General features: G+C 45.4%; 1 protein-coding gene across 2 annotated transcripts; it reads left to right on the top strand.

The window, feature by feature from the left end:
* Nucleotides 1-30,165: 30,165 nt before the first annotated feature.
* Nucleotides 30,166-195,799, top strand: hnf1a (HNF1 homeobox a). 2 transcript variants are annotated; one of them, XM_080208440.1, is made up of 10 exons: nucleotides 30,166-30,511; nucleotides 62,201-62,400; nucleotides 69,806-70,061; nucleotides 94,350-94,585; nucleotides 115,482-115,639; nucleotides 139,196-139,397; nucleotides 147,027-147,218; nucleotides 167,680-167,798; nucleotides 180,326-180,458; nucleotides 195,028-195,799. In XM_080208440.1, the coding sequence occupies exons 1-10, from the start codon at nucleotides 30,174-30,176 to the stop codon at nucleotides 195,153-195,155; spliced, it is 1,962 nt and encodes a 653-aa protein (XP_080064566.1). In that variant the 5' UTR covers nucleotides 30,166-30,173; the 3' UTR covers nucleotides 195,156-195,799. The 2 variants fall into 2 exon arrangements, with proteins under 2 accessions (XP_080064566.1, XP_080064568.1); XM_080208442.1 differs by lacking the exon at nucleotides 195,028-195,799 and adding an exon at nucleotides 181,392-181,550.
* The last annotated feature ends 25,154 nt before the right edge of the window (nucleotides 195,800-220,953 follow it).

The following is a 220,953-nucleotide window of genomic DNA, read 5'->3' as shown; positions in this document are numbered from 1 at the left end:
GGCAGCTCGGGATGGGCAATGAATGCTGACCTAGCCAGCGATACCCACGACCTTTGGATGAATTGAAGAAAAGCTCAGAATAAATCCCACAGTTCATCTCCTTCTGAGTAAGTATTAAAATAGACAATGATTGATTAAGATGTATTCACATTTGAACCTGTTTACAATGTTTAATTATCAAAACCATTGCAAATCACTTCTGGTGACACTAATTAGTTTTCTAAATCTAATTCAGGTATTACACTCCAGTATAACACAGTGCCACTCGACAACCCTGCTCCGCAAAACATTCTTACACTGGTGTATAATCACTTCCTTGGTCCATCCGTCATATGTGTTTCAGTGGAAGAGAAGTTTGGAAATATTTACGAGCTGAGAGGTCATTCAATGTTAATGGAAACTAAGGACTCAATGTCAGTAGCATTTGCTGCTACCACGCTCTATTAGTGCCACGTCCAAGACACTCATTAACACTACAGCAACTGCATCCCCTTGTTTCATCTCATCTCCCTTTCAGTGAATGGTGCTGGTGGAGATGGTGAGGGGAGAGTGATATTAATGTGACACTGGAGGGATCTTGTGATGGCGCAAGTAATGCAGTTAGTGAAACAGTGGCATGATGCTGTCACATCAATAAAATTTACAATCCTTTTTCTGAAACTGCCACCTTGCTCTCTCTCTCTCTCTCTGAGTCATCAGAAACTATAAAACCAAGTTGCTTACCAACTCCGTTGTATCTCGAGGCAACTCAATGAGGCTCATAACAAACTGAATGATTTATTGACTGAGAAGGACTAGGATGGCACAGTGGTTAGCACTGCTGCCTTACAGCGCCAGGGACCCAGTTTCAATTCTCAACTCGGGTCACTGTCTGTGTGGAGCCTGCAAGTTTTCCCCATGTCTGCATGGGTTTCCTCCAAGTGTTCCAAGATTTCCTTCCACATTTCAAAGATGTGCGGGTTAGGCGGATTGGCCGTGCTAAATTGCCATTTAATGTCAGGGGGACTAGCCAGGGTAAATGAATGGGGTTATGGGGATGGGCCTAGGTGGATTGTGGTCAGTGCAGGCTCAATGGGCTGAATGGCCTCCTTCTGCACCGTAGGATTCTAAATACATGGGGTTAACATAAGAACTCAGAGCAGGAGTAAGCCATCTGGCCCCTCGAGTCTGCTCCACCATTCAATAAGATCATGGCTGAGCTTTTTGTGGACTCAGCTCTACTTACCCGCCCACTCACCATAACCCTTAATTCCTTAACTGTTCAAAAATTTATCTATCCTTGCCTTAAAAACATGCAGTGAAAAAGCCTCAACTGCTTCACTGGGCAGGGAATGCCACAGATTTGCAACCCTTTGTGTGAAGAAGTTCCTCCTCAACTCAGTCCTAGGTCTGCTTCCCTTTATTTTGAGCCCACGCCCCCTAGATTTAGTATCACGTGCCAGTGGAAACAACTTCCCCGCTTCTATCTTATTTATTCCTTTCATATACTTATATGTTTCTATAAAATCTCCTCTTATTCTTCTGAATTACAATGAGTATAGTCCCAGTCTACTCAGGCTCTCGTCATAAGCCAACTCTCTCAACTCCGAAATCAACCTCGTGAGTCTCCTCTGCACTCCCTCCAGTGCCAGTGTATCCTTTCTCAAGTAAGAAGGCCAAAACTGTACACAGTGCTCCAGGTGTGGCCTCACCAACACTTTATACGGCTGCAACCCGCTGTTTTTAAACTCCATCCCTTTAGCAATGAAGGACAAAATTCCATTTGCCTTCTTAATTACCTGCTGCACCTGTAAACCAACTCCTTGAGATTCTTGCACAAGGACACCCAGGTCCCTCTGCACAGCAGCATGCTGCAATTTTTTTTATCATTTAAATAATCCACTTTGCTATTATCCCTACCAAAATGGATGACCTCACATTTACCAACATTGTACTCCATCTGCCAGAGCCTTGCCCACTCACTTAGATTATCTATATCCCTTTACAGACTTTCGGCATCCTCTGCACACTTTACTCTTCCACCCATCTTAGTATCATATGTGAATTTTGACACACTACATTTGGTCCCCAACTTCAAATCATCTACGTAAATCGTAAACAATTGTGGTCCCAACACCGATCCCTGAGGCACACCACTAGTCACTGACCCCAAGGTTATGGGGATAGGGTCTGGATGGGATTGTTGTGGGTACAGGTTCGATGGGCTGAATGGCCTCCAGTACTGTAGTGATTTTATGATGTACAGAGAAGGGTTTACCAGCACAACTGTACAGACCTACTCCCATCAGCGTCCTGACCGCTGAAACCTTCCAGCCCCAGGAATGTATGCACTCGCTCCTGATTCGCCCAGGTTCACATGCTCCATTGGTTCTGGCTCAGTCACATGACCTCTGAAGGATCACCCCCCCTCCTTAAAGGGGCCACATTACCACAAACTCAAACTGTCTTTTTTGTCAGCTTTTTGATTTGGAATTCTAGAGAGAACGTTATCCTTTATTACCAAACTATTTCTTTCTCAGTGGTAGCTGGTGGGGAAGGTGATGGTCTAGTGGTATTATCAGAGTCTATAAATCCAGAAACTCAGCCAATGTTCTGGGGATCAGGGTTCAAATCTCGTCATGGCAGATGGTGGAATTTGAATTCAATTTAAAAAAATCTGGAATTAAGAATCTACTTGTCGAATGTCGGAAAAATCCATCTGGTTCACTCATGTCCTTTAGGGAAGGAAATCTGCTGTCATTACCTGGCCTACTTGTGACTCCAGTGCCACAGCAATGTGGTTGACTCTCAACTATCCTCCAAGGGCAACTAGGGGATGGGCAATAACCAGCAATGCCCATGTCCCACAAATAAATTTAGAGAAAGCTGTAATTCTCATGTGCCGATGTACAAGGTGCGGATCCAAATAGGCCTACATTTTTTAGCTCCTTTCACCCTCCCAAAGCGTTTTACTGCCCATGAAATACTTCTGAAGTGCAGTTACTGTTGCAATGTTGGAAATGCAGCAGCCCGACCTGCACCCAGCCAGCTCCCCCAAACAGGAAGGTGATCATGATCAGACAATGTGATTTAGATTGAGGAATGAAGATTGTCTGGGATACTGGGAATACCTTCCCTGCTCTCCTTCACACAGTGACATGTGATCTTTTACGCTTGCTTGAGGAAGCAGACTGGACCCTGGTCTCATCTAAAAACCAGCCCCAGTCACAATGGAGCATTCCCATTGTACTGCACTGGAGCGTCAGTATTTATTTCTTTTACTTATTAAAGTCACAAGTAGGCTTACATTAACATTGCAATAAAGTTACTGTGAAAATCCCCCAGCCGCCACACTCTGGTACCTGTTCGGGTACACTGAGGCAGAATTTAGCACGGCCAGTGCACCTAACCAGTTGGACTGTGGGAGGAAACCAGACCATCTGGAGGAAACCCTTGCAGTCATGGGGAGAATGTGCAGACTCCACACAGACAGTGACCCAAGCTGGGAATCGAACCCAGGTCCCTTGCATTGTGAGGCAGCAGTGCTAACCACAGTGCCACCGTGTGCTCACATGCTGGAGTGTGACTTGAACATACAGCATCCCAGTACTGAGGCAACCATGCTGCCAAGTGAGTCAGAGCTGTCGCTAAAATCGCTTATAAATCAATTCACATCACCGATTGACTGCGTAAACATCTTCAGAGGTATCTGGGTAGTGTTTTGGTCTGAAATTAGTAGAGAAGGAAGGAGCCGATTGCAGATCTAATTTAGATGGTTGTGTGTTTAAGACTAAACCACTGAATAACTTGATTCACTGGGAAACTGCTAGGTGGCAGCTGGCTTCAGTATTGACTGAGGCCCCTGGCCTTATCAGCAGGAAAGTCACTGAGCAGGTGAGAAAGTGGGAGGCAGGAGGAGATTAATAACCTCAGTGCGCCACTTGATGCTCCCTTTAGAGACTCATGGAGTCATAGAATCCCTACAAATGCAGAAGGAGGCCATTTGGCCCTTTGAATCTGCACCATCACAATCCTATCCCACGCTGTATCCTTGCAACCCCATGTATTTACCCTGCTAGTCCCCCTGGCACTAAGGGGCATGGCCAATCCACCTAACCTGCACATCTTTGGTCACTTTTCCATTGGTTCTGGTGTGACTCAGCTTTATGGTCTCTCCCTTCGTCGCCAGTGGATTGAAGTGACTCCCTTCCCAGATACAACAGGCTAGGTTTTAACCCTGTGCAAACGGTTGGGTTAAAATCAGGCCCAAAGGATCTGCCTTTAAAATGCCAATGGATCTGTCCCTGGAATTGGGTCCACACTGCAGGCAGCCAGGAATCTATACCTGACATTCTTTGCAGCCTACAGCTGGGAGGCCTGGTACTTTGGCCCCAAGAAGTGAAACAAAAAATTCTAGTGACAGCTTTCGTAGTTACCTGACTCCTTTCAGAAGAATGAGGGAGGGGTTCTTACAGAAACATATCAGATTTTGAAGGGAATAGATAAGATAGACGCAGGGAAATTGTTTCCACTGGCGGGTGAAACTGGAACTAGGGGGCATAGACTCAAAACAATATTGAGCAGATTTAGGACTGAGTTGAGGAGGAACTTGTTCACACAAAGGGTTGTGAATCTGTGGAATTCCCTGCCCAGTGAAGCAGTTGAGGCTTTTTCACTGAATGTTTTTAAGGCAAGGATAGGTAAATTTTTTGAACAGTGAAGGAATTAAGTGTTATGGTGAGCGGGCAGGTAAGTGGAGCTGAGTCCACAAAAAGATCAACCATGATCTTATTGAATGGCAGAGAAGGCTTGAAGGGCCAGATGGCCTACGCCTGCTCCTAGTTCTTTTGTTCTTAGCATTCTAATCTTATTTTATCTGTTCTATTTCATATAAGCTCTTTAATAAGTTTGCTCTCTTTTTAGCTTTTGCCGAGTGTTTCAACCTCTCCAATCTTGCCTCCTCTCTCATCCAGTTTACAACTGGGATCACGTTCTTCAATCACAGGAAGTGGCCAGAATTGAATGGAATACTCCAAGTGTGAGCTGACCAATAAAGAAAGGAAGAAATTGCATTCACGTAGCGCTTTCCACCACCTCAGAACGTCTGGCATCCTTTACATCCAATGAAATACAAAGATATTATGGCAATATTGAAAATAATGGATCTAAGACTACTGATGCATTCCTTTCTGGATCTCCTCATGTTAATTCTAATTTGTTCAGTATATTCTCAAATTGCAGCTTTTTTTCCTCTTTACAATTATCATTGTTAAATTTTAATTTGACATTTGTTCTTCGAGTGCAGCACTGGCTCAGAAGCACCCGGGGTTATCTGTTTTCACTGCAGTGACATCTGCAAATTTCACCAGCTTAAAATCGCTTTTAACATCGGAGTCATTTAGGCAGCAGCGTCAACCTATCTACATAGGCTGGTCGCGAGGACCAAGCATGGATACTGGAATATGTATGCAAAGAACAAAGCAAGGATCAGGCCCTTCGGCCCTCCAAGTCTGTGCTGACTCGTACCTACAATATATATTTTACGACCGGAAATAATCCATTTAAGACATAACTACGCTTTTAAAAAAATCACAAAAGGATTGGATGACGTAAATTTTGATAAGCACATTTGAAATGAGTAATGGTGGCACAAGTGGAGGGTTTGAAGGAAGAACATAAGAAATAGGAGCAGGAGTAGGCCATCTAGCCCTTCGAGCCTGCCCCACCATTCAATAAGATCATGGCTGATCTGTCATGGCTCAGTTCCACATGCCCGCCCTCTCCCCATGACCCTTAATCCCCTCTCTTATCAAAAACCCATCAACCCGCGTCTTAAAAATATTTAGCAAGGCAGCCTCCACCACTTCAACGGGCAGAGAATTCCAGAGATTCACCACCCTTTGAGTGAAGAAGTTCCTCCTCAACTCCGTTCTAAACCGCCCCCCCTTTATCTTGAGGCTGTGCCCCCTAGTCCTACTGTATAACTTCTCACAAACTACGCGGATGGTATCTGCAACTCAGCATTGGTTTGTGGTGGGGTATAGTTCTGTCTCTGGAATTGTGTGAGGAGTCACATGAACCCCCTCACTGCGAGAATAACCAGCTTCATCATCATGTAACAATTATTAATGCCTATTTATTAAATTAAAGACAAATACAAACAAATAGGACATTAACGCTCTCAGACAATTACATATATGAGTTACTAAACACATACACAGTTCACATGCAAATTGCCCCTTGTTCCAAAATATACATCTGCAATCGCTGAACTCTTTCGGACCTTCCTGTTCCAAACAACATCCAAATAAATAAATTCAGGAGTCAAATTGAGCTTATAGTTACCACACAATACAAGGTGGATGATAGATCGAGGAAATGTCTTTTCCTGGCCCAGAGAAGATACTTAAATTGCTTTTATGAAGGGTTTCTGCACTATCTCAGCTCTAAGACTGCTGAGATGTTAAAATGGTCTCTCAGCTGTGAGCTGTTACAATGTCTGCCTGCTTCTACAGGTGCTGGCAACTAGACCCTGGCTCCTGTTTGGTTCTCCCCTCTATTTGGGCTGTCTGCATCTCTCGCATTCAGTGACCCCCTTAGCATTTGTATATTTCCACTGATCTCTTAAGTCATCTAGGTAAGTTGTTTCCTGATGATATAAAGTTCAAAAGTTTTAAAATTATTAGTGTCACAAGTGGACTTATGTTAACACTGCAATTAAGTTACTGTGAAAATCCTCTAGTCGCCATACTCTGGCACCTGTCCAGGTACACTGAGGGAGAATTTAGCATGGCCAGTGCACCTAACCAGCTCATCTTTTGGACTGTGGGAGGAAATCCATGCAGACATGAGGAGGACATGCAAACTCTGCACTGACAGTGACCTGAGCTGGGAATTGAACTCGGGACCCTGTCACTGTGAGGCAGCAGTGCTAACCACTGTATCACCTCACCTTATCTATCTACACCTGATTCTATCTGGATGCCTGCTAACCCTGTTACTGGGGAAAGTCACATCTCCTCAAAAACAAAAAGCATGAATTTCTTCTGTTTTCACATTCATTTGGCACTTAGAATTTTTTTGTACAATCGTCCCCATGGTCTGTTGGCTGAGAATGAACAAGGATATTGAAGTCTTTGTCAAGTGGGAGGCATGTCAAGTACATTTGCCAAATCAGCGCAAAGCACCATTGATTCTACATGAAGCTCTTACCCATCCTTGGTTCAAAATCGCATCCGACCCATTCACATCCATGGCATTGACTTTATCATCATCATCAATTACTTTACCAAGTACCCCATTATTCAACAATTGCATAATATGCCAACTGTCATAAATTCAGGGTCTGTGAGTGACGTAGGCCACACTACTCCTTCTCCTCATTCTCCTAGGCCGAACAGCCTCGCTAATCAAATGATTTGCATGGTGAAATCTCTAATTCTTAAATAAGAACACAACAGAAGAACTGGAAGCAGAAGTAAGCCATCTAGTCCCTCGAGCCTGCTCCACCTTTCAATAAGATCATGGCTGATCTTTTTGTGGACTCAGCTCCACTGACCCGCCCTCTCAGCATAACCCTTAATTCCTGTATTGTTCAAAAATTTATCTATCCCTGCCTTAAAAACATTCAATGAGGTAGCCTCAACTGCTTCACTGGGCAGGGAATTCCACAGATTCACAACCTTTTGTGTGAAGAAGTTCCTCCTCAGCTCAGTCCTAAATCTGCCTCCCCTTATTTTGAGTCTATGTCCCTAGTTCTAGTTTTGCCCGACAGTGGAAACAACTTCCCTGCTTCTATCTTAGTTACTCTTTTCATAATCTTATATGTTTATATAAGATCTCCCCTCATTCTTTTGAATTCCAATGAGTACAGCCTCAGTCTACTCAGTTTTTCCTTATAAGCCAACCCTCTCAACTCCAGAATCAACCTAGTGAATCTCCTCCGCACCCTCTCCAGTGCCAGTATATCCTTTCTCAAGTAAGGAGACCAAAACTGTACACAGTGCTCCAGGTGTGGCCTCTCCAGTACCTTACACAGTTGCAACATAACCTCGCTGTTTTTAAACTCCATCCCGCTAGCAATGAAGGACAAAATTCCATTTGCCTGCTTAATTACCTGCTGCACCTGCAAACCAACTCCTTGTGATTCTTGCACAAGGACACCCAGGTCCCTCTGCACAACAGCACGATGTAATTTTTTACCATTTAAATAATAGTCCATTTTGCTGTTATTCCTACCAAAATGGATGACCTCATATTTACCAATATTGTACTCCCTCTGCCAGACCTTCGCCCACTCATTTAGATTATCTATATCCCTTTGCAGACTTGCAGCATCCTCTGCACAACTTTGTTCTTCCACCAATCACAGTGTCATCTGCAAATTTTGACACACTACACTTGGTCAGCAACTCCAAATCATTTATGTAAATCATAAACAATTACGGTCCCTGAGGCACACCACTAGTCACTGACTGCCAACCAGAAAAACACCCATTTACCCCTACTCTTTGCTTTCTGTTAATTAACCAATCCTCTATCCATGCTAATACATCACCCATAACACTGTGCACCTTCATCTTATGTAGCAGTCTTTGGTGTGGCACCTTGTCAAGTGCCTTCTGGAAATCCAGATACATCACATCCACAGGTTCCCCATTATCACTGCACAAGTAATGTTCTCAAAGAATTCCACCAAATTAGTTGCACATGACCTGCCCTTCATGAGCCCATGCTGCGTCTTACCAATGGGACAGTTTATACACAGATGCCTCGCTATTTCTTCCTTGATGATAGATTCAAGCATTTTCCCTGCTACAGAAGTTAAGCTAACTAGACTATAGTTACCTGCCTTTTGTCTATCTCCTTTTTTAAACAGTGGCGTCACATTTGCTGTTTTCCAATCTGTGGGAAACACCCCAGAGTCCAGTGAATTTTGGTAAATTACCACTAGTGCATTTGCTATTCCCCCACCATCTCTTTTAGTACTCTGGGATGCATTCCATCAGGACCAGGAGACTTGACTACCTTTAGCCCCATTAACTTGCCTAACACTACCTCTTTCGTGATGATAGTTTCTAGGTTCTCACCTGCCACAGCCTTCCTGTCACCAATTTTTGGCAAGTTATTTGTGTCTTCCATTGTGAAGACGGATGCAAAATACCTGTTCAATGCCTCAGTCACTTTCTCATTTCCAGTTATTACATCCCCCCTTCTTGTCCTCTAAAGGACCAATGTTTACTTCCGCTGCTCTTTTTTGTTTCATATATTTGTAGAAACTTTTGCTATCTGTTTTTATATTCTGAGCTAGTTCACTCTCATAATCCATCTTACCTTTCTTTATAGCTTTCTTTGTGGCATAAACGTAGGCAGACAAAACAAGAGCTTCACTTTGCTGTGTTACACCAGAAGGTGACACTAATAAGTACAACTATTCCATCACTGGCAGAGTTCATGTTTAGCAGACTGGTGTTCACCAATTTACCTACTCTTAGCAATTCGACTCTCTCAGAAACTAGGGAGCAACTTTTAAAACTACAATGGAAGATGGCCAAAGTGTGTGATAAAGAAGTGGTTCAGGATTGAATGAGGTCTGACCGATTCTATGGACTGTTACTAGTGCAAGGCCATGGAGGCAGTTGAACGCAAGGATAAGAATTTTAAAATGAATATATTCTTTGACCAGGAGCCAGTGTAGGTCAATGAGCACAGGGATGATATATGAAAAGAATTTGGTTCAAGTTAAGACAGGGCCAGAGTTGTGGATGACCTCAAATTTACAAAGGGTAGAATGTGGGCCCCCAGCCAGGAGAGCGTTGGAACAGTCGAGTCCAGACTTAACAAAGGCATGAATGGGGCATTGAGCTACAGGTGAGACTGGGTTATTGTAAGCGGGCTGGAGTGCCAGCGAGAGCCCCGATTACCAAAGGCAACCACATCAGGTGCCTCTTAACAGCCAGTGACCGGGCCTTCCGTGGGACCAAGGACCCAGGGGAGGTGGGAGAGGGAGAGTCTCACCTGGCAATCTGCTCCTGGCCAATCAGAAGCCATGATGTGGAGATGCCGGCGTTGGACTGGGATAGCAGATTAGCTGAAAAGACTCACATTCTAATCAGTATTCTGTAAACTGAGTGTGTGCCTTCCTATGCCTTGTTTGTGATCAGAACTCTCCACTCACCTGATGGAGGAGCAGCGCCCCAAAAGCTAGTGGCGTTTACTTACAAATAAAACTGTTGGACTTTAACCTGGTGTTGCGAGACTTCTTACTGTAATTGGAAGCCAGCCAGCAACTCTATTGAATGGCAGTGCCACTGGGAGACAGTGGCTGTTGCTGGTATGACACCCACCTGAGGCCAAGCATTATCACTGGACACCAGGCTGCAGGTAAGTGATGGGAGTGGGGTGGAGGGTGGGGTAAGGTTAGGTGGGCTGGGGTAGTGGTGGGGGGGGGAGTGGGGTAAGGTGGGGTGGAGGGGGGTGGTGGGTGGGGGGGTGGGTGGGGGGGTAAGGTGGGGTGGGGTGGGGTGGGTGGGGTAAGGTGGGGTGGAGGGGGGTGGTGGGTTGGGGGGGTAAGGTGGGGTGGAGGGGGTTGGTGGGTTGGGGGGGTAAGGTGGGGTGGGGTGATGGGTTGGGGGGGTGAGGTGGGGTGATGGGTGGGGGGGTAAGGTGGGGTGGAGTGGAGTGGTGGGTGGGGGGGGTAAGGGTGTGGTGTGCTGGTCTGGGGATTGTGAGTGTGGGACTGGCAGTGAGGGTGCGGGCTGGCTCTCAGCGAGCTCCCTATTTTCTGTGTCGGGTCCCTCAAAGGGATTGAGTGCCTTTGAATGTGGAACATCCCCTTGGAGCCCACACAGCAGCTCTGTTTGTCAGCCTCTCCCAGTGGTGTGCTCCTGCCCGCCACTGGGTTAATACCACCCATGAGCATCAGCTGGCAGCAGGGTGAAAGGACGTCCATGCACCTGCCCTTCAGAGACTTCATCAGAGTAGGGGCAGGAAGATGGCCACCTAATACCCTGATTAAATACATTCCCTCCACCCTTGCACCACCAAACTCACAAAGAAGTCTCACAACACCAGCTTAAAGTCCAACAGGTTTATTTTTAGCAAATGCCGCCAACTTTCGGAACACGCTCCACCAAACTCACCACAGGGGAGAGTAGTAAATTTGGTCCAGTGTTTTTGCACAGTCCGTGTTTAGATTACGAATCTCAATGTTTCTAATTGCTTTAACGTACTGCAAAAAGCTTAATAAAAATCTCTAATGGATTAGTGCAGAATGTAGCCCCGGAGAGGTGACTCAGCTTTCAATCTGATCAAGGTGATTGATGGTGTTTTCGTTTTTCTTACCTTCTGGGCAAACGTGACTTTTTTTACAATGAGTTACAATGTTTTCTTTTTGCAATAAAAAGAGCTCAGAAGTCTATAAATACGTGTTATTACCCGTCACTGGGCAAAGAATCTCCTTGCTTACAAATATGGAGTGAAGACAGGTCAATGATGCGTAACGTAAAAGGTCCCATTGCCAAAGCCACACAGAACGCCCAAACATACTTCAACCTCACACAACCCCATCTCGGAGTGGTCCCTCTCACCCATTGTAAAAATTGGTGTGATTCATCTCTGTCTGTGGCTGGGTGGCCAACATCGAGGAGGGTTTGGTGCTGAGGGAGTCTTATAGAAGGGAAAGCAACAAGTACTGAAATAAAGCAGGGAAGAAATCGACCCTGGCAATCCTCCTGTCCCTGCGCACCGTTCAGTAACTGGTATGGATGAGTTGTTTGCTAGCAGCCCACTCGCTTATCACGTGATGGTTGTGGGGCAGTTGGGAGAATCTAAACAGTGAAGGTGACAATGAGTTAAGTGTTGAGAAGGAGGGAAGTTTTAGCATTCATTGAGCTGTCAATTTTGCAAGGCTAACAGAGAACAAGGATCAGTACAGCACAGGAACAGTCCTTTGGCCCACCAAATCGATGCCGGACATGTCTTATCCTGACTAACCACCTCCATCCCTTTATACCCCGCCTGTGCATGTGTCTATCCAGACGTTAAATGTCACTAACATGTCTGCCTCAACCACCTCATTTGGCAGTGCCCTCACCACCCTGTTTAAAAAACTTCCCGCACATCTCGACCGAACCTTTCACCTCTTACCTTGAACTTGTGCCCCCTTGTAATTGGCGGAGCAGTGCAAGCTGTGGTGATCACTGTGGCTCCAAAAACTCATGCCATCTCCCTTCTTCAACACAGATTATTGGATAATTTACACCTTAAACATAAACCCACCATTATTTATCAGGCATATTGTAAGGCAATATCTCTAAAACCTAACAGACATGTCATTAGAATCTAAAAGTTCAACAAGTGGAGCAAGTGGATAATCACATTATCTAGAGATCAGAGCAATTATCTAACACAGACTATCCATGTTTTTAGAACTTAAGTTCAAATGTATCTAATAACGACTGATAAAGACCTTTCCATCTTTGCAAGTTGTGTGCCGCCAACATGGAACAGAAACCCAACACTATCATTATTGCCATTTCTTATTTTTAAATTGGACTTTTCTGCTGAACAAAGGCAATTAAGATGGTTGACCCTCTCTGTGGAAGTCACCCCAGCAGTCTCCATAGTAAAAGAATTGTCCTCTCAGTCACAACTCATTATACCTGGTGAGCTGCTAACAGACAACCTGGGACTGATCAGAGCAATTTCAACAGAGCTCCAAGAGGCCATTTGTATTTGATAAGCCAACCTAATTGGCAGGGTCAATGGGCCTACTGAGACAATGGCTTCCCAAACACATTAGGGGCGGCAATGGCCGAGTGATATTATCGCCAGACTATTAATCCAGAAACTCAGCTCGTGTTGCAGGTTCGAATCGCCATCACAGCAGATGGTGGAATTTGAATTCAATAAAAACTACCTGGAATTAACAATCTACTGATGACCATGAATTCATCGTCGATTGTCGGAAAAACCCATCTGGTTCACTAATGTCCTTTAGGGGAGGGAATCTGCCGTCCTAATCTGGTCTGGCCTCCAGAGACACAGCAATGTGATGGACTCTCAGCTGCCTTCTGAAATGCCCTAGCAAGCCACTCAGTTGTAACAATCACTACCACCTTCTCAAGGGCAACTAGGGATGGGCAATAAATGCTGGCCAGCCAGTGATGACCATGTCCCACAGATGAATAATAAAAAAAAGAACCTCAACATAAACCTCAACTCATAGTGGCTGAGACATTACCAGTCCTGAAAACAAAGCAAATTCCAGACTTTGGATAAATACTCCTTTCTGACACCATTGTGACAAAGGAAGATCCAAGCATTTTGATACTACCTTTCTGAGCTGCACATCCAGTTTGCTGTTCTACATTCTGACTGGGGAGCCACAAAGAAACTGGCTCTGTCCCTCCAGGAACACCGGCCCCCATCCGACCTGAACTTGCTGGGAAATGTACCATCACCTACTGAACCGACTCAGTATTCCCACTTCATATTGGAAAATTAGTCTTACAACACTGGCCTCTAGCCAGCCCAACTCGAAATGCTCACATGAAAGGATTCCTCATTGGACTCTGACCTTGGGGCTCACATTAACCAATATTGGGCGAGATTCTCCGGCCACTCAGCTGGGTGTTTCCCATTGGTGGAAGATAGCTCGTTTTTGGTTAGCGGCGAGATTCTCTGGTCCCGCCACTGTCACTGGAAATTCTCACTGCTGTCACCTCACGCCAGTGGGAATTCTGCAGCCAGCTCCCTGGATGACCTCAAGTTCCCCCACCCCTCCCCCTGCTGGCGAGAATCACATTCTGGCACTGAGTGTCATCAGATTGTGATTGGCATCTCGCCCAAATAAGCCAGCACGATCCTCCCACATTTTCTCGCCTGGTTGGCACTTAGAACCTTTCTCTTAACGTTGTGTCCTCAGTGTCGTTTCAGGCGAGAAAGCCGATGCTCTTTGTGCCAGCATGTCCAACGCAAATCTGACTGCGATCTTCCCACGCAGTCATTCTGGGAGGTGGGGGTGGTGGGGGGGTGAGTTTTGTATCCTTTCTGAGGGTCAGGGTCTACCACACTGGCAGGCTCAGCTCCACAGAGACTAGGGTGCATTGTAAAAGGGAGCTCCGATCTCAGAGTGAAATTGAAGATCTCCCTCCCTCCCACCATGGACTCCAGGGTCGCCCCCCCCCCCCACCCCTCCCCCACCAACTATTGATGCCATGTCTGCAACAAGTTCCTGCTGCGTCCAAAGGCTGGGAAACCTCTCACTGGACAGGAAGCAGATTATGCCGGGGCACGGGAGCTGAGCGACATCAGTGGGGGCCGGTTAGCGGGCTGTCTGCTGGGCACCATGGCCCCCGCGCACCTCCGTCTCCACGATTTCTGAAGTCATCATCCTCATGTCGATTTCCGACATTGAGCTGATTTCCGTATTTAAATTTAAATCTCATTAGCAGGCCCGGGGTTAAAGTCTCCGGGCTAGCATCCAGGTGGGGTGGGGCAGGTGGACAGGGCTGCTGGGTGGGGGGGGGGGGGGGGGGGGGGGCGGGGAGAGGGGGGGAAGGTTTGGGACTGCCAGGAGGTGGGGGTTGGTTGGGACTGGTATGTGTGGGGGGGGGGAGGGGGGGCGTGTCAGGACTGCCAGCGGAAGCGGTGAGGGGGGTTGTTGGGCCTCTCCTGGAGAGGTGTGGGGAAGCAGCGATCAGGGGATGGGAGGGATCAGAGGAGCAGCGATGCGGGGTCACGGGGCTGGCCAGCGATCGGGAGGCCAGCAATGCAGAGCCATGGCACACACACCGATCTTCTCTCTGACGGATCAGCGCATGTGCAATAGCTCGCTCAGCCTTATGCTGGGGGCCTCTCGGCCGGGAATTTGTCCCGTCCACAGATTTTCAGAGCGAATCACGCTGAGGCACTCTGCAGTGCTCAGAGTGTGGGTGATCATGAGGGACGTGGGCATTCTGTTCCCCTTAGTTGAAGGGTCAGTCACATAGATTCAAGGTGAGGGGCAGGAGGTTTAGGAGGGATGTGAGGATAAATTTTTTTACCCAGAGGGTGGTGAGGGTCTGGAATGCGCTGCCTGGGAGGGTGGTGGAGACAGGTTGTCTCACGTCCTTTAAAAAGAACCTGAATGAACACTTGGCACGCCATAAGGCTATGGGCCAAGAGCGGGTAAATGGGATTAGGTAGGAGTTCAGGTCTTTCACAAGTGCTGGTGCAGACTCGATGGGCCAAAGGGCCTCTTCTACACTGGATAATTCAATGATCCTGTTTGTGGTTGAACATTGAGGGTTAACGGGTCAATGAGGTTCTGATAAACGGCCCATATTACTGTGCACGATTGTCAAAAAGCTCCTGTCCCAGATATTTACCATTTGCAAAACACTTTTCAAAGTGCGGTGAGTGTTTCTGTGAAGCACTCACAATTCTCCATGGGCCTTCTCTCCTTTCACAAGCATCAATTTGCAGGGAAGTCGCACACTGCTTTTTATGCAGAAGCACTGCCTGGTTTTAATTGTCCGCTCTTTAAATTTTGGAATGAAAGGCTTGCGCAATATCAGTTGCTGTTACAGGCCATCATTCCCGAACATTTTCACCCCAGCTTCAGGCTAATAAGTTGGATTATTCTAAATTGTTATTTCTAAAAAAAAACATAACAAAGCCAGAATCATCGTGAAAGCAAATTGCTGCAGATGCTGGAATCTGAAACCAAAAGAGAAAATGCTGGAAAATTTCAGCTTTGATAAAGGGTCATCGGGACTCGAAACATTGACTCTTTTCTCTCCTTACAGATGCTGCCAGATCTGCTGAGATTTCCCAGCAGTTTCTCTTCTGGTAATCGTGTTAACTGATTCCCGACTATTTTTCCCAAATCTTTCCTGATTATGATCAGCTTTTTTTAATGAGGCAATTAAAAATGCTTTCAACGTATGGGTTACTTTATAAAGGTTTTTTGTGGACATTGGTTTACACTGGGCATGATCAGCTCTCCCAATGATTATCCTGGGTTACGATGCTTACAGGAGGCATCAGGTGAACCCTGATTCCTTCATTACCTCATGGTCGAGAGAGTCAATAGTGCCACACTCTTCCTCTGGGCACTCAATAGGACCTTAGGACCTAGGCACCATATACCAAAATGTGGATGTGTTGTTCCTGGAAATTCAAAATAATGATGTTTTCAGTCTCGCAGGCCATTCCTGCCGGCAGCGCACCCCCGCTCGCGAGTTTCCCACCAGTGTGGGGTGACACCAATGGGAGTTCCTATTGTCAGTGGCGAGAGCAGAGAATCCCACTGTTCAGCAAACAACGCACCAGAGAATCTCGCCCATAGAATCCCTACAGAGCAGAAAGAGGCCACTCAAACCTATCGAGCTATCACCGACTCTCACTGACAGAGCACTTTTTCCAGGCCGTTTCCCCCACCCTATCCCCGTAACCCCAGACATTTAGCACGGCCAATGTACTTAACCTGCACATCTTTGTAGTGTGGGAGGAAACCGGAGCACCTGGAGGAAACCCACGCAGACACAGGGAGAACGCGCAGACTCCACACACTCAGTCACCGAAGGCCAGAATTGAACCTGGGTCCCTGACGCTGTGAGGCAGCGGTGCTAACCACATGTCACCCTAATGCTGAGCTTCATTGAATGTATTTCTCAGACCACACCATGTGCTGGGAACTATATGTATTGTTGTTTCCATTACCTGACTGTGCATTGGTGAGGAATGTGGCATTCTGGGCACTTGTGTGTACGAACGCATGTTCCTACAGTTCCTAAATCATATTAGAATAATATGACACAACTTTCGGCATCCTGGGCCTACTCCTGAATTAGGCCGAGGCCCCTTTGAAACTGCCTAGTGTAAAATTGTGTTGCACCGAATGCCAGATAAACTGCATTCAGGAATACCTGGCTGCCACCCTCAGTAAGTTCCTGACTTGAACATGGAGTTGGGGATGTCTGCACATGTTGCTCTTGTTGAGTCAGTTTGGTTATTGCGGTAGATGGAGGTGTGTGGGAGGTTTGGGTATCTGCACTGAAGGGATTTGGAAAGAAGTTGGTGAGAAATCTAGTCAGTGTTTTTTTTCTTGATTGATTCCTGGAAAATGAATAATAATGTTTTCCTGCTTTATTGCGGCAGATGGATAATTAAACTTGTTTGCGTCACAGAGCAGAGCTATGTAAATACATCTCCGTACAGGCTCACAAAGGGCAAAGAGAGACTGGACAGAAAATATGTCCCATTATTTCTGGATGTGGGTTTTTGCAGCGAGGCCAAAAATATAAAACTTAACAAAACCTAAAACAATTCTGCCACTTTCATTTTCTAAATATCTCAGTAACAGTAAACAGGTTTTGCTTAATGTTGAAATTTTATTCAAAGGATGTTTCCTTTCTGCCATCTTGTTCTGTCACTGCTTAATCCCCTGTTCTTGCTACTGAAACAAGATCCCTTTCTGATCTTTCCAAAGACTTCCCAAAGTTTTGTTCCCTTATTATGTGACTCCCTTTTAATGACCCCCAAGTCCTTCCAAGCTGCACCCAAAAGTAAGTTTAATGTTCCTCCCAAACACCCAAATCCATGTCTGGATCTGTGATTCATTAAGCAAATGGGTTGACTCAGGAAATTTGACCCAGTGGCAGAGGTAGCAGGAACGTGGCTTGGCCTCAGGGTCCAGGAATGACAGAGGACGAAGCATGGCACTGTTCCACCATCACCAACCAAGTGCCATTCTAATGGGACGTGCAGTGGGGAAGTCCGAATGTGATGAATGGCCGCTAAGAGCTGTGACCAAAGAGCCTACATGGAGGCAGTCAGCAGAGTGAGTGCAGCCTCACATTTATTGGGAGGAGGCCAGAAAGAAACATATTGATGCCAGGAAGGCTGTCGTGGTAACCTCTACTGAAGATAGGGAGGTGGATTTGAGACCAGGAGGAGATCAGCCATGATCTGATTGAATGGCGGAGCATGCTGGAAGGACTGAATTACCTACTCCTGCTCCTAATTCCTACTCACATTCAGCTTAACTTTCCAACGTTGGCTGACAAGCAGCTTTGCAGTAATAAACATCACTCTGGCAAAAGCTAACAAATAGGGGAATCAAAGCACACAAAAGGAGACTAATTAGCCCATTGTGCTAATCATAGAATCCCTTCAGTACAGAAAGAGGCCATTCGGCCCATCAAGTCTGCACCGACCACAATCCCACCCAGGCCCTACCCCCATATCCCTTCATATTTACCTGCCAATCCCTCTAACCTACACATCGCAGGACACTAAGGGGCAATTTTAGCATGGCCAATCAACCGAACCCACACATCTTTGGACTGTGGGAGGAAACCAGAGCACCAAGAGGAAACCCATGCAAACATGAGGAGAATGTGCAAGCTCCACACAGACAGTGACCCTAGCCAGGAATTGAACCCAGGTCCCTGGAGCTGTGGAGAAGCAGTGCTATCCAGTGTGCTACCGTGCTGCCCACTAGTGCTTTGAAAGATCTATCCAATTAGTCCCACATCCATCTCTTTTCCCATTCCCCTGCAGATGACTTCTTTTCAAATGTATGTTCGATTCCCTTTGGGAATTTACCACCGAATCTGCTTCTATAACCTTTTCAGCTCGTTCCAACAGCTCTCTACCGCAACAGTAACAATTGAAAAATTCTCCACATCTTGTCCCTAGTTCTTTTGCAGATCATTTTATATCTGGTTACCAACCCTGCTGTCATCGGAAATGGTTTCTCCCTATCTACTCTGTTGAAAGGTGTTCTCAAAACATTGATTCTCAGAGGCAAGGTTTCATGGGTTTGGGGAAGTGCTGTCAAGGCGAGTTTGATGTGTTGCTGCAATGTATCAGGTAGGAGACCAAGCTGCAGCCACAGCATCCCATCAATGCATCGGGGAGGTTACCAACTTAATCTCGTAACCTGCTTTATCCTGAATTGTAACGACGTTCATAAAGTGCTGTTGCAGAGGTACTGGAGGTACATCACCTTGCTCTCTGGCATGTCAGCCAAAGGACTTCAGTTGGTGAATCCGGGGAGTGGGATCTCACTGACCTACAAAGGTGACATGACAGTTCCTATCAGTAGCTAATGCCCAATTGTTTTGTTTTCCCAAGCCGTGCAGGTTTTCCCTGTAGAACACACACTGAAGGGACTTCACACTTTTACCCTCTTGTCTGGATTCACCAAAATGGTTCACCAACATTACTGATGATGTGTATGAATCATAACCACCAAATCATCAGGAAAGGCCGACACTCCATGAATGGATGAGAGTATTGGTAGAGCATGATTCATATACACAATACTTAATCTGATAGTTTACCCTGTATCATCATATTATAGCCCTTCCCCAAGGTCCCCAAAGATTAAAGTTTATTTATTAGTGTCACAAGTAGGCCACCATTAACACTGCAATGAAGTTACTGTGAAAATTCCCTAGTCGCAACACTCTGGCACCTGTTCAGATACACTGAGGGAGAATTTAGCATGGCCAATGCACCTAACCAGCACTTCTTTAGGACTGTGGGAAGAAACTTGAGCACCCGGAGGAAACCCACATGGACACAGGGAGAATGTGCAGGAGGGTATCTAAGAAAGGTTGCTTGGGAAGTAAGACTGTCCATTGCGCCCTGAATGCTTAGAGCAGTGAGAGATCCCCGCAGAACACCTAAGCAGAGGTATCCTGGTCTGAAAGCCTCCTTTTGTGCACTTTGATTCCTCCATGTGTTCACTTTTGCCAGAGTGATGTGTCCTATTATATTATTGCAAAGCTGCCTTGTCAGCTGACATTGGAAAGTTAAGCAGAATGTGAGTAGGAATGTAGGAGCATAGGAATTAGGAGCAGGAGAAGGCAAATTCAGCCCTTTGAGCCTGCTCCGCCATTCATTCAAATCACGGCTGATCGCTCCCTGGTCTCAAATCCACCTCCCCACCTTTAGTAGAGGCTACATGCTGCTGTCAGGTTCTTGGTGTTTAGAATGATTGGCGTCCTTAAACTTGGGGTCAAATGCTGGGATTGATGCTGCAGTATGTAACCTGAGCACATTGTCTAAAACCACTGTCTGCAATTGCATGTTGCACTGTAAAGGGACAGTGTTACACAGCAGGCTGGGGATAGGCTGAGCACAGTGGGAAACATTTCCTGATCCGTGTCGTGCGTACTCTGCCTACTCCCCCATCTAACACGGTGAGTGAAACGCCTGACTGCTACATCACAAAGGTGCAGATTCAACTTCACACATGGAGCTTATTTACAGAAACTCCACCAGTGAGACAGCGTGCACTGAAAGGACGGGATTTATTAATACGTTCTGGAGATGCCGATCACAGCTTCTTTAGCAGTTGGCAGAACAGTGCAGTCAATTAATATGTATGGATTCATCTGCTGATTTCTAGTAGCAAATGCACTGCATATATAAATGATGGAACGCTAAAAAGTAAATTGCACTCGACAGCACTGTTTCCAAAATTCCTAATGCGGTCAACATACCATTGCCCAGAAACTGAACTGGATTGGCCATATAAATGCTGTGTCTACAAGAGCAGGTCAGAGGCTTGGAATTCTGTGGCTCACCTGATTCCTCAAAGCCTGTCTACCAGAGTGTGATGGATTACTCTCCACATACCTGGATGAGGGTAGTTCCAACAATTCTAAAGAGGCTTGATACCATCCAGGACAAAGCAGCCCACTTGATTGTTTCTGGATGGGGTGCCATTCACTCCCTCCACTACAGACATAACGGTAACAATGTGTACCATCTACAAGATGCACTGTAGGAACTCACTAAAGTTCCTTGGACAACACCTTCCAAATCCACGACCACTACCCAGCTGAAGGACAAGGGCAGCAAATACCTGGGAACACTTGGAAGTCCCCCTCCAAGCCACTCACCATTGGAAATATATCACCGTTCCTTCACTGTCGCTGGGTCAAATCCTGGAATTCCCCCCTTAATGGGATAGTGGATTCACCTGCACCACATGGGCTACAAGAATGCAACTCACTACCATCTTCTTAAGGGCAATCAGAGATGGCAGCAAATGATGACCAAGCCAACAACACCCACTCCCCATGAATGAATAAAGAAATGCCCACCAATGGCAGTGGAAACTGCGTCTGCTGGTAGTCTACTGATTATAAAAATAAATGGAGGAGAAAATCATCATGCCTCATTTAGACAGAACCATAAGTGCATCAGTTTCACTGGGATGTTAACACTGGCATTAGAGAAATGACATTTAAAAAGTTTGCCATCTGTTTCATAATAATGGCGGATATGAAAAGTAGCCTTGTGCCAAAGTGGATCGAGATTACTTCTCTGTCTAACTGGCAATGGCTGGTTTCCCTAGCTCAATGATTTTATACTGCAGCAACAGAATGTGAAATCTGAACATAACTCAGGCACTGTCTGCATTTTCTTCTCTTTAAGCTATTTTTATAGGATGGCATAAAGTTTGCTTTGAAACCAAGGTTAAGGTGTTCCTTTCATTTGCTCATTTGGAAAGAAAGAGCAGATACTAACATGAGAAGAACCGTTATTAACAGAAGGGAAGAAATTGGAGTTGAAGAGATGGAGCTTCTGTACTTAACAAAGTGGCAATGAATGCCAAGAGGTAAAAATGGCCACCTCTTTATATATGAGGACTGATATAGAGACTAATAAAAGACCACAAAGTGTGTGGAACTGTTTATTAACAGGTCTGTTCTCTAGCACGGTCAACATAAGACTGGCTAGGCAGGAAGGTGATGGCCTAGTGATATTATCGCTAGACTATTAATCCAGAAACTCAGCTAATGTTCTGAGAAGCTGGATTCAAATCCCACCACGGCAGATGGTGAAATTTGAATTCAGTAATAAAAAAAATCTGGAATTAAGAATGTACTGATGACCATGAAACTATTGCCGATTGCCAGAAAAATCCACCTGGTTCACGAACGTCCCTTTAGGGAAGGAAATCTGCCGTCCTTACCTGGTCTGGCCTACATGTGACTCCAGAGCCACAGCAACGTGGTTGACTCTCAACTGCCTTCCGAAATGGTTTAGTAAGTTACTCTGTTCAAGGGCGAATAGGAATGGGCAATAAATGCTGGCCAACCAGTGATGCACAGGGCACCCACAGAGACAGGTTCCTCCCAGAATGTAGGCCCCCCTGACTGATGTTTCTCACAGCCAGTCAGGTACAGATATACATTGCAAACCCACCCACATGTGAAAAGTCAATCACTATTCTCAGCCGAGCACAGGTACGAGGGCGGCATTTATCTGATCTACTGTAGTTCTCGGTTCTCCGCTGGTGCTGCGGAGACATGCACCTGGGAACTATGTTATCCATGCGGCACCTGGCCAAGGACCTGGGCATTGTGTATGGAATTGGGGGAGCCCCAGCCTGTGGTGCCAGGTGGGGGTGCAGCTGCAATTGGTGCCCAGCATGTGGGAATACAAACCTGACAGAGCACGAATGGGAGTGACTGCCACCTGGGCGGGGCTGGCAGTGAAGGTGTGCAACTGTAAAGCCCAACCCCAGGGGGGCAAGAACCATTATTTCAGGCATTTAACCCCCTCCTTCACCTCCACCTCCACATCAGTTCCCCTTTCTGTCACGGGGCATGATGTTGGCGGGGTGGGGGGGGGGTGTTTCATTGTTAATCCATCTCTGCTTCATCCTAATGTTATCTGCATATCTTAGTTGAAAAGAGGCGACTATGCCTGTGGCCACTGTCACCATGAATCAAAGGTGTAGAGAGTTAATCGAGTCACTGGTAAACTTACCTTCCCCATAAAGTGAGTATTTTGTCAAAGGGAAGTCCCGCAGAAAGGTCCCACTGGCAATGTTGAAATATTTTTTATACGTGGACAGGAATTCTTCTCATCACAGTGCGGTGAAACAGAAACTAGCTAAACTGCAGCAGATGCTGTGACAGCTGTACCTCGGCGCCAACAGTGAGAATGAGTGCTGAGCTGACTTAACATTTCCAGAGGGTGCAGGCCTCAAGCAGATATCTGTCGAGGGAGACAAGGAGAGTAATGGAGAGAATTGTGGCAGGGAAAATGGTCCCAGCCTATTCAGTCCCTCCTTATAATCCAAACCTTCTAGTCCTGATAACATTCTTGCAAATCTTTTTTGTCCCCTTTCCAGTTTAATAATATCCTTCCTATAGCAGGGCAACCAGAATTGTACACAGTGCTCCAAATGTGGCCTTACCGATGTCTTGTAAAGTTGTAACATAACATCCCAACTCCTGTACTCAACACTCCAATCAATGAAGGCAATTGTGCCAAAAGCCTTCTTCACCACCCCGTCTACCTGTGACACCGTTTTCAAGGAAATATGTAACTGCACCCCTAGGTCTTTCTGTTTGACAACACTCCCCAGGGCCTTCCATTAACCATGTAAGGCCTGCCCTGGTTTGTCTTATAAAAATGTAACACTTTGTATTTATCTGCAATTCCTCGGCTCACTGGTCCAATTGATCAAGATCCCCTTGTAGTCTTAGATGACCTTCTTCACTGTCCACTACACAATCAATCTTGGTGTCATCCGCAAACTTACTAACCATGATTCCTATATTCTTATTCAAACCGTTTATATAAATGACAAACAACAGTGGACCCAGCACCAATCCCTGTGGCATGCCACTGGTCACAGGCCCCAGTCTGAAACACAACCCTCTACAACCACCGTCTGATTCCTACTGGCAAGTCAATTTTCTCTTTTTATTATTGTCACAAGTAGGCTTACGTTAACGCTGCAATGAAGTTACTGAAAACCCCCTAGTCGCCACACTCCAGCGCCTGTTTTGGTACACTGAGGAAGAATTTAGCATGGTCAATGTAACAAACCAGCATATCTTTTGGACTATGGGAGGAAACCGGAGCATCTAGAGGAAACCCACGCAGACACAAGAACGTGCAGACAGTAACTCACATGATAGATGATGGAGGCATAGAACCCTACAGAGAAGAAAGGGGCCGTTCAGCCCATTGAATCTGCATGGACCACAATCCCACCCAGGCCCTATTCCCATAACCCCATGTATTTACCCTAGCTAGTCTCCCAACACTAAGGGGCCATTTAGCATGGCCAATTCACCTGACCCACACATCTTTGGATTGTGGGAGGAAACCTACACAGACACGGGGAGAATGTGTAAACTCCACACAGACAGTGGTCCAAGCCAGGAATCGAACCCAGGTCCCTGGAGCTGTGAGGCAGCAGTGCTAACTACTGTGCCACTTTGAAATGGGGTGGGTGGATTATATGGTTGTTCTCGCAGTACTGGCTGTCAATTTGTTTATAAAGCTTTAATTTAATTTATTTAATTTAAGCTTGATTTACATTATTAGCGACCTCCATTGTCACTGCTCTGTGGCCTCAGCTAGAGTGGGAATCGAACCTGTGCCTTTGGCTTCGCTCTGCATCACAAACCAGCCGTCCAGCTATTGGAGCCAGTCAGACCCCCTTCATTATCAATGTATCAGCAAGTACATGCTGTGACAATTATATTATTAAGCTAATTGCCTTATGAAAGATAGGTAATGGCTACTCATTGAATCTCCAGAATTGTATATACGTACACTGTTGGAACAGTTGCTGTGGGGAAATTCTATGGAGTTTGTATCTCTACTGGGTTGGAGGCAGAATAAGCTTGCGGAAGGTAAAGACAAACTGCTGTATTATTCCTCCATCATTTACTAACATTCATTTTTAATTGTGGGCCACCAGGCCTCTATGGATATTGATAACTGGGGGACATCTGGTCCTGTCTATCACCGGTTATTTATTTGAGATATAAGTTTCATTCAGAGACACTTCCTTTTCTTACAATTTCATGAAGTTTGACTCTTGAGTTTGTTAACTCTTAGTTCACAGTAATTCATTGAATGCAAAACACCAGTTAACATCAGTTAATGGTCGGGCGATGGGGAGAGTTACAGAATAAAGAGATCTAGAGATACTTGTTCATTGCTCCTTGAAAGTGGAGTCACAGGTGGACAGGGTGATGAAGAAGGCATTCAGCATGTTTGGTTTCATTGGTCAGAACATTGACTACAGGAGCTGGGATGTCTTGTTGAAGTTGTACAAAACATTGATAAGGCCACACTTGGAATACTGTGTGCAATTCTGGTCATCCCATTATGAAAGGATATTATTAAACTAGAAAGAGCGTAGAAAAGATTTACTAGAATGCTACTGGGATTTGATGGATTGAATTATAAGGAGAGGCTGGATACACTGGGACACTTTTCCTCTGGAGCATTGGAGGCTGAGGGATGACCTTATAGAGATCTATAAAATAATGAGGGGCACAAATCAGCTAGATAATCAATATCTTTTCCCAAAGGTCTTAAACTAGAGGGCATAGGTTTAAGGTGAGAGGGGAGAGATACAAAAGTGTCCAGAGGGGCAATTTTTCACACAGAGGGTGGTGAGTGTCTGGAACAAACTGCCAGAGGTAGTAGCAGAGGTGGGTACAATTTTGTCTTTTAAAAAGCATTTAGATAGTTACATGGGCACAATGGGTATAGAGGGATATGGGCTTAATGCGGGCAATTGGGATTAGCTTAGGGGCTTTAAAAAAAGGGGCAAAATGGACAAGTTGGGCCGAAGGACCTGTTTCCATGCTGTAAACCCCTATGACTATATGACTGTAATACCACATCAAAGAGTGAGTAACTCCATGTGATGGCCTTTGCCAACACTTCTTTGTGATAATTTGGGCACTTTGCAATCTACTTGAGTGCATTTTCAACCTGCACCGACTCTTTTCCAACTTGTAGTCACTCTGACAGTGGCACTGATGATAATTGAATAAAAATAGAGTGGGGATATATCTTGACTTTGTGCCGCTGTGTGGAGTCGGTCAATAGCCCATATTACATATCTATCAATTTCTATTTCCATTGACTTCAATCTTTAAACTGTGGAACGTACTTTGACTGATTTATGCTATTGTTATAATTCAGGTCCGAAGCTCCAAATTGTTTTATGAAGCCCGTCTGAATCGTAAGTTCTGCACTTTGAAAAACAATGAAACTGAAACAGTTTATAGCTGCAGAGAACATGAATTAAAAAAAATTCTTAAAGCTACACTAACATCACACTACAGCATCAGGTTGGGATCCACCCAACATCTGGTATCATATAAACTAGGGTACATTTAACTGAAGGTCAAAAAAGAAATTAATTTATTTCAGATCAGTGGGCAGAAATTAAAATATGAAAGTTCCTTTCTCATGGATCACATTAGGTTTAAATACTTGTACCATGTATAAATTTATTAACATAATGGGGAGCCTAAATTTACTTCACTTTCCCATTTCTCACTCTTACTGCTTCAGAGTAAAATAATGAGCTAGCAAGAGCAATGACTGCATTTATAACGCATCTTTAAAACAGTTAAACACTCAAGGTGCTTCTTGGGAGTGTTATCAAGTCACATGTTGATACGAATTTTCCTGCTCTGCCTGCTGGTGGGATCGTCCAGTCCTGCTGAGAGTCAGTGGACTTGTGGCCAAGCCACTTCCTGATATGACGGGGCCAGAAAACTCCAGCCTAAGCCAAAGAAAGAGAGACATTAAGCAAGTTGATCAATGAATTGGCTATAAGGCTTGGTTTGAAGCAGCATGGAGAGGTGGAGCAGATGAGGGAAGGCATGTCGGAGCCTGGGGCCTAGACAGCAGGAAGCACCATTGGCTGCCAGTGGAATTGGGCGTTGATTTGATATTACCACATAGAATCCCTACAGTGCAGAAGGAGGCCATTTGGCCCATTGAGTCTGCACTGGCCACAATCCCACCCAGGCCCTTTTCATGCAACCCCACATATTTATCATGTTAATCCCCTGACACAAGGGTCAATTTAGCATGGCCAATCAACCTAACCTGCACATCTTTGGACATCTTTGTGGGAGGAAACCGGGGCACCCAGAGAAAACCATACAGGCACAGAGAGAATGTGCAAACTCCACATCAACAGTGACCTAACGCTGGAATTGAACCTCGGTCCCTGGTGCTGTGAGGCAGCAGTGCTAACTACTGTGCCATTGTGTGGCCCTGTATTGGAATACAGTGAAAAGTATTGTTTCTTGCCCGCTATACAGACAAAGCATACTGATCACAGAGTACATAGGGGAAAAGGAAAGGAGAGGGTGCAGAATATGGTGTTGCAGTTACAGATAGGGTGAAGAGAAAGATCAATTTAATATATGATAGATCCATTCAAAGGTCTGATGGCAGCAAGGAAAAAGCTGTTCTTGATTTGGTTGGTACATGTTTTCGGATTTTTGTATCTTTTCCTGATGGAAGAAGGTGGAAGAGAGTAGGTCTGGTGTGCATGGGGTCCTTGATTATGCTGGCTGCTTTTCCGAGGCACTGGGAAATGTGGCTGGGGTCAATGGATGGGAGGCTGGTTTGCATGATGGGCTGTGTTGTGTTGCCTAAGACAGATTTGGAAAGTTACAGAGTGTTGCAGGACAGGAGATGGTGCGCCTTTCAAAGAGGCACAGTTATTAAAGTATTAGTACACTAATTTGTACACTAATGTGTAGTGGCATACTGATGATTTACAGCACCAATGTGGTATATGTCATTTTTAAAAGTGTTCTTTGAATGAAGGCAGGCGACTTCATCACAAATGTTGAAATCCTTTCAGATGCAGCAAACATTTCTTCTGACCAGAATGACAGATATAGAAGGATCGCATGTAGAGTAGGCTGCCTCATTCATGAGGGGCCTCTGCCTTTCAGCAAAGTGATGATAATGTTGTTGTTTGTACCAGAGGACAAAGCGACACTCTCTTTCTCACTATCTGGGCCTTTGTACAGCTGCAGTCAGTGTTGATATTGAGAGAGACACATCCCCTAATTGATTTTGCCCTGGGTTATTCCCCCCTCTCCTCTTACCTCCTCACCAGTCACTATTTTGCACACTTCCAAATCATTGCAGTGTGGAAACTTCCACAGTATTTAGAGCTTTACAACAAAGAAAGAGGCCCTTCAGCCCATCATATCTCCTCCAGCCACCAGACAGCTATCTATTCGAAACACATTTTCCAGGACTTGCTCCATGGCGTTTCAAGTGTTCATCAAAATACTTCTTAAATGTTGTGAGAGTCCCCGCCTCCACCTCCCTTTCAGGCAGTGAGATTCCAGTCTGCGCCCCCCCCCCCCCCGGTTACTGACCATCTACTCAGGGGAAAAGTTTTGTCCTATCTATGTCCTTCGTAATTCTATATGCTTCAATCAAGTCCCCCCTCAGCCTTCTCTGCTCCAAGGAAAACCACCCCAGTCTAACTGTTTATTTATTCATTAGTGCACAAGTGGGCTTACATTAACACTGCAATGAAGTTACTGTGAAAATCCCCTAGTCGCCACACTCCAAAGCCTGTTCGCGTACACTGAGGGAGAATTTAGACCGGCCAATGCACTTACCCAACACGTCTTTCTGACTGTGGGAGGAAACTGGAGCACCCAGAGGAAACCCATGCAGACACAAGGATACTGGGTAAACTCCACACAGACAGTGACCCATGCCGGGAATCGAACACGGGTCCCTGGCTCTGTGAGGCAGCAGTGCTAACCCACCGTGCTACCGGCTTCTCTTCGTAGCTGAAACATTCCAGCCCAGGCAACATCCTTGTCAATTTCCTCTGCACCCTCTCTCTAGTGGAATCACATCCTTCTCATCATGTGGTGGCCAGAACTGAACAAAGTACTGTGGCCTAACAAGCGTTTTGTACAGCTCCATCGTGACCCCTTCCCCCGCTCTTATACTCAATGTCTCAGCTAATAAAGACAAGAATCCCATATGCCTTCTTAACCACCTTATCTACTTGTCCTGCTGCCTTCAGGGATCTTTGCACAGGCACCCCAAGATCCCTCTGGTCCTGTGCTTTCTAGCATCCTACTGTTCATTATGTATTCCCTTGCCTTCCTTGTTGGGTCTGTAGTGGTTAGAGTTTAGAAGGATGAGGGGGGATCTTATAGAGATGTATAAGATAATGAAGGGGATGGATGGGGTAGTGGTAGAGAGATTCTTCCCGCTCAGAAAGGATAGCAGGACTAGAGGGCACAGCCTCAAGATAAGGGGGGGCAGTTTAGATCGGAGTTGAGGAGGAACTTCTTCACTCAAAGGGTGGTGAATCTCTGGAATTCTCTGCCCGTTGAAGTGGTGGAGGCTACCTCGCTGAATATATTTAAGTCACGGGTAGATAGGTTTTTGATAGATAAGGGAATTAAGGGTTATGGGGAGAAAGCGGGAAAGTGGAACTGATCCACTTCAGATCAGCCATGATCTTATTGAATGGTGGGGCAGGCTCGAGGGGCTAGATGGCCTACTCCTGCTCCTATTTCTTACGTTCTTATGTTAGTACTCCCAAAATGAACCGCCTCACACTGTTCATTGACTGTACACCCTGGGGTTGTGAAAGGAGCACACACGAGTCTACCTCTGGGCTGTCCCTCAAATGAACGTTTGACTCCAGTTTTGGTGCATTACAAGATTGCCAAGAAAACGAGTAACCCCGCTTTCAATGGAAAGTAGGCCGGAAAACACCTCTCTGACCATTGTACCCAGTTTGTAACTCAAACCGGTCTGTAGCTAAAGAGAGCAGCTGACTGGGTCTGATAGCTGAATCAATATTGAACATGAGTTGAAAATAAATATTTAAACAGAGGTGGGGGGGGGAAACAATGAGAAAAATTGGTTTTGAAAAAAAAAATTGCTTTCATTATTTCGTGCATTTCAGAAACAAAAAGAAGGGTTGTTGTTTTTATAGAGCTGTGGCGGTGCAGTTTTAGTGTGTAACATATTCCCTGCACTTTGTGCAACATTAAAATGGGGTCCAAAGTTCAGTGGCTGGAAGAGCGGATGGATAAACCGTGAACCCTGGAAAATGTGCCTAGTTAGAATGTAAATAGATGAACCGGGGCTAGGGTTTATCAAGCAGGCCACTTTCTACTGCAGAAAGTAATGGTTTTTGCCGATTTACTTGCACTTTGGCAGAGAGAGAGCACTTCAGCTCCTTGGATGATGTGGGGAGAGTTCAGGACGAGGGGGGAAATGAATTGGAGTTGAAAGGAAATCTGGGGGTGGAGGGGGGGGGAAAGTTTACAACTTTTTTTTGGGGGGGAGGGTTGTTTGGAGTGGGGTGCAAGGAAGGAAGGAAGGGGGGGAGGGTGGAAATGGAGATGGTGAGCAAGTTGACAGCACTGCAGCAGGAGTTGATGAATGCCTTGGTGGACTCTGGGCTCAGCAAGGAGACCCTGATTGAAGCTCTGCAGGAGCTGGAGCCCCGTCAACCTGTCAAGACGGAGGAGGCCGAGGGGTCGGCGGTGCTCACTCCGCTGCCCAGCGATGGCTCCAAGGCCTTGGCGAACGGCCAGCAGCAGCAGGACAAGCTGTCCGGGGACGAGAGCTCAGAGGACGGCGACTACGACACTCCGGCTATCCTGAAGGAATTGGTCAACCTCAGTCCAGAGGAAGCCGCCCAGCAAAGGGCAATCGTGGAACAACTTCTCCAGTAAGGACACCCCCCCCAGTACCCTCCCTCTCCCTCTTGCCCCTAAGCACCACTATCGCTGTCCCCATCCAAAGCTGCCCATCCTGTGCGCCAGTGTGGTTTGCCTGGCTGGATCAGGCGTGCCACAGCTAGTTACTAATTATCCAATTGATTGTTATTTCTCTTCTTCTTTTGCAAAATATAAACTAAAATAGTGTAGCCGTCCTTTTTGGAAACATTTGATCATTAACTACTGATTATACAAGGCGGCCGGAAGCGTGTGACCGATATGGGATATGCCTCTGCCCAGATTAAAGTTATTTCGTTGCTTTGTTATTAATTAATTCCCCCTTGTGTATAAATTCGATGGTAATGAGGCTCCATAATCCCGTTTGTACACAACAATTTGGCACCCTGTATTGAAACTACCTGCATTTATAAACATCTGGGGCAGAAAAAATTAAATGTTCCTTTTCTCAATCCCTCAAATCCCATCGAATTCATATTAATGTGTATGTTTCTTTCATTTTTCTAACCAAATGTTGTTCAAATTAAATCGATTGGGACGTCTCTCTGTCGATCAGAGGAATTGTTACACTTTCCTGGGTAAATAGTCAAACAAGTTAAAATATTGCACAAGGAGTTCGTTAACTATTTCCCAATCAGGATTTTTCTTTTCAAAAGTAACCAGTCTGAGATTGAGTGTAGCTTGCTGTGTGCACTAACGAATTATTTTTTTGGGGAGGGGGGTGGGGGGTGTTGGTTTTCAGCCAAAAAAAATTGCACAAAGAGTTCGTAAACTATTTCCCAATTAGGATTTTTCTTGTAAAAGTAACCAGTCTGAGATTGAGTGTAGCTTGCTGTGTGCATTAACGAATTGTTTTTGTTGAGGGAGGGAGGGAGTTAGTTTCCAGCCCACTTTAAGGGAAAAGGAGTTCGTTTCTAAACGAGCAATCGAATATTTTAATTTGATGGTGACATTATGTTGTGGTTGTGCAAAATTTTGACCGCCCGCAAAGTGAGCTGTAAGCTCTTGAAAAAGCTGAGTTCATTCGGGCAGCTAAGGTATGGGTTGTTTGATTTGGATGGAGGGATGGTGTTAAGGTGAATTTTGGAGTCTTTAAGTAAGTGAGGAGAGCAGAGAACTTATGGAGCCAGCGACAAGGTGGAATGTGCAAACTGGGTGGGTCATAGTGTTTGCTCAGACTTTTACAGTCAGATATAACTTATCAACGCGGCTCCGGAGGTTGATGCCTAATCCAATTGGGGTTAAACTGAATGGTAGCACAGACCCTCCCCTTGACTAAACCAGAGTCCAGGAAGCACAAGGTGGAATTTGTAGCCCAGAGGGGAGGGGAGGGGAGGAGAGGAGAGGGGGTGGAAATAGAAACTGTTGGGAGGAAAAAAAAGCGTTTGTTTGTTCCAAATGCGATTTGGACTTTGGTCCAGTTGGAAGTTTGATCTGTCAGTCAACATCAACAGATCAATAAAAAAGTAGTTCGGGATTAGCACAGGCGAACGAGCACGTATTCATTTGAGGGGGGGTGGGGAGAGTGTGTAACAGGTTGTACGAAATGTTAAATCAAAAATCACCGGACTTTCCATGACCATTTCTGTGTTGTTGGTGTTTAACACAAGTGTTTGTTGCTGGGGGTGATATCACCAGCCGCTGCTGATCTTACCTGTAAACGGGAGATTAATGTGTTGCGTTTTGAGTAGTGGGAACTCCTAGCCTCGCACTCCCCCTTTTTCCATTTCATTCATTTCCCAGTTCAGCTGCAGCAGTGGCCGCACTGAACAGATTCCCATTTCAACTGGACCCCACTGTGGACCAGGGAACGTGTAATTGTTCATCCAAATACGGTTGTGCCATCGCCCCATGATTACAACACAAAAGGAGACCATTCGGCCCGCCCTCTTTGTACTGGCTCACTGCAAGGGCCATACAGCACAGAAACAGGCCTTTTGGCCCTTCTTGTCTGTGCCGAACCATTTTTTCTGCCTAGTCCCACTGACCTGGACCATATCCCTCCACACCCCTCTCATCCATGAACCTGTCCAAGTTTTTCTTAAATGTTAAAAGTGAGCCCGCATTCACCACTTCACCTGGCAGCTCATTCCACACTCCCACTACTCTGTGTGAAGAAGCCCCCCAATACTCCCTTTAAACTTTTCCCCCTTCACCCTTAACCCATGTCCTCTAGTTTTTTTTCTCCCCTAGTGTCAGTGGAAAAAGCCTGCTTGCATTCAGTCTATGTATACCCATCAAAATCTTATACACCTCTATCAAATCCCCCCTAGTTCTTCTACGCTCCAGGGAATAAAGTCCTAACCTATTCAACCTTTCTCTGTAACTCAGTTTCTCAAGTCCCAGCAACATCCTTGTAAACCTTCTCTGCACTCTTTCAACCTTATTTATATCCTTTGTGTAATTAGGTGACCAAAACTGCACACAATACTCTAAATTCGGCCTCACCAATGTCTTATACAACCTCACCATACCATTCCAACTCTTACACTCAATTTTTTGATTTATAAAGGCCAATGTTTCAAAAGCACTCTTTACAACTCTATCTACCTGTGACGCCACTTTTAGGGAATTATGTACCTGTACTCCCAGATCCCTCTTCTACTACACTTTTCAGTGTCTTACCATTTACCTTGTATGTTCTACCTTGGTTTGTCCTTCCGAAGTGCAATACCTCACACTTGTCTGCATTAAACTCCATCTGCCATTTTTCAGCCCATTTTTCTAGCTGGTCCAAATCCCTCTGCAAGCTTTGAAAACCTTCCTCACTGTTCACTACACCTCCAATCTTTGTATCATCAGCAAATTTACTGATCCAATTTACCACATTATCATCCAGATCATTGATATAGATGACAAACAACAATGGACCCAACACTGATCCCTGCGGCACTCCACTAGTCACAGGCCTCCACTCAGAGAAGCAATCTTCCACAACAACACTCTGGCTTCTTCCACTGAGCCAATGTCTAGTCCAATTTACTACCTCTCCATGTATACCTAGCGACTGAACCTTCCTAACTAACCTCCCATGCGGGACCTTAACAAAGGCCTTACTGAAGTCCATGTAGACAACATCCACTGCCTTCCCTTCATCCACTTTCCTGGCAAACGCCTCAAAAAACTCTAATAGATAGGTTAAACATGACCTACCACGCATAAACCCATGTTGACTCTCCCTAATAAGTCTCTGTCCATACAAATATTTGTAGATCCTATCTCTTAGTACTCCTTCCAATAATTTACCTACTACTGACGTCAAACTTAATGGCCTATAATTTACCGGATTACTTTTACAACCTTTTTAAAACAACAAAACAACATGAGCTATCCTCCAATCATCCGGCACCTCACCCGTGGATACTGACATTTTAAATATATCTGCCAGGGCCCCTGCAATTTCAACACTAGTCTCCTTCAAGGTCCGAGGGAATACCCTGTCCGGTTCTGGGGATTTATCTACTCTGATTTGCCTCGACAGCAAGCACCTCCCCTTTAATCTGTATAGATTTCATGACTTCCCTACTTGTTTGCCTTATTTCTGTAGACTCCATGCCAATTTCCTTAATAAATACAGATGCAAAAAACCCATTTAATATCCCCCCCATTTCTTTTGGTTCCATACAAAGCTGACCACTTCAAGAGGACCAATTTTATTCCTTACTATCCTTTTGCTCTTAATATACCTGTAGAAGCTTTTAGGATTATCCTTCACCTTGACTGCCAAAGCAACCTCGTCTTCTTTTAGCCCTCCTGATTTCCTTCTTAAGTAGCTTCTTGAACTTTTTATACTCCTCAAGCATCTTATTTGTTCCCTGTTGTCTATACATGTCATACATCTCTCTCTTTATCAGAATTGCTATTTCCTTCGAGAACCTTATTCTTATTCTTATTCACTTTGCCTTTAATCCTGACAGGAGCATACAAACACTGCACTCTCAAAATTTCTCCTTTGAAGGCCTCCTTCTTGCCAATCACATTGTTGCCAGAGAACAGCCTGTCCCAATCCACGCTTTTTTAGATCCTTTCTCATTTCTTCAAATTTGGCCTTTTCCAGTTTAGAACCTCAACCTGAAGACCAGATCTATCTTTATCCATGATTAAGTTGAAACTAGTGGCGTTATGACCACTGGAACCAAAGTATTCCCCTACACACATTTCCGTCACTTGCCCTAACTCATTTCCTAATAGGAGGTCTGAAATTGCATCCTCTCTAGTTGGTACCTCTATATATTGATTTAGAAAATTTTCTTGAACACATTTTACAAACTCCACCCCGACTAGATCTTTAACAGTATGGGAGTCCCAATCTATATGTGGAAAATTAAAATCCCCTACTATCACAACTTTATGCTATCTCTCTGCAGATTTGCTCCTCCAATTCTCGCTGACTATCGGGTGCTCTATAGTACAACCCCATTAGTGTGGTCATACCTTTCCTGTTTCTCAGCTCCACCCATAAGGCCTTGGTAGACAAGCTCTCTAATCTGTCCTGCCTGAGCACTACTGCAACATTTTCCCTGACCAGCAATGCCACCCCCCCTTCTTCCCTCTGCTTCTATCACGTCTGAAACATTGGAATCCTGGAACATTGAGCTGCTAGTCCTGCCCCTGCTGTAGCCAAGTTTCACTAATGGCTATAACGTCATAATTCCATGTGTCGATCCACGCTGCAAATCGTCTGCCTTCCCCACAATACTCCTAGCATTGAAATAGACACATGTCAGAAGATAATAACCACCACACACAACCCTTCTATTTGTGATTTTGCATGAACTAATAACATCATTTATTTTCACCTCCGCTCCACTATCTGCTCTGGCACTCTGGTTCCCATCCTCCTGCAAATCTAGTTTAAACCCTCCCCAATAACACTAGCAAACCTCCCTGCAAGTATATTGGTCCCCTTGTAGTTTAGGTGTAACCCGTCTCACTTGTACAGGCCCCACCTGCCCCAGAAGAGGTCCCAGTGATCTAGAAATCTGAAACCCTGCCCCCTATACCAGTTCCTCAGCCACATGTTCATCTGCCTGAGCATCCTACTCTTACCCTCACTGGCATGTGGCACAGGTAGCAATCCTGAGATTGAGGCATCTGTGCCTTTCCCCACAGCCCTGCAAATGATTCCAAAACAGAAAATGCTGGAAAATCTCAGAAGATCTGGCAACATCCGTAAGGAGAGAAGAGAGTTGATGTTTCAAGTCCAGGTGACCCTTTGTCAAAGCTGCAGGACCTGCTGAGATTTTCCAGCATTTTCTCTTTTGGTTTCAGACCCCAGCATCAAGAGCCTCATATTGAATCTGGAATGATAACAACCCACCTCCCTCAGAACAAATAAAGGAAAAGGAAATCATAAGTTTTGAATAACTGGTCGAACACACCATTATCAACTTCAAGAGGAGGCAATGGTGTAGTGTGGTATTGTCAGTAGGTTAGTAATCCAGAGTAATGCTCTGTAATGGGCAGCACGATGGCACAGTGGTTACCACCACTGCCTCAATTCCGGCCTTGTATTCATAACATAGATTTGAATCCCTACGCTGCAGAAGGAGGCCATTCAGCCCATCAATGCCTGATAAACTGTGTGATGGAAAGAAAATTGGTACCTAAGACCATAAGATGCAGAATTAGGCCATTCAGCCCATTGAATCTCCTCTGCCATTCAATCATGGCTGATGGGTTTCTCAACTCATTATTCTGCCTTTTCCCCTTGACCTCTTTACCAATCAAGAACCAACCTATCTCCGTCTTAAATACACTCAGTGACTCGGCCTCCACAGCCTTCTGTGGTACTGAATTCCATAGATTCATCACCCTCTGAAGAAATTTCTCCTCAACTCTGTTTTAAAGGAGGCTATACCCTCGGATCCTGGTCTCTCCTATGAATAGAAATGTCTTCCCCACGTCCACTCTATCCAGGCCTTTCATTATTCTGTAAGGTTCAATGCGATTTCCCCCCCTCATCCGTCTAAACTCCATCGAGTAAAGACTCGGAGTCTTCAAAAGCTCCTCATACATCTTTTCATTCCTGGGATCATTCTTGTGAACCTCCTCTGGACCCTCTCCAAGGCCTTCCTCAGACATAGGACCCTAAATTGCTTACGATATTCTAAATATTGTCTCACCAGAGCCTTTTAAAGCCTCGCGTACATCCCTGCTTTTGTATTCAAGTCGTCATAAACTAAAGGCTAACACTGCATTTGTTTTCCTAACTACCAAGTCAACCCACAAGTTAATCTTAAGAGAATCCTGAACATTGACTCCCAAGTCTTGGTTACCATCACTATACATAACTCCAGACTATAAGATGTAAAAGTGCAGGTTGCCATAGGATCTCCTAGAGTGGACAGCCAGTGTGGATAGGGTTTGATCTCCATTTTGGCTGGGGTGGATTTGGGATAGGCTTCCATGCCCAACCTGTTGTGGACGTGCTGTGAGTTGGACCTGCCTTTGAGCAGATAACTGAAGAAGAACGTTCCCTGTATAAGGGGATGACCAGCATCTCCCACTCAACGTCACTTTCTTGTTTCTGTATGCCCGTGACCCATGGGTACAACCCACCATTCGCCATTTTTATGTTATTTCTATCTTTTGTCTATAATTCCAAGGCGAATGTTTTTATATTCCCCGTGAGCAGTTCGAGGCAGGACACCTTAGGACGGATAAGGCCTCACCTCGGAACGTATCCAGGTACTAGAATGATAGCTGGACTCCATGGGAAGCGATTGCATTTCCCAGAATGTAGAAGGTCAAGGGATGAACTGGTCATAGTTTTCGGGATATTAAGGGGAGCCAATGGGCTGATAGAGAGAAACCGTTTCAGCTTGTTGGAGAGTTGAAGACAAGGAGCACAGTCTAAAACTGAGAGCAAGACTTCCAGGGGTGAAATTAGGAAACATTTTCCAGGGGTGGAAAGAGATCAAAGGTCTAAATGGTCTACTTGAGTGATCTGAATCTTATCATTTAGGAATGTTCCTTTCACTTTTATACCTTCTGAAATGTACTATTTCGTTGTTCATCCCATTTGTCTGCCTGTCAGTTCCCTCATCTGTTTTAGATTTTCCTTCAAATCCTCTGTTTCCTTCCATGTTTTGCCATGACCCTTCTTCACACAAAGGGTTGTGAATCTGTGGAATTCCCTGCCCAGTAAAGCAGTTGAGGCTACCTCACTGAATGTTTTTAAGGCAAGGGTAGATAGATTTTTGAACAGTAAAGGAGTTAAGGGTGATGATGAGCAGGCGGGTAAGCGGAGCTGAGTCCACAAAAAGATGAGCAATGATTTTATTGAATGGTTCAAGCCAGATGGCCTACTCCTGCTCCTAGTTCTTATGTTCTTAATTTGATGTTGTCAGAAAACAACAAGGGAACCTTCCCCTCTTCCTGGATCTCATTGATTTTTTTGGCTTACAGCAAATGTAAAAAAGAATGAGTGAAGTAGAGTGCATGTTGTTAATTGAACCCAGCCAATCTTCTGTCAATTGGAATAGGTGATAAATATGGGGACTTCCTTATGGGCATGAGCTTCCTGATTTACTTATTCATTCGTAGAATGTGGGTGAAATCATATACCCCTACAGTGCAGAAAGAGGCCCTTCGGGTCTGCACCGAACACAATCCCACCCAGGCCCTACTCCCATATCCCTACATATTATACCCACTGATCCCTCTAACCTACACATCCCTGGACACTAAGGGGCAATTTCTTAGCACGGTCAATCAACCTAACCCGCACATCTTTGGACTGTGGGAGGAAACCAGAGTACACGGAAGAAACCCACGCCGACACGAGGAGAACGTGCAAACTCCACACAGACAGTGACCCGAGCCAGGAATTGAACCCAGGACTCTGGAGCTGTGAAGCAGCAGTGCTAACCACTGTGCTACCGTGCCGCCCACAGGCTTGTCCCTGAGAAGGGAGTGGTGAGCTGCCTTCTTAAAATGCTGCAGTCCACATGCTGTGAATTGACTCACAATGCTGTTAGGGAGGGAATTCCGGGATGGTGAGTGGCTTGAAGGGGAGTTTGCAGGTTGTGGTGTTCCAAAGTATCTGCTGCCCTTGTCCATGGAAGTGATCATGGAAGGTACTACCTAAGGATCCTTTATGAATTTCTGTGGTGCATCTTGTAGATAGTACACACTGCTGCTTCTGAGCATCTGTGGTGGAGGGAGTGGATATTTGTGGGTGTGGTGCCAATCAACCAAGTCCTGGATGGTGTCAAGCTTCTTGAAGGTATTTGGAGCTGCAATCATCCAGGCAAATGGGGAGCATTCTAGCACACTCCTGACTTGTGCTTGTAGATGGTGAATTGCCTTTGGGGATTCGGGAGGTGGGTTACTCGCTGCAGTATTCCTAGCCTCTGACCTGCTGTTGTAGCCACTGTGTATATATGGTGAGTCCAGTTGAGTTTCTGGTCAATGGTAACCCTAAGGATGTTGCAATAGATAGCTCACCTCTTGAGAGCAGGTTAGTGGCCAGCAGCCCCTGTCCCATCTCCAGGCAGGTTGGAGGTGGATTTCAGAGTTTACATCTCACTGTGATCCCAATGTATCTGTTCGTTACCCATGTTGCAGTAAGTGGCTAGTTTACCATGTATGCGTTCGTCCACCTTTCATCTCAGCAGGACTAATGACAGCCGTTTCAATCTAAATCATTACTCAGTAGGAGCTAAGGCTCGAACTGTTATCCAACATTTTGCATCTTATATTCAAGGTTAATGTCCATTTCCATGAATAAACCATGTGGTCTAAAGCCTGTATCTGTAGATGGCGTAACACAATGCCGGTTCATAAGTTATCTGACTTGGCTCGGTAGTATAATTCTTGCCTTTCAATCAGAAGATTGTTGGGTTAAATTTCAGTGCAGGGATTTAAGCACACAGTTTGTGCCAGTGCTCCAGGGTAATACAGAGGGAGTTCTGCACTGCCAGAGGTGCCAGTTGATGTTAAACCAACAGTGGTGGCATGGTGGCACAATGGTTAGCACTGCTGCCTCACAGCGCCAGAGACCCAAGTTCGAATTCCAGCTTGGGTCACTGTGCAGAGTTTGCACATTCTCCCCATGTCTGTGTGGGTTTCTTCTGGGTGCTCCAATTTCCTCCCACAGTCTGAAAGACGTGCTGGTTAGGTGCATTGGCCATGCTAAATTTTCCCTCAGTGTACCCGAACAGGCGCGGGAGTGTGGCGACTGGGGGATTTTCACAGTAACTCCATTGCAGTGTTAATGTAAGCCTACTTGTGACACTAATAAATAAACTTAAAAAAAAGGCCCTGACTGCTCTTATAGGTAGAAGATCACACAGCGCTGCCTTCAGGAGAACGAGGAGTTCTCCCTGTATTCTGGTCAATATTTACCCCTTAATGAATGTCACTGAAACAGATTATCTGGTCATTATTTAATTGCTATCTGTGGGCCAGGCTAGGACTTTATTCCTTGGAACATAGGAGAATGAGGAGTGACCTTATTAAGGTACATAAAGTCATGAGGGGCAGAGATAGGATGAACACCCATTGCCTTTTTTCCCAGGGAAGGGGGATTGAAAACTAAAGGGCTTAGGCTTAAGGTGAGAGGGAAAGATTTAAAAGAGACCTGAGGGGCAACTTCTTCACGCAGAGAGTGGTGTGTAAATGAAATGAACTTCCAGAGAAAGTGGTTGAGGCAGGTTCAATAGCAACATTTAAAAAGCATTCGGATAAGTACACGGGATGGGAAAGGAGTAGAGGGATATGGGCCAATCGTGGGCACCATGGTCGGCATGGACTGGTTGGGCCGAAGGGCCTGTTTCCGTGCTGTATTGCTCTGTGACTCTCTGACTACACTGCGGGTAATTCTACAGATTGCCAAAGTGGAACACACTTGGAGAAGTACCTTGTTGTCTCCACATGCCCTACGGTCATTCTATATACATGCAAGTTCTTCTTTAACCTTGAATTATGGTATATAGTTAGTGGAATTAAATGAATTTCCTACTTCCATTTACTATTTGTTGGTTTTATTTGTTGGCTAATATAGTTATAAAAACTACAGTGCAGAGGAAAAGTGTAAGAGCATAATAATTGGAAAAAAAATTTGTAATTAGTCCATGAGGAGTTAATTAGCCCGCGAGAAGAAAGTAAGTAAGTGATGTGGAAGTCAGCACATTGTTAGGACTCAAATCTCCCATTAGAACTGGAAATAGTGGAGTCATTCCTTCCATTAATTGAATCCAGAGACATCTGCACCCGGAGATGGCATAATTATCATTGAAGTTACCTTTAAATGTTTCATCTGGACTCACGCTGTGATTGTACAATTGAATTTATTTCTCAAGCAAAGGTCTTGAATTCTGATTAATTCCTAGATGAATAACCATGGTTGGCTGCTGCAGGAGATAACTGATTTTCTGACCTTAGTTTTGAAATGTGGTCAAGAAAAAGCAGCTTCTAATTTGAACTCTAATTATCTCAAAACGGCACGGCGTAGAATACAGATATATCATCATTGTGTCATAACCTGCGCAGGCCGATGATTCCACCAGCAACCATGTCAACAAATTGCTATGCACTGAATAATGGTGTATGCCAGAGGACAGACATTTCCGCTTACTCTAATGTGCGTTGTGAGGGGGGGAGGGGCAATAAAATTGACTGGGTGGGATTTCCCCCAGGAACTTGCCCGCCCAAATCTAGGTGCAATTTCTTGCATGGGTGGGCAGGTTCCTGAAAAGGAAACCTGCCCTTTTACTTATTAAGGCCCTTAGGCAGCCACTTAAAAGACTTTTCTCATCCGGTCTCAATTTTTAGTCTGATGGGAGTGGCTACAATTGGGCTGAGAAAGTGATGATAAGACATTTCCCCACCTTGGGTGGCAAGGAGGGGGGCACCTCACTCTGAAGACCCCCTCAGAGTTGGGACGCCATTCTCCCTGGGATGTCGAAGCTCCGGTACCCATTCTCCAGCTGACCTGCCCCCCCCAACCGATGTTGTGGTCATACCTTCTGACCCCTAAGGTATTCCCCACCCTTCTGTCTCCAGGACCACTGGGATTTATCTTTCCAATGGTCCTAGGACTGGTGCCCAGCACAGTGCTGCAGTACCGCTTCTGGCCAGTGCAGCGCTGTACCTGGTTGGGTCGGCGAGGCCAATCTGATTAGCCGACAGCTCTCCTAGGCAGGGTTTCCTTCTAATGGTGGGATGGCCGTCCTGCCCAACTCCCAATCAATACTCAAGTGAATGTTAAATGGTAGTGGGAGCCTCAAAGTAGAGGGCAACACATTAGGCGCTGATACTTGGGATGGTGAGCGCCAATCGCTTGTCCTCCTTAAGATCCTGCCCATAGAATTATGGAATCTTTGCAATGTTGAAGGAAGCCATTCAGCCCATCGAGTGTGTGTTGGCTTACAAAGAGCATTCCATGGAGTGTACAATGTTTCAAAACGTAATCTAGCATTATTTTAGATAAGGAAGAATATTTTAGCCAACTCGCTGCATACCCTTATAATGCTAATATAGTTATACAGCTGCTGATCAGCATCAAACTCATGGCTGTATTATGGGCCAGAATTTTATGCTGCTCCACCATTACCCGATGGGCTCTGGGTGGGTTCGTGGGAAGCCTACCCATACCTCTATTAAGACCCTTTAGTGATCACTTAAGGGCCTTTTCCCACCCAGCTTCAACTTTTAGGCATGCTGGTTACAGCACGGTGCCAGATTGTAAAAATTAGCAATCTCAATCCCTGGGAGGAAGTTGTGGGGGGGGATGTGTGGAGTGGAGTGGAGTGGAGGGGGAGGGCTCAGTCTGAAGGCCTGTTTAGATTTGGGGCACTCTTCCTTCAGGGAACTGAGAGCTTTGGCTCTTCTTCCCACCACCCCCCCCCCGCCCTCCGGCCCCCGGCATGCCTTACCCTCACACCTGCAGGACCCCTGGTACTTACCTGAAGTGTGCATCATTGCAGTAACTCTTTTGGCCACTGCAGCGCTGTGCATGGAGAGCTGTTGTCCAAGGCAAGACTGCCATCCAAGAGTGGACAGAAGTCTTGCTTGTTGCCAATCAATGCTCAATTGAACATAAAATATTCTTGTTAGAGTTGGTAGGGATGGGTCCTGAAAATTCAGGCTGAGGTGATTTGATCTATTATTGTCACATGTATTGGGATACAGTGAAAAGTATTGTTTCTTGCATGCTAGACAGACAAAGTGTACTGTTCGTAGAGTTGGAAAGAAGAGAGTGCAGAATGTAGTGTTACTGTCATAGCTAGTGTGTAGAGAAAGATCAACTTAATGTGAGATAGGTCCATTCAAAGGTTTGATGGCAGCAGAGAAGAAGCTGTTCTTGAGTCAGTTAGTAAATGGTCTCAGACTTTTGCATCTTTTTCCTGATGGTAGAAGGTGGAAGAGAGAATGTCTGGGGTGCGTAGGGTCCTTGATTATGCTGGCTGCTTTTCTGAGGCAACAGGAAATGTAGAAAGCGTCAATGAACGGGAGGTTGGTTTGAATGATGGACTGGGCGACATTCACAATCCTTTGTAGTTTCTTGTGGTCTTGGTCAGAACAGGAGCAATGCCAAACTGTGATAAATCCGGAAAGGATGCTTTCTACTGTGCATCTGTAAAAGCTGGTGAAATTTGCAGCGGACGTGCCGAATTTCTTTAGCCACCTGAGAAAGTTGGTGGGTTTTCTTAACTATAGCGTCAGCGTGGAGGAACCAGGACAGGTTGTCGATGATCTGAGCACCTAAAAACTTGAAGCTTTTGACCATTTCCATTTCAACCCTATTGATGCATGTCCTCCACCATCCTTACCAAAGCTGTGTTATCTCCCATCTCTTTATAAGACTCTCAGTTGTGACAATCTCTGTCATTCCCTTCCTTCTTCATAAGGCCTCTTGCTATAAATATCTGGTCCACCTTGCACATTTGTCATATATAACATCGGGGTCCCTGCAGTGGGGCATAATTTCCAGCAGTTAGTTGGAAATTTATACTCTTGTCAGAGACTACAAGACCCAAGGATAACACACCGAATACTTTGGTCCAAAACTGAAGATGAAAAGACACTGAAGTTGACAATGTTTTCTACACGTCCTGCAGCACTGCTCTGCCATGGAGCCCTAGGTCCTGAGTAGCACGGCCTTATGTCACTAATATTATGGGATGTTAGAGACCTATGAATGGCTGCAGAGAAGACAACATCCAACGTTGTGCTGCAAAGGTTCAACTGATTTAGTTTATTTAATGCAGTCAAACTCTTAAGTTGGTCCCTTGATTGAATTGACTTCCTTTAAGAGGGGCCAGTAAAGAGTTATTTGGAACTTTGTGGATTTTGAATAATGGGCTGTTCAAATTTTAAAAAGGAACTGTCACTCACGAACAAACTGAATCCATCAGATTACAGATTATTTACATTGGATTTATTTCCTGTCTGGCCTGTAATCAATCACATTTGCAACACTCACTAAAATAAGCTTGGTACAAGGACATGAACAGCAGTTGGTTTGTTAAACAGCTTGCGTACTAGGATTATATTTCACATTTAATCTTTATAAAGTTTAAGTTTATTTATTAGTGTCACACGTAGGCTTACATTAACACTGCAATGAAGTTACTGTGAAAATCCCCTAGCTGCCACACTCTGGCCCCTGTTCGGGTACATAAATGGATGTGAACGAAGCCCAATCCATCACTCAAACCAGCCTCCCATCCATTGACTGTGTCTACACTTCCCGCTGCCTCGGCAAAGCAGCCAGCATAACTAAGGGCCCCACACACACTGCACATTCTCTCTTCCACCTTCTTCTGTTGGGAGAAAGATACAAAAGTCTGAGATCATGTACCAACCATCTCAAGAACAACTTCTTCCCTGCTGCCATCAGACTTTTGAATGGACTTATCTTGCATTAAGTTGATCTTTCTCTACACTCTAGCTATGACTGTAACACTACATTCTCTACTGTCTCTTTTCCCTCGCTATGAGTGGTATGCTTTGTCTGCATAGCGCACAAGGAACACTACTTTTCACTGTCTCCCCAATACATGTGACAATAATAAATCAAATCAAATCAAAATCAAACTGAGGGGGAATTTAGCATGGTCAGTGCATATACCCAGCATGTCTTTTGGACTGCAGGAAGAAATCACCCAGAGAAAACCCATGCAGACACGGGGAGAATGTGCAAACTCCACATAGACAAGCCGGGAATCAAGTCCGGATTCCTGGCACTGGCTTTTTCTCTATGAGGGTCACAGAATGAACACTTGCTGAGCTCCCAGTGATAACTCAAAATGTGACAATGCATTTCTAAAAGTGTGTTGCTTTGGCCATCTGTGGGAGGACTTGGAGCTTAGAGTGAAGCCTACGTAAAATACTTTGCAAGCCAAAGTTGCAAGTTGATGGTCCACGTTGGCACGCCTATTTGGGTGGGTAGCGGGGAGTTTGCATTTCAAGGCAAGTTTCTTTCCACCTGGCTTGTTCTGTAGGGTGGAGTTGGGGGGGAGGGACGGGCTGTGGTGGCGTGTGTCAGAGGTTGGTTTGCAATGCGATAGAGCAATTAGCCTTGAGAGTATTAAGGATTATTTATAACCACAGCAAATTGCTCATTCTCTGTTTATATAAAAGATTGTAGTGATGAAACCAGTGGTAAAGTAGGAATTGGGTGAGTGAGCGAGTTTTGGGTGTGATTTCCTGCCCCAGCCCCCATGAGAATTTAGTAACCGCTGAGTTCCAAATGTTTAAAGTTTTAAACTTATATAACAATCTAACAGGGTTAGACAGGGTAGATTCAGAAAGAATGTTCCCAGCGGTGGGGGAGTCCAAAACTAGGGGTCATAGTTTGAGGATAAAGGATAAATCTTTTAGGACTGAAGTAGGGAGAAATTTCTTCACCCAGAGGATGGTGAATGTGTGGAATTCACTACCACAGAAAGTAGTTGAGGCCAAAACTTTGTCTGAATTCAAGAAGAAAATAGATATAGCTCTTGGGGCTGAAGGGACCAAGGGATGTTGGAGGAAGGGGGAATCAGGATATTGAATTCAATGATTAGCCATGGTGAAGCAGGCTCGAAGGGCCGAATGGTCTACTCCTGCTTCTAGTTTCTATGTTTCTAAAGTTTTTAAAAGTTTATTTATGAAACACAAGTAGGCGTACATTAACACTGCAATGAAATTATTGTGAAAATCCCCAAGTTGCCACATTCTGGCACCTATTCAGGTACACTGAGGGGGAGAATTTAACATGGCCAATGCACCTAAATGGCAGGGGTAACCAGCTAATGTAGGTGCCTCGAATGTGCCTTAGGCCTGATTTCCAGAACTGTCTTTCCTTTCTCTTGTACTCAACGTTGACCTGGTAGGGTCAGTTCTGCTCTCCTTCTGCAGCAATACTGTGGGCCACTGCCATCCAAGGCTTGCCCGCCATCCAAGGCTTGCCCACCATCCATTTGTCCCCCTAGCGCACCCACCTTTCCCTCTCCAACACTCGTCCGGCTTTATACCCTCTGTCCAAAGTGGTAAGTACACTTCACCACGTTGTATTCCACTTGCCATGTTTTTGCCCACTAACCCAAGCCATCAATATCTCTCTCCAGTCTTTTTGTATCCCACTTATTTTCCCAAGTAACCTTGTATCATCAGCAAACTTCGATACTTTATCCTGAATCCCCTCAAAGCAGACATGAATATAGATTGAAAACTGAGGCCCAGCCATTGGTCCTTGCAGTGCCCTGCTCGTTATAACCCATTAACCTGCCAGAATAAGGTCAAGGTTTGGAGGGTGGTTAGGGAGGGCAGTGGGCTATGAGGGCTAGTAATCCAGGCAGTGGATTAGTGAGGGGGCACAAGACCACACTGGGGGGAGGGGGAGCATGATTGTGGTCTGAGCCCTGTAAATAAGGCTTTGACCGGCAAGGACAGAGGCCTGTAAGGAAACCATGGAGCAGTGAGAGTGTGGGGGCATTAACTGAGGGTGGGGGTCAGTAACTGAGTGTGGGGAGCAGTGAGAGTGTGGGGACAGTAACTGAGGGTAGGGGGGCAGTGAGAGTGTGGGGGCAGTAACTGAGGGTGGGGGGGGGGCAGTGAGAGTGTGGGGACAGTAACTGAGGGTGGGGGGGCAGTGAGAGTGTGGGGGCAGTAACTGAGGGTGGGGGGGCAGTGATAGTGTAGGGACAGTAACTGAGGGTGTGGGGGGCAGTGATAGTGTAGGGACAGTAACTGAGGGTGGGGGGGCAGTGAGAGCGTGGGGACAGTAACTGAGGGTGGGGGGGCAGTGATAGTGTAGGGACAGTAACTGAGGGTGGGGGGGCAGTGAGAGTGTGGGGACAGTAACTGAGGGTGAGGCAGTGATAGTGTAGGGACAGTAACTGAGGGTGGGGGGGCAGTGAGAGCGTGGGGACAGTAACTGAGGGTGGGGGGGCAGTGATAGTGTAGGGACAGTAACTGAGGGTGGGGGGGCAGTGATAGTGTAGGGACAGTAACTGAGGGTGGGGGGGCAGTGAGAGTGTGGGGACAGTAACTGAGGGTGGGGGGGCAGTGAGAGTGTGGGGACAGTAACTGAGGGTGAGGCAGTGATAGTGTAGGGACAGTAACTGAGGGTGGGGGGGCAGTGATAGCGTAGGGACAGTAACTGAGGGTGGGGGGGCAGTGATAGTGTAGGGACAGTAACTGAGGGTGGGGGGGCAGTGATAGTGTAGGGACAGTAACTGAGGGTGGGGGGGCAGTGAGAGTGTGGGGACAGTAACTGAGGGTGGGGGGGCAGTGAGAGTGTGGGGACAGTAACTGAGGGTGAGGCAGTGATAGTGTAGGGACAGTAACTGAGGGTGGGGGGGCAGTGATAGCGTAGGGACAGTAACTGAGGGTGGGGGGGCAGTGAGAGCGTGGGGACAGTAACTGAGGGTGGGGGGGCAGTGATAGTGTAGGGACAGTAACTGAGGGTGGGGGGGCAGTGATAGTGTAGGGACAGTAACTGAGGGTGGGGGGGCAGTGATAGTGTAGGGACAGTAACTGAGGGTGGGGGGGCAGTGAGAGCGTGGGGGCAGTAACTGAGGGTGGGGGGGCAGTGAGAGCGTGGGGACAGTAACTGAGGGTGGGGGGGCAGTGAGAGCGTAGGGACAGTAACTGAGGGTGGGGGGGCAGTGAGAGCGTAGGGACAGTAACTGAGGGTGGGGGGGCAGTGAGAGCGTGGGGACAGTAACTGAGGGTGGGGGGGCAGTGAGAGCGTGGGGACAGTAACTGAGGGTGGGGGGGCAGTGAGAGCGTAGGGACAGTAACTGAGGGTGAGGGGCAGTGAGAGTGTGGGGACAGTAACTGAGGGTGGGGGGGCAGTGATAGCGTAGGGACAGTAACTGAGGGTGGGGGGGCAGTGATAGCGTAGGGACAGTAACTGAGGGTGGGGGGGCAGTGATAGCGTAGGGACAGTAACTGAGGGTGGGGGGGCAGTGAGAGTGTGGGGACAGTAACTGAGGGTGGGGGGGCAGTGAGAGTGTGGGGACAGTAACTGAGGGTGAGGCAGTGATAGTGTAGGGACAGTAACTGAGGGTGGGGGGGCAGTGATAGCGTAGGGACAGTAACTGAGGGTGGGGGGGCAGTGAGAGCGTGGGGACAGTAACTGAGGGTGGGGGGGCAGTGATAGTGTAGGGACAGTAACTGAGGGTGGGGGGGCAGTGATAGTGTAGGGACAGTAACTGAGGGTGGGGGGGCAGTGATAGTGTAGGGACAGTAACTGAGGGTGGGGGGGCAGTGAGAGCGTGGGGGCAGTAACTGAGGGTGGGGGGGCAGTGAGAGCGTGGGGACAGTAACTGAGGGTGGGGGGGCAGTGAGAGCGTAGGGACAGTAACTGAGGGTGGGGGGGCAGTGAGAGCGTAGGGACAGTAACTGAGGGTGAGGGGCAGTGAGAGCGTGGGGACAGTAACTGAGGGTGGGGGGGCAGTGATAGTGTAGGGACAGTAACTGAGGGTGGGGGGGCAGTGAGAGCGTGGGGACAGTAACTGAGGGTGGGGGGGCAGTGAGAGCGTGGGGACAGTAACTGAGGGTGGGGGGGCAGTGAGAGCGTAGGGACAGTAACTGAGGGTGAGGGGCAGTGAGAGTGTGGGGACAGTAACTGAGGGTGGGGGGGCAGTGATAGTGTAGGGACAGTAACTGAGGGTGAGGCAGTGAGAGCGTAGGGACAGTAACTGAGGGTGAGGCAGTGATAGCGTAGGGACAGTAACTGAGGGTGGGGGGCAGTGAGAGCGTGGGGACAGTAACTGAGGGTGAGGCAGTGATAGCGTGGGGACAGTAACTGAGGGTGGGGGGCAGTGATAGTGTAGGGACAGTAACTGAGGGTGGGGGGCAGTGAACATCTGGTTGCTGGGTAGGAGGGTGGCCAGGGCCATCTGTCACTTACCCCGGCACTGGTAAAATGCAGGCGGCAGCAGTAAGGCAATGGATATGCCAACATTCCTACCCTGGTCCCACTTTGCTTCCCCTCCCAGCATTCTCCCTGGCATCCCGTGTGGCTCTCAGTTCAATCACTGGATGGAATTCCCCAACCTTGTCTGCAGCTGGGATTTTCCAGTCCCGCTGCTGTGAATGAAGTTTTGGCTGAGCGCCAAACCCTCCGTTCTCGCTGGCAGCGGCGGTGGTGTACAGCGTGGGAGAATTCTGGCCCCTGTCTCTGCTATAATCCTGCCCTTCGATCATTAGGGATGTAAAACACTGAGGGAATTCACAGAAGTGGTGCTTGGTGGGTGGCAAAGATTTACAAGTAAACAGCAGTGACTGAAAGATCCTTTGTTAAAGGAAGGAATCATTGGTTGTGACAGGTCCTTTACATCATGAACCCTCTGACCATTGCCAGAAAAACACTGTTGATAAACACTTGCTGTCCTCCACATAATGGATGCTGCAAAGGGAGTTGAACCCGATTCTGTAACACCTCTTCAGTGAGAATGTCAAAGTGCGTTCTCCAGCCATTGAACTGGAGCTGAAGCTTTTAAGCCTCCCGTTCAATCTGTTGTAGTTAAGCAAATGCTTTGTAAACACAGTCTATACTCACCAGATAAACAAACTGAAACACAGGGCTGGATTGTCACTGTACAACATTGGGAAGGAATATGAAATCCACCCCCCCCCCCCACCCCGCCTTGAGGCATTGCTGGGTCAGGCTCTGGGAAATGAAATGAGACAAGAGGATTCGGGATTAGTCAAAGAACATTGAAGGGACAGTGATGAGGTTAGTTCTGGAGCAGAACATTCAAGGCAGCACAGCAGTTAGAACACAAGAAATAGGAGCAGGAGTAGGCCATCCAGCCCCTCGAGCCTGTCCCACCATTCAGTAAGATCATGGCTGATCTGAAGTGGATCAGTTCCACTTTCCCGCCTGCTCCCCATAACCCTTAATTCCCTTATTGATCAGAAATCTATCTGCCCGTGATTTAAACATATTCAACGAGGTAGCCTCTACCACTTCAGTGGGCAGAGAATTCCATTGTTGCCTCACTGCCAGGGACCTGGGTTCAATTCCAGGCTCAGGTCACTGCCTGTGTGGAGTTTGTACATTCTCCCTGTGTCTGCGTGAGTTTCCTCCGGGTGCCCTGGTTTCCTCCTACACTCCAAAGATCTGAGGGTTCGGTGGATTGACCATACTAAATTGCCTCTTAGTGTCAGGAGGATTAGCTAGGATAAATACGTCAGGTTACGGGGATAGGGCCTGGGTGGGATTGTTACCAGAGGAAGCTCGATGAACTGTAGGGATTCTATAATTCTATGGTGCAACCCAGAATAAAGGTAGGGTCGGGGTAGGGTCAGTTGCAGCGGGGTGAGAATGGATTTGACCCAAATAACTTGTATTCAAAGCATCTGTAAGGAGACAAAAGAGCTGATGTTTCAGATCCAGCTGAGCCTTTGTCAAGGGTCACCTGGACTCAAAACATCAGCTCTTTTCTCTCCTTACAGACTTGCTGAGATTTTCTCTTTTGGTTTCAGGTTCCAGCATCCGCAGTAATTTGCTTTGATCCATTTTAACTTGTAATCAAAGATTGGCAGGCAAAGCATTAACTGAACTATGGGGAGTCTTTTAAAAAGGAGATGGTGAGGACTAGGGAATGGAAAAATGCAACAACTCCTGAGCAGTCAGTTTAACCTCAGGAGTGGGAAGCTTTGAGAAATAGTAATCCAGGACAAAATTAACAGTCATGTGGGTAAGTGTGCATAAATTCTGGAGAGCCAAGACAGATTGGTTAAAGGCCAATCATGCTTACCTAACTTGATTGAGTTTTTTGAGGCAGGAACAGATAGGGTTAATGAGGGTAATACAGTTAATGTGGTTATGCAGACTTCCGCAAGATATTTGATCAGAAGCTTGCTAGTAAAGTTGAAGCCCAGGGAATAAAAAGCACGGCGTCAATACGGTTACAAGGTTGGCTAAGTGACAGGAAAGAGTGATGGTGAATGTTTGTTTTCAGACTGAAGGAAGATATACTGTGGGATTCCGCAGGTATGGTCCTGAGCCCTCTGCTTTTCTTGGACTTGGACTTGGGTTTATAGGGCACAGTTTCAACGTTTGTGGATGAAATATAGTGAACAGTGAGGAGGAAAGTGATAGACTACAAGAAGACACAGACATCTTGGTAGAATGGGTGGACATGTGGCAAATATCATTTAATGCAGAGGATTGATATATTGTGGTTGAAAGAACATGGTGAGGCAGTAGAAGGCAATATGTCAAGATATACAAAATTTTAAAAGGGATTGATAAAGTAAAAATAGACCAAGTCTTTCCTCTTAGGGGGCAATCTCGACCAAGAGGTCACAGGTATAAGTTGAGAGGCAGTAGATTGAAACCGAGATGAGAAGGAACCACATCTCGCAGTGGGAACTTGCTGCCCCATAGCGCAGTGGAGTCTGAATCATTGAATTGTTTTAAGAAGGAGATAGATATATTTCTGATTTTAAAAAGGGATAAAGGGATGTGGGGAGGTGGAGTTGAAACTAGAGAGAGATCAGCCATGATCTGATTGAATAGTGGAGTAGGCTCGAGGGGGTAAATTTGTCCACTTCTGCTCCTAATGTTCCTAACATAAAGTCAAGGACACCATTCTAAAAGTGATGCAGGAATAGAAGGACTTGGGCACACACAGCCGAGAAAGCTGAGAAAATGGCTAATATGGCATACAGAATCTTTGGGTTTTATAAATCTGGGCATACAGTACAAAAGTAAGGAAGTTATGTTGAATCTTTACAAAACACTGGTTCAGCCTCAACTGGAGTATTGAGTGGGATTTTCCATCCTGCCCATGGTGTCTTTGTGGCGGTGAATCTTCCAGTCCCACCACCGTCAACGGGGTTTTCCATTGTGTGCTCCCTCCACCACTGGGGAACCCGTGGGAGGGGTTGCCATCAGTGGGACTGAAATATCCTGGGAATGGCGAGAAAATTCCAGCCCACGTGTCCAATTTTGACCACTGCATTTTTAGGAAGTATGTGAAGGCGTTAGAGAAAGCGTAAGGAAAATTCATGAGAATGTTTTGTGGGACAAGGGCTTGAGTTGTGTGGACAGACTGGAGAAGCTGGGGTTGTTCTCAGAGAAGATGGGAGGAGATTTGATAGAATCTGGACAGAATTTATCGGGACAAGCTGTTCCCATTGGTAGAAAGGGTGAGAATTGGAGGACAGTGACTTAAGGTGAATAAGACCATAAGATATAAGAGAAGAATGAGGCCATTCGGCCCATTGAATCTACTCCGCCATTCAATCATGATTGATATCATCCTCATCCCCATTCTCCTTAACCCTTAACCTCCTTATTGATCAAGAACCACAATGCCAGATTAAAGCCCGACAGGTTTATTTGGAATTACCTGATGAAGGAGCAGCGCTCCGAAAGCTCGTGATTCCAAATAAACCTGTTGGACTTTAACCTGGTGTTGTGAGGCTTGTTACTGTGCCCACCCCAGTCCAATGTTGGCATCTCCACATCATGATCAAGAACTTATCTATCTCTGTCTGAAAGGCAGTCAATGACTTGGCCCCTGTAGCCTTCTGTGGCAAAGAGTTCCACAGATTCCCCACCCTTTGGATACAAAGATTCGACAATAACATGAAGGAAAGCTTTTTTTTTCCACAATGTGTGTTTTGAATTTGGAATGCACTGCCTGAAACTGTGGTGGAGGCAGATTCAGTTTCAGTTTCAACCTACCAGCGAAAGAGAACGAGCTGAAAATTAGCTGAAATGGAACAAGTTACAGAGTTGTGGGGATAAGCGAGGGTGTGACACCAGGTGAGTAACTCTAGTAGGGAACTGGCACAGACGCGACAGGCAAAATAGTTTCCTTCTGTGTTCGAACCAATCACTTTGATTCTAATTGATCATTAACTCCTTTTTTTACCGCAGAAAAAAATTAAAGTTTATTTATTAGTCACCAGTAAGACTTGCATTAACACTGCAATGAAGTTACTGTGAAATTTGCCTAGTTGCCACATTCCGGCACCTGTTCAGGTCAATGCACCTAATCAGTATGTCTTTAAGACTGTGGGAGGAAACTGGAGCACCTGGAGGAAACCCGCACAGACATGGGGAGAATGCGCTAGCTCCACACAAACAGTGGCCCAAGCCGGGAATCGAACCTAGGTCTCTGGCACAGTGAGGCGACAGCGCTAACCAGTGTGCAACCGTGCTGCATGTGGAGGCAGAAGGCTCTGGAGGCCAGGTCATTGAGTGTCTTTAAGACAGAGATATATAGATCCTTGATTAATAAGGGGATCAGGGGTTATGGGGAAAAGGCAAGAGAATGGGGATGAGAAAAATATCAGCCATGATTGAATGGCAGAGCAGACTCAATGGGTCGAGTGGCCTAATTCTCATGGTCTTATTCAATACCACTCAAGGAATTTTGTGCTTTTTCTGGGATTCTTAAAATGCAGTGTCGACTACAGTCAATTAGTCTGACCTTGTCCTAGGCAGTAGAACCAGAGAGAATGACCTGTAAATCCAAAACTTAATCTGCAGGAACATTGGTTCCAATACTTACAGAAAGCTAGACATGGAGTGGAGGGTGGAGGCACATTCATCGTAAAACTTGGAAGTATGGGTTTTCTGGCTGGATTGAAAGGTTGGCTGGATGCCAAGAGTGATGGCCAGGCTGAAGTTATAGAGGTGAGAGGAGGCAGGTAAGGAGCGGTTATGGGCCACTGGGGTATCGATTGGATGTGGCAGGTGGTGTCTTGGAAAGATCAGTAGTCCAACTGCAGCTGCAGATATTCCCCCTCTAGATCTATTGTAATATCTCCCAGCTATGAGAGACAACATGTATCATACAGTTAATTAAATAAAGAGGCTGTCAGGGCAAAGAGAATATTCTTGTAATTTTTGTGCCTGCACGCCCTCAATTGAACAATTAAAGTATTCATTTTGCATAAAGTTGACTGCTTAATATTTATAAACCTGGGGCACTATCTTGTCATTTGACACGGGACAATCAGTTAGAGCCTCCAAGGAAGTATCAATATTCCTCAAAGCCCAGCTAACAAGGTGAGGAGAGATGAATGGAGTTAAGTGAAGCAACTGGTTAAAATGCTTCACCTTTGGAAAGTATTTTCCCCAGGGAGATCAGATGGAGAACCTCACTCAGTGACACTGTTAACAGCTGCAAGTAAATCAAATTCTAGTAGCCTAATCTTAGTTAGGATCGGATACTCGCCCAGAGAGGGAAAGGGTGGCACAGTGAGCGCTGCTGCCACATAATGCCAGGGACCCAGATTGAATTCTGGCCTTGGGTGACTGTCTGTGTTCCTCCCGTGTCTGCGTGGGTTTCTTCCGAATGCTCCAGTTTCTTCCCACACTCCAAAGATGTGCGGGTTAGGTGGATTGGCCATGCTTAATGCCTTAGTGTTCAAAGGTGTGTAGTTTAAGGGGATTAGGAGGTAAATGGGCAGAGTTGGGGGGATAAGATGGGGGGGTGAAGATGCTCTGTCAGAGAGTCGGTGGAGACTCAATGGGCTGAATGGTCTCCTTCTGTACTGTAGGGATTCTACGATTCTATGAACTTTGAAGCTGCAACCTCCTCTATTCCCTTAATCCTGGGCTCCTACTTCTGACTTTTGATTGATCCCACATCCCCTGCAAATGACGCAATGGTTATCCCAACATTGAACATTGCAATCTCCCATTTGAATAAGTTTAAGTATCATTATCAGGTCTTAATGCTTGATAGATTCCCCCGTGTCAAATGGTTCTTTCACATCAGCGTGAAGGTACACTTGTGTGAATTGTGACAGATCCCCAAGAACGTAGAAGGAGGCCATTCAGCCGTCGGCACTGATCACAATCCCAGGTCCTATCCCTAAAACCCCATGCATAGACCCTAGCTAGTCCCCGCTGATACTAAGGGGCAATTTAGCATGGCCAATCTGTCTAACCTGCACATCTTTGTAGTGTGGGAAGAAACCGGAGCATCTGGTGGAAGCCCACACAGACGTGGAGAGAACGTGCAGATTCCACACACAGTGACCCAAGCCAGGTTCCTGGCGCTGTGAGGCAGCAGTGCTAACCACTGTGCTGCCTTTGTGTCACCATATCAAGAGGATCATGCTTGGACAATACCCTGTCACTGCCTAGGCATTGCCTACTTGCACTGCCTTGGCACTGTCCCTTCCACTCCAGGCAGTGCCAGAGGGGCAGTGCCAAGGGGGTGTTCTGTTTTTTGGGGGGGGAGGGGTGTTGTGTGAGTGGGGGAGGCACTGTTTCCAAGGGGGTGGCACTTTGTTGGGGGAATGATGTGGGGGTGGGGGAGTTCTGTGGCAGGGGGGTTTTTATGGCGGGGGAGTGGTGTGAGTTCCACAGTGGGGGGGTTGTTTCACCTGGTTGTTGCTGCCGTTTCGGAGTGAAATCCACCCCTTAACTTTTTTTGTCCATCAATTAAAAAATATGGTGGGAAACTCTGCCAATATTGTTAACAGGCTACCCTCTACTTTCCCTGCCCGGGCTGACATTGCTTTAAAAAAAAGGCAAAATTCCACCCAATGGCTACTTCACATCCCCCTCTTCCCAGGAATCAATTTGGAGAATCTTCACTGCACCCCATTTTTTAAAAAATTCATTTAAGGGCATTCCCTAGTTGCCCGAGGGCGGTTGAAAGCATATCTAAAGCAAATATAATTTTCCTTTGGTAAGGAGGCCAAAACTGCACTGCAGGTTTGTCTAACCAAAGTCCTTATTCTTGTATTCCAACTCTCTTGCAATAAAAGTCAACATATGATTTTCCTTCCTTACCATTTACTCTACAGGTACCTTCATATTAACTATATTACTTGTACAATGACCCATAAATCCCTTAAACATCAAGATGAGTAGTTTCTCACCATTTTAAATTATTTTGTTTTTCTATTTTTATTTCCAATGCGATAACCTTGTATAATATTCCATCTACTGCCTTTTTGCCCACATATTTAACCTACAAATATCCCCTCCCAGACAATATGTATCTTCGTTACTTTCCCACCTTGATTCCTCGCTATTTCTGATACATTCTTTGTATCTTCTACTGGCAAAGGCAGACACAAATATTTGCTTCAAATCTTTGCCATTTCCTTATTCCCATTATAATTTCACCAGTCTCTGAGAGACCTAAGATTACTTTTGCTACACTTTTTCCCTTTTATATGAGAGGTCACACAGCACCAGGTTATAGTCCAACAGGCTTATTTGAAATCACAAGTTTTCGGAGCGTTGCTCCTTTGTCAGGTGAAGTGGAGAGAGGCACACAGGCATAGAATATGCTAGAATATTCCTTTTATATATTTGTAGAAACACTCCCAATTTGTTTTTATAGTTCTGGTAATTTACTTTCATGCCCCATTTTCTCCCACTTTGTCAACTTTTTTTTTGCTCCCCTTTTGCTGGTTTAGAAAAAACTCCCCCAAACCTTGTGTTTACCACTTTTCTTGGCAATGTGATAAGATTTTTCCTTTTAATCTAATGCTAAATTTAGCCTCTTCAGTTAGCCATGAGTCAGTCTCTTTTCCAATAGTTATTATTTCCCAATGGAATATGGATTTATTGGACATTTTGAAATATTACTTTAAATGCTCACTATTGCTCATTTGCCATTGTACACTTTAATCTAATTGTCCAATTTAGTTTAGCTAATTTGCTCCTCCTGTCTACGTAATTGGCTTTATTTGAGTTCAACACTCTTGTTTCAGAATTTCACAATGAGTTTGAGTGTAAGACAGGTCATATTGTGATCACTCTTTCCAAAATGATCCCTGACTATGACATTACTAATTAAACCCGCCACAAAACAGAATTAAGATAATCTCTTCTCTGCTTGGTTGCCAAATGCAACATTCTAGGAAACTGTCTCAAAATGGTGAGAAATTGTCTTGAATGTATCTCATGAATTCACCCTCTATTATTTTTGTCATTTGGACGGTCTCTACGGATGACAGCAAAACCCAGACAGAATTTGATCAAAAATACCCAATAAGAACAAGATTATTTCTGCAGCAAAATGCAATTGGTGGAGATTAGTTACATAACATAAATGAAATGTGTGAAGTTATTTACAGCAATGTGACCTTTAGGTGCGATTGATAGGGGAATTACTCATCCCTGTTATGACCAGGATGTGTAGTGCACTATATGCTGCTGCTAATAAATGCTTATCTTCCTCACCATGCCCACATCCTGAGGATGACTACAAAAGAAAGTCTTCAATATGTAGTTATACTTAAGTTGAAATGTTGAATTGAGTAACTTGCCATATCTGAAAGGTTATTGCCAGCATTTGAAAATTGTGACTTCTTGCCTTGCCATACCATCAAAGAGGGAGAGATGGCCACCTCAGTGGGTTAGTGCTCTGTTGTGGTAACCCGTTGGTTGGGAGAACTTGGTTGATGGTCAGTTTCACCTGTTGTCAGTTTCTGAACTGTCAGTGACCTCACATAAAATCTTGAACTGACCAAAAGTCATATTATGACCTTGTGAACATATGGTTGCTCTTTAGATCAGAGAGTCAGCTGGAGTGGAAAAGTTTTTCAAAGTTTATATATGAGTGTCACAAGTAGGCTTCCATTAACACTGTAATGAAGTTACTGTGATAATCCCCTAGTCGGCACACTCCTGGCGCCTGTTCGGGTGCACAGGGAGAATCTAGCATGGCCAATGCACCTAACCAACATGTCTTTCGGATTGTGGGAGGAAACTGGAGCACCCTGAGGAAAACCCATGCAGACATGGGAAGAACATGCAGATTTCGCACAAACAGTGACCCAAGCCAGGAATTGAACCCAAGTCCCTGGCACTATGAGGTCGCAGTGCTAACCACTGTGCCATCCTAAGAGTTGAGCAGTATTGCTGTGAGAACGTAGAACCATGTTAACAGTGGTCCGGCCTTGATTTGTGCTGCATTTTCCTTCTGATGTACAGTCAGTGCTGGCTGTAGCAGGAGTTCAGTGTGTTTCACTCTGTAACATTGCAGTTTACATTCATGCAGTGAAAATGTAACAGACATCACTTGATTTTCACTGTTCCTGCTGTCTGTGCAACTTTCCATTTCATCCAAGTGTTTATAATTGGGCTCCAGAGTTTGAAGAAAACTGGCAGTTGAAAGGGATTCCCTAATGTTTGTTCAATTTATGCCTCAATTTTAAACAAGTGAAGCCTTTGTGGTCTGCGTTGTAACAAATCTGTAATTTTTATGTTGAATTGGTCCCATCACAGCCGGCTTATTTTCTAGTTACTTTTTCCCTTAGCTTTCCAATTACTATTGAGTCAATCCAGAAGGAACAAATTGCACCATGGAGATGGAAGGAGAGTGAGAGAGGAGGCCAGATATATCAGAGAATAATGAAAAGAAGCATAAACAGAACCATAGAATCCTGACAGTGCAGAAGGAGGCCATTCAGCCCATTGAGTCAGGACTGACACTCCAAAAGAGCAGTTACTCATGCCCACCCCTCTGTCTTATCCCCTGAACCTCACACAAATTTCCTCCTCTGCCGAGTGCCAGTCTGCAACTTGTTTTCATGCTTCCAGACAGAGTTGTCCTTTATTCTGCCATTAGTACTTACTCTGGATCAATGCTTTGTTTCTTTACTACCACCATTACCTCGCCCTTTGCCTTTTGTTCCAGGACATTGTTAACATTTAATCTCCCCCAACCTTTAACCAATTCTTGGTTTTTCCTTTTCTTCTACCTGGCCCTCCCCCACCCTTCACCAGCGTCAAAGCCATCACGTTTCTCCCTAATAGGTGATGTTAAGATGGCTTTTTAAAGAATGATACAATCCCTACAGTGCAAAAGAAGGCCATTCGACCCATCAAATCTGCACCGACTCTCCAACAGAACATCATTGTAAGCCTGTAACCCGACATCTTTATCTTTACCCCCTCTAATTCCCCTAACATATACATCTTGGGACACTAAGGAGCAATTTATCATGGCCAATCAACCTAATCCGCACATCTTTGGAGTGTGGGAGGAAACCGGAGCACCCGCAGGAAACCCACGCAAACACGGGGAGAACATGCAATCCCCACACACAGACAGTGACCCACAGCTGGAATTGAACCCGGGTCTCTGGAGCTGTGAGGCAGCAGTGCTAACCACTGTGCCACCGTGGTACCCCAAAGGCTGCAGACTGTAGGAGGAAGGGGAAGCTTTGGGAGACCAGACACTCCATGAAGTTCGAGTCCCTAAAAAAGACAAGCGTTAAGAGCTATAGAGCTTTACAAAATGGAAACAGGCCCTTTGGCCCAACTTGTCCATGCTGCTCCTTTTTTTATAAACAACGAAGCTCACCCCAATTGCCTGCATTTGGCCCATATCCCTCTTACCCATGTAACTGTCTAAACACTTTTTAAAGGGCAAAATTGTACCCACCTCTACTACTACCTCTGACGGCTTGTTCCAGACACTCAGCTACTCTGTCCATCTGTGACTCCACTTTCAAGGAGCTATGAACTTATACCCCTGGACCTCTTTGTTCTTGGAGCTGATACGGTCAGCCTTAATTGGGCGGCACGGTAGCACGGTGGTTAGCACTGCTGCTTCATAGCTCCGGGGACCTGGTTTCGATTCCCGGCTCAGTCACTGTCTGTGTGGAGTTTGCACATTCTCCTCGTTTCTGTGTGGGTTTCCTCCGGGTGCTCCGGTTTCCTCCCATTGTCCAAAGATGTGCGGGTTAGGTTGATTGGCCGTGCTAAAATTGCCCCTTAGTGTACTAGGATGCATAGGTTAGAGGGATTAGCGGGTAAAATATGTAGGGATATGGGGGTAGGGCCTGGGTGGGATTGTGGTCGGTGCAGACTCGATGGGCCGAAGGGCCTCTTTCTGCTCTGTAGGGTTCTATGACTAATTTCAACACAGATGGTGTGGGGAGAAGGATCACACTGCGTAGCTCCAGATTCGAGCAGGAACGAAAATATTCTCAGGAGGAGCTGAGGTTGACGCGAAAAGAAAAGTCGAAGGGGCAGAGGTGAGAGCAGGTGTTTAACGATGACAGGATTTTTCCCTTCATTACATACACTCACCATTAATCATTCAGTTATTCAAGGGTGTGGGAGCGTAAACTATTCACAGGCATCTGCTTTAAACTTCACTTTGTGCTGTTTTTGGGTGTGCCTGAGGGTGACTAAATCTCCCTTCTGCACCTGCAAATCAGGCATTGGTATAAACGGATTGATATTGAAGGAAATAATCCTGTCACTTTTTATACATCATTGGGCTAATCACATTTGCATTTACATTGCACCAGTCATGACTTCAGGATATCTCAAAGAGCCTCACAGCCTATGAAATTCTTTCACGATGTATTTGTGTGAAGGGGAGTTCAGAAGAGCTGGCACAGTGGTTAGCACTGCTTCCTCACAGCTCCAGGGACCTGGCTTCAGTTCTGGCCTTGGGTAACTATCTAGACTGAAGAGATGAGGGATTGGATTATGAAAGGCAGCTTTGTAAATTGGGCATGTTCTCGCTGGCAAACATTGCTGATATATTTACTGTTTTTAGGATTTTTGAGGGACTGCATAGCATAGGCCATGTCAAACTATTTGACCTTGTCCAGAGCACAGGGAACTGGAGGTCACAGCCTGGGTTTGATGGGGGAAGTACAGAATGAACCAGCAGGAAGGTAGGGTTGAAATTTGTGTTCCTGCCACACTCAGAGTTCAGACTTGGTAGTGGATGGAAAATATGGAAGAGTGGGATGTCTTTATAACCCAACCACTGTGTTGGGTTTCCTGGCCAGTCTGTTAGACCGGGTAGGATAATGACTCTTATGAATTAATTCCAACCCCAGTCTTTAAAGGGGCACTTTAGACATGGAATTTGATGACTCTTGGTGTTGGGAGCAGAACTTGAGGAAATAAGAGAATGGAATACATACATTCAAGGGATGTACTTGCTTTAATTGTTGCTTCCCTGGATATGATGCCAGCAGTTATAAGGGCCATCAGGGAGATACTGTTCCCGACTGACGGGAAGAAGGAGCCTGTCAGTGAAACCAAGGCGGTGGGTCTGGAAGCTGCATCAGTCCTTGATATGTCACATGTTCAGAGATGATCCTTCTCTCTGGGCTGTAGGTGTACTCGGTATACTTACCCTCTGGTACCGCTTAACATTTATTAACACTACATCTATCTTGCACCCCAAGCCACTCACTATACTGTTTTGGAAATATATCACCGTTCCTTCACTGTCACTGGGCCATAGTCCTGGAACTTCCTCCCTAAAGGACCATGGGGGCCATGTGGACTGCAGCGATTCAAAAAGACAGCTCACCACTACCTTCTCAAGGGCAACTAGGGATGGGCAATAAATACTTGCCCAGGCAGTGACACCCATGTTCTGTAAATGAATTCAAAAACAGGTTACAGAGTAGGTATGCTGCTCCTATAGCCATCTGTAAGTGAGATGACCAGATTACTTGGCTTGATGGAGAATCATAGCTGAAACCAGTTCCAGCATTTCCACAGATCAAGACCAATTGTAGAATGCCATTTCAGCACAGACCAGTGATTGAGTTCAAGACCTTCTTCGGTCCCCTTGGACAGTGAGAGAATGTGTGGGACTGTGTGCATGTACATCTATGGGGTGGGTGAGCGTGTGCGCACGCCTGTGGGGTGGGTGAGTGTGCGTGCGCATGCATACATGTGAATGTGCATGTGGGGTGTGTTTGTATATATGTATTGTTTGTGCACATATCTGTGCACGTGTGTGTACACATGTGTATAACATTTGGGGGAAACTGGAAAGAGCCCCTATTCCCAACTGCCTGTATATTCATGGTCTACTTTCACAGATATCCCCTTGAATGAGATAAAGGAAATTGATCAGTACCTATGAACAATGCTGCAATGTGAGGGAAATGAGGAGAGAGGAAGGCAAGGAAACAAGGACGTTAAGTTTCTTTTTATTCATTCATGCAATATGGGTGTCATGGCTGAGCCAGTATTTATTGCCCGTCCCTAGTTGCCCTTGAGAAGATGATGGTAAGCTGCCTTCTTGAAGCGCTGCAGTCCATGCGGTGTAGATACACGCACAATACTGTTAGGGAGGGAATTCCAGGATTTTGATCCAGTGACGGTAAAGGAATGGCTGATATATTTCCAAGTCGGGATGGTGAGTGACTTGGAGGGGAACATGCCAGTGATGGTGGTCCCATGTGCTTGCTGACCTTGCTAATAACGCTAATCAATTCCAGAATTGTAACTGTGTTCTTTGCCTTCACTACAGGGAGGACCCATGGAGGGCAGCGAAGATGATAAAGTGCTACATGCAGCAGCACAATATCCCACAGCGAGAAGTAGTGGACACAACTGGCTTAAACCAGTCTCATCTGTCGCAACATCTGAATAAGGGGACGCCAATGAAAAACCAGAAACGTGCTGCCCTCTACACCTGGTATGTCCGGAAACAGAGGGAGATTGTCCAGCGTAAGTTTCATTCCTGCTAACACCTTACCTGATGCTCAAGGCACTGTCGTGAATTTTGCATTAAAACAATTCAGAATTCTTGATCGTTTACTTTCAGAAGTAATTTATTTCAGTTTTCATCACTCTGACAATTATTGAGCTCTGTGGGGATTTTGTTTTGCCTAACTTTCTTTTTTAAAATAAGAATTCCTATCCCTTGCAATGTTGTGCATTAGTGATTGATGTGAGAGGTAATGATCTTCTCCTAGGCGTCTGTAAACACTGCTCCCAAACTCTCTGTCAAGGAGGGAGCAACTCTCTGACACTCTTTTTGCCTCCCTTTGAAAGGCAGGTTTCTAGATGTTCAGATCACCAGAGTCCTGATCCCTCCACACTGACGCTATAGTTAAAGCACACCAACCCTTCTTTCTAAGGAGGCAGTGGAAATTTGACACATCTGCTATTACTCTCACCAGCTTTTACAGATGCACCATAGAAAGCATCCTTTCTGAATGTAACGCAACTTGGTATGCCTTCTGCTCTGTCCAAGAAACTATAAAGGGTTGTGAATATAGCCCAGTACATCACCCAACCCCATCCATTGGCTCCTTCCACACTTCCTGCTGCCTCAGGAAAGCAGCCAGCATAACCAAGGACCCCACACGCCTGGACATATTCTCTTCCACCTTCTTCCATTGGGAAAAAGATATCTAAGTCTGAGAACGCATATCACCTGACTCAGAGCAACTTCTTCCCTGCTGCCATCAGACTTTTGAATAAACCTACCATATATTAAGCTGATCGTTCTCTACATACTAACTATGACTGTAACACTACATTCTGCACTCTCTCCTTTCCTTCTCCCCTATGTACTCTTTGTATGGTATGCTTTGTTTGTATAGCACGCAAGAAACAATGTAGTCATAGTAATACAGTTGTAGTATGTTACATGTACCCTGTTCCTGATGCTTGGGTTGTACTTCAGTCATCATTAGCGAGCCCCCCCAACCCCAATCACTGTTACCATGGCAATGTTATCCCATGGCCAAATTCCAGAGAGGCCGCAAGTGACAGCAGATTTCAAATGTTATTCAGAGTAGTTGGACACAGACACACTCCTGATTCTCACTATTGGGTAAAGCATTTGACCCGCATACATTGACCAGTTACAACTGGCTACCTGGTCAAAGGGAATCCCAAAGATATTCTATTTCTTTGGGCAGGAAGAATTTGAGTGTTTTTCCAGACTCCACAAAGCTAGCCTGGGACACCCCATTTCCAGCCAAACTCCGCTCCCCCCAACTCCACAACTGAAGAGGTCCACAGTGAGAGGGGTTGGTGGGGGAATGGGTAATCCACCTCATTATAAGATGTGACTATAGAGAGCAGGGGATGACTAAAATTGGATCCTCAGTAAGCTGATTGAGGTACCTTACAGCAGCACTGTTTAAAAGTGTGTGCAGATCCCTCCAGGATGGCAACATGGAGACACAGTTGTTAGCACTGCTGCCTCTCAGCGCCAGGGACTCAGGTTCAATTCTGGCCTCGGGTCACTGTCTGTGTGGGGTTTACGTGTTCTCTTCGTGCCTGTGTGGGTTTCCTCTGGGTGTTCTGGTTTCTTCCCACACTCCAAAGATGTGCAGGTTAGGTTGATTGGCCATGCTAAATTTCCCCTTAGCGTCAGAGGGACTAGCTAGGAAAAATGCATGGGGTGGGGGGGGGATAGGGCCTGGGTGGGATTGTGGTCGATGCAGACTCAATGGGCTGAATGGCCTCCATTTGCACTGTAGGATTCTATGATTTTATGATGTTAAGCCCCTGCATTTGGAATTTTTGCTCTTTATCGGGTGTCCTACATCTGTCACACATTTCGGCCATGATGGATTCCTTTCCTGGAGAGATGCTGATGAGTCTTGTCAATTCTCAATCTGGTTATAACAATGCCAGGGACTGAAGCTAATGCATCCCAATCAGTAAAATGCAAATTAATCTCTCACTATAGTTTGTCAAGGTTCCTAACGGCGATGAAATATAATCTAAGGTACCCCAGGATCCACTCCTTACTCGTCAGACTTGTTTAGATTGGGACTGACTTCATTAGAGGAAAATTAAACCTGCCAGAAATGAGTTATAGCTACAGCAACATCCACAGAGTTGCACCTGTGGGGCCTGGAGCCAGACCTATAGCAACAGAGAATGATTGAGAGCAGACTTCCTCATGTAAACAGAACTCAGAGATCGTGGCATGTTGCAGAAATATTGTGAGTTTAATACTTAAACAGAAATGATTGCTTTAATGAAACTGCATTTGCAGTAAAATTGATTGAATGTAACTGACTGTAATGATCTCGAATACAATAAACCTCCACTTCTAGTGAGCTCAAGTACAATGAAGATCTAACAGAGAAGAGAATAATGTGTTCCGTTTCATTTACTGTGCATGTTCGCGGATAGTAACTGGCCCCACAACTGGGGAAAATCAATAATAGAAATACAACAGTAAAGATCAAATAGTTTATTGTCGGAAAGCTGACATTATATAGTATTGAATTTGTTCTCAGGTTCCTGTTACGTGGGGTGTGTGTGTGTGTATGTGTGTGTGTGTGTGTATTTGTCCACATCCTCTATCTCTAGATAATCAGAAAGATTTTAGCCTTTAGCTAGTTGCAACTGTCTGCTCTGTGTCAAAGCCCGTATTCAGATCTTGAGTAAGATCGATTTGGCACACCATAGAATATACAGCAACAGAAACAAACCATCAGCCCAATTAGTCCGTACCGGTGTTAATGATAAACACCAAACCTTTCCTCACTCTTTTCCTTCTCACTGTATCAACATATCCATCTATCTCGCTTTCTCTGAGACCCACCCATGTTACTTCCTCAACTCCGTATTGTTGTAATTCCCACATTATAACCATTCTCAGGGTGAAGAAACATCTTTTTATCGGATTTATTAATCCAATTAAAATACATCTTGTATTTGTGACCCCTCCGTTTTGGACTCACCTAGAAAGGAAACATCTCTCTGCCTGTCTTATCGACCTCTTCATCGTTTTAAAGACCTCTCTTGGTGCACCCCTCAGAGAGAAGAGCCCCAGTTGGTTCAATCTTGATAAATGGATGGGATTTTCTTCGGGAGGGTTGGTGCAGACTCGATGGGCTGGATAGCTTCTTTCTGCACTCTAGGGATTCAGTGCTTCTTTGCTGCAATGTATGCTGAATTCTAAAAAAAACCCAAATATTGTACATTTAGCAAAATAATTCACCTACAGAGAAATGTGCATATTTATATTAAACAGTTCTGGGCATGGATTAATAATAAGAACATAAGAACATAAGAACATAAGAAATAGGAGCAGGAGTAGGCCATCTAGCCCTTCGAGCCTGCCCCGCCATTCAATAAGATCATGGCTGATCTGTCGTGGCTCAGTTCCACTTTCCCGCCCTCTCCCCATAACCCTTAATCCCCTCTCTTATCAAAAACCCATCAACCCGCTTTTTAAAAATATTTAGCGAGGCAGCCTCCACCACTTCAACAGGCAGAGAATTCCAGAGATTCACCACCCTTTGAGTGAAGAAGTTCCTCCTCAACTCCGTTCTAAACCGCCTCCCCTTTATCTTGAGGCTGTGCCCCCTAGTCCTACTGTCTTTTTTGAGCGGGAAGAGTCTCTCCACCTCTATCCTATCCATCCCATTCATCATCTTATACGTCTCAATGAGATCTCCCCTCATTCTTCTAAACTCTAACGAGTACAAGCCTAGTTTATTCAGCCTCTCCTCATAGCTCAACCCCCTCAACTCCGGTATCAGCCTAGTAAACCTCCTCTGCACTCCCTCCAGGGCCAAAATATCCTTGCGCAGGTGCGGCGCCCAAAACTGCACACAGTACTCCAGCTGCGGCCTCACCAATGCCCTATACAGCTGCAGCAAGACCTCCCTACTTTTATATTCAATCCCCCTCGCTATGAAGGCCAGCATCCCATTCGCCTTCCTGACCACCTGCTGCACCTGCAAGCTGGGTTTTTGCGACTCATGCACAAGGACCCCGAGGTCCCTCTGCACCGTCGCCTGCTGCAGTTTTTCGCCACGTAAGTAATAGTCCTTCCTACCATTCTTCCTACCAAAGTGGACCACCTCACACTTGCCAACATTAAATTCCATTTGCCATTTCCTGGCCCATTCGCCCAGCCTATCTAGATCCTTCTGCAGACTCTCCACACCCTCCGCACAATTTGCCTTTCCCCCAATCTTGGTGTCATCAGCAAATTTCGACACCCTGCACTCGGTTCCCTCCTCCAGATCATCTATATAAATGGTAAATAGCTGAGGCCCCAGCACCGACCCCTGGGGCACCCCACTAGTCACCAACCGCCAATCCGAATAGCACCCATTGACCCCCACTCTCTGCCTCCTATTTGACAACCAATCCTCTATCCACGCTAACACCCTACCCCCAACTCCATGTCCCCTGACCTTCTGCAATAACCTCTTGTGAGGTACCTTGTCAAACGCCTTCTGAAAATCCAGAAAGACCACATCCACCGGCTCTCCTCTATCCACTGCCCTAGACACATCCTCATAGAACTCCAGTAAATTTGTCAGACACGACTTCCCTTTAATGAAACCGTGTTGCGTCTGCCCTATCAAGCAATTCCCTTCAAGATGCCTCGCAATTTCCTCCTTAATGACGGATTCCAACATTTTACCTACCACAGACGTTAAACTAACCGGCCTATAATTCCCCGCCTTTTGCACTGTTTATTCCCAGGGAATCTTGCTCTATATATCAATACTCCCACTTGATGTTAATAATGCACAGTTTAACCCCAAGGAAGTTTGTTCTGCGTCTTCACTTGATGTTTGCCTCTACTTTCTGAAATCCTTTAAGTATACCTTTGAAATGGATCAGCTGTCCTGGAGCCATCATACCCTTTCGCTTGATACATGGAATTAATTTACAGTCAGGCTCGTATTTGGAAGCGGGGAATGTAGCTCCTGTTCACTGTCCGAATGAACCCAAACTAGCACGTTTCAGTCCCATTGTTGGCCCCTCCTCTTGTGTCCAGTGCTCAACCCCTGCTCTGGGAGAAATACCGGGACCAACATAAACTATAGTGAAGCACAGCGCACTTCTGACAAACAACCATATTAATCAGCAATGTAAACAAGGAAAACACTGGATAAACTCAGCAGGTCTGGCAGCATCTGTGGAGAGAGAAGCAGAGTTAACTATCTGAGTCTGTGTGATTCTTCTTTAGAGTTAAAGACGAGAGATGCTGATGAGTTTCATCAATTCTCAGTCAGGTTATAACAATTCAAAAGACTGAAATTAAGTTTATTTATTATTGTCATAAGTAGGCTAATATTAGCACTGTAATGAAGTTACTGTGAAAATCCCCTAGTCGCCACACTCCAGCACCTGTTCAGGTACACTGAGGAAGAATTTAGCATGGCCAATGCACCTAACCAGCACGTCTTTCAGACTGCGGGAGGAAACCGGAGCATCCAGAAACACGGGGAGAACGTGCAAACTCCGCACAGTGACCCAAGCTGGGAATTGAACCCGGATCCCTGACATTGTGAGGCCACATTGCTAACCACTGTGCCGCCCCAAAGCTAACGCATCACGTAACTCTGCTTCTCTCACCACCGATACCACCAGACCTGCCGAATTTCTCCAGCGCTTTCTGTTTTTATTTAAGATTTCCAGCACCCGTGGTATTTTGGTTTATTACTCACTGATATGTTTCTCAGAGTGGAATATGCTGAAAAATCCGACCATGTTAATCTTACCAACGTTCCAATCCATTTTCCAGGCATGTTTGTGGATGGTGGCTGATCCACAGTTAGTGGACACCGATAATAGAAATACAAGATCAAATGATTTATTGCCTAAAAGCTGGCATTTTAGTGTTTAATTTGTTCTTGGGTAACCATTACACGTGTGTGTGTGTGTGTGTGTGTGTGTATGGGTGTGGGGGAGTGTTGGTGTGTGGGGGCGGAGGGGAGTGTGTCCACATTCTCTCTCCTCTAGATTTTCAGAAAGACATTAGCCTTTAGCGAGTCACAGCCGTCTGTCTGTTGTATGTTCAAGCTCATTTTTGGGTTTTGAGCAAGATCGATTTTGGTGTCTTTTGATGCAGCTTACAGCCCAGATTTACACAATTGATTTATAATTGGTGCCTTCAGCTGTTGATGCATTGTGTAATTCGCAAGAGTAACTCCTAGAACTGAAACCTGGGCTAGATCTTCATCACAAGAGGGGGAAGGGTGGGGCAGTGTTGGGGTGGACGGTGGGGGTTGAATTTGAGGGTTCCCTTGAAACAGTCAGGTACCATCTGTGTGGTATCTGGCAGCCTTAACATCTGGAGACTCTATGGAGAGATAAACTCAATATTGCTCATTCCATATTGTACAAATACTCAATAAAATGGACACCGGACTCTCGCAGGCATAAGGCGCTTAAGGCAGGTGGAATTGGCCTGTGCTTGACAGCACCAAATGGGGATATAGAAAATCAACGTCCCCGTTATACCAGGCCCGTGTTCTTACTCATTGACGTCTAACATGCTGCTATTCCTTTACAAGTCAGTTCCATGCTTCTGAGACAGGCCAATTGCACTCACAGAACATTGTCTGTTAAAACATAGCCACAGTGTAAAATACTATTCAATGGCTCTGAAAGGGCAGCACAGTAGTTAGCACTGCTGCCTCACAGTGCTAGAGACCCAGGTTCGATTCTGACCTCGGGCAACTGTCTGTGTGGAGTTTGCACATTTTCCCTGTGTCTGCGTGGGTTTCTTCCGGGTGCTTTGGTTTCCTCCCATGGTGCAAAGAAGTGTGGGTTAGGTTGACTGGCCTTGCTAAATTGCCCCTTAGTGTCAGGGGGATTAGCAAGGAAAATGGGTGGGGATAGGGCCTGGGTAGGATTGTAGTCGGTGCAGACCCGATGGGCTGAATGGCCTCTTTCTGCACTGTAGGGGTTCTACAGCTTTTGCTTTTAAACAACTGTACGTGGACGAATTGCAGTGTGGCGTTGCACGGTGCTAAATTCTGCAACATCCGTGTTCATTTCCATGAAAACCACACTGTATACAGCAAGTTCTTCAGACTGATAAACCTCTCAGAAGAATAACCGTGTTGGAGGGAAAGGTGGAGACAGTTACAAATTGTATTTCTGTCATGTAGTGAATTCTGTGAAGTTGGCAGACTGGACAAAACAAGTAGAAATTGGATCTAACCTGACTGCAGGTTGTGTTTTTTTTGTGACGGGATTATTATTGTATTTTGGGCAACATGGAAATTCCTGAAAGCGAAAGCAAGGATGGTCACAATATGCTGCCTATTAATGTTCTTGTTTTTTTTAGCCTTTGATCGTGCAAGTTCCTTTCTTTTTTAAATTAGTCTCCTCTTTCTCATTCCAGAGTTCAGCCAACCGACACAGAAGATGGGACAACATGTGGTGGAAAATAGGCAGCAGCTGTTTCTCTTTGGAGAGTTCAGCAGTTCAGCCCAGGGAGTTCCTGGGGATGAACCCATTGAAGAACCAGCCAACAAGAAGATGAGGAGAAACAGATTCAAGTGGGGGCCTGCGTCGCAGCAAATTCTATTTCAGGCTTATGAGAGACAGAAGAACCCAAGCAAGGAAGAGCGAGAAGCATTGGTGGAAGAGTGCAACAGGTAGGTTGAGCGAGAATGGATACCCATGCTGAGTATGGGATGGAGTAATGCAGACTTGAAAGTTCCCAGGTTTGGAAACTAGTCTGCGTGGCATGGTGGCACAGTGCCAGGGACCTGGGTTTGATTCCGGCTTGGGCCACTGTTTATGTCGAGTCTGCACATTCTCTCCGCGTCTGCATGAGTTTCCTCTGGATGCTCCAGTTTCCTCCCACATTCTGAAAGACGTGCTGGTTAGGTGCACTGGCCATGCTAACTTCTCCCTCAGTGTACCCGAACAGGCGCCGGATGTGGCGACCAGGGGATTTTCACAGTAACTTCGTTGCAGTGTCAATGTAAACCTACTTGTGACACTAACGAAAATAAATTTCAGCCCAGCTGGTGGTAGAGATGTTACAATTGGCCTTAAATTGATCTTAACACTGCTGAATTAATCAGGCTAATAAGACTGTGGTTCACTTCCTGGCCTCCTGGCTATGATCAAGCATCAGATTGAGCCCAAGATCAGGTGTAATGTTGTTTCTTGTCAGCTTGGATTCTATATGTCTCTCTTGTGGGGACCATGAATCAGATTCAGTTTGAATTGGAACTAGTTTTTGGAGCAAGCAAGGAGATGGACGAAGGGTTTGCCCAGTCCACCCTGTATGTCAGCTTTGTAACTTTAAGAAGTAATTTAAAACATGAGGCAAATGGGCTCAGCTTTCCCATCTGACATCACCATGATGATAGTCACAATCTTAATTCAAATATGCAGAATGGCAACTGGGACAAGCTGTAAAAGGCTGCCAGTTTGTGCGTAACTGAACCCAAGTGTGAGCTAGTCCCACTGGAAGAGATGAAGAGAGGGGTTTAGCGATCACGTAGAAGCAAAACAACAGGAGCAACCACACAGTCCATTGGGTGGCACAGTGGGTTAGCACTGCTGCCTCACAGCACCAGGGACCTGGGTTCAATTCCCGGCTTGGGTCGCTGTCTGTGTGGAGTTTGTATGTTCTCCCTGTGTCTGCGTGGGTTTCCTCCGGGTGCTCTGGTTTCTTCCCACAGTCCAAAAGATGTGCTGGTTAGGTGCGTGGGCCATGCTAAATTCCCCCACAGTGTACCCAAACAGGCAGTGGTGTGTGGCAACTAGGAGATTTTCACAGTAACTTTATTGCAGTGTTAACGTAAGCCTACTTGTGACGTAATAAATAAAATTTACTTTACTATTTTTTAGTCACAGTAATTTGCCTCTAATCCCACTTCACCCTTTTTTTCTTACTCTTCAATATTTTTCCTTCGTAACAACATTTTAATCTTCCTTTTAACTGACTCTGCATCAATAGGCTTCCAGGACAGAGCATTTATTTTCTCACAATCCTGTCTGTCACTTTTATTCCCCTGCAGTTCTTTTTGGATCAGCTTGGACTACACTTTAATGACCTTCCTTATTGTAGATTGTAGGTCTGACAGCATCAGCTCTGATGAAGGGTCATCCAGACTCGAGGCGTTTATTCAATTCTCTCTCCACAGATGCTGTCAGACCTGCTGAAATTTTCCAGCATGTATTTCTTTACCAAAATGCAGTAAGTGAGATAGTTACACCAGTGCTTCCCAAACACGGGTGGCACAGTGGGTAGCACTGCTGCCTCACAGCGCCAGGAATCTGGGTTCATTTCCCCACTTGGATCACTGTGTGTTTGGAGTTTGCACGTGTCTGCATGGATTTCCTCCCACACTCCAAAGATGTGCGGGTCAGATGGATTGACCTAACGAAATTGTCCTTTAGTGTCAGGGGAATAGTTAGGCTAAATGCGTGGGGTTGTGGGAATGGGACCTGGGTGGGTTTGTGATCGGTGCAGGCCCAATGGGCCAAATGGCCTCCTTCTGCACTGTATGATTCTATGATTTTCTCACTGTGAGCTTATTTTAAAGCTTGGACAAAGGTGCAATGGCAGAATGAGAGCAGGAAGGGGTTGGGGAGAGTTACTGAGTGGGGTTGGTGGGGAATTACCGAGTGCAGCCTATGGTTCTGTGCACAGTTGTTCTGGAGGTTCTGATGGAGCCTTGGAACTGCGCGGGCACATAATGGCATCTAGTCACCGATCCCAGGAGCATCTGCTGGAGTCTGCTCCGCTCAACAGTTGCTGTTGCTGTCTCCACCACTCAGAGTTTGTGAAAAAATGGGTTCTGCAATATGAATTGATTCATTACGTAGTAAAAAGCAGCGAGTGGAGGATAGTCATGTACTGTAATGCAAACTGATTTCATCTCCAGCAAATAGCAGTGGATTAAAGATAATTACATAATGTAACTTGAAATAGAATCCCTATAGTGCAGAAGGAGGCCATTCAGCCCATTGAGTCTGCACTGGTAACAATCCCACCAAGATCTTATTCCCATAACCCTACATATTTACCCTGCTAATCCCCCTGACACTAAGGTTGAAATTTTACTGGCCCACCCATCAGGGGAATTGGAGCAGGCGAGGGACAGATCATGGGAAGGTCCGTTGACTGTGGGCAGGATTTTTATAGTTTTGGGACAAGCAAGGCTGTAAAATCCCACCTCAAGGGTGAATTTATCATGACCAATCAACCTAACCCATACATCTTTGGAGCATGGGAGGAAACCGGAGCACCCGGAGGAAACTTGCACAGGGAGAACGTGCAAACTCCACACAGATGATAACCCGAGGCTGCAATCGAACCCAGGCCTCTGGCGCTTTGAGGCAGTGGTGCTAACGACCGTGCTGCCCAATTCACTTGCTTGCAAAACGCAGTGAATGGATGGTTGTTAACACCATACAGATTTGGTGTGTAAATCAATCCTAATCACTTGGAGCATTGCGGGCGTGATTCTCCTGGGCACAACTATCCAATCATCTCCATCTGGTCTGGATTCGTGTAACCAAGGGCATTCCAGCATTACTGTGATGCTCAGGATGGTACCTGTGTGACCTGAGCATGACCCCTTTGGTTGCACAGCTTTTTACTTCCTTCCCCGTGTGGAATTTGAGGTCTGAACAAGCATCGAAGTGTATCAGCACCGCGTCCTCATTTTGCACAGATCATTAGAATTATTTCATAAACAGTGGTTGCATTGGTAAACCACATCTTTGTTTTGCTCAGCAAATCTCACGTGCATTCAACAGCACCAGAGCATTTTTTGTTCATATTTTCTAACTGGTTATACTGCAATCCTGTTCAGCTTCAATTTTTTTTCCAAACGTGTGTAACATCTTGCTTTCAGCATGAAGCCTTCAAAATATTCCTTAGTCATTGCCAACAGAAGGAAGGGAGTATCTTTTTGACAACGTGTCCTACCATTGTGTCTGATGGGTAGAACGGGGGCACAGTGGTTAGCACTGCTGCCTCACAACATCAGGGACCTGGGTTTAATTTCCGGCTTGGGTCACTGTGTGGAGTTTGCACATGCTCCCTGTGTCTGCGTGGGTTTCCTCCGCGTGCTTTGGTTTCTTGCCACAGTCCAAAGATTATGAAAGAATCATAGAATCCCTACAGTGCAGAAGGAGGCCATTTGGCCCATTGAGTCTGCACCAACAACAACAATCCCACCCCACATCCCAACCACACAAATTTACCCTGACAAACCCCTAACCTATGCATCCCAGGACACCATGGGCAATTTAGCATGGCCAGTCAACCTAACCTGCACATCTTTGGCGTGAGGTATGCAGCTTAGATGGATTGGCCATGATAAATTGTCCCTTAGTGTCAGGGGGATTAGCAGGATAAATAAGTGGGGTTACGGGGATAGGGTCTGGGTGGGATTGTTGTCCCAGCATGTGTAGATTAGGGGCATTAGCAGGGTAGATGCGTGGGGATCAAGGGTTAGGGTCTCGGTGGGATGTTCTCTTGGAGAGTCAGTGCGGGCTCGATGGGCTGAATGGTCTGCTTCTGCACCGCAGGGATTCTATGAATATATTCTGTGATTCAAAACATGGACTGCCAGTGAGATCTGATCTTTCTAACACAAGTGAAGCTGATCACATGAACCCAGCAATGTTATCCTAATAAGCTACTGGTTTGAGTAAGAGCAAAAGGCTGTGAAACTGCGTTGCTGGGGAAGGGGAGGAAGAGGCAGAACAAGCACAAATTTAGTGACAAGCTACTTAGTCTCTGAATAGTTGCTTCCAGTATCAGAGAGGGGATGGGTTGAAGGAATGCAGTTTGATTCATTTGCATTTATTTATTTCTGTCTTCCCCTCAGGATGGGAGTGGGCGATACATAAGCTTGAGAAATCTATTTTTCTTTGATCTGTGTTGTATCAGTTGGACCGAGTTGGCAGCTGAACATTCAAATTAGCTTCACCGTCCGTTGCTTCAGGCAGGGGAATGCAGTTAAACCCGTGGGAATACGAGTCGACCATTCAGCCCTTGTGCCCACTCTGGTGGCACAGTGGTTAGCGCTGCTGCCTCACAGGGACCCGGGTTTGATTCCCAGCTTGGGGTCACTGTGGAGTTTGCACATTCTCCCTGAGTCTGCGTGGGTTTCCTCCGGGTGCTTTGATTTCCTCCCACAGTCTGAAAGACGTGCTGGTTAGGTGCATTGCCCATGCTAAATTCTCCCCTGGAGGGTGGCGACTAGAGGATTTTCATAGTGACTTCACTGCAGTCTTAATGTAAACCAACTTGTGACACTAATAAATAAACTTAAACTTAAAACAAAAAAACAGATTCAGAGTTTCCCAGTGTGGGTTTTGTGTGGCAGACAGTCGGGTCAAATGAGCCTCTCAAACGCCCATCCCTGGCTAGGCCCAGGAGGTTAATGAGGAGGTCCTCTGCTCATCCCTCTCCGCATTGGGTGACCAAACAAGAGGAGTGTGAGGCTGAATGCCTAATATGGAAACTTATTAAACTGAAATAACATTTTGGTGGGAGCTGGTGCCCACCAGCCCCTGTGGTGCCCACAAAGCAAAGAAAAGTCACAAGCATATCAATGGTCACCGTGTGCTCTCTGTCCAAGGGTATTGTGAGCAAGTTTGGACTTTGTTTCTATGGAAGGTTGTGTTGGCCTTGGAGAGGGTCCAAAAGTGATTCCTGAGAATAATCCCAGGAATGAAAAACTTGACAGAGGAGTGTTTGAGGACTCTGGATCTGTATTTGATGGAGTTTAGAAGGATGGGGGGAGGGGGGGGTGGAGGAGGGAAGTGGTAGTTCTCATTGAAACTTACAGAATATTGAAAGGCCTGGATCTTGTAGGAAGGGGAAGATGTTTCCATTTGGAGGAGAGATGAGGATCTGAGGGCATAGTCTCAGATTAAAGAGACGACCTTTACTGAAATGAGGAGGAATTTCTTTAGCCAGAACGTGGTCAATCTGTGGAATGTATTGTCACAGAAGGCTGTGGAGGCCAGCTCATTGAGTGTATTTGAGATAAAGATAGATAAGTTCTTGATTGGTAAAGGGGTCAAAGGTTATTGGGAAAAGACGGGAGAATGGGTTTGAGAAACTTATGAATGGTGGGGCAGAGTCGATGGGCCGAAAGGCTTAATTCTGCTCCTATATCTTATGGTCTTAATCTTTCGTGCAATCAATTTGTGCAAGATTTCTTTGCCAACCCTGGGGAGAATTTTATGGAGGTGATGGGGGTGCTGGCCTGAGGCTGGAAAGCTGCTGAGAGCCCCATATTGCCACCTCTGGGGAAGGCATGCCACGTTAAGGGCCTATCGGACAATTAACAGGCTGTGGATGTGCCTTCCCGAGGGTCAAAGGCCCGGGAGGAGGTGAGGGGATGGGGAGCAACCCAACAAGAGATGCCGGCCAATCCGAGGCCTGTGTGATAAAACTGGAGGCCTGGAATTATAGAGTAAACCCAGACTGGAGATAAGTGACGGCCAGGAGGGGATTCGGGGATACCGCCGACGGAATCTCAGTGGGGCTGAGGGTGTCAGGGGGTTCACTTTCAGCTGACCTACCCCCTTCCCGATGCCAGGCCCCTCAATCAGGCACTTTGAACAAGGGAACATCTTCCCCTCTTGACCCTGCACATGTTTGCTTGCGTGGTCTCACGCGGCAACAGGCTGGTCTGCCGCTGGTTTAATACCTAATCGGGCATTGATTGTCCACTTGGCAATGGAGGGCTGCCAATGGGCCTTCCTGCCACGGACTTTGAGTGGGGTTGGGAAGTTGGCGAGATCCCATCTGGCACCATTCTGCCAATTTGAATGGGCCTCCAAGCTCAGGCAGGGAGGGAGAGCACTAAATTCCACCCTGAGTGAGGTTCACTTCTCCCCCTGCCTTTGATTCCCTTCCTGCAGCTCCCTCTGCCTCTTCAGCTAACTTGCTGAAGTTCACACCAGAACCTCAATTCCTTAAACCCACTGGCACCGAACAGATTCAGACACTTGGTAATTTTTGCCCAGACTGACCTATTTTGGTGGATTTATATGAAGCACCGTGTCTGACCTGATGTGATATGATTTTCCGCTGCACTAAAGCGAACGGACGTGATAAGGGACGCTGAGTGAATTGACGATTTCCTGCAAACCGCATTTGTAGTCACCATGATTTCTGAGCCATCAGTCTATCAAATAGCACAGCAGGATGAGAATAACATGGAATGCTCGGTGAAAACCAGGTCAAGCATATTTCAAAGTGTATTTTGATAAGGCTAGGATTCCTTTCAGCAATTCTCTCTTAACCTTTTGTGCACTGTTTCTCAATGCCCTGCAGTTTTCAATATTATTGTGATAAATATTTCTGGGCTAAAGATTAAGTTTGGGCATAATTATAAAATGGATGGTCAGCCGCCCAATATATCTCCCCTGGTGTTTTATAGAATCATAGAAGCCCAACAGCACAGATGAAGGCCCATTGAGTCTGCACTGACGCAGCATCTTACCCCAGACCCTACCCCACTAGCCCCAGATATTTTCAGGGTGGCACAGTGGTTGGCAGTGCTGCCTCACAGCGCAAGGACCGGGGTTCGATTCCCGGCTAGGGTCAATATCTATGTGGAGTTTGCACATTCTCCCAGTGTCTGTGTGGGTTTCCTCCGGGTGCTCCGGTTTTCTTCCACAGCCCAAAGATGTGCTGGTTAGGTGCATTGGCTGTGCTAAATTCTCCCTCAGAGTACCAGAACAGATGCTGGACTGGTTTTCACAGTAATTTAATTGCAGTGTTAATGTTAGTCTACTTGTGACACCAATAAAAAACTTAACCTACGCATTTTGGGACACTAAGGGATAATTTAGCATGGCCAATCCACCTAGCCTGCACGTTGTTGGACATCTTTTATTTCCACTGTGACCAATGGGGAACATGTCAAACGGGCTGCCACCTCACAATTGCGCAGTTGTCAAGATCTGTCCCTTTGTTGTTGCAGTATTTTACCCGGAGGTTCCTAGGATTTTGAAAAAACAAGAGTTTGCTGTAAAAATGACATTGTGTGAACAGCATACACTGCACATTCACATGCAAATCATCCAGCAATCTGTGATGAGGAAGAGATACAATGTCAATTGCAAAATGCCGCAAGTTGCATTACTTTACCAATAGCTTCATGAAGAAAGGTACCTCCCCGGAATCTCTTTGTGATTTTGATTATGTTACTGCATTGGCAATTTGTCATGCATGGAAAAATTAACTGCTGACTCATTCCCATCTGTTTGCAGTGTCACACCAAGTTAAAGTCACCCCCTTTAATGTCTAGAGGAGGGGAGACCTGAGTAAGGGAGAGACGAGCTTACGGAATCTGTAATAGATGGAGGGGGGACTTGATGTGGCTTGAATCAACAAAGTTAACGTTGCCAAATAAAGAGTAATATATACAACAAGATCAGACCCAATTACAATGCGGCCTCTCTACTCACCTCCCTGGCTTCAACTGTAAGTCCCTTTACAAGCAGGGTCAGGGTATGTGCCCTCCTGCTGATTAGCTTAGCTTCCCGCCTGGACGATCCACAGAGTCCTCTCCGATCTCATAGCCCTCGGGAATTTGCTTAAAAGAGCTACGCCAGTGCAGAACCTTTATAAACAGTTGTTGCATTTGTGGTCTAATTTCAAGAGGACTTTCAATGTGGGCGATGCTGTCCTGGCTTATAAAGGGCATAGGATGGGATATTCCAGCCTCACTTGCCGCAAGACTAGAAAATCCCACCTGTGGCCAGTGGACCTTTTGCCTGGTCTTGCCCCGCCTGCTGCTATTCCCATGGTGGGCGGGAAGGGAGATTTCCACCCAGGATGTTGTTTCCTCATCGTCTTCAGGACCATTCATCATTTAGATGGCTCTGCAGCCAATGAAAACACTTGAGCTGTTCAGATTTGCTCCGGAGAAGAGTTGAGTTATTCAGTGATTTTTCCCTCCTGTATTTCAGTTTTGATGACGATACAGTAATCCTGCTGATAAATTGAATACTCATTTGTCTGGAAACTTGCAAATAAAAACTCCAAAGCGCACCAGATTTTGAGGGACAGTGATGGGATTAATAGAAGCAGCTGGCTCAGGTGACCAAGAGAAAGAACTCTCCGTGTCGCAGCTTTTGGAGATGATTTACAAACTATCCAGGGAATGGGCAGCACGGTGGTTAACACTGCCGCCTCATAACGCCAGGGACCCGGGTTCGATTCTGGCCTCGGGTCACTGTTTGTGCACAGTCTGCATGTTCTCCCCGTGTCTACGTGGGTTTCCTCCTGGTGCTCCCACACTCCAAAGATGTGCAGGTTAGATGAATTGGATATGCTAAATTGACCCTAGTATCAGGGGGATTAGCAGGGAAAATGTGTAGGGTTATGGGAATAGGGCATGGGTGGGATGCGGTCGGTACAGACTCGATGGGCCGAACGGCCTCCTTCTGCACTGCAAGGATTCTATGAATGGGGAGGAATGCTGGCCAGGGTTCCTGATTCCCGACTTTTGGAAAGGACACATCAGGTTGCAGCTCAGCTGTGATGTCTCTCTCACACTCTTGCTAACACCTGTCGCTCTGAGCCTTGCGTAAGGAAAGCTGCTTTGCTGAGGTGAGTGGCCACACAGCAATCATGATCTTGGGTTTGGACAGAGCTCAGCACAACATTGAGGGCCGAAGGGCCTGTACTGTGTTCTATGAGAAGCACAAAGAGTGAGTGAAATATGGAATTCTCTCCTCTGAAAGGCTGTCGAGGCTGAGGGAGTAAACTGAAACATTTCAGAGGGGTGTTTGATAGATTTGTGTTGCGAAAGGGTGGACAGAATTCGGATACACATCGGCCATGATCCGATTGAACTGCCTGAGGGGCTCGATGGCCTTCTTATGTCAAGTGTGCCCAGAGGCAGAGGAAAGAAAGGACTCAAACCCTGTTATAACAACAGACGACTACATGTGGAGTTCTTCAGAGTGCTACTTTAGTAGAGGCATTTATTTGAAGATACTGATTAAAATGGCAGACAAGGGAATCTCGTACAAGTCTGCTTCCGCGTCAGTTGATATTGCCAGTGTTGAGAGAATGTGGATAATGTTTTGCCACCCTGGGTGGCTTTTCCTACCTCCCTAAAAGAGGCACATCTGGAGATTGGACTTGACAGCAATGGAAAAATGTGATCTGATCCTGATCAGAGCAGATGGCAGTCTGTTTCCTCAGTGCACTTGCACGTTCCCATATGTCGAAAGTGAGCACACTATCAACCAGGCTCACCCTGTGTCTCGATCCAACCCAACGTGGGGTTTTCTATCTACTGGGTGGCCGTTGTGAAAGGCAATGGGATCAGGTTCCAAAGCATCATGCAGAGAAGCTGACCATTGTTGATGTGCAAAGTGACAAGCATGCTTCACTCTGGAACATCATTCATCATTTTTATTAGCTCAATATTGTTGCAGATACTTAAAACTCCCTCTGCTTGGACCCTCACACTCCTGTAATTGAGAGATAATGAAGAATGAAATGAAAGACAGATTATGTGACAAAATATTCAACAGCTTGTATTTATGTAGGTAGTTGTTTGAAAGTGGGAAAATGTCCCAAGGTGCTTCCTGTGTGTATTTCAGATACTGAATCATAGGAGGAGGTACAGGAGGTGTGAGGAAAAGCTTTTGTCAAATAGACAGGCTTTGGAGAGTCTTAAAGGAAGGGAGGGAGACGCTAAGAATTCCGGAAAGTTGTAGCCACGGTTGCAGGATGGTGTAGGAGCTTGGGCGGCACGGTGGCACAGTGGTTAGCACTGCTACCTCACAGCGCCGGGAACCTGGGTTCAGTTCCAGCCTTTGGTCACTGTCTGTGCGGAATCTGCATGCTCTCCCCATGTCTGTGTGGGTTTCCTCCGGGTGCTCCTATTTCCTCACACAATCGTGCTGGTTAGGTGCAATGGCCGTGCTAAATTCTCCCTCAATGTACCCGAACAGACGCTGGAGTGTGGAGACTAGGGGGTTTTCACCGTTACTTCATTGCAGTGTTAATATAAGCCTACTTGTGACACTGATAATTAAGCTTCAAAAGAATGGGAGTGGGGAATGCTTCGGAGGCTGGAGTTGGAGGAGCACAGGCTGCGAGATTCAGCTCTGTGTCGCTGGCTTCAGGAGACAAGTGACAAAAAAATGGCAGGGGTTCCTATCCTTACTAGCTAGCGGTGTGGTTTGCACCATTTGCCTTGTTTTGAAAGGCAGTGGCACGGGCACCCTGCGGAGTGGGCAGATTGTGATATCAGTCAGCTTCTAACCGTGGTTTGATGCATAACATGTCATTTTCACCCTCACTGCTCCTGTTAATACCCTGTCTAAAACATGCACAGAATAGACTGAACCACTGCCTCCCCAGCACTGCTTAAAGGCATGAGGTGCCTTTAATAATCTCATTGCCATTGCAGTGATAGTGTTGTTGGAGGAGATGTTGTTTTAGAAGCCAGTGGCACTGCATCTTTGGAACGATTGCTATGGATTTGAAGGGTCTCCGAGAACACCACTTCGCAGAATCCTATGACGAGTCTGCAGTGACACATGAAAGGTCCTGACCTGCTCACCTAATCCCACTTGCCAGCACTTTGCCCATGGCGTTGAATGTTACAGTGTGCCAAGTACTCATCCAGGTACTTTTTAAAGGATGTGGAGCATCCCGCCTCCACCACCCTCCCAGGCAGCACTTTCCAGACCGTCACCACCCTCTGGGTTAAAAAGTTTTTCCTCAAATCCCCCCTAAACCTCTCACCCGTCACACTTAACTTGTGTTCTCTTGTGACTGACCCTTCAACTAAGGGGCATGGACCCTATCCATGTTCCCTTCCCTGTTCCAGAGAAAACAACCCAAGACTATCCAATCTCTTTAGATGCTCCATCCCAGGCAGCATCTCCTCTGTACCCCTTCATGTGCCATCACATCCTTCCAATAATGTGGCAACCAGAACTATACTTGTTGTCTGTCATGAGGACTGTACAAGGGGTGAGGTGAGGGTCACTGCTCTTGACATCAAGACAGCATTTAACAAAGAGTCCTTGCAAACTGGAATCAATGGGAATCAGGGGAAAATCTGGTTGGAGTCATACCTGGCACAAAGGAAGGTGGTTGTGGTTGTTCGAGGTCAATCATCTCAGATCCAGGACATCCCGAGGGCAGTGTCCGAGGCCTGGCCACCTTCAGCTTCATCATCAATGATGATCCCTCCAAGGTCAAGGATGGGGAAATTCACTGACGATTGCACAATATTCAGCAACATTCACAACTCCTCAGATACTGAAGCATTTGTGTCCATATACAGCAAGACCTGGACAATATCCATGCTTGGGCTCATAAGTGGTAAGTTACCACAAAGTGCCAGGCAATATCCATCTCAAACAAGAGAGAATCTAATCACAGCCCCTTGACAGTCAATAGCATAACCATTGCTGAATCCCTCAATATCCACACCCAGGGCTACCATTGATCAGAAGCTAAACTGGACCAGCCATATAAATCACAAAATGATTTATGCTTGCCATTGTGCAAGTGGCCAAGTCTGAATATTGTCCAGGTCTTGCTGCACTTGGACATAGTTCTGCTTCAGTATCTGTGGAGTTATGTGTGGTGTGAGCATTGTGCAATCATCAATGAATATCCCCACTTCTGACTGGGGGGAAGATTATTAAAGTAGCAGTGGACGATGGTTGGTCCTGAGGAACCCCGAGAGACGTCCTACAGCTGAGATGATTGGCCTCCCAGAACCATCTTCCTTTGTGCTGGGTGTGATTCCAACCAGTGGAGAGTTTTCCTCCCCCCCGATTCCAAATGACTTTAATTTTCCAAGGTTCCCTGCTGCCACACTCTGTCAAATGTTGCCTTGATATCACATTCTCCCTTGATCTTGGGAATTCAGCTCTTCAGTCCATGTATGGAAGAGACTGCAATGGAGTTGAGTTGAGTGCCTGGCCCTGATGGAACCCAAACTGAGCATGTATGAACAAAGTATTGCTGACTAAGTGTTGCTCGATAGCACTGTTTATGATACCTTGTGCTGTTGCACCGATGGGTGAGAGTAGACTAATGGTCAGGCACTTGACCAGATAGCCAGGAGCTACTGCCTGAGGAGCAAAGCCTGGAGGAAGAGCAGATCTCAGGAAGAAGCACCCATCAACTGATCTGATGCTCACAGCCACCAGCTCAGACACTGATACTTGGGGCGGCACGGTGGCACTGTGGTTAGCACTGCTGCCTCACAGCACCAGGGACCTGGGTCTGATTCCCAGCTTGAGTCACTGTGTGGAGTCTGCATGTTCTCTCCATGTCTGCGTGGGTTTCCTCCGGGTGCTCCGGTTTCCTTCCACAGTCCGAAAGGCATGCTGGTTAGGTGCATTGGCCATGCTAAATTCTCCCTCAGTGTACCGGCGAGTGACGACTAAGGGATTTTCACAGTAACTCCATCGCAGTGTTAATGTAAGCCTACTTGTGACACTAATAAATAAACTTTACTGCGCAGAGACTGAGGTCTTGATTTTTCTGAACAGGACGTGTTGGGACAATTTTCAGCATTTTCCTGTTATTCGGTGGATCCGACCTGTGCTGTATAGGAATCTACGACATACAGTTTTATTTATTAGTCACAAGGAGGCTTCTGTTACACTGCAATGAATTTACCGTTAAAATTCCCTTTCATCTACCAGTTGCTGCAATATAGCTGGGTCTGTAAGTCTTCTATTGAAATTAGTCACCACTTCCACAATGGGAAGTATAGGCTCCAAGCTCTGTACAAAGGTCTGAGCCGTGTTAGAGCATGTGTACCTTGACAGTGACGGCAGGCTTTTTAGGAGAGCTGTGAATCAGCCAAGAATTTTGTTGCATGTTCCCATCACTTTTTTCCAGTATGCCACCCCATCGGTGTCCATACATACCTGCAACTGTACCCTCTGGGAGCTGGCTAACTCACCATTCCTTCCCCCGACTTCCCTGAAGCCCACTCCTACCTGGTGACTCACCACATGCAGATCCTGCCTCTATACCACCCTGGGAGGTTTGCGCAGTACCAGTATCTGAGCTGGGGTTTTTTTCCTTTCATTTGTGAGACATGGGGGCGGCGCGGAGGCACTTTGGGGGACACAATGGTTAGCACTGCTGCTTCACAGCGCCAGGGACCTGGGTTCGATTCTGGCCTCGGGTCACCTTCTGTGTGGACTCTGCACGTTCTCCCCGTGTCTGCGTGGTTTTCCTCCGGGGGGGTGCTGCGGTTTCCTCCCACAGTCCAAAGATGTGAGGGTTAGGTGGATTGGCCATGTTAAATTGTCCGTTAGTGTCAGGGGGATTATCAGGGTATATATATGGGATTACAGGGATAGGGTCTGGGTGGGATCGTTGTTAGTGCAGGCTTGATGGGCTGAATGGTCTCCTTCTGTACTATCAGGATTCTATGAGCATTGCTGGCTGGCCAGCATTTATTGCCCATCCTTAGTTGCCCTTGAGAAGGCGGTGGTGAGCTACCTTCTTAAATCGCTGCAGTCCGTGTGCTGTGGGTTGACCCACAATGCCGTTAGGGAGGGAATTCCAGGATTTTGACCCAACGACTGAGAAGGAATGGCGACATATTTCCAAGTCAGGACGGTGAGTGGCTTGGAGGGAAACGTGCAGGTGATGGTGATCCCATGTATCTGAGCTAGTGACTGTGATTGTCAGATCAGTTGGTGGGTGCTTCTTCCTCCTGACGTCTGCCCTTCCTCAAAGCTTTTATCCTGAAGCAGCAGCTTCTGGACATCTGGAAGCATCAGGGACAAGGGGGTGGTTGGGGGTGAGTGAAGGAAGAGATGGGTAGAAAGCAAAGAGATGCATGGACGCACGATCTGCTGCTTGGTGAGAGTTAAGTGCGTATTCAGAAGGTGCATAAGGCAGAAGCATCCTGGATGTCTTCAACATTTGGTAAAGCCACAGTGATGTCTCCTCCAAGGGACTGTGGACATGCAACTGTGCATACCCCTGGCCTGTTCTTTGCTGCCTCCACCGTGTTCTGCAATAGAGCCGGAAAACTATGAGTGAACATGTTGTAATGTCTTTGGATGAAGTGTCTGTTGCTGAAAATCTGCAAGTATGTGGAATCTCTGAGATAAAGGTGTGAGGTTTGCAGCCACGGCAGGTATGTGAGTACGAGGTGGAGCACATGAATGTTAGGCATGAGTTTTAACTACTGGAAATTGTTGATGGGTGAGTGACGAGAGTGGGGTGTGTTAGAATCATAGAACCCTACAGTGCAGAAAGAGGCCCTTCGGCCCATCAAGTCTGCACTGAACACAATCCCGCCCAGGCCCTACCCCCATATCCCTACGTATTATACCCACTAATCCCTCTAACCTATCCATCCCAGGACACTAAGGGGCAATTTCTTGGCATGGCCAATCAACCTAACCTGCACATCTTTGGACTGTGGGAGGAAACCGGAGTACCTGGAGGAAACCCATGCAGACACGAGGAGAATGTGCAAACTCCACACAGACGGTAATCCGAGCCAGGAATCAAACCCAGGACCCTGGAGCTGTGAAGCGGAAGTGCGAACCACTGTGCTACCATGCTGCCGCACTGTTGAGCAGTGTGTGAGGCTAGTAGGTGGGAGATGACATTTGAGGAAGCATTCACTGACCTTGGCAACTTGAGTGAGGTTCATTGAACTTTTTCCAGCACTGTGCCCATGTTTTTGGGGCTAGACTTTTGTCATTGTCCTCTGTGACTGACTCCAACCACCTTTATAGGGTATGTTTGCAGGATCTCCTTATGGAAAGATGAACTCTTTCCTCCTTTCCACCTCATGCTCTAAGGCCCCCAGTGCTGCAGTTGAGAACCTGAGAAGCCTGTCTCTGGCCTGCTACTATATTACTCCACCAGTTCCTGCTCCAAAAGTCTTTCTGAACCGCTTGAAGCATCTACAGCGGACAAAATACACCTTTAAGAGGTCCATGTTTCTTTTAAGGAGTACAGACTAACTTTTAATTCCTGCTAGCTTCACACAAACCTGGGTCCCCTGCTGAGCTAACTGCCACTCAGCATCGTATTAACACTGGCCCAGATGCCCCAGAGGAGGAGATGAACTTGAAACACAAAGTTTACATGTTGCCTGTATCAGTTCCATTGAGTGTGGGGTAATTATGCAGTGTAACCCTTGGGCTGGCTATCGGACTTTATTGAACCCTTTCTCCATAGTGTTCTGGGGAGGGTGGTGGGGGGGGTGGGGGGTGCAGGGCGAGGGGAGTTGGGTAAGGCCGTGGAAGGATTTGAAAACAAGAATGTGACTTTTGAAGTGTGGGTGTTGGTGCATCGGAAACCATGCAAGCACAGGGCTGTGTTTACCTCAGAGATGTCACTGGGCCAGCCTGCCTGAAACAACACTTGACTGAAAAGGGAACCTTAATTATAGCTCCTTTGCTGACTCACCAGGTAAATACAATGCCCTATTTTTAACCTATCAGATTAGGAAGGAAACTGATGTAATCTCTACCCAGTGCCGAGTTGACTAATTACCTCCGTCACTGAAGTTGGGTAAATATAATGTTTTTGTTTCATGTTATTCTCTTTGTGAATGATACATTCACAAACTAGGGGAGTGATCTCAATGAAATGTGGTACACAGATCGGGCCCAGCCTAAGGAAGAACTCAGTAGACTTTGGTGAAGTTATAGATCCAAATCCTAGACGATCTGTTAACGTTCATAGAATCGTAGAATTCCTTCAGTGCAGAGGGCCCATTGAGTCTGCATCGATCACAATCCTACCCAGGCCCCATCCACGTAATTTTTATTGATTTTTATTTATGAAAATAAAAGATGTAATTGCTTTACCAACAGTTTCCATCTCTTGGAGGAGGCTTCAGGCCCATCCACATCCAACAACCTGCACCGAAAACACTGCACATACTTTGACAGGTGTAACAAATCCTGCCACAGCAACTGAGATAACCCATAAATCATCAACAACGTTCTAAATCAAGCTATTTATTCCTATCCCACCCAGTGCCTAGCACTGCTGCCTCACAACGCCAGGGACCCAGGTTCAACTCCAGCCTCATATTTACCTTACTAATCCCCCTGACACTAGGGTTAATTTAGCATGGTCAATCAACCTAACCCGCCCATCTTTGGGTTGTGGGAGGAAACCGGAGCACCCAGAGGAAACCCACACAGACACGGGGAGAATGTGCAAACTCCACACAGACCGAGGCCGGATTTGAACCCAAGTCCCTGGCACTATGAGGCAGTAGTGCTAACCACTGTGCCACCATGTGGGATAGGAATAAATAGCTTTATTTGGAATATTTTTGATTGATTTATGGATGATCTCAGTTGCTGTGGCAGGACACCTGTCAAAGTGTGCACAGAGTTTTTGGTGCAGGTTGTTGGATATACTTTGGCCTGAAGTATCCTCCATCAGCTGGAAGCTGTTGGTAAAATGATTTCTTTTTTTTCTGAAGTTAGGCCATCAAGCAGACAAGGAAACAACTCAAGGAAGAGTGATGTAATTGTAATAAGATTGTGTTAACACTGCGTGGTGGAGGAATGCATTCTCACCACTTGTTTAGGCATCCGTAGCATTGGAATCAATTGCCATTGACTCGAACAACCTCAGACCCAGGAAGTGAGGAGATAGATCAGCCAACAGTTCCTAATTACCATTTGGTTCTCCTGTTGGAAATCTTTCTCTCTTCTTAGGCAGCCCCGTGTCAGGGCCAAGGCTGGTTTAATTCCACTGTGGTTCAATGGTTTCTGAGATAACTGACAAACCCACTACTGGGCGAATGGGCCAGGAAATGGCAAATGGAATTTAATGTTGGCAAGTGTGAGGTGGTCCACTTTGGTAGGAAGAATGGTAGGAAGGACTATTACTTACGGGGCGAAAAACTGCAGCAGGCGACGGTGCAGAGGGACCTCGGGGTCCTTGTGCATGAGTCGCAAAAACCCAGCCTGCAGGTGCAGCAGGTGGTCAGGAAGGCGAATGGGATGCTGGCCTTCATAGCGAGGGGGATTGAATATAAAAGTAGGGAGGTCTTGCTGCAGCTGTATAGGGCATTGGTGAGGCCGCAGCTGGAGTACTGTGTGCAGTTTTGGGCGCCGCACCTGCGCAAGGATATTTTGGCCTTGGAGGGAGTGCAGAGGAGGTTTACTAGGCTGATACCGGAGTTGAGGGGGTTGAGCTATGAGGAGAGGCTGAATAAACTAGGCTTGTACTCGTTAGAGTTTAGAAGAATGAGGGGAGATCTCATTGAGACGTATAAGATGATGAATGGGATGGATAGGATAGAGGTGGAAAGACTCTTCCCGCTCAAAAAAGACAGTAGGACTAGGGGGCACAGCCTCAAGATAAAGGGGGGGCGGTTCAGAACGGAGTTGAGGAGGAACTTCTTCACTCAAAGGGTGGTGAATCTCTGGAATTCTCTGCCCGTTGAAGTGGTGGAGGCTGCCTCGCTAAATATTTTTAAGAAGCGGGTTGATGGGTTTTTGATAAGAGAGGGGATTAAGGGTTATGGGGAGAGGGCGGGAAAGTGGAACTGAGCCACGACAGATCAGCCATGATCTTATTGAATGGCGGGGCAGGCTCGAAGGGCCAGATGGCCTACTCCTGCTCCTATTTCTTATGTTCTTATGTTCTTATGATGTGCAGACCCTGCCACACAAAACAGTAAGACTTAGAAGCAGAAATAGGCCATTCAGCCCATCGAGTCTACTCCGCTATTCAATGACATCATAACTGATCTGATGAGATAATCGTCAACTCCACTTCCCTGCCTTTTCCCCATAATCCTGGATTCCCTTACTGATTAACAATCCGTTAATCTCAGCCTTGAACATACTTAATGACCCAGCCTCTCCAGCTCTCTGCGGTAAAGAATTCCACAGATTCGCTACAATCATAGAATCATACAGTGCAGAAAGAGGCCCTTCGGCCCATCGAGTCGGCACCGAATGCAATCCCATCCAGTCCCTACTCCGATATCCCTACATGTTATACCCACTAATCCGTCCAACCTACGCATCCCTGAACACTAAGGGCAATTTCTTAGCACGGCCAATCAATCTAACCCACATATCTTTGGACTGTGGGAGGAAACCGGAGTACCTGGAGGAAATCCACGTAGACACGAGGAGAATGTGCAAACTCCACACAGACAGTGACCCAAGCCAGGAACTGAACCCAGGACCGTGGAGCTGTGAAGCAGCAGTGCTAACCACTGCGCCACTGTGCTACCCTCTGAAAGAAAAAAATTCTTCCTCACCCCTGTCTTAAATGGGCAACCCCTTACTCTGAGATTATGCCATCTGGTCCTGGACTCTCGCACAAGGGAAAACAACCTCTCAGCATCTACCCTGAGAATCCTATATATCTCAATAAGGTCATCTCTCATACTTCTAAACCCTAAGGAGTGCAGACCCGACCTACTTAACATCTCCTCATCAGAAAATCCCTCCAGACCTGGGATCAACCTAGTGAACCTTCTTTCAACCTCCAATGCCAGTATATCCTTCCTTAGATAAGGTGACCACATACGGGGCAGGTGGTGTTTGAAGGGTCAGGGAGATGTCAGGAATCTCACGAATGCCTTGGCTTCACCTCTGCTTGTTTCCCGACAAGGATTCTTGCATGTATGATCAATGCTTCTCGGGATAAACCTGCTTTGTTTCAGTCAGCCACAAGCCATCAGAAAACATCAGACTGAGTGAGTCTGAGTGGCTGGCTCAACCGCAGTGATACCAGAAGAGCAAGTAGACCCTGGCAACAGTGGATCCAGTGATACAGAGAAGCAGAGGGAGGTTGCAGGTTCAGCAAATAGTGAATACAATGGGGCAGTGGGCAGCCTGGATGTCTGCTGAGTGATTGCATTGTATGACATTCCATAAGACCACAAGATATAGGAGCAGAATTAGGCCATTTGGCCCATTGAGTCTGCTCCACCATTCTATTGTGGCTGAGAAATTTCTCAAACCCATTCTTCAGCCTTTTTCCCGTAACCTTTGCTCCCCTTACCAATCAAGAAGCTATCTATCTCTGTCAGGTGCAGTCCATTCTTTGGTGCACGGTGAGAGACAAACACATGACAGAGCACAAGAATGATAGTTACACCGTGCAGTTAGAAGAGGACAGAGAATTGCCTCTTGCTGCACAGCTTGCTGTTACATGTAATCAGAATCTGAGACAGCTACCTCCTGAGAGAGACACAAAGTGAGGTCAGGTACAATGTACATTTGGGAGAGTAACACTACAAGCTCTGTCAAGCCTCTTTAATGTTTGCACATGTCATCTGTCACCCAGACTGGACTTGTTTTGTGCGTACACAATTCTCCAGTCACAAAAACAAGGTGGATGTTTTCCTTCAAGTTTCATCACGTGACCTCCCGTCTTCAACCGCCCCACCCAGTCGAACAGCCTCTTATCCCATTTTCAATGTATCCACATCAAATAAAAGGAAGTGAATGAAGTGTACGATTATATTTAATGCCCCGATTGATTTTAATTCCTGGGCAGTGCCCAGATTCATTCTTAATTCTTGGGGACTTCCAGGCAATGCTGAAGGGCTGGTAACTCTAGTGACAATTTGCATATAGAATCACTAGAGTGTAGAAGGAGGCCATTCAGCCCTTCGACACTGCACTGGCCACAAACCCACCCAGGCCCTAACTCTGTAATCCCTAATTACTTTTTCTAATTCCCCTGACACTGAGGGCTGGATTTTACGGCCTCGCTTGTCTCAACCATAAAATCCTGCCCAAAGTCAATAGACCTTTCCATTGTCACCCACTCCGATTCCCATGGGGCAGTGGAATTCCACCCTTAGGGGCAGTTTAGCACGGCAAATCTATCTAACCCTTTAGACTGTGGGAGGAAACCAGAGCACCCGGAGGAAACCCACACTGACACAAGGAGAACATGCAAACTCCATACCGACAGTAACCCAAGACGGGAATTGAACCCGGATCCCTGGGGCTGAGGCATGTGCCCTGGCCAGTGAAAAGTGAAATATTGTTTCCTTAGCTGTGGTAATCTGCCAGATTTTTTAGCATGTCTGGATAATGCAGATCACCTCAGCTACTTGTTCTATTTCAGTCAGGCCATTGAGGTTGGCCTATTGGAATATGAACTCCCTGATTAAGGAACCAATTGACATGTCAATCAGGGAACCTTTTCCTTATACTTAACTGCGTGTGTCAGTTCCTCTGGCACTCCAGAAGACAGACTGTTGACTGATAGCACCCTGTGTCCTGCTGTTGGAATTATAAATAATGGGATTTTGGTGAAGGGGCTTCTGCTTCCAAAGACGTATTACAATTTCATGTCTACACACCACCTTCTGTCTTCATAATGCATCAGGATAATTCTGCATTGAGTTTGATGTACTGAAGAGGAATGGAACAATTGAATTGAGCTATTAATGGTAATTGCTAAGCTTAACTAGATCCTTGTTGCCGTTCAAAAGTAATAAATTGTTTGTGATTTCTACATTAATCTATGATGTGAGCAATCTTTCTTACAAAGTTATTGCTCTTTTTCCTAATCCTCAGAAGCTATGGCCTCACTAATCCTCTGCAAACAAAGGTTAATTTCAAAGGGATTTTTCAGTTGATGTACATGTTAATCAACCTCACAGAATGTTGAGGGCTGATTTTAAGTTCCATCTGTGTTGAAAAAGAGGCAGAAGTGGATTGTTGGCTTGTTGTATTCCATCGTGGGAAGGAAAATCAGATGGCTGATTTGTTATTGCTTAGCTTCTGCCAACCCAACAAGTTCAGATGAGATCTTCTGTGTCAGGGTCGAGTGTCGATGGCTTCGCTGTTACCTCTGAGGTTCCTCTTTGCCACTCCTGTTTCTCATTTCTATGCTGCCCCTTGGTGACATAATTTGGTGATACGGTGCCAGGTTCCACATCTCCCACGGACGGCACGGTAGCACAGTGGTTAGCAGCGCTGCTTCACAGCTCCAGGGACCTGGGGTTCGATTCCTGGCTCAGGTCACTGTCTGTGTGGAGTTTGCACATTCTCCCTGTGTCTGCGTGGGTTTCCTCCAGGTGCTCCGGTTTCCTCCAAAGATGTACAGGTTAGGTTGATTGGCCAAGCTAAAACATTGCCCTTAGTGTCCTGAGATACGTAGGTTAGAGGGATTAGTGGGTAAATATGTAGGGATATGGGGGTAGGGCCTAGGTGATATTGTGGTCGGTGCAGACTTGACGGGCCGAATGGCTTCTTTCTGTACTGTAGGGTTTCTTTGATTTCTATGTCCATTGATGCCCCACCTCAGCATCACTGCTTCTGACTCCTTCAATGCCCCTGATTTGTCAAACTACCTGTTGGTTACTGAGATGTAATGAGGGGAAATTTGCTTCAATTAAATATCAAAGCCAGTGAGCAGGATTTTCCATCGCTCTGCGTCATGTGTTTTGTGGCAGTGGAGGCAGCCCGCAATTGGCCAGCGGTAGGACTTTCCAGTCCCGCTGCTGGGGTTTCCTGCGCTCGCGCCCTCCGCTGCAGGGGAAGCCATGGTTGGCGGCTTGGCGTCAGTGGGACTGGACAATCCCACGGGCGGGCAGGGCAAGAAAATGGTAAACTCCATTCCCCAGAGACTAACTTCAGCCATGAACCCCTGCCCTCCCCAGATTGTAGGTTGAAATAGATCGGATAAAACCTTGGCACCTTTATTGATCCCGATCTGAGCTTTAAACCTTATTCTCTCCGTCACCCAGACTGCCTACTTCTATCTTTGTTATCTGATCCATTTCACCTCCTCCACTTTTGAAACCCACAGCCAACCATTGCCACCTCCAGGCCCCAATGCTGTCTTGATACATCTCTTATCTGAAGTTATCCAAAACACATCAGTTTACATCCTAACTCTGAGAAACACGTTTGCCCATCACCCCACTGTGTTTGCCGAACTACATTCTGGGACCCAGTCGGGAATCACCTCAATTTTAAAATTCTCAAACTTGTTTTCAAATCTTTCTGCGGCCTCAGTCTTCCCTATTTCAGGAGTCTCCTTCAGCCACACAGCCGTCCATACTTCTCCAATTCCGTGCATCCTTGATTTGAGTTGCTCCATCATTGACGTCCGTGCCATCATCTCTCTGGGTCTTGACCGCCAGAAATCTCCCCTGAGCCCCTCTGTCCCGCTACCTCTCTCTCTCCTCATTTAAGACATTCCTCAGAACCTACCTCTTTAATCAAACAGTTTGAAAGGGCCTTGGGAAATTTTGTTATGTTAAAAGAGCAAAGATGTGCGAGTTAGGTTGACTGGCCATGCCACATTGACCCTAGTTTCAGGGGATTAGCAGGGTAAATATATGGGGTTACGGGAACAGAGCCTAGGTGGAGTTGTTGTCAGTGCAGGCTCGATGGGCCAAATGGCCTCCTCCTGTACTGGAGGACTCTATGAAAACAAAGGTGCCATATAAATGCAAGTTTGTTTTTGTTGTCTGTGCCACTGAGAGCTATCATTGGAAAGATTAATTGTTACAACAGTTGACTGAACTAGGCCAGAATGTGTTTTAATTTATGTTTTGAGAAAATATTAGAGCTTTAAAAGCACATATTTGGTGATGAACATACAAATCAGGAGCAGAAGTAGGCCATTTGGCCCCTTGGGGCTACTCTGCCATTCAATAAAATCTCGGCTGATCTGATTGTGGTTTCAGCTCCACGTTCCATTTACCCTGATAACCTTTGACGCCCTTGTTAGTCGAGAATCTGTCTACCGCAGTCTCTAAGTTTATTTATTAGTGTCACAAGTAGGCTTACATTAACACTGCAATGGAGTTACTGTGAAAATCCCCTGGTCGCCACACTCCAGTGCCTGTTTGGATACACCGAGGGCAAATTTAGCATGGCCACTGCACCTAATCAGCGCGTCTTTCAGACTGTGGGAGGAAACCAGAGCACCCCGAGGAAACCCACACAGATGTGGGGAGAACATGCAAACTCTGCAGACAGGCGTCTAAGTCTGGAATCGAACCCGGGTGTCTGGCGCTGTGAGGCAGCAGTGCTGACTACTTGCCGCCATGCTGCTGTCTTTAAAATATTCAATGATCCTGGTTCCACTGCTGTCTGGGGAAGAGAGTTCCGAAGATTCACAATCACCTGAGAGGTAAATTTTCTCCTCACTTCTGTCTTAAGTGGGAGACCCCTTATTTTTAAAAGGTGTCCCCTGTTGAAAGAGTCCCTCACAAGGGGAAACATCCTCTCAGTATCCACCTGGTCAAATCTTCTCAGGATCTCCTGTCTATCTTCTAAACACCAATGAATACAGGCCCAACCTGTCCATCATTTCCTCAGAAGATAACCTCCCATTCCCAGGTATCAGGGCAGCATGGAGGCACGGTGGTTCGATTCCCCGCTTGGGCCACTGTCTGTGCGGACTCAGCATGTTCTCCCCATGTCCGTGTGGGTTTCCTCCGGGTGCTCTGATTTCCTCCCACAGTCTGAAAATCAATGCTGGTTAGGTGCATTGATGATGGTAAATTGCCTCTTCATGTCAAAAGATGCATAGGTTAGGTGGATTAGTTATGGTAAATGTGGAGAGTTAGGGGGATAGGGTGGAGGGGAGGGCCTGGGTCGGATGCTGTTTCAGAGAGTTGGTGCAGACTTGATGGACCAAATAGCCTCTTTTTGCACTGTAGGGATTCTATCAGTCGAGTGAACCTTCTCTGAACTGCTTCTAATGCAATTATATCCTTTGCTATTTAGTTCTTAGCCTTGCAAAAGGAATGAAAGTTTATGATGATAAGGACTAACAAAAACTTCTTTGACCCAAAGCAGAAATGTTTCTTTCAATGTGTATTCACAGTATGAATTTGGGAGAGCGGTAAAGAATCTATCTCATGTAAATCTTCTGGAAGTTTCCAGACAAACTGATATTAAATGGGCTCCTGCTCTTTCATGTGTATTCTCCATCTTTATTGCAGAGCAGAGTGTATACAGCGAGGGGTTTCCCCATCACAGGCCCATGGGCTGGGCTCGAACCTGGTTACCGAGGTGCGGGTGTACAACTGGTTTGCCAATCGAAGGAAGGAGGAGGCTTTTCGGCACAAGCTAGCGATGGATGCATACAGCACTCAACAGCCCCACACAGTAACGCCCGTGACACCCCACAATAACTCGCCCATGCAGCCAAGTGCCCTGTCACCCAGTAAATTACACGGTAAGGTTCAACCTGTTCACTTTTTTTGACTTGACAGTGTTTAAGGTACCCAATGTGGGATATTCAATCCAAATAAGATAGGGCACGCTGGACCTCAGACTGAGTTGACTATAAAGAATCAAAGGCTATGGGCAACCTCTTGAAACTTGGATACCATGTTGTCCTGTGCACTTTTACAGATACCACTTTTCCACAGACTGGAATTCTCTGGCCGTTTACGCTCCAGCGAGAATGGATAATTTGGTGCTCAGCTAAATCTCTGTTCGCTATACAGCAGGACTGGAGAATCCCAGCTGTGGACGCAGCCAAAGAATCCCAGCCTGTAGTCTCGCAGGAGAATTGCATTAAACGCATTCAGGTTATCCATCACTAGTGTTCCATTAACTGTGCGTTGAAGCATTCTGAAGGAGTACAATCCACATGATCCTTTGAAACTGTTTGAAACTAGTCTCGAGCATAAGCCTTCACATGCAGCTCTCAGTTGATCCATCTCGCAGCCAAAATTCCCCCATGCGCTATTTTCAAGGCTTGCTTCTGAATTCTTGTAAGATAACTTTACCACTAATTAACCAGTTTAAATCAAGTGGATTTAAAACTGGACAATAACTTCATTAAAAGCAGTGCACACAGGAGTTTCATTGGCAATATGTTAGTCAACGTGTTAATCATCCCCATTGATATAATACAGGGACATGTTCTCCTTTATGTGTCCTGAAGTTGATGACTATCCCCTTCGTTTTGTTGACATTGAGGGAGAGATTATTGTCACCGCGCCAGTTCACCAGATTCTCTATCTCCTTCCTGTACTCTGTCTCATCATTGCTTGCAAACTGACCCACTATGGTGGTGTCGTCAGCAAACTTGAAAATCGAATTGGGGGGGAGTTTGGCCACACAGTCAGAGGTGTATAAGGAGTATAATAAGGGGCTGAGAACACAGCCTCAGACTTTTGTATCTTTTTCCCGACGGAAGAAGGTGGAAGATCCGATTCAAGAATAGCTTCTTCCCTGCTGCCATCAGACTTTTGAATGGACATACCTTGCACTAAATTGATCTCTCTCTACACTCTTGCTGTGACTGTAACACTATATTTTGCACTCTCTATGAATAATATGCTTTGTTTGTATAGCATGCAAGAAACAATGGGCCTGATTCTGCCATCCTGACACGCGTGTCTTTTGGTGCGTTGCATCACCATGAATCTCTGTAAAGCCTCCTCACAGCAGCATACAGTAACTAGACCCCCCAGGGCCCTAGACTGATCTGCTGGTAATCTTGGAGGAAGCTTGCTGTTCACAACTATGATATACATTCCCACTGGTGAACTTACGTGCCCTGGCATCAATCAACCAGGTCCTAGCCATGGGTCAAATAGTATCCACTGCCTTGTGGGCCTGGCTCAGGAGACTCACAGGCACTGCAGTGGGGTCTGACGGTGGCTGGTGATCCCGTTGAGCAGGGACCTTCTGGAGTACGCTCTAGATGTAGGGGTGGCCCACCCATCATCTGGATTCAGCCAATAAATTCGAGAGGGAGTTGCAGATACTGTGCCAAGAAATGCTACCCTGGTTACCCCGACTATTTAGAAAGTGGAGCAGCAGGGTGGCACAGTGGTTAGCAATGCTGCCTCACAGCACCAGGGACCTGGGTTCGATTCCTGGCTTGGGTCACTGTCTGTGTGGGGTCTGCACGTTCTCCCCAAGTCTGCATGGGTATCCTCCGGGTGCTCTTGTTCCCTCCCACTATCTGAAAGACGTGCTGGTTAGGTGCATTGGCCATGCTAAATTCTCCCTTAGTGTACCCGAACAGGCACCAGAGTGTGGCAACTAGGGGATTTTCACAGTCACTTCATTGCAGTTTTAATGTGAGCCTACTTGTGACACTGATAAATAAACTTTAAAAAAATAGGTGTGCAGTCTTCTAGCACCTTTCATGAATTCTATACATCTCAAAGTGCTTTACAGTTAAATAAGGACTCTTGAAGCACATTCTGTCTTGTAACGTATGTTCACAGGAAGGTCTGACAAACAGCATTGAGATCATGGCCAGGTTATTGATATTTGTCAGTGATGCTGGGCTGAGGGATGAATATTGTTCAGGACTCTGGCATCAATTCTTCTACTCTTCTACAAAATAGCACTGTAGGATTTACCTGACATGGCAGACACGGTTTTGGTACAACAACCATCCCCACCCCCCTCCCCTCAAAATGACCTCCAGAAGGCAGAACAAAGAGATATTGTGACCTTAACGGGACACATTCAAGCTGTAATTCAGCAGCAGAATAATGGATCATGCCTTAGGTTGCATATTGTTCCAATTACTATTGAACAAATGTGCGTGAACAGCCCACGAGATGGGTTAGTGGTGACAAAATGCAACAGATTCATCTTCTGTGTCCCTTTTAAAGTTTATTTATTCATGTCACAAGTAGGCTTACGTTAATGCTGCAATGAAGTTACTGTGAAAATCCCCTAGTCACCACACTCCGGTGCCTGCTCAGGTGCACTGAGGGAGAATTTAGCACAGCCAATGCACCTAACCAGCACGTCTTCTGGACTGTGGGAGGAAACTGGAGGAATCCCACGCAGACACGGGGAGAATGTGCAGACTGCACAGACAGTGACCCAAACTGGAATTGAACCCAGGTCCGTGGCACTGTGAGGCAGCAGTGCTAACCACTGTGCCACCGTGCCGCCCAAGCTCCTACACCTTCCTGCAACCGTGGCTACAACTTTCCGGAATTCTCAGCGTCTCCCTCCCTTCTGTTAAGACTCTCCAAAGTTGGTCTATTTGACAAAGCTTTTCCTCACACCTCCTGTACCTCCTCCTTTGATTCAGTATCTGAAATACACACAGGAAGCACCTTGGGACATTTTCCCACTTTCAAACAACTACCTACATAAATACAAGCTGTTGAATATTTTGTCACATAATCTGTCTTTCATTTCATTCTTCATTATCTCTCAATTACAGGAGTGTGAGGGTCCAAGCAGAGGGAGTTTTAAGTATCTGCAACAATATTGAGCTAATAAAAATGATGAATGATGTTCCAGAGTGAAGCATGCTTGTCACTTTGCACATCAACAATGGTCAGCTTCTCTGCATGATGCTTTGGAACCTGATCCCATTGCCTTTCACAACGGCCACCCAGTAGATAGAAAACCCCACGCTGGGTTGGATCGAGGCACAGGGTGAGCCTGGTTGATAGTGTGCTCACTTTCGACATCCTGTCTGAAGAGCTATCAGACCGAAAACATTGGCTGTGATCGTACTCTATATTCTGCACTTTCTCCTTTCCTTCTCTATGAATAATATGCTTCCTTTGTATAGCACACAAGAAACAATTGGCCGGATTCTACCATCCCGGCACGCACGTCTTTTGGTGCGCTCCATCACCATGACTCGCTGTAATGCCTCCTCACAGCAGCATACAGTAACTAGACCCCCCCCCCCCCAGGGCTGTAGGCTGATCCACTGGTAATCTCGGAGGTACCTGCTTAAAGGGATCACCAGCCACCCTCAGACCCCACTGAAATTCTTTGGCCGTTCCGGCCAGTGGGATCTTCCCTGACAGTGGAGGGTGTGAACAGTGGTGGTGGGTGAGGAATGGGTGGGAAATCCTGCCCATTGTTTGTGACAGAGGAGAAGCAAAGCAAACCCTTTTGGAGCAGGTTCAGGCCTCAAGCTTGCGACTTGGCAACTCGTACCTACTTCCTGCTGTCAGCAACTCCTATTGCTTCACAGGGCCTGTCATCTGTTACCAGCACTCCAGCGTTGACAGGCTGCTGTGCTCTGATTTGACAACCAATTAATAATAATAATGCTTTGAAAGTCTTTTATCAATTACTTAACAGCGCTGCCTAATGAACACTAAAGGCTCGAAGTAGGTCAGTAGATGATGGATGGACAACATGTTAACGATCATAATGTTCAAAGTTTTGGCTGCAATATGTGCTAGATCAGTTCTACACCTCATTTATTATCAGCCTGCATTTTTCCATCCTCTTCCTGGCAGGTAAGAGTGAGATGTTTGGCAGGGAGCTGTCTCCACTGGCTCGCTGACTCTGCAGGCCTTCCCGCAGGGAAAGGAGCAGAGTTGGAAGATTCAATGTTAATACATCATCCGGTATCTCTCATCATTATTGCTTTGTACTGCCCGCCTTCTGGGCAATGTTGAAATATGGATGAAATGGGGGTAGCTCTTGTCTTCCACTGGGGAGTGACAGAAGATAGATAGATGATCCAATGTAGCCCCTTTTACACCACTGATCAACATCAAAATTCCCTGGGGCCAGAATTTAACGTTGCTCAGGAGAATGCGCCCGTTCTGGAAACATGCAGAAATGTTAGGCGCGTGTCCCAACCTCATCGGCTATATAAAACCTTAGTTAGGCTGCATTTGGAGTATTGTGTGCCGTTCCGGTTGCCACACTAGTTTCAGTTTATTCATTAGCATCACAAGTAGGCTTTACATGAACACTGCAATGAAGTTACTGTGAAAATCCCCTAGCCGCCACACTCCAGTGCCTGTTTGGGCCAGTAGGATGTGGAAGCTTTGCAGAGAGTGCAAAGGAGGTTCACCAGGATGTTGCCTGGTCTCGAGGGTGTTGGCTATGAGGAGAGGTTGAATAATCTATGATTGTTTAGATGGAGGCTGAAGGGAGACTTGACAGAGGCCCACAAAATTATGAGAAACATAGGGTGGATAGTCAGAGGCTTTTTCCCAGGGTAGAAAGGTCAATTACTAGAGGGCACAGGTTCAAGGTGAGAGGGGGAAAATTTAAGGAAGGTGTGCGGGGAAAGTTTTTCACACAGCGAGTACCTGGAATGCGCTGCCAGAGGATGTGACGGAAGCAGGCACATTAATGACATTTAAAAAGCATGGGTACACAAATAGGGAGGGAAGAAAGGGGTACAGACAGAGTAAGGGCAAAAGGTTTTTGTTTAGTTAGGGCATCATGATCAGCACGGAATTGGAGGGCCGAAGGGCCTGTTTGTTCTTTGTGTTTTGGTTGGTGGAGGTATGTGAGAGTTGGAAACATGCCTGCCAAGAATCAAGTAGGCAACTCAACCAACTAAGGGGCGAGTTGATGGTAGTTTTACCTGGCCTGTCTGGTTTTACAGCAGGTCCGCTGATTGGCCAAGCAGGCTTTAAATTTTAGCTTCAACCACAATCCAGGACGGAATGAATTGTCTGAGCTGAGATAACATTAAAAAGGGGTCTGGGGTACGAGGTCAGTGTTTGAATGTGCTGCCTAGATGCTCTTTGCACAGTTTTTCCATCGCTATTTAGTTTTCACATGCCTGCAGGACCCGGAGACGGCTCCAGAGCAGCGCCCCCCCCCCCCGAGGGGGCACATTGGAAACGCCAGCCTGCACCCTCCCAATTCCCAGTGCTGCCCTCTTACCGCTCTCCCCGGCAGCGCTCAGCCTTTCGCAGCACGTGCTTCACACCGGATGGTCAAAAGTTGGCCAGCCAGCGTGGAATTGCGCACCAGGGCAGTTTACAGCCGGCACCGTGTTTCATGCCCATTTCCAAACCTGCTGAGTGTGCACGTACTACAGAGAAAAACCCAGGCTCTGGTTTCGATCTTTGCTAAGACAGTCGAGGATGACTCGGAATTTATAACATGGGTTTGTAGACTGGCCCTACGCTGCCCATTGAATGATCTCTGATCTGATAAACTCCTAACTTTTAAATTGGCCCCTTGCTGGGTTAAGAGGAGCAAAAACTTGGTCTTTTGTGGCTAAGTGGCCGAGAGCTGCATTTTGGGAGATCAACAGAGGCTTTGTGAATCGGAGAATGAGGAACAGGTTGATGTAAGAAGGAAGCAAATGGCAGTGGGAAGGAACAGGAGCGGGAAAGATACTGGAAGTTCTGTGTTCTGGTAAGGGCTGGACTGGCACAAGTGGCAGGCCAGGAGGTGGGGTAGTTTGGAAATTAGCCTGCGGCCTTGTGGGGACAGCTGTCTGAAGCAGTGCCACAGCTGATGAAATTTCCCAGCAGTAAGACAGGATCTACATTGGCAGGCTGCTGGACAGAGGCTGACAGTCTACTGAAATCACTAAAGGCTGTGTTGAGGGCAATTTTCCTAGCCTGCTAATGTTTAGCAGATAATAACCCCCCCGCCCAGCCGATCCACACCCCATGTGGGGTGGGGGGGATCATTGCCAGCTTTAAGGAGGGGCTGACTGTGGAACCATCAAGGCTGGAGACTTCATTCTCCAGAGAGGGGGCCACGGGCAAGGAAACCACCCCCCTCCCTCCAACCTGCCATGTCCACAATGTACCACCAGGAGTGGGTTTGATTCCTTGCTTGGGTCACTGTGCAAACTCCACACAGACATTCTCCCTGTGTCTGCGTGGGTTTCCTCCAGGTGCTTTGGTTTCCTCCCACAGTCTGAAAGACGTGCTGGTTAGGCGCATTGGCCATGCTAAATTCACCGTCAGTGTACCAGAGTACCAGATTGTGACGATTAGGGGATTTTCACAGTAATTTCATTGCAGTGTTAATGTAAGCCTACTTGTGACACTAATTTACTTTCATACACAATGAATTAGTCAAACCTGGAGTTACTATTGTCATGTGGGTAAGTATGGAAGCCATTTTGTACACATTAAGGTCCCACAGACAGCAGCTGGACTGGATAAGCAGCTGGATCTGTTTGGATGTTGTTTGAGGGAGGAATGTTGGCTGGGGCACCTCCCTGTTCTTTGTTGAATCGTGTCCAGAGATTTGGAATGCTACCTCAGCCACTAAATATGCAATAGAGTGTCAGTTTAGTCATGAACTCAAGCTTCTAATTCAGAGGTGAGACATACAGTCAACAATAACTGAGCTCCCAGGGGAAGGTGGTATCAAGTCTCCCCTCAACCTCTGTCTTTCCAACAATCCTAGTTTATTCAACCTCTCCTCAATTCCACTCCTAGGGGAGCTGCTGGCGCAGTGGTATTGTCACTGTTCTCGTAATCCAGGATAATGCTCTGGAGACCTGGGTTCAAATCCCACCATGGCACATGGTGAAATTTGAGTTCAATAAATATTTGGAATTAAAAGTCTAATGATGACCATGGAATCATTGTCATAATAAACCCACCTGGTTCATGCATGGTCCTTTAGGGAAAGAAATCTGCTCTGCCTACCTGATCTGGCCTACATGTGACTCCCTGCCCAGTATGCCTCTCAGTTCAAGAGGACTTAGTAATGGGCAATAAGTGACACCCAGCCAGGTACACTCACATCCCCTGGACAAATAAGAAACAAAAGTGAAGCTACTACAGAGTTATAATTAATGTGAGTTTTGAATGTTACACAAAAGAAAATCAGTTTCCTTATTTTCCAACTTTCTTCCAATCTCCCATTATGCAACTCTTCAACAAGTGTTTCTCACAGGCATTTAAAAATATTTGACTTTTCATTGGGCTGGGGGGGTCCTACAGCCGACCAGAGTGAACCAGTGAAGATTAGAGCTGGAATATTTGTCTGTCATGTCTGTGTTTCTCCATTTTCTCCCTACAGTGCAAAAGGAGGCCATTTGGCCCATTGAGACTGCACCGACAACAACCTCACCCAGTCCCTGTAACCCCACGTATTTACCCGGCTCATTCTCCTGACATTAAGGGGCAATTTAGCACAGCCAATCCACTTAACCAGCACATCTTTGGATTGTGGGAGGCAACTGGAGATCTGGAGGAAACCCACGCACACAGGGAGAATGTGCAAATTCCACACAGACAGTAACCCACGGCCGGAATTAAACCCGGGTCCTTGGTGCTGTGAAGCAGCAGTGTTAACCACTATGCCATTCAAAAAATGCATTTTACAGCCAGCATTTATTGCCCATCCTTTACTGCCCTCCATTTCACAGGGCATTTGAGAGTCAGCCACATTGCTGTGGCTCTGGAGTCACATGTAGGCCAGACCAGGCAAGGATGGCACATTTCCTTCTCTAAAGCAACATTAGTGGTTTTTCTGACAATCAACAATTTTTATTGAATTTATTTCACCATCTGCCATGGCAGGATTTGAACCTGGATCTTCAGATCTTGCTCTGGATTGCTAGTCTAGTGACAATACCATTACACCACTGCCTGTAGCAGATAATATTTAATAATCCATTAGGTTCATAAGCCCCTGTCCTCCTCTCCAACAATGTGCCGTACTCTTCCCTTGTGTTCAATTGACTGTGTAATTTTTGTAAGCCTTCATTAAACGGAAGGTGGATTTTTTTGCCACTTCCTGTCTTTAATACACAGCATCTGTCCATTCGGTTTTGCCTCCTGTTTATTAACTCCTTGTAATAATCCTATGTCCTGGTCTTGCACACCAGCTAGAGCTCTTAGCATTGTGTAGAATAAGCCTGATTACACATCAATCCTAATGTTTTGTCGGTAGATCTCTGTAGATCTTGTATGCAGCTATTTGTGATTAATCATACATCCAATATTTGCATAATGCAATGTGCAGTTTTCACATGTAAAAACAGCCCTGCTATCAGCCGCTCGGATAGGTCACATTCTAACCTGAGAGAGCAGTAAATACTTCCAAAAGGGACAGCTACTCAGTCAAAGAGTTGGCAAAATTCCACTCTCCGAACGGCTGGAAGAAAGAGGAGAACGGCATAAAATGACTTGCTCATTTGGAGAGGTGGTGTGGACACGATGGGCCAAATGGCCTCCTTCAGCGCTGTAACAATTGTATTGTGTGAAATCCTGGCTTATTTATGTGACCTGTACTTTGGTAACTCAATCCCACGTACTTCAATAACTAAGATGTGGAGATGGTGGCGTTGGACTGGGGTGGGCACAGTAAGAAGTCTGACAACACCAATCTCTTGCTGGGAGTGCATCGCTGAAAACATTGATTGAGATGGACTCTGCTATCCCCCTGTCAGGAATCAACAGGTTTATTTGGTAGCACAAGCTTTCGGAGCGCTGCTCCTTCATCACCTGGAAGCTCATACCAGCAGATAAACCTGTTGGACTTTAATCCGGTGTTGTGAGACTTCTTCCAATAACTAATGTATTCTTTCAGTACTCTGTATACAACAGATAGCCTTTTTTGCTAGACATTTTGAAACCTCTCTTCTATCTAATGAGGCACAATAGGGAAATCAATTCCATCCAAGTCAAAACAAACACCAATTTGCTCTCAATTCAGTTCTGAATCTCCAGTTACCCTCTGCCAAGTCGGCCCCATTCCAAATTGCTGTGATAAATTGTAACCTCCTGAAGATGCTGAGAACTCTCCATTTTGATTCTGGTCCTTTCACAATGAAAAAGGGTGGCACAGTGGTTAGCACTGCTGCCCCACAGCGCCAGGGACCCAGGTTCGATTCCCGCCCTCGGGTCCCTGTCTGTGTGGAGTTAGCTCATTCTCCCCACATCTGCGTGGGTTTCCTCCCACAGTCCAAAGATATGCGGGTGAAGTTGATTGACAATGTTCCTTAGTGTTAGGGGGATTAGCAGGGTAAATACATGGGGTTGTGGGCATAGGGCCTGGGTGAGATTGTTGTCGGTGCAGGCTTGATGGGCAGAATGGCCTCCTTCTGCACTGTACGGATCCTATAATTTCATTTGATGCGACTGGCCTTTGAAACTCTCTTTGGAGCCCATTTGTAGTTTGCTTGAACTCATTCTTTTCTCCAGTTATCTTGCCTCCTCTTTTGAAAGCATTTCCTGGCTCATACCTGGGTCACCCTCCCGATACCTTGTAGCATGGGTCATGGACTGTGATTCCTGACAGGGGATAGCAGAGTCCAGCACGATCGTGTGTTGTCCACAGTGATGCACTCCCAGTAAGAGGTTGCTGGATTCTCATTGTGGAGTGGCAACTTTAAATGGCTTTCCTGTTCCTAGCCTAGAGGTACTGAGGCCAATTGTAGAATCCCAGCTGCTTTGCGCACTGAGTTCAGCTGACAGCACAGGCTGAGAATTGAATTAATTATGGCTTGGAAAGTCCTGAAACCACATGTTGCGCTAAAATTTATACCATTTCCAAGTAAGATGATGCTGTCATTTCCTGAGAATCTGATTAGCATACACCACAGAACCCGCTATGAGTGATGTCTAAGAAAAGTGCTAAATTGATGCCATATTCTGCCTTGAAGTATCTCTCTATGGATGAAAGTTAAAGTCTCAAAGCCATTAAGCCATAACTTAAGTGTTAAGGCTCAGGCCAGAAACTCATAGGATCCCATAGAGTGCAGAAGGAGGCCATTCAGCCCATCGAGTCTGCACCAACAATGATCCCACCCAGGCCCTATCCCCATAACCCCACTTATTTATCCTAATAATCCCCCTGACACTAAGGGGCAATTTAGCACGGCCAGTCCACCTAGCCTGCATGCCTTTGGACTGTGGGAAGAAACCGGAGCACCCGGAGGAAACTAATGCAGACACAGGGAGAACATGCAAACTCTGCACAGACAGTGTCCCAAGCTGGGAATCAAACCTAGATCCCTGGCACTGTGAGGCAGCAGTGCTAACCACTGTGCCACCACGCCTTCAAGGTATTTTATGCAGTTAGCCTAGACCTCAGTTTTTACATTTGGTTTTTGCATTAGAGTGAGCATAAAGTGTTTCACTCCAGGTATGAATGAAATGACCCACTGGGAAGCTTTTATCAAGAAAAGTTAGAATATAACAAAAAGAATTAGAAAAACTTTTACCAATTAAAGCAGTTGGACTTGACAAAGTATAATCCTTAATAGCTAGCTATCTCTGTTGCTCCAATTTAAAGGAATACGCGATAGACATAAATCCATCTGTAGAACCAGTTAGCTCAGAAGCCAAAGGTGCTCACATGATGCTAGATTTCCAGCTTTTTGACATTTCTGGACAGAGATCCAGAGAGCAGTTTTTCAGAGAGAGATCCACTCTCGTACAGAATCTTCAAGAAAGAAACTTACCTCGTGTAGATTCCAGTCTCCCACTTCAGAGAGGGGAAAAGAGAGACACTGCTCCCCCTCGACTCAAAAAGCAGCGTCTAAGCTTGAATATCTTGTATAAGCCCAGCTTCCCCGCCATACAGGGCTAAAGGGACCAAGGGATTTGAGGGGGAAGGGGGGGATCGGATATTGAGTTCGATAATCAGCCATGATCAAAATAAATGGTGGAGTAGATTCGAAGGGCCGAACAGCCTACTCCTGCTTTTAGTTTCTATGTTTCTATGACGATACTTGCCAATCATCCCAAACAAGCCCCACTCTGCAAAGTCCCAGGAAAAAGCAGCAAAACAGCAATAGTTCAGACATAAAACCAACACTCTAGCAGTTAGAAACAGTTATGCTGTTGCAGCAACAATACAGGATTCCGGTAAACAAAATGGCTGCAATAAAATGGAAGGGACTGCTACAAATATCCTGTACAGAACCATGACTATAATATATTTCTTAAAGGCACAGCATGGTCACATAAGAATCTTAGCCATAAAAGCCTAGGAATGAGTTAGTATTGCAACCTTTTAAAATGGGAGCCTAGCTGTCCAACATAGCAGTTTTTTAAAATTGATTTAAGGGATGGGGGCTGGCTTGGTCAGCATTCTTTGCCCATCTCTAATTGCCCTTGAGAGGCTGCTGCTGAGTGCCCTGCTTGGACTGTTGCAGTGGTAATAATGGCATTTCTGGAGATCTCGAGATTGAGTTTATATTCTCCCAAATGCCATCAGTGAAAGCTGAAAGTATTTAACACATATCTTCCCAGCGTGTCACAGTTCCAGACAAGCCACAGTCTGCACTATGGAGAACACCTCCAGCTCTACACAACTGGAATACACGGAGAATATAATCTTTGGGAAAGTTATCAACAATAATTATGATCATAGAATCTATAGTTTAGGAGGAGACCATTCGGCCCATTGAGCCTGTGCCTACAACAATCCCACGAGGATTGGACACGAGGAGAATGTGCAAACTCTACACAGACAGTGACCCAAGCCAAGAATGGAACCTGGGTCCTTGGCGCTGTGAGACAGCAGTGTTAGCACTGTGCCACCATGCCACCCACAATACTTCAAAACAAAGCCCCCAAAGCTTTCACAGGAAGTGTTGATTGCTGGCTAGACCAGCATTTATTGTTCATCCCTAATTGCCTTTGAGAAGTTGGTGATGAGCTGCCTTCTTGAACTGCTGCAGTCCATGTGGTTTGGTATATCCACCATGCTGTTAGGGAGGGAGATCCAGGATTTTGACCCAGTGACGATGAAGGAATGACGATATATCTTCAGGTCATGAAGTTGTGGTCCTTGAAATCTAGCATTCCCGATTTACCATGCCCCAGCATTGGCAGCTCTATGTTCAACTAAAAGGTGGCAATTAGGGATGGACAAAGAATGTTGGCTTAGCCAGTGAAGCCCACATCCCCTGCATAAATAATGCCTAACTCCTAAGATATGGAATTCCTTCCTAAACGACTGCACCCACTCTGCTGCAGTATATCCTTGACCAAGCTTTGGGTCACCTGTGCTAATCTCTCCTTCTTTGGCTCTGTGCTGAATGTTTGCTGATAACACATACGTAAAGAACCCTAGGATATTACATTAAAGGTGCTATGTAAATGCAAGGTTTTTGTTGTTTGACAACTAGAATCCCTACAGTGCAGAAGGAGGCCATTTGGCCCATTGAGGCTGCACCAGCAACAATCCCACCCAGGCCCCATCCCCATGACTCCATGTTATTTACCCTGCTAGTTCCCCTGACACTAAGGGTCAATTTAGCATGGCCAAACAACTTAATCTGCACAAGCTTTGGCCTGTGGGAGGAAACCGGGGCACCTGGAAGAAACCCACACAGACATGGGGAGAACGTGCAAACTCCACATGGAAACTTACCCGAGGCCGGAATCGAACCTGGGTCCCTGGTGCTGTGAGGCACAGTGCTAACTACTGTGCCACCGTGCTGGTCTATCTACTTGTCGATAAATAGACAATTCTAGTAAATAAACTTCTACCAAATGTTTGATACCAAAGGAAAGAAACCTCCAATGATAATTTGGACATGTCTGTCTGGAGATTGGCGCTGAGGTGTAATGAAAGCTCTTGAGTAAGAATATCCACTATAAATAGGTTCTATATGTCCCTTCATTCATTTGTGGTTTCTTTGCTGTCAAAAACATTTAAATCATTGAAACCCTACTGTCCAGAATGAGGCCATTTGGCCCATCGAGTCTTTACTGACCGCAATCCCACCCAGGCCCTACCGCCATATTCCCACACATTTACCCACTAATCCCTCTAACTTACGCATCTCAGGATACTAAGGGACAATTTTAGCATGGCCAATCAACCTAACCCGCACAATTTTGGACTGTGGGAGGAAACCGGAGCACCTGGAGGAAACCCCCATAGGCATGAGGAAAATGTGCAAACTCCACACAGACAGTGACCCAAGTTGGGAATCGAACCCAGGACCCTGGAGCTGTGAAGCAGCAGTGCTAACCACTGTGCTACTGTGCCTCCCCTTTTGAAAATAATTCTTGAGTTCCACTTTCGCTCAGCTGAGTGAGCCAGTGAGTATTGGAGGCAACAAGAGCAGGAAAGTTCCGGTTTGGATTTCTGGTTGGTAATTAGTTAACTGATCTCCATACAGAATCATGAAATACTATGGGTGCTGGCAGATGGAAATTGTTGGAAGTACTCAGCAGGTCAGGCAGCATCTGTGGAGATGAAAATAAACTTAATACTTCCAGTTGATAGCCTTTCATTAGAATTGAAAATGTGTGAAATCAAATACAGATTCAGAGAAAGGGTGAGAATGGAAGCTGAGAACAAAATGGAAAGTCCGATATGCTGGAAAGTGGGAGAGACGAAGCAACAATAAAGGGATGATGGTACAAGACACATAAGGCAAGGGACGATAATGAGACAAGGAGAGAAACAAAAGATGGGCTTAGATGAGGTACAAAATGGAAATCATTACCATTATCTGTCATCTCAAAACCAGGGCAATAGTCATGATCAGAAATTGTTGGCCTTAATGTTAAGTTCAGGAGGCTTCAAGTTGAAGAATGAGTTTACATTGACCTTTACGAGAACAGTATAGGAGGCTGAGGACAGAGAGGTTAGAGTGGAGCAGCGGATTAAAATAGCAAGTGCTCAGGGTCATGTTTATAGACTGACACAATCCCACCCAGGCCCCAACCCCGTAACTCCATGTATTTACCCTGCTACGTGTTCCTCAAAGTGATGCCCCGATCTGCATTTGCTTTCCCCTGTGTAATGGCTCTAACTCTAACCCAAGTTTAGGTGAATGGTCATCAGCCTGAAATGATAGCTGACCTCAATAACTGGATCTGTCTCTTCCTGTCATGGGAGGGAGGTGAATCACCCTGATTGCTGGCCGCTGGCCGTTACAGGAGGTGTATGTGTCTGAATCCCTCCCCCCCCCACCCCCCCCAACACACACACACACACACACACACACACACACACACACACACACACACACAGTGTTAAAAAGGGCAGATGGTGCTGGGAGCAATGGGACGGGGAGGGGGTGAGGTTGTACTCCCCATGTCAGGGTACTGACAGAATCAGGTATAACGCTAGTTCCTTTCTGCTCTTGCGTTTCCTGCTTGATGGGTTAGCTTCAGATTATTCCATTACAGTCTAGACTTGCAGATAAGCAATGATCATCTGGACCACATTTCAGGACAGGGGATTTGACTCATCTTTCATTAAGGAGTCAAATCCTTTAGGAGAAGAGGAGGAGGACAGTGGGTGGATTCCTGGCAGAGAAAGGGAGAAACACTGCCAACCTGTCAATTGTAATTTAATTCCTGATAAAGTGATCCAGAAACACACCCATTCTGCATTCAGTGCCCTCAGTGTACAGCCTCTAATGTTTTCCTCTTCTGATGAACACAGAAAAGCTGACACTCGAGTGAAGTACTCTCCCGTTAATGGCGATTGGTTCCGTGAGTGGCAGTTAGCCCCTCAAGTTACATCAAGTCCACAGCTGGGATTTTCCAACAGGATCTGCCACAGTGGGATGCCAATCAAAAGCCCATTGAGTTTCGGCATGACTGGACGATCCCAGTGGTGGGCAGGACTGGAAAATTCTGCCATAGAGCCCAGAAATATCCCACTCAGCTTAACCAACCTACACAAGTGTCTATGCTTCACGTGAGCCCCTGTCACCTTTCTTAATCTCACCCTCTCAGCATATCCATCTGTTCTTTCTCTCTCATCAATTATCTAACTTCCCCCTTGCATGCTTCAACCACTCCTTCAGTACTTGTCTAATTCATAATACTCTTTTGGGTTAACTGCCTGAATTTCCTATTGGAATTATTAGTGGTTGTTTTATATCGATAACCTTCCGTTTGGACCTCATCATAAAGCGGAGGTTTTTTTTACCTCTGTGTCAGCACCAAAGCCACTCTGTATTTTTCTGACCAGACAGCCAGTTTAGGTTGGTTCATCTGGATGGTGGCAGCTTAAGAAAATGTAGGAAGGGAAATCATGGAAAGATCAGTGCCTGGCAGAAATGGGAAGCAGGAAGGATGTTACCTGGAAGCACAGGTTAAAGGACAAAGTAAAGAGAATTGCAAAATTAACATAGTACATAAAACTTACATTAAATTGGAAAGTGAGTGATCAGTAGCTTCTGTTCCACCCAAGACGTTGGCTCCATTTTTTCTCCACAGATGTTGTCAGACCAGCTGAGATTTTCCAGCATCTTGGTTCTGTTCCCTGTATTGTTGAAGCAGTCCAGCTTTTACACAATGCATGGAAATACCAACATTTACATTGCACAGTAGAACATTGGCATTGCTCAGAAGCTCTGCATTCTGGGGACTTTGCTAAAATGTCAGCCAGATAATTGAAAGGCTACCAGTGCACCTTTCATAATTCCTATAGCCCCTTTCAGAGATCTACACCAATGCTGAGTCATTATAACAACCTTGCCCCGTTAGGGGCGGCGCAGTGGTTAGCACTGTTGCCTCACAACGTCATAGACCCGGGTTCGATTGCAGCCTTGGCTCACTGTCTGTGTGGTGTTTGCACTTTCTCCCAGAGCCTGCGTGGGTTTCGTCTGGGTGCTTCAGTTTCCTCCCACAGTCCAAAAATGTGCAGGTTGGGTGGATTAGGTGACATTAAGGGGCTGTGCTAAATTGCCCCTTAATGTCAGGATGATTGTCAGGGTAAATATGTGGGGTTACGGGGATAGGACCTGGGTAGGATTGTTGTTGGTGCAGGCTCAATGGGCCAAATGGCCTCCTCCTGCACTGTAGGGATTTTAATCACCATTGTTGATTTTTGTTGCACTGTTGTGCTTTCCTTCCTGGAATTGGCTTGTTGACAGTGTGACAAATTCCACATTGCGTTGCTGACTTTCTTGAACTGAGCCGCTTTGTAAATTTATTTCGTATTTTAGTAAAATGCACTCTCAGTCGAAACTGCGGAATGGTTCGGAATGTGAATCCAGGTACAAGTGCTGATTAATTAGCTTCAGCACTTCCTTCTCATTGTTAAAGTCTGTTGTGCAGCGATACCAAACTCAAAGGCCCATCCTTATTGTTCACCTCGCTAAAGACTGCTCCTCTTTACTGACTCAACCTGTGTGAGGAGATAAGAATGTATTCATCATGCGGGCCACTGCTGAGCAGTTAATCAGGAATCCGAGAGTTGCAGTGTTGCACACTGGCCTCTCATCTCGGGTACTGGCTCAGGATGAAAGTTCTTCTGTCTGCCAGCTCTAGGAATCATGTATGAAACATACTCGTCAATCTGAATCCAGTTGCTGACAATATAAAATTGGACTGTCATTTGGAGGGACCTAAGGATGGTTGCTATGGATATACATACTTTATACAACCATAGAAAATAGGAACAGGAGTAGGCCAGTCAGTTCACTGAGCCTGCGCAATCTGATCACTTACACTCCCTCTAAATACATCTTGATGCCTTTAGTGTCTAGAAATTTATTTATTTTCTTTTTAAATACCTGGCCTCCACAGTCTTCTGTGGTAGCGCGTTCCACCATCCACTGAGTAAAGAAGTTTTCTCCTCATCTCCGTCCTCAGTGACCTGCTCCATATCCTGATACTGTGACCCCCTTGTTTTAGACCTCTCCCCCCACCCCACCATCAGCCCTGTATCCCGTCTGTTCAGCTTCAGTTCCCAAGGTTGATTGCTGCTCCGTAATAAACAACTCATTTCAGCGACAGAAGCTGATTGAGAAATAAAGAAAATCTTCTCAGAGTTCCCGCTCCTGGGAGGAAGAATGTGTAACAGTCTTGCCAAGGCCGGTCTTCCGTCACCAACACCCTTTATCTGCGGTGTGCATGAGCTACCGCTTCTGTGGCTACAGTGTACAGGTCAAGCCCCATAGTCCTTTGACTGCCAGCCTGGATGGAGCCAACTTGTTTTAAACACCCCTGCCATTGCCCCTTCTCTATAGGACAAGCCTCCACTTACTTAATAGAAGAGCTTGTACTCTAAGGGGTGCGCAGGGAGATCTATTGATGATTTAGGAGTGGGCACCCTGCCCAGCTTATGTTTTTTCCCTCTGTGGTCCTAAGCTATGGAGCTTCAGTAGGCAAGCTGGAACCTTGCTGGCACCAACACAACATCCGATTTAACTCCCATTTTGTAATTCTGCTGGATAAACCCTTGTACTTAATTCTGAATCACAGTCAATTATTTCTCAGCTTCCTTCAGTGTGTACAAAGCAATCCTTCCAATCCCATCAAGCCTTTAGCAGTGAGTACGTCATTAACGCACTGATGCTTGAGCTCATAATAAGACAAAGTGATGTTTTAATTTCTTTGATTTGATTTATTATTATCAAATGTATTAGAATACAGTGAAAAGTATTGTTTCTTTACAGATAAGGCATACCATTCATAGTGAAGGAAATGAGAGAGTGCAGAATGTAGTGTTACAGTCATTGTTAGGGTGTAAAGAAAGATCAAAACTTTATGTGAGGTAGTTTCATTCAATAGTCTGATGGCAGCAGGGAAGAAGCTGTTCTTGAGTCGGTTGGTATGTGTCCTCAGATTTTTGTATCTTTTGCCCGAAGGAAGAAGATGGGAGAGAATATGTCCGTGGTGCATGGAATCCTTAATTATGCGGGCTGCTTTTCCAAGGCAGCAGGAAGTGTAGACAGTATCAATGGGTGGTGGTAGGGGGGAGATCTGGTTTGAGTGATGGGCTGGGCTTCATTCACGACACTGTAGTTTCTTGCGGTCTTGGGGAGAGCAGGAGCTTTACTAAGCTGTGCTTTCTATGGTGCATCTGTAAAAATTGGTGAGGGTCGTAGTGGACATAGCAATCTTAACTATAGTGTCAGCATGGGGGTACCAGGACAGTTTTTTGGCGATCCGGACACCTAAAAAACTTGAAGCCCTTGACCATCTCTACGTCATCCCCGTTGATGTAAACAGGGGCATGTTCTCCACTACGCTTCCTGAAGTCAGTGACTATTTCCTTCGTTTTGTTGACTTTGAGGGAGAGATTATTGTTATTGCACTTAAAATGTATGTATCCTTTGGCGATTTTGGTGCTGGTAAAGGTCACTTCTTCCCTCCGTGTAGCAGCAGCAGGTTAGGTACCGTATGGGTTAGATGCTGAGCAATGCTCCTTCTCGTTACCTCAGCAATGTGCTCCCACACAATGTCAGCACACCACTTCCTCTTGCACCAAAATGACATTTATATTTGCTGTACTAACGTGTCAATGTTTTAATTCAATGATGGTGCCACAGCCTCAAGGTTGGGGGGGGGGGGGGGGGGGGGGGGGTGGTGGGGGGCGGGGGGGTGCGGCGCACTTTAGATCGGAGTTGAGGAGGAACTTCTTCACTCAAAGGGTGGTGAATCTCTGGAATTCTCTGCCCGTTGAAGTGGTGGAGGCTACCTCGCTAAATATATTTAATTCACGGGTAGATAGGTTTCTGATAGACAAGGGAATTAAGGGTTATGGGGAGAAAGCGGGAAAGTGGAACTGATCCACTTCAGATCAGCCATGATCTTAATGAATGGCGGGGCAGGCTCGAAAGGCTAGATGGCCTATTCCTGCTCCTATTTCTTATGTTCTTAGTCCTTATTTAGATCTGTCTCAATTTGTCTGGATTGAAGGTAGTTTGGTGCTATGGACCTGGACTAATTGGATAGAGACTGTCAGATTCATTTCACCAAGCTACCTGGCATCCTCTGTAGAGTGACTTGCAGCATGGACAGGGTTCAAACCCAGCTCCTGGACATAGGAGGGCAGAGTGCTCACTTACCGTAACTAAAATAGCAGCCCATCTCTCTCATGGAATTTGACCAATTCTGTGACTAGTTTTGGAAGTGGAGAAATGTCTTAATCCACGTTTGGGAGAGGTGAGTAGCCAGCGGGAAAGTTAAAAGGAAGTCAGTGTGAATCTCGACTGTTCTGAGTTGTTGGGCCAAGTGATCTGCTGAATGTCACAAGTTTCAAATTTGTGAAAAATCAAACCATAGTGAATGTAATTTGCTGGGTTCAGCATTACCTATCCTAATATTTATCATCCCAATCGATAGATATTCACAAAATCGCTGGGTAATTGGAGTTTGGCACATCTCAGCCCATTCACCTTGGGCAGGGATAGAGACTTGACAGAGTCAAATCACTCCAAAGTTTTGTAACATATATTGTGAATTATTTTCCTCTTGATTTCTGATGCTTCCTCCATAAACCCTTCATGGTTCAGTCCACTGCCTTAACAACCCGCTGAAAGTCTAATTAACCAAGAGCTTTCAGCCACCTCCCGTGACTCTCCCTCCTGTTGTGTTTCAGCATTCATTCCTTTATCTAATGTATTTATTTAACATCGGCCCCATCCCCCTCAACTGCTTACTCTGCAATTTCCTCTGGAATATTTATAAAGTCTATATAAACACAATTTCTTCTTGAATCTATTTTATTCCATACTTGATCTCAGATATATGATCTAAGAAGGATGGCACGATGGCACAGTGGTTAGCAATGCTGCCTCACAGTGCTACGAACCTGGATTCGATTCCCGGCCTCACTGTCTGTATGGAGTTTGCACATTCTCTCGGTGTCTGCATGGGTTTCCTCCGGGTGTTCCGGTTTCCTCCGGGTGTTCCAGTTTCCTCCCACAGTGCAGGTTGTGCAGGTTAGGTGGATTGGCCTTGGAAAATTGCCCCTTCGTGTCAGGGGAACTGGCAGGGTAAATACGTGGGGTTACAGGGATAGGGTGGGTGGGATTGTGATCTTTGTAAACTTGATGGGCTGAATGACCTCTTTCTGCACTGCAGGGATTCTATGATTCTAAGATATTGTTAGCAGCAGTATTGAAAGTGGATATCTGTACTCAGTATTGTTTGCTGAAGTCAGTGAAATCCACACTAAAAGATAACCGCTGTGACATGACAAATTTATCAAAAAGTACTTTGAAGTTTATAAATGTGAAATGATGTGGCCAGTTACATGGCCAACTTTCCTGTATCCTTCAAGCATCTTAAAGTTTTAAGTTTATTTATTAGTGTCACAAATAAGGCTTACATTCACACTGCAATGAAGTTACTGTGAAAATCTGCACACTCTGGCACCAGTTCAGGTACATTGAGGGAGAATTTAGCCTGGCCAATGCACTTAATCAGCACTTTCAGACTGTGGGAGGAAACTTGAGCACTCAGAGGAAACCCATGCAGACACGGGGAGAACGTGCAGACTCTGGGAAGTTGGGAATCGAATCTAGGTCCTTGACACTGTGAGGCAGCAGTGCTAACCACTGTGCCACCGTGCTGCCCAATTGTCTTGACAACTAAAAGAAAGGGCTGCACTCAACATCTGACCCTCAGTGTCCATTGTCCCCACAGGATGTCTCTTGGGCTGATACTTTCTACTCAATGATGAGTGGTTTCAGTAAGTCCCCTAATTTCTCCTTTCTTTTCCTACGACAGGAGTAAGGTACGGGCAGCAGGCATCCAATGATGTGGTGCCTCCATCTGTTAGTCACCAGGGCAACAGCACTATGGTGACAACTCACACTGTACTCCAACCTGTTTCTCCTCCTGGCCTGGAACCAAGCCATAGCTTGTTGACTACGGATACCAAACTGGTAAGTGTGTCAGGACTGATAGAATCATGATGGTTTATGTAGGATGATGCTGTCATCACCGGATAACAGTGATAGTCCACAGGCTCTACCCTCGAACACTCTGCTCTTATCAGGCATTGTGATACTTGGTTGCTTTATAAACCTGTATAGCGGAATTTTTCAGCCCCGCCAAAGTCAATGGACTTTCAAACAGCTCGCTGCATTTTCTGACCCCAGATCCAGCCATGATAGAGCTGGAAAATCTCACCCCAGGTTTCCGCTCAAAACCTGAAGCTTGACAGAAACCCCTTCTGTCATTATGCATAATGGTTGTTATTATAGATGCTGTGTCAGCTTAAACTGAGCACATGTTGAATTGTGGGGTGAATATTTGCCCCTCTGATGTGTTGAAGGCCAGGCAGCTGGGGAGAAGGGGGCTAGGGAATGTAAAATGAAGCAGGTAGCTAATCCAGCGTCCTGCTGCCCACCCTGATCTGTATCTTGTATTATTGGTTAAGATGTGGAGATGCTGGCGTTGGATTGGGGTGGGCACTGTAAAAAGTCTCACAACACCAGGTTAAACTCCAATAGGTTTATTTGGTAGCACAAGCTTTCGGAGCGCTGTTCCTTTATCACTCACCTGACGAAGGGGCAGCGCTCCAAAAGCTTGTGTTACCAAATAAACCTGTTGGACTTTAACCTGGTGTTGTGAGACTTCTTACTGGGATTGATTAAGTCCTTGGGTCTACTGGGGCTGTTAAGTGGCCAACTAATGGCTACTTGAGGATCTCATTCCACCCACATCCTCTGCAGTAATGTGTGCAGCTGGGCAAGACAAACAGGAGGTGACTAGCCCGACAGATTTTACCGCATGGGCTAAACGCAGGTAGGAAGGGGTAGGGATGCCTCCATCGCGGACTATCGGTGGTAGCCCAAGCCCAGATTGTAACACCCCCCCCCTCCCCCCCCCCCCATCCCCAAAGTGCCTCCTCACCAGACCCCAAGCCTTCACTCCCTCTTTACCCTCCTATCTCCTTGGGATCTCCAGTCCCTGCCTGACCAGACTGCCTGGTCTTACCAAGTTTGGGATATCCTTCCTTCCTTCCAGGGCATTGTTTGCAGTCCAGCAGTGGCACTGCCATCTTCTGATGCCATTGGGAGTATGGAGCTGCCAGCCAGCCAGATTGATCATGCTGGCAAACATCCTGAAGGACGAAGCAGCTCAGGGGAGAGCCTGCCCTGCCCTTCACCCAGAATTCCCCAACTGCAGACAATCCAGCTATGCCTTCTGTATTTATTCACTGATGTTGGAAGTGGTTAAGGAACCCATGATCCAGTAAGGTGTAATTCAGAGCACCTAGAGTTCCTGCAGTGCAGAAGGAGACCATTCGGCCCATCAAGTCTGCACCGACCACAATCCTACCCAAGCCCTATTCCTGTAACCACATATATACTCTGCTAATCCCGCTAACCCTAAGGGGCAATTTAGCATGGCCAATCAACCTAACCCGCACATCTTTCGGACTTTGGGAGGAAACTGGAGCACCTGGAGGAAACCCATGCAGACACGGGGAGAATGTGCAGCCTCCACATAGACAGTGACCCGAGGCTGGAATTGGGAGTGCAGAGGAGGTTTACTAGGCTGATACCGGAGTTGAGGGGGTTGAGCTATGAGGAGAGGCTGAATAAACTAGGCTTGTACTCGTTAGAGTTTAGAAGAATGAGGGGAGATCTCATTGAGACATATAAGATGATGAATGGGATGGATAGGATAGAGGTGGAGAGACTCTTGCCGCTCAGAAAGGACAGTAGGACTAGGGGGCACAGCCTCAAGATAAAGGGGGGGCAGTTTAGAACGGAGTTGAGGAGGAACTTCTTCACTCAAAGGGTGGTGAATCTCTGGAATTCTCTGACCGTTGAAGTGGTGGAGGCTGCCTCGCTAAATATTTTTAAGACGCGGGTTGATGGGTTTTTGATAAGCAAGGGGATTAAGGGTTATGGGGAGAGGGCGGGAATGTGGAACTGAGCCACGACAGATCAGCTATGATCTTATTGAATGGTGGGGCAGGCTCGAAGGGCTAGATGGCCTACTCCTGCTCCTATTTCTTATGTTCTTATGTTCCCTGATGCTGTGAAGCAGCAGTGCTAACCACTGTGCTACCTATTAAAAGCATTGAAAATTTTGAGAGATAGTGTATGCAAAATAATTATTTTCTACAAATTGTCATGATGTTGGTGAAGATGATTGAAACTTTAATGTGAAGAGCTTCTGAAACCCATTGAGCTGTTTCCAAAATTCCATTAACCCTTCAAGACCTCGTGTTTATTTTTACCATTTTGCTTCATTCACACCAGTTTCCTAGCAACATTATTTTTATGTGCAATGTTCCTCAGTGAGAAAGGATGTCAAGAGTGGGCCACACCTGAGCTAGTGACATAGAATGATATTGAAGCTAGGTGGAGGGTGGAATCTTGTGGAGGTGACCAGGGTTACAGGTGCTGGTTGGAGAGAACCAGTGAGTGAGCCCCAGGACACCTCTGTTTAGGAAGACCCTCCACATCTTGTTCCACTCAGGCACGTGCGAGGCCAGCAACAGATCTTCCCCACAGGATCGAGGACCTCAGGGTGGAAGTCCAAGCTGCCGAGAGATAGTGGCCAACCAGAGGCTGAGCACCAGTGCTGCTGCCATTACTACAACTACCTGAGGCCTAGTATCACCACAACAGGGGAAGGGGCTAGCTCCCAGTGTACTCATCACTAACCTCCTTTGCCTTCCCATCTCTGTGTGTCCGCTTCAAAAATCTTCATTTTGTAAACCTGTACACCATCCCTGCTGCCTCTGGCAGTCTGAAGTCCCAGGTCTCACTCTGCTAGGCCAGTGGTGGCAGAGCGCTTTAGAATTCTCTTCTTAAATTCTTTTGCCTTCAAAATCTACCTCTTCAATGGGGTCAGCTTCCGGATAATCCTCCCATTTCATGTTCCCTTTCTTTACCTCCAAGTTGGTGGGGCTAATTTTAACCTTAAACCTGCCAAGTGGAAACTGGTAGGATTGGAAATGGGTCCAGCCCAGAGCTATCCTCTTCCCATTCACCCACCCATATGCACACACACACAAACACTTTCTCTCTCACACACACACACACACACGCTCTGTCTCTCTCTCTCACACACAGACACACACACACATACGCATGCAGGCACACACACATGCACTCTCTCTCTAACACAGACACATACGCCCACTCTCCTCACAAGCACACATGCACACTCTATCTCTTCCTCACACACAGACACACACAATCCACAGACGCGCGCGCACACACACAGACACAGACACACACACACACGCACACACTCATACACACATACTCGCATTCTCTTTCTCTCTCATACGCACATATGCATGCACAGGCCCACCCAAATGCACACATAGATACATGTACGCACACACAAGTGCACAGATGTACACACATGCGCATTCTCTGTCTAACACATGCATGCACACACACACACTCCCTCTCTCTCTGTCTCTCTCTCTCTCACACACGCAGACACACACACACACACAGAAACACAGGCAGGAACACATGAACACACATGCACAGACACATGCATACATGCACAAACACATGCATACAGACGCGCACAGAAACATGCGCAGAGTCACACACATACACACATATATGCATACAAACACACGCAGGAACACATGAACACATGCACAGACACATGCATACAAGCATGCACACGGAAACACACGCGCACAGTCACTCTCTCTCTCACACACACACACACACACACACACACACACACACACACACACACACACACACACACACACACCCCCTGACTGCCTGTGTTTCAGTGTGATCACTAAGTGTGTGTATGGCTACATCTGGAACCAGCAGAAAACCGTGCCACTTATCGGCAAAGATCACTGCCGGGTTTCCTGCTGGCTGGACCAGCTAGGACAGCCCTCTCATACACTGACTTATTACTTAGAGTCAGAAATGAAGACTGTCATCTTCCAGTGACAAGTCCCGGTGACATTAATGAAGCAGACAGTTTGCGCAGTCACTAACAGCATTGTGGAGCTCTGGAGGTGAAGGACAAAGTGTCCAATTAATTAAAATTGGAATTAATTAGAATTAACTAGATGAATTAATTTGGCGTCCTGACTGTGACAAAGATAAACTTTCTCTCCTCGTCCATCTCGATCTGTCTGTAACTTTTGACACAGTTGATCTGCACTAATCTCCTTGAACACCTCGCCACTGTTCCTCAGCTGTGGGGACACCGGGCTGAATCCATTTATCTTTAATCGTGAAATGTGGATGTCACTGTCCTGGCCAGCATTTGTTGCTTATCCCTCATTACCCTTGAGAAGGTGGTAGTGAGCTCCCTTCTTGACCCAGTACAGTCCACGTGGTGTAGGTATACACACAGCACTGTTAGGAAGAGAGTTCCAGGATTTTATCCAGCGACAGTGAAGGAACAGCGATATATTTCCAAGTCAGGGTGGTGTATGATTTGGAGGAGTATTTGGAAGTGGTGGCATTCCCATGCATTTGCCGTCCCTTTGCGTCTGCGGGGTACAGGTCACAGGTTTGGAAGGTGCTGGCAAAGGAGCTTTGGTGAGTTGCTGCAGTGCATCTTGTGTATGGTACACACTGCTGCTACTGGATGGTGGAGGGAGTGAATGTTTAAGTTGGTGGATGGAAAGTCAGTCAACTGGGCTGCTTTTTACTGGATCGTGTTGAACTTCTTGAGTGTTGTTGGAGCTGCACCCATCCAGGCAAGTGGGGAGTATTCCATCAGACTCCTGACTTGTGCCTTGTAGATGGTGGACTGGCTCTGGGGAGTCAGGAGGCCAGTTAGTGCCTGTAGAATTCCACCTCAGATCTGCTCTTGTTGCCACAATATTTACTTTGGCTGGAGTATCACCTGAACTAGCTTCTCTTCCTGATTCTACCCATTACCTCTGGTGTCCCTGAAGGATCCAACCTCAGCCCCCTCTTATTGAGATAGTAGGTGGCACAGTGGTTAGCACTGCTGCCTTGCAGCGCCAGGAACCCGGGTTTGATTCCTGGCTTGGGTCACTGTCTGTGTGGAGTCTGCATGTTCTCCCTGTGTCTGCATGGTTTTCCTCCCACAGTCCGAAAAACGTGCTGGTTAGGGTGCATTGGCCATGCTAAATTCTCCCTCAGTGCACCCGAACTGGCGCCGTAGTATGGGGACTTGGGGGGTTTTCACAGTAACTTCATTGCAGTGTTAATGTAAGCCAACTTGTGACAGTGATATATAAACTTAAACGTATTGCCCCTCCCATGACATCATTCACAGTGTCAGCTTCCACAGACTCCCTAATGACTCCCAGCTCTACCTCACCAACACCTCTCAACTCCCCCACTATTGCTAAATAATTGAACTATTTACTCTTCATCTGAATGCTGGATGAGCAGAAATTTCCTCTAATTAAATACTAGGACTGCTGAAACCATTGTTTTCAGTCTCTGCTGCAAACACCCATCCCTTGCTACCAACTCCATCCCATACCTTGGCAGACTGTCTGAGACTGAACCAGACCAATCTCAATCTTGGTGCATTATTTGATCCAGAGATGGATTTCTGACCACATGCCTGCACCTCTGTATCATATAATCCCTATAGTGCAGAACGGGGCCATTTGGCCCATCGAGTCTGACCGACTCTCTGAGTATCTTACCCATGCCCTCTTGTAACCCCAGACATTTACCATGGCTAATCCATCTAACCTGCACATCTTTGGACTGTGGGAGGAAACTGGAGCATCTGGAGGAAACCCATGTAGACACAGGGAGAATGTGGAAACTCCACACAGACATTGACCCAAGGCCAGAATTGAACCTGGGGTCGCCTGTGTGGAGTCTGCATGTTCTCCCTGTGTCTGCATGGATTTCCTCCGGGTGCTCTGGTTTCCTCCCACAGTCTGAAAGATGTACTTGTTAGACATATTGGCCATGCTAAATTCTCCCTCAGTGTACCCGAGCAGGGATCTTCACAATAATTTCATTGCAGTGTGAATGTAAGCCTACTTGTGACACTAATGAATAAATTTAAACTTAGTGGGAAATGCAGGGACTGTTTTACACCAGCAAACACAACAGGGATTTTTAAAATTAATCTATGGGATGCAGCCAGCATTATTGCCCATCCCTAATTGCTCTTGAACAGAATGTCTTGCCAGGCCATTTCAGAGGGCAGTTAAGAGTCAGCTATGGTGGGATTTGAACCCAGGTCTTGGATTACTGGTCCAGTGACTTCCAGAAAGACAGAACAAACACCAAGAACGTGAAAGCAGTTAACTGTGAGAAATAGGATCCAAGATACCAGGCAAACTTCCTGCTCTTCTTCAAATAGTCATAGATTCCTACAGTGCAGAAGGAGGCCATTTGGCCCATTGAGTCTGCATCAATCACAATCCTACCCAGACCCTATCCTCATAACCCATGCATTTACCCGAGCTAGTCCCTCTGACACTAAGGGACAATTTATCATGGCCAATTCACCTAACCTGCACATCTTTGGAGTGTGGGAGGAAACCAGAGCACCCGGAGGAAACCCACGCAGGCATGGGGAGAATGTGCAAACTCAACACAGACAGGGACCCAAACCAGGACTCAAACCTGGGTCCCTGGCGTTGTGAGGCAGCAGTGCTAACCACTGTGCTACTGTGCCACCTGGTCTCGGCAACTTCAATGATCACAGCCTTAAATCCCAGACAAGAACGGCTGCTGACTGAAGCAAGCTGAGTCTCTTATCCTTTTGAACTCAGAGGGAGGGGTGTTTGCTCACATCAGCGACGCTGCGCCGTTGTACTTTTACCGCCCTGAGTTCTTTGTGCAGACTGTTTGAGGAGCTGTGCCAAGTTGAATAGGCCCGGATGAGCCCTTCAGACAGAATCAAACAGAAGCAAACATTTTTGGGTTCTGCTCATGTTACTCAGCTCCAGAACTTGAGCTGCTGTGTCTGAACTTGGTTGTGTTCCTGAAACGACACTCCTGTCGCAACACAACACTCACGAAGGTCAGAGTCCAGCCGAAGAGAAAGTCAGGCAATTATCCTCATTATTCCTTTTCTGCTCCCACTACTGGAATGAGGTGGTGATAAGTGTTGTTTCTCAAAATAATTTCAACGCAGGTGCGAAAGATACGATGGAATGCTTGGCACAGCCTCCGGTTGAAGGAATTCTCCAGTAAAACAATGGGTTAAAACCGGGCTGTGCAATGTCAGTAACACTTGTTCTACAAAAGCAGACTAAGTGCCATACCATTCTGTCTGGGAGCTCACCCAAAAAAGAAGGTGCGATTCGCTCCCCTTTTCACGCTCGGTTGGCACTTGGAATTTGTTTGGTAAGATCGCCAACGCCCCCCCCCCCCCCTTTGTGTTACATCAATTGTGTCATTCTTAATTTTTATTTTGAACTCTATTTTATCACCACTACCATTGCCTGACTGGTCCCTACTGATTCTGAAGGAAGTGAATGAGTAAAAGTTTTCATTCCTTCCCTGCCTCTAGTTTGCATCCTTTGGGGAACTGTGCTCATCAAGTTGAAGGATGTTAGGAATGCAGTATCTGCCAATTTCAGCATCTATTATTCCAAATGAGCAGTCCCCGGAAGGAAAAGTAAATCTCTGCAGAAGCTGGAAATCTGAAGTAAATCATTAGATTTATAACCTCTTCCTCTGGTGTCACCTCCCAGTGGAATCCTCTTCTCCATGTCTATCCTACCAAACTCTTCCATAATTGTAAAGACCTTGATCATGCCACCTTTTGGTCTTCTATCTTTTAGAGAAAACAGTCTCAGCCCATTCAAACTTTTTTAATAGTTTATGTTCTTGGTTCTGGTATCCTTCTTAAAGATTTTTTATACTTTCTCATATGCCCCATATTCTTTAATATGGAGCCCTGAGTAACCTAAATAAGGTTCTTTGCAAGTTTAACATATCTGCTTTGCAATGTTTTCTCTCTAGAAGTGTGCCGCAGTGTGCTGGTGGCCTCTTGATGTATATTTATAACCCTCTTTGATGGGAAACTGCCTGAAGTTCAGCTTTTAGTGAGGGTGAGCCCTTAATTTACACAGGGAGCAGTTTCCTGTCCAACTGGAGCCAGTGGAGGTAGTAGTGGAGGTGGGTCCAATTGACTGGACCATGGCAGCCAACACTAAAGCTGCTGATAGTCCTGAGGGAGAGACCTGTGCCAAATACACAGGGCAGCAAGATGTCTAACTGGAGGCCAGACAGCCATGAGGGAGTGAAGGATGGTCCTCTTCATAGAGAGTGGCAGGAGGAGGCTGCCTCGTCCTGTACAAGGACACCTCTCTGTTCACCATCTTCTCTCCCTGCCTCCAAATCCTCCTCCTGTCTCACCTGCTGCTCTTTCCCTGCTGAGCTTTCCAAGGCCCCACTATCATCAGGATCCTGACCTCTGGAGAGCCATGTTATGATGTCTGCAACACATTGTCACAGTGGCCCAAGATCTTTGCAAGAGGCAATTCCAAGCACCTGCCTGAGTGCCCTCTGACCCGCCACCCTCTGACCCGCTGCCCTCTGACCCACTTTCCTCTGAGTCACTGCTTTCTGAGCCTGTAATGCTCCATCAGATGTAAGTCTGATGTATTGGTGATGAGGGTGTCATCTGGGTGATATTCTAGTGTGCAGGATGCTGCAGAGCGCCACACTGACATGGACACAGATATCTGTGGCTGTCTTCTTCGAGAGTTGCAGTCTCTTTTGGCGGTGGGTCTCAATCATGTCCAAGTAGCTTTGCCTCTGCCCATAAATCCTGTGCTCTGTGTAGTATCTCCTTCTCCTTTCTGCCCCTAGTCCCTCTCCTCCAGCCTGCTGGTACCCCATGCACTATCCTTCCTGTGCAGGTCACTGCTCCTCATCTTCAATGGCTGTGATTTCTGAGGGCATGGTGCCCATTCTCAGCTGCAGCCTTGTTGATGCTCAGGTGGTATCCCCAACACCTTAACCCACTGCTCCAATGCCCATGTAATGCCAGAAGGATAGAGTTCACCTGAACCAGCAAAGTACTTAATTCTGATTCCTTCTTTGATCAGCCGGCACGGTGGCACAGAGGTTAACATGGCTGCCTCACAGCGCCAGGGACCCGGGTTTGATTCCTGGCTTGTGTCACTGTCTGTACGGACTCTGTCCATTCTCCCTGTGCCTGCGTGGGTTTCCCCCGGTTGCTCCGGGTTTCCCCCCACAGCCCAAAGATGTTCAGGTAAGGGGGACTAACCATGCTAAATTGTTCCTTAGTGCTGCAAGATGTGCAGGTTAGGGGAATTAGCCATGGTAAATACATGGGGTTACAGAGATAGGATGGGGTGGGCCTGGGTAAAGTGCTCTATCAGAGAGCTGGTGCAGACTCAATGGGCCAAATGGCCTCTTCTGCACTGTAGTGATTCTATGATTCTATCTGTGATATGAACATATAAAATAGGAGCAGAAGTAATCCATTTGGCCCCTCGAGCCTTTTGATAAGATCATGGCGGGTTAGTTTGCTTTTCTAATTCCACATTCCCGTCTACCCCCAATAAACTTTGATTCCCTTTCCCAACAGGAATCGATCCCCTTGAGCTGCTGCACCTTTAACTTTAAAGGCGCAAGTCCTTTAATCTATGAAACGCATGAATGTTCACCCTTTTATACCTTCCTTGCCTCCAATGACTTGCTCCAGATATGGTCTTTATCTGCCTCCAGCCAGGAGGATTCAGAACATGTGCAGAGATGGACTCTTAACAAACTCTTACTGCTTTAATTCTGGTTTAGGATTATGAGTGAATTTGGAGAACCTCCCCCAGCACTCGCAACCCCTGAGCCGCAGTCCTTATTAAGCATTAGCTGAATTCTGAAATGAAGACAGGGCATCTGATCTCACAAATGTCGTTTCCGTTTTATCCGTGGGTCTCCTTCCAATGCAGCCTGCAGAAATCCACCCCACAGTTTCCGAGGTGGTAACTCCCATGGGAAGTGTTTGAGACTGTTTGTTATACTGGGTGCTGGGTGGGGCGAGCAGTGAGGCAACTCTTGAAAGTTGCAGTAGAGCTTTTTGTATTGGGAAACCTTCGGAGTGAGATTTTGACCAGACAATGAGTGAGATTGTAAATCTCTTTACTTTTCTGGGGATGGGATACATCGAAGCAGGTTGCGTTTAACGTGCAAATGAGTAATCGTCATTCATACTTGGTGAGAATTGTTGGCTTGCAGATGAGTGAAGTCTGCCTGCCGGTGACCTTGTCGAACAGATGTATGCCAAAAATATACAAGTGCACAACCATATTCAGAATGGAATTCTGTACTTGCAGACTAGTTTCGGACTGTGCAACAGGATTTGAGTGAGACAGGATAGCAGTGCTGTTTCACAGCGCAACACAGTGGCACAGTGGTTAGTACTGCTGCATTACAGCACCAGGGATGCAGGTTTAGTTTTGTCCTCGGGTCACTCTCTGTGTGGAGCTTGCATGCTCTCCCCGTGCCTGTGTGGGTTTTCTCCGGGTGTTTTGGTTTCGTCCCACACTGACGTATGGGTTAGGTTGATTGACCATGCTAAATTGCCCCTTAGTGTCAGGATAAATACCTGGGGTTATGGGGATAGAGCCTGGGTGGGATTGTTGTCAGTGCAGGCTTGATGGGCCAAATGGTCTCCTTCTGCAGTGTAGGGATGCTATGATTTGCTTAACAGTAGTTGGTAAACTTCATACATCTGTATTTACAGTAGGAAAGGGGTGAGGGAGCCTTAAAAAACTGCAGGTTTAACAGCAAATCGTCTATATCATAGAGAAAAAAGTAACACCCTATTCCAATTAAAAATGGATAGATTTTGTAACTGTGATAGGAACAAGGAAATCATTTAACAGTGAGTATAAATTAGCACGAGCGTTTTTTACACAATCAAATCTTATACAATCATTGGTCTTTTACCACACTTAAGTTTTATAGACTTAAACACATCAGACTAAAAGTACTTGGAAATAGTGGCGCTGAAGACTGAAGCCTATGAGTCACATCTATGGCACTTTTACAGTGTGGTTCAATGGATAAGTTCCATCTGCCCTTTACTGTCATTAAACAGTAGCGGCCTAATGGCCTTGACCATTATTCTTTGCCCCTGTCCTTCTTGCTGATAACAAATGCCACCTTAGTTCTGAGAGCCAGGATATTGCAGTGATTGCTGTCTTTTTAATTCAGGATGTGGGCATGGCTGCCCACCCCTCATTGCCCTGAAGATGGTGGCGAGCTGCCTTCTTGAACAACTGGGAGCAGTCTGGCATAACCGAGGGGCTTGCTAGGCCAATTCATAGAATCCTTCCAATACCGAAGGAGCCTTTCACCCCATTGAGTCTGCAATCCCACTCGGACCCTATCCCCGTAACCCCATGCATTTACCCTAGCTAGTTCCCCTGTCACTAAGGGGCAATTTAGCATGGCCAATCCACCTAACCCGCACATTTTGGGCTGTGGCAAGAAACCGGAGCATCTGGAGGAAGCCCACGCAGACACTGGGAGAATGTGCAGACTCCACACTGACCCGAGGCTGGAATTGAATCCGTGTCTCTGGTTCTGTAAAGCAGAAGTACTAACTGCTGTGCCACTGCGCTGTCTGAGGATAGCTAAGGCACAGCTATGTTCTTCATGACAAGGTTCAGGAATGCCTCAGGGCGGCACGGTAGCACAGTGGTTAGCACTGCTGCTTCACAGCTCCAGGGTCCTGGGCTCGGTTCCTGGCTTGGGTCACTGTCTGTGTGGAGTTTGCACATTCTCCTCCTGTCTGCGTGGGTTTCCTCCGGGAGCTCCGGTTTCCTCCCACAGTCCAAAGATGTGCGGGTTAGGTTGATTGGCCATGCTAAGAAATTGCCCCTAGTGTCCAGGGATGCATAGGTTAGAGGGATTAGTGGTATAATATGTAGGGATATGGGGGGTAGGGCCTGGGTGGGATTGTGTTTGGTGCAGACTCAATGGGCCAAAGGGCCTCTTTCTGCATTGTAGGGTTCTATGCCTTGTTTCTCTTTTTCTCCTCCTTCCCCCCGCCCCTCTCCTCGGCCTGTCTTGCCCTCTTGCTCAGGTATTTGCTCTGGCAAGAGCAGATCTTGTATCTTCACCAAACGGCCAGTGATTATGTGTGAGCTGTGGACGGTCAGTATTGGTGGCTTAATCAATCATAAGGAAGTTCATGACTGATCCAGATCCTTGATGTCAGCATGCAGTTAATGCTGTTGGACCACCATCAGTTGTGAGAGCCCTGGCCAATATTGCTTTCCTTAACCAAAAGAGAAAATGCTGGAAAATCTCAGGCGATCTGGCAGCATCTGTAAGGAGAGAAAAGAGCTGATGTTTCCAGATGACCCTTTATCAAAGTTAAAAGGAATGAAAGTGGGAGGTATTTGTAAAGAAAGAAAAGGTAGAGAACAGTAAAAAATTAAATAAAATAGAATGGAATAAAATAGAATTTCTTTCCTTAACCCACCCATATAGCAACCAGTGCTGTTGCCCTGACATCTCCCCTGGCTGAGATTAGCTTAATCAAGGACTGAACCCATGGCCGTTCTGGAGTGAATTGGCTTAGTTAAATTGCTAAATAAACTTCACTGAGTCGTTGAGGGAGCCTGGTCCCAAAATACCATTACACAACCTCCTGTAGTAGACAGGGAACAAGGTCAAAGGTCTTTCTTAGAGTGAAAACATAAATAAAAGTATGTAGAGTATTAGAAAATCCCTCAAAACAATCATTCATCTGGATTTATTCATCCGATTTTAATAAAGTGACTGACGCAGAACTGTGAGGAAAGCCAATAAAATCAGATCCCATTTGCAATGAAAGCTGAATGTTAATAACGGGGAGGGTGATTGGATCGTAGTTGACAGGCAGTGTGTCTCATTGTCATCATTTAGTCAGGCACGTCTGACAGTATTTGTAAACTGGATCCGTGATATTCAAACAATTCCGGAATATCCGTGCAGCTCTGGGATGGAATCCTCAACTTCCAGCTCTTCCTGCTTTGGGTGCCGACTCTTTCAGGAGCAGGTTTACTTAGTGCAGATGAGGCTGAATTACAGTGGGGTCAAATTGCTGAAAGGAGCACTGAGGGAGTATAACCTTAATCACAAATGATATAATACGATCATGGCTTATTTCTAGAAGATCCGTGAAAGATGACTGGTGGATTGAGCAGGTTTCAGGAATGGAGCCAATTCTTTAATGGGATGTAGGCACCGCTGGCAAGGCCAGCATTTGTTGCCCATCCCTAATTGCCCTTGAATAGAATGGCTTGCTCGGTCATTTCAAAGGGTTAGCTGACAGTCAGTCACATTTCATAGATCTGGAGTCACATGTAAACCAGAACAAGTATGGATGACAGATAGAAGTTTAAAGTTTATTTAATAGTGTCATAAGTAGGCTTACATTAACAGTGCAATGAAGTTACTGTGAAAATCCCTGAGTCGCCACACTCCGGAGCTTGTTCAGGTCCACTGAGAGAGAATTTAGCCTGGCCAATACATCTAACCAGCACCTCTTTTGGACTGTGGGAGGAAACTGGAGCACCGGGAGGAAACCCACGCAGACACAGGGAGAATGTGCAGATTCTGCACAGACAGTGACCCAAGCTGGGAATTGAATCTGGGTCCCAGAAGCTGTGAGTCAGCAATGCTAACCACTATGCCACTTTTCTTCCTTAAACGTAGAAGATAGGAGCAGGAAGAGGCCATTTGGCCCTTCGAGCCTGCTCCTCCATTCATCACGATCATCGTTGATCATCTAACTCAATAGCCTAATCTTGTTTTCTCCCCATAACCTTTGATCCCATTCGCTCCAAATGCTACACCCAGCCGCCTCTCGAATACATTCAATGTTTTGGCATCAACTGCTTCCCGCGGTAATGAATCCCACTCTTTGGGTGAAGAAAGGACATTAGTGAACCAGATGGGGTTTTTATGATTATGAATGATAGCTGTCGTGGTCACCATTGCTAACAGTAGCTTAATAATTCCAGATTTATTCATTGAATTTAAATTCTGCCAACTGTTGTGGTGGGATTTGAACCCATGCCACCCAGACCATGAGCTTGGGCTTCTGGATTCTTAGCCCAGTGAAATTACTGCTAGGCCATCATCTCCCACCACATGGCATGGGATATGTGCTGGATAGATAATGCCAAGAGTGACTTATCACGGAATAGATATAGATGCCTGAAGCGAGCAGGCTAGTGCTGAACTGACAACAGTGCACTGAATTCATTTACTCCCTTTGTTGCTGCTGTTTGGAGTTCAGTGGTAATTTAGTACTAGTTTAGTAGCAGTAATAGTTGAAGCAGCTTAAAGCAGAAGAAAAGTTAATGAAGTTGATGGTGAGCTAGAATCTGAAGGGATGGGTTTTCATAACAATTGGCAATAGTTGTCTTGGTAACCATTACTGAGATGAGCATAAATTCAATTAATATACCCAGAATATAAAAATCCACCAGCTGCTAGGGTGGGATTTGAACCCATGACCCCTGGGCCTCTGGATTACTCATTCAGTGACATTGCCACTACACCATCATTTCCCTGTAAATTATAAATATGGGACCCTGAAAGACAAATGAGTTTGGGATTGTGATGCTATGGGAGTCTCACAGGAGACTTTATCAGGTTTTTACAGACTAGGGAGCATTTAATGCTATTGGAAGCTATTGGCCATTGCACCGAACCAGCATGTCTTTTGGAGTGTGGAAGAAAACCAGAGCACCCGGAGGAAACCCACGTAGATGCGGGCAGAACATGCAGACTCCACACAGACAGTGATCTGAGGCCGGGAATCAAACCCAGGTTCCTGACCCTTTGATGCAGCAGTGCTAATCACTGTGCCACCGTGCCGACCTGCACAGCTTTGGACTGTGGAAGGAAACTGGAGCATCGGGAAGAAACCAACGCAGACATGAGGAGAATGTGCAAACTCCACACAGACAGCCACTCGAGGTCAGAATCGAATCTGGGTCCCTAGCACTCCTGTACACTGTTTTCAACTGAAACATCTGAATTTCTATACCAGTGACTACTACAAGACTCATCCATCTCCACGGGCTTCTTCCGTTGTGGAAGTTGTGCGACTGGCAAAGTGATTTACCCTGCATCGGCTTCATCCTGTCAACCTCTCTGAAAGAATACAGCCTTGGAGATGTTGTGAAACCTCTTCCTATGTTTTCAGTGGGAAACATACTAACCCTCTGATTTTACCTGATCTGGAGTTTGCTGTGGGGTTATTAATAGAGGATTTGATTGCTCCAATTGGGGAAAATGCATAACCACCACCAAATCAAAACTCGAAAACACTTTTCTGTTTATGGATATGTGGTAAGGAGAGAAAGCAGGTTTTGTTTTAAATTAAACCCACTCCTGTCCACAACACATTCCAAGCTGAATCCAGGAACAAAGAGACCCACTAAAGGTATTCTCATTCCAGTCCAGGCCTGTGGGAACGTCTCTGAATGGACCTTCTCGAGTTCACGGAGATAACATTCCTTATAATTGTTGATTATTACGCCAGATGGATTGAGGTTACACATCACCACATCAGAAGCGACCACACTACTGAAATACATGGCGTTTCCAGCCTAGTCATTTCACACAATGGCCCACATTTTGCCAATACACACTTTCAGCCATTCAGTGAAGCCAATGGGTTTGTCCACATGACTACCAGATACCTGAAAACTAATGGGCGGGCCACCAAGGAGTCAGGATGGTGGAGGTTTTGTTGAAGAAAAATGACAATGTCAACTTGGCACTGTTGAGCTACCATGCCAGTATGGTCCAACCAGCAAGACAATTGCGGACTCAACTTCTCGCTCTTCCTCACAAGCTTATGTTATGCTTCCACACAACACATACGTAAGGGAGGATGAGTATCGTGCTAATCAAACCAGAGACTATAGTCAATGCCACAGAGGACCTAACATAGCAGAACTCCAGGTACGTGAGTCAGTATGGGTTTGAGACCGAAATCATAAAGGCCAGGTTTTGGATAAAACACTCGAGGTCTGATTTTCCAGCCGCATTCGCCCCAAAAGCGGAAAATCCCACATGAGGTCAATGGACCATTCCGTGGTCCGCCCCTAGCCTGCTCCGATTCCCATGGCAGGCGGAATGGGAACATTCACTCCTGCTTGTCTTGTGGAGACTGAGAATGGAATAGTGAGAAGAAGCAGAAGCACACTCGTATCTACAAGAAGAAGATCTTCAATGGAATGATCCATTTCCCAGACAATCAGAAAGATGACCAGAACAACAAGCTGGTAGTCTCTGATCATTCACACTCCATTCTAGAGAGTTCAGGAAAAAACGTGGAGAACGTGAATCCTTTACATCTTCCGAGAGAGCTGGAGACAAGGGCAGAGAGATTGGTGAAATAACCGTAACTCTCTGAACCAAGGATGAAGGCAGATTTCAAAGAGAGATGTAGGATAACATAAGCAATGTATTTAACAGAGACAGAGACTTGGATAGGGAGATGTAGTGTTAAGGGTTAATGTAAATAGACAGTCTAGATCATCAATGATCTTAGCTCACGTGACAATAGAGTATGCTGGAAGGTAGTTCTATGTGAAACTTCATGTTTATCCTGTACATGGTTAGAACATACTTAATTAAAACTGAAAGTTACTAATAGCCTTGCCTCCAACAGTCGCTCTCAATCCTAACCAAGCTAAGAACCCCAACAATGAAAACAGCAACAACATCTTCTCAAAGGCAATCAACAATTGTCAATAAATACTGTTCTTGCCATCAATGCCCACATCCCATGAATGACTAAAGAAGAAGTGACTAAAAGGATTCACAGATAAGAACATAAATCAAGTTGCCTTATCGGTAGATAGGGCGCTAAGCTGTCTTTGAGAGACAACCTAAGACTGTCTAACAGCATTGTGGGTGTAGCTACACCACAACTACACTGTTTCAAGAAGGCAATTCACCATTACCTTTGAAAGGACAATTAGGGAGGGGTAACGTGTGCTGGCCTAGCCAATGACACTCAACGTGCCATGAAAGTATAAATAAATAAACAGGCTATAGAGGCAGTAAGCATTGCTGGCATCGTGTTTATACTACTTGCAGGGTCCATTCATTCCTCAGAATAGACAAAGACAGCACTGGTACTAAGCTGAATTATTTTATTGAATAGACCTTAAAATTAACATTACAGAAAGCAAACTGAAAATAATTATTGGGGAGGGAGAGAGAGAGATACTGGTTTTTGCCAGTCCTGTACTGATCACAACAGAACTCAAAACAGGCTCTGGACTGAACTAAAAGCATAGAACTGACTACAATATATCTTAACTCTTATCTGTATTATTGAAATTGCTCGGCACATGCTGTCTCTAACTTTCATAAATAACTTGCAGATGCTGTTTATGAAAAACTTTATTTTGGCTTATGAGAAAGCCTGTTTCTGTTTGCATTGTACCTTTAAAAAATGTAATCAATGTTCCTAGTTAATGCCACATACCTGCTGAGTCTTAGAATGTGATCAGATTTGCTAATCCCTAGAGTCTAGCATTTAAATGTAATTGCATTGGCAGAAATATCTTAAAATGAAGTCTTTGCATTAATGAAGCAAACATAGCTAAAGGTACGTAAGATCCCTCACTACTTCATTGAATCAAACTTTGTACCCAGGTTTGATCCTGGCAAATATGTCGACCCCAACAATGGTCATTAATGCCCAGACCTTCCAAAGAACAGCCACACCACAATCAGATCTGTTTGCAAACTCTCCTACCCTCAAGTTAGTAAAAGGAGTGTAGAACTGAGCCTTATTGATGAGGGAGTTATTTATTGGTGTCACAGATAGGTTTATGTTAACACTATAATAAAGTTACTGTGAAAATCCCCTAGTGGCTACACTCCGGCACCTGTTTGGGTACACTGAGGGAGAATTTAGCATGGCCAATCCATCTAACCAGTGACCATTAGGACTCAGTCCCAGATGGCTCATTTTGATCTGCAGTGGACAAGCAGGATGTCAGAATTGGCCTCAGTGATAGAGAGAAAGGGTAATCAGTCAGGATTGAAGCTCAAGTTGGAAAGAGCATTGGGATGGAAAAGGTTTGGATTGGGATTTGGCCATGATTGTACTCCCCTCCCAGAGCTGAATAAGTGCATGTAGACTGTTTTGTGGCATGAATCAAAAGTCTTCAAAAGTGGAAGATGCAAGGTTAAGACATGTTATTTGAAGCAGAATAGTTAATTTCTGTTTAAGCCACACAACTAGGTTGCTTTCATAGATATCCTGAAAGAAGTAATAGGCTGCCAGGCACCAGAACCACACATTCGGATTAGAATGCATGTGTTCAATTTGTAGGTTAAGGATAAAAGAACACTTTTATCTGTAAACAAGTCTTATCTTCTCCATATTTGTTCATCTGAATACGGAGTTGCCAGGGAGATGGGTGGAGACTGCAGGGACCCAGCATAGCAGACCAGATTCATAAAAGACCCAGTTACTTATTTGTTAGGGCTGAACAATTCTCTCCAAATATAGCAACTGTTTTCCTGAGTATGGATGTATGGGCAATTGTCCCGCCTGAGTGAAGTGCTTTGAAAGCATTATTTTACATTATTTGATTCATTAGCTGTGAGGGGGTTCATCAACTGCTTTTACACTTCATAAAACATATCTCCTGAAATAAAAGGCTATTAAGTAAGCTCTTTGTTTTATGACTATTTCAATTACAATTAGACAGCTCTGTTGAAGGAAAGAAAGCCTTTAACTTCTTAGTAGACTTGGATTTCTGTATGTTGTCCCCAGTTTTTTCCACTTGCCTCCTAAAGGAATGACCCCTTGCTGAGGTACCGTTCTATTAGTGCTGCTACCCTCTCGTGCCTCACTCAAAATGGCCATTTTGACAAGCGTGAGGCCTAATCATGAATGTCAGTGGAACTTTCAAAGGGCAGTTCATCCAGGCACCTTGCTTTCACTTAATGTCCTTTTCTTTTATTTGTTTATGGAATGGAGATGTTGCCAACAAGGCCAGAATTAATTGCCGATTCGTAATTGTCCCGGAGAAGGTGGTGGTGAGCCGCCTTCTTGAACCTGTGCTGGTCCAAGGCTGGAACTAGCAGTCAGGAACTGGATGTCTGGGTGGTTCTGCTCTCCATGGCTAGGGCCTCAAACTTCATCCCCAACTGCAATTCCAACCATAGGCGAGAAACCCTCTGGGAGATGCTGACGATTTCTGTTCATTTGCGTTTGAGGTTCTGATTTTGATAGTTTTTCATTATGGTAGATTGTCCTGCATATTGATTTACAAATAGGAACATGTGAACATAGGCCATTCAGCCCATCCAGCCTGCTGTGCCATTCAATATGATCTGGCTGTGTCTCAACTCCACTGTGCTGTCTGACCCCATGACCCTTGACTTCCATGTTGATCAATAATTGGTCCAATAAATTCAACAACAGAGCCTTCCACAGCTTTCTGGGAGGAAAATTCCAATGTTTAACAGACTTGAGAGAAAAATGTTACATTTGATTTCTGATTTATTATTGTCACATGTATCAACATACAGTGAAAAGTATTGTTTCTTGCACGCTCTACAGACAAAGCATACTGTTCATAGAGAAGGAAAAGACAGTGCAGAATATAGTGTTACAGTTATAGCTAGAGTGTAGAGAAAGATCAACTTAATGCAAGGTAAGTCTATTCAAAAGTCTGATGGCAGCAGGGAAGAAGCTGGTACGCGACCTCAGACTTCTGTATCTTTTAGCCGACGGAAGAAGGTGGAAAAGAGAATGTCTGGGGTGTGTACGGACCTTAATTATGCTAGCTGCTTTGCCGAGGCACCAGGAAGTGTAGACAGAGTCAGTGGATGGGAGGCTGGTTTGTGTGATGGATTGGGTTACGTTCATGACCTTTTGTAGTTCCTTGCAGTCTTGGGCAGAGCAGGAGCCATACCAAGCTGTGATTATGGCGGGGTGGTATTATCAGCCCGCAGTCTCTGTCAGAGAGTGCAGCGATGTGGGTGGAAAATCCAGAGACTCAGGAACCTCATGAATTTAAATATTAGTAACTGATCCCCCTCACCCCACCACATGATCACCCCTCCCTAAATATTCACACCCCGCTGATGTCACAGTTCACAGCAGGTTTGGTCAAATGGGAAACCGCTGAGGGGATCCTTCCAGGGGGCACAGAGGTAAGTATAGCCATCGGATGGGGAGAGGGACATGTCCGGCACAGGTCAACACTGCCTTTTTACTCTTATGACTGCATTAAGAAGTGAGGTAGGAAAGTATGAGGATAAGCTGACCTGGTTTGTGGGGCTCAAGGGCAGCTTTAGGGCCATGCAAGCCATGAGGATCTGCCATCAGTTTGAGTGTGTAGCGAGTAGTATGCTGCCTAGGGAAATGCAGGGACAGCAACCCAAACCTTTACACAGGACCAGCCCTCCCTGCATGGCGAATGCTGCTCCTGTTAGGGTCTTCATGTTGCTATTTACAGTAGGAGTATGGGAGCTTGTGGTACACATGCTGACTTTGATAAGGAGTTGTACTTGGCAGAGAGGGTAAAAGCTAAAGAGCGGGGAAGAAGAAATGTGAAATATTATTTGTGTTAAAGTCAATAATGTCCATATCTCATGAGCCCTAACAGCCAAGAAAGTAAGTACTGTATTTTGTTTGTCAGCACGTTTTACTGCAACAACTTGTTCCCTAACGATAGTATAAGCTGTGTATGGATTGCACAAACTGACGTTACAGAACTTCCAACAGTAGGGCACAGAGTTATATAAATACATGAAAGGCATTCATTTAGTTAAGAGAAAGTTTTACCATTTAGAAATCCCTGGCAGACAGATATCCCATCAACAAGAACCCTCTTAAGAAGAGAGTCTTGCCATTGGAAACAATCTGTTAAAAACACCCTTCCACCATTGGAAACTGAGACCCGCATTAACCCATTTGACCCATTGCGCCTGTGCTGGTACATTGTCAGAACAATTTAAATCTAATGCTGCTGCCTTGCTGTCTCTCGATAGCCCTGTAAATTACGCTTGGAATGTTTAACTGCCCTTCTTCTAAAACATGGTCGGCCTCTGCCTCGATGAGTCCCTGTGGCCCATCCCTGCACACTTTAACAACTCTATTAAAGACAGTTTTCATAACCTCGCTCCTCATTCTCTTAATGACAGGTTTTAGTGGATAAGCCACTTGTTCCCCAATAAGAGTAAACAGCCTATCCCCACTCAGTCTACCGAGACTTCTCATAATCTAAAAAATAAATCTATTAAATCTAATCTCAAACCTCTCTGCTCCAGTGGTAATAATCCTAGGATCACAAATTACCTCTGATAATTTACCTTTTACGCTTTCTTTGGCTTTAATGTGTTTTCTACGATCAGTGACACTAAACAAACACTTTAAGTGTAACTGAACTTTTAAAGTTGCACTCTACATCCCTATTCATAAAACTTAAATTGCCACGGACCTTTTTATGATTCTGTCAAGCTGCATTTGTAGTTCCAGGCAGTTCAGCATCGTCCCATCAAATGGGCGGCACAATGGTTAGCATTGCTGCCTCACAGCACTGGGGACCTGGGTTCAATTCCAGCCTCAGGTCACTGTGTGGATTCTGCAAATTCTCCCCGTGTCTGCATGGGTTTCCCCCAGGTGCTCTGGTTTCCTTCCACACTCCAGTGATGTGTGGGTTAGGTGGATTGGCCGTGCTAAATTGCCCCATAGAGTCAGGGGGGGTTAGCAGAGTAAATACATGGTGAGAGGATCTGGGTGGGATTGTGGTCAGTGCATACTCGATGGGCCAAATGGCCTCCTTCTGCACTGTAGGGATTCTAAACGTAAAAGGAAGATGAACTTGCATTTATTGTAGCACTTTTCGCAATCTGTGGACATCCCAAAGTACGTTACAAACTGGTGAAGTTCTTCTTTGAAGTGTAGTCGCTGTTGTATTGTGGGAAACCCAGCAGCCAACTCCACAGTTGCTAAACCATTGCTTTCAGCAGCAAATTTCAATATCGTGCTTCTAACGCTTGTGTACAAATTATTTATACACCTACCAAGAATAGAAATAGCAGTATCTATCCTTGCTCTGATAACACCCCTTAACTTAATGCCTTTGTTTCCTGTCCAGCAACTAACTTCCTACTAACGCCGCCACATTTCCTTTCGACTGTTTACCTGAACGTTTGTAACATGTTGACTGTGAGGCAATTGATCAGGTTACCATTTAGAAACTCATACACACAGTGGGAGGAATTTTCCAGCCACCCTCACCCTGGGATTAGAAATTTCCACCTGAGGTCACTTGCTTGTCAGTCACATTCTCCACGGTGAATGGACGGGTGGGTGGGACTGGGAGATTTCCGCCAATCTTTATCACACTCCTTTTAATGTACAATTGGTCACTGCTTCAGATTTTTTTTCCCTTTAGCAAATAGATGCTCCCTGTCCTTCATTCGCCCACTGTCTTTCTAAGTTTTAAATATTTATTCTTGGGCAGAAAGAGCTACACTGGTGTGAACATAAAGGTATAAAGAGTTGACCGTTTGGGCTGTTCAGTGTGATCATGGGTAATTCTGGCCTTCATTCTGGCACATGGTGGCACAGTGGTTAGCGTTGCTGCCTCACAGTGCCAAGGTCCTGAGTTCAATTCTGGCCTCTATGTGGAGTTTGCACGTTCTTCCTGTGCCTCCGTGCGTTTCCTCCGTGTGCTCCACCTTCTCACAGTCCAAAGATGTGCGGGTTAGGTTGATTGGCCATGCTAAATTCTCCCTTCGAGTCAGAGGGATCAGCCAGGGTAAATATGTGGGGTTACAGGGATAAGGCCTGGGTGGGATTGTGGTTGGTGCAGACTCAATGGGCTGAATGACCTCCTTCTGCACTGTAAGGATTCTATGATTCTATGAACTCCACTTTCCTGTCTCTTAAATCCCTTGATTCCCTGAGATACCAAAATCTCCAATCTTAAATGTGTTCAACGATGGTGCATCCACCCTCTGGGGACAGAATTCCAAAGATCCATGACTTTTTGAGTGAAGAAATTTCTCTTCATCTCAACTGTAAATGATTATCCCCTTATCTTGAAACTGTGCCCCATGTTGTAGATTCCCCGGCTAGCAGAAATAATCTCTGTTTGAACAATCCCGCTCGAGGCCAACAGAGAATGCCGTACTCTGAGTCTTCCCCGTTTCTGGAATCTGGGCGGGCGTGGCAGTAAAATTCCGGCCTATGATTCTATGAAATGCAATCAAAGCCAAGAGTCCACCGCAGGGAGAGCAACCACTAAACTTACCAAAGCGTGGCAATGTATTACACCTTATCACATTGCCTCCTAGCTGTACCCACACAAACCTTACACCACAGGCACTGTAATGACGGGGTTGGTTCACTCCATTGAGGCTGGAAATTGCACTTGGGCTGAGGTGAGGCCTATTTTGTCCCTTGATGCATAGCAAGCTGGGTAACTAATAGTCTACAACAGGCAGTGATAGTTCACATTTAATTCTTCGATCTAACCTTATGTGTTCTCTTCACAGATAGCTGCCTCTGGAGGAACCCTTCCCCCCGTCAGTACACTGACTGCCCTCCACAGTTTACCACACAACACCCACACTGTCACCCAACAGACCCAGAACCTCATCATGGCTTCCTTACCCAGTGTCATGGCCATTGCACCGACTGAGTCAACCTGTCTGTCGCCTGCCTTAACCAATGGAGGAGCTTCAGCTTTGGTCATCGGTGAGTAGGTGTGAGTGGCTGGGATATTTATTATAACCTCCTAAAAGGGAGAAATATACACATTTATTTAGGCTCTTTGCCCATCCGTAGTAAGCATCTGAAAATCTTTCAAACATGTGAAGCATAATGGATGGGATTTTCCAGCCTCAACTGTCCCGAAACCGTAAAATCCCACCTGAGGTCAATGGACATTTCTATAGTCCACCCCTCACCCACTCCAATTCCCATGGTGGGCAGGATGGTAAAATTCCAACTGGGTGTGAAAACATGGCAACCGTTTTGTACAGAACATCATCCCAATGTATCAATAAAATGCCAGGGTTTGCTTGAAACAACCCCGCAGAGAAACATGAAGTATATTTCTTAAAGACACAGTATCGTCACAGCAGCTCACCACCATCTTCTCAGGGGCAGTTAGGAAAAAGCAGTACATGCTGGTCTAGTCAGCGACTCCCACATCCCATGAATGAATTTTATAAAAGGTAACTAATAATTCTGTTTTTCATTGTATTTGTGAGGGAGGATGTGAGAGCCCCAGGCTCTGGTTTGAATATATTTGAAGATCTTTAGCCTCTAAGTGGACAAGTATTACATGGAGATGATAGGGGTGATTCTCTTGGCCCAGCTCTAAAAGCACAATGGGCTGGGAGACATCAGCAGAGGCCCTTTAATGGACTCCCCACTGGGCGCCATGGACTCTGTACATCTCCAGGGCAGCATTTGTGACGTCGTCAGCTCCGCCCCAGAAATCGGCGCAATGCTGATTTGAATATTAAAATCCCAATTTGATTATCATTAGCAGGCCCAGGAATGAAGTCTGTGGGTCCGCTAGCCTCTCACACCCCCTCCCCATCAGAAATGGTTCATTCCAACAAGGTTTACAACAACTCCCCACTAATGGGGAGCTGGTGGTCGACCCAATGGGAGTGAAGGGGGAGGGGGGCGCCATTGAGGCCCCACCAGGAAGTCAGGGGTAAGGGCAGGGAGTGCCGGCCTAGCAATGCCCAACGGGCAAACTGATCATGCCCTAGGGATATCTTGGCATTTGCCCATTGGGGAGGACACATCAAGGCTGACCCCGGAGACGTCCAGGAGCTCAGCGATCAGGGATGCGGGGGTTGCGGGGCTGGCCAGCAACCGTGAGGCCAGCAATGTGAAGCTGCTGCCCATGCATCGATCGCCGCTCTGACAGATTGGTGCATGCACAGTGGCATGCTCAGCGCTATGCTGCCGGCCTCTCGGGCAGGAATAGACTCTGTACCTGGATTTTCAGAGTGAATCTCTCTGAGGATCTCTGCAGAATGTGGGAGATTCATTTTGAAAATCCTGTTTCTATGTGAATTCGGCATTTTGAATTTTTTTTTTGGAAGAATCGCCCCTAATATCACAGGTTAACTTATTATTCAAAGAAAAAATATCAAAAAGCACAAATATCCTTGGGACCCAGACACTAGTTAATCAGCAACAGTACTGACTGATGTGTAATTCATACAATTAAAGATGACAATATTAAATCATTCACCCTATTGTGCCTAGGCTAACTCTCTGCCAGAGAAAACTCCTGCTGCCTTGCTCTCTACCTTGTTCTATACCTTCCACTGTTTCAAATGTTACCCTCTCTCCCCTTAAAAGATGCAATGGTTTCTGCTTCAGCTGATCCCTGTACTTACACTCAATGTCTGATCTTTTCTGAGTAAATTGATTTTGGGCGGCACAGTGGCTCAGTGGTTAACACTGCTGCCTCACAGCACCAGGGACCTGGGTTTAATTCCTGGCTTGGGTTGCTGTCTGTGTGGAGTCTCCATGTTCTCCCCGTATCTGTATGGATTTCCTTCAGATACTCTGGTTCCCTCACACCGTCTGAAAGACATGCTGGTTAGGTGCATTGGCCGTGTTAAATTCTCCCTCAGTGTACCCGAACTGGCGCCAGAGTGTGGCGATTAGGGGATTTTCACAGTAACTTCATTGTAGTATTAATGCAAGCCTGCTTGTGACACTAATAAATAAACCTTAACTAAGCATTATGAAATTAAAAGCTTGTGTTTTATAGCACCTCATGAACTCAGGATATCCCAAGTTTCTTTACTGCTAATGAGTAGTTGATGTTGTAATGTAGGAGGCTTACACACAGCAAGATCCCACAAACAGTAATGTAACAATGACCATATCATCTGCTTTAGTGGTATTGATTGGGGGATAAATATTGGCCAGGACATGAGATAACTTTTCAATTCTCCTCTGAAATGGTGCCAATTAAATCTTTAATGTCTACCCAGAATTTAACCCATCCAGGGCACATCCAGAAGATGGCTCGTGATGATATTGGGTGCGTATCCTGACAATAGGACAACATGGTGGGACAGTGATTAGCACTGCTGCCTCACAGCACCAGGGACCCAGGTTCAGTTCCGGCCTTGGGTCACTGTCTGTGTTGAGTTTGCATATTCTCTCCCGTGTCTGCGTGTGTTTCCTCCGGGTGCTCCAAAGATGTGCAGGTTAGGTGGATTGGCCATGCTAAATTGACCCTAGTGTCTGGGGGATTAGCAGGGTAATTGTGTGGGGTTGCAGGAATAGGGCCTGGGTGGGATTGTGGTTGGCAAAGACTCGATGGGCCAAATGGCCTCCTTCTGCACTGTAGGTTTTCTATAATGTTAAGTCATCCTGCACCTGCACAATATTTCGCTTGGCGGGTGTAGGCGCAGATTAGCTGTGGGCCCATCGACAAATATGGAGTCAGTTGAAGGGAACATCCACCCGGAATAGTATGTTGCAGCAGGACGCTGTGTAGCTCAGGTGTGCTGGCACAACGGATGGTGTAGCCCATGCCTTTGGAACCAGATTGCCAGCTGTGCCAGCCTCCAGGAGAGGAAGGGGAACCGATCAGGGCTGAGAAGAAGCAGAAAACCTCTTGGAGACAATGATATAGTAAAGAGGAGATTGTCCTTCCAATGCGCTGTACCCAGTGAGCAGAAAAACTGTGAGGCTTCAGTCAAACCTGATTTATGGAGTGCCAGGTGAATGTGACTGCATTCCACCAAGGATTTCCACATAAAATCCTCAGCCCGTGCTCACTGGCTCCCTTGGATTGAAATTTTAATTGAATTTTTAAATAAGGTGCAGTGATGAATTACTCGAGTATCCCGGTTTCAAAGAGCAGGGAGACCTGGCAGAGGTTTGTACAGTTCAGTGGGAAAGACAGATGTGGCTTTCTCAGAAATCTGATACTTGTACGCTCCAGTGTATACATATGTAAAGGAAAATTTCGGATTTCTCAATCAGTGCATTCACTTCCCACAAGAGGCAGCGGACAGAAGGTGGGGACATGCACACACCTCCATGAACATACCGGTTGTAACAAAGGCTCATTTATGACTGGGGTGATGTACGAACATGCGATACCAATGGGCAAAAGAATCCAGCCAGGCCCCAGCAATCGATAACAGTGGCTTGCTTTCATATAGCACCTTTAACATAATAAATATGCCTCAGGACACTTCCCCGAGGAGCATTACAAAATAAGGTTTGACCCTGAGTCACACAAGGAAGTATCAGGACACATGACCAAAGGCTTGGTCAAAGAAACAGTTTTAAGCAGAGTCTTAAAATAGACAAAAGAAGCAGAAAGGTTTAGCGGGGGAATTCCAGAGCTTAAGAGCAAATAAAATTGGAAGTGCCAGAATTAGATAGGCACTTATTATCTCAGAGGATTGTGGGTCTGGAAGAGACTACAGAGTTAGGGAGGGGTGTTGTTGGGGATTTGAAAATGAGGAAGACAATTTAATAATGGAGGCATTGCCAGGTTGCGAGCTAACATAGGTCAACAATATCAGTGGGTGACTGAGATTTGGTGCAAGTTAAGTAGCAGAGTTGTGGCTGACTTCAAATTTACAACAAGGAGAATGTGGGAGAGTAGTGGGAGTGTATCGGAATAGTCAAGTTTAGAGGTAACAGTGACATGAGTGAGGGTTTTGCAATGTATGTGCTGGGGCAGGGATATGAGGTGATGTTCCAGAGGTGGGAATAGGCTGCTTGAGTGATAGCATGAATATGCATCGGAAGCTTACTCGGGGTCAAATTTGACACCAAGGTTGTGAACCATCTGGTTGAGCTTCAGTTGCCAGGGAGATTGGTAGCTAAGGAACAGAGTAGTAGGGCTTTATATGATGGTGGCTTCTGTATTGGAGGATATTTCTGCGCATCCAGTGCTGGATTTCAGAAAACAGTTGTATAATTTACAGACAGTAAAGGAGCCAGGAGTTGAAAACGGCAGTGGTGAAGAGTGGTATTGTCACTGGATTAGGAATCCAGAGACCCAGGGTAATGTTCTGAGGACCCGGGTTCAAATCCCACCATGGCATAGAATCCTACAATCCCAGCAGTGCAAAAGGAGGCCATTTGGCCCTTTGAGTCTGCACCGACAACAATTACACCCAGGTCCTATCTCTGTTACCTAATGCATTTACCCTGCTAATTCCCCTGACACTAAGGGGCAATTTAGCACGGTCAATCAACCTAACCTGCGCATCTTTGGTCTGTGGAGGAAACCTGAGCACTTTCAAACCCATGCAGACGTAGGGAGAATGTACAAACTTCACAGACAGTGACTCGAATTGATTCTGGGTTCCTGGCACTGTGAGACAGCAGTGCTAACAACTGTGTCACCGTGCCGCCCAATCACGACAGATGGTGAAATCTGATTCAATAAAAATTTGGGATTGAGGGTGGGATTGTCTGGCCGTGCTCGCCCCCAGACTGGAAAGACCTGCCTGAGGTCAACAGACGTTTGCATGATCTGTGTCCTGCCCGCTACGATTCCCGTGGCTGGTGGGACAGCAAAATTCCACTCTAAGAGTCTAACGATGACCATGAAACTGTTGTCGATTGTCATAAAACCCCATCTGGTTCACTAATGTCCTTTAGGGAGGGAAATCTACCATCCTTACCTGGTCTGGCCTACATGTGACTCCAGAGCCACAGCAATGTGGTTTACTATTAAAATGCCCTCTGAAATGTTCAAGGGCAATTAGGCAAGAACAGTAAATGCTAGCCCAGCCAGCAACATACAGATCACAAGAATGAATTAGAAAAATAGAGAGAGGACTGGTCCACCTATGTGAAAACTAGACGATGTTGCTGAGGGGTGGCTTATAGGGATGAGAAATAGGACGAGGCCAAAGATAGATGGTTGGGAGATGCCACAGCTCATGGTGCAGGAGTGGGAAAAGAAGCAATCAACTGGTAATGATCAGATTGATAAGACTGGAACCTGGTGAGTGCTGGCCCACCCAGCTGGACAACGGTAGAGAGGTTTTGGAGGAAGATGGTCTGGCCAACAACATCAAAGACTGTAGAGGTTGAGAGGGATGAGGAAAGAAAGTTCACCTTTGCCACAGTCACAAAGGATATCATTTCCCTGCCAAAGCTGGTTGGAGGGATTGGAGTTCTGGAAAAGATGGGCATAGATTTGGGAGGGGACAACATATTCAAGAACTTTGAAGTGAAAGGTGGAGATATCATGCTTCCATAGCTGCAGTATCTTGGCTAAACATTATCCTCTTACCATCCACCACAGGCAAGTGATCTCTCCAGGGGAGAGATTATTCAGTGTTGCTGGGTGTGTTTCATTTGCTGCCTCACCTTCTCTCTTTTGAAGTCTCACTTTTATTAAGAAAATGGACGAAATGAATTCAGAATACTACTTATATTAACTTTCCAGAGTAGGACAAGGGCTACAATTTTATTTAAGAGGTAAATAGTGGAAAGAATCAGCCAGTCAAGCAAGAGAGAAAAACATTCAGGTTGATGACCTATCATCAAGCAATCCCAGTTTGTGTTTCAGCTTTCTGGCATCTGCAGTATTTTACTTCATTTGGACACAGGCTCAGACCAGTAAGAGATGCGTTTTGAATTGATGTAAGCTTGCAGCCAGCGTGATTAACATATAGAATAGACTTTCAGATAGTGAAGGCAAAGACTGATGAATAATTTCTAAAAACATTTAAATGCTCCATTAGGCTTTAGGATTATTTTGGATGCATGAATTAAGCTTGGTTGACAGATTCATATAAATTTACATTGTGGATGCATGAATTTGGATGCATGCATTTGGATGCATGAATTAAGCTCGGTTGACAGATTCATATAAATTTACATTGTGGCGGCCTCCACATTGGTGTCAACAGTTGCTTATTTGGTTGCACTCTTGCCTTTGAGTCAGGCTGTGGGTTCAAGTTCCACTCCAGAAACATGAACGTGCCATCTAGACTAATACATAGTGTGGGACAGAGGGGAGTGGGATTTTATGGCCTCACTCGAGCGAGATTAGAAATTCCTGCCCAAGGTTAACGGACATTTCTGTTGACCGCCCCTTGCCACCTCCGATTCTGTGGCGGGCGAGGCAGTACAATTCTGGCAAGGGAGTGCCATGCTGTCAGAGATGCTGATTTTAGAATCATAGCATCATAGAACCCTATAGTGCAGAAAGAGGCCATTTGGCCCATTGAGTCTGCACCAAACACAATCCCACGCAGGCCCTACCCCCATATCCCCACATGTTTTACCCGCTAATCCCTCTAACCTATGTATCCCAGGACACTAAGGGGCAATTTAGCATGGCCAATCAACCTAACCCGCACATCAGTGAACCTTTGTTTTGAGACAGGACACTAAACCACAGTCTTGTATGCCCTTTTGGGTGTCGTATGGTGTTGCAAAAAGAGTGGGGGTGGTCTCTCCGGGGACCCGACACAGTTATCCTACAGCCAGCATCATTAAAAGGCAGATTATCTGGCCATTATCACATTTGTGGGATCTTGTTGTACAAAAATTTGCTGTTGCATTTCCTACATTGCAACAAAGACTTTTCAAAAATAATCTGTGGTGATTGTCACTTTAAGGCGAGGCTGACCGAGTAAGGGTCACCTGGTCTGGACAACCAATCATTACCCAGCGTGGGGAATCTCTCTAAGGGAAGTTTACCTAGCTAGAATGAGTTTTCTATGGACTAGCTGAAAGCATGCAGCTCATGAAATAACCTTGTAAATAAAATTCATTTGTTCCAGTTAAGAAGTTTCCAGAGTTCATTTGCCCATTCTTTTTGGCCTTTTGACTAAGATTAAGCATCAGATCAAGCCCAAGATGGGGTGCAATGCCTCATCTTGTCAATTTGAATTTCGTTTGTCTCTCTTGTGGGGACCATGAATTGGACTCAATTGCATTTGGTTTTTGGAGCAAGCAGGGAGATGGATTCGGGTCCGCCCAGTCAACTCTGTGCATTGGCTTTGTAATTTTAAGAATGTATTTAAAAATTACATTTAAAAAAAAATCTTTAGATACCCAATTGGCTGTGAAGCACTTTGGGGTATCCTGAGGTCATGAAAAGACTGCAAAGTCTTTCATCCCTGTCTGAGAGGGTGGAGTACGTTGCTGAGTTATTGCCGCTGGAAACATCCAAGGACTATTTCAAACTTCTTTAATGTTCAACGTAACTCCCCAACAAAAACAAACCCTCAGTTTACCTCACAATGTGCGTCGAATTAGGACGTTCTAATGTGCTCTGAGGTTTCAGCTATATGGAACATGCCAACAAAAGCATTTCCGAACACAGATGTTTATTTTTGCACTTTCCAGGCCTTGCCACGACTCAAGCTCAGAATGTTCCGGTCATTAACAGCGTGGGCGGCAGCCTGACGACCCTTCAGCCTGTGCAGTTTCCACAGCAACTACATGCCCACCACCAGCAGCCAATCATGCATCAGGTCCAGGGTCACATGGCTCAGAGTTCATTCATGGCTACAATGGCACAGCTTCAGAACCCACATGGTGAGTTCCTTCTTGTTTATTGTCATTCCAGTGGCATGCGGCTTCAAAAGCCACCGATTGGAATTCACAGTCAAACTCAAAACTCTCAAGTGTTTTTGCATTTAAAGTCTAGCTGGCGATACATCTTGCACCCTACACAATTTCGGAGGTTACACGTATTCTGTAGAAGCGCTGATATTGGGACCTGGGGAAATTCTTCCTTCCCCGGTTTGTTTTTCCTCAACGTTCCTCAGCTACTAACTAAAATGTGGAACACGCAATTCCTGTGGAAACATGTTTCTTGGTGCAGGTTTATCAGATGTCATGAGCCAAAATACTGCAGTTGCCAGAAGTTTGTAACAAAAACAGAAAATGCTCTCTGGGCCTGGTAGCAAAGGAAAGTCTTCCTGATGCAAGGTTATCTACGCGATAACCTGCTCCGAACTTTCTCAAATCCCAGGTTGAGCCGCCATCAGGGCCAAAGGTTGTTCCTGAGCCCATGCGGGACCCTGGGTAAGATATTATCAGTGGAGGTCAATTGAGCATCCACCAACCCGACTTCCATTGAGGAACAACAGTCTGCTCCTCAAAGTTGGCAGCCAAGTCAGAGGGCCAGCAGCTCAACAGCACCACCAATAGAGATGGCCACTGCTGAGATTGCAGGAAAAAACGGGGGTGCTCACAGGTTGAGGTACCGTCGAAGGGAATTGAACATTTCGTTTGTTGTGGCGGGGCCTGGCGATCGGAGGGGTGCCCCTTCCTGTGGTGGCATTGCAGCTGTGGGGGCCACCATTATTTCCAGGGGGAATGGGGGTGGGGGGAGATGTCTGTGGGCAATGGAGCAGCTATTAAGATGCTCACCCCCCACAAACTGAAACCCATCAGGAAGATGCCGTTCTTTCCCTGCCAGCAGGGTCAGGAAGTGACCATTAATTGGTTGCCCAGTCAGTCAGCGTGGACAGCTGTGCAGTGATCAATTCCACGATTGGGAATATCCCGTGGAGGTGGGAATATTTGCTTTCAATGCCTCTGCCATCATTTTAACCAGGTCTCCCACCTCCCAGCTGGGCTGGTAAAATTCAACCTGTTCTCCATAGACCTGCTAAGCATTTCCAGAAATTGCTGCTTTAATTCCAAGTATCATTACACTTCAGTGATTCTCAAGCAGTGAAATGAGTCTCTTAACCTTGGCGAACGCCTAGAAAGGGCAGCAAAAGATAACCAAATACTTCAGAAAAAGAAATACCAAACTCAAGATTGTCCAACATTCCTGAGCTTAATTTATCCATGTTTTCCCTACCCAGAGAAAGGTCCTGACTCCCTGACTCACTGTCTCCTGGCCCAGAAGGGAGAAATCAATTCTCACCTGCATTCTTATTTCCTACTTTACTGGTGTCCCATTTTAAAGTATGATGTGTTGGATTGGGGTGGGCACAGTAAGAGGTCTCACAACACCAAGTTAAAGTCCAACAGGTTAATTTGGAATCACGAGCCTTCGGAGCGCTGCTCCTTCTTCAGGTGAGTGGCCACCTAATGAAGGAACAGTGCTCCGAAAGCTCGTGACACCAGATAAACCTGTTGGATTTTAACCTGGTGTTGTGAGATATTTTAAAATATACAAGACCAGTTCAGACCAGTATTCTTATTTCCCCATGTTTACCGTTTTTTACTTCTGGGGGTGTTTCAGCCTGAGCTGCTCTCTTGATGTTTTATATTAGTGGTGGTTTTTCCATTAGAGTAGGTAGAGGAGGCAAGTCCCAAGTCAACCTCAGCCAGAATGGGAATAAAACTGGCATCATTCTGAAACACATACCAGCCACCTAGCCAACTGAGCTAACTGGGCCCCATCCTTAGATTTATATTGGAGGGAGCATTACAAGTCCATGAATTCACAGAAATTTTTATGTTGAATTCAGACTTGAAGCTGAATTTTTGATTCTTCAGGTGCCATTTCCCTCTCCTCACCATGCAGTTCTCCACCCTCTTGGCACTCATTTTCCCCTGCCCACTCCATCCCAAGTTTAGTGGCTCAGTATGCCAAACCTGCCTTGCTCTGAGAATGTGGCACTGCGCCAGCATTGCAACAGTCCAGATTTTGTGCTTAAGTTCTATGGCGGAACTTGAACTCATGGTCTTCACTCAAGAGGCAAACATTTTTCATCATTCTGCCACAGGATGTGGGCGTTGCTGGCTAGACCACCATTTATTACCCATCCCTAATTGTCCTTGAGAAGGTGGTGATGAGCTGCTTTCTTGAACTGCTGCAGTCCATGTGGCGTTGGTACACCTACAGTGCTGTTAGGGAGGGAGTTTCCAGCGTTTTGATCAAGTGACGGTGAAGGAACGGTGATATATTTCCAAGTCATGATGGTGAATGTCTCGAAGGGGAACTTGCAGCTGCTGGTATTCCTGTTCCTGTTGCCCTTGTCTGTCTAGATGAGATTTTGGGTTCGGAAGGTGCTGTTGACTGATAATTGATAGCCATCAGCTGAGCCAATACATATTGGGAAGAAATTATATTCTTCTTTTGTACCATGCTTGACGTTGTCGGGGAATATCAAAGAATCATAGAATCCTACAGTGCAGAAGGAGGCCATTCAGCCCATTGAGTCTGCACCAACCACAATCCCACCCAGACCCAACTCCCATAAACCCACACATTTAGCCTGCAACCCCCCACCCCCACAACACTAGGGTCAACTTAGCATGACCAATCAACCTAACCCGTACATCTTTGGACTGTGGGAGCACCCGGAGGAAACCCACTCAGACATGGGGAGAGTGTGCAAACTCCACACAGACAGTGACCCAAGGCCGGAATTGAACCCAGGTCCCTGGCGCTGTGAGGCAGCAATGCTAACCACAGTGCCGCCATGCCGGCCCTCCCTCCTCGGCCCATGTGACTGCCTTTCATCCTTTCCTATTTCCAATGCTGTGTGCTCTCCGTGAAATTTGTGGTTGTTTATCTAGTGTGAAAACAGAAGGGGCACACTATTTTACCACACATCCCACCTACATATTTAATTACCAAACAAGGTGATAGATTGGTAACAGCTCAGGGGAGGTTTGATTCCAACAGCTCCAAGGGGCATTTCTCCGACCCCACCATTGAAGAGGTGTCACAGCTGTCACCCCCACCCTCACCAGCGCAGATACTCACACCTCAGTGGGATCACAAAGTAGGCAGGCTTCTGGGTCACTCACTGGTGAGGACCTCACAGCTGAAGATCCACAGTAGGTGGGGGCAGGCACGTCCCAGGGGAAGGACACTCGAAGGGATGTGAGAGCCCAGGACTCTGCTGAGCCCCTGGCCAATGATGATTCCCTAGGCCCGGTCATCCCATAGCTACTACAGCTGCAAAGACAGAGTCGCGAAACTAAGGGAGAGATGATAGCAACCTTCTGCAGAGTGCAAGGCCAATTGGAGGTGTCCTATCACCTATCCAAGGAGATGGTGCCATCACTGCAAGCAGCAAGGTCAACACTGCAAGGTTGGTATTTGTAGTGGAGACCTTGGTGCAGGACGTACAGTCCATGGCAGGAGATGTCCGCAACCAAGGGGTGGCACGGTAGCACAGTGGTTAGCATTGCTGCTTCACAGCTCCAGGGTCCTGGGTTCGATTCTCGGCTCGGGTCGCTGTCTGTGTGGAGTTTGCACATCGTCCTCGTGCCTATGCAGGTTTCCTCCTCCGGGTACTCTGGTTTCCTCCCACAGTCCAAAGATGTGCAGGTTAGGTTGATTGGCCATGCTAAGAAATTGCCCCTTGTGTCCAGGGATGTGTAGGATAGAGGGATTAGTGGGTATAATATGTAGGGATATGGGGGTAGGGCCTGGGTGGGATTGTGATCGGTGCAAACTCGATGGGCTGAAGGGCCTCTGTCTGCACTGTAGGGTTGTATGATTAACATGGTAGGATTTCAGCTGCATGATGCAGGCGCTAATGGGAATCCATAAAATGTTGTCAGTGCCAGAGGACAGTGGGGCTTCTGGATCTCACTCCAGTTGCCTCTCCACCCCATGGAGGAGCACAGGGATCCCCAGAACCTGGGGGGGAAGATGAACAGCAGGAGTACAGCCTGGAACCCTCCAGCCAACCACGTGCAGGTTTGCTCAACACATTGAAGAAAGGATAGACTTGCATTGGAGGCAGTACCATGAAGATTCATAAAATTGATCCCTGGAGTCGTCCAATGATGAGGAAATTGAGCTTGTATTCTCTGGAGCTTAGAAGAATGAGAAGCAATCTCATTGCAACTTACAAAACTCTGAAGGGGCTTGATAAGGGTGGAATGGTGAGAGATTGTTTCTGCTGGTCAGGGAATCTACTACATGGGGGCAAAGTCTCAGTATAATGAGCTAAACATTTAAGACAAAGATGAGGAGAAATTACTTGATTCAAAAGGTTGTGGATCTTTTGAATTCTCTCCCCCAGTCAGTTGTAGATGTTCAATCATTGAGTGCATTTAAAGCTGGGATATAGACACAGTTTTGGGCTGTGTGGGAATTAAGAGAAGTGGAGTTGAAACTCAAGATCAGCCATGATCACATTGGATGGCAGTGCAGACCTGACGAGCTGTGTGGTCTATACTCCTGCTCCTAGTTCTTGTGTTTTTACACCCTGTGAATAGCAATATACTTGGACTTTCCAGAATGGTCAGGTTTTCAGAATGAGCCCTTGAACTTGCACCAAATCATAGAATCCTAGAAGGAGGCCATTCAGCCCATCAGGCCTGCACTAACAACAATCCCACCCAGGCCCTCTCCCCGTAAACCCATGTATTCACCCTGCTAATCCCTCTGACACTAAGGGGCAACTTAGCATGGCCGATCTGCCTAACTCGCACATCTTTTGACTGTACTGACATCCGACAAATGTATTGACATCTCTCACAAAACCTGCAGCTTTAGTGTGTGAGCAACGTCCCTTCACACACTGAGACAATGGAGTAACTCTGGGCGTGATCATACTTGCCCAGTCACGCCACGCTCCCACTGCAGCGGAGATGGAGAATTTGGCAGCCAGCCAAATCTCCGTTCACTGCAGCGGGATGGGAAAATCCTGCCAACGTGAAAGGTTGGATAATTCCAGCCATTGTATCCGCTTTACAGAATTGTTACACCAATAATGATGTAAAAATGAATCTAAGGAAAGGTCGGATAGTTAGGTTCTGGGTAAAGTATGTCAGTGTGGTTTTAGAGTTTGCATCTAGACAGGTAACGAACAATGTCAGATGTAGGTGCAGCCCCGATGCCACTGCATGCGTTTTTGGGAATGGTGGGCATGGGGAATGCATAGAAATGTTGTAGCTAGAATAATGCCATTATGATCCTTAAAGAAATGGGGATCAATTCAGGGACAGGCATTGACTGGCTTAAAGACCCAGGCAATGGCACTCAATACACCGGAGTCTAGAGATGGGCTTTCGATTCCTCACTTTCCACATTCAAAGAATCCCAGCATTGCAGAAGGAAGCCATTCGGCCCATCGAGCCTGCACCGACAACAATCCCACCCAGACCCTAACCCCGTGTATTTATCCTGCTAATCTCCATGACCCTAAGGGGCAATTTATATGGCCAATCAACCTAACCCACATATCTTTGGACTGCAGGAGCAGAGCACCCGGATGAAACCTATACAGACAGGGGGAGATTGTGCAAACTCCACACAGACAGTGACCTGAGGTTGGAATTGGACGTGGATCCCTGGCACCGTGAGGCAGCAGTGCAAACCACTGCACCATCACGCTGCCCATTCTATTACAAGAAGAACTCAATGTTAGGGTCTCTGTCACATATGGAGCTGAGTCAAGAGGAAGCATACAATGAGTGTGAAAAAAGCTCCCAGTATATTGGGCACAATATACCTGCAGTTTATTCTCATTTAGCCAGATTTATTATATTACAGGTAGCAAAAGAGATTTTTCTCAGGACACCGTGTCAAAACCTTGCCACCTCCTGTGTGTTCCACAAATTTGTATTTATTTGCTATAAAACTATATCACCAATTTTCTTCCAAAATGCGAGTTTAAAATGTCATTGAATGTTTTTAACTTCAAGAAGGGTTAATTTGCCTTATTCCTTGAGAAACTGACATGATGGGTTAGCTTAAAGAATTGCACTGGAATGAGTAGCCAAAGGGCCTGTGTTGGGTTTGGTTTGTTTAAATGAGATTGACACATTCCAGGACACTCACTGAAAGGCGGCTCAGAGACCTTCGACATCAGCGTGCTGCCTCACCAGCTGTAGGCCTCCGATAGGTCCTGGGAGAGAGTCACAGGGATGCAACCGGGGAGAACCAAGCAACAGTCACTGGTGATACAACAAACCTTCTCGACAACCTAATACGAGGCATGGTGACATAGACCGTGTTTTTCTGGGCTGGATTTGAACCATGGTGGTATGGTGGCACACTGGTTAGTACTGCTGCCTCACTGTGCCAGGGACCTGGGTTCAGTTCCGGTCTTGGATGACTGGAGTTTGCACATTCTCCCCGTGTCTGCGTGGGTTTCCTCCAGGTGCTCCGGTTTCCTCCCACACGCCAAAGATGTGCGGGTTAGATTGACTGGCCATGCATAATTGCGCCTTAGTGTTAGGGGGATTAGGTTAGGGAGATTAGCAGGGTAAATACAGGGATATAGCCCAGGTTAGATGCTCTAGCAGAGAGTCAGTGCAGAGTCAATGGGCCGAATGGACTCCTGCACTGTAGGGACTGTATGATTCTATGAATATCCCCACCCCAGAGATGAAGGAGCAGTATGGTAATCCAGTGTGCCTTCCAGTCACCATGGTTACTTTGGGACTCACTTTCCCATGCGGAACCTGACTGAACGGAAATGTAAAAGTGAGAACTCAACTGAAATTACCTTCCAGTGACATTCTTAAACTAAAATCAAACAGTGCACACTTTGCATAAGTGACTGCCGGCTGTAACCATGGAGATTCCCTCGCTATTGACTCTGGAGCATCGATAACCACAAACACAAACCCACTAGCACAGCATAGTCAGCCCCCGTGAAGCTTATGAGAATACCTGTCTGAATTAAACAGAAACAGGTCACAGTCAAGTCCAAGTAAACTAAAGGTCATCCAAAATTGCTGCCCAAGCTCATTCATCCCTCACCCTGTGCTCTCTGACCTACATTGCTTTGTGGTTAAGCGATGTGTCGCTTTAAAACATATTTTCTTATTTTTCATTTCATCCATAGCCTCACCTCTCTCTGTCTCTCTCTTTGTCACAACCCCCTCGGCCCTGCGATTCTCCATCCAGATATCCTGACGACAGGGACATCACTGATTTTAATCGCCCCACTGTTGATAGCTGTACCTCAGCTCTGACCTCTGGAATTTGCTCCTTAAACCTCTCTGCTTCTTGAACTCACCTTCCTCCTTTTAGATGCCACTGAACACCTCCCTTTTCATCAAAACATTGACTCACGGGACAGCACGGTGGTTAGCACTTCTGCCTCACAGCGCCAGGGACCTGGGTTCGATTCCCGGCTCAGGTCACTGTCTATGTGGAATTTGTATGTTGTCTGCGTGGGTTTCCTCCGGGTGCCCCAGTTTCCTCCCACAGTCCAAAGATGTGTGGGTTAAATTGATTGGCCATGGTAAATTGTCCTTTAGTGTCAGGGACTAGCAGGGTAAATGCGTCGGGTTATGGGGATAGGGCCTGGTGGGATTGTGGTTGGTGCAGACTCGATGGGCCTTGTGGCATTGTGGGAATCTATGATTCTATCTGTCCTAATATCTCCCCCTGTCAAACTTGTCAAATAGTGTTCCTTTTGAAACTACTTGGCTATATTAAAGGTGCTATATAAATGCAAGTTGTCGTTGAAGGAACACAAGTTCACACACTGCATCCTCTTCAACATCTGAAGCTGACGTTCAGCACTGACCATTGACCCTCTGTATTCTGGGATGGTGAGGCTTTAATATCCTGCATCAGGAATTCTTGACCATGCTCAGGCATCTGCAATTACACATCGGAGTAGAATGTTGCGGAGAAATTTATTTTTCCTGTGAATAAGACACTTGTTAAAACCAACCTCATTGACAAAGCATTTGGTCATCTGACCTAATGGCTGGAATTCTCCGAAATTGTACACCCCAGTGCTGCTGCCAGAGAGGATGTGAAATTTGGTGCTCAGCCTAATCTCCGGTTCCCAGCAGCAGGATTGGAGAATCTGAACCGCAGGTGAGGTCACAGAATCCCAGCCAATATCTGTTTAAGGGAAACAATGTCACATTTTGTTTTATATTGCCTTTGTGTAGCACCTTGCCACGTTTCATTACATTAAAGGTGCTATATAAATGTAAATTGTTGTTGAAGGAGACTGCACTTACAGCTTTGAGTATAATAAACAAAGCAACCCTCTTCCTCCCTACAGTGCAGAAGGAGGCCATTCGGCCCATTGAGTCTGCAGCAACCTTCTTATCTTCCCCAGGCCCTATGCCCGTAATCCCACGTATTTACCCTGCTAACCTACGTATCTTGGGACACGAAGAGGCAGTTTAGCATGGTCAATCCACCTAATCTGCGCATCTTTAACTGTAGGAGGAAACCGGAGCATCCGGAGGGAACCCATGTAGACGTGGAGAGAATGTGCATACTTCACGCAGATAGTGACTCAAGGCCAGAATTGAACCTGGGTCCCTGGCACTGTGAGGCAGCAGAGCTAACCAGTGTGTCACTGTGCCGCCCGTGATCCTGAAGGATCATATTCCAAGTCAGTTATCACCTCTCGTGAAAGTTTCCATTCTTTATTCAACTAGTGTGGGGGCATCACAAATTGAGTCAGATTCCAAGAGTTCCTCCTCGGTACATTCAGCAAGCTGAGAATTTTATTAATGCCCCCAAAATAGAATACCCAACAAACACATCCCTCTAGGCACAGATAAAAATAAAGGTCGTTTGAGCTTGAAATTGGGCAACAACCAATGCCTTTGGGCAGACGATGGAAGTACAGGATGTACAGTACAGGAAGCTGCCTCAGAGAGTCAGGGAACTGGGTTTGATTCCCGGCTTGGGTCACTGTCTGTGCAGGATCTGCATGTTCTCCCCTTAAGTTCTTAAAACCCTCATCAATTACGCAAAGTGGTTGGCATTTTTGTGGGGCTCCACCCAACTCCGACTCTTTAAACACGACTTCCCCAGTGCCCCACATTGTGGTCTGGTCAAGAGCTTTCAAAATGCACCACTGGTGAACTGGAATTCCAGTCAGCCCATGGTGATTCATTCTTCAAACCTACGGGCAGAAACACAGATTTGTCCCACGTAGTCATGTGGGATATCCTGTATGTATCTAAAACAGTCAGAGCACGTTAATAGACTTGCCAATGTCTTAGAATCATGTAAAGCGCTACACAGTCATCAGGATATTCCAGAGTGCTTCACAAATGGGGCGGCACGGAAGCACAGTGATTATTGCTGCTGCTGCCTCATAGGGCCAGGGACCCGGGTTCAATTCCCGGCTTGGGTCATTGTCTGTGCAGAGTCTGCATGTTCTCCCCATGTCTGCGTGGGTTTCCTCTGGGTGCTCCGGTTTCCTCCCACAATCCGAAAGATGTGCTGGTAAGATGCATTGGCCATGCTAAATTCTCCCTCAGTGTGCCTGAACAGGCGCTAAAGTGTGGCGACTAGGGGAGTTTCACCGTAACTTCATTGCAGTGTTAATGTAAGCCACCTTGTGACGCTAATAAATAAAATAAATCTAGCGACAAAGAGCTGGCAAACTTTACCATTCTCAAAATGGTGGATAATCTGATGAAGAACAAAGAAAATTTTAAATTTTAATCCAAATGTTGCAAATGTAGCATTTGTCTTGAAATGTATTTATGAAGAGCTGTTCCTTTAAATGAACATGTGATTAAGACTATTCTGATTGGCAGTTAGTAACTAGTGGAGTGCCACAGGGGTCGGTGCTGGGCCTCAGCTATTTACCATTTATATAGATGATCTGGAGGAGGGGACTGAGTGTAGGGTGTTGAAATTTGCTGATGACACAAAGATGAGTGGAAAAGCAAATTGTGCGGAGGGTGTGGAAAGTCTGCAGAGGGATCCAGATAGGCTGAGCAAGTGGGCGAGGACCTGGCAGATGGAGTACAATGTTAGCAAGTGTGAGGTTATCCACTTTGGCAGGAATAATAGTAGGAGGGATTACTATTTAAAGGGCGAAAAGCTGCAGCATGCTACGGTGCAGAGGGACCTGGGGGTCCTTGTACATGAGTCGCAAAAACCCAGTCTGCAGGTGCAGCAGGTGATCAAGAAGGTGAATGGGATGCTGGCCTTTATAGCAAGGGGGATAGAATATAAAAGCAGGGAGGTCTTGCTGCAACTGTACAGGGCACTGGTGAGACCGCAGCTGGAGTACTGTGTGCAGTTTTGGTCGCCGCACTTGCACAAGGATATTTTAGCCTTGGAGGGAGTGCAGAGGAGGTTCACTAGGCTGATACCGGAGATGAGGGGGTTGGACAATGAAGAGACACTAAATAGACTGGGTCTGTACTCGTTGGAGTTTAGAAGGATGAGGGGGGGATCTTATAGAAACGTATAAGATAATGAAGGGGATGGATAGGGTAGAGGTAGAGAGATTCTTCCCGCTCAGAAAGGACAGCAGGACTAGAGGCACAGCCTCAAGATAAGGTGGGGGGGCAGTTTAGAACGGAGTTGAGGAGGAACTTCTTCACTCAAAGGGTGTGAATCTCTGGAATTCTCTGCCTGTTGAACTGGTGGAGGCTACCTCGCTAAATATATTTAAGTCACGGGTAGATAGGTTTTTGGTAGGCAAGGGAATTAAGGGTTATGGGGAGAAAGCGGGGAAGTGGAACTGAGCCACTTCAGATCAGCCATGATCTTATTGAATGGCTGGGCAGGCTCGAAGGGCTAGATGGCCTATTCCTGCTCCTATTTCTTATGTTTTTATGTTCTTATTAAGAGATAATATCACTGGCGTAAAGGGGCACTTTAGCCAGTGGGTATAATCTGAATGGACTCTGTTTGATAGTAATGTATGGTTTTCCTTCTTTAATGAAGAACAGCCATTGACTACTGCAAGCAAATGTTAAATTGCTTTTCATAAAATTTTACTCTTTAATTTATCATAATTTGATAAGCTAGTTGGGAAATGAAATAATTCTACACAAATATTAATGGTAGGAGTGCTAATAGTTTTACTGTGTTAATGCTTGCCAGATGAAATGCAAATAAGGAATTTACTATTAATTTATGCACTCTTGGAACGGCAGTGGAGGTGCCAATAAATTAGATGAATGTTTCTGTACTACATGGACCCCCTTGGGCCTGTCGCTCAATATACTGTAAATTACAACAAATATCTTATTGCATATACATATTTTAACATAATTATCCATTCAGGCAATGGTCATACAACCCTTCCGATTTTTCATTGCTACATCATTAGGGCAGCACGGTGGCACAGTGGTTAGCACTGCTGCCTCACGGTGCCAGTGAGTTGGGTTCAGTTCTGGCTTGGGTCACTGTACGGGCTCTGCACGTTCTCCCCGTGTCTGCGTGGGTTTTCTAGGGTGCTCTGGTTTTCTTCCACGTCCAAAGTCGTGCAGGTTAGGTGGATTGGCCATGCCAAATTGCCCCCTACTGAACAAAGATGGCCGATTGGTGGGTTGGGTGGAGGGGGAGGTCCTGGATAAGATGCTCTGTCAGAGTTGGTGCTGAACCAATGGGCCAAATGGCTTCCTCCTGCACTGTCGGGATTCTGTGATTAATGCTTTTTTGTAAAGAAACATTGTAATACTTGGTTAGTAAGCAAAGATTGTGATTAAGTTGTAGACTCAAGTTTGATAGTAGTGGACATGGGGTTATTATGCCTGTCTATGATTCCATATGTGGATGAATCCATTAGGGAAAAGCAGTTGACAATTTAAATGAAAGGACTCCATGAAATTCATCGATTTCTCTTTAAATCATCATTATACATTGTCCCAATGTATCAAACATGAGTAATAAAACAAGCCAAGAACCTAGAAGAGAATGCAAAGTTGACATCGGTAACGGATTAATGACGGAGTAGGAATAAACGGTGTACCAGCTTTGCAAAGTCAGGGTTTGAGCTTCAACCAAAGCTCATTTTGATACCTTAGCCTTGGGTTTAGACAACTGTTCAAGCGGCAGATTGTTTCATGTCTTCATAACGTATTTTCCCCTTTGGGGGAATAGTGAGGCCTCGGAAAGATTAACAGGCTGACTGGTCACTCGTTGAAACTTGTCAGAAGATCTCCTTGTGTGCCCAACATGTCCTGGAGTAGGACTCGAACCTGGATCAGAGACTACTAACTGAGCCACACGACCAACAAACAGAGTGATAGAAACATCTTTAAATGGAGAATTCGGGAAATGTTAAAATGATGCAATAGTGGAATATTGTAATGACAGATTGATCTTTCTGAATGTAGGGGAAGATGGCTGCTGAAGGTTAGCGTCATAATGTAATCAATTGTACTGTAACTGTTCTGAATCCCAACTGCAGTTTTAGTTCATAACTTATTATTTATTAGTGTTACAAGTAGGCTTACATTAACATTGCAATGAAGTTACTGTGAAAATCCCCTAGTCACCACATTTTGGCACCTATCCGGGTACACTGAGAGAGAATTTAGCATGGCCACTGCACCTAACCGGCGCGTCTTTCAGACCGTGGAAGGAAACCGAAGCACCCGGAGGAAACCCACGCAGACATGGAAACAACATACAGGCTCTGCACAGATAGTGACCCAAGCTGGGAATTGAACCTAGGTCCCTGGTGCTGTGAGGCAGCACTGCTAACCGTTGTGCAGTGCAGCATCCCTTCAGCTTCACTACCCTTCTTGATTGGCCACCAGGCCACTGGGATTTCTAGTTCCACGTCACTCCCTGATCCCTTGCTCCCAATTCCTCGCCCCACGCAGTTCCCTGATTTCCCATTCCAAACCCTCATTGTTTGACTATTTGCTCAAACAGGCTGCACCCTGTGAGACCGATACTTCAAGTTTCTGTCTTTCATCCAATTTTGCTCGGAATCTGACAGAGGAATTGTGAAACATAAACACCAAAGCACCGATGGAAATAAACACTGGAAGCTTTGTCCAGAACAGAACTTACTTCCAACAAAATCAGAACTGCATGCTTATAACGCTTCCTCTGAGCACACAGATATCATCCTGATTGGCATTATCCCAGAATATTCATAAACAGGAAGAAATATTTGGGAACAAATACAGTAAATCTTCCAAACCAGAACTCCTGTTTAAAATGGGACAGGCAGAAACCAGAGTTGCTGTCTGAAATTTTCATTGCCTGTATGAGCAGTTGTGCTGCAGTTTCTCACTCATTCTGATTCAACAATCTTTGCATCAAGATTCTTTGCCACAATCCAGTGGAGACATTCAATATGGGATTGAATTATCCCCTCCTGTACTATGTCCCATGACAACACCAGGAAGTCAGAGTGAGTCCCGCCACAGAATCGGCTGGGCAGTTGCATGCAATCATGTGCTTCCCACCTCCTTGTGTATGCGCACAGTTGGAGTTGGATACCGTGGCAGCAGGCAGGAACTCAGCCATCGTGCCGGGCACCATATTAAAAAGGAATCCGGTCAGCTAGTTATTAATGGTGCCAGGACCCCGGAACAGTGATGAGCTGCAGAAGACAGTAAGCTCCTGCCTGCTGCTTAGCGATGCCTCTTCAGGGGAATCGCCTCCAGGCCATTAAGGAAAGGCGTGATGTCCTGATCCTGAGGAACGACAGTAGGAAACCCACCCAACTGACCAGATCAGCCTGGGAAGAGGCCACTAGGGTGGGTCAATGCTCAGGCATTTTTCCTCCCCATCTCCACTCTCTGTCTCCCTCATGCTGTGACTGCCTTCTCCTGCATGAAGACAGATTGTGAGGATGTACAATCACAGGCTGATATTTCAGTGGCTAAGAACTGACTCTGTGACTTGTGTATGCCACAATGAGGAGAATGACCGCTACTTGCCTGTATGAGTGCAGCCCGAACAACACTGGACACCATCCAGGACAAAGCAGCCTGATTGATTGACCTATATACCACCCTCAACATTCACTCCCTCCACCACCGATGCACTGCAGCAAGTCACCAAGGTTGCTTCAACAGAACCCTCCAACCCCGCGAACCCTACCAACTAAAAGGACAAAGGGCAGCAAATGCATGGGAGCAGCACCAAATGCAAGTTGTCTTTCACTCCTCAATCCCTGGCTGGGTAAAAACCCTGCAGCCCTCGTTAACAGCAATCCACGTGGACTGCAATGGTTCAAAAACACAGCAGCCCCACCACCTTCTCAAGGACAATTAGGGATGCACTGTAGCATTCCTAATTCTTTACTCAGAGGGTAGTAAGGGCGTGGAATGCCCTGCCTGCAGCAGTTGTGGACTCACCAACTTTAAGGGCATTCAAATGATCAGTGGATAGGCATATGGATAACATTGGAATAGTTTGGGTTAGAGGGTCATTAGATTGGTTCCACTGGTTGGCGCAACATCGAGGGCCGAAGGGCCTATTCTGCACTGTAATGTTCTATGTTCAAGTTTCCTTTGATAGCACCTTCCAAACCCTATGCCACTTAGGTTGACAAGAGCAGCAGCAGATATCTGGGAACACCACCATCTGCAAATTCCCCTCCAAGCCACACACCATCGAACTTAGAAATATATCCCTCACTGTCACTGTGACAAACATCTGGAACTCCCTCCCTAACAACACAGTGGATGATGTATCTACACCATAGGGGGACTGCAGCAGCTCAAGAAGGTGGCTCGCCACCACCTTCTCAAGGGCAATTAGGATTGGGTAATAAATGCTGGCCTAGCCGGTGACATCCACATTCTGTGAACAAATAAATTCACAAAAATACTAAACTTCCCCGAAAGCACACTCAGTATTCAATTTAAACACAAGGAACTAGAAGACAATATTACCTCTCTGTCAGAATGCTAATGACAGACTCTCTGTAGCTACTGTTGCCTGTACATTGACAGAGTTGATATTGCCCTTAGATTGGGCACCTCCTCTTTGATGTCCTATTATTTTTCTTTGTCACTTGAGCGCTTGCAAAAGAAGTGGGATGCCTGTACACCAGTGATCCGTTGACATACATGCAGACATCCAGAGCTCTTAACAGCAGTCTTGAAAAGGCATTCAAAGGGAAGGAAATATATTAAATTGTCAGCCAAGATGTGCATGCAGGCAAAAATCAATAAGAGATGGACCCAGTTTGCAGTAGGCGGTGGGAGTAACCTGTCTGTAATTGTGCTTGAGCTGTTGATCTGTAAAACAAACATTGGATTTTCTTGGATGTTGTGCAGAGCTAAGCAACAACTACAGCCTCATGGAGCTAGTGTTCTCAAATATTAAAGAATTTATCTTCAGCTGCAATGTACATGGACATTCTGGGCTCGGAGGGTTTTGGATTATTTTACCCAGATGCATATAACTGTTATTTCATTACATTCTCAGCTACAGCTTTCAAGCTCAGGTAGGAGGGCATGGCCCCATCCTGAGATCTTGACTGTCCCTCATGTGGGGACCATAATCGGACCTAATTTGAATTGGCATTTTTGATTGGAATTAAAGGACTGAAAGGTACCAATAAAAAAAATGCAAGTTTGTGTTGTTGTAGCACAGAGTCCTGATTGTGGAGAAACATTCTGTAAGTTCTTCATTTGGGTGGAAGATTTGGGGTGAGATTCTTTGGCCTCCCAGCCGCGTGTTTCCTGCCAGAGGGAAGTAGCACGTTGCTTGCTAGAGACAGGATTCATTGGTCTCACTGCCATCAATGGGAATTCCCATTGCCGTCACCCCATGGGTGAGGATGCACTGCCGGCAGGGCTGGAGAATCCCGCTGGCATAAACAGTCGGAGAATTCCGGCTTTTGTCTTTCGTCAGTATATAAACCCATGCCTTCTGAAATACAGTTACATTTGATGTTGAAATAGTGCTCCAGACATTATGGGCTTCTTGTTGAGTCCTTCACTCCATCAATTCCAATCATCCGAACCAAATATGAACAATTCACATAATGATGTATTATTGAAATTGATGGAGGCAGATAAAAGGTATGATTAATTTAATCACAATTACTTCCAAAGTGTCTTCATGCACATTTTTTGTTATGAGCATACAATCAAGTGATCTAAGACACAGTGAAAATATCAAACAAACCGAAACTGCTGGAAATACTCAGCAGGTCTGGCAGCAACTGGGGAGAGAGAATCAGGGTTAACATTTCATGGCAGGCTGGAAGTCAGGTGTGATTAAATATCAAAAGGGATGATGGTACAAAATATAAGTGGTTGGTAACAGGAGAAGAGACAAAGCTGGTTTCAAAGGATCTAAAAATAATAAAAGCAGAGTAATTGCCAGCAACTACTGATCTGAAGAAATGGGAGCAGTGGTTATGATCTGACACTGTTGGAATTGTATGTTGAATGATGATACCTAAAAGTTGATTGATTGTATTCATACCCTTTGTAAGATCAGCTAGTCCCACTTTCTCCTTTCAATGCTATGTTCCTCTTCAGGTGTTTATCCAGTTGCTTTTTGAAAGCCACCATTGGATTGGTCTCCAGCACACTCCAGTGCATTCCAGCTATCCTGCTGGATGTAAGAGCTTTTCCTCATGGCCTTGTTGGTTCCTTTGCTCTTCATCTTTAGTAGGAGTGTTCTGGCTCTTAACTCTTCCCTCAATGGGAACAGTTTGCTTCCAGTTGCTCTGCCAGGACTGGACATGACTTTCAACACTTCTATTAAATCTCCAAGGAGAACAAACTCACAGCTTCTCTCGTCTCTCCATGCAACTCCAGTTCCTCATCACTGGAACCAGTCTGGTCATTTTTTTCTGCACCCTCTCTATGGCCTTCACATCGTTCCTAAAGTGTGGTGTCCAGAATTGGACGCAATACTCCTGTGGAGGCCAACCCAGTGTTTTATGAAGATTCATTATATCTTGCTAGTTTCTGTACTCCATGCCTCTATTTGTAAAGTCCAGGATGCAGTGTGTTTTTTGATGACTTGCCCAGTCATCTTCAATAATTTGTGCACATATATCCCCTGGTCTCTCTGTTCCAGCACCTGCTTTAGAATTGCATTCATTATTTGCATTGCCTCTCCTTTTTTGTCCTACTAAAATGTACTTCTACTTCTCTGCACTGAATTTCATCTGCCACTTGTTCGCCCTTTCCCCCAGTCTCTGTCCTTTTGAAATCCATCACTATTCTCTTCATAGTTCACTGCTCTGTGTTACCTGCAAATGTTAAAATCATGGCTTGCACGCCTAAATCGAAGTCATTAATACACGTGAAGAAAAGCAATAGTTCTAATGTCAACCTCTGGGAGAAGTCCGCTGTGTATCTTCCTTCAGTTCGATAGAACAACCATTCTCCAGAATAAAGGCAAAATATTACAGATACTGGAAAGTAAACTAAAACAGAAAATGCTGGAAAATCTCAGCAGGTCTGACCGCGTCTGTGGAGAGAGAATGGAGCCAATGCTTCAAGTCTGGATGACCCTTCGTCAGAGCAGACTCAACATTGGCTCTATTCTCTCTCCACAGAGATTTTTCAGCACTTTCTGTTTTTGTATTCACCAGAATGTTCTGCTTCGTGTCACTTAGCCAACTTCACATCCATGCTGTCACTTTCTTTTTTAAGCCATGGCCTTCAACTTTGCTGGCTAGCCTGTTATGTGCCAGTTTATCAAGCACCTTTTGGAAGCCCATATGCACCACATTGACCAAATTACCCTCATCAATCATCTCCGTTACCTCATTAAAAAACTCAATCAAGTTACACACAATTTTCCTTGAACAAATCCACGCTTGCTCTAAGCAACACTTGTCCAAACGGCTGTTAATTTTGTCTCAGTTTATCAGCTCTAAAGGCTTTTCCACCGTTGAGGTTAAACTGACTGGCCTCAGTGTTGTTTTAAAGGGATTAGTTTTCCCTCTAAAGGTCTAATTCTGTTCACCCACATCATTTAGTTTAGTGATAATCTGGCTAACAGGTTATTTCCTCTCCAGATATATGTTTTGTAGTCTGTAGGCACATTCCATACTTTACTGCAGATTAATGGGCCATATTCACTTCTTGCTCATTTCTGATCAATTCATCTAAATGAGGAGAACGAGCAGTCCATTATTCACAGAGTCCGGACAGTAAAAATGCTCCATAAAAAATCTGCTTTTGCTGAAATTCATCTACCTTTGATTGAAGTCAAAGTTCAGTTTTCAGTGAGAAAAGGTAATATTTGTTGGAATCTGTTAGACGGGATTTTCCAGCCAGAATTGTGTACCATTTTTAAATGCATTGAAGCTTTCTTCCTCTAAGACCCTTTGGGGCACTGGGTTTCGACACGCATCACCCTCTGGGTGAAAAAAAAATCCTCAACTCCCCTTTAATCCCTTTATAAAATACTTGAAGTCTGTAATTAAAAACACAAAATGGTGGAGATAACCAGCAGGTCGGACAGCATCTGTAGAGAGAAACAATTAACATCTCAGGCCAGAGATTTTTCATCGGATCAGTTCTGCTTTTCTATTTTCCCAACTGTAGCGTATAACCTCACATATCCCCACAGCAACCTACAATAGCTCAGCCTATCCATATCCCTTTGCAGCCTCTGTGGGCTGAATGTTCCTGATTGAGTCTAAAGTCTTGATATCAGTCGCAGTTCCAGGTCAGGTATCCAGGATAGCATCTGTACTTGGCGCCTGGTACTTGGCGCCTGGTATTTAGCATCTGGTACTTGGTGCCTGGTACTTGGCATCTGGTATTTGGTGTTTGGTTCCTGGTGTTCCCGAGTGGACAACTAATTGTACCTGATTAGCTATTCATCACTTCCTGAAGGAAGCAGGACCTGGAGGTAAAGTGGTTGAGAAGAGATATGTGTTACAAGGAAAGGTGTGCATGATACAATCAAGGTTGAGACCAGTGGATTTTTGGATTCTACAGACTGGTCAGTCTCCTTCCCCAGAGTTCTCCTGAAGACTGCCATTTGATATATTGTATTAGGGCAGGAAATATTTTTGGCTGCATTCATTTCTTTTCTGTGCTGACACCAATCTTTCCTTCTGTAGTCCCCAGTATTGATGGGAAATTGTGGAAAAACAATTTTATAATTACCAAGTTGATAACTGTAAGTCCCCCCTGTAGATTCTCAAAGTGGTTTTAATACTGTGTACTCAGAACCCAGGGGAAGTTTTGACATTCTCAATACTCCTCAGAGATTAATAGTTCTGCACTGAAATAATAATTTACTGGTAATTTTCCTTTCCTTATTACAAATATGGATTACTTGTGCTTAAAATAGAAGCATCACCTTCAAGATGTACCTTTGATGCTTGCTTTTATATACGGCTGAACAAATTTCCTGCAGCAATACCCTGTAGACAGAAGGAGAATGCAAAGTCTCCAGACCAATAAAATTCTGCTGACGTCTCTTTAAGATCAGCTAATGTTACAGTGTAGGAAGTTCTCTGCCCTTGTCATGGACAATTCATATAGAAGGCCCTGCCAAGATCCCTGATTCCTCTCCTCTCTATCTCTGCTCTCCACTCTGACCATCCCATTCTGTTCCCTCCCCCTACTGCTCCCTCCCACTCCTCCTCTTCTCCCCCAGCCCTCTTTTTGCTCCCCATTCCTGCTGCCTCTCCACACTCATCTTCCCTCCTGCCCAGTCATGCACCCTTCTCCACTCTCCATTTCCCCTTATTCTCCCTCTCTCTCCCAATCCCTTGCTCCCTTTGGGTTTGAGGCTGCACACTCTTTGATTGCCCTGCCCCCTGCACATAAATGGCAGTGGGTGGCACAGGCTCTGAATCCTGGCTGTATTTCCCTCTTGTCCACCCCACTTCCCAGGTTGTGGCATTGGATCCTGGGAAGACGTGATGAAAATCCACATTGCCCAAGTGAAGTGAGAGGACTTGATTGAAACCTCCTCTCTCTGTAAGCCATTCTCAGCAGTTAATTTCTTCAAGCCCTAGAGACAGTCGGTGCCAGCCTAATTATCATCCCTTTTGACTGCACTTCCCCTTCATCTTACACTGCAGTAACATAAAATTAGCAGGAGAACTAAGGCACTCATTGAGTTTTGACGTTGTAGTATTAGAGTTGGCAGCCTCTGTTGGACATGCATCTGGATATTCCATCACTTGCTCTCTTGCCTCCAGTGATCCTGATCAATCAAACAGCCTTTCTCCCCCATTTCAAATATTTTTACACAAAATAAACTAATGTGTTCCATAACTCTTTAGAGTGCCTCGCTGATTTCCCCTTTAGACTGCTTGCAGCAGATCAACCTCCAAACTCCAGGACAAACCTGGAGGGTTGGCAACCCTGAGGATGCCTTCAACAAGAAATGATAAAAGAGTAACTCACGTGAAAGTGCTGTGTAGTAGAAATGTTTAGGGTGATGCACGTTAATAACCGTCCCTTTTCTTCTTAAATGCAGCTGTATACAGCCACAAGCCAGAGTTGCCGCAGTACCACACCAGCCTCTTCCCACAGACCATGGTCTTCACGGACGCCAGCAACTTCAGCGGGCTGACCAGTCTTCCTATGGCAAAGCAGGTAGTTAACGATGCAAAGCATCTTTCTGTCAGTTTGCATTGGGAATGGGGGGAGCAGGTCAGGCATCATCTGTGGAGAGAGAAACAGACTTAATCTCTTGCATCGACAAAAGCCTTTTCTGTTTCTGATTCCAGCAAATATTAGTTGATCGTCAATTGAAATTTTTATAACAGTGCAGGAAAGTTGCTTGCTAGTTGCCCCAGAATGAATCTGGATGGCACAGCGGCACAGTGGTTAGCATTGCTGCCTCACAGTGCCAGGGACCTGGGTTCAATTCCTGTCTTGGGTGACTATCAATGTAGACGCTGCACGTTCTCCCCACGTCTGTGTGAGTTTCCTCCGGGTGCTCTGATTTCCTTCCACACCCCAATGATGTGAGGGTTAGGTTGACTGGCTATGCTAAATTGCCCACTGGTGTCAGGGGGATTAGCAAGGAGAAAAGTTGTGGTCATGGAAAGAGGGCCTGGTTGGGATTGTTGTCAGTGCAGGCTTGAAGGGCTGAATGGCCTCCTTCTGCACTGTAAGAATTCTATGATTCTTTGAATATCATTCTGGGGGCAACATCAAATGAAAGTCCACTAATGAGGGGTGCACTGTGGTCATTTATAAATTATAACGGGAACATTTCAGGGTCTGAGTTGGTCACTGTGTGCTCTCTACCCTTCCAAGAACCACGTGTAGTAGGCTCTCTGACTCTGCTAAACACATTACCAAAGGTACTTCAAGCCTGAGGATGGCTGGTGCCTTCACCAGACATCACCAGTGAATGAAAAATTGCATTGAAATGTGTCTGCTCATCCAGTACAAACGAGACAATGCCGATAAACTTTATGGAACTGCAGGCAGATTTCCCAGGGGAAAGTCCAACTGTCTGCATTAAACAATAACAAAATTTAAAAAAAAGGAACAAAGCCAAGATTCAGTGGGTGATGAATGAGTCCAAGTTAGAAACCTCCATCAGTGCAGGCTCCACTTAGTATCCCATCAATTCACACGGCACTCAATGATAGCTTAAACCTGGTGATGTGTGAGGAAAAAATGTCAACTACTTCGATCCTACGCAGGGAAATAGTCCATTCTATAATTTTATCCAATCAGTAGTCAAACTATTCATTTCTTTGAGTGTACATTCATGAGAAAACTATCAGTTTTGCCTTTGTGCTATTACATTCTTCTTCACTAACAGATGAAGATCACTAACTGCTCTCTAACGTGTCCCTACATCACATGGCCTTCTGCCTCAACCCAAACAAACCAACCTTTTGTTCCCATTTCCAGGGTTTTACAACCAGTAAGGCTTCAAAGAAAGTGAATGAAACATTTCCTTTCATGGTTTATTGCCCTGTTTGCCCGTATTATTGTCCAGGGTGTTAATTTTTAATCCTTGGAGAACTCAGGATGATCCTCAAGGAATGGTGAATGCAAATGGAGTTATTGACACAAGGAGTATTCATTTTTTTTGGAGTTTTCTGCAATTACCCAATAAAACCTCTCCGCCTCGCCACCGCTATCCTGTCCTTTCAGACCTTCCACTCTTCTTCTTCTACCCACTGCCACACCACCCCTACCCACCCACCCCACCGCCCCTGCCCCCACCCCCACTTTCTGAATGACTCCTTTTTTGTAGTAATCTTTCCCCAATTATCTCCAGGGATATTTTACTCTGTTAAAGGTGTAACATCAATGCCAGTTGCTGTTGCTGAAAGGTCAACATCTTCTGTTTTACTGTCGATGAAATAAAGACCTAAGGTCCATCTGGTTCACCTTTGACCATCCTGCCAGTTACTTACTGTAACAGAAATGGAGTCATTGACTAAATATAGTAATCAGTCTCCAAGTCAGTATTGTATGTGGCATGGAGGAGGACCTCCAGGTGATCATGTCCCCATGCATCTGTGGGTAGATGCTGTCGAAGGAGACCTGGTGAGTTGCTGCAGTGCATCTTATAGATGATACACACAGCTGTGACTGTGTGTCAGTGGTGGAGGGAGTGGATTTTGGAGGTGGTGGATAAGGTGCTAATCATGTGGGCTGCTTTGTCCTGGATGGGGGTATCAAACTGCTTGAGTGTTGTTGGAGCTGCACTCGTCCAGTCAAGTGGAGAGTATTCCATCACACTCTTGACTTATATGTTGCAGATGGTGGACAGGCTTTGGGGATTCAAGAGGTGAGTTACTTCCTGCAGAATTCCCAACGTTCTGTTGTAGCCACAGTATTTAAATGGCTGGTACAGTTCGCTTTTTGGTCAGTGGTAACCCCCCAGGTTGCTGATAGGTGCACTGTGCAAACCTGAAGGACTTGCAGGGTTTATAAGTGTTCCAGGCTGATCTCAGGTGAGACAATGGTAGTAATAAGAACTGAGGCTGGCTTCTTACATTTGTTACTACCCAGCTATGACATGCTCATGCTTAAGGAGGCTGTTGACATTCTCTGTTTCAGGTTACATATTAAGAATGGCCACATCAGTATGTTGTTAAAGTCATAGTCGTAGAGGTTTACAGCATGGAAACAGGCCCTTCAGTTCAACTTGTCCATGCTGCCCCTTTTTTTAACCTCTAAACTAATCCCAGTTGCCCATGATAAGTTCATTTCCCTCTATAGCCACCTTACTCATATAACTGTCTAAACACTTTTTAAAAGACAAAATTGTATCCGCCTATACTACGACCTCTGGCAGCTTGTTCCAGACACTCACCACCCTCTGTGTGAAAAAAAGTGTCCAGAGGGGCAGTTTTTTATCTCACCCCTCCCACCTTAAATCTATGTCCTCTGGTTTTAGACTCCCCTACCTTTGGGAAAAGATGTTAACTATCTAGCTGGTCTATGCCCTTCATTATTTTACAGATCTCTATAAGATCATCCCTCAGCCTCCTACGCTCTAGGGAAAAATATCCTAGTCTATCTAGCCTCTCCTTATAACTCAATCCATCAAGTCCCGGTAGCATCCTAGTAAATCTTTCTTTGCACGTTTTCTAATTTAATAATATCCTCTCTATAATAGGTGACCAAAACTGTACACAGTATTCCAAGTGTGGCCTTACCAATGTCTTGTACAACTTCAACAAGATGTCCCAACTCCTGTATTCAGTGTTCTGACGAATGAAATCAAGTATGCCGAATGCTGCCTTGAGCACCCTGTCCAGCTGTGACTCCACTTGCAAGGGAGCTATGAACCTGTACCCCTAGATCTCTTTGTTCTCTTAGAAGGGCATTGACTTCTGTGGACCAGCGTGAGAGAGCAGCTTCAGGGGCTAAATAGTGACAACACATGAAGGACTGCCTTATTTAATTTTTCATTATGCCCAACTAGTCATGCTTCCCTTTCCAAAATATAATTATTTTTCTAACTCGAGAATTTCTTTACCTATTTGATGGGGAAGAGGTTGCCCGTGCTGACTGTTTATTGGTATTCCTGTCGGCTATTTGTAACACATAGTGTTTTAATTGCTGTTTACGTTTTCACAGTTCAACAACAGTTCTTCAGTCTCGCAGACTTTCGACCTCCCACGATATTCAAAATTGGAGTTTTTCAAAATACACCATCCTGCAATGCTTTCTACTCTCTTGCCCTCTTGTTAGCAAGGTCACAAGTAGCTGCACATTTCATTACACAATGTTAGAGGTACTGCAACAGGAAGTCAAGATGAGTCACATAATTGTGTGGTCATGCAAGGCGCATAGATCTTTCCACCAGCAACCAGGTCAAAGCGAGGTTTTCAACACTTGCTCAATGTTGGTAACTGAAAGGAAGAAAAAGAGAAAGAAAAGGCAGGAACTTTAAAGTTTGTTTCTTAGTGTCACAAGTAGGTTTACATTATTAACACTGCAATGAGGTTTCTGTGAATATCTCTCAGTCGCCGTATTCCAGCGCCTGTTTGGGTACACTGAGGGAGAATTTAGCATGGCCAATTCACCTAACTAGCACGTCTTTCGGACTGTGGGAGGAAACCAGAGCACCCAGAGAAAACCACACAGACATGGGGAGAACATGCAGACTCCACACAGACAGTGACCCAACCCAGGAACTGAACCCAAGTCCCTGACACAATGAAGCAGCAGTGCTAACCACTGTGCCACCTGTTTGTGAACTCTATGCCTGCTTGCGCTCCTTCATCATGAAGCCTTTGGGACTAGGCCCAGACAGCAGGGCACCATTATGGGTGCAGGGCAGAAGGGGTTGGGGGATAATGCAGTGAATGTGAGGGCAATCCTAAAGTATAATTTAGTGATGCTATGCTTACAGATATACCTTTTTTAAAAGCTTGTGGGAGCAAGAGATGGAAAGCCTTTCAGAACAGAAGGAGCTCAGTTGTATTGGGGTGAACCCCAGGCACACTGGACTAGTTGAAGCCACGACATGTGTTGATTCAAGGTCAAACAAGGTTCAAGGCCTTTTTCTAAATAAGAGGGATAAAATTGAAATGTAAGGAAATAATGCTAAGCCCAGATTGAATCTTGGTGAGTGCACACTACATGCAATTCTGGTCACCGCATTATACAGAGGATATCGAGAGATTGAAGAGAGTGCAGAGAAGATTTCCAAGATGATACCAGAAACGTGTGGTTTTACATATCAGGAATAGATTGACAGGTTGGGTCTCCTGCCCCTTGCAAAAAAGGCTGAGAAGTGATCAAAGGTCTTTGTCAAAATCTTTCATAAATTTTTAGAGTCGATACACAGAGAATGTTTCCTCGCATGGGGAAGAGCACAGCTAGAGGCCATCATTATAAGATAATCACCAAGAAATCCAACTGGGAATTCAAAAGAAACTTCTTTAACCAGACAGTAGTGAGAATGTGAAACTTGGTACCACAAGAAATGGTTGAGGTGAATAAGGAAGCCGGATAAATGCATGCGGGAGAAGGGAGTAGACGGTTATGGTGGTAATTTTAGGTGGGGAAAGATGGGGAAGAGATTCAAGTGGCGCATAAACACCAGCATGAACTGGTTGAGCCACGTAGCTTATTCCTGATGTGCCGTGTATCCTGTGTAATCCTATACAGACAGAGGAGGCGATCTTACCAAAAACATCTTAAGTGCCAAATGCGCATGAAAATGGGAGGAAATCACACTGATATTTTGGGCATGCTAAAAATCCAATCCTACCACACTCTGAGAAAAAATTGAAGCAAGATCCGTTTCCTGACAGCAAGGGGAGAGAGCAGAGCCCAAGCATACCTGAAAGCCGACAGATTACAGCAGAGGGCACCATTACCCATGCGCAGATCTGTCACTGCCTCCCCCCACTATCGCTGCTATCCCTCCCTCAGCTGTCGATGAGCTCTGTGGTCGATTGTCCCCCCCCTCTTGCACGACCTGACTGATTTCCCACCCTCCTGATGCACGGGCTGGCTGATCATGCCCCCTCATCCCTGTCGATTACCAGTTGCAAACTGTGTCAGGCTGGCAGTGCCAGTGTGCCCAATGAGTAGTGCCAGGGTGCCAGGCAAAAGTGGTAACAGCAATGTTAAAAACACACTGAAGGTTCCACAGCAAGTGAGTGAAGAAAAACCCGATAGCAGCTCGTGCTTATAACCCTACGGAAGGAGGATGCACACTGCAGGATGTAACAGTGTCTGTATCCAGTGAGCAGTCCCTGTCCCTGTTGAATGTTTCGAGAGCCTACAGAAAAGCCAGTGTTGGGAGTTATGGAAGAGGCGCTTTCTCCGAGATCGAGCAGCGGTGGGCCTTCATGCTAAGGAGTAGAAGTATCAAGTCAATTTGTTTCTTTATGCTGTGGGTCCAGTAGCAGATGACATTCTCCTGAGGGAGAGGGTGGAGGAGTCCACCACAGACTTAGACACTATCCTCAAAGCCTTTGCCATGTACTTTTGTTCACCGTGTGTCTCACTTTACATCAAATGGATCAATACCAGAGGCAAGCTGAGTTCAGAAAATTAAACCAGACAAAAACCCAGCGTAACTCCAAGGCTGGATGACCCAGTTAACCAGGTAGCCACATGGGCAGCAGTCACACCCCACACAAAAGTCTGCCAAAGTGGACAAAAAGGTGGGAAACTCCACAGCAGCGTTCATTTTGAGACACTCACTGTGTGGTGCAGAGAGAAATGTAGATGCCAAGACTGCCCAGCAGGGGACACGGAATGCTTCCAGTGTGGGAGGACTGGACATTTCAAGCATTTCTGCAAGTCCAACTATTTTAATTGAGGAGATGTTGAAGTATGACTGGAAATTCTGGGAAAACACAGACGTTGATCAATGGATGGGATTTTCCAGCTGTGTTCACTCCAACCGGAAAATCCCATCTGAGGTCAATGGACCTTTCCGTGGTCCGTCCTTCGCCTGCTCCAATTCTCATGGTGAGAAGAACGGGAAACTTTGCCCCGATCTGTCATGGACCAATCTTCAGTATTTTATGTGATAGAATGTCAGCCTACAGAAGTTGAGGAAGTTTTCTCAATCGGATGTGAGCTCCTTTCTTTCACAGAGACGCCATCCACCTGGCCCTGGATGGATACTGAGGTTATGGATCTCTTGGTTCCTAGGCCAGAGGTGGTGGACACAGAAGACACTACCGCAGACAGTGGCCATTTGCGTGAGGGCCTTTTGGACCTGAGTTGGGCCTTTTATCCTGAAGAAAGTAGTGAGGAAGAGGTCATTGTGGTACTGAATGATTTGTTGGAAAGTGAGGTCGCACAAGTCAGTTTGCAACGCCAATCTATTGTTCAGTCAGGTAAAGCCTCTAGTCTTTGCTTTGGGGAGCCTGCTGTGTTTCTAGTAGAGCAATAAGCAGGTCTTTATTCCTACTTACCAGTGCAATGCCTAGTCTAATCGCTAGGTTATAATGAGAAGTTGTCTTGCTTGAGTCCATAGAGGATCACATGGCCAACAAGTTGATACAACCTATTTCCAGGGATGAATGTCCACATGATGCCCATATTTCAGTCCCAGTTGTATATCCTTTTCCCACTTTATGGTATCAAAGCTGTCCTAGAATCTTTGAAGCTTGTAATGCTGAAGAATCCAGTACAGGGAACTCGTCCACAGGGAACAGAAACTTGGCTTCACACTGTCTCTGAAATTCAGCCCGTTGTGAAGAATGGTGCTGTCTTATCTTCGTAACCTCAATAATTCCTCCCACTGCTCATGATGGAGTCACCCCACACAGAGAAGAGTGTGACAGTTTTACCACTGCCCCCAGAATCTTCAATGAAGGCTCTCACAGCTGTAAGAGAAACACAAAATGCTGGATAGACTCAGCAGGTCCAGCAGCATCTGTGGAGGGAAACATGGGGCAAAATTCTCCGGCCTCCCAGCCAAGTGCTTCTCAGCAGCGGGCGGTAGCACACTGTTCGCTGGCGGCTGGTTTCTCTGGTTCCACCGGTGTCAATGGGATTTCCCACTGTAGACGCCCGTCACCGTGGGAAAATCTACAGGCGGTGGTGCGCTGCAAGTAGGGCCAGAGAACCCTGCTGGTGTGAACGGCTGGAGAATTACGCAATGTTTCAAGACCAAACGACGCTTCGGCAGAACTGAAGAAAGGTAGAAATGTGTCTTTTAGTCTTCTCTCTTGAATCAATCTTTGGATCCATTCTCCTTACAGGTCAGGGATGCTGCAGTCTACACTCTGATTATCAGCAATACTGCAAAGTTGCTGATGTTGATCTCCTCCAAGGAAAAGAAGAAAGCTCATGTGTCTCCAAGGGCTGAGAAAACTGTGGGAGATTGAATCCTTCATAACAGTGATTTGGGGAGGGGAAAGAGTCGGAGTTGGGTAGAACCTGTTGCAGTAAAAGGGAGAATTACAATGTGAATAGTTTAAAACATGATTTCATACGGTTGCTAAGAAGTTGATAGAATACATGGGAGGTGTATTGTAAGGGTTAGTAGATATGCTAATAAATGACATAGATGGTGATGTGTTAGTGACATTAGGCAGTCAGGTGCTGGACTCACTGTCGCCTGAGGATGGAACACTCTGTACTCGGGGGCAGTATCTCTGTTCTGTAACTTGTTTATCCACAGTGTTAGTAAACTATCTTAAAATAGGTACTTTAGACTGCAGTTTGCCCAGGGAAGATAGCTCACACAGATCCATAACTAAGGACCATGCACCAGTCCACAGATCATGGTGACAGTACAAAACATACCTGCTCTCTCTGTTGCATGTAAAAGTTCCTGTGGCTTTGGTTAATAAGAGCAGCAGAGTTCTCCCCGGCGCCCTGGCCGATATATATCCATCAACCAACCTCACCAACACATTGCTGTTAGTGGGATGTGTGCAGATCCATTGCTGCGTTTCCTACATTACAACCATGACAACGCTTCACAAAATACTTCACTGGCTGGAAAGTGCTTTGAGACATCCAGTGAAAGGTGCTGTATACATGCAAGTCTTTTGTTTAGTTTCAATGCGTACGATTGGAATTCCTCATTCTGGGACCAAGGGCAGAATTCTCCCATTCTGAGACTAAGCGCAATGGTGGGTAACTCCAGTGGCGCCAGTCCCGCAGACCAGAATGGCAGGTATGGGGGTGGTGGGGGTGGGGTGGCGGTGGTGATTGGTGGAAGCACAAGTTGCTTCTATCTTTTCAGGCTATCGAAAAACCAAATTTCCAGTTCCTGCTGCATTGACCCCACTTCGCTCGCCATTAAACCCACTGCGATGGGACTGGAAAATTCTGCCCTAAGTTTGAAAAACTCAGAACTCTCAGTTTCTTTCTCTGCTAAATACCCCGTGCCTTTCAGAATTTTTTTAAATGTTAGCCACCATCCCACTAGGCCCTCTGCTTCATACACTCACCAAGCTCTATATAAATTACAGTCATTAAATCCAAACGCTCTTTCCAATTCCCCTTTTATGAGCTTGATTATGTCTTAATGCTAAAACCTCAGATGGAGTTATTCCTCACTCCTGCATCCTGGCTTTGATTAAATACTCTGTGGTAAATGAGGCATCAGAGGCTCCCTGAAAAGAGGATTTCAGCAGCAACTAAAACCACAGAATCCCTACAGTGCAGAAGGAGGCCATTCAGCCTGCATCTACGACAATCCCACCCAGGCCCTATCCCCATGACCACTCATATTTACCCTGCGCCCGCCCCCCCTCAACATTAGGGTCAATTTAGCATAGCCAATCAACCTAACCCACACATCTTTGGAGTGTGGGAGGAAACTGGAGCACCCAGAGGAGACCCACAGAGAGAATGTGCAGACTTCATGCAGACGGTCACCCAAGGCTGGAATTGAACCCTAGGCCCTGGCGCTGTGAGGCAGCAGTGCCGCCCTCTTAAGCGGCAAACCTTGAGCAGCAACACCCGTCGTCATTGGTGTGAGAGGAAGCCATTTTCTGAAGCTATGATTGTTCACTATATCCATCCAGGAGATTTTCAGCTGCTGGTCTGAGTGGGTCACCTCCAATTATGGAGGAGGTGCAGAGGCCAGACAATTTTGGGATAATTCAGCCTGCAAGGTTGAGGATTTTTTGGCTATGGTTCTATGGATTCAGTTATTTTTTAACCCATTCACGATACGATTTGGAACTTCGCCAACACACGTTTGCAGCAACATTTAGGTTATCGTAAACATACCTCTGTATTCTATAATTGAATCTTACCACCTTTGTGTGATATGGATGGAATAATGTATCACAGAACTAACAAACTACTCTTTTTGCACAATACAGTGTACCAGAGATTACATTTACTATAGATGTTTTATTTATTAGTGTCACGAATAGGCTTACATTAACACTGCAATGAAGTTACTGTGAAAATCTTCTAGTCGCCACATTCTGGCACCTGTTCAGGTACACTGAGGGAGAATTTAGCACAGCCAATGCATCTAACCTGCACATCTTTGGACTGTGGGAGGAAACCCTGGAGCACCCGGAGGAAACCCACGCAGATGTGGGAAGAACATGCAAACTCCACATAGACAGTGACCAAAGCCAGGAATCGAACCTGGGTCCCCGGCGCTGTGAGGCAGCAGTGCTAAGCACTGTGCCACCATACCGCCCATTTTGAAAGGTGATCAGTCACACAGAGCCAGATCATCATGTTCAGACTCAAGATAATAGTTAAAAATTTACAAGTGAGATAATCACACTGAACACATGTTAAAAAAACAAGCCAAGAATGTAGCAGGAGCAACAATTTATTGCTGTCCACAATGGATATGAGTTGAAATGGTTGTACTGCCCACTTGTGGCTGGTGTTGGGAGGCCGGAATTATTTACAGGTTTGGAGTTTGGGCTTCATTTGAAGGCACCAGGACAAGAAAGAGATCAGCGGGTTCCTATTCTGATCCAGCCAGCACATCAAATCTAGACAGCAGGGGGAGAATCCTTGAGGATCAGCCCTGGAGTCCCTGGCAGTTGAAAGCTAATCTCCAGGACAGTGCTGCAGACAATCCAGGAGAAAAATCATAGAGCAGTGAAAATAAAACAAAGTGTATTTTAATTCATTAGAAAAGTATTTAGAGATGGAGAGAAGGGGGAATGTTTGATGGGGTAGGGTCAGTTAAGGGAGATGAAATGTGATGAAATCGCCAGGGATATGATGTGCTGGGGCAACGTGGTGGCACAGTGGTTAGCACTACTGCCTCATAGCACCAGGGATCCGGGTTCAATTCCCGGCTTGGATCATTGCCTGTGCTGAGTCTGCATGTTCTCCCTGTGTCTGCGTGGGTTTCCTCCCACAGTCCGAAAGATGTGCTGGTTGGATGCATTGGCCATGTTAAATTCTCCCTCCGTGTACCCAAACAGACGCCTGAGTGTGGCAAATAGGGGATTTTCATAGTGTTGATATAAGCTTACTTGTGACTAATAAATAAACTTTACTTTTCTGAGTGTGTTGCATCCTCCAACTCAATCTGCAATATTTGCTTTTGTATTGAAAAACACATCATTCCTTTTTGAGGAGCTCCTGACTAGAAATCCATGGCCAGGATTTTCCAGCTCCGCTGTGACAGCTTTTCCTGCAGCAGCTGTGGCGAGCCATTGGCCACTGGTGCAATCTTCTCTGGTCTCACTGAAATCTATGCGTATTTGTGTGTCTGGCCCACGCTGCTGCTGGGGAACCCATCATCAGAGGTTGATTTCAGTGAGACCAGAAGATCCCGGTAGCGGGAAGGACTGGAAAATCCCCTGTGTGCTTTCCTCATTGAGGCTCAGTGACAGGTGTGCATGTACTGGAGAGTTCTGTCTGTATTACACAACAAACAGGTTTCTTTTTCATGGGACGTGGGCATCGCTGACTGGAGCAGCATTTATTGTCCATCCCATTTGAACTGAGTGGCTTACTAGACCATTTTAGAGGCTATTTAACACTTAGCCACATTGCTGTGGCTCTGGAGTCACATGTAGGCCAGACCAGGTAAAGATGGCAGATTTCCTTCCTTAAAGGGCATCGGTGATCAAGATAGGGTTTTGTCGACAATAGTTCCACGGTCATCATGAGACTTTTAGTTCCAGATTTTTTTTTTGAATTCAAATTTTACCGTATGTCATGTGGGATTTGAACTCGGGTCCCCAGAGGATTACCCTAGGTTTCTGGATTACTGATCCCGTAACAATACCACTGTGCCATTGTCTACTTGTAGCTATTTCAGATTTACTGTATGAAAAATAAAATCTTTGCCACCAATGATTTACTCCCTAGTTTAAATACTTTCATGGAGCTTTGACTTTAATCAGGTTCATTTGTGTATAGCGGTGAAGAGCTTTAGGGATAAAATAAAAGAAATGAGATCACATTGTCAGGATCCCAGCTAATGTCACAATTGAACAGGTCAGATGTGGAGGGCAATCACTGAACAAATTCACAGGAGACTGCTAAAGAATTTTTAACAAAAGAATAAGACATATATTAAACCAGAAAAATGAACTATGTTACACAAGGCAAAAAAGATTAGAAAAATTTCAATGCAAACATGGTAAATGAGTCAAATCCATTATTCCTTTACCCTGACTTATACCTTTACAAATGCATAAAAATAACACAATATACAATATTTTTCTTAAACCCTGATATTCATGGTAAGTATGCAGCACATGAAAACTAATAAGCAAACTGTGGTCAGACACCCCACACCCCAAAACCAAGTGACATGTCACCAAGCAGAATCTATGGATTTCTTATCAAACCATCAGACGCTTGTTACACCATGAGCCAACTGGTCTCACTGAAACTGTCTCTCATACCAAGGCTTACAATCTCCATGTTTGAAGAACTCGCCTTGCAACTCTCTAGTATGTTCAACAAGGATCCACCTCCAGAGTTTCAATCTCTCCTCCAATGTTCCTTTCCTCCAGATATCAACGTTCATTGAAGCCTCACCTTCCAAGCACACTCATAATTTGAAGATTACTATTGTATTTGTTTCTATCATTCTTTCAGGTGGAGAGATTTCATATCGCAATGAAAACCCCTCACAATTTTGAATAACTCTACTAAATTTCCATTTAACCATCTCTGCTCTTAGGAGAACTATCACAGTCAATGAAGATGATATAAGCGGATATGGAGAGTATGTGTACTAATGCTCACTTATTGTTTCAATTCAGGTTCTGACACTAAATTCAGAAAGCCAGTCAGAAAACCAGATCCATGCATCCGTGCAACAGGTACCTTTGCAGAATCTGGATGGTTCCATTCAACATATCCATCGTGTTTCCTCAAGTCCAGCCATCACCACAGGTAGAGTCTAATATTCGATTATACTCGGTGCAGTGTACCCCAAAGAGGTGGGTTGATGCTCTAAAATGCCACGGACTGCCCTCCCTGCCAGCGGGATTCTACAGTTTCGTTGAAGGCGGCCAGCCCTCACCACCGTCCCCCCCCACCCCCCACCTCCGCAATGCACCCCTCTTCTCACAGTGGGTTCCCCAGTGGCAGGACAGATGCAATAGGCCTTAGATATCAACAGGACCAGAAGATCCCACCAGTACCAATGACAAGCCACCTCAGACTCTGAAAAACACACCAGAGTGTTGGCGGGGGTGGGGGAGTCAGTGGAAAATTTGTCCTTCCTATTGTTCATTAAGACTCACCAATTCAAACTTACGTTGCAATCTATAAAGGTACTTTCCAATTATTGAAAAATTGTTACAGCGTTCATGTCAAGGGACTGGATACATTGAACATAATTGATTTTGTGTTTATAAAGGGTGAAAAAACAAAAAATACATTTTGGTAACAAGATTATTCACTATGCTAAATGGTTCAAACATCAAGAACTCAAACCAAAACCCAAATGTTTGATATAAATCAGTCTGAACTATTTCACCCAGAGAACTGTGACAGAAGTGATGTTGGAATAAAGAACAGGAAACCCGGTCCTTACATTGGGATAAACTTCCTGGTCCTGCCCAACATGAGAATAGTAACAGGTGGGATGGAAGATTTGGCGGATTGTTAACCATTTGCAGGTCTATTGACATCGGGTAGGAATTTCCAGCCATGGCGCAGGCATGACTGGAAAATTCCATCCATTATATCAGGAACAATTCAAGCCTATTGGTTTTGTAGGCAGTTTAGGTCAGCCTACATATAAAATTTAATTCAACTTTCTCGTCAACTTATATTTGTTGCAAACTACGATGACTAACAGATTACCTTTTTTTGATTTAGGATTTACCCACCAATACCCCCCTCTTCAACCTCTCACGCCCACAAGACTGAAACAGGAATAGCAGTACACTGTGCTGCATTCACTTACATTGCTAAGGCCTGAGTGCTAGAAATGGACAATCACGTTTTGTTTGGACACCTCTGTTTTATATAGATTTTATCCAACTTTTGCCCCCTGTGCAGCCTGATTTCCTTTGTCCCAAAGCTGCACCTTGAACTTTTAGGCTCTAAATTGTGGAATTCTTCCCCAAACCTCTCTCCCTCCATCTTTCTTTTAAGATGCTCATTAAAACAGATCTGTGACCAGGCTTTTGGATATTTCCCCTTATACCTTCACAGATGCTGCCAGACTGGCTGAATATTTCCAGCATTTCCTGGCAGCTACAGTATTTTCCTTCTGTATTAATATTGCCTTATAAGCCATATCTCTATCAACTTGTGCTCCTGTGAAGTGCCTTGGGACAATTTGCTACATTCAAGGCACCATATAAATGCACGTTCCTGTTGTAATGTAAATGTGACAGTGATTGATTGGTCCGTATATTTTGGATGGTCGTTTTACGAGATGGCCCAGATGTTCTGTGCTGGGAGATCCGGTGCAGATTTGGTGTTTTGGGTTCCTCTTGCATTTCTCCATTTCGCTAAAAGTGACTTGTGGTTGCAAGCTCCACACAATTGAGCAAACAGCAATGTGCAGCAGCAATGTAATTCTAAGGTTGCTGCTAGCTCACTGTTACCTCACCCGAGTGGTGTCTGTCACTGTGTAACTGGAATAGCCATTATGTGCTGTCAAAATAAAAGCAACTCAGTACAGCCCTGAAACAAAACCAGTACTTTAATGCACGGGCAGAATTTTAAAATGAACAGCAAAATGATTGGGTGTAAATTGGAAACACAGAAAGGGATATTTTGCGAACTTTGCTCTTTATGCAACCTTGGGAATAGCGTACAGAGTTTGGGTCACTCCACTGGAGAAAGTAAAAACAAAAAATGCTGGAAAAACTCAGCGGTTCTGGCAGCAGCTGGGGACAGAGAAACAGCTAATGGATGGAGTTTTCCTGTCCCGCCACCATGGGAATTGTAGCTGGAGGGCTGCGGGGGCGTGGTGGGTGGATCTTGTTTTGAGTCTATATGACTGTTTGTCAGAGCTAAGATTACATTGGAACCTTGATATTTCCAACATGCGGGCTGGGTTGACTGTTCTGCAAAATTTCCCCTCAACTCTTGATTCACAATAAATTATTTGTTTAAAGCTTTGGACAAGCAGGCATTTGGGTGACCACAGTCTCAACAATATTGGTTCGGTACAGCTAAGTATGTTTGCTTCTCATCACTAATGTGGGTGAAAGTGCAGGTGTGAGTACAGACTGGCTTTGCCTGAAATAGATACAATAACATGAAGAAGTTCTGGACTCTATAATCCTTGGCAGTGTTGAAGCTTTAGTCTGTGGGGTAGGGAAAGGCTATCTCTGATCATTCTGGGTTACACTTCCCACTCTTGTTATTTCTCACTGTCAGGGGAAATTAACTGCTTTGTGTCACTAGGAATTGTTAGAAGTCGTGAGTGATTTGCTGAAGCACATTTGATGCAAAATTACTGATCTGAAATCCACGCCGCCCCCCCACCCACCCCCATCTCCATCTATCACTGAATATGGTTGAAATCTGCTAAAAAGTTTGGTAATGTTGATGCAGTTTTGTCTGCCTATGCTGCCCCCAGTTGTTAATTCCAATGATCGGAAGATCGAATCTGAAGCCAGCCTGTCCCTTGAAACAGCTTTCTCTCATGGACAGCAGAGTCACAGACTTTCCCAGTTCCTCCCAGAATGAACTGGTTTATGTAATCTGACAACGAATCCCTAACCCTTCCCTAGTTAGAGACATCTGGGCTTAATTTACCAATTTAAAGTATGCATTTCACAGCAACACAAATTCCGCATTAACACCAGTCCTCTGGTGGTACTCCGGCAGCGTCACTATGGAGGGGTTTTTGTGTGTGCCGTTAAATAAAAACATATGAATCAACCAATCGCCCACACATTTACATTACAACAACAACGTGTATTTATATGGCGCCATGAATGTAGCAAATTGTTCCAAAGCACTTCACCAGAACATAATTTGATAGAGACATGGCACGTAAACCATGTTATTAAAATAGAAAGAGTGCAGTAAAGATTTAGTAGGATGCTAACTGGACTTGATGGATTGAGTTATAAGAAGAGGCTGAACAGACTGGGACTTTTTTCTCTGCAGTGTAGGAGGCTGAGGGGTCTATAGAGGTCTAAAAAATAATGAAGGGCATAGACAGGGTAGATACTCAATATCTTTTCCCAAAGGTAGGGGAGTCTAAAACTAGACGGCATAGCTTTAAGGTGAGAGGGGAGAGATACAAAAGTGTTCAGAGGGGCAATTTTTTCACACAGAGGGTGGTGAGTGTCTGGAACAAACTGCCAGAGGTAGTAGCAGAGGCGGGCACAATTTTATCTTTTAAAAAGCATTTAGATAGTTACATGGATATGATGGGTATACAGGGATGTGGGCCAAAATACAGGCAATTGGGATTAGTTTATGGGATTTTTTAAAAAAAGGGCGGCATGGACAAGTTAGGCCGAAGGGCCTGTTTCCATACTAAAAACCTCTGTGAGTGTGTTATACTGATTGCTCCACAGTTATTTCAATTAATGTCTTAGAAAATGAAAGCCCGCCCCCTGCCCTCTCCAGCCTGCTATTCAGTTTTGGACTTCTTCAGATCCTTGGGCGGCATGGTGGCAAAGTGGTTAGCACTGCTGTCTCACAGCGCCAGGGATCCAGGTTCAGTTCTGGCCTTGGGTGACTGTCTCTGTCTCCCATGTAGACACAGTTCTCCTCATGTGTACATGGGTTTCCACCGGGTGCTCCAGTTTCCTCCCACTCTCCAAAGATGTGCGAGTTAGGTTGATGGGCCACGCTAAATTGCCCTTAGTGTCAGAGGGACTAGTTAGAGTAAATACATGGGGGTTACGGTGGTAGGGTCCGGGTGGGATTATGGTTGGTGCAGACTCGATGGGCCAAATGGCTTCCTCCTGCACTGTAGGGATTCTATGTAGTTAGTCAAAAATATGAATTGTAAACATTAGGCTAGTTATTTTGAGATGGCAATGACTTTAGGCTAGTGACAGGCATACGTTGCTGATTATGTGAAAAGCCATGGCTACTGTCGCCTAACTGCTTCATTGTAGAAGGGTTTATATGATAACTATATTCTAATGAAACATATGTAGTTACTCTGGTGCTGTTGGGTCAATGAGAGAATATGCAGCCTTTCTTTAATTCTAAGCTGAGTTTGTAGTAGATGTTTGGCCTGTGTGGAACACGCAGTCAGACATGTTGTAGCAGGATCCGCATTGTCTGCTGACAGGCTCAAGGGTATATCTGCTTAGGGGACTGTGCAATGATTTATTTATTTTTGAATCCTATTCTGCTCTCTATCACGACACCTGGTTTAAAAACTCAGGCTAAGCATAAATTCAGCTGTGTGAGTTGTGCTAATGTGACAGGTACCAGGACCTTGGGGAAATCCTAACCGTATCATTGGAATATCCCATGATAAATCTCAAACTCTTTCAGTCTGGGATGGGGGAAGGGAGCATCCCTGCATGTGTTCAATGCGTTACTGCCCACCAATGGAAATTGTATCTCATTATTTTAAAATCAAAGTGGATATATCCGAACAAGCAATCTGCCCTTGTATGTGGTAAAATATCTCAAGGCACTCTGCAGGAGCGTAAGTGGATTCAAATTAACCTGAGCCAAAGAAACAGCGATTAGAATGAGTGATGACAAGCAAGGTTAATGGGATAGGTTCCAAGGAATGTTGGAAAAGAGAAGGGGAGAGCCGGGGAGATTTTGGGAGGGAATTTGGGTTTTTTCTTCCTTTTTAATGGAGCCACTTAGAGTCAGAGACTTTGTGCTGAGTTGTGCTAAGAGCGCACAGAAGATTCAAAGAGGCAGAAGAAAATGCAGCTCGGTATATTTGTAGAAACAAGGCAGAGACGTTTGGGGAAGTTTGACAGCAGTGATATTAATAAAATTACTGTAAGATATCCAAATTCATTCCACATTCTTCCTCTCAGTTTTTATGTGAGGAACTGAATGTCTTTTCTGCTGCATAGTGAGAATACATTACATAAAATTAAGTGTTGCATTCTTGAAACCAAGAACTCTCTGAGGGAGTCGATGCATTGGAATACTATAGACAGTTACGGCATGTTTGGGGTCCACAATCACACGTGCTCACTGCCACAGGGGAGATGCAAAGCTACAAGGACTGGAAGATCTTCTCCACACTGAGCTGGAGGCATGGTGGCTAATCGCAGTCCTTTCATTGCCCAGCTGAGATCATCTAGGGTTTTGGGGGGGGAAGGAAGGAAGGAGCCTCTCTGAATCAGTATTCCCAGTAAGCAGCATGAATGAGGGGCTGCATAGCAATCCAGAACACAGCTCACAGTGCACCATACAAGCCTTGTTCAGCTGATATTCCCTTTAGATACTGCTGTGGCCACAAAGCAGTCCTGTGGCCACTGCTGTGGCCACCATACGGTATACCAAAGAAATATTAGAGAGGGGCTTGCTCTGAACAACTCCATCTTGAACCAAAAGTTAAGGTGAAATGTGTACAGCAGCTGCAGAGCATCCTGAAAGGGGAGGGTGCTGAGATAGAGGTCATGGTACATCGATACAGGTAGTGAGGTCTTGCATCAAGAATTCAGGGGACTCTTTAGTCGATTAAAAAGCAGGACATCTAAGGTTGTAATCTCTTGGATTACTCCTGTGCTGGCAAATATAGGAAAATAGAGCAGATGAATGCATGGCTCAAGAGTTGGTGCAGGAAGGAGTGTTTTAGAGTCCTGGATCACTAGGAACGTTTCTGGGGAAGGTGGGACATGTACAAGTGGGGCGGTCTGCACCTGAACCACATTGGGGCCAACATCCTTGTGGGTAGGTTTGCTAGTGCTATCAGCAGGAGCTTAAGAACATAAGAACATAAGAAATAGGAGCAGGAATAGGCCATCCAGCCCCTCGAGCCTGCCCCGCCATTCAATAAGATCATGGCTGATCTGTCGCTGCTCAGTTCCACTTTCCCGCCCTCTCCCCATAACCCTTAATCCCCTCTCCTGTCAAAAACCCATCAACCCGCGTCTTAAAAATATTTAGCGAGGCAGCCTCCACCACTTCAACGGGCAGAGAATTCCAGAGATTCACCACCCTTTGAGTGAAGAAGTTCCTCCTCAACTCCGTTCTAAACCGCCCCCCTTTTATCTTGAGGCTGTGCCCCCTAGTCCTATTGTCTTTTTTGAGCGGGAAGAGTCTTTCTTTTTTTTTAGCTTAAACTAGTTTGGCAGGGGGTGGAGACACAGAGCATTTGTGAAATAGGGACACATCATGCTACAGTAAAGGAAGGAGGTCAGAGTGAGTTCAGCTATGTTGCGTGTCAAGAAAGTAAGGCAAGGCTGGATGGTCTTTAATGGAGTGTAATAGGTAAGACTGATAAGCTAAGGGTGTGGATTGATACATGGAATTGTGATATTGTTGCATCTCAGAAACATGGTTGAGGGAAGGGCAGGACTGGCAACTCAGTATTCCAAGGTATCGGATCTTTAGATGAGGCAGGGGAGGGTGTAAAACGGAAGGTGGTGTAGCACTATTACATAAGGAGTCAATTACTGAAATCAGGAGAGATGGTATCTTGGAAGTGTCTTTAAATGAGGCTTTGTGGCTAGAATTTAGGAATACAAAGTGCACGGCCATATTATTGGGAGTGTATTATAGACCCCCAAAGAGTCAGTAGGAAATAGAGGAGTAAATATGTAGACAACTCATTGAGGTGTGTAAGAATAGTAATCAGGTAGTTAAACTAGGAGATTTCAACTTTCCCAACATAAATTGGGATAGTCAGTGTTAAGGTTTAGAGGGGATGGATTTCTTGAAATGTATTCAGGGAAGGTATTATATCAATTTGTAGAAGGCCCAACAAGGGATGGTGCAGTGCTGGATCTGATTCTGGGAATGAAGCCAGACAAGTATTCAGTGTGACAGTGGGGAGCACTTTAGTGATAGCAATCACAACACAGTATGGTTCAAGTTTGTTTTGGACAAGGGAAAAGATGACCTGCAAAAGATGGTTTTGGATTGGGGGAAGGCAGATTTTATTAAAGTACAGCAGGATTTGGTCAAAATTGACTGGGAATAGCTTCTTGCAGGAAAATCTACAGCGGGGCAGTGCAGGGCATTCAAAAGGATCTAAGTCCAACATGTTCCCTATCGGGGGAAATGTAGGAGCAATAAGTTCAAGGAACCCTGGATGTTTAGGACAGTTCAAGACAGGACAAGGATGAAGAGAAAAGCTTTTAGCAAGTCTGAAGGAAGCAAATCAGTTGTGGCCCTAGAGGAATATAGGAAGTGCAGGAGGGAACTTAAGAAAGCAATTAGAAGAGCAAAAAGGAGGCATGAAAAAGGACTTGTGAATAAGATATGGGAGAATCCTGAAATATTCTATAAATACCTTAAGGGGAAGAAGTAAGGGCCCATTAGAGACCAAGGGGCAATTGTGTGTGAAGCCACAGGTAGTTGGAAGAGTGTTAAATGAATACTTCTCATTGGTCTTCACTCAAGAGAAAGAAGATATAGGTATAGAATTCAGGAAAAGGGACTGAGAGGATCTTGAGCAATTTTTCATAGGAAGTGAGGAGGTATTGGAGGCTTTGGCAGACTTAAAAATGGACAAATCCCCAGGCCTGGGTGCAATGCATCCCAGGCTACTGTAGGAGACGAGGCAGGAAATTACAGAGGCTCTGATGCAAATTTTTAATTCTAATGGCTAATGTGGTACAACTTTTCCAGAAGATGGACCAGGGAATTACAGACTGAGAGTCTCATGTCAGTAATAGGGAAAAGATTGGAGAACATTCTGAAGGAGAGAATTAATCTCCACTTGGAAAGGCATATGTTGATTACGGATAATCAGTGTGGCTTTGTCAGAGGGAGAGCATGCTTAACAAATTTGATAAAATTTTTTGAAAAAGTTATTGAGTGCGTGGATGAGGGAAGTGAGGATGATGCAGTTCATACAGAATTTTGCTTAGCCTTTGACAAGGTCCCACATGGGAGAGTGATTGAGAAGGTTGAAGCACATGAAATTCAGGGTAACTTGGTGAGGTGGATCCAAAACTACCTTTGTAATTGGTGGTTGAGACTGTTTGAGTGACTGGAGGCCCGAATCCAGTGGCATATCACAAGGATCAGTGCTGGGTCCCTTGCAGAAGGTGTGTTGGAGGGTGGAGGGTGGAATGAGGAGTAAATTTGCAGGTGACACCAAGATTGATAGAGTAAATAGTGAAGAAGTCATAGGTTACAGGAAGACATAGATGAGTTGGGAAGATGGGCAGAAGGTATTTAAAGTGTGAAGTGAGGCACTTGAAGTAACAGGACAAGGGAGTATTTAGTGAATGGCAGACCACAGGAAGCTGAGAGGAGCAGATGGATCTTGGGGTATTTAATCATAGATCCCTGAAGAGCAGGGGAGTAGAACAGTTAAGAAGGCATATGGGACACTTGCCTTTATCAGTCATGGCATGGTAAGAGAAGGGAGGTCATGTTGGAGCTGTACATAACATTGGATAGGCCACAACTGGAGTACCGTGTGCAGTTCTGGTCATCTCACTATAGGAAGGATGTGATTGCACTAGAGAGGGTACAGAAGAGATTCGCCAGGATGTTGCCTGGTATAGAGCACTGGAGCTACAAGGAGGGTCTGGATAGGCTTGGTTTGCTTTCTTTAGAGTAGGGAAGGCGAAGGAGGGACATGATTGAGGTGTATAAGATAATTAGGGGTTTGGGCAGGGTGAATAGGGAGCAGCTGTTCCCCTTGGTTGAGGGGCCAATCACGAGGGGAACATAGTTTTAGGTTAAGGCGCAGGAGATTCAAAGGGAATTTGAGAAAAAAAATCACTGAGTGGTGAGAGTCTGGAATACACTGCCTGGGAAGGTGGTGGAGGCCGGAAACCTTACAACCTTTAAGAAGTATTTAAATGAGCACTTGAAATATCATAACATTGAAGGATATGTGGCATGTGCTGGAAAATAGGATTAGCGTGACTTTAGAGGTAGTTACTGTTTGTGCAAGCTCAATGGGCTGAAGGGATTTTTCTGCCGTATACAACTCTAGAGCTCTATTAAAGTATCTTCACCAAAATTTGCCAAGTTGATGAATCTACTCAGATTCGTCCTGATCATCACAGATACTAAGGGAGCAATCTTACTGCTGTGATGAGCGGGGAGAGCCGGTAAAACCATGTCAGAGCCGAGAAATCAGGTTCATGCCCAATTTCTCACTCCTCGCAATCTTACCGATGCCAGATATCTGACACAATCAGCCTCGTGCCCATCTCTGGTGCGAGGCTGAATAATTTATTTAAATTATATTTGCATGTGTTTTGCATTGATTTAATGAGTCGGGACATTATCATCCTGGCTCATTTGCCTCTGTGGCCTCGCCAGGAGTATTCCACGATTTTGACCCAGGCACAGTGAAGGAATGATGATATATTTCGAAGTCGGGTCGGTGAGTGGCTTGGAGGGGACCCTCCAGGTGGTGCTGTTTCCAGGTCTCTGCTACCCTTGTCCTTCCGGTAGTAGTGGTCATGGGCTTGGAAGGTGCTGCCTAAGTAACCTGGGTGAGTTCCTGCAGTGTATCTTGTAGATGGTACACATTGGTGCCACTGTTTGTCAGTGATGGAGGGATTGAATGTTCATGGAAGGGGTTGCAATCAAGCAGCTTACTTTGTCCTGGATGGTGCTGAGCTTCTTGAGCGTTGTTGGAGCTGCACTCATCCAGGCAGGTGGAGAGTATTCCAACTCACTTCTGAATTGTGCCTTGTAGATGACAGACAAGCTTTGGGAATCAGGTAATAGTGGTGCAAGGTAATGATCATCTCCAAGAAGAGCTGGCCACTACTCTCTGCCCTTCAACATCATTACCATTAATAAGTCGCCTCTGATCAATATCCTGGAGGTCACTAAACTAGACCAGGCATATCAATACTGTGGCTACAGGAGCAACAATGAACCTATGTAGCAAATGGCTCACCTCCTGGTCCTTTGATGCCTCTCCACCAGCTACAAAGTTCAAAACAGGTGTGCGAAGGATTATTCAACACTCAACAAGCTTGACAGCTTCAATGCTTAATGGATGCATCTGGAACTGAACTTAATATCCATTCTCTCCATCACTAAGATGGATAGCAGTTACCATATATACAGCAGGAACTCAAAGACTGTAACAGTTGAAGGAAACAATCTACCATTCATTTGGGGCAACAAGGGATGGGCAAAAGATGGGCCTTGTTAGCTCAGCACAGACCAGGGTTTGAATGTTCTCTGTACAGCTCAACTACCTACTGAGCAAACTCACAGAGCCATTGGGGAAGATTCCCATTGAGATGTAAAAACTAATTTCATGAAGGACAGGGCCACTTCGAGACATTTATTCTGGCTGGAGTCCAGCAGATAATGAATAATGAAGAATTGCACTGACCTACTTAGACATGTAAGTGTTTCATAGTTACAAAGGCTGGAGTGGTGTACGAAGCTTATGATTATAGAATCATAGAAACCCTACAATGCAGAAGGAGGCCATTTGGCCCATCGAACCTGCACCGATGCTCAATTGAACACAGACAAAATTTGACACTGAGGCAGGTGAGGAAATATTGAGACAGGTGACCAAAGCCTTGTTCAAGGATGTTGATTTTAAGGAGCTTCCCTTAAAGGAACTGGTATAACCAGAGACATTTAGGGCAGGAAAACCAGAGTTCAATGCCTAAAAAGTTGAAGGCAAGGCTTCAATGGTGGGTGAAGGGAATTGGGAATGCGCAAGTACTTCAAAGACTTATGACTTGAGGTTTTTGATATTTAAATCTTTTTACAGTGAGTTAGTGTGCTCTCCAATGGGAAATTATATCACCTTCATTGAAATGTTTCTGAATTTGATGAACCCTGATCCAAATTTCCTCACTGCTAACTAAACAAGTGGAACATTCCAGTACAAAGAGTGTTGAACCTTCAGTACTCCCTTATAATGAAAGCACTTCCCAGATACAGGCCTTTCAGCCACACATAAACCACCTTGTCTAATCCTGCTCTCACCTCAGGTCCTTCAATATTCATCATCTTTGCGCGTTGCTTTGAAAAGAAAATTATAAATCAAAACAGGTGGGATTGAAAATTGGGCCATTTTTACAATGGGTGGCACAGTGGTTAGCATTGCTGCCTCACAATGCCAGGGACCCAGGTTCGATTTCGACCTCAGTTGACTGCGTGGAGTTTGCATGTTCTCCCAGTGTCTGTGTGGGTTTTCTCTGGGTGCTCTGGTTTCCACAAATATTCCAAAAATATGCATACTGGGGGGGATTCGCCATGTTAAAGTGCCCCTTAGGTGGACTAGCCATGGTAAATGTGCGGGGTTACAGAAATATGAGTGGGTCGCCTGGTCCCAATGGGCCAAATTGCTGCCTCCTCCATTGTGGGGAATCTATGGACTGTTAATCCTTAATGCCAGTTTTACACCAGGACAGCAAGCTGAAAATTTACCTCACTGTAAATATATTATTAAAGATCTTGGTATTCTGAATGCAATCATGAATGCGTCATAAGCAAACACATTTACAACTTTGTTCGAATTAGTGAGCAGGTGAATTCCTCCCAAAGCCATTTACAAATGGGCGAGAAAATTTCTCTTGTGTTCTGCATGGAATGACATTGCAAATGTAAAGGAACCCACCACTCTTAGTAACCCACAGGAGCTGAAAGATGAAGGTACAGTATATAGCAGAGTTAATACAGTCAAGGGTCCCTTAATTGTGAATTATATAAGCTGCCAGGAATATATTATTTTTCAAGTCACGCGTCTTTAGGGACTGAATGCAAAGTGTAATGCTGCTCCCTCCTGGTGCTAGGCTGCCATCCTTCCCTGTAACCCGCCGCTGTTAACAGACAGATTCTGCTGTCTATTCTTCTAGTATCCGTAGTGAATTTCAATTCAAATCACATTTAATCTGTTGTCCAATGTAACGCACTAACTGAAAGAACCATTGCTGTTGAAACCAGAATAAAAATAGAACCAATATTTGTATTATTAGGGCCATTTTTCTAATTGTACTAATAGATTGTACTAATAGAAAGTCATGTGTCATGTGTAACTTCCCAACACGCATTCACAGTGGGAAGGAACAGGTGATTGGAAAACTCACTGAAGTTTACCACCGTTCACGCCAGCGGGATTTTCTCATCCCGCCGCAGTGAACAGAAATTTGGCTGACTGCCAAATTCTCGTTGGGATCAAGGCACGAACAGCAGGGTCTGTGTCAAGTTAGATAGGCTGGAATCTGTTTTAATGGCTGGGCTCAGACCAGAGCGAAGCTTCAGCCCCCGTGCCTGTCATTTATCAGGCTGTTTAATCCTCGTGGTGTACTGTCTCATCACAGCACAGTGGATTTGCATACACATTTGAGCTGGTGATCTCATACCTGTGGGGTTCTAAGCTGCACCTGTGTGAAGCACGGGAATGTTGAGTGTAACCAATGTACAGTACAGGGCGAGAGAGAGAGGAAACCATGGATCCATCCCCCGAGCTGAATCCTCCCCCCCCCCCTCACCCCAAAGCAATACTTCAGAGCTGGAAAACTCAGGTCAGCCAGCTATGGACACACAGGGGACAGGACAGAAATAAATTGGAAAAATAACCTAGATTTCATGTTAATCATAATATGCATTCTGGAACCTAGAAATGGTTGATATAATGTTAGTAGACAAATGCTTAAATGGTGTACAGTGTGCCTCCCGCAGCTGTTTAAAGCAGACACCTTCTGTTAAACTCAGTGCTAATTGAACCAGTTAGTTGCAGAAGGCTATGTGATGGAATGATCTTAACTAGGTCTTAGCCCTTTTCTCAGCTCCTGCTCAAAGTTCATTCTAACCACAAACTGTTTGCCTTGTTAAAATTAACAACAAGAAGGATAATATCATCCAAAGAGTAAAAGATTCTTTCCTCTTCCTTTCTTTTAAACACAAAACTACAGTAGAACCTTCTTTTTTCCTGCCCTGACATTCGGACCCATTATAAAACGTGTTTCCCTCACAGACACCCAGGTGCCCTTTAACCACTGGCACTTTTCTCCAGGATGAATCAAAATGTTGGGTATTGTTTGACATTGGAGGTATTCAGGCTGAATTGTATATTGCCCCCACCCACAATGCCTGGATTCTTGATAGTGGATAAGCAGCAGAAGTGCTGGATGTGTATATTAATTTTAAGAATTGTGACATTTTTGGACTTGCAGTTTACCTCATGACTTTATAATTCATATTTTGATGTTTTCCACCCACTCTTTATTCCACCCCTTGGGCATTCACAAACAACATTTACAACGCCTGCTGTAATGTTCAATCTAGTCAATGCTTCAACAATATTTTTCTCTTTATTCTTTCATGGGTGTGCCTGTCGCTGGCTAAGCCAACATTTGTAGCCCATCCCTGATTACGTAACTGTTGTCTTGCTTGACCATTTCACCCAATCCTATCATAACCATGGGTGGAATTTTCCTGTCCCAGGAATCGTAGTGGGCGGCAGCGGAGGGAGGCCAACCATGCAAAAGTCCGTTGACCTCAGGTGGGATTTTCTGGTCTTAGGGCAAGCACAGCCAGAAATTACCATCCCATATCTTCATACATAGAAAATTATGGCACAGGAGGAGGCCGTTTGGCCCATCACGTCTGTGCTACCCAAAATGGAGTGATCCAGCCTGATTCTGATTTCCAGCTCTTGGTCTGTAGCAGTGATCCCTTTAAGTTTGTTTTTGTTGCGTATTCATGTTTGTGGGATGTTTACATTTTTACACAGGTCATGTATGAAGGGTAACATTCTTGTGCCTGCTATGTGTGGAAACATTTGGGTTTTTCCATGATCACTTGACTTAGAAGAAATATTGATCTGTAGCTTTGTAGCTTATGACACTTCAAGGACTCTTTATACACAAGGAATCCTTTCAGACAGAGATTTCCAGATCCCCACCACCCTCTGGGTGACGAATTTCTCCGCCACTTCGCTCCCTCTAGTCTTTCTTTCAGTTGCTACATGCACACTTTAAGCTGGGGAAGGGAGCTGTCGGGATTGGGGAGAGTGGGTGTTGCTGGAAATAAGTTCAGGAGTGGACACCCTATTTATCTGACTGACATCAAATAACACAGCAGAATACAAGAGATGCTTTATCTACCCATCTTACAGATGGTTGGGCTAGATTGTTGTCTTCCCTACCTGGGCAGTTATCCAGCCATGTCGCCTGCCCTTTATAGAACTGGCTTGCTCTGAAATTACCCTTCCTCTGAAATTAAAATCCTCTAAAAATCTCCTCTGAAAATCTACCCTTCCTCTGAAATTAATGGGCACTGTATCAGGCAGGTTCTATAGGGATCACCATTGGCACATCACAGTCCAGGTACACCGAAGACAAGAATCTTCCCTGGAGTGTTTACCTTGACTATAAAGAATGTTTTAAATGAATGTCAGTGTTGTGACAATTCTCTCCTTCCTCATTCACAGTTTCCTCAAGCAGTCTGGTAATGTACCAAAATACACAGTCAACAGACAGCAACAATCACCTGCTATCGCCCAGTCACAGCAGCATCGAGACCTTCATCCCACAGCAGATGGCCTCCACTGCACCATAACCACGTCAACCAGAGTGGACTCTCTTGTAACTTGCTTTAGGCCTGGATCAAGTCATTGAGAAAAAAAAAACCAGAGTTAAACAATTTTCCAATACGTTCAATTATGCTTCGGACAGTGAGTCTTTGACGAAAGCCATGAACATTCCGTGAAGATGGTACTTATTTGCATTTTACTGGCTGGAGAATTATTTTCTGTTTTGAGAGATGTTGAAGTGCAATAGGTTTAATGAAATTCTTCAAATCGTGGTTCTAATTAAAGCATTGCACAAGACGAGAAGGGTTTGGGTGGTGTGTGGATGGAGCATTACAGTCCAAATGTTGATAATGATGCAGACCTCTATCCCAAATGTTCCCAGTAATGTGATACCCTATAGAGATGTTTAGCATTGTCAAACCTGCATTTTGGGCTCTCATCGTGTCCACATGAGTGAAGTTCACATGATAAAATTTAACTTCTGATTTTGAAATCCCTTTTCCTCACTTTACATATGTATTGACTATTTTTCTCCTTGCCCTGCTGATTGTCAAAATTGGACTGAAGTATTTAACTCACAAATTGTTTAATGTCTTACAGCTCACTTTGTAAACTCAGTAGATTCACTTAAAATGTACGGCACTAACAGTATTAAAGTCCATTCAGTTTGTATTGTTGCCTAAAGCTGTTCATTTCTTTCTCTTTGATTGTATCTGCTGATGTAAAATGTCTGTCCTTCCTGAAACCTGACTATCTCTGGCCTTATTTATCTCTGGGTCGGAGGTTAAAAAAGAGCAGATTGGATCCTTATGCTTGAGAAATGTAACCTTTGACCTCTCTGGATGACCACTTCTAATTTAAGTTTAAGTTTATTAGAGGAACATGTCTCCCAGTGAAGGCAAAGAGTAAACTAAAGGTGGATGAGCACATTGATCAATCATGATCATACTGAACGGCGAAACAGTCTCAATGGGCTGAATGGCCTCCTCCTGCTCCTGGATTCCTATACCCAGCAACACTTCAAGACTCAAGAGTTTTGTTCCTCCAATTCTCTCAGTTGGTGACAACCCTTCAGAACTTGAACCAAGTGCCATTGTCAGTTAAGGTAACAGTGGGGAGCACTTCAACCAAACTGTATTCAGCTCTCTCAGCCCAACATCCATAATTGTACACAGAGTCACTTATGGCTATTTGACTCATCAAATCCCTCCAAGGAGCAATCCAGTCAGTCTCATTTCCCCAGTTCGATCCTGGTAGCCCTGCTGGTGTATTTCCTTCCAATGCCTATCTAATTTCTTTCTGAAATTGCCAATTATTTCCACTTCCACCACCCTTGTGGACAGCAAGTTCTAGATCGTTAATACTTGCTGTGTAAGCAAATTCCTTCCTACATCCCTCTGCCCAAAACCTTAAATCTGTGTTCCTTACTCCATACACTAACAGCAAAGAGGAAAGGCTTCTCCATGACTACTTTATCCAAACCGGTCATAATCTTGTACGCTTCTATTAAATCTCCCCTCAATCTCTTTTGGTCCAAGGACAATGATCCCAACTTTTCCAACCGAATCTTTGTGACTAAAATCCCTCATCCCTGGAATCACACTGATAAATCTTCTCTGTGTCCTCTCGAGGTCACTCACATCATTCCTAAAGTGTGACAACCAGAACTAGAATCCCTGCAGTGCAGAAAGAAGCCATTCAGCCCATCAAGTTTGCACTGACTCTCTGAAAGAGCATCCTGCTCAGGCCCTCCCCTCTGCCCTATCTCATAATCTTGCACATTTACCATAGGTACTACACCTAACCTGCACATCTTTGGAGTGTGGGAGGAAACTGGAGGAAACCCACACAGACACAGGGAGAACGTGCAAACTCCACATAGACAGTGCCCGAAGGCTGGAATCGATCCCTAGACCTGTGGCAGCAGTGCTAATCACTGTGCCATCATGTCACCCATGTGGTTAATTGACCTAACCAATGTTTTATAACGATACAGTGTAACTTCCCTGCTTTTGTAACGAATGCCTCTACTTTCTCAATGTGCCCAGTAAGATCGATGCACCTGCACCCTCCAAAAATCTCTGTTCCTGAACACTCTTTGGAACCATGCAAGTAAGTGTTCATTGACTCTCCTATCCTTTCTGTCAAAATACATCACCTCACACTTACAGATTAAAAAAAACCTGCCACTTGTTTGCCCATTTTGCTAGCCCATTGATGTCATATTGCAGGTGATTCTTTTCATCTCACTGTTTGCAACTCTTCCAAGTTTTGTATCATTGGAAATTTTGGAATTCTAATCTGCATTCTGAGTTCTAAGTCATTTCATTGATGACAAAAAAGGACATTGGTCCTAACACTGACTCCAATCTGAAAGATAACTCATTGCTTTCTGTCTTTAAGCTAGTTTTTTTATTCTATTGGACACAGACCTTATTCAAAGAGCCTCAGTTTTGTTAATCAGCCTTTTATATAGTACTTTGTTGAAAGCTTTCTTAAAATTCAAATCGGTACAGTCCACCGCACTCCTTCATCAACCTTCTCTATTATTTCATCAAAATATTCAGTTAGTTTAGGCAAGCATGATCTGCCTTTTACAAATTAGTATTGGGTCTCCCTAACTAACTCAAACCTCTCCAAGTGCCTGTTGATTTTTTTTCCACTGTTTATTGTTTCTTAAACCTTATCCACTATTGAACTTAAACTAACTGGCCTGTAGTTGCTAGGAATGGGTGGCACGGTGGTTTAGCACTATTACCTCAGTGCATCAGGGACCCGGGTTCAATTCCCGGCTTGGGTTACAGTCTGCAAGTTCTCCCTGTGTCTGTTTTCTCTGGGCACTCCAGTTTCTTCCCACAGACCAAAAGGTGTGTTGGTTAGGTGCATTGGCCATGCTAAATTCTCCTTCAGTATACCTGAACAGAGTGTGGCGACTAGCAGATTTTCACAGTAACTTCACTGCAGTGTTAATGTAAACCTACTTGTGACACTAATAAATAAACTTAAACTTACATTCTTTCTCAAATTTGCATATTTGCACTTCCCAATCCTCTGGCAACTCCCCATATTTTGGGAAGATTATGGACTACTGATTCTGCTATCTCCAACCCCACTTCCTTATAAACCTGGGATATAAGACATCCAGACCAGGTGACTTATCTAAGCATTGCCAAGTTTTCCAGTACTTCTCCCTCTCTCATCCTATCCATTATAGCTTCCTCACTTCTACCAACATGTTAGTGGATTTTTTTTCTTAGTAAACACTGGTACAAAATACCCACTAATTGCAAAATGCTAGAATCTGAAACAAGAACTAAAAATGCTGGGAAAAACTCAGCAGGTCTGGCAGCATCTGTAGGGAGAGAAAACAGAGTTACTATTTCAAGTCTATTTGACTTTTCATCAGAACTAAAGAGGAGAAATACGTTGGATATTAAACAGTAGCTGGGAGAGATTGAAACAAAGATGTGGCAAACTTAAGAACAAGAGACAGATGGCCCAGCGTGTGGGGGGGAGGGAGGGTTTCTACATTGTGACAATAAATGTATGGGATTTTTTATTAAAAAGGTTTAAGATGGAGGAGAAAGGTCAAAATCTAAAGGTGCCAAACTCAATGTTGAGTCCCGAGGGCTGCAACGTGCCCAACTGGAAGATGAGATGCTGCTGCTCCAGCTTGCGCTGGGCTACACTGGAACATTGTGGCAGGTCAAGGACGGACATGTGGGCATGAGAGAAAAGTGTCAAGTTGAAATAGCGCACAACAGAAGTCACATTTGTGGACTGAGTGAAGATATTCTGCAAAGTGGTCACCCAGTCTGTGTTTAGTCTCTCCAGTGTAGAGGAGACTGCCTTTGGAGCAGTGAATATAATAGGCCAAATTGAAAGAAGTGCAAATAAAATGCTGCTTGACCTGAAAGGAGGATTTGGAGTACTGAACGTTAAGGGGAGGGAGGAGATAAAGGGGCAGTTGTTTCACCTTCTATGATTGCATGGGAAGGTGCTGTGAGAAGGGGCTGGAGAGTTGGGTACGATGGCAGGGTAAACCAGCGTATCACAGAGGGAACAGTCCCTGCAGAATGCTTAAGGGGTGGGGGGGGTAGGGGTTAGAAGATTTGTTTAGTCAAATCAGCAGCATGCCAGGGCAACTGGGAGGATCCTTCTGTTGCTTAATCTGAAGGGCTAGCCCAACTTGCCGATCACCCGATGCTTTCTTGACCTTACTCCGGCGTTTCATCTCATGATGCTTCTTATCCTAAAGCTAGCACTCCAATTTCAAAGTTTCCCAATCCTTTGATTTCCCATCCACACATTCATCAATCCCTCTTCTACATGCGTTATCCCTCCAACTCATTGATAACGATTGTTTGTGGCGCCTAGTCGACGTTTTTCTATTTTGAAATTAAAGTTTGCCAAATAGCTTTTCCAGCTGCAGTACAATTTTCCAAGTTCCATGTGCCTCCTACTGGCCAAATATCTTTACCCAATTTACTATTCAAAGCAGCAGATAATCAATGTAAATTACATTCCTGATCAGGATACTCAGAACACATAAAAAGCAAAGGAGAATTGCCCCCTGTTTTGTCTAAAATCTGTCCCATAACATCAGTATACCGTGCCCCTGGCAAAAACGGTAATAAAAAGAATTCCCGGTACCAAAATCAAATCACAGGGTCCCTGACCCAAAACTCATGGGGTCCCTGACCCAAATTAAGCCTGTGTATCCCTGATCCGGATCTAAAACGAGATCAAGGGGTCCCTGACCTTGGGCTAGTTGCAATATGGTTCCTGACCCTAAACACTCTACTCACAGTCCAATTTAGATTCGAATACCGTCACCTGTTAGCATCCTCCGTAAAGGATGAGGGGTCGTAGCACTGATCGAAGAGAGAGACCAAGGTAAATCTTAGCTTGTGCCAGCATCCGTCTCTTCCCTCCGGGTCATGGCTCGATCACTTCTTCAGTCCCCCGTGGATTTCACCCAGGCTATTGGTTTCTGCTCCGCAGCGCCAAATGTTGAAGTGGAAATTTTCCTAATTCTTGACTGTGGTAGAAAGGCTCAACAAAGTTCGTTCCAACAAAATAACTTGTCTTTATTTCCGAAAGACTGCATGCAGTATTGGCAAAAACCTGAGTTCAAAGAGCCGTCATTACGACTTGCTAATTCTTCCTCAAGTTTGCGCTTACATAAAGAATCAATTCAGTATTTATATATAATCATTATCAGTTTGCATGACCAGAGTTTATTCAGGAAGTTGATCAAATAGTGGCATCATAAATAATGTCATAAATAATGGTACAACCTGCTGACCTCCTAAAACTCTTTGCCTCATCATTCATACCTTTATCTTGTCCTTTTGATAGAACAGAAGGCCGATGGCTCCTTCATCCCTGACCTTATCCTGTCATACTCATACAGCTCTAGGTCATGTGGAGTCAGTCTTATCTGGTCTTACCGAGGTTAGACACAACTTAACCCTCTCTGGTCTTATTCATGTCTTTAGTTATCAGTCTTATTAAGTTTTACAGGAGTCTGGCATTTTGGAATAGATTGATCAGCTTTCCTTATTTTGTACCAAATACTTGACCAATTTTCTCATCATGCCACTACTTCATTCGTACAACTTCACACCAGGGTTTAATGTGAGGGGACCATGTAGCTGGTAAATGTATTTGTGACTGTGTGCCTCTTCCCAATTCCTAATATATGCATAGAGATACTAGAAAAGACTTGTTTACATTTGATTTGCATCTATCTCGTGGCTAAAAACAGGTTTCGGAATTATGAGAGTGCTTGGGGTTTCCTGATGCAGTTGGGAGGTTACCAGGGCTTCTACAGCTCAAAAGGTTGGAAAAGCACATAGTAAAGGATACTCTTTCAGGACACAGGTGGCGGTATGTTGTTGGTATAAAAGAGAGAATATGATTCACCACCATGGAAAGTCTGGTAATAATACCGAGCACATGAAAAAGGTTCTATTTCCAATTGCTAACCTCACTTGATTTGACTTGATTTCCTCCCACACCCCAAAGAGGTGCTCTTAGGCTGATTGGTGTAACAAATTGTCCCTAAATTAGTCTTCCCTCAATGTGGAATGCCATAAGCATAGACAAGGGTCATGGGTGGAGAGGGGACTCATAATGTTAAAATAGCGGCGCGGGCTCATTGGGCCGAAGGGCCTATTTCCCGTGCTGTGTTGTTCTTTGTTCTTTGAAGAGCATAAAAATTGTGCAGTTGACAGTGAGATCGAAGATAACAATGTCAGAAGATAACTCACTGCCCCTCTCGGAGTGTTACGAAGATTGCTCGATAACTCACCACTGTTGAATTTCTGTGATTGTAGTTTTGCACTATTAGCACACTGATGTCGTACCGCTGTTTAAAAAGGGTAGTAGGGATAACCCTGGTAATTATAGGCCGGTGAGTTTGACGTCAGTGGTAGGAAAGTTGTTGGAAAAAATTCTTAGGGATAGGATGTATACGCATTTGGAACATTGCGATCTGATTAGGGATACGCAGCATGGCTTTGTTAAGGGGAGGTCTTGCCTTACGAATCTGGTAGAATTTTTTGAGGTGGTGACAAAAACAGTTGACGAAGAACGAGCCGTTGATGTCGTCTATATGGATTTCAGTAAGGTGTGTGACAAAGTCCCTCATGGTAGGTTGGTTGAAAAGGTTAAGGCTCATGGGATACAGGGACAGGTATCTAGATGGATTGAAAACTGGCTAGGTAACAGAGAGTAGTAGTGGAAGGGTCCTTTTCTAGCTGGAGGTCTGTCACCAGTGGTGTGCCGCAGGGCTCAGTACTGGGACCTCTTCTGTTCGTAATATATATAAATGACTTGGAAGAAGGCGTACGTGGTGTGATCAGCAAGTTTGCAGATGACACAAAGATGGCAGGATTGGCGGACAATGAGGAGGAGTGTCAGGCAACACAGCAGGATATAGATAGGCTGGTATATTGGGCAGATAAATGGCAGATGGAATTTAATCCTGATAAATGCGAGGTGATGCATTTTGGAAGGAATAATGTAGAGGGGAGTTACATGATAAAGGGTAGACCTATTAAGAGTATAGAAATGCAGAGGGACCTGGGAGTGCAAATGCACAAGTCTTTGAAGGTGGCAACACAGATGGAGAAGGTTGCAAAGAAAGCTTATGGTATGCTAGCCTTTATAGGAAGGGGTATAGAGTACAAGAGCTGGCGTCTAATGCTGCAGTTGTACAGAACATTGGTTAGACCGCATTTGGAGTACTGCGTCCAGTTCTGGTCACCTTACTACCGGAACGACATGGAGTCCCTGGAGAGAGAACAGAGGAGGTTTACCAGGATGCTGCCTGGTATGGAAGGACTGGGTTATGAGGAAAGATTGGGTAAATTGGGGCTGTTTTCCTTAGAAAGACGGAGATTGAGGGGGGATCTAATAGAGGTGTATAAGATAATGAAGGGTATAGATAGAGTAAACAGTGGCAGGCTTTCTCCTAGGTTGGAGACAAATATCATGAGGGGCCACGGGCTTAAGGTGAGGGGGGGAGAGGTATAATTTGGATGCTAAAGGGAGGTTTTCCACACAGAGGGTCGTGGGAGTATGGAATGCACTGCCAAGTAAGGTGGTGGAGGCAGGCATGCTGGACTTGTTTAAGGTTTACTTATACAGACACAGGACCGAAATAGGGATGGAGGGTTATAGGAGACTGTTTTAAATAAGGATCAGAGCCTTGCGACGTTCCTGGAAATCAACTGTTACACGTGTTGATGTTTTTCTCTTTTACTCCACAGGTCATCGGTCCACCTTGTTGTCTAACGAGGGGCATACACACGGTGGGTCATGCATGGGCTGCTCTTGGATGTTTCAAGAGTAGCCTAGTACTTCGCGTCATTTGTGTACGCTTAAAACTGGACCAGCAGATGGGCACCACAACAGCTCAGTGACTATCACTGTTTGCTGTGCAGATACATGGATTTGGGCCAGTGTCTGTGGGAGTTTGCACATTCTCCCTGTGGTTGAGTGGGTTTCCTCTGGGTGCTCCAGTTTCCTCCCACACCCCAAAGATGTGCTCTTGGGTTGATTGGTGTAACAAATTGTCCCTAAATTATTCTCCCCTTAATCCGGTTTCCAATGGGGGTACCATAAGCATAGACATGGGTCAAGGGTGGAGGAGGAAAAGCACATTGGTAAGATGGCGGTGCAGGTCATTGGGCCGAAGGGCCTGTTTCCTGTGCTGTGTTGTTCTTTGTTCTTTGATTAACACAGTTGAGGAAGTTCCTGTCTGTGCTATTTAAACCCAGTCACTGGACCTTTAGAAAGATTAAAGGTTCATAGACAGGGGTGTTGGTGTAAATATGTTCAAATAGTACATGCAGGAACCTAACCTATTGGTGTTAAAATAGCCAGAATATATCAGTGGGTACAATTACAAAAATTAACATTCCAGAAACCAGAATCCTTTGAAATTTAGACTTGCTGTGAGTCTCCTGATGACTGAACAATTTCTTCGGGTGAACAGCTGGTCCCAGCTGGATCACCAAGTGATGAGCTATAATTGGCCTCAGTGTCCCAGCTGAAGACAGATGTCAGGCAGTGCTGGTTTTTATCCTACTAGAAGTATGGTCACTTTGGCAAGACACTGGAAAAATAACCAGTACACATAAAACTGTACCTCCGCAATCATGAATTATCTTGAGAAGGGAGGGGAAAATATTTCGGAGAGATCTTCATGGGGGAAAGCTTATTCAACTCTACTTTCATCCTTACGATCAGCGAATGCTAAAAGTTGAACGCTAATTGTTGAAATTATTTCGCAGGCAAGGCTGTTGTGTCACTGAGAATTGCAGGGCTTAGGGAGGGACTGATTGATGGTGTGCTTGAATCACTTGTCCGGCTTTGGTTCAAATCTAATGCTGATAGGCAGGAGAGGGGTCTCCTCGCTCTTGACAGCTGTTGTAGATCTGAGAGAAAGAGGTTTGGAAGTTTCCACTCAGGGACCTTGGGAGGCACGAGGCAATGACAGGAGAAGTTTCTCTCAGGGTTAGAAGTCATAAGCATGCGAGATCAGAAATAAAACATTGACAGGTGCTGTATTATGGCTCACTTAAATTTGGAGCTGAGGTATGTGCAACTTAGAGCGAAAGAAATTTAATTCCCTCACCTTCGCTTTCTTTCATACATTAACAATTCTGTTAATACTCTGGCTCCCAAATACTCTATGATTTAAATCTAAACTTCTGATGGGAAATATGATCAGAACTAATTTCTGTTCTAATTCGTCATTTTTTTAAAAATCTCTTGTTAGAAATGTGAGGTTATAACTTTTAGGAGCAAATGAAAAAGACTTTCTTCTCTCTTGAAAATGGAATGCTGAGGAGTGACTTTATGGCTTTTAAATGATAGAAGGCACTGGGAGAGTAGCCATAAAAAGACTGCTTTCTAAAGAGAGCAAAGCTGGAGGCGATTAAGGTAGTGAGCCAGAAATCAAACTTGGGAGAAACATCTTTGCCCAGACAGTGACAAGAATGTGGATCTCAGTACCACAGTGAGTGTCAAAGAGAATGGTATAGACAAAGTTCAGGGGTGAGTGGATAAGCACTTGAGGGGTTAGATAAAGGATATGTGGGTGGGGGGGGGGGCTTTCAAATGGAGCATAAACTAAAGTGTTCTCTGGGACAGTGTCCACATGAGGTGTTGTGTCCCAGATAAGCAACGTCCTGGTTCATGCAACTCAGCCTCAAATACCCAAGCTTTTAATTTCTCATGTTGGACTATGTCTCATGCTGAAATGAGGTACAGTGAAGTTGCCTTGACGTCTGCTAAGTAATACTAATAAGTGCTTTGCAGAGAAATATACAGAACATTTCTATTATTATTACCATAAAGTATAACACAGATGGTACAGCATTATAGTCATTGCCATAGTTACAATGCTGACTGAATGGGGTATGACGGCGAGCTGATGCAAAATTCAGTGAAAGTGAAAATTGGCATTGTCAAAGAAAGCATAATTACTGTCTTAACAATCATCTTCAAAAGGGTTTTCCATAACTATGACGAACTAAAAAAGATAAATCTATGTACAATATGCCAGTCAGAATGTTCCATTTTCAGAGGGGGCAGGACATCTATGAAAGAACACTAAGGCACTATTAACCCCTTACAGCCCAGGCTGGTTTCAATAATATTACTGATTTTTTTGTCCCATACAGGCCAGCTGCTACGGCAGCAGGTGCAAAAAATCTGACACTCCAGAACAGTGTTATAGTATTATTTATAAATAGTGTCTGAATACAGTTTAATGGTGTGATGCCACATCGGTGGTAATTATATCCACAGTTATTTTGCATCAGGGTGATTAGGTCCCTGGGTATAGTTCCATGTTTAAGCAGTTTAGTTTTAGTTCAGAATAAGCGAAGAACATCTCTTTCAGGCAGGAATCAGTAGAAATTCTGTGTGCTGGCTAAAGGAGTTTTAAAAAGGTCTTGTTAACTGAAGCCTCAACTAACAATGATTTGGACTTCTGGAATAGCCAAACTGAAAAGAGGGAGAAAGTAGAGACACACACACAGTGCTAGATATAAGACTCCAAGATAAAGAGCATTAGAACCAAGAGAATTCTGACCTAATGTGGCTATGCTTAAGACATTAGCAACATCTGTGTTGAATGGGGAGTCTACAACTGTGGGATGTTTGGAGGAAATTCTTCCTGGAATTAAGTGGAAGTCTCAGGAGATCTCAGCCCTGAGACAAATCTTCGCAGCAGTTCTCAGATCAGTTGGTTAACCTTCCAATTTTTGATAAGTATCTGACTTGGGTTTTTTGGGGTACAAGTCAAATGGTTGTCGAATAAAAGTTGACTTGAGAAGTCCAGTTTAGAGCCTGAGTAACTGTATTCTTTGTGCTTTTGACGGCTTTAACATAACTTGACTAAGGTAGAGTATAATTCTTAGTATTCATGTCCTTTGATTTTGAAGTGGCAAAATTCTTTTGTTTTAAACTGTGGCATCATTCTTTCAGTACATACCTGGTTTTCGGATTCTAAAATATATTAGTGGTCTCAATCATATCATTCACTACACTGCACAACCAACATTCTCCATGCTGCCTATTTGCTGTACACCTACCCCGTACGTACCTGGATTCAGTTTAGAAGATAACTAGCATGCCAGTGTGGAACTGCTTGGGCAGAATGGCCTCCTGCTGTGCAGCATATTCTATGTGCTTCCCTGAAATCACCAACCCACTCTTAGGTATAGTTCCAGAGGTAGTGTGCACTCTATAATACCTCACACATTCTTCAGTATGTGACCATACATACGGTTTAAGCCATGGCTTTGTGGCAGCACTCTTACTTCTGATGTGGAAGATGTGGGTTTAAACTCCTCGCCATACGAAAGATGATATCGCATTGTTATGAAGACAAGCCATGAACTTGTCTCATTTTTCAGGCCAATATTTATCCCTCAATCAACATCACTCAAAACTGATTGTCCAACTTTCCCACTGTAACGTGTGGAACTTCGCTGAGTGCTTCCTACATTACAAAAAAAGTCCATCATTTGTACAAACATGTTTTGACACATCCTAAGGTCACAAAATTCCAATTCTCTCCCCGCATCTAGTGGTGCACTAAGACAGACTTTCATCTATTTCTATAGCTAGGTTAATCCCAGGACAGGTCGCTAGTCTGTCACCAGGGGCTTATATCCTGCAAGGTGCCACTCCACATTAAGCATGGCTGACCAGGAGCTTCGCTTTTACGACCAGCTGTTGGTTATTTGGAAGGATTTTGCAGGTTGATGCTCAAACTGTTTGAGGCGGCACAGTGGTTGGCACTGCTGCCTCATAGCACCAGGGACCCGGGTACGATTTTGGCCTTGGGTCACCATTTATGTGGAGTTGCACATTCTCCTTAGGTCTGCATGAGTTTGCTCCGGGTGTTCCAATTTCCCTCCATAGTCCAAAGATGTGCAGGTTAGGTTGATTGGCTATGCTAAGTTAACCCTAGTGTCAGGGGATTAACAGGGTAAATATAGGGGGAATAGGGCCTGGGTCGGATTGTGGTCGGTGCAGACTTGATAGGCTGAATAGCCTCCTTCACTGAAGAGATTCTATGACTGTTTTATGAATGCACCTTCCTTGATCATCAGTCCTGGAGTGGGTCTTGAACAGAGGGCTTCTGACTTAGAAGCAGCGATGCTACCTACTATGCCACAAGGTGCTACATAAATTTAGCATCTTTTTTCTTTGTTATCAGGTGTCTTCACACATTTCAGTGTGGAGACCCTGTGGATGGCAGTCAGGCGCTAGGCTACACTACACTGACATATTTTTCCTATTGGTTGGCAACACAGTAATAAGAAGAAATGTAAAAAATCATAAAAGGAATTAAAAGATAGAAAAGATTTTTACACCAAGAACAGATTGAATAGGGAATATTCTGCCAAATATTTGAATTAAAACAGAGTCTATAATTTCTTATTAAAAATAAGAGTTCATAATGCATTTTTAAAAGAGAATTAGACAGTTATTAAGGGCAGATGGTAGCCTAGTAGTATTATCAATAGACTATTAACCCAGAAACTCAGCTAATGTTCTGGGGACCCAGGTTCAAATCCTACCATTGCAGATGGTGGAATTTGAATTCAATTTTAAAAAATCTGGAATTAAGAATCTACTGATGACACTGTCGAGAGTCGGAAAAACTCATCTGGCCACTCATGTCCTTTAGGGAAGGAAATCTGCCGTCCTTACCTGGTCTGGCCTACATGTGACTCCAGAGCCACAGTAATGTGTTTGACTCTCAACTGCCCTCTAAGGGCAATTAGCGAAGGGCAATAAATGCTGGTCAGCTAGCAGCTGTGTTCATGTCATTGAATGAATAAAAAAAAATTTGAGAAAGACGGATGCAGTATTGAAGGATATGAGGAGTAAGCAGGAGGGAGATATTTGATTAGGTGGCTCATGTGAAAAAGAACAACTTTAAAGACCTTATGGGCCCATTGGCTGTTTGTTTAATGGACCATCTATGACTGAGAGCACAATCATAGATGCACACTTAAAACTTGTTGCATCAAAGAGTTAAAGTTGGGATACTTTCATCGCATGTCTGATACTATAAGTTATTTTAACCTTGGCTTTAAGTGAGCATTGATGTCCAGATAAAACGACTATGGTTCTGTGTAACCAACAGAAGAACATGACATTCATGTTGCAATCAAGGAATTATTGACTGCAACCATGGGGGCGATTCTCCCAGCCGGGGCAAAGGCTGTTTTATGAGCTCTCCACTGGGTGCCATGGCCTCCGCGCATCTCTGGGGCAAAGGTTTTGAGCATCACCAACTCCGTATCGGAAACTGGCCTGGAGCTGATTTCAATATGTAAATTCCAATATGGTTCTGATTAGCTTGCCCAGGACTGAAGGCTCCGGGCCTGCTAGTGTCTCCCCCCACTCCCCTGCCAGGAGTGGTTCATTCCATCGGAGTGCTCCCCACAAACGGGGAGCTGGCGGTCTGACCCTGCTGGAAGGAAAAGAGGCCATGCAGGCCCCCCTCCGCAGGAGAGCAGGGGTCAGGGGAGGTGCCCTCTGGGCAGTGCCAATCTGGCCCCCATCAGGACTGCTGGGGCGGGGGGGTGTGGAGACATTGGGGCTGGCTGGGAGGCCATCGATCGGGGTGGTGAGGGGGGGTCAGAAGGCCAGCGATGAGGGGGTGCTGGACTGTCCAACAATCGGGCTGGCCAGCAATCTGGAGGCTGGCAGTGCAGGCCCACTGCTTATGCACCGATCTCGGCGCTGACAGATTGGCGCATGTGCAGTGGCCCGTTCAGCGTTATACTGCCAGCCTCTCTAGCAGGGATAAGTGCCGCCCCCTGATATTCAGAGGGAATCCCGCTGGGGCACTCTGCAGTGCTCAAGAGCATGGGAGATTCAATCTGAAAATCCCACTAAAAGAAAAGCAGCAGGAGTTACTCCAGTTTTCACGCAAATTGGGGACTTAGGAATTTTTTTGGGAGAATCCCAACCCATATTTTTTAAAAGTGCACTTTTAACAGGGTCTTGAAACAAAAGCTCCCCCTTGTGTGTAAAAGCCCGTTCACTTTGGAGCTCGCAGTTTAGGAGGCTCATTTCCAGTGCCAGCAGGGAACCAAGGCAAAGGAGCTATTAAGGGAAGCAATTTTCAGCAACAAGCACTGTCTCCTTATTTCAATCAAAGGCAATAAAAAGCATCTTTAATGTGATGCACGTTGGTTACATCACACATCAGTCTGGCACACAGACAGTTTATCAAAACCAATAGTCTTAGAAAGGAATTTATAACCATCGCTCAAACAGCAGTAATCAGTGCTCACTGAAAGTGATGCCTGGTTGATCATCACATCAACATTAACCTGACAGTGTTTGCTTCACATAAGATTACTTAGCAAAGTCACAGAGTTCAGGAGATATAAGGCTGGCTTGTCCTTTGCGCTTGTTTAGCAATAAGACATAAGAACATAAGAAATAGGAGCAGGAGTAGGCCATCCAGCCCTTCGAGGCTGCCCCGCCATTCAATAAGATCATGGCTGATCTGAAGTGGATCAGTTCCACTTTCCTGCCTACTCCCCATAACCCTTAATTCCCTTATCTATCAGAAATCTACCTACCCGTGACTTAAATATATTCAGCGAAGTAGCCTCCACCACTTCAACGGTCAGAGAATTCCAGAGATTCACCACCCTTTGAGTGAAGAAGTTCCTCCTCAACTCTGTTCTAAACGGCCCCCCTCCATTATTTTAAGGCTGTGACCTCTAGTTCTGGTTAAGACCATGAGACATTGGGTGGGGGGGGGGGTGGGGCGATTCTCCTAAAAATGCTGAATTGGCAAGAAAACTGGTCTAAATCCTGACTGTTTTTTCAGTTCAACTTCAGACTCGAATCTCCCACACTCTGTGCAATACAGAGGTCACAATCATGAATATCATTAAAGGCTTGAGGGTGGGGCCTATTCACCCCAGAGTCTGATTGTTCTGGGCCTCTGCGCATGCAATTGCTGGCCAGCCTGGGACCTTCACACTGCTGCCCCCCCCCCTAGTCCCTTCCAGGGACTCCCCCAAGCATTTCCAGGACAGCCCCAACTCTTTCCCCCATCCCAGAGCAACCCAATGTCCAGTCCAGCCTCCCAGCAATGGCGATCCCCCCACCCACCAACTCCAGCAGACCAGACCTGCTGAGCACCCCCACCCTCCCGGCAGACCATCTCCCAGGAGCCAGACACCCTCAGCAGACCAATACCCCCCTCCTTGCTCCGCCGGCCCACCCTGATCATGGCCTCCTTCTGGCCCCAACTGATCTCCATCAGCTGGACCCCCCCACCAATCACCCTCCAGGCCCCATCCACAAGAGGCCCTGCTCCTTGGCCCTGTTCCTGATTCCTTGACACCGCCTCCTCAGTGCTACGTGTTGCCCAGTGGGCAGTGCCAAGATACCCTACGGGCGTGGTCACTTTGACCTTTGGGCAGTGCCAGAGAGCAAGACTGGCACTGACTGCCAGGTTGCCCATAACCAGGGGGCACCACGACCCCACCACCTGATTCCTGGGGACCCCGATTTCCTCCCCCTTCACTCCAGCGGGGCCTCCTGCTAGTTCCCCAAATGTGAGGAGTTACACTAAACCCCAGTGGAGTGAAATAGTCCTGGTGATCTGGAAGATGCTATTAGGCCTGATAATGACATTTAAAATAGATTTAAAGAAAATTTAAATCACTTATCTCTCTTTCCGCCGGTTTCCTGCGCTTTTTCTACGGGTGTGGGAGATGCGAGTCCGGCAAAATGGCCGACACGTAATTCTCCCATCCCAATGCGCCAAAAAACATGCACGTCGGGATGGGAGAATTGCCTCCATAAGAGCAGAAGTAGGCCATTCCGACCATTGACCATGCCCTTTGACCTATCTCAGACAGAATATGCAGAGGCTACACAGAGGAGGTTAATGGGGAAGGGGAGATTGGCTCCAAGCAGGAAGCCATAATTCTTCTCCCTGAACCTCAGCAAGAAACAGAGAACTATAAGCTCCATACCACAAAGGGAATGGTCGCTGATATCTGGCACTTGTTGCAAGCAGCCATGCACCTTCGGACCAGAATGGTGATGGCACTGCCACTCACTGTGAAGGTGACCATAACCATGAACTTCTTCACACTGAGCTCCATCCAGCTGGAGAATGAGACACCTTCAACATCTCACAGTTCAACATCCAGTGCTGAATAAGCAGGGTGGCTGGCATGTTGTGTGAAAAGAGAAGGGAAATACACTGCCTCCTTTCTTTGCAGAGAGAAGCTGGTGGAGCATGTCTTCTTTTTATTTATTCGTGGGGCATGATTGTCGCTGGCTGACCAGCATTTATTGCCCATCCCTAGTTGCCCTTGGAGGGTAGTTGAGAGTCAACCACATTGCTGTGGCTCTGGAATCACATGTGGGTCAGGCTAGGGAAGGATGGCAGATTTCCTTCCCTAAAGGAAATTAGTGAACCAGATGGGTTTTTCCAACAATTGACAAAGGTTTTACCAGGATAGTGGGCTTCCCCGTGGAGCAAGTGTCCCTAACTGCGTACACATTGCTTTATAGGCACCGCGTCTAAATTCAGAGATATATCATAGCTATTAAGTGTTCCACTCCCTCGCCATGCGTCTTGTGTACACCCATACTCAGAGTATCATGCAGATCAACGCCCTCTGTGCTGGCAGTAGTCTTCAGAAAGTACCCAAATGTTATGGGCATGTGCAGTGCATTTGGACACCATTAAATATATGAACTGAATCTTGGTATCTGTCTTTCTTTGCAAATGCCTCCCAAAATATTACAGATTTTGGTGACAAGATGGAATTAGTGTACAACAATATTGCAGCAAACAGCAGCAGGGACTGTGATGGAAAGATTAGCTGGCTCTCGATGATCTATCTCTTAGCATAGTGGAGATTTCAACTGGATTGTGCTGAATGTCATCTGACATTGTATGGCTACACTCAGTTCAAGGGCTGCTACAGATTCTAGTATCCCTCTGACAAAACAATGATGAGACTGGCTTCAGGTGAGCTTTTCCTACCTGGGCTGTCTTCTCTGACACTATTATGGATATTATGAAGTATTTACTGGTTCATTGTGCATTTGAAACAAGACAATATAATTGAACCCATGGGATACATCACAAGAATGGAAATATACAAGAGAGCGCGAGAGCCATTCAGTTCATAGATTGAGAGAATAGGCATACTTTTTGGGGCTAATGATATTTTAGAATTTGAAGGTGGTCCAGACTCTGAGTAAGACAATTCTTGAGTGCAAGCAAGCAGCTTTGCTAATGGGATGGAAGCTAAAAAAGCCTTCTTGCTCTCAACAAGGCAAAAGATGTGCCATTCAAAACAAGCCTCAATAAGTTGGGGGAACATTTCAACCCTAAGCAAATGGAGAAAGTGAAAGACTACAAATTTAGAATCAGAAAATTAGCAAAACAGTTGACGAGTATATTGTGGCACTGAAGGATTAATAATTAAATTGCAACTTGGGCACAGATAGACCATGCATTGTAAAATAGATTTGTGTGGGGATTGGTGGATGAAATAATCCAATTGATGTTAATAAATAACAAAATCTTACATTCATGAGGGCAAGATTGTACCATGAAGTTGGCATCATGACCATATTCTTTGACTCCTTTGTCAATGTCTCCCGTCTTCCACCCTATCACAGATCTTCTCTAGTTCTTTTTCAAACCTTTCCTCAAATTAGCTGCAGAGAAGCTAATACATTCCTAACTTTTCCCAGCTCTGGTGAAAGGTTGCTATTTAAAATGTTAACGCCGTTTCTCTCTCCTCTTATGCTGCTGGACCTGTTGAGTATTTCCAGCAGTTTGTGTGTTTTTAAAGTGTTGTTGCTATAGTACGAACGTTGGAAACACGGCAACCAATTTACGCACAGCAAGTTCTCTCAAACAGCAATGTCATAACAACCAGTTAATCTGAGTGGGGAATAAATATTGGCCAGAATCCCAGGCAAAACTGCCCTGCTCATGTTCAAAATATTATCGTGTGATCTTTTATACCCACCTGATTGAGCAGAAAGGGCTTTGATTTAACACATCAACTGAAATAATGCACCTCCAATGGTGTGGCACCCCCTCAGGACTACACTGAACAGCCATCTTAGATTTTCTGCTCATCTCTCTGGCTTGAATGTGCAATCTTCTAACTCAACCCTTCTATCTAATTAGTTCAAAGATAACTGGACTCCTAAACCAATGCACATATTTCCTGATACCATCCCCTCCCCAATCCCACCACCAACTCCCCAACTCACAGAGATACAAAGGCATTTAAAATCTCTTCCAGAAACGATCAACAGAGTACAGCTCACATTTTTTAAGACAGTGAGAAAAGAGCAGGAGACTGGGACAAATGAAATAGCTCTATTAAAGAACTGGCATGAATATGAATGGCCAAATGGCTTCAAATTGTGCTCCATAATTGTGTGATTCTATTTGAATAAGCTTAACGGAAATATTTATTAAAAAACAATAATTTGAAATAGGTGGATTACAGTCTCACTACTGTCTCCAAAGAGTACAATGGTGGTCAGCACCTTTTTAACCCTTGAAATTTATGGCTTTTATTTGAATAAATGACAAATAAATGGCAGTATTGCAACTGATGCCAAATGTCAACTTTTTGACTCTACTGGGTTCTTTTGAAACCACCTTTGCTTTTGCCCAATTTAACTAGCAAGTGAAGAGGCCATTGCAATACTAAAGAAGAGCACAATTGCAGGTATTTTGGTTAGTCTAGCAGCCAAGGGGGGAAATGAGCCAAAACAAAGAAACTGTCAATAATACCGTTCTTGCGCATGAGTTTCAAAAGAAAATTGTCCCACCTATGTAAAATGGGTTCACACCTGTCCGGAGTAATGACACAAAAGCTTTGTTTCACTAAGGAATATTGAAATTCATTGAGTTTAGACAGTTACAATGGAGTTCACAAGCAAATAAAGTCCGTAGCTTAGAAATGGAAATTACCTCAATTTCTGCGCTGTTCAAGGACATCTTTCTGTATATAGTATAAGTAAATGAACAGCTAAGCATCACAATGTTTCTGAGACAACTCAAACTGAATGTAAGAAAGCTCCACATATTGGCACTTCATCTGAATTCTATTACTTGGTCAGTTTATACAAGGGTCAGCCAATTGGAACTGATTTATATCCTTTACTGTTTGTGCTTATCTGTTTTTTTGTATCATTTTGGCCTCTCCTGAAGAGACCAGTTTGCACAGGGACTTCCTCCTAACTCATCCAAGTGGACTCGACAGTCTATAGCCCTCTGCACTCAACATTGAGTTCAAAAATATTCAAAAATAACCTCTCTAGCTGCCTCCATTTTGTTTCTCCTTTTTTATTGTTGGTTTAGTTTCTTTCTTTAATCTTTCATTTTGCAATCAGACAGCTGCTATCCAGCCATCCACACCTGACCTGGACATATCTTTTGTTTCTTTTCCTGTCCCATTTGCACTCCTTTGGCATTTGTACCATGCAAATTTTGCCATTTAACCACTCCTACCCTCCACCACATCACAGACCTTCCCTTTTGATCCACCCCCCCACTCCACCCCTTCCCCTTTCACTTGCCCAAAGTCTATTGCACTTGTAGCTTTCCTCAGTTCTAATGAAATGTCATCGACCTGAACCATCAACTCTGTTTCACTCCACAGTGGAGTGACTCGTTGACTATTTCCAGCATTTTCTGTTTTTATTTCTAGTTTCACCCTAACAAGGAAATTAAGCCTAATTGTAAATACTCAAATGCCACACTAGCTAAGTTGAATTAAGGTGACAGAAAGCTGGGGTCATGTACATATACTGTACACATGCAGATGCATACAAATCTACGGTATTCTAAATAGCTTAATAATAGATACCTACTCATATTTTTGGTTATTGCCATAATGTTCATAGTCTACATCAAATCTAACAAATTGATCAGAACCCTACAGTGCAGAAAGAGGCCCTTTGGCCCATCAAGTCTACACCGACCACAATACCACCCAGGCCCTGACCCCATATCCCTACATATTTTACCCGCTAATCCCTCTAACCTATACATCTCCGAACACTACGGGGCAATTTTAGCACAGCCAATCAACCTAACCCGCACATCTTTGGACTGTGGGAGAAAACCGGAGCACCCGGAGGAAATCCACGCAGACGCGAGGAGAACGTGCAAACTCCACACAGGCAGTGACTTGAGCTGGGAATTGAATCCTGGAGCTGTGAAGCAGCAGTGCTAACCACTGTGCTACCGTGCCACCCCAATTGCATCAAAAATGTTTAGAAATCCTAGACACATGTTAGTTATACTCATGTCTATTCATATTTAGTCTAATATGGTGCATTCCACACCAAACCATTCACTCTGCAAAGCTTTTCAAATGCTAAAGATGAAGTGTTAAAAAAATTGTGTTGTTCTGAAAGTTCATGAATCAAGAAATATTGCTGCCCTAACATTTTTGTTTTGGCTTCATCTTGCCTTATCATTCGTTTAGGAATAAAGCTTCCATCTCTGAGGTGTACAGGTCAAAATTATCCAAGGTACAACCTTCAGTCTGCACTTGAGTTTGGCTGTCATAGCCCCAGCTTAAAGGATGTAGTCAGCCAATAGACCAGCTCATGATTGCGATGTTACTGGAAGTCTGTAAATCACAGGATGACACTGGCTGCGTAGTTCTTCACCATTGGTTGGTTAATTATTAAGACTCACGTCTCAACACATGGACTACGGTCCTGTGAGGAACAGAGAAGAAAGGCAAGTTGCATTATAGTTAGGGCAGCAGTGGCCTGGCGCTATTGTCAGTAAACTAGTATTCCTGCAGAGCCAGGGTAATGTTCTGGGGAGCTGGGTTCAAATCGCACCATGGCAAATGGTGAAATTTGAATTTAATGGAAAAAAATGTCTAATGATGGCTATAAAACCATTGTTGCAAAAAGCCATCTAGTTCACTAATATCCTATAGGGAAATAAATCTGCCATTTTTATCTGGATTGGTTTACAAATGACTCCAGATGCACAGCAATGGATTGACTCTTCACTGCCTCCTCAAGGGCAATTAAGGAAGGGTAATAAATGTATGCCTGGTTGGTGACACCCACATCCCATGAGAGAATAAAGAAAAAAAAATTTACCCTGTAGCCCAGAGTTTCACTCATGAGAAGAACTGGCTGGTCTTACTTGGTCATTGCAGAAACAAGGAGTTAAGTTGGATTAATTATCTTTCACTAACTTTTCACCAATTTAGTAACTGTCAGTAGAAACCACCATGATGTACTCTGCTACTCGAATGATGCCACTTCTAAATAAATAAAGCTTGTATTACAAATGAGCAGCCAACAATATGTAATTACTGTGACTGATGCATGGATAGCTTTAAGTGGTCTCACCCAGAGAGCGGTTATTCTTAAGTAAGTTATCCTGTTCTGCAGTGCTTGAAGAAAGATTCTTAAAGTAATGGGTAAAAGAACTCCTTCCCATTGATGACAATACAGCTATACCTTCACAGAATAGATCAATTGCATAGTTATTATGTTTATGACTAGATGCTAGGATTGAAGATGCTAACTTTTGCATTATATCTACTTTCAATTACTGACATAATTAACAATTATATTGTCAGAGGTAGGTGATTACTACTGATTGGTGTAGATGAGAATTAATCTTCAAAAAGTTACTCATATTCGCTGTACCTCAACTGTGTTTGACCCATGACTTTTCACTTTAGAAGGAACCATGATGCAACAAGCTGAAGGCTTAAGTCTGGAAGGAAGACATGAAAGGAAATGTAGTAATACAGACTTCCAAAGGTGAAGGCACTTCCCATGTGGTACAGACCAGGAAAGCACCAGGTTTAATCTTGTTTCCAGCAAGGGCGTTCAATATTTGATGGGAAAGTGTGAACGTTAGGTGAGGACAGGGCTGGATTTTGACTTGGCTGCCTAACCACACCCTGCATCTCACTCCACCCCTCCCATCCCTCCAACCTCCGACAAAGGAACAGTCTTATTTGAAAAGGATATAATTGCATTAGAAACAGTTCAAAATAGGTTCACCTGACTCATTACTGAGCTGATAAGCCTACCTTATGAAGAAAGGTTGAACAGGTTGGGCATATCCCCACTGGAGTTTAGAAGAATGAGAGGTGACCTTGGTTGGGCATATACCCACTGGAGTTTAGAAGATTGAGAGATGACTTTAAATATATAAGATCCTGAGGGGATTTGATAGGATGGATACTGGGTAGGTTTTCCCTGCTGGGGAGAATAGAACAAGTAGACACAGTTTAAGTATAAGGGACCTACCATTTATAGTTTATTTATTAATCACAAGTAGGCTTACATTAACTATGCAATTAAGTTACTGTGAAAATACCCTAGCTGCCACACTTGGGCGCCTGTTCGGGTACACTGAGGGAGAATCTAGTGTGGCCAATCCACCTAACCAGCACATCCTTCAGATTATGGGAGGAAACTGGAGTGCCTGGAGGAAACCTATGCAGGCATGGGGAAAATGTGCAGACTCTGCATAGACAGTGACCCAAGCCAGGAATCGAACCCAGTTCCCCTGGTGCTGTGAGGCTGCAGTGCTAACCACTGTGCCACCGTGCCACTCTAAGACAGAGATGAGGATTTTCTCGCAGACAGTCATTAGTCTGTGGAATTCTCTCCCCCAGAGAGCAGTGGAGGCCAGGCCATTGAATATATTTGAGACTGAGGCAGATTTTCAATAGAGAGTGAACAGGAAAGTGGAGTTGAATCACAATCAGATAAGCCCATAATCTTACTAAATGGCAGAGAATCTCAGAGGGTCGAATGTCCTACTTCTGTTCTTCAGTCCTATGTTCATTTTTGGCACTGTTTGCTCTTCAAAATTGAAGAATAGTCAATTGTACTCTGGAGTGTGATCATTGTCTGTGACAACAATCAGAGAGAAGGGAAGAAAAATACAGGCGGAACTAAAAAAATTTTGCTCAGAGACAGGGTGAGTATTTTTTCAGTTTGTAAGGTGCATATTGTCATGATTTCAACAATGCCCATGAGGTGGGCCACTTGGAATATGAGCCCTCTGATTGAGGTAGTGATTGCACGCCCTATCAGGGAGTCTCACCAGTATATATAATGAGGAATGTCAGATCTACTGCACTCAGGTTCTGACTTTCTACCTGAGGCGCTCTTAGGAATGGAGATAAGTTTGTAAATAAAGGGAATCTATTGAAGGAACCGGACTGGCTCCTGAGGAGCTATTTCATGTAAAGACATGGATATAATAGCTGATAGCTCATACTAGGTAGAGCCAATATTGAATCTCTTATTCTCTATAACAATGTTTAGTCCTCTTTTATTAAAAAAGCTGAAGGCAGAATTTAGGGTTAACAATCCACATGAGGGCAAAGAAGCAAAATTGATTTTGGTATTTCTGCTCCAAGAGGTTAGACTGAATTGCTGTTGCCAGCACTCGAGTATATTCCGTAATTGGCTCCCAAATAATGTAGCTTTTAGGCCCTCAGTTCTGTACTTGCCCTTTTTAAAAGTTATTTATGCAAGCATGAATAGGATGGGAACAGAGGGATATGGTCCCTGGAAGGGTAGGCGTTTTAGTTAAGTCGGGCAGCATGGTCGGTGTAGGCTTGGAGGGCCGACAGGTCTGTTCCTGTGCTGTAATTTTCTTTGTTCTTTTTCTTTATGGGTGCCACTGGCTAGATAATCCCTAATTGCCCTTGAGAAGATGGTGGTGAGCTGCCTTCTTGAACCACTGCAATCCATGCTGTTAGGGAGTTCCAGAATTTTGACCCAGAGACAGTGAAGAAACAGTGACACATTTCCAATTCAGGGTGGTGAGTGGCTTGGAGGAGAAACTTGCAAGTGGTGGTGTTCTCCTGATTCTGTTGCCCTTGTTGTTCTAGGTGAGGTCACAGGTTTTGAAGGTGCTATTGAAGGATCGTTGCAGTCCACGTGCTGCAGATACATGCACTGTGGCATTAGGGTCAGACTTTTAAGGAATTTGAATTTGAAGGCATTATCGTTCCAAGTCAGGATGGTGTGTGGTTTGGTGGGGAACTTCCAGGTGGTGCTGTCCCCATGTGTCTGCAGCCCTTGGCCTTCTAGGTGTTAGAGGCCATGTCCTGTTAATGGAGCCTCAGTGAGTTGCTGCAGTGCATCTTGGAGACGGTACACATTGCTGCCACAGTGTGTTGGTGGTGGAGGGAGTGAATGTTTAAGATAGTGGATGGGATGTCAGTCAAGAAGATTGCTTTATCCTGGGCGTTGTCAATCTCCTTGGGAGTGTTGGTGGAGCTGCACTCACCCAGGTAAGTATTCCATCACACTTAAATGTTAAGCTCCTCTGTTGCGCCGCTGATGGCCTGCTGTGTATTTCAGCTTCTATGTGACAGAATTAATGCATCGTTCATACACAGCTGCAGAATGGAGAGCATTCAATATGAAATTTAAACAGGAAAAATCTTGTTCCTGTTCATTTTATCAAGAATGGTGTTTGGGTGACCCTCCATGTGCGTCGATTTCTGAAACTACATTAGCAAGGACATTTATCTATGTACAACAGGTCAAAGATTAAAAAGGTAATGAATCTGTCCTTTCACTTTGGGATTCCCACAAAGCCCAAACTGGTGGGATTGTTTTTTTTAATGAATTGAATTAGTTCAGACAGCTTAACTATTTCACTGAGGAAATCTTGCCGAACTTAAAAGCAATGGGGGAGGGATCTCTTCAAGGTATGCTGTCAGAAATGTTGTATCTAATCTAATACACATGTGACCTTGGAGTGTTCAATTTTCCCTGTAGATGCAAAACAAATGAAAATTTTGCAACACTATCTGCCACATCAATACACCTATTATCCTGAATCCCTTGTACTAGTCGAAGTGCAAGAGAATGCACAGGTCCTGGCCTCTCTAACAAAACACCGAGACCATTATGAAAATAAGTAATAGTAATTAAAAGAACAAGGGCCAAAAAAATGCAGCAAATGGAAGCACAGTGGTATCCGCTTGTCAGACCATCAGTTATGTTAAAAACCTAATATGTTGCAGGTTTCTCTAAGTAAGCATTTCTAGAAGGCACCTCATTTAAAGAAGCATTTCAGCACTTTGCTTTTCTAGGCAATTTTGACTCCAAAGATCCATTGGACAACAACTTGTATTTGTATAAGCATGAATTTGGGATATGCAAAGTTCACAGGCAATGGAGTACTCATGAGCTGTACTCATTGTTGCAATGTCTATGATTTTATGTCAGAATATGGCAGCCAATTTACACACATTGAGGTCTCATAAATAGCAATATAATAATATTCAGATGATCTGCTTTTTAGTGACATTGGCTGTGGCATTAATACTAGTCAAGACTTCATGGAGAACTCCCCTGCTGTTCTTCAGAAAAGTGGTATGGTAATATTTTACATCTACCCTTGTACAGTAAATTCCAGGGCCTAGATGGCTGAAAACAGATCAGTGGGGAAAAGTACATAAGAACATAAGAAATAGGAGCAGGAGTAGGCCATCTAGCCCTTCGAGCCTGCCCCGCCATTCAATAAGATCATGGCTGATCTGTCGTGGCTCAGTTCCACTTTCCCGCCCTCTCCCCATAACCCTTAATCCCCTCTCTTATCAAAAACCCATCAACCCGCGTCTTAAAAATATTTAGCGAGGCAGCCTTCACCACTTCAACAGGCAGAGAATTCCAGAGATTCACCACCCTTTGAGTGAAGAAGTTCCTCCTCAACTCCGTTCTAAACCGCCCCCC

Source organism: Carcharhinus amblyrhynchos, chromosome 20 (assembly GCF_965287045.1).
Source record: "Carcharhinus amblyrhynchos chromosome 20, sCarAmb.v2.hapA, whole genome shotgun sequence".
Classification (NCBI taxonomy): domain Eukaryota; kingdom Metazoa; phylum Chordata; class Chondrichthyes; order Carcharhiniformes; family Carcharhinidae; genus Carcharhinus; species Carcharhinus amblyrhynchos.
The sequence above is the reverse complement of the archived record's forward strand: the minus strand, read 5'-3'. Positions and strand labels throughout refer to the sequence as shown.

Coding starts and splice junctions, on each gene's coding strand:
- hnf1a (XM_080208440.1), top strand. CDS start 30,174: ATGGAGATGGTGAGCAAGTTGACAGCACTGCAGCAGGAGTTGATGAAT. Junction 115,640..139,195: donor TGACTACGGATACCAAACTG/GTAAGTGTGTCA, acceptor TTCTCTTCACAG/ATAGCTGCCTCTGGAGGAAC. Junction 167,799..180,325: donor GTCTTCCTATGGCAAAGCAG/GTAGTTAACGAT, acceptor GTTTCAATTCAG/GTTCTGACACTAAATTCAGA.